Source organism: Oncorhynchus mykiss, chromosome 26 (genome assembly GCF_013265735.2).
Source record: "Oncorhynchus mykiss isolate Arlee chromosome 26, USDA_OmykA_1.1, whole genome shotgun sequence".
Classification (NCBI taxonomy): Eukaryota; Metazoa; Chordata; class Actinopteri; order Salmoniformes; family Salmonidae; genus Oncorhynchus; species Oncorhynchus mykiss.
Genome location: NC_048590.1, coordinates 12,696,069 through 12,984,426, shown reverse-complemented (window position 1 = coordinate 12,984,426; position 288,358 = coordinate 12,696,069). Strand labels below are relative to the sequence as shown.

The 288,358-nt window shown below is 42.2% G+C and overlaps 5 protein-coding genes and 2 non-coding genes across 10 annotated transcripts; 5 read left to right on the top strand and 2 right to left on the bottom strand.

Moving 5' to 3' along the window:
* Positions 1-85,163: 85,163 nt before the first annotated feature.
* wdr43 (WD repeat domain 43) lies at positions 85,164-121,438 on the bottom strand. The gene is made up of 17 exons (XM_021585701.2): positions 121,176-121,438; positions 118,326-118,460; positions 117,035-117,156; positions 115,039-115,159; positions 114,230-114,348; positions 113,819-113,921; positions 113,347-113,411; positions 110,929-111,088; positions 110,263-110,349; positions 109,893-110,012; positions 105,960-106,097; positions 103,989-104,107; positions 103,631-103,694; positions 103,098-103,211; positions 96,360-96,423; positions 86,934-86,992; positions 85,164-86,196 (listed from the first exon to the last, which is right to left on the bottom strand). Exons 1-17 carry the CDS (start codon positions 121,380-121,382, stop codon positions 86,083-86,085), a joined length of 1,911 nt encoding a protein of 636 aa, XP_021441376.1. The 5' UTR covers positions 121,383-121,438; the 3' UTR covers positions 85,164-86,082.
* Positions 121,439-127,762: 6,324 nt separating this feature from the next.
* trmt61b (tRNA methyltransferase 61B) lies at positions 127,763-138,948 on the top strand. The gene is made up of 7 exons (XM_021585702.2): positions 127,763-130,131; positions 130,408-130,510; positions 136,804-136,994; positions 137,382-137,473; positions 137,687-137,889; positions 138,122-138,205; positions 138,752-138,948. The coding sequence occupies exons 1-7, from the start codon at positions 129,217-129,219 to the stop codon at positions 138,784-138,786; spliced, it is 1,623 nt and encodes a 540-aa protein (XP_021441377.2). The 5' UTR covers positions 127,763-129,216; the 3' UTR covers positions 138,787-138,948.
* Position 138,949: 1 nt separating this feature from the next.
* On the bottom strand, positions 138,950-146,139 carry spdya (speedy/RINGO cell cycle regulator family member A). The gene is made up of 7 exons (XM_021585703.2): positions 145,695-146,139; positions 144,999-145,311; positions 144,778-144,836; positions 140,989-141,074; positions 140,540-140,711; positions 139,871-140,225; positions 138,950-139,607 (listed from the first exon to the last, which is right to left on the bottom strand). The coding sequence occupies exons 2-7, from the start codon at positions 145,249-145,251 to the stop codon at positions 139,546-139,548; spliced, it is 987 nt and encodes a 328-aa protein (XP_021441378.1). The 5' UTR covers positions 145,252-145,311; positions 145,695-146,139; the 3' UTR covers positions 138,950-139,545.
* Positions 146,140-149,137: 2,998 nt separating this feature from the next.
* Positions 149,138-207,934, top strand: LOC110506264 (bifunctional glutamate/proline--tRNA ligase). 4 transcript variants are annotated; one of them, XM_021585697.2, is made up of 35 exons: positions 149,144-149,946; positions 157,631-157,715; positions 157,964-158,063; positions 159,420-159,576; positions 162,664-162,809; positions 164,650-164,744; positions 164,865-164,991; positions 168,476-168,668; positions 168,782-168,953; positions 172,645-172,878; positions 173,119-173,203; positions 173,442-173,501; positions 176,925-176,945; positions 177,937-178,047; positions 178,435-178,571; positions 184,226-184,433; positions 185,003-185,115; positions 185,457-185,568; positions 185,860-186,198; positions 186,378-186,593; positions 186,787-187,005; positions 187,625-187,852; positions 188,126-188,394; positions 189,862-189,913; positions 190,294-190,503; positions 190,694-190,766; positions 191,009-191,088; positions 192,112-192,213; positions 198,769-198,924; positions 202,232-202,429; positions 202,601-202,774; positions 203,202-203,362; positions 205,056-205,134; positions 205,493-205,557; positions 205,800-207,934. In XM_021585697.2, the coding sequence occupies exons 1-35, from the start codon at positions 149,904-149,906 to the stop codon at positions 205,948-205,950; spliced, it is 4,971 nt and encodes a 1,656-aa protein (XP_021441372.2). In that variant the 5' UTR covers positions 149,144-149,903; the 3' UTR covers positions 205,951-207,934. The 4 variants fall into 4 exon arrangements, 3 of the variants coding, with proteins under 3 accessions (XP_021441372.2, XP_021441373.2, XP_021441374.2); XM_021585698.2 differs by having other exon boundaries at positions 149,145-149,946; positions 164,656-164,744; XM_021585699.2 differs by lacking the exon at positions 176,925-176,945 and having other exon boundaries at positions 149,145-149,946.
* Positions 192,382-192,516, top strand: LOC118944583. Its single transcript, XR_005039935.1, has one exon. It is a non-coding gene; the product is annotated as a small nucleolar RNA SNORA5 (small nucleolar RNA).
* LOC118944582 lies at positions 202,901-203,035 on the top strand. The gene has a single exon (XR_005039934.1). It is a non-coding gene; the product is annotated as a small nucleolar RNA SNORA5 (small nucleolar RNA).
* A 35,549-nt stretch (positions 207,935-243,483) lies between the features above and the next one.
* On the top strand, positions 243,484-269,124 carry LOC110506260 (glyoxalase 1). The gene is made up of 6 exons (XM_021585696.2): positions 243,484-243,927; positions 255,911-255,993; positions 256,494-256,634; positions 259,404-259,471; positions 259,875-259,964; positions 267,375-269,124. The coding sequence occupies exons 1-6, from the start codon at positions 243,859-243,861 to the stop codon at positions 267,464-267,466; spliced, it is 543 nt and encodes a 180-aa protein (XP_021441371.1). The 5' UTR covers positions 243,484-243,858; the 3' UTR covers positions 267,467-269,124.
* The last annotated feature ends 19,234 nt before the right edge of the window (positions 269,125-288,358 follow it).

Sequence of the window (288,358 nt, the reverse complement as noted above, 5' to 3'; positions counted from 1 at the left end):
AATTTCCACCACGACTTGATTTGATTTTCGGCTGGCTTTCGTCAAACCCAAATTCAGAACTTTGGACAGCAACGGATTGTAGCGGTAAGAGAACTGTCCACCAGCACTGGTTGAATTCTCTGCCGTCATGCTATCGATTGCAGCCAACTTTGGGTCGAGAAAAGTAGCAACCGTTTTTTGTAAGGGTATGCAGTTCATCCTTAAGTTAGCGCGCACCATATAGCACCCATTAAAAGTCCGACAATTTCCGTTAAGTGGGCGTTTGATCAATTCGGCCATGTAGTAGCGCAACAGAGAGGGCACTGCAAAATCAATGGCCAGGTTTTTCCTCTTGAGTCGGGAGTTGTAGGTCTGGTTGGAGTCTTTTTTGCTGCTGATATCCCCGCCGCTGCTGTTGCCGAGCCCCGCGGAGGGGAACGCAAGCCCTGTGGTGGTCCTTTGCAAGGCGCACTGCAGCTCAGCGAGAAACGCTGCAGACCAAACGAGCAAGAATAACATCCTGGTCGTCATGCTTGGAATTGGAAATTCTCCTTTTTGATGCTCTTTTATCACCTTTCCCTTCCCTCCTTTTTTTCACCGACACAGCACAAAATCAAAGCGCAAATCAATTATCATGCGGGCTCTGTAGTTCTGGCTTGTGACACCCGCAGCACATTTGTTTGGTGATAGCGGTGACTGTTGCTACTATCCCCTTTTCCTTAAAGCCGAAAAGTGTAATCCTTTTTCCTCCCTAAATGATGTCCTTTGTCACGGGTATATGGCCCCAATTACTGCAGGGCTCTGCTTGATATGCCACTCGGATCCGCTTCAGTGGCTGTCAAAGGCTCCTTGTGTGTGTCTCGTGGAACAGTTGTGGCAGTACAAGTAGTCGTTTTGTCAGCAGAGATATGCAGTATTGCTTGCTCCTCTCATAACGCCTCGCACACACCGGGTGGGTAAACCTGCATGCGTTCCAGCAAAAGCCCATTCATTTCAGTGAAAGGCAAAGGCACCGCTGCTACTCATCTGACGGACTACAGTATTTTGCGATACGTGGCCAACGTGCAGTGTTTCTCATGCATTGGATTTTTTTCCATTTGTGCGTTGCTTTGCAGTGCGGTACCAGTAGTAAACCACCGAAGAAGTTGCTAATGTTTCGCGTGATTCTTTTTATTGTGATGCGGCACATAGACTGTGAAGACTAAGTAAAATGTACCGTATGACAATAATTTGTGTGCAGGCGGTTTAAGTCTTTACTGACCATGCCAGCATTCAGCAAAAGCTGTTTGACAAATTGACTGACCGTGAACCAATTTAGGCCTACTCCAATATGCATCCTCGATTAAATTCACCACCCGAGTTTTGGAGCCGTCAAGCATATAGTTCAACTTGAAATCTTAATAATATAGAGATTTTCCTCGAATAGGACTATACCCTCTCTGTCAGGACGCAGTGTCTTCCAGTTGATATCACCTCTGTAGTTGGATGGATCCTCTTCACAATTGGATTAATTTATTCCCGGGACGTGTTTTTTTCTATGTTTTTTGCTAAGGTTTTTTTGTATGAGTCACCTGTTCTCCCCAGGTTCCCATTGTAAACTAATTTATACATCCCGATGACGTCTGTGTGAAGCCAGTTATCCTCGAATATGCAAAAGTGTAGCCTGTAGCCTCAGTAGGATCGTCTGCCAGTTGAATGTCTGTTGCGGGTAGGAATACAGTATGCACCTTCACCTTAGTCTGTGTCAGCCTCCATTAAAGAGCCTTGAATCGCATTGAAATTACGCATGCCAAATGGTGAGCTACAGCAGCAGTGCTCCAGAATTCGCCCCAAATGAATTTCAATGAATCATCAAGCCTTTTGCAAGCAAATTATTTACCCACCACTCTCTCCAAATGCATCCTGAATTGGTCATTGTTTTGTGTAACCAACCCATTAACAATTTGGTCTTACCAAAAGCTAAGACAAATAAGCCGAAAGTGTCATAGCCTACCCTAAAGAAAATTAGATGGATAGGTTATCCAAGGCTTTCAATTTTAATTTGACAGCTGAAACATCATTTGAGTGCCTGGTTATCTTTGACCCAGTCAGTTTGACACTTAGTTTGGTTATTGAGCTATGGCCCACTGGTTCAGATCAGAAGATTGGATGGAGACGTGGGTTTCAGAGAGTTCTTTTTGGCCACCCATGAGAGAAAAACGTAATTCCTTTTCATCTGTTCTGTTGTTGTCACTGATCCCTCTGGAAATGTCATTGTGCACACCTGGCCCCTATATATCCACTGATTGCATTTGTATATACAGTTGAAGTCGGAAGTTTGCATACACCTTCGCCAAATACATTTGAACTAAGCTTTTTGCAATTCCTGACATTTAATCCTAGTAAGAATTCCCTGTCTTAGGTCAGTTAGGATCAACACATTATTTAAAAAATGTGAAATGTCAGAATAATAGTAGAGAGAATGTTTTATTTCAGCTTTTATTTCTTTCATCACATTCCCAGTGAGTCAGAAGTTTACACACACTCAATTAGTATTTGGTAGCATTGCCTGTAAATTGTTTCACTTGGGTCAAAGGTTTCCGGTAGCCTTCCACAAGCTTCCCACAATAAGTTCGGTGAATTTTGGCCCATTCCTCTTGACAGAGGTGGTGTAACTGAGTCAGGTTTGTAGGCCTCCTTCCTCGCACACACTTTTTCAGTTCTGCCCACAAATATTTCTACAGGATTGAGGTCAGGGCTTTGTGATGGCCACTCCCAAAACCTTGACTTTGTTGTCCTTAAGCCATTTTGCCACAACTTTGGAAGTATGCTTGGGGTCATTGTCCATTTGGAAGACCCATTTGTGACCAAGCTTTAACTTGGTCTTAAGCTTTAACTGATGTCTTGAGATGTTGCTTCAATATATCTACGTAATTTTCCTACCTCATGATGCCATCTATTTTGTGAAGCGCACCAGTCACTGCTGCAGCAAAGCACCACCACAACATGATGCTGCCACCCCCGTGCTTCACGGTTGGGATGGTGTACTTCAGCTTGCAAGCCACCCCCTTTTTTCTCCTAACATATCGATGATCATTATGGTCAAACAGTTCTATTTTTGTTTCATCAGACCAGAGGACATTTCTCCAAAAAGTATGATCTTTATCCCCATGTGCAGCTGTAAAACTGGCTTTTTTTATGGAGGTTTTGGAGCAGTGGCTTCTTCCTTGCTGAGTGGCCTTTCAGATTATTTCGATATATAGGACTTGTTTTACTGTGGATATAGATGCTTTTGTACCTGTTTCCTCCAGCATCTTCACAAGCTCCTTTGCTGTTGTTTTTGGGATTGATTTGCACTTTTCGAACCAAAGTACGTTCATCTCTAGGAGACAGAACGCGTCTCCTTCCTGAGCGGTATGACAGCTGCGCTGTCCCATGGTGATTATTGTTTGTACCGATGAACGCGGTACATTCAGGCATTTGGGAATTGCTCCCACAGATGAACCAGATTGGTGGCTGTCTACAATTTATTTTCCTGAGGTATTGGCTGATTTCTTTTGATTTTCCCATGACGTCAAGCGAAGAGGCACTGAGTTTGAAGGTAGGCCTTGAAATACATTCACAGGTACACCTCCAATTGACTCAAATGATGTCAATTAGCCATTCAGAAACTTCTAAAGCCATGACATAATTTTCTAGAATTTTCCAAGCTGTTTAACGGCACAGTCAATTTAGAGCATGTAAACTTCTGATCCACTGGAATTGTGACACAGTGAATTATAAGTGAAATAATCTGTCTGTAAGCAATTGTTGGAAAAATGACTTGTGTCATGCACAAAGTAGATGTCCTAAACAAGTTGCCAAAACTATAGTTTGTTAACGAGAAATTTGTGGAGTGGTTGAAAAACAAGTTTTAATGACTCCAACCTAAGTGTATGTAAACTTCTGAATTCAACTGCATGTACCCTTTGTTCACCATGGCACTGTCGATTATTGTTGCAACGTCTGTTGGTGCGTGTGAGTACCTGTGCTATGTGTTTTGGGCTTTTGTGCCCTTGTGGATTGTGCAGATGATTACGGGTCTCGTCCCGTGTGATAATCATCGTGCGCTAGTGTTATTTATTCGAGGTACTCCTCGTGCTTTTGTTTGGGTTTCAACCCTTTTTTTTATTACATGTTTGTTACTTTACACGGCACGCCGTAATTTGGGTAAAATAAAAATAAAATGTTACGCATTCCTGTGCCTGTCAGTGCGAAAATTAACATACCAAAATGAACTGCAAAGCATACTGGGTATTATTATTGGCCTTGTTTTGGGGCGGAGCTCATTAGAATAATACTCAGCATGCTTTGCACTTGTACATTCTTACATATACATTTACATATACATTTACATATACATATACATGTATTTAATTAATTTAACAGACGCTTTTATCACACCATAGTGTCATGAGACTTCTGACACCAATGCAGGGTGAAAGGGGGCCACAAAATGGTGAACCGCTATTTAAAAAAAATGGTATACAAAAGTGTTTTGCATATTTACAATTCAAATTACAGCTCTCGAGACTATCTTGTTACAAATTATATTGGAGTGTAGTTCAGCCTAGTGTAATCCAAATCACAAAATACTCAGATGTAATTGAAACACATATTTCAAATACATGTAACAGAAGAATTTACCATCTCTGTCAGCACTGACACTTTGTAGCTTAATGAGGCTTACACAAATTGAGTTCCTCAACTGCTTATGCATATCCCAATGTTGGGATAGTTACCACTTTGTTATAAAGTTTAAATAATAATGTTATTAATTGCACATTAAAATATGTAATGTGCAAAAATATTGAAGGACAAGTTTAATTCACTTTGTACAAATATAACAGGAATTATATACTCTCACGGGTGGCCAAAAATACCTCTCTGGAGGCCAATATTCAAATTACCTTCAATATTTTTGCTAATGACATATTTCAATATGAAATTCATAACATTGTTATTAAAATATTCTAACAAGGTGGTAAAGATCCCAACATTGAGATACGCTTAGGCATTTAAATAACTCATATTTTTGTGTAGTTCTTATTAAAGCTACAAAAGTATCAGTGCCCCACCTTAACATGTGTTGATACAACAACATAACAGATTAACTAAAATTACATTTACTCTCACGGGTGGCCAAAAATAACTGATTCTGTCTTGGTGAGATGTGTATGCGGCATTAAATGGGGGGGGGGGGGGGGGTTGATGTGTTAATAATGCGTGACATGTATATCGGCATGAATGTTTTTGACGGCGTTTAATCGTGTCTGCATTTCTTCACTGCACAGATGTTTTTGCATGGACCCTTTTAAACACGGAACACAGCAAGGAACACAGCTACAGTCAATGCTTGCACCTTTAGCTACATCGCTGAAGACCCTGTGCTTCTACCCAAAATCATGTCAAAGTTATGCCCAATATTATCTGAGCTATGTTTTTTCTTTATGCCATGGATTCATGCGCATGTATTGGGCCATTTTGGACTATTCGCCGTGGGTTGGTAATATTTGATATATGCATATTATACTGTACATGCAACTCATAATAAGACTATGCAATTAGCCCATTAAATTAATTATCTGACTTCATAAGATAAATAGCAATATGCAAGAGACTATAGATAAACAATGTGCAATCAAGTATTATGCATTTAGCTGACTGAGATCAAGGAAAGATCATGATAATGGAATTCTAAATACAAGTGCATTGTAAAATGAATGACATTATACAAGGCATAAACTTAACTTACAACAAATTAACAAGTATTACAAGGCAATATTCTAGGCATGATCAGAGAGAGAGCTAAACAAAGAAACCATGGTTTGAGCCATGGCCTATAGCTAATGGGAGAAGGGAGAGAGACATAAAGAGTGTAGGTGTCTCACCAGAGGAAGTCAGAAACATAAGAAAAATAACAAATAATCTAAGACCCTTTTATAAGCATCTGAGTTGTTTGGATTCAGAGTTGTTGACCAATAGTATTACTGTAAAGTTAACCTCCAATCAGATATCAGACTACATTGATTGATTGAATTTATTTGTAAAAATCCATACATAAGGCGTCACTCCAGCTGGTGACGCCTCCACATACAATTTAAGAAAATCATAAATCAATCAAAAAGCACAATCAACTTAACAGCTTTATTTCTATTGTGGTCCTTTTGAAGAGGGAAAGGGGTAGGGGGAATACAACAAGGTTAGGCGGCGATTGTAATGACAACAGACAATGACAGACACAATTAGTTTATTTCACAGCATTAGATCATGAATACAATTTCTGTTCCTAATAAACAACTATGGACAGGTACATCTTCCTTGTCTCACATACAGTGGCTTGTGAAAGTAATCACCCCCCTTAGCATTTTTCCTATTTTGTTGCCTTACAACTTTGAAGATGTAAAAAACTGTTTTGTTGTAAAACAAAAATAAATACGATTTGTTTTAAAACAGAAAACTTGAGCGTGCAAAACTATTCCCCCCCCCAAACAATTGTTGGAAAAAGGATTGGTGTCATGCACAAAGTAGATGTCCTAACCGACTTGGCAAAACTATGGTTTGTAAACAAGAAATGTGTGGAGTGGTTGAAAAACGAGTTTTATTGACTCCGACCTAAGTGTATGTAAACTTCCAAACTTCACCTGTATATACAGTGGGGAGAACAAGTATTTGACACACTGCCGATTTAGCAGGTTTTCCTACTTACAAAGCATGTAGAGGTCTGTAATTTTTATCATAGGTACACTTCAACTGTGAGTTACGGAATCTAAAACAAAAATCCAGAAAATCACATTGTATGATTTTTAAGTAATTAATTTGCATTTTATTGCATGACGTAAGTATTTGATACATCAGAAAAGCAGAACTTAATATTTGGTACAGAAACCTTAGTTTGCAATTACAGAGATCATATGTTTCCTGTAGTTCTTGACCAGGTTTGCACACACTGCAGCAGGGATTTTGGCCCACTCCTCCATACAGACCTTCTCCAGATCCTTCAGGTTTCGGGGCTGTCGCTGGGCAATATGGGCTTTCAGCTCCCTCCAAAGATTTTCTATTGGGTTCAGGTCTGGAGACTGGCTAGGCCACTCCAGGACCTTGAGATGCTTCTTACGGAGCCACTCCTTAGTTGCCCTGGCTGTGTGTTTCGGGTCATTGTCATGCTGGAAGACCCAGCCACGACCCATCTTCAATGCTCTTACTGAGGGAAGGAGGTTGTTGGTCAAGATCTCGCGATACATGGCCCCATCCATCCTCCCTTCAATATGATTAAAATAATCCTGACAGTCGTCCTGTCCCCTTTGCAGAAAAGCATCCCCAAAGAATTATGTTTCCACCTAAATGCATAACGGTTGGAATGGTGTTCTTGGGGTTGTACTCAACCTTCTTCTTCCCCCAAACACGGCGAGTGGAGTTTAGACCAAAAAGCTCTATTTTTGTCTCATCAGACCACATGACCTTCTCCCATTCCTCCTCTGGATCATCCAGATGGTCATTGGTAAACTTCAGACGGGCCTGGACATGTGCTGGCTTGAGCAGGGGGACCTTGCATGCGCTGCAGGATTTTAATCCATGACGGCGTAGTGTGTTACTAATGGTTTTCTTTGAGACTGTGGTCCCAGCTCTCTTCTGGTCATTGACCAGGTCCTGCCGTGTAGTTCTGGGCTGATCCCCCACCTTCCTCATGATCATTGATGCCCCACGAGGTGAGACCTTGCATGGAGCCCCAGACCGAGGGTGATTGACCGTCATCTTGAACTTCTTCCATTTTCTAATAATTGCGCCAACAGTTGTTGCCTTATCACCAAGCTGCTTGCCTATTGTCCTTTTGCCCATCCCAGCCTTGTGCAGGTCTACGATTTTATGCCTCTTGTCCTTACACAGCTCTCTGGTCTTGACCATTGTGGAGAGGTTGGAGTCTGTTTGATTGAGTGTGTGGACAGGTGTCTTTTATACAGGTAACGAGTTCAAACAGGTGCAGTTAATACAGGTAATGAGTGGAGAACAGGAGGGATTCTTTCAGAAAAACAGGTCTGTGAGAGCCGGAATTCTTACTGGTTGGTAGGTGATCAAATATTTATGTCATGCAATAAAATGCTAATTAATAACTTAAAATCATACAATGTGATTTTCTGGATTTTTGTTTTAGATTCCGTCTCTCACAGTTGAAGTGCACCTATGATAAAAATTACAGACCTCTACATGCTTTGTAAGTAGGAAAACCTGCAAAATCGGCAGTGTATCAAATACTTGTTCTCCCCACTGTATATACACACAAGACAATCACATTATAATAAACAACAGGCACCAAAAAGGCAGAACATATGCTATCCCCGGCATATTCCTTCTAGTTGAATAGTTCTGGTTATCCCTTACTAAGTTAAAGTAGTTACTTACATAAGTATCTGGGGACCCTACTGTGGACAATCTGATGTACAAAACACACTTTAATCTGAGCGACTCTCTCCTCCACTTTACGCCATCTCAGGCTTTCAAAGTGGGAATAGTCCAGATGTGTAACTGCTGGAAGTTTAAGAATAATCCTGACATGATGTAATCACAACAGAACCTCTGCTTCTCAGAGGGTTTGCAAGATCAAACCAGAGAATGATGAATTCCTAAGACAAAACAGACTAAATTCTTGAACACAGATCAAATCAAATCAACATGTATTGGTCACCTACACATGGTTAGCAGATGTTACTGCGAGTGTAGCGAAATGCTTGTGCTTCTAGTACCGACAGTGCAGTAATAACTAACAAGTAATCTAACAATTTCCCAACAACTACCTTATACACACAAATGTAAAGGCATGGAATACGGATATGTACATATGAATATATGGATGAGCGATGGCTGAGTGGAATAGGCAATAGGCAAATGTAAAATACAGTATATACATATGAGATGAGTAATGTAAACATTATTTAAGTGGCATTTTTTAAGTGCCCAGTGATCCATTTATTAAAGTGGCTGACGATTTGAGTCTGTATGTAGGCAGCAGCCTCTGTGTAAGTGATGGCTGTTTCACAGTCTGATGGCCTTGAGATAGAAGCTGAGAAGTGAGTGCCACAGGGCGATAGTCATTTAGTTCAGTTATCTTTGCCTTCTTGGGTACAGGAGCAATGGTGGACGTCTTGAAGCACATGGGGACAGCAGACTGGGATAGGGAGCGATTGAATATGTCAGTTAACACACCAACCAGCTGGTCTGCGCATGCTCTGAGGAAGAGTTACTTCGGGGGCTGCCATACACTTGCGAGCCACAATTTTATGGTTTAATAACATACAACATTGTTTAGCTAGCTATTCATGTTATCTAGCTAGCTAGCAACCTGATAACTTATTTTTGAACACTGACTATAGGCTACAAATTTGAATAGCACAGGAAGAACTGAAAAGGAATAGGCTACTCAAAGATATGCTTCAAAGGTAGGCTGCATATGCAAGAGTGGGGTGTGTATAATTATGTGTGTGAGAGAGAGTGTGAAAGGAAGGGAGGGAGGGAGGGAGGGTGAGTGTGTGTGTAGGCCTCTGTGTGTAAAGTTATCTAAACAGTACAGATGGTTACAGTGTTTTCATTACATTGTTGTACAAGTTAAAAAGGTCTTTGTTATGGGAAGAAAATAACTGGCTGTATGGATAAAAAGAACAAAGAGGGAGGGACAGAGGGAGGGTGTGTAGGTCTATGTGTGTAAAGTTATCTGAACAGTACAGATGATTACAGTGTTGTCATAACATTGTTGTACCAGTTAAAAAGCTCTTTGTTCCTTTTTATCCATGGAACCAGCTCTTTTTTTCTATAGTCACACTCATTTAGAATGCCCGAAGCTTTAACAGTACTTAAAGCTGTATGTGTGTGTGAAAGAGAAAGAGAGAGAGAGAGAGTGTGTGTGTGTGTGTGTGTGTGTGTGTGTATATATGTGTCTGCTGTGAGCAAGTGCTAAACTCCAAGAACACTGATAAGAGGGAGTAGGCCTACGTAAACATTGGGAGCAGTAATAGCTGTATGTTACAGTGACTTTGGTGTTGTTTATGATTAAAATACTATTAAAACATTCTGATGTACACTTCGGGTCAAACGTTTTAGAACACCTACTCATTCAGGGAATTTTCTGTATTTCTACTATTTTCTACATTGCAGAATAATAGTGAAGGCATCAAAACTATGAAATAACCCATATGGAATCATGTCGTAACCATAAAAGTGTTAAACAAATCAAAATGTATTTTATATTTGAGATTCTTCAGCTAGCCACCCTTTGCCTTGATGACAGCTTTGCACACTCTTGGCATACTCTCAACCATTTTCATGAGGTAGTCACCTGGAATGCGTTTCAATTAAGAGGTGTGCCTTGTTAAAAGTTCATTTGTGAAATGTATTTCCTTAATGTGTTGTGACAATGTAGGGGGGTATACAGAAGATAGCCCTATTTGGTAAAATACCAAGGCTATATTATGGCAAGAACAGCTAAAAAAAGCTAAGAGAAATGACAGTCCATCATTACTTTAAGACATGAAGTACATATTCTTATTCATTCCTTTACACTTGTGTGTATAAGGTAGTTGTTGTGAAATTGTTAGGTTAGATTACTTGTTAGATATTACTGCATGGTCAGAACTAGAAGCACAAGAATTTTGCTACACTCGCATTAACATATGTGTATGTGACCAATAAAATTGGATATTATTTGATTTGAAGGTCAGTCAATATGGAAAATTTGCAGTCGCAAAAACCATCAAGTGCTATGATGAAACTAGCTCTCATGAGGACCACCACAGGAATGGAAGACCCAGAGTTACCTCTGCTGCAGAGGATAAGTTTATTGGTGTTACCAGCCTAAGAAATTGCAGCCCAAATAAATGCTTCACAGAGTTCAAGTAAAAGACACATCTCAACATCAACTCGTCAGAGGAGACTATGTGAATCAGGCCTTCATGGTCGAATTGTTGCAAAGAAACCACTACTAAAGGACACCAATAATAATAAGAGACTTGCTTGGGCCAAGAAACACGAGCAATGGACATTAGATCGGTGGAAATTTGTCCTTTCGTCTTTAGCCCAAACTGGAGATTTTTGGTTCCAACTGCCGTGTCTTTGTGAGATGTGGTGTAGGTGAACGGATGATCTCTGCATGTGTATTTCCCACCGTAGAGCATGGAGGAGGAGGTGTTATGGTGTGGGGGTGTTTTGCTGGTGATGCTCTCTGTAATTTATGTAGAATTCAAGGCACATTTAACCAGCATGGCTACCACAGCATTCTGCAGCAATACGCTACCCCATCTGGTGTGGGCTTAGTGGGACAAACATTTGTTTATCAACAGGACAATGACCAAACAAATCAAATCAAGTACATTTTTATTGGTCACATACACGTGTTTAGCAGATGTTATTGCAGGTGTAATGAAATGCTTGTGCTTCTAGCACCGACAGTGCAGTAATATCTAACAAGTAATATCTAGTAATCTAGTAATAACAGTTTCACAACATATACCCAAAATACACGTAAAGTAAGGAATGGATTAAGAATACACAGTTGAAGTCGGAAGCTTACACACACTGACCGTGGGTTGGAGTCATTAAAACTTGTTTTTCAACCACTCCACAAATTTCTTGTTAACAAACTACAGTTTTAGGCAAGTCGGTTAGGACATCTACTTTGTGCATGACACAAGTAATTTTTCCAATAATTGTTTACAGACAGATTATTTCACTTATAATTCACTGTATCACAATTCCAGTGGGTCAGAAGTATACATACACTAAGTTGACTGTGTCTTTAAACACCTTGGAAAATTCCAGAAAATTATGTAATGTCTTTATAAGCTTCTGATAGGCTAATTGACATCCTTTGAGTCAATTGGAGGTGTACCTGTGGATGTATTTCAAGGCCTACCTTCAAACTCTGCCTCTATGCTTGACATCATGGGAAAATAAAATAAAAATCAGTCAAGACCTCGTTTAAAAAAAAATAGTTTACCTGCACAAGTCTGGTTCATCCATGGGAGCAATTTCCAAATGCCTGAAGGTACCACATTAATCTGTACAAACAATAGTACCCAAGTAGAAACACCATGGGACCACGCAGCCGTCATACCGCTCAGGAAGGAGACGCGTTCTGTCTCCTAGAGATTAACGTACTTTGGTTCAAAAAGTGCAAATCAATCCCAGAACAACAGCAAAGGACCTTGTGAAGATGCTGGAGGAAACAGGTACAAAAGCATCTATATCCACAGTAAAACAAGTCCTATATCGACATAACCTGAAAGGCCGCTCAGCAAGGAAGAAGCCACTGCTCCAAAACCGCCATAAAAAAGAAAGACTACGGTTTGCAACTGCACATGGGGACAAAGATTGTACTTTTGAAACAAAAATAGAACTGTTTGGCCATAATGACCATCATTATGTTTGGAGGGAAAAGGGGGACGCTTGCAAGCTGAAGAACACATCCCAACCGTGAAGCATGAGGGTGGCAGCATCATTTTGTGGGGGTGCTTTGCTGCAGGAGGGACTGGGGCACTTCACAAAATACATGGTGTCATGAGAAGGACAATTATGTGGATATGTTGAAGCAACATCTCAAGACAAATGGGTCTTCCAAATGGACAATGACCCCAAGCATACTTCCGAAGTTGTGGCAAAATGTCTTAAGGACAACAAAGTCAAGGTATTGGAATGGCCATCACAAATCCCTGACCTCAATCCTTTAGGAAATGTGTGGGCAGAACTGAAAAGGCGTGTGCGAGCAAGGAGGCCTACAAACCTGACTCAGCTCTGTCTGGAGGAATGGGCAAAAATTCACCCAGTTGTGGGAAGCTTGTGGAAGGCTACCGGAAAAGTTTGACCCAAGTTAAACAATTTACAGGCAATGCTACCAAATACTAATTGAGTGTATGTAAACTTCTGACCTACTGGGAATGTGATGAAATAAATAAAAGCTGAAATAAATAATTCTCTCAACTATTACTCTGACATTTCACATTCTTAAAATAAAGTGGTGTTCCTAACTGACCTAAGACAGGGATTTTTTACTAGGATTAAATGTCAGGAATTGTGAAAAACTTAGTTTAAATATATTTGGCTAGTGTGTATGTAAACTTCCGACTTCAACTGTATATACATATACACTACCGTTCAAAAGTTTGGTGTCACTTAGAAATGTCCTTGTTTTTGAAAGAAAAGCAATTTTTTTGTTCATTAAAATAACATAAAATTGATCAGAAATACAGTGTTTTTTATTTTTTTATGTCACCTTTATTTAACCAGGTAGGTCAAGTAGGCTTAACCAGGTAGGCTCATTTACAATTGCGACCTGGCCAAGATAAAGCAAAGCAGTTCGACACATACAACAACACAGAGTTACACATGGAGTAAAACAAATAAGTCTATATACAATGTGAGCAAATGAGGTGAGACAAGGGAGGTAAAGGCAAAAAAAGGCCATGGTGGCGAAGTAAATACAATATAGCAAGTAAAACACTGGAATGGTAGATTTGCAGTGGAAGAATGTGCAAAGTAGAGATAGAAATAATGGGGTGCAAAGGAGCAAACTAAATAAGTGAATACAGTTGGGGAATAGGTAGTTGTGTGGGCTAAATTATAGATGGGCTATGTACAGGTGCAGTAATCTGTGAGCTGCTCTGACAGCTCGTGCTGAAAGCTAGTGAGGGAGATAAGTGTTTCCAGTTTCAGAGATTTTTGTAGTTCGTTCCAGTCATTGGCAGCAGAGAACTGGAAGGAGAGAACTGGAAGGAATAATTGGTTTTGGGGGTGACCAGAGAGATATACCTGCTGGAGCGCGTGCTGCAGGTGGGTGCTGCTATGGTGACCAGCGAGCTGAGATAAGGGGGGACTTTACCTAGCAAAGACTTGTAGATGACCTGGAGAAGGTGGGTTTGGCGACGAGTTTGAAGCGAGGGCCAGCCAACGAGAGCGTACAGGTCACAGTGGTGGATAGTATATGGGGCTTTGGTGACAAAACGGATGGCACTGTGATAGACTGCATCCAATTTATTGAGTAGGGTATTGGAGGCTATTTTGTAAATGACATCGCCGAAGTTGAGGATCCATAGGATGGTCAGTTTTACAAGGCTATGTTTGGCAGCATGAGTGAAGGATGCTTTGTTGCGAAATAGGAAGCTAATTCTAGATTTAACTTTGGATTGGAGATGTTTGATGTGAGTCTGGAAGGAGAGTTTACAGTCTAACCAGACACCTAGGTATTTGTAGTTGTCCACATATTCTAAGTCAGAACCGTCCAGAGTAGTGATGTTGGACGGGCAGGCAGGTGCAGGCAGCGATCGGATGAAGAGCATGCATTTAGTTTGACTTGTATTTAAGAGCAATTGGAGGCCACGGAAGTAGAGTTGTATGGCATTGAAGCTCGTCTGGAGGGTTGTTAACACAGTGTCCAAAGAAGGGCCAGAAGTATCATCTGAAATACAGTGTAGACATTGTTAATGTTGTAAATTACAATTGTAGCTGGAAACGGCAGATTTTTATGGATTATCTACCTATGCATTCAGAGGCCCATTGTCAGCAAACATCACTCCTTTGTTCCAGTTGTGTTAGCTAATCCAAGTTTATCATTTTAAAAGGCTAATTGATCATTAGAAAACCCTTTTGCAATTATGTTCGCACAGCTGAAAACTGTGTTTCTGATTAAAGAAGCAATAAAACTGGCCTTCTTTAGACTAGTATCTGGAGCATCAGCATTTGTGGGTTCGATTACAGTCTATTATTTTTCTAAGAAATTAAGGCTATTCCATTTGAGAAATTGCCAAGAAACTGAAGATCTCGTACAACGCTGTGTACTACTCCCTTCACAGAACAGAGCAAACTGGCTCTATCCATATTATAAAGAGGAGTGGGATGCCCCGGTGCACAACTGAGCAAGAGGACAAGTACATTAGAGTGTCTAGTTTGAGAAACAGACACCTCATAAGTCCTCAACTGGCAGCTTCATTAAATGGTGCAAAACACCAGTCTCAATGTCAACAGTGAAGAGGTGACTCCGAGATGCTGGCCTTCTAGGCAGATATCCTCTGTCCAGTGTCTGTGTTTTTTTTTGCCCATCTTAATCTTTTCTTTTTATTGGCAAGTCTGAGATATGGCTTTGTCTTTGCAACTGCCAAGAAGGCCAGAATCCTGGAGTCGCTTTGTAGATATTCCATTTTAAAAAATCTGCCGTTTCCAGCTACAATACTCATTTACAACATTACCAACGTCTACTCTGTATTTCTGATACATTTTATGTTATTTTAATGGACAAAAAAATGTGATTTTCTTTCAAAAAAAATGACATTTTTAAGTGACCCCAAACCTTGGAACGGTAGTGTATGTCCGAGCGACATTGGACTAAGATACAGTGGCATAGTATAGAGTACAGTATATACATATGAGATGAGTAACGCAAGATACAGAGACATTATTAAAGTGACTAAGATACCTTAGAAGAGTATAGAGTACAGTTTACACATATGAGATGGGTAATGCAAGATACGGAGACATTATTAAAGTGGCTAGTGTTTAATTTCCTGAAAGTGGCCAGTGATTCCTAATCTATGTCTATAGGCAGCAGCCTCTGATGTGCTGGAGATGGATGTTTAACAGTCAGTGGTGTAGTCTAGAATACAATACAGTATATACATATGAACTGGGTGATGCAATATGTAAACATAATTTAAAAGTGACTAAGATACCATAGAATAGTGTGGAGTACAGTTTATACATAATGCTTGATACATTATTAAGCCTACTCTGCTCAGCATTATCCTTCTGAATAAAATATATTGATACTTACCGGCAACCGCTAGGTGGTGCTAATAAACATGTGTAGCCTAAACCTAATTGCATTCTGTCATTTCATAATCTCTGTGTAGGCCATTTGACTATGACAAATCATTAATGCTTTCATAGCTTCAAATTTGTACAACATGCCATTAAAGCATTATCACCCCTGAAAATAGTAAGAATAATTGCTCAATGTATAATACCTTTGTTAGGCTGTGAGTGAGACAAACCGGCTAATTGTAAAATAAACAAACGTCTGTGTTTTACAATGAAGCAGGTGGGTATTTTCATGAACTATGGATTTTAACCAGTCAGGTTTACGGACTGTTTGGGTATGAACAAATCAAGTTCGGAGGTATTTGGACATGAACCAAGCAGGTTTAAGGGTAGGTCTCTGACGTCAGTTACAACCGATAACAACAACAACAACAATCACCCTGGTTTGTGTGGTAAGAGTGTAAAGCTAGCAATGCCATGGTTGTGAGTTCAATTCCTGCAGGGATCACAAACCCATACTATGTATGCACTCACTGTACTGCACTGTAAGTTGCTTTGGATGAGAGTTTTCTAAGTGGCATATTATCATTATCACCTAGCCAACACTGGTTGTGGTAACTATGGGATTTTATGACAAGGCTATTAATAACAACATGATATATGGACCTATACTAAGATCATTAACGGATGCATTTCTCTAAAATAGGGCTGCCCAACCCTCTTCCTGGAGATCTACAGCTCTGTAGGTTTTCCGTTCAACCCTAATTTAGCATACCTGATTGTATTTATTAGATTATTATAACCCAGAGCCTTGAGTATATACAAAAGAGGGCTTACAAAACTGGAATATTAGTTTGTAAGAGGCTTAAACCTAGAGAAAAACTATTCCTTATTTTTAACTACACTATTAAGTGTAGGGATATTTATACCTCACCTACTCATCTGTATGTGGTCACTCTTATCCTATATCTTCTCTGCTCAAACAAGTATCCTTATGCCGCATTGCTCTGTCCATTTCAGCACCATGGCACTGTCCTCAAGTGCTGCCCAATCTCTACGGCGCCCCAACCATTTCAGCACCATGGTCCTGTCCACCAAATGCATAGACACATGCCAAACAGAACTCACACACCTGATACAAATTTCCCCAGCAAAACACTGAGATAATAGTCAGAGTTGACAAAAGAAGCAGTACTCTAGACTTCATTGGCGCCAAATATTTAAGAAAAACACATTCTTAAAGTGATAGTTCACTCAAAAAATATATTTTTGTATTTAATGAATTAGTCAACTGTTAATTCAATCCCAAAAACATTTTTAAGATAGAACACTTTCAATACGAGAACAAACTATAATAACATTGCATTTTAGCTAAATAGTCCTATAATTTTGCGGCGCTAGTATTAAAAGTGGTCCTAATGAACAAAATACTAAAACTATCCCTTCAAACCCAAATATAGATCATCTCACCTAATTGTCTACAGAGTCTACAGACGCCATATCTACATTTGATCCAGTTTCTCATAGCAGGAAAATAATAATAATCCTGAAGCAAAAGGAAATGTGAATTATTATGTGGATTATAATTAATGGACATTTCTTGTAGGGGTTGATACATTTTTTGTTAGGTCAAATTAAGTCTGAGATTTGAAAGGGGAACATACAAACTTTAGAAGCCTTTTTAAACCTTGAATACACTACAAGTTTGCAACTCCGTCAACAACAGGATGATCAAATTAAGATACAGCTTAGTTTCAGGCAGTCAATGATATTTTTCCTAGTGATTCTGCGGCGTAAAACTTGCCTCTACCACTCCCCTTTCTCACCTGATCCTCTTATATTTTCCATATTGGGTCTGTGAGTGTGGGTGTGTGTTGGGTGCTTACTGAGCTCCTGTGCTGTAAACTGTGACCCAGTGACTCCTCCATGAAATACATTTTCCCAAGGGGCTTAGGAAGGGATTGTGGGGGTATGGCATTGGTTGATGCTTCCTTTGTAGAGTATGGGCTTCACAGATTCTCTCTTCCGCTTCATCTGGCTTTGCTGCTTTGCTCCTCCATCCTCTCCATTTGTGCTGCAGCTCTGAAAGGGCATTGGTGATTTAATGGTGTTTGTGTCTGATTTTGTGTGTTCATGTGTACGCTTCTGACAAAGGCTGTGTTAGTTTGTGTGAATGCTCGACCATGAATGTGTGTTTTTGCATTTAAGATTTTTTGCAATGTGTGTTTGAGCTTATGTGCATTTGTGTATTATGGTAGCATGGATGTAAATGCCACTCATTATACGTGTGTGTGTGTGTGTGTGTGTGTGTGTGTGTGTGTGTGTGTGTGTGTATTTCTGACCAAGGCTGTTTTTCAATCATAAGCATTACAGAGACATGTTACAAGAGAGCTTCTCTATAAAACTCATCATATATGGTTTACAAGCCAGGCCTGGTGTGCATCACACACACACACACACACAGAAAGCAGCTGCTCATTCTGCAAACCCAGGAAAGTCAAACCCACCAACCAATTCTTTCAATGCCTGGCAGTCTTCTTTTTATGCCCCGTATTCCTACTGCATCTGAGCATATTGAATATTACTGAAGACAAGCAGGTTTATTCATATTTGAAGGCTCGCAAAGGGGACAGAAGAAGAATCACAATGCAGGTGAATTACAAGGCCGGTAGAAGGAGGGAGGGAGGGAGGGAGGGTGGTGACATTGAGACACTGAATTCAATATCTCATCTGAGATTCTGTACTCATGGTCTCACACAAAATGAAGAGCACTACAGAATTTACCCAGGAACTCTATTTACATGCATTAACAATGGGCCCTAGTTAAAAGTAGTGAAATGTGTATGAAATAGGGTGCGATTTGGGACGCACACTAGGGCATCAATACCTAGACGCCTAAATATCGCACCCTATTTCGTACACATGGGTAATTGCCTAGGGGCGCAGCTGGACCTGTTTGAACAGAATTATAGAATTAGGGACAGCATGCTTAAAGTAGCATTAGCATATGCTTAACACAAACTTTACAATTTAAGGCAAAGAGTCGAGGGGGATTGTTTAAGGCTCTGTAATCACTCATTGGAATAAGGCATGTCTGCAGTTATTAATACGAGATTAGGAGTTAAAGCTAGAAGCTGGAAGTTGAATTGATTTTTAAGTACCCTTACCATAATGCCAACTCATGCATAGCCTGAAAGTTCCATTATTTATACTAAATATAGTTTAATTGCCGCTACTTGTCTATGCATGTTTGGGATTGTTATGCAAGACAGTGTGTGTGTGTTTTGATGGTTGCTTTTCATCTACGGTGGTACTGTTCCACTTAAATCAGTCAGGATTTGCTAACAGCTATCGCTAACATGAGCATGCTTTGGAAAACACTGCCGAGAAATGAATAAGGGGGGTGCTACTAAGCTAGCTATGGAATGGAATTGTTTTAGAATTGGTCGTACTGTACCATGGATCATTTAGATATTTGATTTGACCATTTTTTTATGTTTTATTATTATATTGGATTTGGCCTTTACTGCTATAGCCCATAAAAACGCATTGAATAACACGTTCATAAATGGCAAATCAGGAATAAGGTTTTGAGTTGTGTCTTATATCTAGGACATATAAGAAAGCTAAGGAATTATTTATCATTTTTTTTTGACACATATTTAGCCCTTTAATTTGGTGGGCACAAAACTACTTCCATTCATTTTTTTAAACCGATACTGGGTTGCCTTCAAATGAGTCCCGTGACACTGGGAGTCATAGAGCAAAACAGAGAACACCATCTTTCTATAGAGGTCATATTAGTTTGTAGGCCAAACCATTCAGACGCTACAGATGTTTTCATGAGAAGATTGGTTTTTGCGATGTCTCCTGGTCTGACAAACTGCGATATAGCTCTGCCGCTTCCCACCTTAAGATATGAAAGGCTGACATAGTCGGATGTGGTGGATTGAGACGCAACCCATGATTAAAAAAAAGTTAAACAGCTTAAACAGACAGATTTGAATTGCAATGTTTTTATTATGTTAATAAGATTGACACACCGATGCATCAATCGACACTATTAACAAATAATTATCTCTTACATGACCCATAATTCACACTGTTCTCCACAAAGCTATCTGCACACACTTCCTGATCTCCTTCTGGGTCTTTTTAATCATTGCCTCTTTTGGAACCCTGCTCACCCTTGGGGGAGACTCAATAAGTGTAAGATAGACGACAGGGGATTTTATAAATTGCAGGCATATACAGCGTATTGGGAAAGTATTCAGACCTCTTGACTTTTTCCACATTTTGTTCCTTTACAGCCTTATTCTAAAATTGATTAAATTGTCTTTTTCCCTCCTCAATCTACACACAATACTCCTTAACAACGAAGCAAAAACAGGTTTTTAGTATTTTTTGCAAATGTATTAGAAATTGAAAACTTAAATATCAAATTTAAATAAGTATTCAGACCCTTTACTTCGTCCTTTGTTGAAGCACCTTTGGCAGCGATTACAGCATCGAGTCTTTTTGGGTATGACGTTACAAGCTTGGCACACCTGTATTTGGGGAGTTCCTACATGTCAGGTTGGATGAGAAGCATCACTACAGAGCCATTTTCAGGTCTTTCCAGAGATGTTTCATCAGGTTTAAGTCCGGACTCTGGCTGGGCCACTCAAGGACATTCAGAGACTTGTCCCAATGCCATTCCTGCGTTGTCTTGAGAACTTTCACCCCAGTCTGAAGTCCTGAGCACTCTGGAGCATGTTTTCATCAATGATCTCTCTGTACTTTGCTTTGTTAATCTTTCCCTCAATCTAGTTTCCCAGTCCCTGCTGCTGAAAAACATCCCCACTGCATGATGCTGCCACCGCCATGCTTCACCGTAGGGATGGTAACAGTATTCCTCCAGACATGACACTTGGCATTCAGGCCAAAGTTCAATCTTAGTTTCATCAGACCAGATAATCTTGTTTCTCATGGTCTGAGAGACCTTTAGGTACCTTTTGGTAAACACCAAGTAAGCTATCATGTGCCTTTTTCTGGGGTGTGGCTTTCATCTGGCCACTCTACCATAAAGGCCTGATTGGTGGATTGCTGCAAAGATGATTGGTGGAATGCCGCAACAGCACCTCGTCAACCTCAGGAGGCTGAAGAAATTTGGCTTGTCACCCAAAACCCTGACTAACTTTTACAGATCCACAATCGAGAGCATCCTGTCAGGCTGTATCACCGCAAGGCTCTCCAGAGGGTGGTGCTGTCTGCACAATGCATCACTGGGGAAAACTACCTGCCCTCCATGACGCCTATAGCACCCGATGTCACAGGAAGGCAAAAAAGATAAAGAAAACAACTACCCGAGCCACTGCCTGTTCACACCACTACCATCCAGAAGGCGAGTTCAGTACAGCTGCATCAAAGCTGGGACCGAGAGACTGAAGAACAGCTTCTATCTCAAGGTCATCAGACTACTAAACAGCAATCACTAACTCCGAGAGGCTGCTGCTTACATAGAGATCCAATCACTGGCCACTTTAACAAATGGATCACTAGTCACTTTAACTTCAGGATAGGGGGCAGTATTTGGATGTTTGGATGAATGAGGTGCCCAAAGTAAACTGCCTGTTACTCAGGCCCAGAAGCTAGGATATGCATATAATTGGTAGTATTGGTAGTATTTAACTTTTCAAGAACTGTTAAAATAATGTCTGTGAGTATAACATAACTGATATGGCAGGTGAAAACCCGAGGACAATCCATCCAGAATAGTTTTTTTCCAGCTCACCCCTGATTACTATGGCTGTCAATGGGAATATAAAAGGAATACCTCCCAGATTGCAGTTCCTAGGGCTTCCACTAGATGTCAACAGTCTTTAGAAAGAGTTTCAGGCTTGTTTTTTGAAAAATGAGCTAGAATTTGTAGTTTTTCTATGTGGCTCCCATTTTGGCTGTAGTGTTTGTAGCGCGTTCCGGTGAGGGCTCGCACTTCGTTATTTATCTCCGGTAACAACAATACTATTCTTCGTCTTAAATTTTATAGTTTATTTTCATATTAGGGTTCCTGAGGATTGATTAGGAACGTTGTTTGACTTGTTTGGAAGAATTTTATTGGTAACTTACAGGATTTCTTTGTATGCATTTTGAACGAGGGAAACCGGTGGATTACTGAGTCAAGCGCGCCAACAAAACTGACTTTTTTGGGATATAAAGATGGACTTTATCGAACAAAACTACCATTTGTGATGTAGCTGGGACACTTTGGATTGCAAAGGGACCCTTTTTTATTGCTATTTTTGACTTTCGTGATGCATCTGATTGGTTGGAAAATGCTTTTAATGCTGTTGTACGCAGGGCGCTGTCCTCAGATAATCGCATGGTATGCTTTCGCCTACAAATATGGTGAAAATGCACGGCGCGAAATTCAAAATACAAAAATTTTAATATTAAACATTCATGAAAATACAAGTGTCTTGCATCGTTTGACCTTTCTAGCACAGATGTTTCTCTAGCGGAACCCCTCGACAACATTCCTCTGAAAAGGCAGCACGCGAAAATCTAAAATATCTTTTAGAAATATGTAACTTTCACACATGAACCTTTTCTGGGATAGGGGGCAGCATTTTCACTTTTGGATGAATAGTGTGCCCAGAGTGCCCATAACCATTCCATCTGTTTGATCTATTCCAGCACATCTGATTTAACCAATCAAGGGCTTGATGATTAGTTAACCAGTTGAATCAGATGTGCTAGTGCTAAAATATATAAAATAAGTGGAACAACTGGGAGCACTCACGGGAGGTTTGAGAAACACTTATTATGTATATTATTCTGATCAAAACCTTAATTAAATTGAACAAAGAGGAATTGCTACGGTCATTCAATAACCCCCCTCCACCACTACACCACTCTAGTCAAAATCCTCACCATCTTCATTCAAAGCCCCTTCCCCTACTGTTTTCACCAGAGAGAGACAGGGGGAGAAGAAATCTGAAAGCATTTGTGGTTGCCTTATCATGTTCACCAATAGGCACGAATACCTTATAAGGAATTTATTTCCTCGCTCAATCCCTCGTCTCGACTGGCTTTATCGAGAATGTAAAAAAAATTGGCAAGCTGACCACTTCCAAAGAAATTCATCTTGTCTTGAAAAATAATTTTCTACAACCCCCTTCATGGCTCCACCTATAGAATATGGACCATAGAGGGTTATAAAAAATAAATAATAATAAACTGGATTGTGAGGTGTACCGTAGTTCCGACAAAAGCACACATACGTTCACCTCTCCACATACTGTCAATGCTTCTCCAACATGCAGCCCATCAACTCCTATATGGGATTAGATCTTTCAGGTTTAATGTGTTTAAAGGCCCAGTGCAGTAAAAAATGTGATTTTACTGTGGGTTTTTTTATATTTCCACACTATGGGGTTGAAGTAAAATGTGATTTTACCGTGTTTTTTTATATTTCCACACTATGGGGTTGAAATGTATTTATATAGCCCTTCATACATCAGCTGCTATCTCAAAGTGCTGTACAAAAACCCAGCCTAAAACCCCAAACAGCAAGCAATGCAGGTGTTGAAGCACATTGGCTAGGAAAAACTCCCTAGAAAGGTCAAAACCTAGGAAGAAACCTAGAGAAGAACTAGGCTATGAGGGGTGGCCAGTCCTCTTCTGGCTGTGCCGGGTGGAGATTAGAACAGAACATGCTCAAGATGTTCAAATGTTCATAAATGACCAGCATGGTGAAATAATAGGTCTGGGACAGGTAGCACGTCTGGTGAACAGGTCAGGATTCCATAGCCGCAGGCAGAACAGTTGAAACTGGAGCAGCAGCACGGCCAGGTGGACTGGGGACAGCAAGGAGTCATCATGCCAGGTAGTCCTGAGGTATGGTCCTTGGGCTCAGGTCCTCCAAGAGAGAGAGAGAAAGAAAGAGAGAAAGAGAGAGCATACTTAAATTCACACAGGACACCAAATAAGACAGGAGAAGTACTCCAGATATAACAAACTGACCCTAGCCCCCCGACACATAAACTACTGCAGCATAAATACTGGAGGCTGAGACAGGAGGGGTCAGGAGACACTGTGGCCCCATCCGATGATACCCCCGGACAGGGCCAAACAGGAAGGATATAACCCCACTCACTTTGCCAAAGCACAGCCCCCACACCACTAGATGGAAATCTTCAACCACCAACTTACCATCCTGAGACAAGGCCGAGTATAGCCCACAAAGATCTCCGCACAACCCAAGGGGGGGCGCCAACCCAGACGGGAAGATCACATCAGTGACTCAACCCACTCAAGTGACGCACCCCTCCTAGGGAAGGCATGAAAGAGCACCAGTAAGCCAGTGACTCTGTAATAGGGTTAGAGGCAGAGAATCCCAGTGGAAAGAGGGGAACCGGCCAGGCAGAGACAGCAAGGGCGGTTCCTTGCTCCAGAGCCTTTCCGTTCACCTTCACACTCCTGGACCAGACTACACTCAATCATATGACCCACTGAAGAGATGAGTCTTCAGTAAAGACTTAAAGGATTGAGACCGAGTTTGCGTCTCTCACATGGGTAGGCAGACTATTCTATAAACATGGAGCTCTGTAGGAGAAAGCCCTGCCTCCAGCTGTTTGCTTAGAAATTCTAGGGACAATTAGGAGGCCTGCGTCTTGTGACCGTAGCGTACATGTAGGTATGTACGGCAGGACCAAATCAGAGAGATAGGTAGGAGCAAGCCCATGCAATGCTTTGTAGGTTAGCAGTAAAACCTTGCAATCAGCCCTTGCCTTGACAGGAAGCCAGTGTAGGGAGGCTAACACTGGAGTAATATGATCAAATTTTTTGGTTCTAGTCAGGATTCTAGCAGCCGTATTTAGCACTAACTGAAGTTTATTTAGTGCTTTATCCGGGTATCCGTAAAGTAGAGCATTGCAGTAGTCTAACCTAGAAATAACAAAAGCATGGATTAATTTTTCTGCAAAAAACATTAAGATCCACAACATTTATTCCATGGGACAAAACTAGGTCCAGAGTATGACTCTGACAGTGAGTAGGTCCAGAAACATGTTGAACAAAACCCACTGAGTCGATGATGGCTCCGAAAGCCTTTTGAAGTGGGTCTGTGGACTTTTCCATGTGAATATTAAAGTCACCAAAAATTTGAATATTTTCTGCTATGACTACAAGGTCCGATCGGAATTCAGGGAACTCAATGAGGAAAGCTGTATATGGCCCAGGAGGCCTGTAAACAGTAGCTATAAAAAGTGATTGAGTAGGCTGCATAGATTTCATGACTAGAAGCTCAAAAGACGAAAACGTCAATTTTTTTTGTAAATTGAAATTTGCTATCGTAAATGTTAGCAACACCTCCGCCTTTGCGGGATGCACGGGGGATATGGTCACTAGTGTAACCAGGAGGTGAGGCCTCATTTAACACAGGAAATTCATCAGGCTTAAGACATGTTTCAGTCAGGCCAATCACATCAAGATTATGATCAGTGATTAGTTTGACTATAATTGCCTTTGAAGTAAGGGATCTAACATTAAGTAGCCCTATTTTGAGATGTGAGGTATCACGATCTCTTTCAAAAATGACAGGAATGGAGGAGGTCTTTATCCTAGTGAGATTGCTAAGGCGAACATCGCCATGTTTAGTTTTGCACAACCCATGTCGGGGCACAGACACGGTCTCAATAGGGATAGCTGAGCTGACTACACTGACTGTGCTGGTGGCAGACTCCACTAAGCTGGCAGGCTGGCTAACAGCCTGCTGCCTGGCCTGCACCCTATTTCATTGTGGAGCTAGAGGAGTTAGAGCCCTGTCTATGTTGGTAGATAAGATGAGAGCACCCCTCCAGCTAGGATGGAGTCCGTCACTCCTCAGCAGGCCAAGCTTGGTCCTGTTTGTGGGTGAGTACCAGAAAGAGGGCCAATTATCTTCAAATTCTACCTTTTGGAGGGGCAGATAACAGTTTTCAACCAGCGATTGAGTTGTGAGACTCTGCTGTAGAGCTCATCACTCCCCCTAACTGGGAGGGGGCCAGAGACAATTACTCGATGCCGACACGTCTTTCTAGCTGATTTACACGCTGAAGCTATGTTGCGCTTGGTGACCTCTGACTGTTTCATCCTAACATCGTTGGTGCCGACGTGGATAACAATATCCCTATACTCTCTACACTCGCCAGTTTTAGCTTTAGCCAGCACCATCTTCAGATTAGCCTTAACGTCGGTAGCCCTGCCCCCTGGTAAACAGTGTATGATCGCTGGATGATTCGTTTTAAGTCTAATACTGCGGGTAAAGGAGTCGCCAATGACTAGGGTTTTCAATTTGTCAGAGCTAATGGTGGGAAGCTTCGGCGTCTCAGACCCCGTAACGGGAAGAGCAGAGACAACCGGTTGAAAGTTTCTGTCGGCTGAATGAGCGACACCGGTTGAGCATTCCTACAGCATTTCCCTCCAGAAACCATTAGAAAGTTGTCCGGCTGTGGGGACTGTGCGAGGGGATTTATACTAACGTTACTATCTGTACTTACTGGTGGCACAGATGCTGTTTCATCCTTTCCTACACTGAAATTACCCTTGCCTAACGATTGCGTCTGAAGCTGGGCTTGCAGCACAGCTATCCTCGCCGTAAGACGATCGTTCTCCTGTATATTATGAGTACAGCGACTGCAATTAGAAGGTATCAAGTGAATGTTACTACTTAGCTTCGGCTGTTGGAGGTCCTGACAAACCACGTCCAGATAAAGCGTCCGGAGTGAAAAAGTTGAATGGGGGAAAAAAAGAAAGAAAAAAAAGAGCTGTTTGAAAATGCATTTCAGCCTATTTTGGTGGGATGGAGTTTGGCCTGCCTGGTGACATTAGTCAATAGACCAATAAGAAAGAAAGTGCCAAACCTCTCTGCCAATAAAAGACAGTTTTCGGTTTTCCCCTCTCCACTCAGACCACTCCCAGACAGTCCAAGCAAAATTATTGCTTGAGAAATTGCTCTTTGCAAAGAAGCTATTTTTGTTTATTTTTTACCATTATAACTGAAAACAATCACAGTAAGGTATTATAATTATTTCATGATAATTACCCATATGATTTGATATTGATTTAAACAGCTGCATTGAGCCTTTAAAGCTACTGGTATAGGGAGAGTTACCTAAATGGGGATTAAATAACCATGGCCTTCAAAAGCCCTCTGAGGCAGTTTATAGGAGCGTTGATATGCACATGCATACAAAATATGTGCGTCAAGACACCTTACCGCCTGATACTGAGCTCGCTGAATCTCAAAAAACAGACTTGATACTAGTATTGAAGCAATGTTGAAGCAGTAAATCTGAACTGAAGAAACTAGACACTATAGTTTACCTGAAATATTCTGAATCCCAAATCAACCCCTGGTGTAGATCTGAGAGGATTGTATAGGTGTCCATGATAGGTGACAAATCCCCTTGGCCTATCAGAGCGAAAGGTGGAGTTATCACTCCGTTGCTTACATGTCTCCAATCCTCTCAAGTACCTACAGGGTAAGGGCTAAGGGTTTATGGAATTCAGGGACTACTTCACTACCGCTACCTGCCACGTTATGCCCATTTCATACACAACACAGGAAAATAACTTGCACATAAATTACAGAATAGGTGACCTTGATCAATCACGTCATTATCGGATTCCATCATTTGTCAGACTGGCAACTCGTCTATCAGTCAAGGCAACCAATCAAAGCATATCTTTTTGCGTTAGGGGATATTGATGTTGACCGAGGATGTTATTCCCTCGTGGCGCTCCCCTCCCATTGGTCCAGATAGACACCAACGGATGACCCCGCGATTAGTTAACCATCGACCTGCAAGTGTCTAATGGTCCATTTCCAGGAAACTTGAACGGGTGCACTGATGGATTCCCACACAGAGATGTAGCGTTTCACCGGCAGCGCTCGCCAATTCAATTAACTTCACAGACCAAGAAGGGGGGGGGGGGGGGGGGGGGGGGGGGGGGGGGGTATTAAAGGTGTAGGGGAGATTTTTCAATACAAGCCATCTAGTTGTAGGGTAGCACTAGCGGGTATAAATGACTAAGAAGCTAGAAGGAAATCATACAAGGCGAACGAGAGTGTTTGGCATTTGACATACATCAAGAGGTTGGGGTTAAATTATTTAGACAAGACATTGGTTTGATGGATGTTCTATGCAGGCAGTGGTATGATAGGAAATACAGTGGCTTGCGAAAGTATTCACCCCCTTGGCACTCTTATTTTGTTGCCTTACAACCTGGATTTAAAATATACTTTTTGGGGAGTTTGTGTCATTTGATTTACACTGCATATCTACCATTTTGAAGATGCTAAATAGTTTTTGGGGTGAAACTAACAAGAAATAAGGCAGAAGAACAGAAAACTTGAGAGTGCATACCTATTCACCCCCCCCCCCCCCCCCCCCCCCCCCCAAAAAAAAAAAATGTCAATACTTTGCAGAACCAACCTTTTGCAGCAATTACAGCTGCAAGTCTCTTGGGTTGTCTCTATCAACCTCGCAATTCTAGCCACTGGGATTTTTGTCCATTCTTCAAAGCAAAACTGCTCCAGCTCCTTCAAGTCGGATGAGTTCCTCTGGTGTACAACAATCTTTAAGTCATACCACAGATTCTCAATTGGATTGAGTTCGGGCTTTGACTAGGACATTCAAAGACATTTAAATGTTTCCCCTTAAACCACTCAAGTGTTGCTTTAGCAGTATGCTTAGGGTCATTGAACTGCTGGAAGGTGAACCTCCTAAGCAATGGCTTTTTTCTGGTGACTCTTCCGTAAAGCCCAGCTCTGTGGAATGTACAGCTTAAAGTTGTCTTATGGACAGATACTCCAATCTCCGTTGTGGACCTTTGCAGCTCTTTCAAGGTTATCTTTGGTATCTTTGTTGCCTCTCTGATTAATGCCCTCCTTGCCTGGTCTGTGAGTTTTGGTGGGCGGCCCTCTGTTGGCAGGTTTGTTGTGGTGCCATATGCTTTCCATTTTTTTATCATGGATTTAATGGTGCTCTGTGTGATGTTCAAAGTTCAGAGTTCAAAGTTAATTTTTTTATAACCTAACCCTGATCTGTACTTCTCCAGAACTTTGCCCCTGACCTGTTTGGCAAGCTCCTTGGTCTTCATGGTGCCACTTGCTTGGTGATGCCCCTTGCTTCGTGATGTTGCAGGCTCTGGGGCATTTCAGGACAGGTGTATATATACTGAGATCATGTGACACTTAATAAAGTCCACCTGTGTGCAATCTAAATAATTATGTGACTTCTGAAGGTAATTGGTTGCACCAGATCTTATTTAGGGGCTTCATAGCAAAGGGAGTGAATGGATATGCACGCACCACTTTTCTAACTTTTTCAAATTTTTTGAAACAAGTCATTTTTTTATTTCACTTCACCAATTTGGACTATTTTGTGTATGTCCATTACATGAAATCAAAATAAAAATCAATTTCAATTACAGGTTGTAATGCAACAAAATTGTCACACCCTGATCTGTTTCACCTGTCATTGTGCTTGTCTCGACCACCTCCAGGTGTCACCCATCTTCCCCATTATCCCCTGGGTATTTATACCTGTGTTTTCTGTCTGTCTGTCTGTGTCAGTTCGTCTTGTCTTGTCAAGTCAACAAGCGTGTTACTCCGTGTGCCTGCTTTTTCCTCTTCTCCCTTTTTTTGCTAGTCCTCCCGGTTTTGACCCTTGCCTGCCTTGACTCAAGGTTCAACAGTTTTTATTAAATGTATTATTTCTGTCTCTCACTTGCTAATTTCTGTCCATTTAGAACAAACATTGTGCTACCTTTTTGTAGCATTTCTGACAATACTAACATTTTTCCAGCCGAATCTCAGAGTTCTAAAACCTGGGCCAACAACCTGGTTGCTGGGCAACAGCAGCTGTAGCTAGCTACTTAGCTAGCTACCAGTCGGATGAGATGCAAGCTACAAGCAAAAGAAGTTAGCTAGATATACAGTGGGGCAAAAAAGTATTTAGTCAGCCACCAATTGTGCAAGTTCTCCCACTTAAAAAGATGAGAGAGGCCTGTAATTTTTATCATAGGTACACTTCAACTATGACAGACGTAATGAGGAAAAAAAATCCAGAAAATCACGTGGTAGGATTTTTTATGAATTTATTTGCAAATTATGGTGGAAAATAAGTATTTGGTCACCTACAAACAAGCAAGATTTCTGGCTCTCACAGACCTGTAACTTCTTCTTTAAGAGGCTCCTCTGTCCTCCAATTGTTACCTGTATTAATGGCACCTGTTTGAACTTGTTATCAGTACAAAAGACACCTGTCCACAACCTCAAACAGTCACACTCCAAACTCCACTATGGCCAAGACCAAAGAGCTGTCAAAGGACACCAGAAACAAAATTGTAGACCTGCACCAGACTGGGAAGACTGAATCTGCAATAGGTTAGCAGCTTGGTTTGAAGAAATCAACTGTGGGAGCAATTATTAGGAAATGGAAGACATGCAAGACCACTGATAATCTCCCTCGATCTGGGGCTCCACGCATGATCTCACCCCGTGGGGTCAAAATGATCACAAGAACGGTAAGCAAAAATCCCAGAACCACACGGAGGGACCCAGCTCTCTGAATGACTTGCAGAGAGCTGGGACCAAAGTAACAAAGCCTACCATCAGTAACACACTACGCCGCCAGGGACTCAAATCCTGCAGTGCCAGACGTGTCCCCCTGCTTAAGCCAGTACATGTCCAGGCCCGTCTGAAGTTTGCTAGAGAGCATTTGGATGATCCAGAAGAAGATTGGGAGAATGTCATATGGTCAGATGAAACCAAAATATAACTTTTTGGTAAAAACTCAACTCGTCGTGTTTGGAGGACAAAGAATGCTGATTTGCATCCAAAGAACACCATACCTACTGTGAAGCATGGGGGTGGAAACATCATGCTTTGGGGCTGTTTTTCTGCAAAGGGACCAGGACGACTGATCCGTGTAAAGGAAAGAATGAATGGGGCCATGTATGGTGAGATTTTGAGTGAAAACCTCCTTCCATCAGCAATGGCATTGAAGATGAAACGTGGCTAGGTCTTTCAGCATGACAATGATCCCAAACACACCGCCCGGGCAACGAAGGAGTGGCTTCACAAGAAGCATTTCAAGGTCCTGGAGTGGCCTAGCCAGTCTCCAGATCTCAACCCCATAGAAAATCTTTGGAGGGAGTTGAAAGTCCTTGTTGCCCAGCAACAGCCCCATAACATCACTGCTCTAGAGGAGATCTGCATGGAGGAATGGGCCAAAATACCAGCAACAGTGTGTGAAAACCTTGTGAAGACTTACAGAAAACGTTTGACCTCTGTCATTGCCAACAAAGTGTTGTGATAAACTTTATTTATTGACCAAATACTTATTTTCCACCATAATTTGCAAATAAATGTATGAAAAATCCTACAGTGTGATTTTCAGATTTTTTTTTTCTCATTTTGTCTGTCATAGTTGAAGTGTACCTATGATGAAAATTACAGGCCTCCCTCATCTTTTTAAGTGGGAGAACTTGCACAATTGGTGGCTGACTAAATACTTTTTTGCCCCACTGTAGGTATATTTAGCTATAGAGGGTTTTTCATTTGACCAAATTAGAGCACAAACAAATAAGCTACCGAACGTCCTTTGCTGCTATTACAGCCAGTTAGCAAGCCAACTAGACTGTAGCTACCAATGTTGACAATATATCCTAGCCAGCTATCTACCCAGGTAAGTAAAGTGCATAGTTAACACCAAACTTTGGGAAACTGTCATGCTGCTAACTTATAATACATGCGATTGGCATTAGTCATCTTACTCCGGCATGATACAGTCAAGCTGTAAAGCTGTAAACCAAGATCAGTCTCTCATAACACAAACTGTAGCTGATAAAATGAATAGTCTCGCTAAGAAACAGATAGCTATGTTGTATCTAAACCTGGCCAATACACATTCATGTAGCACATTGGCTGTGGATTGTACACATGCTACTGTAGCTAGCTAACTAGCCCCATAATTAGCTAGATCAAAACACGAGACAGACACGTTGCTGCTTTAGCATCCAGAACCAATTCCAGCCCTTACCTTATGATGCATTAATTCAGTATACTCTGTCAATGCAATTTTCTGCATTCCATTTTAATCCACATTTGCGCTGACTGATCAACAGTGCCAAGACTTGTTTCAGTGTGTTCCCAGAAATCTGAACCCAGTAACAAAATTACATTGAAAGAATATGTATTTTCCAGCTGAAAATACATATTTTTTAAGAAGTTTAAAATCCGGACTTTGAAAATATGTTTTTTTCCGGACGTTGAAATCGGTTTATTTTCTGTTCTGAATTCATGTTGAAAATACTCTATTTTTTTGACTGTACTGTAATGTACTGCGCTCTGCTGTGCTCTACTGAAGTGGTTCTCAAACTCTCCTCTGGGACCCCCAAATATTTCACAATTTTGCTGTAGCTCTGAACTAGCTATTCAAGAGCTTGAGGATTAGTTGACAAGTTGAATCAGGTGTGCTAGCTCTGGAATAGATCAATTACATGGAACGGCCTGGGGTCCCGATGGAGTGTTTTGAGAGCCATTACTCTCCTGTACTGTACTGTGCTGTCCAAACTTGTGAATCATATACAGTGCATTCAGAAAGTATTCAGACCCCTTGACTTTTTCAACATTTTGTTACGTTCCAGCCTTGTTCTAAAATGGATTACATCGTTTTTCCCCCTCATCAATCTAGACACATTACCCCATAATGACAAATCAAAACAGGTTTTTAGAAATGTTTTCAAATGTGTAAAAAAAAAAACTTAAATATCACATTAACATAAGTATTCAGACCCTTTACTCAGTAGTTTGTTGAAGCACCTTTGGTAGCGATTACAGCCTTGAGTCTTCTTGGGTATGATGCTACAAGTTTGGCACACCTGTATTTGGGGAGTTTCTCCCATTCTTCTCTGCAGATCTTCTCAAGCTCTGTCAGGTTGGATGGGGAGCATCGCTGCACAGCTATTTTGATGTCTCTCCTGAGATGTTCCATCGGGCTTGTCCGGGCTCTGGACATTCAGAGACTTGCCCCAAAGCCACTACTGCGTTGGCTTGGCTGTGTGCTTAGGGTTGTTGTCCTGTTGGAAGGTGAACTTTCGCCCCAGTCTGAGTGCTCTGGAGCAGGTTTTCATCAAAGATCTCTCTGTACTTTGCTCCGTTCATCTTTCCCTCAATCCTGACTATTCTCCCAGTCCCTGCCACTAAAAAACATCCCAACTGAAATGTATTTATTTAGTTAAGAACCAATTCTTATTTTCAATGACAGCCTAGGAACAGTAGGTTAACTGCCTGTTCAGGGGCAGAACGAGAGATTCGTACTTTGTCAGCTCAGGGATTTGAACTTGCAACCTTCCGGTTACTAGTCCAACGCTCTAACCACTAGGCTACCCTGCATGATGCTGCTACCACCATGCTTCATTTTAGGGATGGTGCCAGGTTTCCCCAAGATGTGATACTTGGTATTCAGGCCAAAGAGTTCATTCCTGGATTCATCAGACCAGAGAATCTTGTTTCTCATGGTCTGAGAGTCTTTAGGTGCCTTTTGGCAAATTCCAAGTTGGCTGTCATGTGCCTTTTACTGAGGAGTGGCTTCTGCCTATCCACTCTACCATAAAGGCCTGATTGGTGAAGTGCTGCGGAGATGGTTGTCCATCTGGAAGGTTCTCCCATCTCTACAGGTGAACTCTGGAGCTCTCTCAGAGTGACCAATGGTTTCTTGGTCACATCCCTGACCCAAGGCCCTTGGTATTCAGGCCAAAGAGTTTAATCTTGGTTTCATCAGAAAGATAATCTTGTTTCTCATGGTCTGAGAGTCCTTTAGGTGTCTTTTGGCAAACTTTGCACAAACTTCCCCTACCTTGTTTTTAAGGTATCTGTGACCAACAGATTGTCACGATCGTCGTCAGGAGCGGACCAAAATGCAGCGTGGCATGTGTTCATGATGATTTTTTAATAAAAGAAAGCACTGAACACTGAATACAAACTATACAAAACAATAAACTAATAACGACCGTGAAGCTATAATGAGAACTGTGCTGACACAAGCAACTAACAGACATAGACAATCACCCACAAACAAACAGTGAAACCCACTGTTAATAACTACAACCTAAAACTTCTTACCTGGGAATATTGAAGACTCATGTTAAAAGGAACCACCAGCTTTCATATGTTCTCATGTTCTGAGCAAGGTTAGCTTTATTACATGGCACATATTGCACTTTTACTTTCTTCTCCAACACTTTGTTTTTGCATTATTTAAACCAAATTGAACAGGTTTAATTTTTTATTCGAGGCTAAATAGATTTTATTTATGTATTATATTAAGTTTAAATAAGTATTCATTCAGTATTGTTGTAATTGTTATTATTACAAATACATTTAAAGAATTGACCGATTAATCGGTATCGGCTTTTTTGGTCCTCCAATAATCGGTATTGGCGTTGAAAAATCATAATCGGTCGACCTCTAACACACACACAAACACACACACACACACACGCACAGTACCTTCATATACTATTGTACAAGCACACATCTGTGACCGAAGCATCAACCAAATTGTATGTGACCTGATCATAGTCATGTATTTTTATGTTCCTGTCTCCCGTTGGTAGTATCCTCACACAACCTCAAAACTATGTACAGTACCCCCCCCCCCCCCCAAAAAAACAGCCTAATACATTTTTTGGGGGGCAGTTTGTGAAATTCCTCCAACCCTGGCATCTAATTGTACACCTCATTGGGAAATCGCTAAGCTACTAATTCCTTTGTGAGCATTCTGTTTCTCAGAGAGTTCTGCAAGAATGCTCCGTGACGTTTGTATTTGTTTCTCTCTCTTGCAGTTCTCACACTTTTTTTGCCCACTCACTCTCTGTGTATCGCTCCCTACCGTCCCCCTCTCTGCATCTCCCCCTTGGTGCATCTCTCTCTCTCTCTCTCTCTCTCTCTCTCATTTCTGCACTCTCTGTCTCTGTGCATCCCTGTACTCATCTCCCCACCCATGTACCCATCTCATGGTAGCAGAGGTAAACAAGACTTATAGAGTTGGTCTGTGCAGAGGAATACATATTGCAGGTTTAGTTTGCTATGCAAGGCTCTGGAGTTTTCATTACACCCGAAGCACAACAACAACTACATCAACAACCGCACAGGCACATGGCCTATTACAAATGTGTTTACTAACCGCCGCCCGAATGCAGAAATGGAAAAGGAATGGTGGGGGAAGGCAAACACAGGGCCAAAATGGTTGGTGTGAAGAAGAAATTGCCATGATTCCTACATTTCCTGTATCTTGTTATGCCTTAAATTGCAACTGGGGCAACCAGATGTGGCCCCAGTCTTGCTTTCTTTTTTCTCTCTCTCTCATTTCAAAGGGCATTATTGGCATGAGAAACATATGTTTACATTGCCAAAACAAATGGAATAGACAATAAACAAAAGTCAAATAAACAACGGAAACATATATATATATATTTTTTTAAGAATATAGACAATTCAAATGTTATCTTATTGGCAATGTACAATGCTGTAATAATGTGAAAGTAGTTGAAGTGTGAAAGGGAAAATAAATAAACAGATAATATAGGTTGCATTTACAATGTTGTTTGTGCTCCACTGGTTGCTCTTTTCTCATGACAACAGGCCACAAATCCTGCTGCTGTGACTGCACACTGCGGTATTTCGCCTAACAGATATGGACGTTTATCAAATTTTGATTTCTTTTCAAATTCTTTGTGATCTGTGGGAAATATTTGTCTCTCCTGTGGTCATACATTTGGCAGGAGGTTAGGAAGTGCAGCTCGGTTTCTACCTCATCTTGTGGGCGGTGTGCACATGTCTACAGTACTTCTCTCACTCTCTCTTTTCACACACAATTAAAATGGCCAAGTTGCATTTAGCTCTCTCGCTTCTTATAATCACAGTCGTTTTTGGAAAACTACAATGTCTAGGTTAATTTCTGTGTGACAGTATAGCATGGGCGACCTAACTGCAGCGTCTTGCTGTCTGTCTTTCTGAGTTAATTGCTGCGTGGGAAAGCATATGAATAGTCCATTAACACATAATGTGTGTAAATTGTCCTTGCATAACAAACTAGAGATTTGTTCATTAGGCGGCAAACGGGAGAAAACGGAATGAAAAAGGGAGGGACTACCTGGACTCATTTTTAATGTTTTCCATTGCAATCCCTAATGAACATGGCCCATCTGTTAAAGCTAGCCAACAGGGTCGTATTCATTAGGCACCAAAAGGAAGAAAATCGACCGATACAAGAAGGCACTACCTGGAATTATCCAGTTACAGACACACATCTTTGTTTTCTGTTGCAAAACGTTTTCAAACTTGTGAAAAGCCAAAAAGTTGTGATGCTGATAGGCTGCTGTAAGGGAATGTAGGATAACTACTGTGTCCATATTAGGACAGCCTCAGGACAGCCTGCTGGCTGGGTTGAATACTAATATGTGTACTGCGTGTTTATGTCTCCCCTGGATAGTGGAAAGATAGAGTACCGTTCTGACAGCAGCAACCTTTTTCCTCAACTTTGCCTGAAGCTGGCCACCTGGATGGTATTTCGCATTGCAAAACAGCCCCCTGAAAAATGTTGATGCCGTGGTTCTTCGGGTAACGCTGCCAAAGAACTGCCCTTACTGGTTCAATGTTAATTGGCCATCCTCATCCCCCTTCCCTCCATCGCTCCCTTTCTGCATCCTCCCATCCCTTTCTCATATCTCCCTGTCCTCCTTCCCACCAAGTTTTGAAGATGTCTCAGGAAGCGCTGAGGTTTAGTCCCTCCCTTTTTCTCTCTCCCTCAAGTTTCTCCTTCTCTCTCACCCTCCATTTTTTTCTCCCTCCCCCTCTCTATTTCTATATATATATATATATATCTCTCAAAGGGCCTTATACATACATATGTAGGATCTTAATTTGATCACCATGTTGCAGGAGAAACTTCCTGCGATGCAGAACATTTAAAAATTGTAGTGTATCTGAGGTTTAAAAAGGCTTCTGAAGTTCCACTTTTCCCTTAAGATTTTCCCTGAAGAAAAATGTATCAACCCCCACAAAAAATATCCATTAATTATAATCAACATAATAATTTGAATTTCCTGTTGCTGCAGGATTATTTTCATGCTGCTAGCGAACTCAAACTGCCTCAAATTAAAATCCTACATCTGTACAGACCTAACGTTGGGTTGGGGGAGCGGGCCGAGGATTTAAACTGCTCGGTTTAGCTTCTGTTCTGTAATGATGTCTCTATTTAGAAAAAAAAGAGAAGGAACGATTAAGTTCGCCCACTGAAACTGATTCATCCTTCAGCAAGCGATACTAAAGATATTCATTTGCCTGTGGGGTAGTTCCATAATCCTACTTCCTTCTGTCCTGGCACCTCATCATTCTCCCACTAATGTGAGTCATATGGTTTTATTGCTCCAAGCCCCCCCCCCCCCCCTCCACTTCCTTTCTCTCTCCCCCTCCGCCCCTCCCACTGCCCCAACTGCTCACTTATAATGGCCTCTGCAATTGATATTTTCCCTGAGGTACAATACTTCGTTTTTGGTTTCTTACTTCCAATTAAATAATTGATCTCTCAGTTGTTTCATTTTGTACATCAATGCTTTCTTTTTAGCCTGGTTGTCAGGTCAAGGCATCTAAAGATTGAATCTACATCTTGGACAGTTTTGCTGCTTTCATCTTTGTCCCGTTTTTACCCGCAATGCTTTCAGAAAAATTGGGAAATTGTTCTCGGAGGAGCGCTGGCAGAGTTTAGCTAGTCCATTAGGCGCTAATACATAACTTAATTTCCTTAGATAATCATTTAATTATATTTACATGGTACTTTACCAGCTGACAGCTGTTTACTTTTCCTGTCATCACTTGATAAATACCATCTAGAAATGTGAGGATACGTGTCAACACGAGTAGCACTCACACCCACACTTGTAATATTGCACAGCGTTGTTTCTCCACTGTAAACTACTTAATTTGGCCTAATGGGCCTAGCAGAAATCCCAGGTGAGCCAGATACACAGTATGTTCCATATAAATATATGTATTACATTGTAATAGCTAATTTATAACTGCATTGAACTTAATTACAGGCATAGGCCGAGCCAGAATGCATCATTAACCCCCGTAGCTAAGTTGGCTTGCTTTTGTGATGTTGTGCTGCTTGTTCTATACAGTATGTTTTATATTAAAAGTTCCCGAACAATGGGGGGAAAAAATCATCACATTTTATAATATTTGGATGAAATCCTTTCATAATAAATGACCCAAGTAGGAAAAATGACTGTAGCTTGTACAGTACATTGACAAAGTTGATCATAAAGTTACCGGTCCACTTTTTTTTTTAACTTTATTTGACTAGGCAAGTCATTTAAGAACAAATTCAGGAGCATTACTTCTGGCATTATGCAACGTAACGTAATGCCGGACATTTTATACACCAATGGTAGCTTCTTATAATCTTAACTAATTTAAATATGTAATGTCTTTATTAAACTGTCATCACATGTGCGCATCATACGGCTTTGTTTACAGAACGTGGCAGAACGATACTGGTAACTAACCCCTTTTCATCTGTGTTGTGACTTTTAACTAGCAAGCTACTTTCCAGCATGCCGTAAAAAGTGCACTGTGTTGTGACTGGATGCCATAGTGTAAATTTAACCATTTTCTGAAGAATGAAGACATCCGACAGCAGTGGCTGATTTTCACTTCGGGTGGACAGGCTGCACCGAAAATCCGATCATGACTTGGGTGAGTGCACATTTCGAACTAAGTTGAGTTTAATAGTCGCATGTGCAGGGTTGCAGTGTCACGTTCTGACCTTAGTTCCTTTATTATGTTCTTGTGTTAGTTTGGTCAGGGCGTGAGTTGGGGTGGGTAGTCTATGTTCTTTTTTCTATGTAGTATTTATGCGTTTGGCCTGGTATGGTTCTCAATCAGAGGCAGGTGTCGTTTGTTGTCTCTGATTGAGAATCATACTTAGGCAGCCTGTTTTCCCCATTTTATTTGTGGGTGATTGTTTTCTGTCTCTGTGTCTTCACCAGACAGAACTGTTTCGTTTTCATTCGTTCTCCTTGTTATTTTGTTTTTTTGTGTTCAGTGTTAATAAATCTCAACATGGACACGTACCACGCTGCATATTGGTCCGATCCTTCATACTCCTCGTCAGAGGAAGACGAATCGCGTTACATGCAGATGTACTTACAGTGAAATAATGCAGGACAAAGTCAGATAATACAACAAATAGATACAAATACCGATATTAATAATAACATACAATGTAAAAAATTAACAATTGTGGCAATGATAAATGTCCAATGAGGTGGGGGCAGGGTAAATGTCCATTGGGGGAGGGAGAGGGGGTCCATAGGGGTAGAAGCAGGGGGGGGGGAGACCGGCAGTGCAGAAGGGGGACAGGGGGAGCAAGTAGCTGACTAGTGGTGACTATTCAGCAGTGTGATGGTCTGGGGGTAGAAGTTATTGTGTCTTAGTGATGGAAATGGGGAGAACAGGCTATGGCTGGGGTGGCTGGGGTCTCTGATATTTTCCTGCGACACCTGGCTTCGTAGGTGTCCTGGAGGGCAGGCAGTGTGCACTGAATGGTGCGTTCGGCTAAGTGTACCACCCTCTGTAGTGCTTTAAGGTCCGCGGCGGTAGAGTTGTCTTATCAGGCTGTGATGCGGCCCAACAGTATGCTCTCAAATGGTGCTCCTGTAGAACAGTGTGAGGACCCTCGGGGAGTGGCCATGCCAAATATTGTAAGTATCCTGAGGGGGAGTAGGTTTTGTCATGCTCTCTTCATGACTATCTTGGTGTGCTTGGACCCTGTTAGTTTGTTGGTGATGTGGACGCGAAGGAACGTGAAGCTCTCAACCTGCTCCACTTCAGCCCCGTCGATGAGAATGGGGGAATGCTCGGTCCTCCTTTCCCTGTAGTGGGGAATCATCTCCTTTGTCTTGATCACATTGAGGGAGAGGTTGTTGTCCTGGCACCACACGGCCAGGTCTCTGACCTCCTCCCTATAGGCTGTCTCATCGTTGTCTGTGATCAGGTATGGTGCCAGGACAACAACCACTCCCTCAACGGGATCAAGACAAAGGAGATGATTGTGGACTACAGGAAAAGGAGGACCAAGCATGCCCACATTCTCATTGACGGGGCTGAAGGGTAGTGGGGTGCCGTGTTAAGAATGGCTATGCATGTAACTGTGGCTGTTTGACTTGTGAGCAGTATATTTTCTGTAGTAGTCACTATATGTTTTTCACTATATATTTTTGTTTTTCCATCCCTAAGCCCCCTACATTGAGTCAGAGAACTGCCAGCACACAGCTGACACAAAGGAATATTGTCCACAAAAGGAGCTGCGGTGTTTCTAGTATTTGTAATTTACCCCTGAAAATCATATTTTGCAATTCCATTGTGTGGGTTGTTGTCTTACAGTTGATGTAGCTTGGGTCATTGGGGCTAATCATGTTGATTAGAGGGTGAGGGGGTGGGTTATTAGTATTTCACTTTATTTTCCTTTTTCCACTATTATCAAGTTGTAATCATAGACATTTTACAAAATTCAACATCTACTCTGTCTGGTGTACAGCAATCTTTAAGTGATACCACAGATTCTCAATTGGATTGACGTCTCTGCTTTGACTGGGCCATTCCAAGACATTTAAAACTAGTTGGATATAGGGGGCGCTCTTTTAATTTTTGGATGAAAAACGTTCCCGTTTTAAACAAGATATTTTGTCACAAAAAGATGCTCGACTATGCATATAATTGACAGCTTTGGAAAGAAAACACTCTGACGTTTCCAAAACTGCAAAGATATTGTCTGTGAGTGCCACAGAACTGATGTTACAGGCGAAACCCAGATAAAAATCCAATCAGGAAGTGCCGCATTTTTTGAAACCGCCTCATGCCAATGACTCCTTATATGGCTGTGAAGGAGCTAGGAGTCAGCTTACATTTTCCACGTTTTCCCCAAGGTGTCTGCAGCATTGTGACGTCTTTTTAGGCATTTCCATTGGAGAATGGCTGTAAGAGACCATATAGGGCGAGTGGTCGCATGGTGTCTCCCGGAGAAAACCTTGCGTAAATTACTGAGGTAGCCATTTTTCCAATTGTTTCTTATGAGAAACCAACTGCCTCGACGGATATATTATCGAATACATATGTTAAAAACACCTTGAGGATGGATCCTAAACAACGTTTGCCGTGTTTCTGTCGATATTTTGGAGTTAATTTTGAAAAAAGTTTCTCAGCCAAGCATGATGAACAAACGGGAGCTATTTCGCCTACAAAAATAATATTTTTGGAAAAAAGGAACATTTGCTATCTAACTGGGAGTCTGCTGAGTGAAAGCATCCGAAGTTCTTCAAAGGTAAATTATTTAATTTGGTTGCTTTTCTTATTTTCGTGAAAATGTTGCCTGCTGCCTGCAGAGCTTATTATAGCATTATGCCATGATAAACTTACACAAATGCTTGTCTAGCGTTGGCTGTAACGCATATTTTGAAAATCTGAGATGACAGTGTTGTTAACAAAAGGCTAAGCTTGTGTTTGAATATCTTTATTTCATTTGATTTGCGATTTTCATGAATAGGAAAAGTTGCGTTATGGTAATGCGCTTGAGGCTATGATTACGCTCCCGGATACGGGATTGCTCGCCGCTAGAGGTTAAATGTTTCCCCTTAAACCACTCGAGTGTTGCTTTAGCAGTATGCTTAGGGTCATTGTCCTGCTGGAAGGTGAACCTCTGTCCCGGGTCTCAAATCTCTGGAAGACTGAAACAGGTTTCTCTCAACAATTTCCCTGTATTTAGCGCCATCCATCATTCCTTCAATTCTGACCAGTTTCCCAGTCCCTGACATGAAAAACATCCCCACAGCATGATGCTGCCACCACCATGCTGTTGGTATTCTCGGGATGTGTTCTCTGGGTGATGAGAGGTGTTGGGTTTGCGCCAGACATAGCATTTTCCTTGATGGCCAAAAAGCAACATTTTAGTCTCATCTGACCAGAGTACCTTCTTCCATATGTTTGGAGAGTCTCCCACCTGCCTTTTGGCGAACACCAAACATGCTTGCTTATTTTTTTCTTTAACCTGTCTACGATATTGGTTCCCAATTGGGAATCAACCCTCCCACGTTCAGCTGAAACGGCGGCGCATGGAACGCAAAAATATTCTTAAAAATATTTAACCTCCACACATTAACAAGTCCAATAGCTCAAATGAAAGATAAACACCTTGTTCATCTAGCCAGCAAGATTTCTAAAATGTTTTACGGCGAAAACATAGCACATATATATGTAAAACCACCACCAGACACAGCTCATTTGAATAGCCAAAACATGCAATCAACAAACGCAGGATTAAAAAAAAAATCGCTCACTAACCTTTTGAAAATCTTCATCAGATGACAGTAATATGACATGTTACACAGTACATTTTTTTTTTTCAATAATATGCCATTTATATCCATAAATGTCCATTTAAAGTGAGTTCACGTTCAGAAATTACTCAAAAATGCCCACAGGAAATCTAGGTAGCGCGGCAAGATAACGTAAATAGACATCATAAACTTTGACTAAATATACATGTTCTACATATAGTTAGAAAGATACACTGCTTCTTTATGCAACCGCTTTGTTAGATTTATTTTTAACGTTACAGAAATCGCACACTATTCAATATGCTGAGACGGCGCTCAGTTCCAAGCTACATTTCTACGTAATGTTGGAGTCAACAGAAACACAGATTTAAGCATAAATATTCCCTTACCTTCGATGGTCTTCGTTCAGAATGTTCTGGAAGGCTTCATACTTACCCAATACATCGTTTGGTTTCAAGTCTTGCGTCTTTGTATTAGCTACTGCTAATAACATCAGCTGAAATGCACCCAAAATGTCCTCTGGTCCGGAAAAGTTGCGCATCAAAACTTCAAAATTACATATTATATGTCGACTAAACAGGTCAAACTAAGTGCAGAAGCAAGCTTTATGATGTTTTAGACACGCAAAACAAACTTCAATTCAATCGGCCATCGTCTGCCCTTCTCTTGAGTGCTGGAACAAAGGAATGGCTGGGACCAATTCGCGCCCCTACGCACAGCCTATTTTCTCGTGGCACGCACTAATTTCACTCCCATAGGGTCAATTCTCGCGGGATTTGAACGATTCAAAGCTCTACTGAAAGAGGACATCTAGCGGAAGAGATAGAAAGTCTCCCCAGAATCATAACTGGTTGGGAAGGGTGGGGGCCATGACGTCAAAGTTGCTCCAACTTTCATGGCCACAAAAACTAGTTTGGAAGAATGCCTGCCCTGTGAGTTCTGCTATACTTACAGACATAATTCCAACGGTTTTAGAATCTTTAGAGTGTTTTCTATCCAATAATAATTTTTATTTGCATATATTAGCCATTTTTGACAGATTTTTTTTTCAGTTTACTAGGGGTACCCAATCTCTCCAAAGGGGGCTTATGTCTGCCATATCCTTAACAGGTTTTAATCAATGGCTTTTTTCTGGACATTCTTTTGTAAAGTCAAATCAAATCAAATGTATTTATATAGCCCTTTGTACATCAGCTGATATCTCAAAGTGCTGTACAGAAACAATGCAGGTGTAGAAGCACGGTGGCTTGGAAAAACTCCCTAGAAAGGCCAAAACCTAGGAAGAAACCTAGAGAGGAACCAGACTATGTGGGTTGGCCAGTCCTCTTCTGGCTGTGCCGGGTGGAGATTATAACAGAACATGGCCAAGATGTTCTAATATTCATAAATGACCAGCATGGTCGAATAATAATAAGGCAGAACAGTTGAAACTGGAGCAGCAGCACGGCCAGGTGGACTGGGGACAGCAAGGAGCCATCATGTCAGGTAGTCCTGGGGCATGGTCCTAGGGCTCAGGTCCTCCGAGAGAGAGAAAGAGAGAATTAGAGAGAGCACACTTAAATTCACACAGGACACCAAATAGGACAGGAGAAGTACTCCAGATATAAAAAACTGACCCTAGCCCCCCGACACATAAACTACTGCAGCATAAATACTGGAGGCTGAGACAGGAGGGGTCAGGAGACAGCCCAGCTCTGTAGAGTGTGCAGCTTAAAGTGGTCCTATGGACAGATACTCCAATCTCCGCTGTGAAGCTTTGCAGCTCCTTCAAGGTTATTTTTAGTCTCTTTGTTGCCTCTCTGATTAATGCCCTCCTTGCCTGGTCTGTGAGTTTTGGTGGGCGGCCCTCTCTTGGCAGGTTTGTTGTGGTGCCATATTCTTTCAGTTTTTTAACAATGGATTTAATGGCGCTCCGTGGGATGTTCAAAGTTTTGAATATTTTTTTATAACCCAACCCTGATCTGTACTTCTCCACAACTTTGTCCCTGACCTGTTTGGCGAGCTCCTTGGTCTTCATGGTGCCGCGTGCTTGGTTGTGCCTCTTGCTTAGTGGTGTTGCAGACTCATTGGCCTTTCAGATCAGGTGTGACAGATCATGTGACACTTAGATTGCACACAGGTGGACTTTATTTAACTAATTATGTGACTTCTGAAGGTAATTGGTTGCACCAGATCTTATTTAGGGGCTTCAAAGGGTGTGAATACATAACCACACACTTCTTTAAAAAATATATATAAATATATATATTTTTTTAAACAAGTCATTTTGTTAATTTCACTATTTTGTGTATGTCAATTACATTAAATCCAAATAAAAAAACATTTAAATTACAGGTTGTAATGCAACAAAATAAGAACAACGCCAATGGGGATGAATACTTTAACTGTACTGTAACTGTTCTATGATGTTAGCAATTCGTTTATGATCTACTCATTCTACAATGTTTCTGGCATTTTTGAAGTACTCAATTTGAAATATACAATATTCAGTTGTGCACTTTCTGGTGAAAGTTTTTAAAGTTTCTATTTGGAATATGTGTGCCTGAAATGCTCAATTGATTTGAACTGAATAACTATGACTTACAATATGTCTTCACAGGTTTCACAGCATGTCCCCCCTTCTTTGGTCTGTCTTCACAGTTTTCACAGCATGTCCCGCCTTCTTTATCTTGGGAAAGCTGATTTTGTATCACAGCATTACTGCTGCGGTGATTGCCTGGGTAGTTGTGGAACCCATCCAACTTGAAGGAGCTGGAGCAGTTTTGCCTTGAAGAATGGGCAAAAATCACAGTGGCTAGATGTGCCAAGTTTATAGAGACAACCCCCAAGAGACTTGCAGCGGTAATTGCTATGAAGTATTGACTTTGGGGGGGTGAATAGTTATGCACGCTCAAGTTTTCAGTTTTTTTTTTCTTTTTTCTTGTTTGTTTCACAATAAAAAATGTTTTGCATCTTCAAAGTGGTAGGCATGTTGTGTAAATGAAATGATACAAACCCTCAAAATCTACATTTTATTTTCAGGTTGTATGACAACAAAATAAGAAAAATGCCAAGGGGGGTGAATACCACTAACAAAAGGAAATTAAATCCAATACCAATTTAATAAACATTTCCCTTTTCAAAAACATTACAGTCTACGTAGACAGGCTCCTGGATCTCCTCTTCAACGAGGTCACCGTTGATCCAGTGACATATATGGGGAAGCTGTGCGAGCTCTCCATCCCAGGACCCCTGTCTGCCCAGTATGAGAGGCCTGACAAGGAGAAGGATTTTTCTCCTGCTTCAAACTTGGGGATGACTGAAGCCAAGTGGGTGACTGAAACCTGCTTGATTGAAGCTGGGAACATGTTCCCCCTCCTCTCCCACTCCCCTCCCCATCAATCCTAAAGCCTAAGTTATTCAATTTGTTTTTTCAACCATTCAGACAGGGGATGAGTGTTACAAATTATATGAATCAATGGATCAATGGGGTCCTGCACAATGTAGGGTGGCCAGGTGCCTATATTAGGCTTATGGCTCTGATAAAAAGTTCTGTAAAATGACGTCTCACCATTATTTCTCATGAGTGTTCATGTTGATCGATATTTTGGCTATGATGGCCTATTGTAACTTATCTAATGAATGTCTAATGCTAATGTAGAGGCACCTATATATTGTCCCGTACACTTATTGTCTGCTGTTTTCATGTACATTCCCTTATGTCTAAACTTCTAAGGTTTTACTCATTCTTGTGAAGACGTGCATCAGTGAACTCTATTCTGTAATTACACTGAACAAAAATATAAACGCAACATACTCACAAAAAGCTTTTTTCTCTCAAATGTTGTGCACAAATTTGCTTACATCCCTGTTACTGAACATTTCTCCTTTGCCAAGATAATCCACATGACACGTGTGGCATTACAGGTGCGGCATTACAAGAAGCTGATTAAAAGCATGATCATTACACAGGTGCACCTTGTGCTGGAGATAAAAGGTCACTTTAAAATGTGCACTTTTGTCACAACACAGTGCCAATGATGTCTCAAGTTTTGTGGGAGATTGCAATTGGCATGCTGACTGCAGGAATGTCCACCAGAGCTGTTGTCAGAGAATTTAATGTTAATTTCTCTCCCATAAGCTGCCTTCAATGTTGTTTTAGAGAATTTGACATTAAATCCAGCCACCCTCATGTTGCAAAGATTTGTACACAATTCCTGGAAGCTGAAAAAGTCGCTCTGGATCGATGTGTACGACAGGGTGTTCCAGTTCCTGCCCATATCCATCAACTTCGCACAGCCATTGAAGAGGAGTGGGAGAACATCCCACAGGCCACAATCAACAGCCTGATCAACTCAATACGAAGGAGATGTGTCACGCTGCATGAGGAATATGGTGATCACACCAGATACTGACTGGTTTTCTGAACCACGCCCCTACCTTTTTTTATAAGTATCTGTGACCAACAGATGCATATCTGTATTCCTAGTCATGTGAAATCCATAGATTAGGGCCTAATTAATTCATTTAATTTGACTAATTTCCTTATCTGAACTGTAACTAAGAAATATTTTTGAAATTGTTTATATGTTTGATCAGCGTATTTACAAAAAAATGGACATGCAATTGTGTATTGCTGCTGTCTGTCTGATATCCAACAGTCTATGATCATCTATGTTGTCCGTGAGAGAATTTTGCTGAGAACATGGGGTGAGGTATACTAGGCTCAGAATGACATATGGGCCATTGTTTACCTGGTCATCAATGACATGTGGCCCATTGTTTGCCTGGTTACCTGGCACCGGCGACAACAGTTTTTTACAAAAAGCGGTCAGTCAAGGCCAGCTCGTGAGTATAAGCTCCCCGCCGACTCAGCCTGTTCTTTAAGGGTCAAATGTTTAAATTCGGAGCATTATAATAGTGTAAAAATATTAAGGGTTATATTTTGTTCTATATCTAGGCCTGAGAGAGGATGGAATATCAAATCCAATCATGAATAATTAGTCACAAAACTCCTACTTCCATCAAATTTGTATGTCACGTAAGTATACATAGAAGAATGTGAAATAGGACATGTCATAGGTTCACACTATGTCTACATATGTGACATTCTATGAATGAACAACCCTATATCGTAAATGTACCATGACTAACAGGTGTTGTTTGGCACTAGTAATACATTACAGGAGTAATAAATGACATTTTATTACAGTGTAATAACTAATTTATAAACATTGAAACACTAATAACTCCTAATAAATAATGATTATCTAGTAGCTACTGATTAGCATCTTACTCTTCCCTTTACCTGAGACTGTGTATTGAATTCAAACCATTTTGGAGCAGAGGTTGCGTGTGCCTGTGCGATCATTCACAAAGTGAATTAATCCACTAGAGGAGAGAGAAAACGAAGAAAAACCCACAGCGACCAACAGTGTTTTCTTGAGCTGTTGAGTCATCCAGACGTCCTTCACAATTTGCAACATTTGAATGCAAATGCACAAGGGGCCCTCATCTCCCAGTGACTCCTACACAACATAGCACTGTGTACTCTTTCTTCACCACACATCACATTCACAGTTTCACCCCATCCCCCATCCCCGAAAGGTAGGCCTAATAAATATATCCGCCAACAAATAGTGTTGTTCTCTGTGTATTGGAGGAGGCGAAAAAATAATACAAGAATTATGAGTCACTCTTCATGCTGTTCCATCAGCAATAACCAGTCAGCCTCCCAATGTAGACGGCTTAAATATTTTTAATTAGAACCAGGCTATTTTGCTAACAACTATTACATAAAAGTAATTTGTCTTTTTGATTAACTGGACGACGTGCCCGCCATAGTAAAACTCGCCTTATTAGTTTTGTATTCCACATGGTGAGGGATTGCTGCCTGTTGGGGTTTGTGTTGTGGAAGGTGGAGGTGATTGTCTGAAAATGCTGTTGGAGTATAATGTATTTTATGTTGTTCAGTCAATCAATAAAATGTATTTCATAATCCATTTTAACATTAGCCTTTGTCACAAAGTGCTTTTCGGATATGCACAACAGCCTCAGCCTCAAAGAGCAAGCAACTCAGAAGCAGAAGCACAGTGGCCAGGAGGAATTCTCCTGAAGGACCTAGGAAGGAACCTAGAGAGGGACGGCTGTTGTTGAGAAAAAGAGGAAAAAATCAAATGTGTTATTCATTTAAATTTAGAGTGCAGTCAAAAGTCTGTACAACAAGCCATCGCTAAAATGTGATCTAGTCATTTATGATTTTACAAAAGGATCAAAGTACTCCTCCAAAGGATCAAAGTACATTTCCTTGAAGTAAAAACATCACTGCACAAGTCTTTAAATCACAAAACATTGAATATGGAAAACCCTTCAAACAACTTATGACAAGGGTTATCCTCTTCAGCAGTTCCTGTAAAGGCCTCATATATTTTACTGGAAGGGCAGTAGATAGCCTAGCCCTAGAGGTTAGAGGGGCGGGCCAGAAACTGGAGGGTTGACTGGAGGAAATACTAGGTGTCATCTCCCGCCGATGTGCCTTTGAGCGAGGCATTTAACCCCTAAAACTGCTCTAAGGGTGCGACACAAGAAAAATCTTCATGGACAATTAAGTCATCTTATAAAGCCCTTGACAGTTTCCCCTCGAATGCTAGAAAACAGTAGCCTGGCACCAGATCTGTGTGTGCTGTCTTGCCGAGCAGATCTGGGACTAGGCTAAATAAACCATCCTTCAGAAACAAACTGCTCTCTACATGACAAAAATATCAAAACTGTCAAGCCCTTTATGACTGTCATCTGAAAGCTCTATAAATGCTGCAAATGCTACACAAGGGCCAGTATCGAAACAGTTTCCTCGCCGACCCCCACTTCTCCTTTCCTCTAAGCACGCAGCGGCTGAGTGTGCATCTCTTCAGGGGTTATGAACCATGGCTGGCGAATCAACGTTTGTTACTTTGACACTGTCTGGATCTGGGTCTTCCCTAAAACGTGATACAAAAGATTATCATAAAAAATATATTATTTATTGGGATAGGCAGTTATGAAAGAGAGGGAGAGAAAGGTATATTTAATGAGACACAGACATATGAGCAGTGCTAACATAATGAATACGTGCTGCAGGTGGCGTTACTCACTAGACCAGGGATCAGCAACCATATACTGTAGATTCAGCCTCAGGGCGACTTTTTCTGGAGTGGATGGTCGGGGGCCGGAACATAATTACAAATCATTTGTAGAGTACAAAAAAGCCAAAAGAAATATCATGTTTGACTAAAACTTAATCATTTCAAACCTTGCTTACATTTGTATACGATCACATATCTATGTAACGGCATTCCTCCTCCTCTTCTGAGAGGAGAAGGATCGGAGGACCAATACGCAGGGTGGTAAGTGTCCATAACGTTTATTTTAAGACATAAACTGAACACTATGAAATACAAAACAATAAACGTGCACATGAAACGAACTGAAACAGTACCGTGTGGCAACAAACACTCACACGGAAACAAACACCCACAAACCAAAAGTGAAACCTAGACTACCTAAGTATGATTCTCAATCAGAGACAACTAACGACACCTGCCTCTGATTGAGAACCATACCAGGCTGAACTCAAAACCCCAACATAGAAAAACACACAGACTGCCCACCCCAACTCACGCCCTGACCATACTAAATAAAGACAAAACAAAGGAAAAAAAGGTCAGAACGTGACAATCTACTTAAATTAAAATCACTTAGAGCTGATTTCCTGGTGCTTTTACAGTCTTTTATGTCTAACACTGAAAATATTTTGGGGGGCCAAATAAAACTAACCCGCGTGTTAAATTTGCCCGCAGGCTGCCAGTTAGGGTACCCTGCACTACATCAGCATCGGGCATTGAAACGTCATGTTTTCAACTTAAAACATATAATATCATCAGCTTTGAAATGTGAACCAGAGTCTCAGCTTTTCTCCTATGGTTAAAAACGCTAACATGTTTTGGCTAGTGCTACAATCCCCCCAAAAAGGTCTTGGACCCAGAGACCAGGGAGTGCTTGCGGTGCGGTCGCACCGGGGTCGGCGTGGGAAGAAGGGTCACGTGGGCTCTGTAAAATATTGATTGGGCCCCAACTAATACTGTTTGAGCATTTCTTACCATTTCTTGTACCATGTATATTGTCCTTTTTGGAACTCAGCCTTGTTGCTGGCTTTACAAGGTGTTGAGGACTTCAGCCTAGTGTGCGCATCAGGCTTAGGGTCAATTCAGAAAGTAAACTGAAATTCCAAATAGATTTTTTCTCAATGGTTTTCAATGAGATAAAATTGGAATTGGAATTACTTCCTGAAACTGTGCACCTTGAAGGTTATGAATGGTGGTTACCAGGGACTCACAATGCAAGGCTGGAGGTACTGTAGACTCTCATCTTGCTCTTATGCAACATCTGGTACATCCTTCACTGTCAGCACCTATTAAATTCTTCTACATTTTCTGTTGAGGTAACATACCAGTGACATAAAAAATAAGGAGAGAAGGAGCGAGAGGAAGAGAGGGATAAAGAAAGAACACAGGAAACAGAGAATGAAAGAGAATAGGGAGAGAGAGAAAGAGAGAGAGAGAATGAAAGAGATGAAGAAAGAATTTATAAAGCTGGTTAACCAGGTGTCTGGTCAAGCAAGCTGTGCGGCTGTGTGTGACTGGTCACAGGGGTCAAGGACTTCCCTCTTATTATTTCTCTGAAAAGAAGAAGAGAAGAAGCACAAGAACAGACTAGCCCAGAGGGGCATCAGAACGGAATGAGGCCAGCGGTATTTCTGTTAGGAAAATTACTTATGCTCTTTGCCATTCAATCACCAGGCATTATGCAAAAAGAATTTACCAACTTCCCAGTTACCAAAATTGGTTCTCTGAAAGTTCCCAGAACATTTGAATGGTTGCGGAAAATGTTCTCATAGCACAAAAACTCTTCAGTTGTGCTGATGATTATACAATGTTTGGATAAAACATTTGCCTGATATTGCAAGAGCGTTCCCTCTCACATTTTGTTTTGGCAGTATGTTGTAAAAACTTTACTGGTGCATTATGTTAATACATTACCTGGAAACCGAATGAGAACACTTCTGTGGTGGTTGTTACAGATGTTGTGCACAACATTTTAGTGAATGTTAGAAGAACATATATCCAACGATATTTCATATAAAACACATTACATATTACCAATATTACCCATTAAGTTATTAACCATTACCAATATTACCATTACCCATTAAGTTCTAGTTAGGGTTTTGTCTAACATTAGAATGATAATAAAAAATATATACAGTACCAGTCAAAAGTTTGGACACACCTACTTCAAGGGTTTTTCTTTTTTTGTACTTTTTTCTACATTGAGGAATAATAGTGAAGACATCTAAACTATGAAATAACACATATCGAATCATGTAGTAAGCAAAAACGTGTTAAATAAATCAAAATATATTTTATATTTGAGATTCTTCAAAGTAGCCACCCTTTGACTTCATGACAGTTTTGCACACTCTTGGCATTCTCTCAACCAGCTTCATGAGGTAGTCACCTGGAATACATTTCAATTAACAAGCGTGCCTTGTTAAAATTTAATTTGTGGAATTTCTTTCCTTGTTACTGCGTTTGAGCCAATCAGTTCTGTTGTGACAAGGTAGGGTTGGTGTACAGAAGATAGCCTACTTGGTAAAAGACAGAGTCCATATTATGGAAAGAACAGCTCAAATAAGCAAAGAGAAACAACAGTCCATCATTACTTTAAGTAATGAAGATCAGTCAATACGAAAAATGTCAAGAACTTTGAAAGTCTCAAGTGCAGTCGCAAAAACCATGAAGAGCTATGATGAAGCTGGCTCTCATGAGGACAGCCACAGGAAAAGAAGACAAAGAGTTACCTCTGATGCAGAGGATAAGTTTATCATAGTTACCAGCCTAAGAAATTCAAGTTCAAGACACATCTCAACATCAACTGTTCAGAGGAGACTGCGTGAATCAGTCCTTCATTTCTTTATTTAACCAGGTAGGCCAGTTAAGAACAAGTTCTCATTTACAACTGCAACCTGGCCAAGATAATGCAAAGCAGTGTGACAAACTCATCAACACAGTTACACATAAACAAACATACAGTCAATAACACAACAGAATAATCTATGTACAGTTTGTGCAAATGTAGAAGAGTAGAGTGACAAAACGGATGGCACTGTGATAGACTGCATGCAGTTTGCTGAGTAGAGTATTGATGTCTATTTTGTAAATTACATCGCCTAAGTCAAGGAGCGGTTGGATCGTCAGTTTTACGAGGGTATGTTTGGCAGCATGAGTGAAGGAGGCTTTGTTGTGAAATAGGAAGCCAATTCTAGATTTAATTTTGGATTGGAGATGCTTAATGTGAGTCTGGAAGGAGAGTTTACAGTCTAACCAGACACCTACATTTGAAGTCTTAGGTCAGCTAGGATCACCACTTGATTTTAAGAATCTGAAATGTCAGAATAATAGAAGAGAGAATTATTTATTTCAGCTTTTATTTATGTAATCGCATTCCCAGTGGGTCAGAAGTTTACATACACTCAATTAGTATTTGGTTGCATTGCCTTTAAATTGTTTAACTTGTTCAAACGTGTCGGGTAGCCTTCCACAAGATTACCACAATAAGTTGGGTGAATTTTGGCCCATTCCTCCTGACAGAGCTGGTGTAACTGAATCAGGTGTGTAGGCCTCCTTGCTCACACACACTTTTTCAGTTCTGCCCACACATTTTCTATGGGATTGAGGTCAGGGCTTTGTGATGGCCACTCCAATACCTTGACTTTGTTGTCCTTAAGCCATTTTGCCACAACTTTGGAAGTATGCTTCGGGTCATTGTCCATTTGGAAGACCCATTTGTGACCAAGCTTTAACTTCCTGACTGATGTCTTGAGATTTTGCTTCAATATATCCACTGAATTTTCCTGCCTCATTGTGCCATCTATTTTGTGAAGTGCACTAGTCCCTCCTGCAGCAAAGCACCCCCACAACATGATGCTGCCAACCTCGTGTGTCATGGTTGGGATGGTGTTCTTCGGCTTGCAAGCTTCCCCCTTTTTCCTCCAAACATAACGATGGTCATTATGGCCAAACAGTTCTATATTTGTTTCATCAGACCAGAGGAAATTTCTCCAAAAAGTACAATCTTCATCACCATGTGCAGTTGCAAACCGTAGTCTGGCTTTTTTATGGTGGTTCTTGAGCAGTGGCTTCTTCCTTGCTGAGCGACCTTTCAGGTTATGTTGATATAGGACTCGTTTTACTGTGGATATAGATACTTTTGTACCTGTTTTCTCCAGCATCTTCACAAGGTCCTTTGCTGCTCTTCTGGGATTGATTTGCACTTTTCACACCAAAGTACAGTACGTTCATCTGTAAGAGACAGAACGCGTCTCCTTCCTGAGCGGTATCATGGCTGCGCTGTTCCATGGTGTTTAAACTTGCATACTATTGTTTGTACAGATGAACATGGTACCTTCAGGCGGTTTTGAAATTGCTCCCAAGGATAAACCAGACTTCTGGGGGTCTGCATTTTTTTTCTGAGGTCTTGGCTGATTTCTTTTGATTTTCCCATGATGTCAAGCAAAGAGGTACTGAGTTTGAAGGTAGGCCTTGAAACACATCCACAGGTACACCTCCAATTGACTCAAATGATGCCAAATGATGTCAATTAGCCTATCAGAAGCTTCTAAAGCCATGACATAATTTTCTGGAATTTTCTAAGCTCTGGCCCACTGGAATTGTGAAACAGTGAATTATAAGTGAAATAATCTGTCTGTAAACAACTGTTGGAAAAATTACTTGTGTGATTTTGCACAAAGTAGCTGTTCTAACCGACCTGCCAAAACTATAGTTTGTTAACAAGAAATTTGTGAAGTGGTTGAAAACGAGTTTTAATGACTCCAACCTAGTGTATGTAAATTTACGACTTCAACTGAAGGTATTTGCAGTTGTCCACATATTCTAAGTCAGAACCGCCCTTAGTAGTGATGCTAGTCAGGTGGGAGGGTGCGGGCAGCAATCGGTTGAAGAGCATGCACTTAGTTTTACTTGTATTTAAAAGCAGTTGGAGGCCTCGGAAGGAGTGTTGTGTGGCATTGAAACTTGTTTGGAGGTTTGTTAGCACAGTGTCCAAAAAAGGGCTAGATGTCTACAGAATGGTGTCGTCTGCTTATAGGTGGATCAGAGAATCACCAGCAGCAAGAGCGACATCATTGATATATACAGAGAAAAGAGTAGGCCCAAGAATTGAACCCTGTGGCACCCCCATAGAGACTGCAAGAGGTCCGGACAACAGGCCCTTCGTTTTGACACACTGAACTCTATCTGAGAAGTAGTTGGTGAGTAAGGCGAGGCAGTCATTTGAGAAGCCAAGGCTGTTGAGTCTGCCGATAAGAATGCTCTGATTGACAGTCGAAAGCCTTGGCCAGGTCGATGAAGAAGGCTGCACAGTACTGTCTTTTATCGATGGCGGTTATGATATCGTTTAGGACCTTGAGCGTGGCTGTGACCAGCTCGGAAACCAGATTGCATAGTGGAGAAGGTACGGTGGGATTCGAAATGGTCGGTGATCTATTTGTTCACTTGGCTTTCAAAGATTTTAGAAAGGCAGGGCAGGATGGATATAGGTCTATAACAGTTTGGGTCTAGAGCACATATGTCAGAGTCAAGGCCCGCGGGCCACATCCGGCCCGCAAGAAGGTTTTTTACGGCCCCTGGGATGATCTTGATTTATTATTAGAACCGGCCCGCAGCAAGCCGGCAGCCCGCAGATCTTTTACACGCACCAATACTACATTTCCCACAATGCAAAGGTGACGCACCGAGCAGTAGGCTGCTTCATTTCAATATTTATTGGCACAGCAGTCGTCAGCATCACAGTAAAATTAACTTTCAGATACCCATCAAAAATGGCAAAACGGAAGGTGGATACTGAGAACCGGGGGTTTCAAACAAGGTGGGAGTCGGAGTATATGTTCACGAAGGTAGCTGGAAAACCTGTGTGTCTTCTGTGTGGAGAAAGTGTGGCGGTACTGAAAGAGTATAATCTGAGACGACATTATGAAACGAAACACGCGGACAAAAACAAGGCCAGTTTTATTTTGGCAGAAGAGATCGCTAAATCAGCCCGGCCATTTACGGAGGGGGATTTCATCAAAAACTGCATGATTAAAGTTTGTGACGAAGTTTGCCCAGAAAAAAGGCAACTCTTTTTAAATGTGAGTCTGAGCAGAAACACCATTGCCGAGAGAGTAGACCAGTTGTCCATCAATCTAAAAGAGCAGCTTGTGAAAAAGGGAAAAGATTTTATTGCATATTCCTTGGCTGTGGATGAGAGCACCGACATTTCTGACATTGCCCAGTTGTCAATTTTCATCCGCGGAGTGGACTCCAACCTAAGCGTGACAGAGGAGTTTTTGGCTTTACGTCCTATGCATGGCACAACTACGGGGCATGATTTGTATGAAGAGGTGTCAAGATGTGTAAATGAGATGGAGCTGCCTTGGGAAAAACTCGTGGGTTTGACAACCGACGGAGCACCTGCGATGTGTGGACACAGGAGCGGACTGGTGGCGAAGATACGGGAAAAGATGCAAGAGGAAAACGCGACAGGTGAGCTGACAGCTTATCATTGTATCATACACCAGGAAGCGTTGTGCGGTAAAGCCTTGAAAATGGAGCATGTAATGAGCATCATCACGCGCACAGTTAACTTTATCAGAGCCAAAGGTTTGAATCACCGCCAGTTCAAGGCATTTCTGACGGAGTTAGAAACGGAGCATGGTGATTTGCCTTATCACACAGAGGTGCGATGGCTAAGCCAGGGAAAGGTGCTTCAAAGATGTTTCGAGCTTCGTGAGGAGATTTGTCTGTTCTTGGACAGCAAAGGGAAAGACACAACACAACTCCGAGACGAAATGTTTCTGTGTGAAATGGCTTTTCTGTGTGACATTACGAGTCATCTGAATGCAATAAACTTGCAGCTGCAGGGTCGGGATCGTGTCATCTCTGATATGTACAGTACAGTGAAGGCATTTAAAACCAAACTGACTCTGTGGGAGACGCAGATGCGGAAAGAAAATTTGAGCCACTTTCCCAGCTGCCAGACCATGAAAGAGAAGCTCTCTACCAGTGCGTTCCCGAGCACACAGTTGGCTGATAAAATAGGTATGCTTGCCGCTGACTTTCGACGCCGATTTGCTGACTTTGAAGCACAAAAAAGCAGGTTGGAACTGCTCGGTAACCCATTTGCTGTTGACGTGGAAAGCTCACCACCAAACCTCCAAATGGAGTTGATTGACCTCCAATGCAATGATGCACTGAGGGCAAAATATGCGGCAGTGGGTGCTGCGGAGTTCGCCCGTTTCCTCCCCGGCACAATGCCCCAGCTGCGCATCCAGGCTGCTCAAACGTTGTCTATGTTTGGCAGCACATACCTGTGTGAACAACTGTTTTCTTTGATGAACCTGAACAAAACATCACACAGAAGTCGACTTACTGCTGAACACCTCCACTCAATTCTGAGGATTTCTTCAGCTCAGAGCCTTACCCCGAACATTGATGAACTTGTGGAAAAGATGGGACACCACCAAGTATCACCCTCAACCTCAAACAAGTGAACATTACTGTGCAATCACATATTTAGAGTTTTTACTCAGTTCAAGTTTAAAAGTTAAAATTTAATATTTGTTTTCACTGCATGTTACTTCTCCTTAAACAAAGTGTTGTTTTTGATTAATAGATTTTTGCACTTTATTTTTTTGTATTTCAATCCAATTATATTTTAAAAATATTTCAGTTGAGTGGATGATAGAAAATTGCTATTATTGTTTTTTCTTTGAAGTAAATTTAGCCCACTTTTGCTAAAATAGAAAATATAGTCTACTGATGGTGCCTTGAATACCGGTTTCTTTCATTTAATGTTCATGTTATGGGGATATTTATATAAAGGAAATTTGTCTTTTGTGTCTGTTGAAAATTAAAGATTACTGACAGAGCCATAAGAAAATATTGCTTTATTTATCTGATCATATTGTAATATATTTGTTAGGTTTTCAGTAGGTTCAATTAGGTTCACTAGACTATATGCGTCATTTAAAAAATTTTCAATGAACATTCGAACAGTCCGGCCCTCGTCTTGTAGCTGATTTTTTTATTTGGCCCTCCGTCCATTTGACTTTGACACCCCTGGTCTAGAGTGTCTCCCCCTTTGAAGCGGCAGCTTTCCAATCTTTGGGGATCTCAGACGATTCGAAAGAGAGGTTGAATAAGCTAGCAATATGGGTTGCAACAATTTTGGCGGATAATTTTAGAAAGAGAGGGTCCAGAATGTCTAGCCCAGCTGATTTGTAAGGATCCAGATTTTGCAGCTCTTTCAGAACATCAGCTGTCTGGATTTGGGTGAAGGAGAAGCGGTGGGGGGGCTTGGTCAAGTTGCTACAGGGGTTGCTGAGATGTTGGATGGGGTAGTGGTAGCCAGGTGAAAAGCATGGCCAGCCTTAGAAAAATGCTTTTTGAAATTATTGATTATCGTAGATTTATCAGTGGTGACAATGTTTCCTATCCTCAGTGCAGTGGGCAGCTGGAAGGAGGTGCTCTAATTCTCCATGGACTTTAGTGTCCCAAAACTTTTTGGAATTAATGCTACAGGATGCAAATTTCTGTTGAAATGCTAGCCTTAGCTTTCCTAACTGACTGAGTATATTGGTTCCTGACTTCCCTGAAAATTCTTCCCTGAAAATTCAGAAAGGATGTTTGTGAGTAAAAAAATATTTGACACTTCTCTGTTCTCTCAATGACATTCAAATCAGCATTGAAAAAAGGTGCAAGTTTAAGTTTGTTCCACCTGAGCAAGTCTGACCACAAGTCAGAGAACACTATGATGACACACCAAATGTGTTTTGATGGATCGTGGGAAAAGAGCAGGAATAGGCTTTTGTGGGCTATTATTTGTAAACATTTCAACTGTATCAAATGGCTACTTCGTCAATTCCACCAAAAATTAACACCCATCAACATAAAGTTATCTTTCTTATCTTTCTTGTGATGTAAATGTCCAGGGTATGCATTAAATCCCAGATGCAGCTTTAGCGTTCTTATAGATGCAACGCAAAGACAATGTATTCAATTGAGCCCATTTCAGTCATTACCTGGTGTGTTTGATAGGGCATTACAACCATTTCCGCTGTCCTATTCGTTAACGGGAAAAACGGCAGGCACTAGCAAGAGTATGATAGAGTCACAGGAGTCAAATGAAACCATCAATCTAGTGAGATGTAAGTGACAAGTGGATTTTGCATCCCTCAAACACAGGAAATAGATTTCTGAAAATGACAGATCCTCAGGTGGGAGGGGAATGCAGGTTGCATGTACAATACATGCAATCTATTAACTGACAGACAAACCCTCTGATTACTGATCCAGGCAATTATGCAGGAAGCCGTATTGTAAAGACGGCCAGACATTCTCGCAGTTTGTCCTTTGCGAGGCGTAGTCTCTACCAAAGGCCAAACAAATGGATGATTGGATTGACTTCTTGTTTACATTACCCAAAGCCATCAATCAATGTTTTTTAATTAGCCGCACCAATCAGACAATTTTACTACTTCAAGCAGCGAAGGTGAATCAAGATGGCAATTATGTTTTTGGTAACACTTCATTTGGATAGTCCGGATAGTCCATCTGTAGATCCTCTGCAGATGGTCTGTTGATAAGCAACTGCTTGCTAAGGTTACGGTTAAGGTTAAGTTGAGAAGGGTAAGGGGTATAGTTAGAACCAAATAAGCATATTGAGAGCGATGCCATAGGGGAAACATTTTAGGGTCTCTGAAGACCAATTAATGGAATGGTTCTTTGAAGAACCACACAAAAATCCTAAACCAGAAAAATGTTGGCCTTCCGGGACCAGAATTCCAATCAAATCAAATTATATGGTCGAATACACATATTTAGCAGATGTTACTGCGGGTGTAGCGAAATGCTTCCTAGCGCCAACAGTGCAGTAGTATCTAACAATTCACAACAACACACAATCTAAAAGGAAAATAAATATATAAATATTTGGATGAGCATTGACTAGAATACAGTATAATACAGTATAGACATATGGAATGAAATGAGTAAAACAGTATGCAAACATTGTTAAAGTGACCAGTGATTCCATGTCTATGTACATAGGGCAGCAGCCTCTAAGGTGCAGGTTTAAGTGGCCGGGTGGTAGCCGGCTAGTGACAGTGAATAAGTTCAGGGCAGGGTACTGGGTGAAAGCCGGCAAGTGAATTGAATAGTCCTGCTGTAGGGTGTGGAGCCTTATTAGCATATTATTCCGGGTTCCTTTCGAGTGATTTTTAGAGTTACCAGTACTACCCATGACTGTTTGTTAGTGACAGAGACAAGGTTGTTGCATTCATTTTCAATCGTGTGGTCTTCCCCATTAGATTCTAAGGGAATGTGTTGTCATAAAATGTTTCATCTTTAACACAATACATATTTCACAAGGCCTTATTTTGAGGACCTAGTTTTATCCTAATACAGTGGACTAAAACTCGTAGTTTACAGGCCACATCAGGCCTGCAAATCACATTATGCTGGATTGCAAAGTGATGCGTATTTCCAACTGGAATCTGGCCAAAGTGAAGATATCCAAAATTTGGAATTTCTATTCACCAGCAACCTGCATTCAGAATGAATGGCAGGGTTGGGAAGACTAAGATATGAGACTGACTAAACCGTCTAAACCAGAACAACCATTTCAGTAATGGGTGCAATAAGTCCAAGTAACAGATTGTAATAGTTTAGAAAAATGTATGTTATTTATATTTGAGCAGCATAATATTAATCAATCAATGTACATGCAAAAAATAAATATTGAAACAAACAATTCTAAACATTAACCTGCAATAAAGCATGCTGGGAAATATGAAAATGATGGGCTTTGTTTTGGTTTTACACTGGGGTTCTTGTACACCACTGAATATTAATTTCACTATTTACAGTGTTAATTTAACTCCTGAATAAACAATAGATATGTTAAACTAAAAATCAACACTCGTTAACACTGGCCAATTTGCTGTGTGCTATGAAAGGGACACATCTGCAGGCTTCCATACTGTACATTTCAAGAACCTTTTCGAATTTGCAAGAACTGTAGACGCCACATTAAGAACCCCTCACTTAATTCAAAGGTTCTTTATCGGGGAAGAGCCGAGGAAGAACCAGTTAAGAACTGTATTTTTTCCCCGTGTAGGGTTGTAAAGGAGGTGGTGGGGGTGTCATAGCAACCACTGTCACTATTTCTAATTACTGTATGCCATGGCCTGTGAGTAATCCTCAAATGAGATGCAAAAGCAACACAAAAGCAACATAGAAGTGGAATGATAAACCACATACAGTATAATGTACTCTACTGTAATGGTTGCAAATGCAACAAAATGTCATGGTTATTATGCATGCACAAAACGTTCTGAATTCAAGTTAATTATTTCACACCTTTTCTACTGATTTTATCAAACCTATATCCTCACAACTGTATTTTTAGTCACCATGAAGTTGGCAAAATGAGGATTTATACAGAAGTTCAGCACCATATTATGCTTACAGTGGGTTATGCTTACACTGGGTAATGCTTACAGTAGGTAATGCTTACTCTGGGTAATCCAGAAAGTTTGTTTTCCTGTGTGGATTCTAATACAAAAATATATATATGAACCTATTAATCTGATGATGCCTCTTCTTTTAAACCACTGAGGGTCATTTCCCTCAATGCCATATCCAGTTTATCCAATATTATTTAATAATTATTGCCTCAATGGACAAATCAATGTTTATTATTATTTAGCCTAGCTAAAATAACCTTGGTATTAGAGTTGCAATACAGGCGGTAAGGTTCTCTTCTATCAACTACATGACCTTAATATCAAGAGAACTGTGTAGTGATGTTTTCAGCACACAAGCCAGACACAGAAGAGAGAAAATAAAATAGATGAGGAAAAGAGAGAAAGAGGCTATGTCCCAATTATCTCTCCTTCCTCCCAAAGTGTGCACATGTTTACTTCCCTCCACCAATGCAATGCTTTTAGATTTGTGGGAGGTAGTGAACGAGTATAGGAGAAAGGAGCTATTATTGGAACACACCCAGAGAACAAGGTGAGCGAGGCAGACAGGGACGCTAACCCACTTTTGACACTTTGGAAAACACCATATCAAAGGGCAACACACCTCACTGGAAAATGGCAGAGATAAGGGTGTCAGGTAATCGATAGTGTGTTTTGGGGGAGAGCAACATGGACGCTCTGAGGTCTTGAGTCCATTACTATCATGTCAAGAAGACAGTGTTTAATAAGATGTGGTCCCCTCTCATCCCTTTCACCATCATCAAGTGCACTCTTAGAAAAAAAGATGCTCTCTAGAACCAAAAAGTGTTCTTCGGCTGTCCCCATAGGAGAACCCTTTGAAAATTCCTTTTGGAACCCTTTTTTCTAAGAGTTTGAGGTATTCCAGAAAGCAGGATTATTAAGTTAGCCAGCTAACTTTGATAAACAGATACATGTACCGTAACTCTTGATTTTGTGGTTGATTAAGACAGATTCAATCAGATCAAGCGTTGACTGTCAAAAAGGTGAGCAGCTGCTTGATCATTGCGTTAGAAGTTCAGTGTTCGAACTTGTAAACAAGGCTGCACAGGTTTTCTCATAGTACGACTCTATGCAGCTAATGGCAATGTCCACTTTATGTATAATGCCAGGAACTGCTTGTGGATTTGACAACTCTAACACAGTTCCACCTCCGACACCGCCAAAACAACTGCTATGCGGATGTCGGCTAAAGTGGATCTTATTGAATAAATGTATAAAATGTTGGCATTTCCCTGGTATACTTGATCATTTAGCTCCCTCCTATGGGGAGGTGTGGGGTGGGGGGGTGTGTGAGTTGTACTAAGATTTTCCACTTGTAGGACAAAAAAAGTCCACAAGACACTATCCACTTTATATTGTAAATACAATCATGCTTGACCGCACATTCATCATTTATACTGTATATCCTATTTCTTACATATCCGTTTTATTAATATGTAAACGACTTCTCTTCTACTTACTTGTTATTGTTTTATTTGACTTTTAATGGTTATTGATATGGATATTTGTACTGCATTGTGCTATACTCCTGAAAGGGGGAAATGTAGAAATAAATCACACGGAGATGTAGCTACGGCTTCAAGTCACTTGATTTTCATATACAATCATCAACCATTTACAGTACCAGTTAAAAGTTTGGACACACCTTTTCTTTATTTGTACTATTTTCTACACTGTAGAATAATAGTGAAGACATCAAAACTATGAAATAACACATATGGAATCATGTAGTAACCAAAAAAGTGTTAAACAAATCAAAATATATTTTATGTTTGAGATTCTTTAAAGTAGCCACCCTTGATGACAGCTTTGCACACTCTTGGCATTCTCTCAACCAGCTTCATGAGGTAGTCACCTGGAATGCATTTCAATTAAAAGGTGTGCCTTCTTAAAAGTTAATTTGTGGAATTTCTTTCCTTCTTAAATTCTTATGGTATAGGGGACGCTTGCGTCCCACTTGGCCAAAAACCAGGGAAAATGCAGTGCGGCAAATTCAAATAAATTGATATAGAAATCAAACTTTCATTATATCACACATGTAAGATACTCAATTAAAGCTACACTCATTGTGAATCCAGCCAACATATCTGATGATAGCACAACAGTAAACAAAGAGGGTAGCATATTTCAACCCTGCAGGCGTTACACAAAACGCAGAAATAAAATATAAAACATGTCTTACCTTTGATGAGCTTCTTTTGTTGGCACTCCAATATGTCCCATAAACATCACAATTGGTCCTTTTGTTCGATTAATTCCGTCCATATATATCAAAAATGTCAATTTATTTGCAGCGTTTGATCCAGAAAAAAACAGCTTCCAAAATGCACAACGTCACTACAAAATATTTCAAAAGTTGCCTATAAACTTTGCCAAAATATTTCAAACTACTTTTGTAATACAACTTTAGGTATTTTTAAGCGTTAATAATCGATCAAATTGAAGACGGGTCTATCTGTTTTCAATAGAGGACAAGAGTAAACTAACGCTACTTTTCAAGTCTTGGCCAACTCTCAGTGTTACCCAGTTCCTAGTTGACCCTACTTCTTCATTGCACAAATGAGTAACCTCAACCAAATTCCAAAGACTAGTGACATTCTGTGGAAGCGGTAGGAACTGAAAACAAGTTCCTAAGAAATATCGTTTGCCAATGAGAACTCAGTGAACAGACAGAGACCTCAAAACCAAACAAATTACAGGCCTCTCTCATCTTTTTAAGTGGGAGAACTTGCACAATTGGTGGCTGACTAAATACTGTTTTGCCCCACTGTATAACAAATATATTTTAGTTTATCAAATTCATTTTCATCTTTTTTTAAATATATATTTTCTTCCATTTTTACATTAGAGTATTTTGAGTAGATTGTTGACAAAACAAAGACATATTCATTTTAATCTCACTTTGTAACACAATGAAATGTGAAGAAATCCAAGGGGTATGAGTTTCATGGCAACGCCCTGTATTTGTCTTCCATCTCCCTCTTATATATAGAATATCTGAGATCTGAAAGTGAAACTCAAAGTTAATAAAAGATGTAATGCTACATTATATTAATTACCCCTCCTTATTATTTCCCTATCATTAGGGTGCAATCATTTTTTTAAGGTGCTTGAGAATTGCGGACGGAGGATATGACTTTGGTTGCGTACTGCTTTTTACAGAGTCTTCTTTACTAACCTAGTTACTAACCTTCTTTACTAACCTAGTCAGAGAAAGAATCCCTGAAACCTGAGGTGATGTTTGCTGTTGTCATGTATTTCTACATACCTTTGATGTTTTTGCCCCTTCTCTTTTATTTCCTTTTCCCTTTGAGAAGTGCTGGAGAGCAATGAATCTAACAAGCAAACCACAGCAGTGGTCCAATTACCCTCAAGATACCTGTCTGAGTTATTTTTGTTCTAAATGTAGGAAGAGAAGAGGGAAAAGGAGAATGGGGAAAAAAACGAAGTGTCTAAAATGGCTGTCCATTTTGACAGTGCACCGCCAACTCATCACAGCGGGCCGAGCGTCCCAAGGGTTGCCGCCCTTGACTGAGAGCCCAGTCCCGTTCATTACGGAGAGATGAGGAAGAACCTGGAACTCGGCGCTACTCATCTTCAGTCCTGAGAGGGCCTTCATCAGCTGGTTTCTCTGACTGCCCCCGATCCTTCCCTCTCCTCCCTCCCAAGCCACCATTTAGACTGTCTCTTAAGAGCTGAGATAGGAAGCCAAATTGGTTCAATCATGACAGATAATTTGCCAGAATCAGCCAGTGTCCCTGCCTGCAGAGTCACTTAGATCAAGATTTCAGAAGCTCCCCTTCAGCTCTCTTCAGTCATCAGGAAACGTGGAAGTTCCCATGCGCTAGTCTTCTATGGAGAGTGCTATAATGGGAGAGTATATATAAGTTATACCCAGCACGCGAAATTGGACAAAACTGGGTAAATTGGCACAGGTAGAGTTCTTGCAATAGCATCAATACAACTGCCCCCTTTCATTGAAGCATTGGCGTTTAAGGCCAACTGGGGTACTGCAGGCTGTTGTATCCAGAACGCAGGATCCCCCATTATGATAAAATAGCAATCTTTGTGGTCAATATTCGTGTAAATACATAACAACTTTGAAGATAATTATGGTACCAATAACTGCTTCTATTACACCAAATGTACACTACCGTTCCAAAGGTTGGGGTCACTTAGAAATGTCCTTGTTTTTGAAAGAAAAGCTAATTGTTTGTCCATTAAAATAACATCAAATTGATCAGAAATACAGTGTAGACATTGTTAATGTTGTAAATGACTATTGTAGCTGGAAATTAGTTTTTTTAATGGAATATCTACACAGGCCTACAGTGGCCCATTATCAGCAACCATCACTCCTGTGTTCCAATGGCACATTGTGTTAACTAATCCAAGTTAATTGATCATTAGAAAAAAACATTTTCCAATTATGTTAGCACAACTGAAAACTGTTGTTCTGATTAAAGAAGCAATGAAACTGGTTTTCTTTAGACTAGTTGAGTATCTGGAGCATCAGCATTTGTGGGTACGATTACAGGCTCAAAATGGCCAGAAACAAAGCACTTTCTTCTGAAACTCGTCAGTCTATTCTTGTTCTGAGAAATGAAGGCTATTCCATGCGAGAAATTGCCAAGAAACTGAAGATCTCGTACAACACTGTGTACTAACAGAACAGCGCAAACTGGCTCTAACCAGAATATAAAGAGGAGTGGGAGGCCCCGGTGCACAACTGAGCAAGAGGACAAGTACATTAGTGTCTAGTTTGAGAAACAGATGCCTCACAAGTCCTGATGCCTCACAACTGGCAGCTTCGTTAAATAGTATCTGCAAAACACCAGTCTCAACGTCAACAGTGAAGAGGCGACTCCGGGATGCTGGCCAGACATAGCGTTTTCCTTGATGGCCAAAAAGCTACATTTTAGTCTCATCTGACCAGAGTACCTTCTTCCATGTGTTTGGGGAGTCTTCCACATGCCTTTTGGCGAACACCAAACATGCTTGCTTATTGTTTTCTTTAAGCAATGGCTTTTTTTCTGGCCTCTCTTCTGTAGCCCAGCTCTGTAGAGTGTACAGCTTAAAGTGATCATATGGACAGATACTCCAATCTCCGCTGTGGAGCTTTGCAGCACCTTCAGGGTTATTTTTGGTCTCTTCGTTGCCTCTCTGATTAATGCCCTCGTTGCATTTTGGTGGGTGTCCCTATCTTGGCAGGTTTGTTGTGGTGCCCTATTCTTTTTTTTTTTTATTATTAAAAGGAATTTAATGGTGTTCCATGGGATGTTCAGAGTTAATTATACATTTTTAGAACCCAAACCTGATATGTACTTCTCCACAACTTTGTCCCTGACCTGTTTGGAGAGCTTCTTGGTCTTCATGGTGCTGCTTGCTTAGTGGTGTTGCAGACTCTGGGGCCTTTCAGAACAGGTGTATATATACTGAGATCACGTGACAGATCATGTAACACTTAGATTGCACACAGGTGGACTTTATTTAACTAATTATGTGACTTCTGAAGGTAATTAGTTGCACCAGATCTTCTTTAGGGGCTTCATAGCAAAGGGGGTGAATACATTTGCACACACCGCTTTCACTTCACCAATTTGGACTGTTTTGTGTATGTCCATTACATGAATGTCAATATGTCTTGTCCATTGCTGTTCTGGTTAGTGTTTATTGGCTTATTTCACTGTAGAGCCTCTAGTCCTGCTCACTATACCTTATCCAACCTATTAGTTCCACCACCCACACATGCAATGACATCTCCTGGTTTCAATGATGTTTCTAGAGACAATATCTCTCTCTTCATCACTCAATACCTAGGTTTACCTCCACTGTATTCACATCCTACCTTACCTTTGTCTGTACATTATACCTTGATGCTATTTTATCGCCCCCAGAAACCTCCTTTTACTCTCTGTTCCAGACGTTCTAGACGACCAATTCTTATTGCTTTTAGCCGCACCCTTATTCTACTCCTCCTATGTTCCTCTGGCGATGTAGAGGTGAATCCAGGCCCTGCAGTGCCTAGCTCCACTCCTATTCCCCAGGCGCTCTCTTTTGACGACTTCTGTAACCGTAATAGCCTTGGTTTCATGAATGTTAACATTAGAAGCCTCCTCCCTAAGTTTGTTCTATTCACTGCTTTAGCACACTCTGCCAACCCGGATGTTCTAGCTGTGTCTGAATCCTGGCTTAGAAAGACCACCAAAAATTCAGACATTTTAATTCCAAACTACAACATTTTCAGACAAGATAGAACTGCCAAAGGGGGCGGTGTTGCAATCTACTGCAAAGATAGCCTGCAGAGTTCTGTCCTACTATCCAGGTCTGTACCCAAACAATTTAAACTTCTACTTTTAAAAATCCACCTCTCTAAAAACAAGTCTCTCACCGTTGCCGCCTGCTATAGACCACCCTCTGCCCCCAGCTGTGCTCTGGACACCATATGTGAACTGATTGCCCCCCATCTATCTTCAGAGCTCGTGCTGCTAGGCGACCTAAACTGGAACATGCTTAACACCCCAGCCATCCTACAATCTAAACTTGATGCCCTCAATCTCACACAAATTATCAATGAACCTACCAGGTACCTCCCCAAAGCCTTAAACACGGGCACCCTCATAGATATCATCCTAACCAACTTCCCCTCTAAATACACCTCTGCTGTCTTCAACCAAGATCTCAGCAATCACTGCCTCATTGCCTGCATCCGTAATGGGTCAGCGGTCAATCGACCTCCTCTCATCACTGTAAAACGCTCCCTGAAACACTTCAGCGAGCAGGCCTTTCTAATCGACCTGGCCGGGGTATCCTGGAAGGATATTGACCTCATCCCGTCAGTAGAGGATGCCTGGATATTTTTTTTAAATGCCTTCCTAACCATCTTAAATAAACATGCCCCATTCAAGAAATTTAGAACCAGGAACAGATATAGCCCTTGGTTCTCCCCAGACCTGACTGCCCTTAACCAACACAAAAACATCCTATGGCGTTCTGCATTAGCATCGAACAGCCCCCGTGATATGCAGCTGTTCAGGGAAGCTAGAAACCATTATACACAGGCAGTTAGAAAAGCCAAGGCTAGCTTTTTCAAGCAGAAATTTGCTTCTTGCAACACTAACTCAAAAAAGTTCTGGGACACTGTAAAGTCCATGGAGAATAAGAACACCTCCTCCCAGCTGCCCACTGCACTGAAGATAGGAAACACTGTCACCACTGATAAATCCACCATAATTTAAAATGTCAATAAGCATTTTTCTACTGCTGGCCATGCTTTCCACCTGGCTACTCCTACCTTGTCAACAGCACTGCACCCCCAACAGCAACTCGCCCAAGCCTTCCCCATTTCTCCTTCTCCCAAATCCATTCAGCTGATGTTCTGAAAGAGCTGCAAAATCTGGATCCCTACAAATCAGCCGGGCTAGACAATCTGGACCCTTTCTTTCTAAAATTATCTGCCGAAATTGTTGCCACCCCTATTACTAGCCTGTTCAACCTCTCTTTCGTGTCGTCTGAGATTCCCAAAGATTGGAAAGCAGCTGCGGTCATCCCCCTCTTCAAAGGGGGGGACACTCTTGACCCAAACTGCTACAGACCTATATCTATCCTACCATGTCTTTCTAAGGTCTTCGAAAGCCAAGTCAACAAACAGATTACCGACCATTTCGAATCTCACCATACCTTCTCTGCTATGCAATCTGGTTTCAGAGCTGGTCATGGGTGCACCTCAGCCACGCTCAAGGTCCTAAACGATATCTTAACCGCCATCGATAAGAAACATTACTGTGCAGCCGTATTCATTGATCTGGCCAAGGCTTTCGACTCTGTCAATCACCACATCCTCATCGGCAGACTCAACAGCCTTGGTTTCTCAAATGATTGCCTCGCCTGGTTCACCAACTACTTCTCTGATAGAGTTCAGTGTGTCAAATCGGAGGGTCTGTTGTCCGGACCTCTGGCAGTCTCTATGGGGGTGCCACAGGGTTCAATTCTTGGACCGACTCTCTTCTCTGTATACATCAATGAGGTCGATCTTGCTGCTGGTGAGTCTCTGATCCACCTCTATGCAGACGACACCATTCTGTATACTTCCGGCCCTTCTTTGGACACTGTGTTAACAACCCTGCAGGCAAGCTTCAATGCCATACAACTCTCCTTCCGTGGCCTCCAATTGCTCTTAAATACAAGTAAAACTAAATGCATGCTCTTCAACCGATCGCTACCTGCACCTACCCGCCTGTCCAACATCACTACTCTGGACGGCTCTGACTTAGAATACGTGGACAACTACAAATACTTAGGTGTCTGGTTAGACTGTAAACTCTCCTTCCAGACCCATATCAAACATCTCCAATCCAAAGTTAAATCTAGAATTGGCTTCCTATTTCGCAACAAAGCATCCTTCACTCATGCTGCCAAACATACCCTTGTAAAACTGACCATCCTACCAATCCTCGACTTTGGCGATGTCATTTACAAAATAACCTCCAATACCCTACTCAACAAATTGGATGCAGTCTATCACAGTGCAATCCGTTTTGTCACCAAAGCCCCATATACTACCCACCATTGCGACCTGTACGCTCTCGTTGGCTGGCCCTCGCTTCAAACTCGTCGCCAAACCCACCTTCTCCAGGTCATCTACAAGTCTTTGCTAGGTAAAGTCCCCCCTTATCTCAGCTCGCTGGTCACCATAGCATCTCCCACCTGTAGCACACGCTCCAGCAGGTATATCTCTCTAGTCACCCCCAAAACCAATTCTTTCTTTGGCCGCCTCTCTTTCCAGTTCTCTGCTGCCAATGACTGGAACGAGCTACAAAAATCTCTGAAACTGGAAACACTTATCTCCCTCACTAGCTTTAAGCACCAACTGTCAGAGCAGCTCACAGATTACTGCACCTGTACATAGCCCACCTATAATTTAGCCCAAACAACTACCTCTTTCCCAACTGTATTTAATTTATTTATTTTGCTCCTTTGCACCCCATTATTTGTATTTCTACTTTGCACATTCTTCCATTGCAAAACTACCATTCCAGTGTTTTACTTGCTATATTGTATTTACCTTGCCACCATGGCCTTTTTTGCCTTTACCTCCCTTCTCACCTCATTTGCTCACATTGTATATAGACTTGTTTATACTGTATTATTGACAGTATGTTTGTTTTACTCCATGTGTAACTCTGTGTCGTTGTCTCTGTCGAACTGCTTTGCTTTATCTTGGCCAGGTCGCAATTGTAAATGAGAACTTGTTCTCAACTTGCCTACCTGGTTAAATAAAGGTAAAATAAAAAAATAAAAAAAATAAAATAAAAATGAAATCCAAATAAAAATCCATTTAAATTACAGGTTGTAAATCAACAAAATAGAAAAACGCCAAGGGGGGGGGGGGGGGGGGTGAATACTTTTGCAAGGCACTCTATTAGGCATTTATTCAGTCATCTTTCTTTTTTATCTAATGCATGTGTTTATTCATTCACAATTAGGATGTTGCTGGGCCTAGCACAGGCAGCGTGGTCCCCTGGTCATCTGGTACCAGTGCTGTGGGAAAGGATGCTAGGCCTAGCAGAGACAGCTCAGAGGTGAGTGCAGTGGAGGTAGGAAGAAAACAGAGACACAGATGTACTGACAGTTCCTTAATATATTGGCTCTATACCGTATGTAATAGAAATTGACACTTAGGAGTGACAGACAGAGTGACAGACAAACAGAGGAGCACAAGGAGAAGCAAAGACAGATTGACAATGGAGGAGAACAAAGAGAATCACAGACAGAAAGACGGACAGAGTGACAGACGGAGAGACGAACAGACAGTCCGAGACAGAGTGACTGCAGAGAAGATACAGAGACAGACTGTTCAACAGGGAGGCAACAGAGACACAGTGATAGTGGTACGTTGGATCTCCAGTGGTGCTTTTACATGTTGGATGTGTCTTAGCTGGTTAAAAAAGGAGCACTATGTTTCACTGGTCACAGTCCGCCCCTGGACACGAGACATTGAATATCACACAAAACAATACTAGCTATCATAAGTCAAAGGTAAACGTGAACGACGACGTGAACACTAGAATTAAGTCGGTGCCGTCAGGCACCGACGAGGATGACGTTTTGCGACTGGGGGCCAGTCGAACGGGCATAAACACCCATCTTGGGAGCTCGGAGGGAAGAGTCAAGCGACTTGAATGAGGGGAAAGGAGGAGGAGAAGGAGGGGTGGGAGCTTGGCTGCGCGGCTTGATGATGAAACGCTTTGTTTATTAGAGGAAACAGACATGAATCACTCCAGCAACGGCCCAGGGGCCAATAATGCGAGGCGGCAACACAGGAGATTAGGAGGTGTGCGTATGTGGGGGGAGGTGGGGATAGGATTCCTGTAAATGATTAGCATGCCGAAATTCTTATCAGCTAATTTAGAGGAATGACATGCGAGTGTCGAGTGACTTATTCCTCAGAGACGGATTAGAGCATGTAGCTCATGGTAGAAGTAGACAACATCACACAAGGGGAAGATGAGTGGAGACGAGGGTGTTGATGTCACTTCCTGTGCCATGTCCCTCATGCGCGGGACACAGTTTCCCCTCTCTGAAGGTGTAGCCTATCTGGCTTGCTTAACTTACCACATTCTTCTGTTCTGTTATCATCTGCAAGGTTAAAGGAGGTAATTGAAATTTGGCCCCCTGGTAGGGAACGCTCTCAGAGATGCTGTGTTACGTTGGCCTAGAATAGAGGCCTGGATGTATCGACAAATTATCAAGAGACAAATCCCTAAACACCTGTATAGGAAGTAAAAAGTGACACTTTTATGATAAGAGCCCAGACATTTTTAATAACGCTCCAGGTGGGGGATTTATCAAAGTCCTGAGGCAATGGAGACATCTCTTCATGAATAGCGAGAGAAATGGAGTGGATTTTCCAACACAAGCATCTCTATCCACTTCAAATCAAAAGGTGTGATCTGTCCCGAAAACTTGATGTTAGCCGTTTTAGCGGTATCACGCCAACCCTCAGACGGCTTAGATCAAGACACAGCTTTTCTTACTGAAAGGTTGGCTTCGGACCAAAGGTGAGAGGGAAATCAGAGGGAGGAGATGTTTGCTATCTCAGCACGACAGACTCTTTGATGTGAACCACAAGGTGTCTGTCTCTTACCAGAGACAGTAATGACGTTCCTTCTTCTTCTGTTGTTGTTGGTTTGTTCTGTGTTGCACAGGCCCACTGTGGCAAGCCATCGATGTAATGAGTACTCTGATTCTTCTTTTCGACATGGGGGTTGACATTTGGCGGCAGCAGTGGGATCCAGTGAATAGAATGGTAGAAAAAAACACAAGGGGGGATGGGTATGATTTCGCGCCTCTTCAGCATCAAATAGACACTTTTGGACTCTGTGACCTGAAAACTCAATGGAAATGAGACATATGCAGAGGGCTAAATCATCTGTTTACATTTACCACTGTTGAGAGCAACACAGATCCCCAAGACAGATCCATCCAGCAACAAATTGTGTTTATTATGTCTGGAACATACCGGCAACACGAGTTGTGTTATTTCATGACAGAAAGACAGCAACCTGGTTACCCTGAAGCTAAAATATAGACTCGGCTAGAACACAAATAAGACCCCCGAATCGATGAGTCATCACTGTGTGTTCTCTCATTCTCACCCCCAACCTCTGCAATAATGTCAGTAACAGAGGGAGGAGGGGTAAGCCGGTTTCCTAACTGACTACACTATATACACAAAAGTATGTGGCCAACCCTTCAAATTAGTGGATTCTGCTATTTCAGCCACAACTGTTGCTGACAGGTGTAAAAAATAGAGCACACAGATGTGCAACCTACATAGAAAAACATTGGCAGTAGAATGGCCTTACTGAAGAGCTCTGTGACATTCAACGTGGCACCATCATAGGATGCCACCTTTCCAACAAGTCAGTTCTTCAAATTTCTGTCTTGCTAGAGCTGTTATTGTGAAGTGGAAACGTCTAGGAGTAACAACGGCTCAGCCGCGAAGCGGTAGGCCACACAAGCTCAGTGCTTAGCGCGTAAAAATAATCTGTCCTCGGTTGCAACACTCACTACCGAGCACAATAACAGTTTGCCGCCATTGGACTCTGGAGCAGTGGGAAAGCATTCTCTGGAGTGATGAATCATGCTTCGCGGATGCCAGGCGAACGCTACCTGCCAGAATGTACAGTTCCAACTGTAAAGTTTGGTGTAGGAGGAATAATGGTCTGGGGCTGTTTTTCATGGTTCAGGCTAGGACCCTTAGTTCCAGTGAAGGGAAGTCTTAACACAACAGCATACAATGACATTCTAGACGATTCTGTGCTTCCAACTTTGTGGAAACAGTTTGGGGAAGACCCTTCCTGTTTCAACATGACAATGCCCCCGTTTCAGCAGGACGATACCAATGTGCACAGAGATAATGCGGTACATAAAAAGTGTGTCAATAATCGGTGTGATAGAAGTTGACTGGTCTGCATAGAGCCCTGACCTCAACCCCATCGAACACCTTTGGGATGAATTGGAATGCCGACTGCAAGACAGGCCTAATCGCCCAACATCAGTGCCCGACGTCACTAATACACTTGTGGCTGAATGGAAGCAAGTCCCCGCAGCAATGTTGCAACATCTAGTGGAAAGCCTTCCCAGAAGAGTGGAGGCTGTTATAGCAACAAACTCCATATTAATGCCCATGATTTTGGAATCAGATGTTCGATGAGCAGGTGTCCACATACATTTGGTCATGTAGTGTAACTCCTCCGGGGGGGCGCCTTAAATCGCAGCAGTAAATCCTGTCAGAACCATCCAGGGTAAACACATTAGAATTAATTTCAGTCCATAAAAGAAATGTCACACTCTCTTTACTTCTTCATATCTTTCTGGATTTCCGTTAAATGTACCTAACACGAGCACCTTTGGGAATGTTTGGGGTGATGAAGGTGAAGATAGCTAGGGAACATTATGAACAATTAAATGGTTACAGTTGAAAAAGTAGGAGTAGTATTAAAAAGCCGTTGACAAGTAATCTAAGTTGGGTCATTCTGTAGATCTCAACGTTGGTTTGGTGTTGACAGCTTCAACGGTGTAAGAAGAAATGTTTCCCATGTAAGGTTTCCAAAAGGGTTCTTCGGCTGTCCCCATAGAAGAACCCTTTTTGGTTCAAGGTAAAACCCTATTGGGTTCCATGTAGAACCCAGAGGGTTCAATGTGGATCCTAAAAGAGTTCTACCTGGAACCAAAAATGGTTCATCAAAGGGTTGTCCTATGGGGACAGCCAAAGAACCCTTTTAGAGTGTAGGGCCATTTTATTACGATTGAAATGCATTGGGAGCTCATTTAAATATTGTTGTAGTACAAAAAAGTATAAATGCTATCAAAAATATTTTCATGTTAATAGCTTAAATCGTGTAAGCAGTAGAGAGGGCTAAATAAATGGAGTTGTGCTTTGATTTCAGCAAGGCAGCAGGCTAGTCAGCATCCATGCACACATAATTCAAATAATAATAATAATATTTCATTTGTAGAGCACATTTCCCACGCTCAATACACAAAGTAGAAAACAAAAACAAAACAGAAAACACAATCAATACATCAATAAGTAGAAACAACAATCACAATACATCTAAACATAACATGTTAATGCAAAAGATAGACTAATGCAAAAGATACAAAATCTAGCAAATTCATTCTTAAAAGTCTAAGCTGTAGGGGGGGGGGGGGGGGCTGGGGGTTCTAAGCTGACATGTGGAATTGTTTTAAGAAGGTCATACCATGCATGAATAATTTAGCCATTTGATTTTGAATTTTAGGAGCCCTTTAGGTATCCCAAAATTATATTCAAAAATTATTTGATAAAATATTGAATTTGGTAATGCATTGAATAACACTTTCACAAATGGCAAAAAAGACAGTGAAACATTGTATCATAAGGAAGAGTCTGTCCTATATCTAGGAGATATAAGAATGCACAGGACATATTTTTGTCTATTCTGACACATATTTAACCACTTATTTGTATTGGCACAAAACTATCGCCATACTTTCATTAATTTGTATAGGTTACCTTTAGATGAGTCCTGTGACACTTGTGGGGGTTATATTAGTTTGTAGCCTAAAAAGTTTGGACACTACAGACTAATGTTGGCATATCAGCTTTACCAACTTCAGACGAGTCCGTGGGGCTTGTGAGAGTCTCCCCTTTTTATAGAGTAGGTCATATTACTTTGTAGGCCAAAGCATTCAGATGCTACATATGTTTTTGTGAGAAGACTGATATTCGAGATGTCTGCTGGTTTGACAAACAGCGCTGTAGCTCTGACACTTTCGACTGCAGATGCGGAAGGGTGACATAGGTGGATGAGGTGGATTGAGACATAGCTCAGCCCAAAAAATAGCTCTAGCTTAAACTGCCGCATTTTTATGTTTTTTTATTTTATTATGTTACTTAGATTGACGCACCGTTGCATCAATGGACTCTGGAGGGTTACTAAGCGATCAAACATGAAAAGCTAGCTTGAATAGTATGTCTTAAGTAGTTTTTAAATGAAGAAATACGAGATACCTCTTTTACATGTACAGGTGAGTATTCCAGAGCTGAGGGGCCACATGTGAGAAGGCCCTGTCACCATAGCCACAGGAAGTAAGGTTCCTGATTAATCGAAAAATATATATACAGTACCAGTCAAAATTTTGGACACACCTACTCATTCCAGGGTTTTTCTTTAATTTGACTATTTTCTACATTGTAGAATAATAGTGAATAAATCAAAACTATGAAATAACACATATGGAATCATGTAGTAACCAAAAAAGTGTTAAACAAATCAAATATAAAGTAGCCACCCTTTGCCTTGATGACAGCTTTGCCATCGAATTCAACTCCAACTAGCTACCACGAGTCATCCCAGCGAGCCAGCCCCCCAGCCAACACAGCAGTCCACCCAGGGAGGCAATGCCCGACTGTCCCTCCCAGACACGTATGACAGGACTCCATCTAAATGCTGTGGCTTCCTATCCAGCAGTCCCTCTATTTCGCCCATCAGACGGGAGCCCTCACTTTCCTCACCCTCACCTTCTGGATCGTGGCAGCCTCCAGTGGATGGAATGAACTGGCACTCTGCACCCTATTCCGTAGAGGACTGTGCGAGGAGGTGCAGACGGAGTTGGCGTGCCAGGATGACAACCTTTCCTTGGACATGCTCATCGCTGTGGCCATCCCTATGGACAACCTTCTTCAAGAGGCATCTTCCTCTCCCCTTACCCTTCTCCTTTGGCCGTCCTGAGGCAGAGCTTGAATCCATAGCGGTAGGGGCCACACACCTCTCCGAGGCAAAGCGGCATCGCTGGAGACAGCTGGGACTGTGTTCCTATTGCGGCCTGGAGGGGCTCCAGCTTCAGCGGTGTCCGGTGCGTCCCAACCCGGGATCCACTGGGGCAGAGGGGCGGCCGTCTGATCATCCGTCTCCCAGGGTAGGCATGAGTATTCCATAATCATTGTTTTCCTCCAGACCCTTCCTGGTTTCCATTTCACTGGTTGGCAGTCCTTCAGGTGTTGTCTCTACAGCTCTAGTAGACTCCCATGTCATAAGGAATTTCATCAACCAGGCCTTTTCCCTGAACATCACCTCGTAGCCGCTGTCCTCTCCTTTTTTACCGTCCAAGCCCGGGATAATCAACCATTGTGATCCGGCACAATCACGCACATCACAGAACCACCAAGAAAACCTTCCATTCCAAATCATCACCGCTCCTGAACACAAAGTCATCCTCGGCCTCCCATGACTCCAACGTAATAACCCCACCATCTCCTGGTCAAGGATAAAAATCACCACCTGGGCACCAGAAGACCTGCTTTCTCTTACCCTGTGGTTCCACATCAGTTTAGAGTCCTGTAGGTGCCCTCCAGCCTATCATTCCATCGTCCTGTATCGTTGGCCCCGTGTTTTGGGACATAGATGTGACATCAATCCAGGCTCTGGAGAGGAAACCCGCCTGCTACCTGCCCTCCTGAGAGCATATGGGGCAAAAAAGTATTTAGTCAGCCACCAATTGTGCAAGTTCTCCCACTTAAAAAGATGAGAGAGGCCTGTAATTTTCATCATAGGTACACTTCAACTATGACAGACAAAATGAGAAAAAAAATCCCGAAAATCACATTGTAGGATTTTTAATGAATTTACAACCTATCCCTCAACGTAACCAAGACTAAGGAGATGATTGTGGACTACAGGAAAAGGAGGACCAAGCACGCCCCCATTCTCATCGAAGGAGCTGTAGTGGAGCAGGTTGAGAGCTTCAAGTTCCTCGGTGTCGACATCAACAACAAACTAGAATGGTCCAAACACACCAAAACAGACGTGAAGAGGGCACGACAAAGCCTATTCCCCCTCAGGAAACTAAAAATATTTGGCATGGGTCCTGAGATCTTCAAAAAGGTTCTACAGCTGCAACATCGAGACTGGTTCCATCATACCTGTTGTATTCAGTGCACTTGACAAATAAACTTTGATTTGATTTGAGCTGACGGTGCCCCCGATATGGTGGGGAAACATAAAGTTTTCACAAAGTTGATTGAAGATAAGATTGGCCACCCCATGGTTAAATGTCACTATCATTTGCCAAGAGAATCTGTGTTCCAAGACTAAGCCAGACAACTTCGAGGAGAGCGACTTGGATCTGTCTGTTTCAGTGGATGGGTATCGATGACTTTGAAATGCAGCTGATCGCCTCCATTATCCACGGTTGGGAGAGCCTGTCAGTGAAATTTGACAGTCTGAAGAATGTTGCATGTGCAATGCTTCAACATTTGGATCCACATATCTATGTGAATAGATCTTTTCACACATGAAGTCAATCCTGAGCCCCTCACACAGCCGGTTGACAACAGACCACTCGGAGGCCTGTGAGCAGCTCAGTGTCCAAATATAGCCCAGATATTAGGCGGCTCAGCAATGGAAAGCAGGGACAAGGACCTCACTAAATCGGTAAGATGTGATTTTCAATACAAAATTATATAACCTTGTGATGTTCATGCCAGTACATTTCAGCAAGTAGTAATGTGAACGTGTGTGTCTATTTGTGTGTTGCAGGGGATTTGGAATAAGACGGGGGAGACAGGAGACAGAGATTCTCAGCAGCAGATACGAAGATATGGAATGGATAATTAAATAAGACTTTTTTTCTTACATTTAGTTATGTCTAGGGCTGTTGGTAGGCCTAACAGTCGTCTCAGTCGTTTTTTTATTTATTGAACCTTGTATTTTTCAATAAATAATGTTATTTTTTTAATCACATGTTTAATCTATGTTCATGTTTGCATTAGATTGCTATAACAATAGCTCCAGGACATAGATTTCCATTAGTTGCATAACTTGACCTTCATCATATTAAGTTAATTCTTCCTTGTGGGAGAATCAATTAAGCTTACCTTAAATCCCTTACATTATCAGGGTAAATGTGTTTAAGTAATACTATAGATTTGTGCAAGTTGCAAAGGGATCAGTCTCTTCGTTTAAAAAATGAAACAACATTGACACCCAGTGGCTGTTGTCGAAAACAACCGTCCAAAATGCAACATCTCTGTACTGTAGGCTACTTATTTCCTATTGTATTTGCCCTTGGCCTCTTTGGAAAAGGATAGGACCCTTCATCTCAATTTCCGCCTAAAATTACATACCCAAATCTAACTGCCTGTAGCTAAGGACCTGAAGCGAGGACATGCATATTCTTGATACTATTCAAAAGGAAACACTTTGAAGTTTGTGGAGATGTGAAATTAATGTAGGAGAATATATAGATCTGGTAAAAGATAAACAAAAAACATGGGGTTTCTATTTGAAATTTTTCCATCATCTTTGAAATGCAAAAAGTCATACATTGGGATAGGAAGCTGGGATAGATGTTGTCCACAACAGGGCAGAATGAGAGAATGAGAGAGCTACATAATATTTAGTATGAAGTCTCCCAGGTGTCCTGCACGATTTGCCCAAATGTACCCAAGGGGCCTCCAAGTGGCCGAATTGGTCAATTGATACATTTTCAGGTACATAACTATAGAGAACATAAAAATGTTTACACACTCCCAGGAATGTCAAACATGATGGACCATTAGCTTCCCTTCATAAACGGTACTAATAGGATCCAATACTTCCCAACACAGAAGTGAACTATTTAAGATAAGGGCCAAGTCAGCAGCCAACATTTATCAAATTTCATAAGTGCACACACAATTCGAGTTGATGCCAAGTCCCATAGAATAAACTTTCTGCTGTGAAGCAGAGGGTAACAGCACAAGTAGTGCAGGTGATGGGAGATTTCTTGTGGCACAGAGTACATCAACACCTCCCTGCTGTGCTCTTTTGGCCATGAGGCACATTCAGGTCTGCAGTTAAGCATTTTAGCCGGAATGGGGTGGGTGTGGAGCCAGAGAAGGCAGCAGGGGTCAGACTCGAGGAACCAGTTCCTACGTTTGTATTTTAGGTTGTTGTCCCACTGAAAGGTGAATTCATCTCGCAGTGTCTGGTGGAAAGCAGACAACCTGTGCTTCTCGGATTTTGCCTGTGCGTAGCTCCACTCCGTTTATTTTTTATCCTGAAAAACTCCCAAGTCCTTAACGATTATAAGCATACACATAACATGATGCAGCCACCATTATGTTTGAAAATATGGAGAGTGGTACTCAGTAATGTGTTGTATTGGATTTGCTCCAAACATAACACATGTAATGCTTTGCCCAATTTTCTGCATAATTATTTTAGTGCCTTGTTGCAAACAGGATGTATGTTTTGTAATACTTATTTATGTACAGGTTTCCTTCTCACTCTGTCAATTAGGTTAGTATTGTGGAGACACTACAATGTTGTTGATCCATCCTCAGTTCTCCTATCACAGCCATTAAACTCTAACTGTTTTAAAGTCACATTTGTCATGGTAAAATCCCTTAGTGGTTTCCTTCCTCTCTGGCAACTGAGTTAGGAAGGACGCCTGTATCTTTGTAGTGACTGGGTGTATTGATACACCATCCAAAGTGTAATTAATAACTTCACCATGATCAAAGGGATATTCAATGTCTGCTTTTCTTTTATTTATCAATAGGGGCCCTTCTTTGCGAGGCATTTGAAAACCTCCATGGTCTTTGTGGTTGAATCTGTGTTTAAAATTCACTGGTTGACTGAGGGACCTTATAGAAAATAATATGTGTGGGGTACAGAGATGAAGTAGTCATTCAAAAATCACATTAAACACTATTATTGCACACAGTGGATCCATTCACTTTATTACGTGACTTAAGAACATTTTTGCTCCTGAACTTATTTAGGCTTGCCAGAACAAAGGTGTTGAATAGTTATTGACTCAAGACATTTAAGCTTTTCATTTTTATTAATTTGTAAACATTTCAAAAAACAATTCCACATTGACATTATGGGGTATTGTGTGTAGGCCAGTGACACAAAATCTCATGTAAATCCATTTTAAATTCAGGCTGTAACACAAGAAAATGTGAAAAAAGTCAAAGGCACTGTAAGTCAATAAAGTGAAAACACACAATTATTAAATACATTGCTATATGGGCCTGAGGGTTGCCTTGCATTTAAGGTCGCCACCCTCGGCAAATATACAAAGTAAGTACACATCATAAAAAGCAAGTCCACCAGCTGAGCAAATGGGGAATTTAATCCCTGAGCAATGCAACGTCATGGTGTCACGCCCTGCCCAGAACTACATGGACATTTTGGGTTGATTTATTTTTTTAAGCATATTTTTAAAAGTCTCGCCATCGCATATGGAGACATTTTTTTTTGTGAAAGTTTGCTAATGCGTTCCCAATGTAGGTTTCCTGTGCGCACTAAGAGTGCATTAGCCCGCTATGCCAAACTAAGCATTACCTTTCGGATTCAATGTAATTGTTCAGCTCTTAGGCATACAAAGTTACTCATCACACAACTGATTACCACCTTGTTACACTTCATTCCCCTTTGACCTCTTCACACTCATCCTCGCAGAAACCCATTAAGGTCAAGGCACCAATGTGACCAACCTCTGTTACACTAATAACTTTACCTGGAAAGCGGTTTCACAGTAATCTGAGCATGTAATGGGGTGTAGGTAGAATGCTAATTGTGTTCTGTTTACCCAAAGTCAAGACACTGTACAAAGATTACATTTAGCACACTCAGTCCATACAGTAGAAATATCAATGGTGAACAGCATCCACGGGATATTAAGACAATAGGTAAATGTAACGGATGTGAAATGGCTAGCTTAGTCAGCGGTGGTGCGAGCTAAATAGCGTTTCAATCGGTGACATCACTTGCTCTGAGACCTTGAAGTAGTAGTTCCCCTTGCTCTGCCAGGCCTGGCTTTTGTGGAGCGATGGGTAACAATGCTTCGTGGGTGACTGTTGTTGATGTGTGCAGAGGGTTCCTGGTTCGCGCCCGGGTATGGGCGAGAGGACGGTCTAAAGTTATACTGTTACATTGATGCTGTTGACCCGGAAAAGGAGGAGGTCAAAAGGGGGGTGAGTGTAACGGATGTGAAATAGCTAGCTAGTTAGCGGTGGTGCGCGCTAAATAGCGTTTCAATCGGTGACATCACTTGCTCTGAGACCTTGAAGTAGTGGTTCCCCTTGCTCTGCAAGGGCCACGTCTTTTGTGGAGCGATGGGTAACGATGCTTCGTGGGTGACTGTTGTTGATGTGTGCAGAGGGTCCCTGGTTCGAGCCCGGGTATGGGTGAGGGGACGGTTTAAAGTTATACTGTTACATAAACACCCCCAAGATCCAAGATAGTAACACAGTAGGCCTATATCAATGGTCAACACCCCCAAGATATTAAGATAACAGGCCTATATCAAGGGTAAACAAGCCCAACATATTAGGACAGTAGGCCTATAATGGTCAACATCCCCAAGATATTAAGATAACAGGCCTATATCAATGGTCAACACCCCAAGATATTAAGAAAGTAGGCCTATATCAATGGTAAACACCCCCAAGATATTAACACAGTAGGCCTATATCAATGGTCACTACACCAAACATATTAAGACAGTAGGCCTATATCAATGGTCAACAACCCCAACATATTAAGATGGCGAGACTATATAAATGGTAAACAACCCCAAGATATTAAGACAGTAGGCCTATATAAATGGTCAAACACCAACCATATTAAGACAGTAGACCTATATCAATGGTCAAAACACCAACCATATTAAGAAGGTAGGCCTATATCAATGGTCAACAACCCCAAGATATTAAGACAGTAGGCCTATACCAATGGTCGAAACACCAAACATATTAAGACAGTAGGCCTATATCAATGATCAAAACACCAGACATATTAAGACAGTAGGCCTATATCAATGGTCAACAACCCCAACATATTTGGACAGTAAGGCCTATATCAATGGTCATCACCCCCAAGATCTTAAGATAACAGGCCTATATCAATGGTCAACACCCCCAATATCTTAAGATAACAGGCCTATATCAATGGTCAACACCCCCAAGATATTAAGATAACATGCCTATATCAATGGTCAACACCACCAAGATCTTAAGATAACAGGCCTATATCAATGGTAAACACCCCCAAGATAGTAACACAGTAGGCCTATATCAATGGTCAATACCCCCAAGATATTAAGATAACAGGCCTATATTAATGGTCAACATCCCCAAGATATTAAGATAGCAGGCCTATATCAATGGTAAACACCCCCAAGATAGTAACACAGTAGGCCTATATTAATGGTCAACATCCCCAAGATATTAAGATAACAGGCCTATCTTAATGGTCAACACCACCAAGATATTAAGACAGCAGGCCTATATCAATGGTCAACACCCCCAATATATTAAAACAGTATGCCTTCATCAATGGTCAACACCCCCCAGATATTAACACAGTAGGCCTATATAAATGGTCAATGCACCAAACATATTAAGACAGTACGCCTATATCAATGGTCAACAACCCCAACATATTAAGATAGCAGGCCTTTATCAATGGTTAACATCCCCAAGATATTAAGATAGCAGGCCTATGTCAATGGTCAACACCCCCAAGATATTAAGATAGCAGGTCTATATCAATGGTCAACACCACCAAGATATTAAGACAGCAGGCCTATATCAATGGTCAACACCCCCAATATATTAAAACAGTAGGCCTATATCAATGGTCAACACCCCCAATATACACTGCTAAAAAAAAGGGAACACTAAAATAACACATCCTAGATCTGAATTAATAAAATATTCTTATTAAATACTTTTTTCTTTACATAGTTGAATGTGATGACAACAAAATCACAAAAAAATTATCAACGGAAATCAAATTTATCAACCCATGGAGGTCTGGATTTGGAGTCACACTCAAAATGAAAGTGGAAAACCACACTACAGACTGTTCCAACTTTGATGTAATGTCCTTAAAACAAGTCAAAATGAGGCTCAGTAGTGTGTGTGGCCTACACGTTCCTGTATGACCTCCCTACAACGCCTGGGCATGCTCCTGATGAGGTGGCGGGTGGTCTCCTGAGGGATCTCCTCCCAGACCTGGACTAAAGCATCCGCCAACTCCTGGACAGTCTGTGGTGCAACGTGGCGTTGGTGGATGGAGCGAGACATGATGCCCCAGATGTGCTCAATTGGATTCAGGTCTGGGGAACGGACAGGCCAGTCCATAGCATCAATGCCTTCCTCTTGCAGGAACTGCTGACACACTCCAGCCACATGAGGTCTAGCATTTTCTTGCATTAGGAGGAACCCAGGGCCAACCGCACCAGCATATGGTCTCACAAGGGGTCTGAGGATCTCATCTCGGTACCTAACGGCAGTCAGGCTACCTCTGGCGAGCACATGGAGGGCTGTGCGGCCCCCCAAAGAAATGCCACCCCACACCATGACTGACCCACCGCCAAACCGGTCATGCTGGAGGATGTTGCAGGCAGCAGAACGTTCTCCACGGCGTCTCCAGACTGTCACGTCTGTCACATGTGCTCAGTGTGAACCTGCTTTCATCTGTGAAGAGCACAGGGTGCCAGTGGCGAATTTGCCAATCTTGGTGTTCTCTGGCAAATGCCAAACGTCCTGCACGGTGTATGGCTGTAAGCACAAGCCCCACCTGTAGACGTCGGGCCCTCATAACACACTCATAGAGTCTGTTTCTGACCGTTTGAGCAGACACATGCACATTTGTGGCCTGCTGGAGGTCATTTTGCAGGGCTCTGGCAGTGCTCCTCCTTGCACAAAGGCGGAGGTAGCGGTCCTGCTGCTGGGTTGTTGCCCTCCTACAGCCTCCCCCACTTCTCCTGATGTACTGGCCTGTCTCCTGGTAGCGCCTCCATGCTCTGGACACTACGCTGACAGACACAGCAAACCTTCTTGCCACAGCTCGCAATGATGTGTCATCCTGGATGAGCTGCACTACCTGAGCCACTTGTGTGGGTTGTAGACTCCATCTCATGCTACCACTAGAGTGAAAGCACCACCAGCATTCAAAAGTGACCAAAACATCAGCCAGGAAGCATAGGAACTGAGAAGTGGTCTGTGGTCACCACCTTTAGAACCACTCCTTTATTGGGGGTGTCTTGCTAATTGCCTATAATTTCCAACTGTTGTCTATTCCATTTGCACAACAGCATGTGAAATGTATTGTCAATCAGTGTTGCTTCCTAAGTGGACAGTTTGATTTCACAGAAGTGTGATTGACTTGGAGTTACATTGTGTTGTTTAAGTGTTCCCTTTATTTTTTGGAGCAGTGTATATACTCGTTATAAAGGTTTAATATTGTTCCAGTCTTTTCTAATCTCCGCCTCTTATAAAGACAATGTGAGAAATGTGTGACAGACAGAACTCTGCAGGGAGTGTAAGAGAAGAGAATAGTCAGACATTCCACTATAATTCAACTTGGGGAGTGGACATTTACTGCTGAGCTTTTAGATAACACAAACTCTTGTTTATATAGCTGTGTAGGCATGGTTTTGGTTTCATGAGTAGAAGGTAATGTAGGCAGTGACATCACTAAGATATGACTGTAGGAATAATAAAACTCGGACCCTTTTCTAGTTCTTGTCAACTTGTGTCTGCAATTGCATTAAAGGTTGAATGATTTAATTAAAATATAGTCTGAATGGTAATTTCACCAGTGAGCCAATGATTGACCAGGAACAATATCCTGCCTGGTTGGCTCTGTCCGAAGGTATTTTCGAAAGGGGCCAGAGTCCCCATCCCGTTTTCGACCTGCTCTTGATTTGGATACTAGTTTACTTGAGGGAAATCAGACAGTGTGAATGTTAAACTAAATCAAGGAACAGTCAGTGTCAGTTTATTCAAGTAAACTAGCATCCAAAACAGCATTGTTAAAAAAAAAAGAAAAAAGTGCCCTTTGATCACATTCCCTGCATTTAGACAGCCACAGTTTAACCAGCCATTTATACACCTAAATCGAGCCAAGTTCACATCTTTTCTCCAGTCCCCAATCCAGCTATGATTAAAAGGCAGTGGACACTGACTGCCAAGCCCCACCCCCCCAAAAAAAATCATTGCACAAAAGGAGTTAAGGACACCAAAAACAGATTCAGAAAATAAAACAAGGGTTCAGTTGGATACTTTACAGAAGAATATTTAATACCAAGAAACCTGGGGGAGGGGTGGGTAGCTCAGGAAAAAGAGGGGGACTCAAACACTACTGTTCATACTGATATACATTGAGTGGGGACATAACCCATTAGTCATGGTTACATCCCAAATGGCACCCTATATAGTTAAATACTTAGAACAAGGGTGCATAGCGAGCTACTTTTGACCAGTCATATGCAGGAAATATGCAGCCCATGTCTGGCAACAAGCCCACCTTTTCTCTGGAACAAGCAGTGCGGACGATGGTCACATACACATGGTTTACACCCAGAACCACAGATCAAGTGGAAAAGGCGGCGATTGGGGGAGAAGCATGGCGCTTGAGCCTCGTACAGCTTCAAAATATGGGGCTTTCAGGTTGGTAGTGGGGTGGGTATTTAACACCACCTCCATAGTGGAGGTCCCTGGTTGTGGCAGGATGGTAGCCCCACTCACCGCCATGTACCAACCACTGCCTGCCCATTTCTTTCTATAAAACCATTTTGTTCTGATAAAATCAAAAGGATAAAAATAAATGAAAGTACATATAAAATCTTTCAGGTCCATTTGTAGTTTATTTTGTTAAATTGGTTTCCTTCGCTTGTCACTCCTCCTCGCTCTCGTTCCCCGGTTCTATGTCGGAATCGGCAGTCACTTTTGATTCCATCCTCATGCCTTCCTCTGCCTTGTCTTCCATAGTCTCATCCTCCTCCCAGTTCTGCACAGAACAGAAACGCACAATACAGTGAGACGCTTCACTCATCATACGTCAACCTTCCAATAAACGCAATGTCAGTGGGAATGTGTTGGTTCAAGAGCAAAAGTGCACTTTACGACACCTCATTGTATAATCCGTATTGTATTCCTTTCCACTCAAACACAGCACTAGTCCTATGGACCCATAGGGGTGCACGTTATATTGTTTTTTACCAACTGTTTCCAACTTAATCAAAGGCTTGGTAAAGAGTTGAATCGAGTGTAAGGGTTATATTGATGATTCCCCTTGCCACTTTATTGTTGAGACAATTGGTTTTTGGTTTTTAGTTTAGTCTTGCCTTCACCTACTCAACATGGCATCTTATTGGCTGGTTTGCGTAGCTTGCTTACGAGGGAGGATGTTTCAGTTAGACTCATCCCAGTGAACAAGCACCAAACCAGCGGTAAGTTGTTGGTTGCAAAGCACTGTACGTACAAAGTGATTTTTATGTACAATTTATATCAATTTGTTTGTAAATGTTCACACAAGATGCAGCGTTTGTGAATATTTGCTGTGCATTTTGTTGTAGAAAAGTCCCACTAATACTAGCTAGCAAGTAGCTAGCTAGTGCTAGGGTAAAAAAAACATGCACCCATTTGGGATTGGGAAACCCCTTCTTATTTACTTGATAAAGCATTTAACAAACCATCTGTATTCCATCCCACCCACAGCCCCTTTGTGTCATCTTAACCACCTACATCAGAATCCTCATCTGGAAGACCTTCGTCACCTGAAGCATTGTCTTCATCAGAGGACTCTAAAGTGGAGAAGACAAAACTGGTCAGTCAAAGCCACAGTCCAGACACTTTACAGAACCATTACAGATTTTTATAATGAAAAAAAAAAAAAAGTGATCAATTTCAAAGACATTACTGAGTTACAGTTCAAAAGAAAAGCAGTAATAATAAAAAATAAAAAACAGGCTCTAATCTATGGATCTCCTGACTGAGCAGGGGTTGCAGCCATGCATGGGTGGGCATAAGCCCACCCACTTGACAGCCAGGCCTAACCAATCAGAATGAGATTATCCCCAACAAAAATGGCTTTATTACAGACAGAAATACCCCCGATCTCAGATGATCATGCAGGTAAAGAAGCTGTGGTGAGTCCAGTTGGAGGTACTGACAAATCTAAAATGTTGGTAGCGAAATGAACAATCACTTCTGGCAACAGCTCTTTTGGACATTCTTGCAGTCAGCATGACAATTGCACATGCCCTCAACTTGAGACATCTGTGGTATTGTGTGGTGAAAAATACCACAAGGTGCACCTGTATTAACGTTCATGCTGTTTAATCAGCTTCTTGATTTGTAACACCTGTCAGGTGGACCGATTATCTTGGCAAAGGAGAAATGCTCACTAACAGGATGTAAACAAATTTGTGCACAAAATGAAATAAACTATGGAAAACTGATTGCTCATAAAACATGGGACCAACACTTTACATGTTGCATTTCAATTTGTCAGTGTATATTGATTAGTCAGAAAAGAGAAAGAGGAGACCACCAGAGAGACCGAGAACACATACTGAAAGAGGGGAAAATAAGAGTTACGTGAGGAGAATAAACTGTTGAACAAAGCCCTGTGTTAAAGTGCACACATCCCTTCTCGAATGCTGTTGGGGAAACATCCTTATTTGCGTTTGAATTCTTAAAAAAAAAAAATGTAAAAACGCAGCTATGACACGGTGGTCTTGACTGATTACTTGATGTAATTTGTAGCGAAAGCAAATGCATACAGTAAGTCAGCTATATTGTGTAGAGTAGCAGTATTTACAGTTATTCATGGTATTATTCATTCATGGTACAGAGAAATACAGAGGGGGGACGGTGTGTGTGGCGGCGAAGTTCAGGGTTTGTTTGACAGCTAAGCAGAGCATTGTGTTTGAATACAGAACGGATTTATTATTTTGACTCCTACATAACTACAAATGGAGAGGAGCAGCTGCAAACACCGAACCCTCTGGAGACTTAAACAGAAGGGCCACCGTGAGGGTGTAATCCTTTAGGGCGTCTTCAAAGTAATTCTGCATGATCAGATTTAGAATTTGATAAATCGGAGGAACATGTGACCTCAAAGAAATAAAGTGACAAGTTAAAGGACAGGAACATCCATACAGCATCTGCGTTACGGCTGTCCCGACTAAAAATCTTGGTCGATCGAACGTAGTCTGTTCTTTTGACCAATACATTTTTAAAATGGTATATTATTCCATACATACACACACATACACCTATGTGTTTTAATAAAATCAACTACATGCGTCGAGCTTGTCTGATGCTTTAAGCTTACGGTTTGGTGAATAAAATGCCTCAAGAGGGCACCAGAGGTCTAGATGAACAGAAAATGTAAAAAAAATAATAATAAAAAATGCATAAAGTAAACTTGACCCGAGTAAATCACCTCCTGGTCCTGCTGGTTTTAGCAGATTCTGCCATGCCTCTCCTGAAGATGCAGCTACACGAGGAGTCTGCTACCTTTCATGTGGAATGTCACTTTACCTTACAATTTTTACCAATCTGCATGGCAGTTATGGTTCGCATATGCACATTTGTGAAAGTTATATTTAATTTATAGTAACCTCTTCTCAAAATCATTGTCATGTGGTTACATCACAACTCTATCCAAAAGAAAATAAATAAAAGTTCCTTCTATTGACACGGCCAGCCATGTAAAAAAATAGCCTGCATAAAGCCAACAAATAAAAACACCACAGCGGGCAGGTAGAAAATATCCTGATAAAAACACATTTGCTAAACATGACATGCCTGCAACGAACTTGCAACATTGTATAAAATAGCCGGGGACCTCAGGAGTTTTCCGAGCCAGTGAGCTTGGGACAAACAGCTGTAGGATATTTGCTATGGGATAAGCAGCAACGCTTGACATGTACCAGCACCTCAAATGTTCTACTACTTGAGCTCCTGTTCCTCTTGTAGAATGTTACCTCAAAAGTATTGGAGCGCTTGCACCTACAGTGCATTCTAAACGTATTCAGACCACTTCACTCTGCAGTTACGTTACAGCCTTATTCTAAGATAGTTTGTCTATTTAATCTACATACAATACCACATAATGACAAAGCAAAACAGATTTAGACATTTCTTCAAATGTATAATTTATAAAACTAACATATCACATTTAAATTAGTATACAGACCCTTCACTCAGTACTTTGTTAACCTTGTGACTAGGGGGCAGTATTTTCATTTTTGGAGAAAAAAAAAGTTCCCGTAGTAATATTTTGTCAAGACAAGATGCTAGAATATGCATATAATTGACAGCTTAGGATAGAAAACACTAAAGTTTCCAACTGTTCCCAAACACCTTGAGGATTGATTATAAACAACGTTTGCCATGTTTCTGTCGATATTATGGAGCTAATATGGAATATTTTTAGCAGTTTGTGACTGCAATTTCCGGACGATTTCTCAGCCAAACGTGAACAACAAACGCCGCCATTTCGCCTACAAAAATATTTGGGGAAAGGAACATTGGCTATCTAACTGGGAGTCTCGTGAGTGAAAACATCCGAAGCTCAAAGGTAAACGATTTAATTTGATTGCTTTTCTGATTTCCGTGACCAAGTTACCTGCAGCAAGCTGGACAAAATGCTATGCTAGGCTATCGATAAACTTACACAAATGCTTGTCTAGCTTTGGCTGTAAAGCATATTTAGAAAATCTGAGATGACAGGGTGATTAACAAAAGGCTAAGCTGTGTCTCAAAATATTTCACTTGTGATTTTCATGAATAGGAATATTTTCTAGTAATATTTATGTCCGTTGCGTTAAGCTAATTAGTGTCAGATGACAACGGTCCCGTTCACGGGATGGGGTGTCACTAGAGGTTAAAGCACCTTTGGCAGCGATTACAGCCGTGCGTCATCTTGAGTATGACACAAGCTTGGCACACCTGTATTTGGGGAGTTTCCCATTCTCTGCAGATCCTCTCAAGCTCTGTCAGGTTGGATGGGGAGCATGGCTGCGCAGCTATTTTCAAGTCTTTCCAGAGATGTTCAATCGGGTTCAAGTCCTGGCTATGGCTGGGCCATTGAAGGACATTCAGGGGCTTGTCCCAAAGCCACTTCTGCGTTGTCTTGGCTGTGTGCTTAGGGTCATGGTCCTGTTGGAAGGTAAACCTTCGCCCCAATCTGAGGTCCTGAGCGCTCTGGAGCAGGTTTTCATTAAGGATCTGTACTTTGCTCCGTTCATCTTTCCCTCGATCCTGACTAGTCTCCCAGTCCCTGCCGCTGAAAAACAACCCCACAGCATGCTGCTGCCACAATCATGCCAGGTATCCTCCAGATGTGACGCTTGGCATTCATATTGTCTGTCCTTTAGGTGCCTTTTGGCTAACTCAACCTATGACTTAAACATAACCAAAATACCAAACTTTTTTTGTATGGATTCCGTGACGTGATTAGCTGTTAAACACTAGGACCTCCATTTCTCGTCCCAGAATCCCGCTTAACTGACAGGTTGACAGAGCCGCTAACCTAGCCGAACTGCTAGCCATCAAGTTACCTAAGTTAGCCAGATGTTTTACAACGGAGCACTCCGTCTGGAGAAGTAACTGAACAGTTCCACCGCTGTTACTACACTTTATTTTGGGACTTAAGAGCCCCAATGCAGCAATTGTTTGCCTGCCAATGATTATAAGCTTGTGGCTTCCTTGATCACGCAGGTTGCCAGCCTATGTAAGAAATTTGGAAAACGCAGAGTGAAAGAGTTGCTTTTCTACGCTGGTGGCTGGACGGCGTTCGTGCATTATAAGGCTGTGTTTGAGACAATGACTTTGTCAATGACCCAAGTCCAGCTCAGCTAATCGCTACCATTGTGACGCCATAACGCTTTAGCACATGTATATGAGACAACGTAAGTAACCTAATTTATGCCCCTTTAACAACCCCCTGAATGCCTCTGCTGAGCCTACAGCTATTGCACGCAGCAATCACACTCCTATGAACCATATTTATGCTGTTAGCACTGAGGCGGTGTGCCCTAGTAGGAAGTCCACTATGCTGCTCACCCAACACTGACATAAATAACATGAGAATATCAACTTCTGCTAAGCTTCCCAGTAAAGCAATGAACACAAGCAAGCATCCCAGAAGTGCTCAAAATAGACCACGTTAACACAAGGTTCATGAAATTATTCATGTGCTAGTAGCAGATCATTCATTTTCTGACTACCTCCGAAACACAATTATACAAAACCTTTGATGATAGTGGTAGCAATTCAAGGTTATAACATTTACAGAAGACAAACACGAGTGGAGGTGTTGCGGTTAATATTCAGAACCACATTCCTAGAAGGCTTAGAGGATTTTATGTTAAGTACTGTTGAAGTAACACAGCTACAGGTTAATCTGCCGCACATAAAGCCCCTTCTGTGAAACGCTACTATAGACCACCAAGTGCCAACAGTCAGTATCCGAATAACGTGAAATTCTTGATAAATGAATGTGATAGACATGTTCTGGTTGACTTAAATACTGACTGGCTTTCATCAAGCTTCCCACTCATAAAGCTTCAAACTAACTAGTGGCTGCAACCTACGAGGGTAGTTACAAACAGCACAGGAATGAAAACGTGTGTTAAATCACATCTTCACTAATGCTGCAGAAATGTTCTGGAAAGCAGTACCCACATCCATTGGATGTAGTGATCACAATATAGTAGTCATATCTAGGAAAACCAAAGATCCAAAGGCTGGACCTAACAGTGTATAAGATGTCACACAATAAGTTATGTAGTCATTGCTACATTGTTGAAAATAATATTTCTTGGTCCATGGGAAGGGGAGCAAACAGACGCTGCACATTTCTGAAATGGCTTAACCCAGTCAATAAGCATGGGCCCATTAAGAAAATGACTGTCAATACCCTGTGGACTGATGAAGAATTAAACAAATAAAATGGTATGGTTGAGAGGGATGAGGCAAAAGGAATGGCAAATTAGTCTGGATGCATAACCAATTGGCAAATGTATTGCAAATTGAAAAATCATGAGACTAAACTGAATAAAACGACACTGAAACAAACATAGTAAAGAGCTTTGGAGCACCTACAATGACATTTAGGGAATAAAGGCAAACTCCGCTCCATCATTCATTGAATGATGGCTCATTCATCACAAAACCGACTGATCAAAGAAACACGCATTAAAGTATTTGGCAATATTAGCAATGACGCATGACATGCCAGCAACAAACACTGACACTACACATCTAAGTATAAGTATATCTGACCAAATTAAAGACAAGGACTAATTTAATTCCCATAAAGTGATTGTTGATAGACAATGACAAGCCATCGGGATCTGACAACTAGGATGGAAAATTGCTGAGGATAATAGCGAACGATATTGCCACTCCTATTTTTTCAGACAAAAAGCATAAATTGTCCCTACCCCTAATCTGATAGCAGGGTGGTAGATAAATATGTCCTATGGCACACTAAGAGGGACACTCAGTTAAGAGAAGTCATCTCAGTGAGCCATCTCAGAGGCGCCCAGCTCCTGAGCACCAATCGGCAGCAACAAACCGTACCAATTATTTCCCTACACAAACTATGCCATTAGGGATGTGCATCCGCTTTCCCTTTACAAGACGTTTCAATACACATCTGTAGAAACACATGCATTGGAAATTACAATCTGCTGCTGAAGGAGTGCATGAGCTCGATCTGTCAGGTGTGTGTATTGCATGTCTATGGTGTAAAGGCACTGGAGCTAAGCTATAAGGAGACTAGGGATCTACCACCACATTAGAGGGGGCAATGTAGCAGTTTGTCTACCCCACTTTGGTGCTGAATTTGTAAACCATCACCCACTAATTAACATTTGCGCAGATTAAGTTTGAGCTAGTAATGTATTAATACAAGGCCTTCAGGAAGTATTGACACTATCACTTGTTCGACAATTTAAAATGGATTACATTTAGATTGTCACTGGCTCTCACAATACACCATAATGTGAAAGGGGAATTATGTTAACACATTACAAATGAAATACAAAGTCAATCAACCCCTTCGTTATGGCAAGCCTAAATAAATTCATGAGTAAGTGTTATCGTAACAAATCACAAGTTGCATGGACTCACTGTGTGCAATAGTATTTAACATGATTTGAATGACTACCTCATCTCTGTACCTCACAAAATGATCTCTAAGATCCCTTAGTGAAGCAGGGAATTTCACACAATTTCACTACAACCACAAAATCCAGGGAGGTTTTCCAATGCCTTGCGAAGGGCACCTATTGGTAGATGGGCAAAAAAATAAAAATCAGACACTGAATAACCCTTTGAGCATGGTTAAGTTACTAATTCCACTTGGATGGTGGGTCAATAAACCAAGTCACTACAAAGATACAGGCATCTTTCCTAACTCAGTTGCCGGAGAGGAAGGAAAGCACTAAGGAATTTTACCATGAGGCCAAATTGGACTTTAAAACAGTAATGGCTGTGATAGAACTGAAGATGGATCAACATGTCTACTACCTTCTTGCCCTTTGTGCTGTTGTCTGTGCCCAATAATGTTTGTACCATGTTTTGTGCTGCTACCATGCTGTGTTGTCATGTGTTGCTGCCTTGCTATGGTGTCGTCTTGGATCTCTTTATGTAGTGTTGTCTCATCGTGGTGCGTTACATCCAATATTTACATTTTAATCCCAGCCACCGTAGGAGGCCCTTTGGCCGTCATTGTAATTAACATTTTGTTCTTAACTTCTTGATGCACAGGATGCATGTTTTGGAATATGTGTATTCTGTTTAGGCTTCCTTCTCACTCTGTCAATTTAAGCAATATAATTTACTTTTAATTTAACTTGGCAAGTCGGTTAAGTCGGTAGTGCACGTTGAGTTGTGGCTCTAGAAGGTTCAGGCCAACAGCCAGCCTCATCCATTTGCAATGACTTGAATTCATTTTGAAAATCGCAAAAATGACAACACTTTCAAAAGTCCCAGAGTCACAAGACTAGGTGCATTGAAAATCACCTCGGCCCATAGAGAGACCCTAAAGTTTGTCTGATAGCTCATTAAGGGACCCCTTAGCAATGCCCGGAAAAGGTGAATTTTCAGCACTAATTAAGGTCACTGCTCCGAATGAGCGATCGAGCCGAAACTCAGGATACAGGTCCACCTAAGCTAGGCCTGCACATGTCAGAACTGGACCCGCAGCTAGAATGTAACGCGTTTTTACATTATTATGGTTTAAACAGAAGGCGCTGTGAATTTTAGGCCCGCTCTGAAATGTGATACTTGGCTTCTAAAAGACTTGGACCAAGTAGGTTTGATGTCAGTATGTATCAGTTTGGTGTCAGAATGATATCTTATTGACTGATGGACGCTGGCTGTATAATATATTGACATTGCCCATTTTCAATATACAGTGTCCATTTCCAATGTATTTAAAATGGGGGATTTACCATGGCCAAATGGACAGGCTGAAATCAACACCAACGAGCGATGGAGAGGACCCACTATAACTGCTCGGCCTTCCCGAGTTCAACGAGCTAGTCAATTGGTCATTTCTGCAGTATATCAGAGCATGTCCAATTTGTGTTGGTAAATACCCATTGGATGACATTGCACATTTCCAATGTATTTAATGAGGGATTTTCCATCACCAAATGGACAGGCTGGAATCACAGTGATTGGTCAGTGTCCAGTACACATATGCTATATTGTCAGTGTGAACATGCTCTTCTGCAAGTTGACTGTGTCCATTGCATATCCATAAGGACAACCAAATATAAATTGGACATGGTGAATCAACATCGAGAAATTCTTACTTCTTATGATCAAACATGAAATAGACCTAGGTTGATTGAGGGCTTAAGATAGTGATATATGATTTGGTCAGTATATGCGCCAGTTGGAAATGTTCACTGACTTTTTGGTTTGGAAGCCGACTTCCTATGATCATATGGCAAATGGAAAAAACATGAGCCTTATGGACAAAATCAATAAAAGACAAATGTCCAATGTCCATGTTACAACATATGTATAGACAATTTCACCCTTGGGACTTGACTTTGAGACCATTTCCCATACTATAATCTACAGAAGCACGCTCACCCCCTATGGGATTTTGGGTTTATTACACTTGGCGTTTACAATGTTCTGGTTGCAGTATGGTTTTGATGAACTGCCGTCCATTTGAGTGGTATTTGCGATTGGTTCGCCCAATGGAAATAAGTTGCCATTAATTTCTCTCCATTTCATGGGGGTCTTCCCTTACCAAGAAGACAGATTATTGCAGAGTTAGTCGACTTAAATCAAGTTAAGTCATGAATATACTTCCCATGCAGTTCAATAAACCATTTTATACAGCGCTATAATTAGAGACCGGGTCAAGTGTTGTTGCAATTAAGTACAGCCATACTGGAAAAGGGTAACGCTGTTGAGAGTTGGCCAAGACTTGAAAAGTAGCATTTGTTTTCAATAGAGGACGAGAGGAAACTGACAGACCAGTCTTCAATTTGATCGATTATTAACGTTTAAAAATATCTAAAGTTGTATTACAAAAGTATTTAGAAATGTTTTAGCAAAGTTTACAGTGAACTTTTGAGATGTTTTGTAGTGACTTTGCTCAAATTGGAAGAGTTTTTTTTCTGGATCAAACACCAAATAAATGGACATTTTGGATATATATGGACGGAATTAATCGAGCAAAAGGACCAATTGTGATGTTTATGGGACATATTGAAGTGCCAACAAAAGAAGCTCGTCAAATATAAGGTATGTTTTATATTTTATTTCTGCGTTGTGTAGCGCCTGCAGGGTTGAAATATGCTACCTTTTGTTTACTACTGTGCTGTGATCAAATAATAGCTTCTTATGCTTTCACCGAAAAGCATTTAACCTCGAGGCTAGGGGAAGGTTGCGTCCCACTTGGGCAAAAACAAAAACAGGGAAAATGAAGCGCGGCAAATTAAAAAAAAAAAATTAAATTCAAACTTTCATTAAATCCCACATTTAAGATACTCAATTAAAGCTACACTCATTGTGAATCCAGCCAACATGTCCGATTTTAAGAGAGCTGAAATGCAGTGTGATAATGAATGTGTGAAGAGAAAATGAATTTAAAAAAAGAAACAAAGTGGGCAGTGTGGCCATTACCCTCTTCATAGACAAGCTTGGCCGTGTGGTCCACGTCTTTGACTTCGTTGCCGCTTGTCACCACCTGGTGGAGGGAAGAAATTATTTAAAGGCAGCGGTTGACACAAGTGGGGAAACACCTAGCAGCAACAGCGGCTCAGCCACAAACTGGTAGGCCATACAAGCTCACCAGAACGGGACCAACGAGTACCGATGCGCGTAAAAATCTGTCCTTGGTTGCAACAATCACTACTTAGTAACAAACTACCTCAAAGCAACATATGTACAAGAACGGTTCTTCGGGAGCTTCATGAAATGGGTTTCATGGCTGAGCAGCCACACACAAGCCAGGAAAACTACAGAATACAATGATATTCTAGACAATTGTGCTTCCAACTTTGTAGCAACAGTTTGGGGAAGGCCCTTTTAGGTTTCAGCATGACAACGCCCTCATGCACAAAGCAAGATACATATATACATACGTACGTCGACGAGATCGGTGTGCCATTTGCCATGACCTCAACCCCATTCGAACAGCTTTTGTAGAAATTGGAACGCCAACTGCAAACCAAGCCTAGTCTCCCCACATCAGTGCACCACCTCACTAATGCTTATGGCTTAATGGAAGCAAGTCCCCACAACAATGTCCAAACAGTGCATTCAGACCCCTTGACTTTCTACACATTGTTACATTACTGCCATGTTATAAAATTGGTTAAAAAAAAATTCCCCCACCTCAATTCACACACAATACCCCATAACAAAGCTAAAAACAGGTTCAGAAATGTTAGCTGTAGTAACTGAAATATTTACATAAGTACTCAGACCCTTTACTCAGTACTTTGTTGAAGCGCCATTGGCAGTGACTACAGCCTTGCATCTTCTTGGGTATGACACCACAAACTCGGCACACCTGTATTTGGGAGAGTTTCTCTCATTCTTCTCTGCAGACCCTCAAAGCTCTGTCAGGCTGGATGGGGAGCGTTGCTGCACAGCTATTTTCAGGTCTACCTAGATGTTCGATCGGGCCCAAGTCCAGGACACAGACTTCTCAGAAGTGTGTGCTTAGGGTCGTTGTCCTGTTGGAAGATGAACCACCACGCTTCACCATCGGGATGGTGCCAGGTTTCCTTCAGACGTGACGCTTGGCATTCCAGCGAGTTCAATCTGGGTTTCATCAGACCAAAGAATCTTGTTTCTCGCGGTCAGAGTACTTTAGGTGCCTTCCGGCAAACTCAGAGCAGGCTGTCATGTGCTTTTTTTTTACCGAGGAGTGGCTTCAGTCTGGCCACTACCATAAAGGACTGAATGTAGGAGTGCTACAAAGATGGTCGTCCTTCTGGAACATTCTCCAATCTCCAGAGGAACTCTTGAGCTTTGTAAGAGTGACCATCGGGTTCTTGGTCACCTAACTGACCTTGTCCATTCACCCGTTCTAGCTAGAGTCTTGGTGGCTTCAAACTTCCATTTAAAAATTATGAGACCACTGTTCTTGGGGACCTTGAAAGCTGCATACATTTTTTGGTACCCTTCCACAATCCTGTCTGAGCTTTACATGCATTTCCTTACACCTCAGCGTGTTTTTTTTCCTCTCTGACAAGCACTGTCAACTGTAGCAGGTGTTAAACAACCACTTGGAACTACCCATTCTGGATCTGGGAGAATTGTCATCAACTACACTAATTAGCATAGCGCAACGGTCAAAAATATTACTAGAAAATAATTAGATCCATGAAATCACAAGTGAAATATAGTGAAAGACAGCTTAGCCTTTTGTTAATCACCCTGTCATCTCAGATTTTGAAATTATGCGTTAGGGCCAAAGCAAGACAAGCATGTGTAAGTTTATCGATAGCCTAGCATTATGTCCAGCTAGCAGCAGGAAGCTTGGTCACGAAAATCAGAAAAACAATCAAATTAATAATTTACCTTTGATGAGCTTCGGATGTTTTCACTCACGAGACTCCAAGTTAGACAGCAAATGTTTCTTTTGTTCAATAAAGATTTTTTATACCCAAAATACCTCAGTTTGTTGATCACGTGATGTTGAGAAATCCACCGGAAATAGCGGTCACAACGGCAAAAAAAAATCAAAATTATATCCATAATAATCGACAAACATGGCAAAGTTTCCTATAATCAATCCTCAAGGTGTTTTTCAAATATCTATTCGATAATATATCAACCGGAACAATTGGCTTTTCAGTAGGAGCGAGAGGAAAAATGACTACCTGTCTTTTACGCAAGAATGACTCGAGAGCCCTCAGCTGGCCACTTACGCAATGTAGTCGTTTACGCAGGCGTGAAACTATGTCAAAATGCTGTAGACACCTTAGGGAATACGTAGAAATAGGAATCTGGTTGATATCCCTTTCAATGGCCAAGAGGGGTGCATAGGAACACAATGGTTTCATAATAAGAGTCACTTCCTGATTGGATTTTTAATAGGCTTTCGCCTGCAATATCAGTTCTGTTATACACAGACAATATGAAAATAGTGCCACCTAGCTTCAACCTCTTGAAGCTAGGGGGCTCTATTTATTTTTGGAAAAATAACATTCCAAAAGTAAACGGCCCATTTCTAAGGACCAGATGCTAGAATATCCATATAATTGACAGCTTAGGATAGAAAACAAAAGTTTCCAAAACTGTAAAAAATATTGTCTGAGTATAACAGAACTGATATTGCAGGCGAAAGCCTGAGAAAAATCCAATCAGGAAGTGACTTATTTTGAAAGCTCTGTGTTCCAATTCATCCCTATTGACCATTGAAAGGGATATCAACCGGATTCTTTTTTCTATGGCTTCCCTAAGGTGTCTACAGACTTTAGACAGTTTCAGGCCTTTATTTTGAAGAATGAGCGTGAACAACCACATTACATAAGTGGTCAGGTGGGGGCTCTTGAGTGATTTTTGCGCAAAAGAGAGAAGCAGCCATTGTTCCTCCCGGTCCTAGTGAAAAGCCAACTGTCCCGGTTGATATATTATCGAATAGATATTTGAGAAACACCTTGAGGATTGATTATAAAAAACGTTTGCCATGTTTGTCGACATTATGGATTTAATTTGGAATTTGTCTGCGTTGTCGTGACCGCTATTTCCGGTGGATTCCTGGGCATAATGCACCAAACTAACGGAGGTATTTGGACATAAAAAATACCTTTATGGAACAAACGGAACATTTGCTGTCTAACTGGGAGTCTCGTGAGTGAAAACATCAAAGGTAAACTGTTAATTTGATTGCTTTTCTGATTTGTGACCAAGCTTCCTGATGCTAAGTGTACATAATCTTATGCTATCGATAAACGTAGACGCTTGTATTGCTTTCGCTGTAAAACATAGTTTCAAAATCTGAGACAGGCTGATTAATGCGAGTGTAGCGAAATGCTTGCACTTCTAGTTCAGACCATGAAGTAATATCTAACAAGTAATCTAACAAATTCACAACCACTACCTAATACACAGAAATGTAAGGGATGAATAAGAATGTGCATATAAATATGGATGAGCGATGGCCGTGCGGCATAGGCAAGTAGATGGTACAGAGCAGTATATACATATGAGATGAGAACTGTAGGATATGTAAACATTATTAAAGTGGCGTTATTTAAAGTAATCCCTTTATTTAAGTGGCCAGAGATTCAAGTCTGTTAGTGATGGCTGTTTAACAGTCTCATGGCCTAAAAGCTGTTTTTCAGTCTCTCGATCACAGCTTTGATGCACCTGTACTGACCACGCCTTCTGGATGAACAGGCAGTGGCCCGGGTGGTTGTTGTCCTTGATTCTTTTGGTCTTCCTTTGACATTGGGTGCTGAAGGTGTCCTGGAGGGCAGGTAGTTTGCCCCCGGTGATACATTTTGCAGACCGCACCAACCTCTGGAGAGCCTTGCGGTTGAGGGCGGTGCAGTTGCCGTACCAGGCGGTGATACAGCCCGACAGGATGCTCTTGATTGTGCATCTGTATAAGTTGGTAAGTGTTTCTGGTGACAAGCCAAATTTCTTCAACCTCCCGAGGTTGAAGAGGTGCTGGTGCGCCTTCACCACGCTGTCTGTGTGGGTGGGCCATTTCAGGTTGTCCATGATGTGAAGGCCGAGGAACTTAACTTCTCCCACTTCTCCACTGCTGTCACGTCGAGGTGGATAGGGGGGGGGGGGGGGGGGGTGCTCCCTCTGCTGGTTCCTGAAATCCACAATAATCTCATTTGTTGACGTCGAGTGAGGTTATTTTCCTGACACCACACTCCGAGGGCCCTCACCTCCTCCCTGTAGACCGTCTTGTCATTGTTGGTAATCAAGCCTACCACTGTGGTGTCTACAAACTTGATTTGAGTTGGAAGTGTGCATGGCCACGCAGTCATGGGTGAAGAGTGAGTACAGGAGAGGGCTGAGAACGCACCCTTGTGGGGCCCCAGTGTTGAGGATCAGCAGGGTGGAGATGTTGTTTCCTACCTCCACCACCTGGGGGCTGCCCGTCAGAAGGTCCAGGACCCAGTTGCACAGGGCGGGTTCGAGACCCAGGGTCTCAAGCTTAATGAAGATTTGACGGTACTATGGTGTTAAATGCTGAGCTGTAGTCAAAGAACAGCATTTTTACATAGGTATTCCTCTTGTTCAGATGGGATAGGGCAGAGTTCAGTGTGATGGCGATTTTATAATCTGTTAACTTATTGGGGCGATAAGCAAATTGGAGTCTAGGGTATCAGGTAGGGTGGAGATGATTGCTCCTTGACAAGTCTCTCAAAGCACTTCATGATGACAGGTGTGCAATGGGGTTATAGTCAGTTCAGTTACCTTAGCTTTCTTGGTAACAGGAACAATGGTGGCCACCTTAAAGCATGGAGGGACAACAGAATGGGATAGGGATTGATTGAGTATGTCCATAAACACATCAGCCAGCTGGTCTGCACGTGCGCTGAGGAACGCGTCTGGGATGGCAGCCTTGCGAGGGTTAACAAGTTTAAATGTTTTATTCACGTCGGCCACGTAGGAGAGCCCACAGGCTTTGGTAGTGGGCTGTGTCAGTGGCACTATTGTCCTCAAAGCGAGCAAAGAAGTTGTTTAATATGTCTGGGAGCAAGACGATGTCGGCGACGGGGCTGGTTTTCTTTTTGTAATCCATGATTGATTGTAGACCCTGCCTAATACATCTCGTGTTTGAGCAGTTGAATTGCGACTCCACTTTGTCTCTACACTGACGCTTTGCTTGTCCAATTGCCTTGGAGAGGATAGCTACACTGTATTCAGTCATGTTTCCAGTCATCTTGCCATGATTAAAAGCAGTGGTTCGCACTTTCACATGTGGCCATCATTCCACAGTTTCTGGTTAGGGAAGATTTTAATGGTCACAGAAGGAACGACATCTCCGATGCACTTGCTAATAAACCCACTCACCGAGTCAGCGTATGCGTCAATGTTGTCTCAGGCTATCCGGAACACATTCCAGTCCACGTGATCGAAGCAATCCCGAAGCATGTAATACGATTGGTCAGACCAGTGTTGGACAGACCTGAGCACAGGTGTTTCCTATTTTAAGTCTGGTTAAAGCCTGAGAGCAACAAAATAGAGTCATGGTCAGATTAGCTGAAGGAAGGGCGGGGGGAGGGCTTTGTATGTATCGCAGAAGTTCTAGTAGCAATGATCCAGAATGCTAGCAGCCCGTGTCGTGCATTCGATATCCTAAATTCTATCAGCATGTCTCGTTCTCAGGTTAGCTTTGTTAAAATCCCCAGCTACAATAAATGCAGTCTCAGGATACGGTTTCCAGTTTACATACAGTCCAGTGAAGTTCTTTCAGGGCCAACGAGGTATCTGCTTTTTTTTGGGGGGGGGGGGGGGGTAGATAATAAAATCTCTTGGTAGATAATACGGTCAGCATTTGATTGTGATGAATTCTAGGTCAGGGGAACAAAAGGACTTGAGTTCCCGTATGTTGTTGTGGATACACCATGAGTCGTTAATCAAAGTATGCACCCCGCCCATCTTACCAGAGATGATTGTTTCTGTCGGCGCGATGCATGAAGAAACCCGGTGGCTGTACCAGCTCTAACATATCCCGAGTGAGCCATGTTTCCGTGAAACAATGTTACTATCTCTGATGTCTCTCTAGAAGGCAACTCTTGCCCTAATTTCATCCACCTTGTTATCTAGAGTTTGGCCCTTGGCGAGTAATATGCTCGGGAGTAGGGGGTCTGAGTCTGACCAGTAGGCCGCTAGTCTGCCTCTCCTGCAGTAGGCCACAGGGATAAGATCCCATGTCCAAGGTGGAGGTCCGAATAAAGGATTTCCTTCGGGAAAGACATATTCCTGGTCGTAATGTTGGTAAGTTGTAATCGCTTTTATATCCAATAGCTCTTCCCGGCTGTATGTAATAACACTTGAGATTTCCTGAGAACCAGGGTTTGGTAGGGACAAAGGGCACATCAAACAGGGAAAAGCTCTCTTCACTGTTGCTGCACTATCAATGACCTGGCCATCAAAGGGTCAGTCGCTTTTGATACAAGGTAGTAGTGGCTTCACTGTCTAATCATCCATCTCAAACAGTTTTACCAAACCTCTACTCGAGTACCCCCAAACAGTTATACTTATTTGGGTTATTCCAGCATTAACACACCTGAATGAACTGGTCAATCAATCACAGCCCTTGAATAAGTGGGCCTAGTTTCGGGACCCATCTGTGTGTAGAGTAATGGGAATGGCACTGGCAATCAAATAATACATTTGTGAAAGATTAACTATTTTGCTACAACTGCTGAGACGTACCTGTGTCATGAGCAGATAGAGCTTGCCGTGCAGCTTGGTCAGCTTGTGGAACATCTTGACTCTACTCTCAATCATGTGGTACAATACTCCCAGCTGAAACACCAGGTCTGGCAACTGGTACAGAGGATTGAACACATAAATTAGTATGCATGATGGCATTATTCCTTGGATTTGTTTAAATTAAGATTAAATGTTGGCCCGGTCAGTCTGTCAATAACACTGAGTTTAACTAATTTCTCAAGAGCATGGAATTCAAAGCTTAAAACGCAAGACTGAACTACCATATGATTTGAGGGCTACTGGGATCTACCGGGGAACAGTGGGTTAACTGCCTTGCTCAAGGGCAGAAAGACAGATTGTACATTGTCGGCTCAGGTATTTGATCCAGCAACCTTTGTTACTGGCCCAACGCTGTAACCACTAGGCTACCTGCAGAGTGTAACTGTATTGCTGCTATTCATTCTGCTGGTCAAGCCATGTTTTAGACCTGAAGCTTTAAGGCGCTACACGAAGACACCCATAGATAAACTCACAGAGGCTAAGTAGGAGGTGTGCTGCATGAGAACAGCCTTGAGCCATCGCACCATCAGCACTGCCCTGTAGTACAAAGGGGAAGAGGCGTTAAGGGTGCAGATAGGTTCACTTTAGGCAACAAGATCTGGGGATTTAGAAATGACACCAATTGATTTGACTAAAACGGCTCAAAACGTAATATTGATTGATGTAAAGCTAAAGATAGTGAACAAAATGGATATTACAGATTCCTGACAAAAAACAAAATTGATACTCTTAATTTTAGCATCAATGTAGAGAAATATTAAAATTCATCATGCGAATGCCGATATTGAGATCTGACCATATCTGATAACAGATTCGACGGTGTTCACTTACGTGTATGGATGCCCTTGCATTCTCTTGGTGATCTCCTCCACCAATGGCAAGACGGCAGGGAGGGGTACCCGCGCAACTGTTTTCTTTATCAACATGTCCTTCCGGGTCTGAAACACTTTCTGTGGGGCGGAGGAGAGACCAATGACAGAAGAGACAAAGACTAAATTCTAAATTGATGTCAACTACAATAAGGAGGCAGAGATGTCTTGGATCTTACTGTCCAGTAAACTATTAAGATTTAAGGAATTGTTTTACAGTCAAACAAAGGATCATGTTACTTGATAATGAATTTTAAAACATACATATATTTTTTCAAATGTGTATGTATTTGGCCTTACTGCCAAAAGCATTTAACAGACAGCGCCCCACCCCCTCAATTTAGCCAATATCTGAGAGATAAGTCAGGACACCTTGGAATTGGACATGTATTTAACCACTTATTTTGGTCAGTAAACAGTGTCCATCTACTCCCATTAATGTTTGACTGGTACAGGGGGGCCTTCATACCAGTCTTGTGGGAGTCCTAGAGGGTGTCTAATACCCAACCCCTCCGACCTCAGCTTCGTCTTCATGCTGCGTTAATTTGGGCGTCGGGGTGCTAGGGTCAGTCTGTATCTGGAGTATTTCTCCTGTCTTATCCGGTGTGAATTTAAGTATGCCCTCTAAATAATTTCTCGAGGAGTTTTTCCTAGCCACCGTGCTTCTACGCCTGCATTGCTTGCCGTTTGTGGTTTTAGGCTGGGTTTCTGTACAGCACTTTGTGACATCAACTGATGTAAGAAAAGCTTTATAAATACATTTGATTGATTGAGCAGAACCACCAACATGTAGAGTAAAGGCCAAAAGCTTAAAACACTCATTCAAGGGTTCTTTCATTTTACTATGTTACATTGTAGAATAATCGTGAAGACATCAAAACTATGAACTCATACGGAATCATGTAGTAACCAAAAAAATAGGTTAAATAAAAATAAATGTTATATTTGAGATTCTTCATAGTAGACACCCTTTGCCTTGACAGCTTTGCACAGTTGGCATTCTCTCAACCAGCATCATGAGGGAGTCACCTGGATTGCATTTTAATTTACAGGTGTGCCTTAAAGTTAATTTGTGGAATTTTACTTCTTAATGCATTTGAGCCAATCAGTTGTGTTGTGACAAGGTAGGGGTGGTATACAGAAGATTGGACTTGGTCGTTTACCGAATAGCCCTTATTATGTCAAGAAAAGCTTGGCCATGGCCTCCACAATCACCCAACGTCAACACAACTGAGATGGTTTGGGATGTGATGGACCCCAGAGTGAAGGAAAAGCAGCTAACAAGTACTCAGCATGTGAGAACTGCTTCAAAACTGTTGGAAAACATTCCAGGTGAAGCTGGTTGAGAGAATACCAAGTGTGTGTTTCTGTTCGGAAGCTACAAACTCAGATCACTAGCTGACAGATTTGTATGGGATTTTAGTATTATGCCAATTAGACTTCCAATGACCCCAATCATACTTCCAAAGATGTGTCAAAATGGCTTAAGGACAACAAAGTCAAGGTATTGAAGTGGGCATCAACAAGCCCTGACCTCAACCTACAGAAAATTTGTGGGATGAACTGAAAAAGCATGTGAGCAAGAAGGCTCCTGACTCAGTTACACCAGCTGTCAGGAGGAATGGGCCAAAATTCACCCAACGTATTGTGGGAAGCTTGTGGAAGGCTACCCAAAACCCCATTTGACCCAATGCTACCAAATACTAATTGAGTGTATGTAAACTTCTGACCCACTGGGAATGTGATGAAAGACATAAGCCGAAATAAATCACTATTATTCTGACATTTCACATCAGTAAAATAAAGTGGTGATCCTAACTGACCTAAGACTAAGATTAAATGTCAGGAACTGTGAAAAACTGAGTTTAAATGTAATTGGCTAAGGTATGTAAACTTCGACTTGAACTGTATACAAAAAAAAGGGTACACTCACATTGAGGATGTTGGCGTCCTTGCTCTCCAGGCCCTGCACCAGCAGCACCGCAAAGTTGTCGGTCTGCAGAGAAGGGGCCCCCTTGACACCCTTTTCAGATGACATCTCAATCTTGCCCAGTCGCTCCTCTATAGACATCTGAAGAAGAAAAGGATGAGTAGCAGTGGAGTTAACGTAGTTAAATGAGGGTTGCAACTTGGCAGCTGACAGATGAGGGAAGAGAAATACAGTATTGTTTTTGCTGTGCTACAATGTATTCACTCCATTGACTGGGTAAGGCACAGGACGGCGCTCAACCTTAAGCGAGTGGACAGAAACTTTAGCATGGTGTCCAATTGCATTTACTACTGAGAGAGTAACTTCTACCATGCATGATGAAAGAAACTGGTCCTCAGTAGTGCAGTTGGTAGAGCATGGTGCTTGCAATGCTCTACCAGCTGCACTACTGAGGACCAGTTTTATTAACTGGTCCTCAGAATTAACTAAAGTCTCCTTCATTGACATTTTTACCAAAGAGATCATAGTCGCGCAATTAAAACATTTAACTAAAATGTTTACAGTATTTTTCAATGTAGAAATTAGCATTGAAACGAGTCTTGTTGAATGATGACTTTATTAACCTGTTAGATCTCTAGGGGCGCTATTTCATTTTTGGATAAAAAACGTTCCCGTTTTAAGCGCGATATTTTGTCACGAAAAGATGCTCGACTATGCATATTCTTGACAGTTTTGGAAAGAAAACACTGAAGTTTCAGAATCTGCAAAGATTTTGTCTGTAAGTGCCCCAGAACTCATTCTACAGGCGAAACCAAGATGATGCATCAACCAGGAATTAGCAGAATTTCTGAAGCTCTTTTTTCCATTGTCTCCTTATATGGCTGTGATTGCGCAAGGAATGAGCCTACACTTTCTGTCGTTCGCCCAAGGTCTTAGCAGCATTGTGACGTATTTGTAGGCATATCATTGGAAGATTGACCATAAGAGACTACATTTTCCAAGTGTCCGCCTGGTGTCCTGCGTGGAATTCGGTGCGCAATTGCCAGCTGCTCGTACCTATCCATTTGATATAGGGGAGAAACCATGTGTCCAAGAACGATGTATCAATGAAGAGATGTGTGAAAAACACCTTGATGATTGATTCTAAACAACGTTTGCCATGTTTTCAGTCGATATTATGGAGTTAATTTGGAAAAAAGTTTGCGTTTTGAGGACTGAATTTTCGGATTTTTTTTGGTAGCCAAATGTGATGTATAAAACGGAGCTATTTCTAATACACAAGGAATCTTTTTGGAAAAACTGAGCATCTGCTATCTAACTGAGAGTATCCTCATTGAAAACATCAGAAGTTCTTCAAAGGTAAATGATTTTATTTGAAGGCTTTTATGTTTTTGTTAATGTTGCATGCTGGATGCTAACGCTAATGCTAACGCTAAATGCTAACGCTAAATGCTAACGCTAGCTAGCTACTTTTACACAAATGATTGAGAAGCATATTTTGAAAATCTGAGATGACAGTGTTGTTTACAAAAGGCTAAGCTTGAGAGATGGCATATTTATTTCATTTCATTTGCGATTTTCATAAATAGTTAACGTTGTGTTATGCTAATGAGCTTGCTGATAGATTTACACAATCCTGGATACAGGGGTTTTTTCATAGCTAAACGTGACGCAGAAAACGGAGCGATTTGTCCTAAACAAATAATCTTTCAGGAAAAACTGAACATTTGCTATCTGAGAGTCTCCTCATTGAAAACATCTGAAGTTCTTCAAAGGTAAATGATTTTATTTGAATGCTTTTCTGTTTTTTTGTGTAAATGTTGCCAGCTGAATGCTAATGCTAAATGCTACGTTAGCCATCAATACTGTTACACAAATGCTTGTTTTGCAATGGTTGAGAAGCATATTTTGAAAATCTGAGATGACAGTGTTGTTAACAAAAGGCTAAGCTTGAGAGCTAGCATATTTATTTAATTTCATTTGCGATTTTCATGAATAGTTAACGTTGCGTTATGGTAATGAGCTTGAGGCTGTAGTCACGATACCGGATCCGGGTTTGGGAGATCAGAGAGGTTAAGGAACCGCTCCTTAGTAAAAAACACATGACAGCCTGCTTAGAGTTTGCCAGAAGACACTTAAAGGTGTAGATTCCCTGGTCTGATAAAACCAAGATTGAACTTGTTGGGCTGATGTGATGCTTGGCATTCTAGAGGAAACCTGGCACCATCCCTATGGTGAAGCATGGTGGCAGCATCATGCTGTGGGGGATGTTTTTCAGCAGAAGGGACTGGGAGATTAGTCAGGATCGAGGGGAAAAGATGAACAGAGCAAAGTACCAAGATCCTTGATGAAAACCTGCTCAGGACCTCAGACTGGGGCAAAGGTTCACCTTCCAACATGACAACGACCCGAAGCACACAGCCAAGACAATGCAGAAGTGGCTTTGGGACAAGTCTCGAAGTGTCCAGGAAGTGAGCCCGAGCAAACATCTCTGGAGAGACCAGCAAACAGTGCAGCAGCGCTCCCCATCCAACCTGACAGAGCTTGAGAGGGTCTGCAGAGAAGAATGGGAGAAACTCTCCAAATACAGGTGTGCCAAGCTTGTAGCGTCATACTCTTTGGCTGTAATCACTGCCAAAGGTGCTTCAACAAATTACTGAGTAAAGTGTCCGAATACTTTCCGAATGCACTGTATGTACGGCAGGACTAAATCTGAGAGATGGGTAGGAGCAAGTCCATGTAATGGTTTGTAGTATAACCTTAAATCAGCCCTATCCTGAACAGGAAGCAATCCCGATCTCTTTCCAGGTGTTCTAACACATTTTTGTGTCTGAATCCCTACACGAGCTGTCATGAAGATGTTTTATTTTATGGGGCCTTGTTTTGATAACCTTTGGTCAAAGTTCTTCATGTTGTCAGTGAGTATTGTTTACAGGATGAACCGCCCCCACCTACCGTCAACCAATCATGTCAATACGGACCTATGCGGAGCCCTCCGCATGTGTACCCTCCTGCCTGCGCCACTTCTATTTCTTAGGGCCCAAATACTGTTCATAACTTTTCAGACACCTCTTGTTGGAGAGAATTTGCTGTTTTAACTTAGGGATGGAATCTGTGGAATGTGCCCCGCAGATGTGTGAGCTCTGGAACAGGCATCCTATGTTAGGCAGTGTGCGATGCTGGGCTACTGATATTCCCTGGGGTTGTTTGGCAGGTAAAATTGACTTGTAAGCGCAATGGCTGTCAACAGATGCGTTCTTATTTGACAGTGAAGCAGAGGACGCATCAGTTGTCGCAAGATATTTTCGGAAGGTAGAAATGAATATGGAGAAAAAAAATGATCATTTGAGTATTTTTCTGACCTCTGAATTTCGATTGGTTTGAGTATCTTAAATCGGCAACCGATGCGTATCGGTGAATAGTTGCATCCCTAACATATTCCCTTTAAGACTTTTTTTATCCAAAGGGTCTTAGTAATGCGTGCATACATTTTACGCATGAATGATTCCATCAATTTAACCAACAGATGTTTTAACGAGGAACTGCTGTCAGGTGCAGATTTATCCTCAGTGATTTGTACAAATCACAATTCCGCAGGTGTTTGCATCTTTAGAATTTCTGAAAGTGAGGGTACATTTGGCACATAGACTTGCAAAGAGACGCGATGGAGCTACTGTCCTGCTTCTGCTTCTCATTCTAGTACCTTCAACAGACGCCTACCCCCAAAACTTTATAGAGCATCTGACAATTACACAAGATTTAAGTTCTGAGTTTTTAGCGATGACTTCAAATATTCATCTTAAGTCAAGGTTTTTATTGCTATCGCCAACAGAGTTGAGGGGCAAGTTGGAGTCAAGTATTTGAGCAAGAAACACTCAGTGTTCAACCTTGAAAGGCCAAGTTGGTCTTGGTTGAGGTGTATGCAAGACAATATACCTCTTTGGCATCTGTGCTCTTTCTCTTCTCGGATCCCAGGGCTCCTTTGACCGGCGCTTGGTGACCGGGAAGCCCAGGGACGACAACTTTGCTCTTGGCATTAACTACTGGGGTTTTCACCTGTAACAAGAGAGTATGTCACTGTTTTTCCATTTTTACCAAACAAACCACTCAACTTCAATGACCCATTTCCCAATCAACAATTACATTTTTGGAAAACAACAATGCAAGCTTTCAGGGATCAGGGGTGTGTTTAAACTCATGCTCTGATATTGTCACTTAATTGAGCAACGCAACAGTAACGTGCCATACCACTGGTTCAGTTTCTCAGAACAGTAAATAAAACTAAATTGCTGCCGCTGGGAATTACCTTGGAGACTGTGGTTTCCATGGTGAGGGAGAGGGTGGTGTGGACATCACGGGTCAGGCAAACATGTCTCTCTGCCGTGTTCACCTCCTTAAGGAGGGGACAGTCAGTTACAGTAAAAATAATTTAAATATAAAGCACTATACATTTCTATAATTATATCTGCTGTGTTACAACGTATTCACTCCTCCGTTGACTGGGTGAGGAACAGGACAGCACTTTCCGTGAGGAAGGAGTGAAACGATACTTCATACTACTGACCGCGTAAGACAGAATGTCTGTGCGTAATGGCAGGAAGGGACAGGGGGATACCTAATCAGTTGAACTGAACACATTCAATTGAAATCTGTCATCTGCATTTAACCCCACCACTCCGAACAGGAAGCATTTTGCAGAATATTCCTTAAGGTCTACCTACTCACATTTCGCCTCTAACCTAAATATTTGTGGCGAAGTGTACAAACCAAATCAAAAACATTCCTTAAGTGTTAACTGTATATTGAAAAGCCAATATGACGCTCAAGTCAGGGACATTGCTAGAGTTTTGTCATCAGCCTAGATTTAAAACAAACATTTATTAGCTAGAACATTAAAACTGTGACAGTCATTTTTGAAAGGTTAGAATAATTGCACACTGGAGTATACAACACATGTATGAATTAAACTCACCACTCTCTCCATGACAGGCTGCAAGTGGTTGCCGTAGGCCAGCAGCAAGCTGTGTGTGTCTGTAGTGAGGGCCGCAGCCAACAGGGGAACGGGAATGGGGCTGTCCTCCACCCCAGTCATCTGCACTGTACACAACGGGGACAGGGGCTTCTTACAGGGCCTACAGAGGAAACAATAATATTCATTAATGAACATGACATAGGTATCAAAGAAGTGTGCCATGTAATTATAGTATTGGTACACATTACAGAAGAGAAATGTATCAGTTGTCAGTACTATATAATTTATAAATACTGCACTGACAATGTTAAATTAAGCTCGATCAATGAAAAACACCCGGTGTGAATGCGGGCTCCCAAGTGGCGCAGCGGTCTAAGGCACTGCATCTCAGTGATAGAGGCTTCGCTACAGACACCCTGGTTCAAATCCAGGCTGCATCACAACCGGCCTTGATTGTGAATAGGGCGGCACACAAATGGCCCAGCGTTGTCGGGGTTTGGCTATCATTGTAAATAAGAATTTGTTCTTAACTTCTTATGGCTGGGGGCGCTGTTTTCACATTCGGATGAAAAGCGTGCCCAGAAGCTAAGATATTATTATTATTAGTATATTTGGATAGAAAACAGATTCTTAAACTGTTTGAATGTCTGTGAGTATAACAGAAATCATATGGCATGTGAAAACCTGAGAAAAATCCAACCAGGAAGTGGGATTCTGAGGTTTGTATTTTTTCAAGTGATTGCCTTTCCAATATGAAGTGTAAATGGGTTCATATTGCACTTCCTAAGGCTTCCACTAGATGTCAACAGTCTTTAGAACCTTCTTTCAGGCTTCTACTATGAAGGGGGAGCAAATAAGAGCTGTTTGAATCAGGGGTCTGGCAGAAAGCCATTAGTTTAGTCACTGAGCACGAGCTCTGTTCCTTTTCATTTCTAAAATGAAAGGAATTGTCCAGTTGAAACTATTGAAGATTTATGATAAAAACATTCTAAAGATTGATTCTATACATCGTTTGACATGTTTCTACGAACTGTAATAGAAATCGTTTGACTTTGTCTCGACTTAGTGCTCGCGCTTTGTGCATTTGGATTACTGGACTAAACACGACCAAAAGGAGGTATTTGGACATAAATGGACTTAATCGAACAAAACAAACATTTATTGTGGAACTGGGATTCCTGGGAGTGCATTCCGATGACCATCAAAGCTAAGTGAATATTTAAAATGCTATTTCTGACTTTGGTTGACTCCACAACATGGCAGATCTGTTTGGTGGCTGAGCACTGTACTCAGATTAGTGCATGGTGTGCTTTTGCCATGAAGCTTCTTTGAAATCTGGCACAGCGGTTGTAGTAACCTCTTGAAACTAGGGGGCACTATTTTTATTTTGGGAAAAATAACACTCCAAAAGTAAACCGCCTATTTCTCAGGACCAGATGCTAGAATATGCATATAATTGACAGCTTAGGATAGAAAACACTAAGGTTTCCAAAACTGTAAAAAATATTGTCTGTGAGTATAACAGAACTGATATTGCAGGCGAAAGCCTAAGAAAAATCCAATCAGGAAGTGACTCATGTTTTGAAACCGTTGTGTTCCTATGCACCCCTATTGGCCACTGAAAGGGATATCAACCAGATTTATTTTTCTATGTATTCCCTAAGGTGTCTAATTTGTGAAGTAGTTTCACGCCTTTATGTTGAAGAATGAGCGTAAACGACTACATTGCGTAAGTGGCCAGCTGAGGGCTCTCAAGAGTGATTCTTGCGTAAAAGACAGAGGTAGTCATTTTTCCTCTCGCTCCTACTGAAAAGCCAATTGTCCCGGTTTATATATTATCGAATAGATATTTGAAAAACACCTTGAGGATTGATTATAAAAAACGTTTGCCATGTTTCTGTCGATATTAAGGATCTAATTTGGAGTTTTTTTCCCGGCGTTGTCGTGACCGCAATTTCCAGTGGATTTCTCAACAAAATGTGAAGAACAAACGGAGCTACTTCTGCTACAAAAATCATATATTTCACTTGTGATTTCATGAATATGAATATTTTCTAGTAATATTTTTGTCCGTTGCGTTATGCTAATTAGTGTCAGTTGATGACAATTCTCCCGGATCCGGGAGCGGTAGTTCCAAGACGTTATTAACTGACTTGCCTAGTTAAATATAGGTTCAATTTAAAAAAAAGTATTTAAATAATGGTTTGGTCGCCAATTGTCATAAGTCTGTGCCCATAGCATGAACCAGCCTTTTTCCTCACTGAATAGAGATGATTGGGATGAACATGGACTCGTTCACTCTTCCTCTGACAGATATAAGACTCTGTGCCATAAGAAAGACAGCGCCTTGCAGTGACAGGGTAATATTATGTGTTAGTAAATCAACTTGAACACGAGGATGAGGGTTTTTAAACTCACCCGTTCAAAAAATGCTCAAAGAGATGAAGCTGGCCGTCTTTACACACCACTGCTAGCCTCAACGCCTAAGAGAAGGAGAAATTGGATTAGGCATGCGTCTTAGCGGTCTAGTCCCAAATCAGCCCCCACAACATTATCTTGGACAACCTGCACATCCAGTTATTAAGTAATGTCTTGAACCAAGGGAGGCACAAGAGACCAAACTTGGTCAACCACTACCCCCCCCCCGCTAACAAATGATCGGGTCAATGGTCCCCTTAGATCTCATCTTAGTCATTTGGCCAGGTCACACCGTGCTGACAATGGGAGAGATTCAGACAGCGAGACAAAACGAGAGCCTTCCACAACCAGTGCTCCTAAGCGCGACACTGTTTTTCCACTGGGGAATGTTTGGCTAACTTCAGCTGGCACTTGTTTATGCAAAACTGGCACCCTACTCCAAATAACCTCCAGTGAAGCACAGCCATCTCACCTCTTCCTTGCTGTTGGAGGTGAAGAGGTCTATGTGGTGAGGCTCGTCAGTCAGGTTGAAGGACACCACTGAGTTCTTGTCCTTGCCGTCCTCCCGGACTTGCCTAAGGGGTGGACAGACACATGAATATGTAGCGTATACACAGCACACGAGTCCGCCCAAAGACAAGCCAGTTGGCTTTGCTTTGTTCATTTAACCTTGAGTTCTTGATAGCAAGTGAACACTAGAAATCAAAACACTTGTTCTTTATTCAATCAGGCTGTCAAGACAAATGACAGGTCTGTTTATTTTTTTTGTAAGGGAGTATTTTGTAAGAAACTTTGACATGACACTTCATATCACATGCAACACAAAACAACCCCTGTGTATTGTGGGTCTATTGGGAGAAGCGCTGTGGCGTTCATTACTAACCACACGCTGAGGAGTCTGTCGTGGGCTGCGCCGGAGAGGAAGTAGAGGCCGTTACTATCCGGGGGGCGTGTGGTGGCGAAGCGCAGGGTCGTCACCGCTGTGGAGTGACCTGTGAACTTCTGATGGAGGGAAAAAACAGGCGGGAGGTGTAAGTTTGGAGAAAACATCTTGATCCAAAGACAGGGGAATCTGAGGTAATCACTGAAGTGGCTCATGTTCATTAGGGCACACAATGAAAAAGGCTGATGAAGAGGTGGTCCTCTTGTTGGCAATGTCCAGGTACTACACCTGAGTGGCTTATTTTTTTCACCCATTTGGTGACAACTGAACGACCCAATTACTTATGCTTATGGATCTGTTTGAATTTGACTGTTAAGGGGGTGTAAATGCATCTGCTACATGGAAATATAAGTGTAAGGACCGTAGGCCTGTCAGCTACCCTGCATAATAGCGTGACGAATTCATGCGAGTGTCTGCCACATAACTGCTGCGTATGCGGTCTGGGCAAGACCCACTTACTAAAAGCAAAATGTATGCTTGATCATAAAATGTGTTCCGAGGCTTTGTATGGAGGGTGAGAGATCAAATCAAGCTCATAACCCCATGGCTGAGTGCCTCAAATTGTGTAACAATGCAGAGGGCTCCATATTGACATGATTGGTTGACAGTAGGTGTGGACGGGAGGTCCTGTACAAACACGCTTCCTTGACAAGTAGTGGTAGGAACGCCCTGACATTTGCAGAGGCCGTATGACCGTAAATGATGCATGGCCAATGCAGACATCAGATTGACCAAGCAGTGCCTTTTACCCGGTACACGTCCTTGGTCTCGAGGTCCCACATCTTGATGGTATGTCCCGCTGAGAGCAGCAGCTTGCCATCCGGACTCACACACAGACTGGTCACTGGGGCACGATCAGCCTTCCACTTACTGTGGAAAAGAAAAAATTAGAGGAAGAAATCCAAAATTCCAACCCTTTCACTCATGTCCAAACATTTTCTTAAATATTCTTACAGTGCGGGGGGAAAATATCCGATGACTGAAACTTGGGTCAATCTCAGATCGATTGTCTGGGGCCAAGTTGACCTCCCCTTTCATGCAAGAACGTCAACACCATATTGCTTTGCGGGAAAGAGGATCATATGTACATTTAACAGAGTTAATCCAATTCCAATCCCCTTGCTTAAGGGGTCTGGGGTCCTCCCCAGGATCTGAGATGCTCAGTTCTGGTGACTTTTTAGAGGGACATTCATTCTTCTCCCAACTGAATGAAAATATAACACCGACACCATGTAAAATATAATTTCCACCTAAAAAATGACTAATAACAATGGCTTTTAACATATTGGACCATGCATATAGCCTATAAAGTCTATATCAGGGGTATTTAACACTTACCCTACCTACGAGGCCCGGAACCTTCTGGTTTTGGGTTCTACCTGATAATTAATTGACCTGGTATCCCAGATCTAAAATCAGTCCCTGATTAAAGAGTCGGGATGAAAAAAAAGCTGTGGAACTGGCTTCAGGGCCCAGAGTTGAATATGAGGGTCGAAAGCAGGGCTCTCCCACAGTTACTGGAGAGCTATCCTTGTGTGGCTTCACTCCAACCATAGTTGTAACTAACCTGATTCATCTTATCAACCAGCTAATTAATAGAACCACGTGCACTAGATTAGGGTTGGAATGAAAACCCACAGGATGGTAGTGCTCCAGGAACAGTGTTGGAGAGCACTGGTCTATATTAATAAATGTTCTATAAGCAATAAGAATCATCAGCTGTAACCCAACTGATGCAGAATAGTGGTTATAAAACATACTGCATTTTCCCATTGACACATCCCGATTGTTATTACTATACATTCATAATTATATACTTATTTTGATCTAATACATGTTTTCCTCCCTATGGCTCTTGAAACTCGAATGCGCCTCGAGAAGAATATTTCTCACAGAACACACAATAAGGCAAATAGTTAAATAGGTAAATTATTTTGCTATGGGTTTGTCGGATTTTGTTAACATTACATGGCAAAAAAAGGCAACACTAGGCATTGAATTACTTTGCCAGTTGCTAGAGTAGGCTACACACTGAGTTGAGCAAAGCGGTGGAGGGCATTTTAATTCCCTTCATCTGAACATTGGCCTGTCAGCAACAATTGTGCATGTCAGTTCAGCGCACACAACAATACACAAAAACAAGAATGCATTTATTTGGGAATATATTTAGAACAGACATACTTCTGTTTTAGGATGCATGTAATTACAACCCCCCCTCCCCCCCAGAGATTTGTATTGCAGATATACACTGACCTCTATACTTTCCACCAAATCCCATCTGACAAGTGTGTGAGCATGAGTAGGACCTCATCTGCCAAAAGACACTATATAGCAATGAGTGGCCTAATTGGTCAACAATAATTATTCCTGACAATACTGCTGAGACCGTGTAAGCTTATGCACTCCAAGACTTCAATCAGCAACCAGTGAATTTAAGTTTTAACCGGGTCAAGAAGCTTGTGAACACCATTTTCTATCGAAATTATCCTGCGCCTATGAGCAGTTATGCCAAGGCTCATGCAAGTCTGGCTACCTACTTAAATGTAAATCAGGTTGAAGCACCAGACTTGAAATGCACATTGGATTGTGAATGTAACACATTCCTACAGCGAGACAAATCCGGTGTAAAACCGACCTTTCAACACCACAAAAGGTGTTACTGCTGAGCCATGGAGGACTGTCGCAGAGAAAACCCTTTTTTGGTTTAAACCAGTTTTATTCGATTTCCCCACCACCGGTACCCACCAGCGCGCCTTGCCCGTCTGTAGGTCCCACTCTACGATGTGTGTGTCGTCTGAGCCACTGTACAGCAGGCAGTCCTCAGGGTGCCACTGCACACAGTTCACCACACCACTGTGACTTGCGTCCTGGGAAAGAGCAGATGTCAACAATATTCTTTGATAGTGTGATAGAACATTAAGAAAAATTATTCATAGGGTTCACAATTGGAATAAAAACAGTACCAGATGTTTCACTAACTTGCACAATTGAGGGTAAAAATGTTGTGAAATTCTGTCACTGCAGCATATTATAGAACATAGAATAAAGTACTAGGCTTGGGTAGCATACCATATATCGGGCATTTAGAAAAACCCACAGGATGGTTTAACCTCTAGTGACTCCCCATCCCGCATGAGGGAGCGTAATCGACTGACTAATTAGCATAACGCAACGGACATAAATATTCCTATGGTTTAAGTTTAATAAATGTGAATATTTGTCGTTACTTTTTAAGTAAATACCTGCAGTGCAATACATTAGGAGATAAACATAATGTTCTTCATTTCACCTGTCACATTATGAAGATTAGTCAAGGGGTGTTTGTTTACAATCACAACTAGAGTCGGGAGCCTTGTGAGTCACTCACTGTTGAACAGCAACAGGTGATCTAATTACAGCATGGAATTCCCAACTAAATGTTTGCAAGCTACATAGCTCACAACTACTAAGTTAAGTGTCTAAAATGTGCTAAATGCTCTGCAGTTGTGCATTTGGTTAGCTAATTTTGTAGATTGTTACCTAGCTTTGGGGTTAGTTTCTTTCAAAATTAAGCATTCACTCAATAACAGCAGAGAATACCTTGCTGGATTAAGATCCCTACCAGCTATTATTTGTTTTGTGCATTCAGGAAACTAGAATTTTTGTTACTTTTAGTTTAGGTCAGAAAACGTACAAAATGTTAGCAATGCGTTCATTGGCATTTAACATTCTCTATGGGATTTTAGCATTGCTAACATGTCAGATTACAGAGTATAGGTATGGATTGAAAACAGCCCCCCTTGTGTTCAGTGGCGGTGTTACCAAATATCCCAGTGTGGAACAAGGTCAATAAGGTCAGTATGAAGTTATGACAATCTGGTCACCGCCCAAACGTAGAAAGTAACACTTCCAACCATACGGCAAACATTGTCTTCTATTATGCAGGCAACATGTTTTATTTTACTAGTCAATATGGTCTAATAGAAGTTCTCAATTGTATGATTTTTGGTACATCCCCAAATGGTCAGAGACGGTGGCGCCACATCCCACTCCTTACCAGTGTACAGTGCAGTGCTCCTTTCACTGTGCTGTAGATGATAACGCTGCCCGCAGCCGTGCCCAGAGCCAACAGGTCCACCTGATTTTCCACCTGTCCTGCCTCTGATTTCCTCTTCTTCCGTTGAGGTCCCTCCTGTAGTACAAATACTCATTAGTCAATATTAACTATTAAATTCACTTTTTTAACTGACTGATAAAACTAGGGACACCACCGTTCATTTTCCTTGGTGCAACACTTGAGCTGTTTTGCTGGTCATGTAACCAGAGGCATTTAGATTGTTGAGTGACTTTGGGTAGAAACTACCCCCGTATCTGTGCATTAGAAATGTTGATGAGTATACGAGAAGCTCTGGTTCTAACTCCCATTTAAAAAAATAAATTTGTTAATTACAAAATAGGGAATTTCGCAGAGCAACTACCTAAACGTACTCCTTTTTTTGAAGTACATACAGGTAATAACAGGTACAAATATAAATGTGCACGCAACTAAGAAAATAAAAAGCTTTCGGTGCTTCCAATGTATTGAGCCATTGTAGATTCTGACCAACCTCTCACTCAACGTCAACAAAACAAAGGAGATGATCGTGGACGTCAGGAAACAGCAGAGGGAGCACCCCCCTATCCACATCAAAGGTGGAAAGTTAAGTTCCTCGGCGTACACATCACGGACAAACTGAAAAGGTCCACCAACACAGACATTCTCATAAAGAAGGCGCAACATCGCCTCATCAACCTCAGGACGCTGAAGGAATTTGGCAGCAGGTAGCCTAATGGTTAGAGTGTTGGGCCAGTAACCGAAAGGTTGCTAGATCAAATCCCCGAGCGGACAACGTAAACATATCTAGTTCTGCCCTTGAACAAGGCAGTTAACCACTTCATTGTAAATAAGAATTTGTTCTTAACTGACTTGCCTAGTTAAAAAGGTTGAATAAAAAGATGCAACATTTAAAACCCCTGACAAACTTCCTGTCTTGCTGTATCACAGCCTGGTATGGCAACTGCACCGCCCTCAATCGCAAAGCTCTCCAGTGGGTGGTGTGGTCTGCACAACACATCACCGGGGTCAAACTACTTGCCCTCCATGACACCCACAGCACCCGATGTCACAGGAAGGCCAAAAAGATCAAGGACAACAACCACCCGAGCCACTGCCTGTTCACCCCACTCCCATCCAGATGGCCAGGCCAGGTCAGTACAGGTGCATCAAAGCTGGGAACAGCGAGACTGAAAATAAGTTTCTATAGCAAGGAAATCAGCAATCACTAACTGCTGCCTACATTGAAACCTAATCACTAGTCACTAATAAATGTATCACTAATCACTTTAAACAATGCCGCATTAATAATGTTTACATATCGTGTATTACATGTATATACTGTATTTTATACCATCTACTGCACTATGCCTATGCAGCTCAGCCATCGCTCATCCATATATTTTCTCATTCACCCCTTTATATTTGTCTGTATTAGATAGTTAGGGAATTGTTAGATATTACTGCAATGTCAGAACTAGAAGCACTTCGCTACAATGCTAACCACGTGCATGAGACCAATAACATTTGATTTGACCTGTGCATGGTGAGTGATTCACATTGGGGTGCCGAAATGTCCTTTTTCGGTTGCCTGTAAATTTGTATCTATACCTTTTTGTAAGTACATGTCAGTTGTAACAGGAGTAAATGATAGTTGCTCAGGGAAATTCCATATATGGTGAGTATCAAACTTATTTTGACATTGAAGGCTTGCGGAGCTGGAGCTTCCTGGGTGTGGGAGCCATGAAATACTCATCGTCGACATTGCTTACAGGTAACCCTTGCATTGACAGGAAGCCGAACTCATAGTAACTAGACCACAAAAGGCAACTGCAAAATCACTAAGTTGTCAAAACGGTTTCTTATTGTGACACTAAACCATGTCACTTGAATAGCCATCCCCCTACTTAACACCTGTTTTACTTTAAACGTGTAGCTGTCTAGATTCATACTAAAGGGAGTACGGTTGAATAGATTGTCGTGAAGATTGTCCCTTGTCAGAACGCCTCGATTTAAAGTGATTTCCGTAGCAGGTAAGGCGAGAGTTTTCGATAACCCTACCCCTTCTCCTAACTTCAACCGGTTTCTTAACCTGACACGTTATTTATCCTAACCTGGTGCTTAAATTATCCGAACCTACTACGAAAAAGCACTTCGGCATCGAAGTGGCGTGAAGTGTTTCCCATCTGACACGTATATGAAACGATAGCTAACAAGTTAAAGGTGGTAAAACGTGGTCGAGATAAACGCATTACTGTGGTCAAATTCAATGACAAAAAATAAGACAAAGCAAATAACTCCGCAGTCGTGTATTGTTGTTATACGTTAGAGGGGTACGGAACTTAACGTTACAAAATTGGATTTGGAAATCAAAATCTGCGTCACATGGTGAATAGGTAGCTAACGTTAGCTAGCTGTTCTAATCTAGCTAGCTAACCCTTTACGGTTGGCTATTTACATTTGTGTTAGTATTTGAAAAGCAACTGTCCTTATTACATGTATTTGTTTGACTTATTAGTCGTTCTTAGTCTGAATCAAGACACATTCAAGGAACTCGTGGCAATTTGGGGCTACCACCATGTGCAACTAACATGTGCGTCCTGCAGGACAGGAGGTAACGTTAGCTAACGTTAGTTTCAACAAGCTAAACGTGGCAAATACAACACACCACACAACATAATTGTAAACGACTTAAGATATAATTCCATCACAAGTAGATATAACGTAAGTCTAAAAGCATTTATTTGATTAAAGTAATCAGAAAGTTGTTTTACTAGCAGGAACGCCTGGGCCTACGCCTCCCCCGACACATACCTTGGCCTTTCGGCATGGTCCCCAAGATATGCAGGTACAAGTGGCACTCAAGTGTGCTGAAGGCACGTATTCTTGATTAAGTGTTTTAATATCTGTGTTCCAAATACGAAGTCTGCCATCCTGAGCACATAAAGCAAGGTATTGACGTGACTTTGGAGAGAAAACACAGGGTAGCCCCAAAGAAAAACTACCTCCATCAGCCGCCATTATTGAACCAATGTCTGCCTGGATTGCCAAGAACCACGTGTTTATTGCCCACAGAGCAGGCGCGTTGGTGCATCAGTTGGAGACCTTTCATTGGTTAGTGTGAGATTTTTGGGGCGTGGTTAGAATTACAAGTGTGAAAATGGGAAGAGATATGTATTCAATGACGAAGAAAGAGTACAAGCTGTGCTCGAATACCCACAATAACATACTGTATACGACATAGTTAAAATAAAAAAATAACGGTATCCTTTCAGTTGGGCATACTAGCGCTACGCATTTCTACCGGAAATGGATGATGTTGCTATGCAACCTCTTACCAGCATAACAAATTACTAGACATTTTACTTATGTTCGTAAATTCAATCTGGGGTGCCAGAGTGCGCTCTGGGCGTTCATAAATTCAGAGCGTTTCCCCCCTGGAGCGTTCAGAGCGCACACTGGACGCTCTGGCGGAGGAGTAGGAGTGATCCGAGCATTCTGACCATCACAACAAGCTAATGGTTAGCTACGTCGACACAAATGCTAGAACATCTCAATGACAATTTTACTGGTCCTAGAGCTGGATAGGCTGTTTTCATGTTATCCAGAGCGTTGGTGACTAACTGTGCTGCGGGCAAAAATGTAATTCGTTTTTCCCCCCTAAATTTACTGACACCGGACATATTCAACTGGTGTTGAGCATTCGTAAATTCGTCAGTTATGCTGCGTTCTGGCACACAGCGATTTATGTCCATTGAGAACGCACTATACCTTTTAGCTATAATTTTTTACATAGGTAAGAATTACTTGAATAATCAAGCTAAACGTTGGGTAGTTAGTTAGAAATCATACAGTTAATATACTGGCAAGTTCGATGTATTAGTAACCAGCTAACGTTAGGTAACTAACTATGTTACTACGTAGCTAGCTAACATACCGGTACCTAGTACTGCTGTAATGATGATCTATGTGGTGTGTAAGGTTAGCGAAATCAAAAAATTGTCAGCCAGTGTAGTTTAAGTTTTTGAAAAATCATTACTTTATTACATTGCTCAACATGTCACAATTAGTTAAAGCAATGAATTTGTATTCGCTCTCGTCGGTCACACTTCGGCTACATATTTTCCGCCATTTTCTACAAATCTGAAAACGTTGAAGCCACGCCCATTTTCTGAAGAACTGCATATTGGGCCCAAAAATAACGGAAATAGTGTCCACTACTTAGTATACTTCGGTAGCATTCCAAACACTTAAGACACCCACTCCCCTCAGCTCTCAAATTAAGTGGACACTTCTGATGACGTACCATGACGTCAGACGAGCATACACTTGCAGGACAAGTGTGGAACCCCGTTTGGATTTTTGCATGTCAAAAGAGATACGTCAAATAACACGATTTGACGTACCAAATAAGCTTGTTGACCAATCAGGACCTGAATATGACTGCACGTCACATGCATTTAACGCATTCATAAATGTTTTAGGTAGTTATTACTCATTGATTACACTTTCACTCATATTTCATATGTCACAACGATTCATATGCTGGTAAACGCGCACCTACAGCGCTGGTCATAAAAAAAAGATAGCTAGTTCATGATGCAAACAATGTTCTACCGCAAAAACATAGCAAAACGACAATCTGTTTCAGTAGCTATAGTTACCTAGGTGTCATCTAAAATAACTCTAATTTTCTTCTTTGATCACTGGTGGTCGGACCCATCTATGTGAAGCTAGCCACAATAAGGATTAGCCACAACAATGGACTTTGCGGTTAGCCTTCAAAATAAGTGTCATTGACAGTGATGCAAATTAATACAAATAGTAGAATTATGACATACAGTGCCTTGCGAAAGTATTCGACCCCCTTGAACTTTGCGACCTTTTGCCACATTTCAGGCTTCAAACATAAAGATATAAAACTGTATTTTTTTGTGAAGAATCAACAACAAGTGGGACACAATCATGAAGTGGAACGACATTTATTGGATATTTCAAACTTTTTTAACAAATCAAAAACTGAAAAATTGGGCGTGCAAAATTATTCAGCCCCCTTAAGTTAATACTTTGTAGCGCCACCTTTTGCTGCGATTACAGCTGTAAGTCGCTTGGGGTATGTCTCTATCAGTTTTGCACATCGAGAGACTGACATTTTTTCCCATTCTTCCTTGCAAAACAGCTCGAGCTCGGTGAGGTTGGATGGAGAGCATTTGTGAACAGCAGTTTTCAGTTCTTTCCACAGATTCTCGATTGGATTCAGGTCTGGACTTTGACTTGGCCATTCTAACACCTGGATATGTTTATTTTTGAACCATTCCATTGTAGATTTTGCTTTATGTTTTGGATCATTGTCTTGTTGGAAGACAAATCTCCGTCCCAGTCTCAGGTCTTTTGCAGACTCCATCAGGTTTTCTTCCAGAATGGTCCTGTATTTGGCTCCATCCATCTTCCCATCAATTTTAACCATCTTCCCTGTCCCTGCTGAAGAAAAGCAGGCCCAAACCATGATGCAAACCATGACGGCTCAGACACAAGAGGTATGTGGCAGGGTCTACAGTCAATCACGGATTACAAAAAGAAAACCAGCCCCTTCGCGGACCAGGATATCTTGCTCCCAGACAGACTCAATAACTTCTTTGCTCACTTTGAGGACAATACAGTGCCACTGACACGGCCCGCTTCCAAAACCTGCGTACTCTCCTTCGCTGCAGCCGACGTGAGTAAAACATTTAAACGTGTTAACCCTCGCAAGACTGCAGGCCCAGACGGCATTCCCAGCCGCGTCCTCAGAGCATGCGCAGACTAGCTGGCTGGTGTGTTTACGGACATATTCAATCAATCCTTATCCCAGTCTGCTGTTCCCACATGCTTCAAGAGGGCCACCATTGTTCCTGTTCCCAAGAAAGCTAAGGTAACTGAGCTGAACGAATACCGCCCCGTAGCACTCACTTCCGTCATCATGAAGTGCTTTGAGAGACTAGTCAAGGACCATATCACCTCCACACTATCTGACACCCTAGACCCACTCCAATTTGCTTACCGCCCCAATAGGTCTACAGACGACGCAATCGCAACCACACTGTACACTGCCCTAACCCATCTGGACAAGAGGAATACCTATGTGAGAATGCTGTTCATCGACTACAGAGCAGCATTTAACACCATAGTACCCTCCAAACTCGTCATCAAGCTCAAGACCCTGGGTCTCGACCCCGCCCTGTGCAACTGGGTACTGGACTTCCCGACGGGCCGCCCCCAGGTGGTGAGGATAGGTAACAACATCTCCACCCCGCTGATCCTCAACACTGGGGCCCCATAAGGGTGCTTTCTGAGCCCTCTCCTGTACTCCCTGTTCACCCACGACTGCGTGGCCATGCACGCCTCCAACTCAATCATCAAGTTTGCGGACGACACCACAGTGATAGGCTTGATTACCAACAACGACGAGACGGCCTACAGGGAGGAGGTGAGTGCCGTCGGAGTGTGGTGTCAGGAAAATTACCTCACACTCAATGTCAACAAAACAAAGGAGATGATTGAGGACTTCAGGAAATAGCAGAGAGAGCACCCCCCTATCCACATCGACGGAACAGTAGTGGAGAGGGTAGTAAGTTTTAAGTTCCTCGGCGTACACATCACGGACAAACTGAATTGGTCCACCCAACACAGACAGCGTTGTGAAGAAGGCGCCGCCTCGGATAGCGTCTCTCCAGTGAGCCACGTTTCCGTGAAGCAAAGAACGTTACAGTCTCTGATGTCCCTCTGGAATGCTACCCTTGCTCGGATTTCATCAACCTTGTTGTCAAGACACTGGACATTGGCAAGAAGAATGCTAGGGAGTGGTGCACGGTGTGCCCGTCTCCGGAGTCTGACCAGAAGACCGCCTCGTTTCCCTCTTTTTCTGAGTCGTTTTTTTGGGTTGCTGCATGGGATCCGCTCCGTTGTCCTGTTTGTAAGGCAGAACACAGGATCCGCGTCGCGAAAAACATATTCTTGGTCGTACTGATGGTGAGTTGACGCTGATCTTATATTCAGTAGTTCTTCTCGACTGTATGTAATGAAACCTAAGATGACCTGGGGTACTAATGTAAGAAATAACACGTAAAAAAACAATAAACTGCATAGTTTCCTAGGAACGCGAAGCGAGGCGGCCATCTCTGTCGGCGCCGGAGTACAGTATATACTGTACTCTATAACATCTACTGTATCTTGCCATCTTTATGTAACACATGTATCACTAGCCACTTTAAAGCCACTTATATGTTTACATACCATACATTACTCATCTCATATGTATATACTGTACTCGATACCATCTACTGCATCTTGCCTGTGCCGTTCTGTACCATCACTCATTCATATATCTTTATGTACATATTCTTTATCCATTTACACTTGTGGAAATGTTAGGTTAGATTACTTGTTGGTTATTACTGCATTGTCGGAACTGGAAGAACAAGCATTTCGCTACACTCACACTAACATCTGCTAACCATGTGTATGTGACAAAACAAATTTGATTTGATAACTTAGCCTACTGTTCTGACTTGGTGGTGCACGTGTTGCCTTTATCGTGTTTTAGGGAAATGTCATCATTGAATATTGTAAGACTTTTCATTGTCTGCTTATATGCCCCCTTTATTTATCCTATTCTGACTTGGTGTACAGGGAGAATACTGTAAGAACGGCCCATGTTCTCAATTCTGTCGCTGTCCATTTCTAAAGTGCTGAACAAATAGTTATATTTACTACGTCCATTTTAGCTCACTCATGAATGCCTTTATCGAAATTACAGATAGCCTCTTATCCGCTCATCGTTCCATTATGCCATGGTTTGTACATCTAAATTGTCAGTAGAAACCACATTTGTTTAATAAAGCAAGTCAGCCATATCAGCTATGTTTTTAAAAAAAGGAAGGCTGAAAAAGAGACTGAATTAACTGTTTCGCTGATAGCCAGGTGTAGTGGTGGTAAGGATTCACTCCATGGTGCTGAAAATAAATCTCTGCTGTTGGGACAGCTTTAGGTAGGCCCTAACAGTTTGTGGACACCGTTTATCACCATTATAGTGCAATGAGTGTATTATTTAGTGTTGTGTAGTGACTTTGCTGGCATGCATAAAAAAAAGATGTACATGCTAAAATTGCCACTGTATGGTATATTGGCCACATACCATAACCCCTGTGCCTTCTTGCTTAATCATATTGCTTAATCATAGCAGTCAAACAAGTTAAATTGATATCCATTGATGGAAAATGATCTGGTGAGTTTAATAAGGGTTAATTATCTTTTCTCTTGTGACATATTCATATTCCTTTATTACGTCATGTCACACATAGCTTGCAATAATTATTACTTTGAGTAAAAACAAATTTAGCTTCTAACTTTGTTATTACGATACTCCTTAATTGACTCAAAAAAACGTTATGGAAAAATGGTTTATTGTATAAATGTGGCAACTCCTCTCTTGCTGTGACATTTTTGGAGGACAAGTTTTCAGGCCTTTTGGGTGGGTTTTGAGTAGTAATTGGGCAAGAAATATGAGATTGACCTGGCAACCCTGCTCCCAGAGGTCTACGAGAGAGCGGGAGGAAGACGGTGAGCTTGAGGCAGTTAAAAATGGCGAGGAAAAGGGAGATGTTTGTTAAAGAAGAATGGTAGAAAGTGTAAGCAGAGCGAGCTGAAGACAGGAGGATAAATGGATGTGAATGAGGGTGTGAATGAGGGCGACTTATTGGAGGTGGTAGGTGTGGTGAAGTTCTCAGAGCCCGAGGCTTGCACCGAGGGTCAGGATAAAGATGAGTCTGGGACAGAAGGAATTGTGAAATGTGAATTGTTTTGCTCTCAAGACAAGGGCACCATTGAAAGGAGTGATTACTGGGGTAGCAGTACATGTAAAAGTTGAACAACTGAAGGGGAAGATTCCGGGTTTGTGATGCTCGTCGTTTGGTGCGACACAGGCAGGGTGGTGAGACTGGTGAAACAGAAGAGTCATTGTCTGTTCTTTTGAGTTTTGATGTTGAGTCTGCCTGACAGTGATGTAAGGATATGTAAGTTATCCTGTACAAGCTTTTGTGCCAAATACATTACGTTGTTACAGATGTCAAGCTTATGGGCATGTGGCAGCAGCGTGTAGGAGAGAGGTTCCTAGGTGTGAGAAGTGTGCAGATGGGCATGAGATAAAGGAATGTGTATCATTAGGGAAAGTAGTGGTATGTGTTAATTGTAGGGGTGCTGATGGGGCCAGGGGATCTGAAATGTCCCGTGCGAGAGAGGCAGGTTGAGGTTTCCAGGGATAGAGTAATGCAGAAGTTGTCATATGCTGAGGCAGTGAAGAAAGTAGAGGAAGATGGATCAAGGGGGAGTGATCCTGAGAGGAGTGGTATGAGTAGTAGATCTGTACCAGTACAGAGGGATAGGCCAACAAGTGATATGTTTCAGTAAGATTGGATTTTTAGCATTTATAGCAATGGTTATCAACTGTACTGCAGGGATGGAACGTAGGTTGTAGAAAATTGAGGTTCTGGCGGCAACTGCAGAGAGGTATTTGGTGTGCGAGACTTTACATCAGAAGTGTTACAGGGTGCGTGAGGTGGTGGTGTCCCATCCTTTCAGGTTGTTTGTCTGAGGTAGGACTAAATAGATTTAAATAGTGTAGTAGGGTGGTGTTATTTTTATAAAAACAAAAAAATGTTGTGAGTGTAGTGTTAGAATAGGTGGTAGGGTATTTATTTATTTTTTCAAGCAAAGAATAATGGAGTTGTTCTCCATTCTAGTTGTTAGGGGTAATGCAACATATTGGGTGCCAACTGCTTTTAAACCTAATCGAAGAAGAAGAACCCAGCTGCCAGTTTTTCAACCAGTCGTTCAACGAAGCCCAGGTGTCTAATTCCGTATGAAAAGTAAACAGTCTATGTCTTTGATACCTTGAAGTGGCTCTGGCTATTAGTTCAATTATTAAACGAGTTCAACTAGAGACAAATGAATGTCTCAAAGAAATGTATAGGTCTATCTGTGGCAGTATTATAGCTGCCAACTACTGTGCAAAGAGCAACAAATTATGCGTGGATGCCATAGCAATTGTTTCTCTTTTGGATGTCGGCATGACATTACCTTTTTATTTCTCCTTTGCATGGTGGCATGACATTACCTTTTTATTTATCTTTTGCATGGTGGTATGACATTACCTTTTTATTTCTCCTTTGCATGGTGGCATGACATTACCTTTTTATTTCTCTTTTGCATGGTGGCATGGCCTGTTTATTGTAAGTAAACATTAGCAACTGAGTACATCACTTTTTGGAGAGGACATGTGCATTTATCGCCAGGAAATAATTATTTATTCAGCACCATCTAGTGGTAAATAGAAAGTACGGCATCCGTGGTCTGTCGCTTTGCATTGACGTAGAACACATGCGTTTTCCAGCATGGCGACATCCATAGTGTAAAGCAACTGGCAAGGACCGAAACGGCAAGTTAATGACATTTCAAAAAAATAGGTGATCTATGTACAACGTCTTCTGTACGCTATCTGCCATTACCTCCTGAAATGTAAACGCGCGGTCAATTTTGTTCATGATTCTTGATGTAAATGTATAGTATACTGTATATTTATAATTACGCTCGTCTCTGCCTTCTCTCATTTGTGAAGGACCGGACTTTTCAAATGTGGGTTATTATTCTCCATCAAAGTTCGTTGTGAAATCGAGTCACTGTCAGCATCATATGTCACTTGTCAAGTGTCACTTAGTGATTTGAAAAAGCATTAAACACTGAATGCAACATGCTGGTGTCATGAAAACACTGTCTACATGGTACCAATTCAGCACACACAGTTTTACTCCACTTCGCACTGATGTCTGTTGGATTTCAGTTAGGTGGGTCTCTTTTCACACAAAGACTGGTGCGGATATGTGTCACCTGCATTGGCCAGCAGGGATACAGGCAGCTCATTCCCAAAAGTCGACTCCCTACATGTACACTGTACACAAGGAGCTTTGGGACTGATCCTAAGGGGGAGAAAGGGGAAAATGAGAACGGGAGCAAAACAACAGACAACCTTGACCCCTCACCCCAGACTCTAACCCCTATGCACACACAGGGAAGAGGTTTGTTTGGTAAAAGGCGACCACTCTCACCCTTGGAGAGGATTAGCCGCCTTTTGCCTCAGGACTCACTAGCCCCAGAATTGTTGGTGCTGAGAGAGGAGGAGAACCCGGAAGTGAAACAGGGGGAACCTGATGGGGTTGGGGTTCAAAAAGACCACAACACTTCAGCAGCCTCGGTGATTGAGACTAAGATCCACAGCTCACAAGGAGAAGTAGAAAGTGCAGAACCACAGGTGCACATAGGACATGACACAGTTAGACCGAGAGAAGAAAAAGAGGAGGGTACTGTCATTGATAACACAGTACTAGAGCCAAATGGTTGCCCGATTCTCAGAGAGGTAACAAATTATTCACAAGAGGAGGGATACGTGACTCCTATGACTCCCACTCTTCTTCCCGGGGAGCATTTACTCACTTTTGGGGAACTGCTGTTGGCGGAGTACCGGAAGAAGGGCCGCGTGGAGTTTAGGAAGATGTTTCAGCTGCAGGATGGGCAACGTCTCCAGAGCAGTTGGGGCACCATCGGACACAGTGACATCGTCGGCCGCCACGCAGGAGACTTCATTCGGACCATCCACGGGACACCCATCCTTATACGGCGGCCCAACCTGGAGGAATACGTGCTTTATATGAAGAGGGGGCCGGCAATCGCCTATCCAAAGGTATTGTATGTAGCAGATGCTCCTTTCTGGCACTGGAAGATGCATAACCTTTTTTCCCCAGAATACATGTGCATGCAAGTGCTATCACCAGCGCAATGGTATAGTCTTGACTGTGTTGGCTTGGCTTGTGGAATCAAACATTACATGATTTGATATCAGAGATTATACTTTAACTGCACAATACATACTAAGCTACAACAGCTCATTGTAGGAAAGACTTATATCCTATGAGTTTTTCTGTCTCTTTCACACTCTCTTCTTTCTTCCTCTCTCCAGGATGCCAGTATGATGCTGATGATGATGGACGTCACAGAGGGAGACTGTGTGTTGGAGTCAGGCTCCGGGTCAGGAGCCATGTCGCTTTTCCTGTCCCGAGCTGGTTTGTATATTTATTTTATCACCTGTTTGCTATGAGTCATGATGAGTGTAAATGGACAAATGCTTGTGTGGCTGGTTGTCATACAATAGAGGGGAAAGATAAACTGCATCCATATCTTAAGCCTTCACTAGGATGAATCAGAAAGCTTTCTTCTCAACGTGAATAGTCCAAGATTGGCAATTTGGGGTGTCCCCGATACCCCTCATTCTTGTCTTGGTCCTGTGTGACTCAGTCGGTAAGAGCATAGCGTTTGCAACGCCAGGGGTTATGGGTTTGATTCCCGCTGGGGCCAAACAAACAAACACAACTTTATTTTAAGAATGTGAAATGTCAGAATAATAGTTGAGAGTGATTTATTTCAGCTTTTATTTCTTTCATCACATTCCCAGTGGGTCATAAGTTTACATACACTAAATTTGTATTTGGTAGCATTGCCTGTAAATTGTTTAACTTGGGTCAAACGTTTCGGGTAGCCTTCCACAAGCTTCCCAAAATAAATTGGGTGAATTTTGGCCCATTCCTCCTGACAGAGCTGGTGTAACTGAGTCAGGTTTGTAGGCCTTCTTGCTCACACACACTTTTTCAGTTCTGCCCACAAATTTTCTATAGGATTGAGGTCAGGGCTTTGTGATGGCCCCTCCAATATCTTGACTTTGTTGTCCTTAAGCCATTCTGCCACAACTTTGGAAGTATGCTTGGGGTCATTGTCCATTTGGAAGACCCATTTGCGACCAAGCTTTACCTTCCTGACTGATATCTTGAGATTCAATATATCCACATACTTTTCCTGCCTCATGATGCCTTCTATTTTGTGACGTGCACCAGTCACTCCTGCAGCAAAGCACCCCCACAACATGATGCTGCCACTCCCGTGCTTCACGGTTGGGATAGTGTTCTCAGCTTGAAAGTCTCCCCTTTTTTCCTCCAAACATAACGATGGCCATTATGGCCAAACAGTTATATTTTTGTTTCATCAGACCAGAAGACAGTTCTCCAAAAAGTACGATCTTTGTTCCCATGTGCAGTTGCAAATCGTAGTCTGGATTTTTTTATGGTGGTTTTGGAGCAGTGGCTTCTTCCTTGCTGAGCGGCTTTTCAGGTTATGTTGATATAGGACTCGTTTTACTGTGGATATAGATACTTTTGTACCTGTTTCCTCCAGCGTCTTCACAAGGTCCTTTGCTGCTGTTCTGAGATTGATTTGCACTTTTCGAACCAAAGTGCGTTCATCTCTAGGAGACAGAATGCGGCTCCTTCCTGAGCGGTATGACGGCTGCGTGGTCCCATGGTGTTTATACTTGCATACTATTGTTTGTACAGATGAACGTGGTCCCTTCAGGTGTTTGGAAATTGCTCCCAAGGATGAACCAGAGTTGTGGAGGTCTACAATTTTTTTCCCTGAGGTCTTGGCTGATTTCTTTTGATTTTCCCATGATGTCAAGCAAAGAGGCACTGAGTTTGAAGGTAGGCCTTGAAATACATCCACAGGTACACCTTCAATTGACTCAAATTATGTAAATTAGCCTATCAGAAGCTTCTAAAGCCATGACATAATTTCCTGGAATTTTCCAAGCTGAAAAAAGTCACAGTCAACTTAGTGCATGTTAACTTCTGACCCGCTGGAATTGTGATCCAGTGAAATAATTTGTCTGTAAACAATTGTTGGAAAAATTACTTGCCATGCACAAAGTAGATGTCCTACCCGACTTGCCAAAACTATAGTTTAACAAGAAATTTGTGGAGTGGTTGAAAAACAAGTTTTAATGACTCCAACCTAAGTGTATTTAAACTTCCTACTTCAATTGTGTGTGTGTGTGTGTGTGTGTGTGTGTGTGTATATACAGTGCCTTGCGAAAGTATTCGGCCCCCTTGAACTTTGCAACATTTTGCCACATTTCAGGCTTCAAACATAAAGATATAAAACTATTTTTTTGTGAAGAATCAACAACAAGTGGGACACAATCATGAAGTGTAACGACATTTATCGGATATTTCAAACTTTTTTAACAAATCAAAAACTGAAAAATTGGGCGTGCAAAATTATTCAGCCCCTTTACTTTCAGTGCAGCAAACTCTCTCCAGAAGTTCAGTGAGGATCTCTGAATGATCCAATGTTGACCTAAATGACTAATGATGATAAATACAATCCACCTGTGTGTAATCAAGTCTCCGTATAAATGCACCTGCACTGTGATAGTCTCAGAGGTCCGTCAAAAGCGCAGAGAGCATCATGAAGAACAAGGAACACACCAGGCAGGACCGAGATACTGTTGTGAAGAAGTTTAAAGCCGGATTTGGATACAAAAAGATTTCCCAAGCTTTAAACATCCCAAGGAGCACTGTGCAAGCGATAATATTGAAATGGAAGGAGTATCAGACCACTGCAAATCTACCAAGACCTGGCCGTCCCTCTAAACTTTCAGCTCATACAAGGAGAAGACTGATCAGAGATGCAGCCAAGAGGCCCATGATCACTCTGGATGAACTGCAGAGATCTACAGCTGAGGTGGGAGACTCTGTCCATAGGACAACAATCAGTCAAATATTGCACAAATCTGGCCTTTATGGAAGAGTGGCACGAAGAAAGCCATTTCTTAAAGATATCCATAAAAAGTGTTGTTTAAAGTTTGCCACAAGCCACCTGGGAGACACACCAAACATGTGGAAGAAGGTGCTCTGGTCAGATTAAACTTTTTGGCAACAATGCAAAACGTTATGTTTGGCGTAAAAGCAACACAGCTCATCACCGTGAACACACCATCCCCACTGTCAAACATGGTGATGGCAGCATCATGGTTTGGGCCTGCTTTTCTTCAGCAGGGACAGGGAAGATGGTTAAAATTGATGGGAAGATGGATGGAGCCAAATACAGGACCATTCTGGAAGAAAACCTGATGGAGTCTGCAAAAGACCTGAGACTGGGACGGAGATTTGTCTTCCAACAAGACAATGATCCAAAACATAAAGCAAAATCTACAATGGAATGGTTCAAAAATAAACATATCCAGGTGTTAGAATGGCCAAGTCAAAGTCCAGACCTGAATCCAATCGAGAATCTGTGGAAAGAACTGAAAACTGCTGTTCACAAATGCTCTCCATCCAACCTCACTGAGCTCGAGCTGTTTTGCAAGGAGGAATGGGAAAAAATGTCAGTCTCTCGATGTGCAAAACTGATAGAGACATACCCCAAGCGACTTACAGCTGTAATCGCAGCAAAAGGTGACGCTACAAAGTATTAACTTAAGGGGGCTGAATAATTTTGCACGCCCAATTTTTCAGTTTTTGATTTGTTAAAAAAGTTTGAAATATCCAATAAATGTCGTTCCACTTCATGATTGTGTCCCACTTATTGTTGATTCTTCACAAAAAAATACAGTTTTATATCTTTATGTTTGAAGCCTGAAATGTGGCAAAAGGTTGCAAAGTTCAAGTGGGCCGAATACTTTCGCAAGGCACTGTATATCTATCTATATGGACACACCTACTCATTCTAGGGTTTTTCTTTCTTTTACTATTTTCTACACTGTAGAAAAAGCTATGAAATAACACATGGAATAATGTAGTAACCAAAAAAGCTTCACCTGCAATGCTTTTCCAACCGTCTTGAAGATATTCCCACATATGCTGAGCACTTGTTGGATGCTTTTCCTTCACTCTCCAGTCCAACTCATTGCCAACCATCTCAATTGGGTTGAGGTTGTGTGATTGTGGAGGCCAGATCATCTGATGCAGCACCATCACTCTCCTTCTTGGTCATATAGCCCTTACACAGCCTGGAGGTGTGTTTTGGGTCATTGTCCTATAGAAAACAAATGATAGTCTCACTAATCGCAAACCAGGCGGGAGTGTGTATCACTGCGGAATGCTGTGGTAGCCATGCTGGTTAAGTGTGGCTTGAATTCTAAATGATTGGATGACATCGTCACCAGCAAAGCACCTCCACACCATCACACCTCCTCCATCTTTCATGGTAGGAACCACACATGCAGAGATCATCCGTTCACCTACTCTGCATCTCAACAAAAATCTCACGTTTGGACTCACCAGACCAAAAGGACAGATTTCCACCGGTCTAATGTCCATTGGTCATGTTTCTTGGTCCAAACAAGTATCTTCTTCTTATTGGTGTCCTTTAGTAGTGGTTTCTTTGCAGGTATTCGACCATGAAGGCCTGATTCACACACTCCTCTGAACAGTTGATATTGAGATGTGTCTGTAACTTGGTATTTTATTTGGATCCCCATTGGCTGATGGAATGGAGTTCCATGCAATAATGGCTCTAAATAATACTATACTCTTTCTTGAATTTGTTCTGGATTTGGGGACTGTGAAAAGACCCCTGGTGTCATGTCTGGTGGGATAAGTGTGTGTCAGAGCTGTGTGTAAGTTGACTATGCAAACAATTAGGAATTTTCAACACATTAATGTTTCTTAGAAGAAGTGATGCAATCAGTCTCTCATCAACTCTTAGCCAAGAGAGACTGGCATGCATAGTATTTACATCAGTCCTCTGTCCTCTGACAGCTTAACTAGGTCTTTCCTTGCAGCACTGGACCACACTCTGTGAAGCTTTTGTTTGGGCTGCAATCTGAGGTGCAGTTCACTCTAATAAACGTATCCTCTGCAGCAGAGGTAACTCTGGGTCTTCCTTTCCTGGGCCGGTCCTCATGAGCCAGTTTCATCATAGCGCCTGATGGTTTTCGCATCTGCTTTTGAAGAAATTTTCCGGATTGACTGACCTTAATGTCTTAAAGTTTATGAGTTCTGACTCTAAACTTGAAATATTGTTAATTATCAGGTATCCTGTTGAAATATTGAGTGCCATAGTCTGGTTTCTACATCAGAAGTTAATGATTATCTGTAGGAGGAATGTATATGGTGTCAATTAAGCTTGGAATGTGCTGAATAAAGGAAAATAAAGGTTACATACTGTTCATATGAAATGGGTAAAACCATATGTAAACATGATTAAAGTGACCAGTGTTCCATGTCTACGTACATAGGGCAGCCTCTAAGGTGCATTGTTAGGTATTGTTAGGTACAGTCGTCCAACGATTGTGCTTTTTTCGCAAATGCGCTTTTGTTAAATCATCCCCCAGTGTTGCAACAATTATATGCAACACAGGACACGCTAGATAAACTAGTAATATCATCAACCTTGTGTGATAACTAATGATTATGATTGGTTTTTATAAGATAAGTTTAATGCTAGCTAGCAACTTACCTTGGCTTCTACTGCATTCGCCTCCTGGAGGCAACGAGAGGCATGTGGTTAGAGGGTTGGACAAGTTAACTGTAAGGTTGCAAGATTGAATCCCCAGAGCTGACAAGGTGAAAATCTGTCATTCTGCCCCTGAACAAGGCAGTTAACCCACCGTTCCTAGGCCATCATTGAAAATAAGAATGTGTTCTTGACTGACTTGCCTAGTTAAATAAAGGTATCATTTAAAAAAAAATTATCTGCAAAATCGGCTCCCAAAAATACCTTGAATAACTTCAATAACTTATAATAATTTTGCACGCCCAATTTTTCAGTTTTTGATTTGTTAAAAAAGTTTGAAATATCCAATAAATGTCGTTCCACTTCATGATTGTGTCCCACTTGTTGTTGATTCTTCACAAAAAAATACAGTTTTATATCTTTATGTTTGAAGCCTGAAATGTGGCAAAAGGTCGCAAAGTTCAAGGGGGCCGAATACTTTCGCAAGGCACTGTAGATTGTGTACTCTGTGATTCTCACCAAATAGGTTGTCTTCTCACACTATTCAAACTCTACAATCAATAAACAGCTTAGGAAGCTACCTTAGCCTTCAGATCACATATTGCAAACCAATCTTAACTAAAAACTCCACAAATGTTGGAATTTTTGTGAGCCCTTGACAATTGGTAATCAACATCCAAAAACAGCACACATTTTCCAGCGAACCTGCACATCATCATCTTCTCTCTTTTGTGGCACCAATATGAGGATGTTGCAGTAGTCTAGTGTGTGGTGCGGGAATAATGACAAGCAAACCTGGGGAGCTTTGAGTTCACATTGCCCTAAAAAAGGGAACCAGACGCAGAATTCAAGCGAACCGAACTCAGACCACCTCTCGAGACGGTCTCAGTTTGGTTCACTTCAGGGGCTCTTTTGAGTGGTCTGAGTTACTTTGGAGTGTTCACACTGTACAAAAAATTCAGCGAACCGCACTGAGTTTACAAACATTGGTTGAAAGGGACCAAGTGTGAAAACACCCTAAAAATGGCTGCTTAATGGCATGTATTATTATTATTATTATTGTTCTCCCCAGTGGGCTCCAAGGGCAGTGTTATGAGTGTGGAAATCAGGGAGGACCACCACAGACGAGCCGTGCTCAACTACAACCGCTGGTGTTCCTCCTGGATCCTGCGGCGAGGAGAGGAATGGCCTGACAACGTCCAGTTTCATAACTCTGACCTGCAGGGGGCCTCCTTGCTCCTCGCCGGGCGAGGGTTTCACTCTGTAAGGATATGTATTTTTTGCTTGTAATTGAGTGCATGTCACTTATAGTTTTTATTGAGCAACTCTGTAAACTGGTGTATTTTTGTATAATTGTTTTTTTTACACTGCAAGGCAAATCACCTTGGAAATCGTATCATTTATGATAGGGCATACAGAGAAATAGAGGGGCAGAAGTAGGGCCCCTACTCCTGGGGGCAAAGACTGAGTGGCCGAGACAGGGCTTGACCCCCCGTCACCATGGGGGTAGGCGGGTCACGATATGGGAGCATTACTGCTGCGCCAGATTCCAGCACTAATCATGGTTTTCAGCCCAGGAGTTGAATCTGTGTCTGGGAAACCCTCCCTTGACCAGCCACTAACCTTTAGAAACTTGTGTGTGTGTTTCAGATTGCTCTGGATATGATAAACCCTCAATTGGTTTTGCCCACTGTGATTCCACATCTCCACCCCGGAGCAGTTTGTGCTGTCTACCTAGCCAAGTGAGTAACCTCGACCCGTCCATAAACAACCCCTAGCCCATACCCCATAAACACTGCCTACACCTGTCCAGTCCTTTCAGATCTCAAGTGTGAAGGGGTTCAGAGGTTATTTCTGGACAGGGCCCTCATTTCCTCATATACTTTGCTTTCAAGTGTGTTTTCCATTTTTGAGGTACTTTACGTGTCTCCTTCACTCTCTTCTGTGTGATTTAGTATAACACAGGTCATTGATCTACTGGAGGGCCTCCGATGCTCTGCCCTCCCCCTGCTGTGTGAACGCATCATCGAAGTGCAGCTCAGGGATTGGCTGTTGGCTCCGGCACTCCAGAAAGATGGGCGGTTCTGCCGGAGGAAAGCTCCTCCCTCAGCGAGAAACCAGGAGGAAGGGGAGAATAACAAGTCTGATGAAGAAAAAGGTGATTTCTTGTTCAAATTATCCGGTCACATGGGGATCCTTGGATGTCATAATGTCTGTCTAAACTAAAGGCAATTACAATATCCCGCTGCAGTTGCATTATATGATTCCCTTATACAGAAATGTTATTCTGACCCTGTCTTTCACATGGCACATGGTCACTGACTTTTTCAAAATAAAAGCCCTCTATTTAGTAATATTGTGTGTTAACACACATTTTGTTATTCTTTCAGAATACACAAGCAGTCCGGAACCCGCACCATATGGGAGTGTCCCTTACATTGCTCGACCTCACCCGGAGCAAGCTAGCCACACAGGTTAGTGTCAATAACCATGTTTCCGTAAAGTTAAGTCATATCGACTGACAAATCAGATGTAGACAGTCATTTAGCTGAGTATACTGGACTTCCTTTAATGGTGGTTAAGTGATGATATGTATTGGAAATTTGCATCAAGCTCATTATTTGAATGCTAATTATTAAATATTGCTCTCATCATAACCTACCCTGTCCACTTTACCAGCAAACCATTGTCTAGATTAGAGAGCATGCGCCAAATCCAGATTGGGCAAGTTTGATATATATAGTTTGTGTGACAACCATCAGTAGAGTGGATAATGCAATGGGAACACAAGTTTAAGTACATAAGCGCCCCACGTTATCATGCACAGCCTTAAGTCAGTTTCATGGAAAATGTGCATATTTGATCAAATTAGCATGAAACCGCTACGTAACCTATTCGATGTGGGGTCTGTTGGGATAGATATGATTTTCTGCTATGGAGAATTGGGCAGCTCTTCATCTGCTACATTCAGAATACATCAATGGTATTGTGTTGTTCACTGTGACATTTTGTCCTTTCAGCATTCCTGGTGAAACTGAGGAAGAGTCAGGGGTAGCTCGCCTCCGAAGACCCATCAGAGGAGCGATTGGGTGTATTATATTCATAAATGTTATTTGGTACTGCAGAGGAAAATGTAGTTGCCCTATAATCAGTCTGGAAATTGAAATTCATACTTCTTGACAACACGCCAAATATAAAGACTCAATAAAACACCAAACTAAGGGGGACATAAGCCTTTATTGTCAGTATCACAGAACATACCCAAGCCTTCACTCATGGATCAAATGATGTACAGATCCTTCCAGCTGATTTATATTTAAGGAATTAGTCAACAGTTCCCACCCAATGTGCAAGACCTTGAAGTGCTATAGCAAATAAATAAGTGTTTTGAGGGATTAATCAGTTCTGTTAAGTGTCCACCTTTAAGGAATAATAGCACAGAGGCCCCGAGAGTTTGACTTAAGTCCTTGTACATAAAAAGTATACACAGAACAATGTGAAGTGAATGTTTTACATTTCATGACATGTGTCAGGACAGTTGAGGGAAATGTTATATGCCTTTATCTAAAGTTAAACCCTGATCAAAGAAGCCCTGAACCAATTCCTAACTTGATAAATGAGACAAAACTACACTCGAGTTACACAAATCCTCAAGATAGGATTTATTCCCCTGTGAATGCTAGTTTCCATTTAAACCACCTAATCGAGGTAGAGCAGTAAATTGGCATTCTATAGATGTTATGAAAACTAAATATATGCTTCACAGGACCAGGGTTGGGAAATGTAGTCCTGAGTTGGTTTTTGTAGTACTATTCTACTCCTCGTTGATCCAGTCCATAGACGGGTCGTGTCCTGCTCCACAATAAGACTCGTTCCCTGACGAAACACATTCAAATTGTTAGCTTAGACATGAGTGTTGTTAAAGGAGCAAGATAACTTGAGTGTCTAACAAATCGTTGCTGGGTGTTTTACTTCAGAACATAAGTTAAAACTTGGCTGCTGTCACTCTACATTGATTATATTTTAATGTAACTTCAAGCAAGCCTTGCCAATCAATATGTTTTCATCCTTTTGCTTCCAAATTATGATTAAGAAATTAACCATAGCACAGCCGTCCTGTAACCAACACCTGCACTCACTTGGGGCCTCCTCTGTGCAGCAGCAGGGGCGCTGGGCCTTGGTCTTTCTTTGGCCAGGTCTGCGGGAGGATGAAACCTGGGACCTGGGTGGAGTAGTCTCCAGGGAGAGGGCCAGGGCAAAGGGTAGCGGGGAGGACGAGGAGGGGGTAAGGGAGGTTGAGGATCCAGAGGCCGAGGAGGAAGAGAGGCCCAGGCCGGAGCTCTTGGCGCAGAGGGCACAGGGTGCGGGGGAGGCGGAGGGCCCACGGGGCATGTGGACCTTCTCCCGGTCGCCAATGTAGAACCGCTGAGCGCCGCTGTGGTGCTCGGCGCGCTCCCGCTGCCAGATAAAGTGGGTAGGCACGATGGCCATCACCTGGAAAGAGGGCGTGTACACAGACAAGGATAAATACACATGGTTAAAGACACAGCCAATTCAAGAGGAGAGATGGTACATTTTGTATTGTCAGAGTTCATAGATACATTTACAATTGCGGCTGACAATAGCAGTAAGACACAGGAACGAATCCTAGTAACTTGACCCACATGAATGTATCTCAAATGTTGGCCCAAATCTGACTGACAGCATGCTTGAGTTATGCACTGATGCATCAAGTTAGAATTCCATCCAGGTCAAGAGAAAGCAGAAGATCTACACCATCATTTCATGTAATGGTTTTGTATACCTACCTCCTCGCAGCAGCGGCGGCTGACGGCAGCCCGGTACTCGATGCGAGCCCACAGCTTGTCCCGCTGCTTGAGAAAGCGAGGGAAGTGCTTCCTCCAGGTCTTGCCAAGTGCCCATGGGAAGATCTCGTACTTGCTCTCCTCCTCGTCCTCCTCCATGGTGTTGGCTAGGTATCTGTGAAAAGAAAAACGTGGCATGAAATATCAGAAATAGGATTCCTAGCTTTTTGTTGCCAGTTATACAATTAATTCTCTCCCTCTTTGGGGGGGATAAGTTGCTCTACAATTACAACGGTTGTTTGTCACAGTCCGCACCGGCCCATTCGATTCTCAACAAATGATACATTTAGGACTTGTAGACTGATACAAATGCATCCATTGAAAGTTACTGAGATGTTCAGAATACAGCGAGTCAACTATTTATTTCAGAGTAGTAGATTCACAGAACTTACAGTGCAATGAAAAAGTTTGTTCTGTTGTGCTCGCCAATACTGAAGCGAGCCCTCTTGAAGTAGACAAACGCCATGGCTAGAAGGTACTGAAATAGGGAAGAGAGGTTGAATTGAAATTGAAATGAGTTTATATATGATGCATCATCATGGCTTGTATACAGGGATGGGCTTTTGAAAAAAAAAAACTGTTCAAATACTCAGTTGTACTTGAATAAAAACATTTTTAGAACAAGTCCCGGACTGGGAAAAAAATGTGCACATTCATCGACAGTACTCGTCAAAAGTTGGGACATGCCTACTCATCTCAGGGTTTTTCTTTATTTTTACTATTTTCTACATTGTAGAATGATAGTTAAGAGAAACTATAAAATAACACATATGGAATCATGTAGTAACCAAAAAAGTGTAAAATTAATAAAAATATACTATATTTGAGATTCTTCAAAGTAGCCACCCTTTGCCTTGACAGCTTTGCGCGTTCTCTCAACCAGCTTCACTTGGAATGTTTTTCCAACAGTCTTGAAGTTTCCGGATTGACTGACCATGTCAAAGTAATGGACTGTCGTTGCTCATTTGAGATGTTCTTGCCATAATATGGACTTGGTCTTTTACCAAATAGGGCTATCTTCTGTATACCACCCCTACCTTGTCACAACACAACTGACTCAAGCGCATTAAGAAGCTGGTTGAGAGAATGCCAAGTGTGTGCAAAGCTGTCATCAAGGCAAAGGGTGGTTACTTTGTAAAATCTCAAATATAAAATATATTTGTTTAACACTTATTTGGTTACTACGTGATTCAATACGTGATATTTCATAGTTTTAATGTCTTCACTATTATTCTACAGTCGTGGCAAATAGTTTTGAGAATGACACAAATATGAATTTTCACCAAGTCTGCTGCCTCAGTTTGTAATGATGGTATTTTGCATACACTCCAGAATGTTATGAAGAGTGATCAGATGATTTGCAATTAATTGCAACGTCTCTTTGCCATGCAAATGTACTGAATCGCCAAAACATTTCCACTGCATTTCAGCCCTGTCACAAAAGGACCAGCTGACATGTCAGTGATTCTCTCTTTAACACAGGTGTGTGAGTTGATGAGGACAAGGCTGGAGATCACCCTGTCATGCTGATTGAGTTTGAATAGCAGACTGAGGGTGGTGCTTGGAATCATTGTTCTTCCTGTCAACCATGGTTACCTGCAAGGAAACACACACCGTCATCATTGCTTTGCACAAAAAGGGCTTCACAGGCAAGGATATTGCTGCCAGTAAGATTGCACCTAAATCAACCATTTATCGGATCATCAAGAACTTCAAGGAGAGCGGTTCAATCGTTGTTAAGGAGGCTTCAGGGCACCCAAGAAAGTCCAGCAAGCGCTAGGACCGTCTCCTAAAGTTGATTCAGCTGCAGGATCGGGGCACCACCAGTACAGAGCTTGCTCAGGAATGGCAGCAGGCAGGTGTGAGTGCATCTGAACGCACAATGAGTGAGGCGAAGACTTTTGGAGGATGGCCCGGTGTCAAGAAGGGCAGCAAAGAAGCCACTTCTCTCCAGGAAAAACATCAGGGACAGACTGATATTCTGCAAAAGGTAGAGGGATTGGAATGCTGAGGCCCGGGGTAAAGTCATTTTCTCTGATGAATCCTCTTTCTGATTGTTTGAGGCATCCGGACAAAAGCTTGTCCGGAGAAGACAAGGTGAGCGCTACCATCAGTCCTGTGTCATGCCAACAGTACAGCATCCTGAGACCGTTCATGTGTGGGGTTGCTTCTCAGCAAAGGGAGTGGGCTCACTCACAATTTTGCCTAAGAACACAGCCATGAATAAAGAATGGTACCAACACATCCTCCGAGAGCAACTTCTCCCAACCATCTAGGGACATTTAGGTGACGAACAATGCCATTTTCTGCATGATGGAACACCTTGCCATGAGGAAAAAGTGATAACTAAGTGGCTCGGGGAACAAAACATTGATGGCCAGGAAACTCCCCAGACCTTAATCCCATTGAGAACTTGTGGTCAATCCTCAATATGCGGGTGGACAAACAAAAACCAACAAATTCTGACAAACTCCAAGTATTGATGATGCAAGAATGGCCTGCCATCAGTCGGGATGTGGCCCAGAAGTTAATTGACAGCATGCCAGGGCGGATTGCGGAGGTCTTGAAAAAGGGTCAACACTGCAAATATTGACTCTTTGCATTAAATTCATGTAATTGTCAATAAAAGCCTTGGACACTTAGGAAATGCTTGTAATTATACTTCAGTATTCCATAGTAACATCTGACAAAAATTTCTAAAGACACTGAGGCAGCAGACTTTGTGAAAATTAATATGTGTGTTATTCTCAACTTTTGGCCACGATTGTACAATATAGAAAATAGTAAAAATAAAGAAAAAAACACTTGGAGTTGGTGTGTCCAAACTTTTGACTGGTACTGTATATGCAAACCATGCGCAACAATGCATAATTTATCACCATAATGAATCCTATTTGCGGAAATTATAATTCTGCCAAAAAAAACAAGTGCCATTTTAAGATTAATTTATTGAAACCGCAATATCAACTGGTTACATTATATCGTGGAACACAATCTTCAGCCTATGGCTGTGCAATGGCCTTGTTTTGTTAATTTAGCAGACATGATGCTCTTATTTCCCGAGCCCTTACTACAGTCAAGACACCTATTTTATAGTAAAAAAAACATGTTATATAACAGAATAAAATAGTGCGAAGTGATGAGCATCTCGAATAGTTCTCAATTAGTGATCATTTGAAACTGGGCTCAATATGGCAAGTCTAAATAAAAAATGTTCAGGGTTACAAACCAAAATCTGTCTTGTTTTTGACTTAGTTCATTCTGCCTGTTCTTTGGGATTTTCTAAATGGATTAACAATTCCACATTGAACACACTTCATGGGGATGAATTAGTCATGGCATCTGTTTGGTGAGTAGGCCTAGGCTTAATGATTCTGATGAAAATACACTCCGTCTCTATCAAACAGATGATTTTGCATATTGTCAGTGTGGAACCTGTCTATGTTTAGGGAGTTTATAGCCTAGGCTAACCAATTCTAAATGGCACTAGCAGTTTGCAAAAGTAGGGTCGGCACTAGTTACCATAGCCAAAAAGTCAAACCTGACCTATTTCTACAATTTATCTTCTTTAAAACCTAACCACACTGCTAACCGTATGCCTAACATTAAGACCAAAAAGCTATTTTTTGTTTTCAGGAATGTCTTCAATATAGCCAAGTTTGACTTTGTGGCTGTGGTAACTAATGACAACCGCAAAGTAGCCCAGGCATTAAATAGACTGGACGTAATTAGTCCAAAACTCCAGCTAGTTGTTGTAAAATATTTCCCTACTTCAGTCAACCAGTCCATTTTGAATTTGTGATAAAACTGTAATCATTTGGCAAGGAATGTAGCTTGTGTATCCCGTCAGTTAGATACGTTTTTATAGGCATTTATTTCTGTAGGCCTAAAGGGAGGGAGAAGGGAATTTAGGAAGAACTGTGATGCTTGGCTTGGATCCTTTTTTGTTGTCATGTAAATGCACATGTACAAATGGAACACTAGATTCCGAGAAAATTAACGTGATCTTCAAGACAAAATGTTGACCAAATAGATTTACAGTATTTTTTATTTTTTATTTTTGATCCCTGGTTAAAGATAAAGTTTTGATGTCCGTTCGAGTACTCATGTCCATCCGAAGTTGTATACTTTAATCACTACACACAAATAAAATTGGTAACCTCCAAAGCAATGCTTTTTACCTTGTCTGTGACTTTGCAACAGCAGTCCATCCACAGAAAGTCTTGTATCAAATCATCATCTGTAATCAAATAAAATTGCATGAGAAACCGACTGTTCATTGTCTCTAATCTGAGATGTGCCAAGCCTCAATAAAACAAATTGTTGAGTGGGCTCTATCAACTTTTAACAAACAACCTCAGATATTATGACTGGTGTAAGTGGACTGTACTCTTTGGCTCACCAAAAAGTCTGAAGAAGGCTGCCATCTCTTCTCGTTGAATGACAAGTGTCGGGCCCCATATGATTTTTCCCTTTGCGGCCTCGACATGACTTTGGCTGGGTTGACTCTTGCCAGGAGGCCCCTGGGCCACTTGCAGGTTGGGTCTCTTCAGCCTCAGGCCTCTCTTGATCTGGAGGGTGTGTGCTGTGTTGGGTTTGATTCTCACCGTGACTGAGGGGGGTGTCTGGCACCAGCTGTGTGTGTGTTTCATCATGCTGCTGATTAGTTCATGAATGGTCACTAGTGAAATGTTTTCTGAGGGAGTGTTCCTGACCTGGTAGTGACATAAGTAGTGTGGGATAAATTAATGACTGGCAACAATGTGATACAATTCTATTTTGACATGTTTTAGTAGCTAGTTGACGTAGATAAATTAGTTAAGAACCAATTGCTTTGAAACTAGCTACGCTGGAGAAATGATAGCGAGTTAAAAGGTCAGCAAGCATAGACATTCATTTTGTAGCTAACTGGCTAGCAACATAAACAACTACGTTACTGCACAGCTAGTTATCCGGCTCCGTTGGCTAACGACAGAAGCGGTCACTTCGGCTGGCTATGACAGGAGCCGGCTGCCAAAAGTCTATGGGGGACAACCACACAATTCATTTTGTTGACTTACGAATATGTTGGTCTACAGATGAAGTAGCCATATCTTACCTTTGCTTAGAACAAATAGTAGTGTGGTGTCAGAGTCAGACGTGGAAATCAAGACTTGAAGAAATCTGAAAGGTTTCCTCAGATCGTCCTATGCTACAGTAACTAGCTAGCTGCTATGTTGTTGTGACAGGGCAAGGAAAACAGTTGTTATTCGAGTAAAAGTGTATCAACTGGGTAATTGGTATGTGTATGGTTATTTCAGTAAACAATTATTTAATGAGGGGGAAACTGTCAATGGTGAAATGAAAGGTGCCTCCTCGTCCTCTCACACAGGTGCAGGCGACTAACTGCTTGACGGGAGCGCGCTTGAAGACACGTCGAAGAATGGAACTGATTTTTATCAGAACCGCGCAATGTCGTTTACAGACGGGCAATTGAACAGGGAGAAAACCCGCCTACGATGTGTAGAGACCTAGGTCCAAATCGCCTCCTTCAATTTCACCTCGGACCTCCATTAGTGCGCCTCCGCCATATGCACAAATGTCCCAGAACTTGGGGCTTGAACATTGTGTAGGAATAATTAGACACTTTAAAGTGGTATCCATTCATCATTTTTTGAGTTTGCGCAATTTCACACAAAGTAATGGAGAGACGTGCCTAATTATGATCAACCGGTATTTGTTTGTGTTTAATATCGAGGCTTGACACATCACGTGAAGTACCTCGAGTACAAAATTAAATGTTTACAATATCAGGGTGAATTTTCTCATTCGCATTGCATTCTCGTTTTATAATTTAAATGTGCAACATTCATTGCATCATCCAAGTCACAAGTGTGTCCCACTGAAGTATAATAAGAACGGTGTGCCCTCCGAAATGTATGTTTTTTTGTTGTTGTTGTAGGCTACAGGTAGGAATTAGGGATGCAAGCAGAGGATGCTGATGAAGTAGGCCTATAGCAAGAAGTAAAAAATAGTTAGCCCAACTAAGTAATCATTAAAGATTTGCATTATCTCAATTATAATTATGTCACTGCATGACATTGAACATTTGTTATAACCGACAATTATTATAGTCTTTGAAGCCAAAAACAGGACATGTATTTTGGGGAAATGCTCTAAATAGCAAGTTGATGTGTTTATTTTCATACCAATATATGAAACCAAAATTGCACTAGTTTACTGAAAAAATATAAATTAGGCTTACAACTATCACAGCCAGGGGCACATTGGCCATTTGGCAATTCTGGTAAATTACAGATGGGCTGGACCATTTTTGTGTTGGGTGGGCTGGTGGAAATTGACACACACAAAAAAAATGTAAATAAACTCAAAGAAAACAAGGAAAAAGGTTACATTGTCAGTGGTCCAAGGGCCTGTTAAGATCATTTAAAAAGATTGTTGCATAATTTCACTGTTATAGTAATTTGTAATGCGGTGGCATCAGTTCAGCTAAACCTAGGGAATGGCAAAATCTCTAAAATTATTTTTGGAGAACAGCAAAAACAACAACAAAAAATTACTCCAAGCATGAATTATATTAGGTTTAAAGTCTGTGGAACTCTGTGTACAATTTCAAGCACTACTCAACCTCCTCATAAATTAACTCTACTTGTGGAACTGCAACATGAAATAAATGCATAATACACGCTACCAAGTCACAACAAGGCTGACTTCAAATGCCGCCATCACTGTGAAAATAACCAGTGAATAACACAGCTGACCGCAAATGCAAACTATGCCAGATAAATCCTACACATGCATTGAAATAAAAGGCATACACTGCCGTTCAAAAATGTTTGTCAATTAAAATAACATCAAATTGATCAGAAAAACAGTGTAGACATTGTTAATGTTATAAATTACTATTTTAGCTGGGAACGGCTGATTATTAATTAAATATCTACATAGGCATACAGAGGCCCATTATCAGCAACCATCACTCCTGTGTTCCAATGGCACGTTGTGTTAACTAATCCAAGTTTATCATTTTAAAAGGTTAATTGGTCATTAGAAAACATTCTGCAATTATGTTAGTACAGCTGAAAGCTGTTGTTCTGATAAAAGAAGCAATAAAACAGGCCTTCTTTAGACTAGTTGAGTATCTGGAGCATCAGTATTTGTGGGTTCGATTAAAGGCTCAAAATGGCCAGAAACAAATAACTTTCTTCTGATACTCGTCAGTCTATTCTTGTTCTAAGAAATTAAGGCTATTCCATGTGAGAAATTGAAACTGAAGATCTCGTACAATGCTGTGTACTACTCCCTTCACAGAACAGCGAAAACTGCCTTCTAGGCAGAGTTGCAAAGAAAAAGCCATATCTCAGACTGGCCAATAAAAATAAAAGATTAAGATGGGCAAAAGAACACAGACACTTGACAGAGGCAAGTTTATTTGCTGCTTTAATCAGAACAACAGTTTTCAGCTGTGCTAACATAATTGCAAAATGGTTTTCTAGTGATCAATTTGCATTTTAAAATGATAAACTTGGATTAGCTAACACAACGTGCCATTGGAACACAAGAGTGATAGTTGCTGATAATGGGCCTCTGTACGCATATGTAGATATTCCTTAAAAAGTCTGCCGTTTCCAGCTACAATAGTCATTTACAACATTAACAATGGTGGCCCCAGGACCAACTTTGGGAAACACATAGTGGAGCTCTGTGGCATCGTGGTGAATGAACTGCACCCAACGCAGCTGAACTAGTCGCCAGCTATATAATTTTTTTTTAGATTTTTTTTTTCAGTTAGGTAATCTACAATGCATACAGTTGAACTCAGAAGTTTACATACACTTAGGTTGGAGTCATTAAAACTCGTTTTTCAACCACTCCACAAATTTCTTGTTAAACTATAGTTTTAGCAAGTCGGATATGACATCTACTTTGTGCATGACACAAGTAATTTTTCCAACAATTGTTTACAGGCAGATTATTTCACTTATAATTCACAGTATCACAATTCCAGTGGGTCAGAAATTTACTTACACTAAGTTGACTGCCTTTAAACAGCTTAGAAAATTCCAGAAAATTATGTCATGGCTTTAGAAGCTTCTGGTAGGCTAATTGACATCATTTGAGTCAATTGGAGGTGTACCTGTGAATGTATTTCAATGCCTACCTTCAAACTCAGTGCCTCTTTGCTTGACATCATGGGAAAATCTAAAGAAATCAGCCAAGACCTGATTGTAGACCTCCACAAGTCTGGTTCATCATTGGGAGCAATTTCCAAATGCCTGAAGGTACTGCGTTCATCTGTACAAACAATACTACGCAAGTATAAACACCATAAGACCACCATAAGACCGCAGCTCCTAGAGATTAATGTACTTTGGTGCGAAAAGTAGAAATCAATCCCAGAACAACGGCAAAGGATCTTGTGAAGATGATTGAGGAAACGGGTACAAAAGTATCTATATCCACAGTAAAATGAGTCTTGTATTAACATAACCTGAAAGGCCGCTCAGCAAGGAAGAAGCCACGGCTCCAAAACTGCCATAAAAAAGCCAGACTACGGTTTGCAACTGGACATGGAGACTAAGATCATACCAAAAAAATGTATGGTTTATTTGCTACGTGAGGTTTATTTGATCGAATAGACGTTTCGTAATGCATAATACGAGTGTACTGACATAAGTAGGACACGTGACATCCTGGCAACTGAGAAAAAAACACTTAATTTCGGAGTTGTTTCGAGAATGCATATTCATGATTGAGGCAAGTAGCATAGCGTCTCTCTCCAATGAACACAGGAGGTTGACCTCAACAACCCTCATCGAATATTTAAGTTAAAGGCCCAACGGGGTGTGGTATATGGCCCATATACCACGGCTAAGGGCTGTTCTTAGGCATGACTCAAAGCCGTGGTATATTAGCCATACACCACAAACCCTGAGGTTCTTTATTGCTATCATAAACGTAATTAGGGCAGTAAAAATACATGTTTTGTCACACCCATTATATATGGTTTGATATACCACGGCGGTCAGCCAATCAGCATTCAGGGATCGAACCACACAGTTTATAATTCAAAATAGGTTACAAAAATTAGATGTGGTGGATACCAATCCAAAGAAAGGATAGGCGGGAGCTAAACGGTGCGCCGTGCCGCTTTGTGGACAACGACTGCCATTGTTCGGGCGGATAGACAAGTCTCTTGTCAGTATATCCATAATCTTTGCTTGAAAAGAACGTTGTCAGAGGGCAGACTTTCGAAAAGCTTCTGGACAGTGCGAGAGCCTTCACGAACAGAAAGGGAAGAGAAAGCATGGCTTTAAACCTTACCATCAACAGTAGCAACCCTCCTTTAGGTAAGCGTGATAGTATTGTTTGCTAGGTAAAGCTCAAATATGGATAAGAATCTTTGGCTAGTAAAAGTAAGCTATCATGTGTCGCCTGACAGTGAGGGTCCGTGATGACAGTTCATTATAGCTACTGAGAGCTAGCTAGACTTCTGTTGTCGTGACACAATGTCGAAACTATCGCCAGGAAATAAGTAATTATAGATGTTATGTTGATATTTAATGTAGTAAATTGATCCTAGCTATAGTTAGATATTTTATGTTCTCAATGCATGCTGTAACAATAGTCGTTGGAAATGTCAGCTAAATAAGTCACAACACAGCTAACGTAGCTAGCTAGCTTAATAATGAAGCTACGCTAGATGGGAAGTGAACCAGTATTTGGACCGACGATGAATATGACGAGATGATCTTTCTGCCCAGAATGCTTCTAGTCATCTAACCATTAGACAGCTCTGCAAGCGTTGACTTACTGTATGTCAACGCGTTCGTTACTCACCAAATACCTGCCCTGCCTGCAACTATCTTCATTTACTTTTGTTTCGCCCGGTACAGTACAGTACCTTAACATATTCACACCCCTTGACCTTAACCACATTTTGTTGTTACAGCCGACATTTTTAAATTATCTACACACGATACCCCATCATGTCAACGGGGAATTATATTTTAGAAATGTTTACAAAATGCTGAAATATATTGAATCTATAAGTATTCAGCCCCTTTTATGGCAAGCCTAAATAACTTAAGGAGTAAAAATTTGCTAACAAGTCAGATAAATTGCATGGACTAACTGTGTGCAATGGTGTGTAACATGATTTTATTTTAATGACTACCCCATCTCTGTGCCCCACACAAACACAGCAAAAAAAGAAAGGCCCTCACTGTCAACTGCGTTTATTTTCAGCAAACTTAACATGTGTAAATATTTGTAAGAACATAACAAGATTCAACAACTGAGACATAAACTGAACAAGTTCCACAGACATGTGACGAACAGAAATTGAATAATGTGTCCCTGAACAAAGGGGGGTCAAAGTAACAGTCAGTATCTGGTGTGGCCACCAGTTGCATTAAGTACTGCAGTGCATCTCCTCCTCGTGGACTGCACCAGATTTGCCAGTTCTTGCTGTGAGATGTTACCCCACTCTTCCACCAAGGCACCTGCAAGTTCCCAGACATTTCTGGGGGGAATGGCCCTAGCCCTCACCTGCCGAGCCAACAGGTCCCAGAAGTGCTCAATGGGATTGAGATCCGGGCTTGTCGCTGACCATGGCAGAACACTGACACTCCTGTCTTGCAGGAAATCACACACACAATGAGCAGTATGGCTGGTGGCATTGTCATGCTGTAGGGTTAGGTCAGGATGAGCCTGCAGGAAGGGTACCACATGAGGGAGGAGGATGTCTTCCCTGTAACGCACAGCGTTGAGATGGCCTGCAATGACAACAAAGCTCAGTCCAATGATGCTGTGACACTCTGCCCCAGACCACGACGGACCCTCCACCTCCAAATCGATCCCACTCCAGAGTACAAGCCTCAGTGTAACTCATTCCTTCAATGATAAACATGAATCTGACCAACCGTGACTCGTCAGTGAAGAGCACATTTTGCCAGTCCTGTCCGGTCCATTGACGGTGGATTTGTGCCCATAGGCGACGTTGTTGCCGGTGATGTCTGGTGAGGACCTGCCTTACAACAGGCCTACAAGCCCTCAGTCCAGCCTCTCTCAGCCTATTGTGGACAGTCTGAGCACTGATGGAGGGATTGTGCGTTCCTGGTGTAACTTGGGCAGTTGTTGCCATCCTGTACCTGTCCCATAGGTGCGATGTTCGTATGTACCGAACCTGTGCACGTGTTGTTACACGTGGTCTGTCACTGCGAGGACGATCAGCTGTCCATCCTGTCTCCCTGAAGCGCTGTCTTAGGCGTCTCACAGTACGGACATTGTAATTTACTGCCCTGGCCACATCTGCAGTCCTCATGCCTCCTTGCAGGGCACATTCACGCAGACGAGCAGGGACCCTGGGCATCTTTCTTTTGGTGTTTTTCAGAGCCAGTTGAAAGGCCTCTTTAGTGTCCTAAGTTTTCATAATTGACCTTAATTGCCTACCGTCTGTAAGCTGTTAGTGTCTTAATGACCGTTCCACAGGTGCATGTTCATTAATTGTTTATGGTTTATTGAACAAGCATGGGAACAGTGTTTAAAGCCTTTACAATGAAGATCTGTGAAGTTATTTTGATTTTTTACAAATTGTCTTTGAAAGACAGGGTCCTGAAAAAGGGACATTTCTTTTTTTTTTTAAGGCCCTTCAAAGTCGTGCTGGGAGTTTCAAGCACAGAGTCAACCACACACACCAGGGAGGTTTTGTGACAGCTGGTGCAATTGAGTCAGGTTTGTGGGCCTACTTGCTCGCACATGCTTTTTCAGTTCTTCCCACAAACTTTCTATGGGATTGAGGTCAGGGCTTTGTGATGGCCACTTCAATACCTTGACTTTGTTGTCCTGAAGCCATTTTGCCACAACTTTGGAAGCATGCTTTGGGTCTTGGTCCTTTTGGAAGACCCATTTGTGACCAAGCTTTAACTTCCTGACTGATTTCTTGAGATTTTGCTATACTCTATCCACATCATTTTCCTGCCTCCTGATGATGCCGTCTATTTTGTGACGTGCACCCCCACCCCCACAACATGATGCTGCCACCCCCTTGCTTCACGGTTGGAATGGTGTTCTTCAGCTTGCAAGCCGCCCCGTTTTTCTCCAAACGGTCATTATGGCCAAACAATAATATTTTTGTTTCATCAGACCAGAGGACATTTCTCCAAAAAGTATGATCTTTGTCCCCATGTGCAGCTGTAAAACTGGCTTTTTTATGGCGGTTTTGGAGCAGTGGCTTCTTCCTTGTTGAGCGGCCTTTCAGGTTATGTCAATATAGGACTCATTTTACTGTGGATATCAATACTTTTGTACTGGTTTCCTCCAGCATCTCCACAAGGTCCTTTGCTGTTGTTCTGGGATTGATTTCTACTTTTCGCACCAAAGTACATTCATCTCTAGGAGGCAGAATGCGTCTCCTTCCTGAGCGGTATGACGTCTGCGTGGTCCCATGGTGTTTATACTTGCGTACTATTGTTTGTACAGATGAACGTGGTACCTTCAGGCATTTGGAAATTGCTCCCAATGATGAACCAGACTTGTGGAGGTCTACAATTTATTTCTGAGGTCTTGGCTGATTTCTTTAGATTTTCCTATGATGTCAAGCAAAGAGGCACTGAGTTTCAAGGTAGGCCTTGAAATACATCCACAGGTACACCTCCAATTGACTCAAATTATGTCAATTAGAATACAAGAAGCCTCTAAAGCAATGGCATCATTTTCTGGAATTTTCTAAGCTGTTTAAAGACACAGTCAACTTAGTGTATGTTAACTTCTGACCTACTGGAATTGTGATACAGTGAAATAATCTGTCTGTAAACAATTGATGGAAAAATTAGTTATGCACAAAGTAGATGTCTTAACTGACTTGCCAAAACTATAGTTTTAACAATACATTTGTGAAGTGGTTGAAACACATAGGTTGGAGTCATTTAAAACTTGTTTATCTAAACTTCCGACTTCAACTGTAGGTACCTCAGGTGCATATTTGGTGAGTAAATGGCTATCTGGTTAATTAAAACATTTTGCGAAATGTTTCTTGCAAGGTCATAAGATGGCTGCATCTTAAGTCATTTTCGCACATGGTTCAAGATGATCCAGCCACCCTAATCATAGACTGTTCTCTCTGCTACCGCACCGCAAGCGATACCTGAGTGCCAGGACTTGGTCCAGAATGCTTCTTAACAGCTTCTACCCCCAACCCATGAGACTGCTAATCAAATGGCTATTTGGACTATTTGCACTGACTCCCCCCTCCATTTTTACACTGCTGCTCCTCGCTGTTTTATTATCTATTATCTATCTATCTATTATCTATGTACAGTACCAGTCAAAAGTGTGGACACATCTACTCATAAGAGTTAAAAATACATTCTACATTGTAGAATAATAGTGAAGACATCAAGTATGTAAACACATGTGGAATCATGTACTAACCAAAAAAGCTTCACCTGGAATGCTATATTTTATGAGATTCTTCAAAGTATCCACCCTTGATGACAGCTTTGCACACTCTTGGCATTCTCTCAACCAGCTTCATGAGATAGTCACCTGGAATGCATTTCAATTGACAGGTGTTTCTTGTTAAATGTTCATTTGTGGAGTTTCTTTCCTTCTTAATGCATTTGAGGCAATCAGTTGTGTTGTGACAAGGTAGGGGTGGTATACAGAAGATGGCCCTATTTGGTGAAAGACCATATTATGGCAATAACAGCTCAAATTAGCAAAGAGAAACGACAGTCCATTACTTTAAGACATGAATGTCAGTCAATCTGGAAAATGTCAAGAACTTAGTTTTTTCAAGTGCAGTCGCAAAAACCACCAAGCGCTGTGATAAAACCGGCTCTCATGAGGACCGCCACAGGAAAGGAAGATCCAGAGTTACCTCTGCTGCAGAGGATAAGTTCATTAGAGTTACCAGTCTAAGAAATTGCAGCCCAAATAAATGCTTCAGAGTTCAAGTAACAGACACATCTCATCAACTGTTCAGAGGAGACTGCATGAATCAGGCTTTCATGGTATAATTTCTGCAAAGAAACCACTACTAAAGGACACCAATAAGAAGAGACTTTCTTTTGACAAAAAACGCAAGCAATGGACATTAGACCGGTGGAAATCTGTCCTTTGGTCTGATGAGTCCAAATGTGAGATTTTTGGTGTGGGCCTGCCATGCTGGTGACACTGTCAGTGATTTAACTTTTTTTTTTTATAAATTGAAATCAAGACACACTTAACCAGCATGGCTACCACAGCATTCTTCAGTGATTCGCCAGTCCCATTAAGCGCAAACCAGATGGGATATCATTTGTTTTTCAACAGAACATGACCCAAAACATACCTCCAGGCTGTGTAAGGGCTATTTGACCAAGGAGAGCGATGGTGCTGCATCAGATGACATGGCCTCCACATCACCCGACCTCAACCCAATTGAGATGGTTTGGGATGAGTTGGACCGCAGAGTGAAGGAAAAGCAGCCAACAAGTGCTCAGCATATGTGGGAACTCCTTCAAGGCTGTTGGAAAAGCATTCCAGGTGAAGCATTTTTGTTTACTACATGATTCCATATGTGTTATCATAGTTTGTCTTCACTATTATTCTACAATGTATAAAATATAAATACCCTTTAATTTTAACTTTATTTAACTAGGCAAGTCAGTTATTAAGAACAAATTCTTATTTTCAATGACTGCCTAGGAACTGCCTGTTCAGGGGCAGAACGACAGATTTGTACCTTGTCAGCTCAGGGATTCGAACTTGCAACCTTTCGGTTACTAGTCCAACGCTCTAACCACTAGGCTACCCTGAGTAGGTGTGTCCAGACTTTTGACTGTGGCCCCACACATTGACTAGTTCCCCCTGTGTATAGCCTCGTTACTCTTTTTTAAAACTTTTTTTATTTTTATTTTTTTACTTTAGTTGATAAATATTTTCTTAATGTTGGTTAAGCTTGTAAGTAACCATTTCACGGTAAGGTCTACTACACTTGTTGTATTCGCATGTGACAAATAACATTTAATTTGAGTCTATTTTTCTTTGGATAGTTGCTGTCATGGCGTTTGCAATAATAACTTGCTGATGCAAACGACGTAAGAGACCAGCTGGAATTACTTGAACTGGTTTATGCATTCCAATCAGAATTTATCATTGGCTTGTTGATGGGAAGTTATTCACAGTTTAAAGCTGTTGAGTACACAAAAACAACTGAAACCACTCTTGTGACTTTTGTTACAGAACAATTTTGGCAAGTTTCTTAAGTATGCATACTAGCTAGTCTAAAATACCAAACACAAGCATTCTGGATGATATCATAATCATGTTTGTTTCCAACATTTAGGGTTGTTTTTCATCAAGAAGTCAGTTCTGCTTCGTGTTTTGTTTCCTTGCCTTGATACTAACGAGGATCGTGATACTGGTATCGTCCTGGCCCTAGTTGACAGATATTTGTCAATTAGACCGACCGCCTCAATTCGGTCTTATGTTGCAACATTTGAAATCATGTTTATTTTTTATTTTTTACATTGTGTAAAAGTAGATTCAGATAAAAAATTTAAAAAAAATGGTATATCAAACACTGCAGTTGAGGAACATTGGGAAAGTAATTCTGATTTGAAAGGTAATTAACTAGTAACCCTCCTTTTGGTAAAATGGCCCTTGAATGTTTTAGTACGCCTACTGGAGAGCTCTTCTTTGTCTACACCTATTAAGTAGGTAGGTGTAATTAGCTAAACAGTAAACCACAATCCTAACCCACACCTACAGTACGAACGCATTGTCATACCTAGCCACCATGCATGTAACGCTGGAGTATGAATCTGCAGGTAGGTAACTAGCTAACGTTCGCTAACTTGCTAACAGTACGCTTTAACTTGCAAGGAAAACAACTTTCTGACAAAATTAGCAATGCATAATATCTGAAAATGTAGTTAGACTCTTACCCATACACATGGATGAATACATCACAGCAGCGTGTCTTTTCTGGGCAGCAATGTTGAGCGCAGTAGCAACACTTCTGCAGTTTTCCATGGCTAATGTTATATTTTTCAAAAAAGCTGCAGTAGCAAGGATTGTCTACACATACTGAGCAGCTAATGTTATAGACAGGGTTGCAAACTAATTTTCAGGGTAAGTTGCTCGAGGCAGGTTGATTTGTTGCTAAATTACGTTGTGATGTCATTGCGTGACAATGTAAAACTGAGTCATTATGTAGAATACACAATAACGTTACTCAAATTGACTGGTCATCTCTGCAAAAAATATGATTTGACATTTGTTCAGGTACAGACTGCGACTCTATTCTGTACTTCTGGCTGTACAATTTTGATTGAGACATGTTGATTCATGTTCTGTTCAAGATCGAACATCCATGACCAACTATATTCATTGGGTTTGGCTCGTCGAACCAGTACTACTGCTGCTGCTGTCAGCCAACAATGATTTGCAATTTGCTGAAATTGCTGCTGGCCTGCTGCTTCATGTGCACTAGCTGAGCGCCTGCTGCTGACGTCACTCACAATGCACTTTCGCAGCCAGGCATGTGTGTTGTGACTGAGTGTGTGACAGAGAAAATTGTTTTTGTGTCATTTAGAGGGAAAATGCGTGCATTTTAGCATTTGAGTCACTTTTCAAAAGTTGCTAAAAGTTCAAAATACAATTTTAAAAGTTGATAAAATTGTTGCCATGGTAGTCTGAAAAATTGCTTAATCTAGGAACAAAATTGCTAAATTTGCATCACTGGTTATAGACCGAAGCGCGCTACATGGCAGACCAATCCGAACTCATCTCTAGGAATGTCCAGCCTATCCATTGTCTGGCGCACAACAATGTGTGAACATAACATTTTGTGTGTTTTGGAACTTGTTTAGTCTCTGGGGTGCCCCCTGGCTAGTTGGTAACTAAGGGTTATGAAATCAACACACACACACACACACACACTTTCCACTTTTATATTTAGGGCACTCTGTCAAGTAATGGATGCATGATAGGACTGGTGAGGTCTTTAGTTTCCAATTACATTGTGATTACTTTCTTTGCCTGCAGGGGCGCTGTTGGCAGCCGAGCATGTGAAGGGCAGCGTGAACTTGTCTGTGGATGAGGGCAAAGACAACAAGCTCCGTGTCTCAGAGTGAGTACACAACTACCACAACACCTAGCAATGGCTTTTTCTTCACAAATGTTTTCGTGACGATGTGTCATTGATGTGTGAAGAGAGAGTAAAGGATTTGTTACATTTTACGTTTAGCTACTTGACACTTTAGTGTTTTTTGCCGAAGTACCAATAGTGACTAGGCTTATATAAGGACGTTTTATAAGGCACAATAATCAAGTGTTTTGTCTGGCTGACAGTGGTTATTCTCCCCCTCTCTCCCTCAGGTCAGTGCAGTTCAGCGACGTGAACTCCATCACGCGCTACCTTGCCCGTGTGACTCCCACTCTGAGCTTGTACGGCTCCAACATGCTGGAACAAACTGAGGTGATAGACTAGCACTGCCACACTGATTCCCAAGTGCTTGGGCTTGCCCAACATTTACCCAGCATTATTAGCTCTCGCTGTGTTATGGCTACTCAACTCAGAGCTTGGAGGCCCCACTAAATACATTTTTATATATATTTTTTTAACCCGCTTTTTACACTTAACCCAGAAGCCAGCCACACCAATGTGTCGGAGGAAACGCCGTACACCTGGCGAACATGTCAGCGTGCATGCGCCCGGCCCGCCACAGGAATTACTAGAGCCCGATGGGACAAGGACATCCCTGCCGGCCTAACCCAGACGACTCTGGGCCAATTGTACGTCGCCTTATGAATCTCCCAGTCGCGGCCGGCTGAGACACAGCTTGATATCAAACAAGGATCTGTAGTTATTCTCCCCTTGAGTTGCGTTCCCATGCAAAACTAGACAGATAGCTAACAACTAAGTCTTCAATAAAACTCCCAAGGCGTGACTTTTCTTGAATGAATATATTGAAAACGTTTGTTGTGAAACTGCAAAATACAGAAAAGAATATACTTTAGTATTCAATTCACACCGACATACTGTAGCTGTACATTCAACATTTGAAGTTGCATAAATGCAAAGCACGCGCTAAGGTACCATGCATCTGGCATGATGCCAAACCATATAGCTAATTGTTACTCATATGGTAATTTGCTCCTTTCATTACTCTAATAATGTACAACCATCTATGTAGAATAACAAAGCATATTACACTAGAAACAGTAACAAAACTACAGTATTGTATATTTTACAATTTGTTTGCATGATACATAATACAGCTAACGACATACATTAAAGGCATTGCAATTTGTGAGTAAATGCAACCAACCAACATTGATATGTAAGCAACTCTATCACTAACAAGATTATCATCATTAGCTAAATGCTTGAATCGAACTTACAAACAAATATTTTCCAAGGCTGAAGCGTGACAAGAAATAACTACATGCTTCTATGCGTGCAGAACAAATTCTCTACTTCCTGTTTGCGTAGTCTAAGTACCAGAAATCTCCACTAGGGGGCAAATAACGCCATTGAACACAATGAAAATCCAATTTAACCCTTGTAATAAAATAATCTGTTACCTTCTAACAGGATGGCAGCACAGTAGTAATGCAGTGCCTTAGACCGCTGCACCACTCGGGAGGCCCTCACTAAATTAATTCAGCCATTCACTGCTAATTAATGGATCAACTTATTATTACTTGAACCTTATCAGTTGTGATGCAGCTATATCCAAGGCATTTCAGATTGTGTGGCATTCGGTCCCCTCCCCTCCTTACTATTGCTCAACCAGTCAACTTTTCAATCCCCTCCTCTGTCTCTCTCCAGGTGGACCACTGGATGGAGTTCAGTACGCGGCGCGTGTGTGGCCAGTCGGGCCTAGCTACGGCCCTGGGGGAGCTGGACATGGCCTTGGCTCTGCGCACATTCCTGGTGGGCCACAGCCTGACTCTGGCCGACCTGTGTGTGTGGGCCGCGCTCAAAGGTCAGTCAGTCCCAGTGACTCAGCTGACCCTAGTGGGCGTCTAACTATAAAGATGGATGGGGTCTTGTCTCTGACTATGATTCAATAATATGACATGCAATTTTATCAAATTGATTACCTAACGTTTAATTGATTACGTGATTGAATTAAACAATGCAACAATTAAACATTAATAACCTGGGGCACCACAGAAGCATTAAGTAATATAATAATTTATATAGAGTTGTTATCTCCTGAATCCACTCTCTTAAAGATATGAATATCTTTTATATCAATAGCAGTTAATTATTAATCGTCACCTCGATTGGTCTCATTCTGATTGTCGTAAGTACTTGGTTATCTGCACGAACCCTGGCTAAGAAGTTGAATCAGCAATACACAAATTGGCTCTATTATTTATTTATTTATTTATTTATTTATTTATTTATTTACTAAATACCTAAATAATCACACAGAATTACACATAGATCTTCATTGTAAAGGGTTTAAACACGGTTTTCCATGATTGTTCAATGAACCATAAACAATTAATGAACATGCACCTGTGGAACGGTCGTTAAGACACTAACAGCTTACAGACGGTTGGCAATTAAGGTGACAGTTATGAAAACCTATGACACTAAAGAGGCCTTTCTAGTTACTCTGAAAAACACCAAAAGAAAGATGCCCAGGGTCCCTGCTCATCTGCGTGAACGTGCCTTAGGCATGCTGCAAGGAGGCATGAGGACTGCAGATGTGGCCAGGGCAGTAAATTGCAATGTCCGTACTGTGAGACGCCTAAGACAGCGCTACAGGGAGACAGGACGGACAGCTGATCGTCCTCGCAGTGACAGACCACGTGTAACAACACCTGCACAAGATCGGTACATCCGAACATCACACCTGCGGGACAGATACAGGATGGCAACAACAGCTGCCCGAGTTACACCAGGAACGCACAATCCCTCCATCAGTGCTCAGACTGTCCGCAATAGGCTGAGAGTGGCTGGACGGAGGGCTTGTAGGCCTGTTGTAAGGCAGATCCTCACCAGACATCACCGGCAACAACGTCTCCTATGGGCACAAACCCACCATCGCTGGACCAGACAGGACTGGCAAAAAGTGCTCTTCACTGACGAGTGGCGGGTTTGTCTCACCAGGGGTGATGGTTGGATTTGCGTTTATCATTGAAGGAATGAGCGTTACACCGAGGCCTGTACTCTGGAGCGGGATCAATTTGGAGGTGGAGGTTCCGTCGTGGTCTGGGTCGGTGTGTCACAGCATCATCGGACTGAGCTTGTTGTCATTGCAGGCAATGACGCTGTGCGTTACAGGGAAGACGATCTCCTCCCAATCTCCTCCCTCACGTGGTACCCTTTCTGCAGGCTCATCCTGACATGACCCTCCAGTATGACAATGCCACCAGCCATACTGCTCATTCTGTGTGTGATTTCCTGCAAGACAGGAATGTCAGTGTTCTGCCATGGTCAGCGACAAGCCCGGATCTCAATCGCATTGAGCATGTCTGGGACCTGTTGGCTCGGCGGGTGAGGGCTAGGGCCATTCCCCCCAGAAATGTCCGGGAACTTGCAGGTGCCTTGGTGGAAGAGTGGGGTAACATCTCACAGCAAGAACTGGCAAATCTGGTGCATTCCATGAGGAGGAGATGCACTGCAGTACTTAATGCAGCTGGTGGCCACACCAGATACTGACTGTTGCTTTTGATTTTGACCCCCCTTTGTTCAGGGACACATTATTCAATTTCTGTTCGTCACACGTCTGTGGAACTTGTTCAGTTTGTCTGTTGTTGAATCATACAAATATTTAAACGCAGTTGACAGTGAGGACGTTTCTATTTTTTTGCTGCGTTTGATCTGTCCTGTCATGAAAAGCCCCTAGTGGGCTAACCCAATATGATGGCTGGTTACGCATAGGAAGGGGGTTGGGTTTCAATGAAAGAGCGTAATTATGCATTCTAATAACCGCCCATTCGGGAAAAGGAAAATGCAATATATATATTTACTCTGAGTTGCGCTTCGATAGATTGGTCGAAGACCTGAAGACTGGTTTTCCCAGCAGAGATCGCCATTGTCCTTTTTGAAGAATCTTTCTAGTCGTAAAGTTGTAGAGCGGATCCGTTAATATTCCCTGTTATTATGAGATTGTCTGTCCTTTCTTAGGCCATGTACGCTTAAAGCTGGAGCTGATAACTCAACGTCTAGGAGGTATCACTTCTTCTTTAGGGAATAATCATTAAAAGTTCATACCAAGTTGCCACAATCAGCTCTCGCTGTATTCTGGCTGGTCTAGTTGAAATTAACCATTTCTGCGTGGTGATTGTCAGCTCCACGTTGAAATTTGCCCTTTTAAACGTATGGACACCAGTCCTCATGTCATTGGGAACTGAGGTTGACTTCTGTCAACGGGCTTTTGTACTGGGGGAGAGAAGGGTGTGTTTCATTGGTTGAGAACAATGTCTGTTCACTTGGGAGTGGCCACTGAGTGAGAATCAGTTTACTTATGAAAACAATTCTCTCATTTAGAAGCTAAAATCACATTTCATCTCCTCACAAATAGTTTCATATTTAAATTGCACAATTCCATGTGAATCTGCTAACTAGAATGTGTTGATTTACCAAGATACAATTTGTCCTCCTATCATCATATATAATGTTCCAGACAACAACTGATCTGACATCGTATTCTTTAAGTACCAACGGACACTTTCAACTGGTTGAGAAAGGGCAATATTGTTCCATTCCCCAACCTTGTGATGATACTGTACTTTCTCTGTGGTAACACAGGGTTTTCCAATAGTCCATTCTGTAGAGTGGAGAGAAAAGGGGGAAAGGTTATTTATGGGGGGTCATAAACCTCACCCAACAGGGCAACGTCATGACAGTGTAGACAGTCATACATAATAGCGCAGGCAAATGTATATCTAAAAACTAAACTATTTAGATGCACCTTGTACTAGATGCACAGAGCTATATTGATAACATCTATCTGATGTTGAGGGGTCGAGGCTAGGCATTGATCTTGGACTTGACAGTTGTATGTTCTTGCCCTCTCTCTTTCTCTCACACATTCACACGTGTGTCCGTACAGGTAGCAACGAGTGGCAGTCAATCCAGAAGCAGGCGGGGTTGTTCTCTCACGTGGCTCGCTGGTTTTCATTCCTGGGCTCCCAGGTACCCTTTACTGCAGTGGGCAACAAGTATGCCAACAGCAAGGCCCCTCCTCGCAAGTCCGATGTAAGTAACCTTTGGCAGTTGTGTTAACTAGCTGTATGTCTCCCCTTTGCATTGGAAATAATGGATTTCTGTCTGTAAGTCCAATGTACAGTGCCTTGCGAAAGTATTCGGCCCCCTTGAACTTTGCGACCTTTTGCCACATTTCAGGCTTCAAACATAAAGATATAAAGCTGTATTTTTTTGTGAAGAATCAACAACAAGTGGGACACAATCATCAAGTGGAACGACATTTATTGGATATTTCAAACTTTTTTAACAAATCAAAAACTGAAAAATTGGGCGTGCAAAATTATTCAGCCCCCTTAAGTTAATACTTTGTAGCGCCACCTTTTGCTGCGATTACAGCTGTAAGTCGCTTGGGGTATGTCTCTATCAGTTTTGCACATCGAGAGACTGACATTTTTTCCCATTCCTCCTTGCAAAACAGCTCGAGCTCAGTGAGGTTGGATGGAGAGCATTTGTGAACAGCAGTTTTCAGTTCTTTCCACAGATTCTCGATTGGATTCAGGTCTGGACTTTGACTTGGCCATTCTAACACCTGGATATGTTTATTTTTGAACCATTCCATTGTAGATTTTGCTTTATGTTTTGGATCATTGTCTTGTTGGAAGACAAATCTCCGTCCCAGTCTCAGGTCTTTTGCAGACTCCATCAGGTTTTCTTCCAGAATGGTCCTGTATTTGGCTCCATCCATCTTCCCATCAATTTTAACCATCTTCCCTGTCCCTGCTGAAGAAAAGCAGGCCCAAACCATGATGCTGCCACCACCATGTTTGACAGTGGGGATGGTGTGTTCAGGGTGATGAGCTTGTGTTGCTTTTACGCCAAACATAACGTTTTGCATTGTTGCCAAAAAGTTCAATTTTGGTTTCATCTGACCAGAGCACCTTCTTCCACATGTTTGGTGTGTCTCCCAGGTGGCTTGTGGCAAACTTTAAACGACACTTTTTATGGATATCTTTAAGAAATGTCTTTCTTCTTGCCACTCTTCCATAAAGGCCAGATTTGTGCAATATACAACTGATTGTTGTCCTATGGACAGAGTCTCCCACCTCAGCTGTAGATCTCTGCAGTTCATCCAGAGTGATCATGGGCCTCTTGGCTGCATCTCTGATCAGTCTTTTCCTTGTATGAGCTGAAAGTTTAGAGGGACGGCCAGGTCTTGGTAGATTTGCAGTGGTCTGATACTCCTTCCATTTCAATATTATCGCTTGCACAGTGCTCCTTGGGATATTTAAAGCTTGGGAAATATTTTTGTATCCAAATCCGGCTTTAAACTTCTTCACAACAGTATCTCGGACCTGCCTGGTGTGTTCTTTGTTCTTCATGATGCTCTCTGCGCTTTTAACGGACCTCTGAGACTATCACAGTGCAGGTGCATTTATACGGAGACTTGATTACACACAGGTGGATTGTATTTATCATCATTAGTCATTTAGGTCAACATTGGATCATTCAGAGATCCTCACTGAACTTCTGGAGAGAGTTTGCTGCACTGAAAGTAAAGGGGCTGAATAATTTTGCACGCCCAATTTTTCAGTTTTTGATTTGTTAAAAAAGTTTGAAATATCCAATAAATGTCGTTCCACTTCATGATTGTGTCCCACTTGTTGTTGATTCTTCACAAAAAAAATACAGTTTTATATCTTTATGTTTGAAGCCTGAAATGTGGCAAAATGTGGCAAAGTTAAAGGGGGCCGAATACTTTCGCAAGGCACTGTAAAGAGGAGTCCTAGCTTGAAATCTGCATACTTCTCACAAACTTACACTTAAATCAACCATGCATGCATTCCCAAATCCCGCTGCCTTTATCCTCCTCTCTCTGTCCCTACTCTCTGAGGAACAGGAGAAGAAGCAGGACTTGGGCAAGTTTGTGGAATTGCCCGGAGCCGAGATGGGAAAAGTGGTGGTTCGCTTCCCCCCTGAGGCCAGCGGGTGAGTGTCATCACTTGGCACAAAAACAACAGGAACAAACAGCAGAATGTTTTTTTAACATTTTAAAAGGGGAAATGTATAGCTGTTACTTGTATTAATATTTATATTCCTCTCTCTCAGGTACCTGCACATTGGCCACGCCAAGGCTGCCCTGCTCAACCAGCACTACCAGGTGACATTCAAGGGCAAGCTCATCATGCGCTTTGACGACACCAACCCCGAGAAGGAGAAGGAGGACTTTGAGAAGGTATTCCCCCAAATGTCCCTTTTATTTTCTTTTGGTTAGCTAAATTGTTTCATATCAGTTATTTTCTCTTGATTTATAAACCATCAAGTGTGAAAGTACTGTCTACATGCACGTTGAAGAATTGCTTACACATTGAGGCAATACAACGAGAGAAATAAAGTACCACATTAGTTACAACGCATTTGGGAAAATCTCCATGCTGATACAGGGTGGTATTTAGGGTTGGGCGATGTTACGATAGCATCGGTGATGATTGACTGTGTCGTTGATGGTGACAACATCGATGTGACAGGTGATAATTTAGTGTTTAGCCTATTTGAACTTGAATTGGTCTGCGCAGTAAAGAACGGAGTCTCATAGTGCAGGGCAGCAGACAAAGGCTAATAGAAATAGGAAAATTACTATTTCAATAAATATGTTATAGGCTAGAGAACGCAAGAGTAATCTAGGCCAGACGGAGCGGCGAAATCCACCAAAGAAAATGTATTTTTCCCCCGCTGTCTGATGCTTTATCAGTCGTAGGCTATATCCTAAACCTAACCTATTTTTTTTTTTATTATAATGGACACTCCTTAACTCTCTCTTCTCTAGCTGTTTTATAAAACGTGGCCTATATTCTCTTCTCTCTTAATTGGACTTCGGGCTACAGGCTACGCTTTTATTATTTTCCATCTGTTGTTTGACAAGCCTAAAAATGTAAAGTAGCAATGGGACTAATAATAAGAGAGAACAAACAATATCAATAGCCTATAGAAAAATGAAATTTCAAGTTTATTCAAGTTTATGCTTATTAAGAAAAATTATTAATGCGGCCTATAAAATCCCTCCATGTGCGAGGGTGAAAACCAAATGGCCAATAACCTATCCTCCTAGGCTCTTCATAAAAGATAAGTTAACTCTTAAGGATCTGCAGATATGCATATTCTTGGTACCATTTGAAAGGAAACACTTTCAAGTTTGTGGAAACGTGAAAGGAATGTAGCAGAATATATCACAATAGATCTGGAAGGAGATGATACGATGAAATAAACAACTGATCTTTTGTAAAACAATTTTTTTTACGATCTTTGACATGCAAGAGAAAGGCCATAATGTATTATTCCAGCCCAGGTGCAATGTGTGAATGTGCAACGTTTTAGACTGATCAATGAACCATTGCATTTCTGTTCAAAATGTATCAAGACTGCCCAAATGTGCCTAATTTGTTTATTATTAACTTTTCATGTTCAAAATTGTGCACTCTCCTCAAACAATAGCATGGTATTATTTCACTGTAATAGCTTCTGTAAATTGGACAGTGCTTTTATATAAACACGAATTTAAGCTTTCTGCCAATATCAGATATGTCTATGTCCTGGGAAAGTTTCTTGTTACTTACAACCCTCATACTATTTGCTTTAGCCAAAGTTAGCTCAACGGTCCCGTGGAAGGGACACCAATCCCAAAGAATTTTATAGTCTAATCCTATAGGCTATTTTCAAATCATGGCTTTGAGAGATGGAACAAACAATATTGTTGATTTACTATTATTTTATGAGGCAAATAAAGCAACTCTCTAGTTGAGTACAGTCGACTGCTTCTGCTTCCAGCCCATGATGTATAACCTAAGACCTTACTTATCAGACTGTCACTGCTCCATCATGTGCGCCCCACTAAGACAAACACCCTTCGTTTCATGCAGAAGCTCCTCCACCAGAAAGGAATATTAAAAAAGATGTGCCGCCACTTAGCCTCTGCCCAGGCTATCGACAACGTTATGATTCATCCAGTTCATTTGTTTTGGGGTAATAGGCCGACTGGCGTTTTTAGATGAGTTTTGGGGGAGGGGTTGGCCAATAAGAGGCAATACATTCATACAGTGCCTTGCGAAAGTATTCGGCCCCCTTGAACTTTGCGACCTTTTGCCACATTTCAGGCTTCAAACATAAAGATATAAAACTGTATTTTTTTGTGAAGAAGTTTAAAGCCGGATTTGGATACAAAAAGATTTCCCAAGCTTTAAACATCCCAAGGAGCACTGTGCAAGATAATATTGAAATGGAAGGAGTATCAGACCACTGCAAATCTACCAAGACCTGGCCGTCCCTCTAAACTTTCAGCTCATACAAGGAGAAGACTGATCAGAGATGCAGCCAAGAGGCCCATGATCACTCTGGATGAACTGCAGAGATCTACAGCTGAGGTGGGAGACTCTGTCCATAGGACAACAATCAGTCGTATATTGCACAAATCTGGCCTTTATGGAAGAGTGGCAAGAAGAAAGCCATTTCTTAAAGATATCCAGAAAAAGTGTTGTTTAATGTTTGCCACAAGCCACCTGGGAGACACACCAAACATGTGGAAGAAGGTGATCTGGTCAGATGAAACCAAAATGGAACTTTTTGGCAACAATGCAAAACTTTATGTTTGGCGTGAAAGCAACACAGCACATCCCTCTGAACACACCATCCCCACTGTCAAACATGGTGGTGGCAGCATCATGGTTTGGGCCTGCTTTTCTTCAGCAGGGACAGGGAAGATGGTTAAAATTGATGGGAAGATGGATGGAGCCAAATACAGGACCATTCTGGAAGAACCTGATGGAGTCTGCAAAAGACCTGAGACTGGGACGGAGATTTGTCTTCCAACAAGACAATGATCCAAAACATAAAGCAAAATCTACAATGGAATGGTTCAAAAATAAACATATCCAGGTGTTAGAATGGCCAAGTCAAAGTCCAGACCTGAATCCAATCGAGAATCTGTGGAAAGAACTGAAAACTGCTGTTCACAAATGCTCTCCATCCAACCTCACTGAGCTCGAGCTGTTTTGCAAGGAGGAATGGGAAAAACGTTCAGTCTCTCGATGTGCAAAACTGATAGAGACATACCCCAAGCGGCTTACAGCTGTAATCGCAGCAAAAGGTGGCGCTACGAAGTATTAACTTAAGGGGGCTGAAATAATTTTGCACGCCCAATTTTTCAGTTTTTGATTTGTTAAAAAAGTTTGAAATATCCTATAAATGTCGTTCCACTTCATGATTGTGTCCCACTTGTTGTTGATTCTTCACAAAAAAATACAGTTTTATATCTTTGTTTGAAGCCTGAAATGTGTCAAAAGGTCGCAAAGTTCAAGGGGGCCGAATACTTTCGCAAGGCACTGTATATCAATGCTTTCTGGGTCCATAATCACAATAGGACAAAGGTTGACATCGCCCAACCCTAGTGCTATTCTGACCTGAGACCCTTGTGCCTTACTCAAATGTTCGTACAAGTCTCCATTGACATTAATCTGAAAGTGTGCGTTTCACATGTTTATTTAAACTCGGAATTGGACTCTAATGGCATGTTTCCACCGTAAGAATTGCTTGGCCTAAAGACAGACTTTTGTGTTTCCATCTCTGAGTATAACTGGCCGGAAAAAATACTTGGTGTGCCTTGAGGACTTTGGTTGTAATGAAACCCCTGAAAACTCTATCCACCTGTTCCCTCTGTTTTATCATAGGTGATCCTGGAGGACGTGGCCATGCTGCAGATCAAGCCTGACCAGTTCACCTACACCAGCGACCATTTCCCTCGCATCCAGGGCATGGCGGAGCAGCTGCTGAGGGAGGGCAAGGCCTACATCGACGACACACCCCCAGAACAGATGAAGGCGGCGAGGGAACAGCGCACCGAGTCCCGCCACCGCAGCAACTGTAAGGAGAATGGGAGTGGAGCAATGGCTGAATTTCACCCTCAATCCGTAGGCACTGTTAGATCTGAAACTATTTGATATGATCATCTTCACCCCTTTCTCGCTCTCCCCCAGCGGTGGAGGAGAACCTGAAGATGTGGGAGGAGATGAAGGCGGGCACGGAGTACGGCCAGACGTGCTGCATGCGGGCCAAGATTGACATGGCCTCCAACAACGGCTGCATGCGCGACCCCACCCTCTACCGCTGTAAGAATGCCCCCCACCCCCGCACTGGCAGCACCTACAGGTAGGGGGACACGGCATGCTACCAACATTTTTTTTTTAAATGGAATTAATGAACTTTTTAAAATGATTTCACCTAATGCACTAGCAAATAAACAGTTTCTGTATTTTTTATAAAGTCTTAAGGACAGGTTTTACAATACCAAAAAACTCTAATCAAATCAAACTTTATTTGTCACATGAGCTGAAAACCAGGTGTAGACCTTCCTGTGAAATGCTTACTTACATGCCTTAACCAGCAATGCAGTTCAAGAAAGAGCTAAGAAAATATTTACCAAATAAACTAAAGTAAAAAGTATCACAATAAAATAACGAGCTTATATACAGGGGGTACTTGTACCGAGTCAATGTGCAGGGGTACAGGTTAGTCGAGGTAATTTGTACATGTAGGTAGGGGTAAAGTGACTGCATAGATAATGAACAGCAGCAGTGTAAAAACAAATGGTGGGGGGGGTCAATGTAAATAGTCCGGTGGCCATTTGATGAATTGTTCAGCAGTCTCATGGGGATATAAGCTGATAGAGCCTTTTGGTCCTATACTTGGCGCTCCGGTACCGCTTGTCATGAGGTAGCAGATAGAACAGTTTGACTTAGGTGGCTGGAGTCTTTGACAGTTTTTAGGGCCTTCTTCTGACACCGCCTAGTATAGAGGTCCTGGATGGCAGGAAGCTTGGCCTCAGGAATGTACTGGGCCGTACGCACTACCCTCTGTAGTGCCTTGCGGTCGGAGGCTGAGCAGTTGCCATACCAGGCGGCGATGCAGCCTGTTAGGATGCTCTCGATGGTGCAGCTGTAGAACTTTCTGGGGACCCATGCCAAATATTTTCCGTCTCCTGAGGGGGAATAGGTGTTTTCGTGCCCTCTCCTCGACTGTCCTGGTGTGTTTGGACCATGCTTCAAGTAACTTGAAGCTCCCGACACGCTCCACTACAGCCCTGACAATGTTAATGGGGGCATGTTCGACCCACCTTTTCCTGCAGTCCACAATCGGCTCCTTTGTCTTGCTCACATTGAGGGAGAGGTTGTTGTCTCTGACCTCCCTATAGGCTGTCTCATCGTTGTCGATATTCAGGCCTACCACTGTTGTCATCAGCAAACTTAATGATGGTGTTGGAGTTGTGCTTGGCCATGCAGTCGTAGGTGAACAGGGAGTACAGGAGTGGACTAAGCACGCACCCCTGAGGGGCCCCAGTCTTGAGGATCAGCATGGTAGATGTGTTGTTTCCTCAATTACTTCCTGGGGGTGGCCCGTCAGGAAGTCCAGGTTCCAGTTGCAGAGGAATGTGTTCAGTCCCAGGGTCCTTAGCTTATTGATGAGCTTGGAGGGCACTATGGTGTTGAACGCTGAGCTGTAGTCAATGCATAGCATTCTCACATAGCTGTTTTTTTTGTTGTGGGAAAGGGCAGTGTGGAGTGCGATTGAGATTGTAGTCTGTGGATCTGTTGGGATGGTATGAGAATTGTGTGAGTGGGTCTAAGGCAGGTGTGCCCAACCTTCTTTGACGTGAGATCTACTTCTTCATTTGCCATCCTGATGAGATCTACCAGTCTCTAAACCAACCAACAAAATGTATGAAATGCAACACACCACTGAGTATGGACCTGCTGCTATGATACCTATTTGATACCCAAATATAATGTGGACCAAAAACATGTTTTCCACAATTAGTGCAACTCATTTAATTTCCTACCTTAGTGTGTTTTTTGGCATTGGGTGGAGGCAAGTAGTTTTTAGTTTTTTTTCATAGTCTGTAGCAGCTTGCTGCAAGTCTCATGCAGGCCACAAGTTTGTCCTCAGTCATAGTAAATCTGTACTTGGATTTTATTTTCTTCATGTGAGAATGCAGACTCAGAGGTAGGTTGATCCAAAAAGGGCTGGTAAAGTTGAGAGCACATCTTGTTATGTTGGGATACTTCTCTTCTTGCAGTAGCTCCCAGAACTCTTCCTTCATCTCAGTGGCTGGCCTGAATATCAGCTGAATGTCATTTTTAATGGTGAGAAATTCTGTTTCTGCTTTAGTTGCTTTAGTTGTGTCCAACTGAAAAAGTGATCCCATTTTGGAGGCAATGACTTCCACATTTATGTCTGTGACAAATGGAAAGCACATATAAGTGGCAATAGGCTCAAGTGATGCAAAGTCAGAGAAACTACTGTCAAACTCAGATAAGATACTCTGGACTTGCTCCACGTAACGTGCATTGTAAATCTGTGCTGTGTCCTTGCCCTGTCGTTCAAGTTCTGAATGCATGTGTTGACAGAAGTGCAGGTCCTTACGTTTCGGCTTTCTTGTGAGCAGTCGTAGTTTGCATTTAAATGTTCAGAGCTGATCATGTCAGTTACATGTTTTCCTTTTCCTTGCAGTTCTACATTCAATTCATTAAGCATGTCAGTTATGTCAATGAGAAATGCTCAATCCAGGAGTCACTGTGTGTCCTCTAGCTGTGCATATTCTGCATGTTTGGAAACCTTGAAACTCCTTGATTTCAGGCAACAACTCACTGAAACTCCCACAACCGTGTGCAGCAGCAGGTCTGTGTTCTCCGCTTTAGTCTCTTCTAAGTGAATAGTAAATAGACTGCTACAAATAATATAGATGAGAACTCTTGAAAGATAGTGTGGTCTACAGCTTATCTTAAGTTACTCTACCTCAGGTGAGCAATACCTCGACTTCTTTAATAGTAGACATCGTGCACCAGCTGTTATTGACAAATAGACACACCCTCGCCCCTTGTCTTATGAGACGTAGCTTGTCAGGCCTGCCGATGAGTGGAAAATCCCGTCATCTCTATTATCCGTGTCGTCGTTCAGCCACGACTTGGTGGGACATAAGATATTACTGTTTTTAATGTCTCGTTGGTAGGATAGTCTTGATCGTATATCATCCATTTTGTTTTCCAATGATTGCACGTTGACCAATAGAACGGATGGTATTGGAGGTTTACTCACTTGCCTATGAATTCACAGAAGGCAGCCCGACCTCTGCCCCCTTTTTCTCCATCTTTTCTTCACGCAAATGGGCCTGTTCCCAAGAAAGCAGTATATCCTTCGCACCGGACTCGTTAATTTGTTTTTTTCCATTTTGAGGTGATTAATCGCTGTTCTGATGTCCCAAATGTATTTTCGGTCATAAGAGACGGTAGCAGCAACATTATGTAAAAAAATAAGTTACAAACAATGAGAAAAATAGCACAGGTTAGGAGCATGTAAGATGGCAGCCATCTCCTCCGGGGGCCATTCATTGGGCGTGGGTGAAATTTTGCTGTTTTAAAGCTAACTTCCTGCAAATCTACACATTTTGCAATGTTATACTGTCAGTCACTCAAGCGCAACAAAATCAGTGGGGCACCCCATGCAACAAATTGTTGATTCTCCCCAACTGTCTAGTTTTTAATTCCTTTATAGATGATCTTATAAAAAATATAGCTCCATAATTTTTTATACATACTTTGTATGGTTTTAGTCATTTCAAGGTTACACTGAAATATTTTTGCCTGCCCATCGCTGCTGAATGAATAGAGGGGAAACACTGGTATCACTCTTGGCTCACGCCTGGCAAATATGGTATATCCTGTGCAGCCGCTCACAAAGGTGCATTACAGGCTTCACACATTTCATGAAGACATACAGGGGGACAGTATAGAAGCATCATCCTTTCCAAAATAGTGACTCAACCCTCTCTCTACCCCTCCCCCAGGGTGTACCCCACGTACGACTTTGCCTGCCCCATCGTTGACAGTGTGGAGGGCGTGACTCATGCGCTGCGCACAACAGAGTACCACGATCGCGACGACCAGTTCTACTGGGTGATCGAGGCGTTGCGTCTGCGCAAGCCCTACATCTGGGAGTACGCCCGGCTCAACCTCAACAACACTGTGCTCTCCAAGCGCAAGCTCACCTGGTTCGTTGACCAGGGCTACGTCGATGGCTGGTGAGTCCACTAATATCCTTTCCACACGACAGGGTGTTGGGTTCACTAGGACACACCATAGCAAAATTGTATGTAACTGTAAATGAAGACCGGTGTTCTAATTTGACAAGTACAGGAAGTACCACTCTGTTTTTTAAACAATCTCTCTGGAATAAATAGTTGCTTTTCACTGGCGAAGTAGATTTTTGAGATCCGTTGGTATAAGATAATCTTCACTATTTTCTTTCCCCTCTCCCTCAGGGACGACCCTCGCTTCCCAACTGTCAGAGGTGTCCTGCGCAGAGGAATGACCGTCGAGGGCCTCAAGCAGTTCATCGCTGCCCAGGTGTGTGTGTGTTTTGCTATGTACATCCCCGTTTTGAGAAATTACTGTCTAAACTGCTTTCTAGTACTCATTGGTTCCTCAGATCTTAATGAACTGTGTGTGTGTGTGTCTAAGAACCTTGGGGATGTTGATGTTCATCCCATCTTACTTTCAGGTTTTTAGCCTGTATCCCCCCTTTTATTCCCTTGTTGATTCCTTCTTTGAAACCTTATTTTGTTTTTTCCCCCAACTCACCCAGGGTGGATCCAGGTCCGTGGTCAACATGGAATGGGACAAGATCTGGGCCTTCAACAAGAAGGTATGCATGCATGGACACTGATATTCCCATCCACATACTCCCTACATACCCATTTGGACTGATCCTGATTGAATCCTGCCCCTTGATCCTAATTAAAGCTTGCTACTTTGAAACCCACTGTAGGGGTGAAGCTGGTCACCTCACGCCATCCCATATATGAAAATCGGTGGCATGAGGGGAAAATACATTGTTGGTAGATTTGACAAGACTGTATTGTAGGTTTTTAGAAATGTTCAGTTATTGAAGGTTTTGGTTGCCCAAATTGGTTGGAGCAAAATGAAATGCTCCGAATCCCTAAGGAAGCTTGTTTCACGTGCACACACACATGGTTCTTTTGATAGGGTGCCTACTCACAGCTTGCATTGCTGCCTTCCTTGTGCTGCTCTTTTTCTCCTCTGCTTGACTCCTTTTCCTCCCTTCATCCCCCACTTTCCATCCTTCTGTCCAGGACATTCTACACAGGGACACCTGAAGTCAATCTTAAATGAATTATTCTTTATTGTCAGCAAGCTGAAGATGTAACAGTCAAACTTCGATGCATGAAGTACTGGTCTGAAATGAGCTCCACCGGGGCAGTCCCGTTAGATCTCTTATATACTGATTACACAGACTAGCTACATTTGCATGATTTAGCTTCTTCATCATTAACGTTTGGTTCATGCATGTGACCGACTAATACCTCACGAGGCTTCTTCTCTCCAAGCTGAGACCTTGAAACAGAGAGAACCCTTTCGATTCTCAAAACAATGTTCTGGTTGTACTACCAAATTGCTTATTCTAATAGTGAGGATTCCTCTCAGGCACGATGAATCAGTCACTTGCATGAACCCAGTCGAATTGGTTATTAGAAAAGCACAAACATAAAATCTTCCTGCACATTCCCTCCTCTTCATGACGTAGCTCTGTCAGTGGCTTAAACTTAGTGGCCGTTTTAATGAAGAATGTACGACTTCTTCTTACCTTAACTATAAGGGTCGGTTTCATAGACCTAGATTAAGTGTAGTTCCGGACTAAAAATAATGTTCAATGGAGAATCTCCACTAAACTTTATTTTTATTCCACGAATAGACTTAAGGCCCATGGAAACCGACTCTACTATTTGAGGTGACTCTAGGTTCCTGTCCATCATTAGCCTTTACGTTTGATTGATGTGATCATGAAACAAGTTTCTCTCAAAATAAACGTGAATGTCACCGTCCAGCATACTTTATACATAGTGGGTGTCACAAACTGATTAAAGTTCTATAAGTATTTGGCCAATTTTTATTTGTATTTAAAAATATACAGTGCCTTGCGAAAGTATTCGGCCCCCTTGAACTTTGCGACCTTTTGCCACATTTCAGGCTTCAAACATAAAGATATAAAACTGTATTTTTTTGTGAAGAATCAACAACAAGTGGGACACAATCATGAAGTGGAACGACATTTATTGGATATTAGAAACTTTTTTTAACAAATCAAAAACTGAAAAATTGGGCGTGCAAAATTATTCAGCCCCTTTACTTTCAGTGCAGCAAACTCTCTCCAGAAGTTCAGTGAGGATCTCTGAATGATCCAATGTTGACCTAAATGACTAATGATGATAAATACAATCCACCTGTGTGTAATCAAGTCTCCGTATAAATGCACCTGCACTGTGATAGTCTCAGAGGTCCGTTAAAAGCGCAGAGAGCATCATGAAGAACAAGGAACACACCAGGCAGGTCCGAGATACTGTTGTGAAGAAGTTTAAAGCCGGATTTGGATACAAAAAGATTTCCCAAGCTTTAAACATCCCAAGGAGCACTGTGCAAGCGATAATATTGAAATGGAAGGAGTATCAGACCACTGCAAATCTACCAAGACCTGGCCGTCCCTCTAAACTTTCAGCTCATACAAGGAGAAGACTGATCAGAGATGCAGCCAAGAGGCCCATGATCACTCTGGATGAACTGCAGAGATCTACAGCTGAGGTGGGAAACTCTGTCCATAGGACAACAATCAGTCGTATATTGCACAAATCTGGCCTTTATGGAAGAGTGGCAAGAAGAAAGCCATTTCTTAAAGATATCCTTAAAAAGTGTTGTTTAAAGTTTGCCACAAGCCACCTGGGAGACACACCAAACATGTGGAAGAAGGTGCTCTGGTCAGATGAAACCAAAATTGAACTTTTTGGCAACAATGCAAAACGTTATGTTTGGCGTAAAAGCAACACAGCTCATCACCCTGAACACACCATCCCCACTGTCAAACATGGTGGTGGCAGCATCATGGTTTGGGCCTGCTTTTCTTCAGCAGGGACAGGGAAGATGGTTAAAATTGATGGGAAGATGGATGGAGCCAAATACAGGACCATTCTGGAAGAACCTGATGGAGTCTGCAAAAGACCTGAGACTGGGACGGAGATTTGTCTTCCAACAAGACAATGATCCAAAACATAAAGCAAAATCTACAATGGAATGGTTCAAAAATAAACATATCCAGGTGTTAGAATGGCCAAGTCAAAGTCCAGACCTGAATCCAATCGAGAATCTGTGGAAAGAACTGAAAACTGCTGTTCACAAATGCTCTCCATCCAACCTCACTGAGCTCGAGCTGTTTTGCAAGGAGGAATGGGAAAAACGTTCAGTCTCTCGATGTGCAAAACTGATAGAGACATACCCCAAGCGACTTACAGCTGTAATCGCAGCAAAAGGTGGCGCTACAAAGTATTAACTTAAGGGGGCTGAATAATTTTGCAAGCCCAATTTTTCAGTTTTTGATTTGTTAAAAAAGTTTGAAATATCCAATAAATGTCGTTCCACTTGATGATTGTGTCCCACTTGTTGTTGATTCTTCACAAAAAAATACAGTTTTATATCTTTATGTTTGAAGCCTGAAATGTGGCAAAAGGTCGCAAAGTTCAAGGGGGCCGAATACTTTCGCAAGGCACTGTATATATATTATATATTTTTTTGCCACAGATAATACAATTCAGCCCCATCTGGGAGACTAACATTCATTGCTATCATATCCCCCTAATTTATACACTCCTTGCTACCTTTCAGAATTTCATGTAAATCTTGGCATTCCATTGTCTGTCTGCATGCAGTAACTGCCTCCTCTTAAATTTGCGCACCTCTGCGTCTGGGCTGGATGACGTCATGCAAAAGTGCTCCTCCATGGTCAGGTGGGCTAGGTGTTGTCAAGGTGCCATTTTTTTTTGTGTCCAATATACAAACACCCCATTCTTCTAAACCATTAATGATTTAAACATTGCTATGTATGTCATATATTATATCCAGGGAAGACATTTATTTCCCCTCTAAGCCCATGATATTGGCAATGAGGAGGGGAGGGATGTAGTAGATGTACCCGATCCTGTCTGAACTTGTTTTACCCACTCCGAACCTCCAGTCTCTCTCTCGTTTGACATTGAACTGCATCTCACTTTCTGTTTCCAAGCTGCCAATTAGCTGTATCAAGGTACTCCTCCTCCTTCCCTCCATCTTTGTGCTTTCCATCCTGTTCCTCCCCCGTCTTCTCCAATCTGCATTTTCATTAATTCTACAACAATTTTGCTTAAATCCCACTCGGAGCAAATGTTAAGCTCATTCTGGAGTCTGACTCCTAGTCACTTCTGAGAAGAACATCCCTGTAAAGTTAACTTTCTTCCCCTACCCCCATACTGATCTCTTAGACACTCCTGTCCCATTGCTTATGTGTCCCTGATTTTACGGCCACCTCCCATTCCCACAACTGGCAGCTTTGAGGTGTAGAGGTGACTAGCACAAGGAAAACAGTGGATTCCAGTAGTCTTCGAAAAGTGACTATTCACTTTCACAGACATATTTTGGAAGACTACTAGTATCTATAAACTCTGATTAGGAAAACCTTTGGTGGCACCGGCATACCCGTATATAACATGACAGCAGTGCATTGTTAGGCTCGGTTTTTACTTGGCTACAGGATGTGAAACATTCAAAGGTCCTCCTCTCCCCATGGTTATAGATGCTCCCATTTTGCCTTTAGTCTGTGTAGCTGGCAATACATACTGCAAAACTGGATCCCCCTCTACGTTCTATCCTCCATGTCGTCCCTGTACTCTGCCACCACCATCCACCCCTTCTTTTCTTCCTTCAATGGTGTGTATGGTGAAAGTATTTCTGTTCACTTGCCCAGAAAAATACTATTTTGACACTTGAGCCAAGCTGTACTGTGCTGGGTTGGGTATTTTCCTTTCACTTTGTTGTTTCCAGCATGGTTCCAACAACCATGGTAGATGCATAACCAGGCCAGCACAGTACCCCTCTGCTCTGTAGGCTCAGCTGGTTAGTGTGAAATAAGTTGAAGATGTTCCGGTCCAATTGAACTGTCCTCTGTGGACTAGTCTTCAGTCAGGATATTGAATGAGTTTTTATGTCTACACAGGAAATCATTGCAATAATGAACGTCTTCCATTTCTGTGTGTCTGTAGATTATCGACCCAGTGGCCCCCAGATACACGGCCCTGTCAGGATCCTACTCAGTCCCTGTTGTCATCCCTGAGGCAACAGAGGAGATGAAGGAGGCCGTCAAACACCCCAAGGTACCCTGATGCCAATTATTTGCACTGAAGTAGCACACTATTCCCGACAAAGTACAATACAAAAGCCAAAAGTAGTGCACTATATAGGGATTATGGTGTCATTTTGGACAAAGCCTGACAAGATAGAAGTATTGCACTCCAATCTAGTGTTCAGCAGCCAAAGTATGGCATGTATATTACTCTGACAATGCTAAGAGTTCCCCTCACAATCAAAATACCTCAGTCGAGTTGAGTGTATATGTTGTGAATTATCAACCAACTTAATCTTTCCTAAATTAATAACCAAATTAATATAGTAAAATAAACTGCCAAATCAACCAAATATAGTCAATCAATCATACCATCTGCTACTAAACCTAGCAAATGTATTTTTTTTTACCCTCCCAGAACACAGAGGTGGGGATGAAAGAGGTGTGGTACGGACCCAGGGTGCTGGTGGAGGGGGCAGATGCAGAGACCTTCACAAAGGGAGAGATAGTCACCTTCATCAACTGGGGAAACATCATCATCACCCAGATCCACAAGTAAGATTGTGATCCCACCTTAAAGTTCAACTTATAAAGCATACATACAGGCTTCATAAGCACCATACAAATGCTTCTCAAATCATCTATATGAGCATGTCATACTTTAAAAATGGTCTATAAACATTATGGATGTGTATATTTCCCTTTCAAGACCATTTGATAAGTATCTAGATACATAACCTAATAAATGACATTGGTTGTCACTCAACTGATAAAGCCTAATTTTGCGCAAGTCATTTTACAAATGTTTGAATGCTGAAAGTGACTCGCGGCCAACCTGTCATTGGTCAGCATGCGAAACAGTGCGCAGTTTGACTAGGCTACTGATATTGCCTGGGTTGTTCGGGATGCAAAATGACTTGTAGATCAATGACTGTCAACACAGTTACATGCTTAGTTTGACACTAAAGTAGAGGACACATCAGTTGTCACAGAAGATTAGGGATATTTTCAGAAGGTTGAAAGAAAGTAATACAAGCAACAACAACAAAGTAATGTTTCAGTTGATGTTATGACCGATGCATGCTACATTTGGATCAGTTTGGGGTCCCGTGGACCAATGCACTCATCTTAAACATTTGAACTGGGGACCGATGCCTATTGGTCAATCATTACATCCCTAATAAACAGTGCGTTATGTCAGTGGTTCTCAATCCTGTTCCTGTGGACCCATTTTTGTTTTTGCCTTGGCCCTACAGACCAACTCACCATTAAGCTTTGAATCAGATCATTTGAATCATCTGTATAGTGCTAAGGCAAAAATAAAATTGTGAACCCCTTTGAGTCCCCAGGAACAGGCTTAAGAACCACTGCGTTATGTCACATTTGGCAATTACGTCAAATGAAATCTAATTGTCACATGCGCCCAATACAGACCTTACAGTGAATTGCTTTCTTACAAGCCCTTAACCAACAATGCTGTTAAGAAAAATACCTAAAAAAATAAATAAAAGTAACAAAGAGCAGCAGTAAAACGTTTAGCGAGGCTATATACAGGGGTGAATAAGCATAGATAATAACAGAGTAGCAGCAGTGTAAAAGAGGGTGGGGAGACAATGCAAAGAGTCTGGGTAGCCATTTGATTAGATGTTCAGGAGTCTTATGGCTTGGGGGTTGAAGCTGTTTCGAAGCCTCTTGGACCTAGACTTGGTGCTCCGGTACCACTTGCCATGCGGTAGCAGAGAGAACAGTCTATGGCTAGGGTGGCTGGAGTCTTTTACAATTTTTAAGGCCTTCCTCTGACTCCGCCTAGTATAGAGGTCCTGGATGGCAGGAAGCTTGGCCCCAGTGATGTACTGGGCCGTACGCACTACCCTCTGTAGTGCCTTGTGCTCGGCAGTTGCCATACCAGGCATTGATGCAACCAGTCAGGATTAGAGGTCGACCGATTAATCTGAATGGCCGATTTAATTAGGGCCGATTTCAAGTTTTCATAAGAATCGGAAATCAGTATTTTTGGACAGCAATTTGCTGATTTTATAAAAAAATTAAATGTAATACCTTTTTTTATTTAACTAGGCAAGTCAGTTAAAAGTCTAATACATGTAATATTTGTATTAATTTGACATTTTTTTTATTTCACCTTATCTAACCAGGTAGGCCAGTTGAGAACAAGTTCTTATTTACAACTGCTTATTTTCAATGACGGCCTAGGAACGGTGGGTTAACTGCCTCGTTCAGGGGCAGTTAACCCATCGTTCGTTTTCACCTTGTCAGCTGGTGGGATCCAATCTTGCAACCTTACAGTTAACTTGTCCAAAGCAATAACGACCTGCTTCTCTCTCGTTGCACTCCACAAGGAGACTGCCTGTTACGCGAATGCAGTAAGCCAAGGTAATTTGCTAGCTAGCATTAAACTTATCTTGTAAAAAACAATCAATCATAATCACTAGTTAACTACACATGGTTGATGATATTACTAGATATTATCTAGCGTGTTAGTTGCATATAATCTGACTGAGCATACAAGTATCTGACTGAGCGGTGGTAGGCAGAAGCAGGCGTGTAAACATTCATTCAAACAGCACTTTCGTGCATTTGCCAGCAGCTCTTCGTTGTGCGTCAAGCAATGCGCTATTTATGACTTCAAGCCTATCAACTCCCGAGATGAGGCTGGTGTAACCGAAGTGAAATGGCTAGCTAGTTAGCGCGTGCCAATTGCGTTTCAAACGTCACTCGCTCTGAGCCTTCTAGTAGTTGTTCCCCTTGCTCTGCATGGGTGATGCTGCTTCGATGGTGGCTGTTGTCATTGTGTTGCTGGTTCGAGCCCAGGGAGGAGCGAGGAGAGGGACGGAAACTATACTGTTACACTGGCAATACTAAAGTGCCTATAATAACATCCAATAGTCAAAGGTTAATTAAATACAAATGGTATAGAGGGAAATAGTCCTCTAATTCCTATAATAACTACAACCTAAAACTTCTTACCTGGGAATATTGAAGACTCATGTTAAAAGGAACCACCAGCTTTCATATGTTCTCATGTTCTGAGCAAGCACATATTGCACTTTTACTTTCTTCTCCAACACTTTGTTTTTGCATTATTTAAACCAAATTGAATTATTTATTTGAGGCTAAATAGATTTTTATTGATGTATTATATTAAGTTAAAATAAGTGTTCAGTATTGTTGTAATTGTCATTATTACAACAACAACAAAAATCGACCGATTTTTAAATCGGTATCGCCTTTTTGGTCCTCCAATTATCGGTATCGGCATTGAAAAATCATGATCGGTCGACCTCTAGTAAGGATGCTCTCTGGTGCAGCTGTAAAACCTTTTAAGGATCTGAGGACCCGTGCCAAATCTTTTCGGTCTACTGAGGGGGAATAGGTTTCGTCGTGCCCTCTTCACGACTGTCTTGGTGTGCTAGGACCATGTTAGTTGGTTGGTGATGTGGACGCCAAGGAACTTGCAGCTCTCAACTTTTCCACTACAGCCCCGTTGATGAGAATGGGGGCATGCTCGGTCCTCCATCTCCTTTGTCTTGATCACGTTGAGGGAGAGGTTGTTGTCCTGGCACCACACGTTCAGGTCTCTGACATCCCTATAGGCTGTCTCATCATTGTCGTTGATCAGGCCTACCACTGTCGTCATCAGCAAACTTAATGTTGATGTTGGAGTCGTGCCTGGCCATGCAGTCATGAGTGAACAGGAAGTACAGGAGGGGACTGAGCGCCCACCCTAGAGGGGCCCCTGTGTTGAGGATCAGTGTGGCCGATGTGTTGTTACCTACCCTCACCACCTGGGGGAGGACCGTCAGGAAGTTGCAGAGGGAGGTGTTTAGTCCCAGGGTCCTTAGCTTAGTAATGAGCTTGGAGGGCACAATGGTGTTGAATGCTGAGCTGTAGTCAATAAATGGCATTCTCACATAGCTGTTCCTTTTGTCCAGGTGGGAAAGGGCAGTGTGGAGTGCAATAGAGATTGCGTCATCTGTGGATCTGTTGGGGCAGTATGCAAATTGTAGTGTGTCTAGGGTTTCTGGGATAATGGTGTTGATGTGAGCCATGACCAGCCTTTCAAAGCACTTCATGGCTACAGACTCATTATAAACCATGACATAATCCTATAGATTTGTGAAGCATTTATTTTGTGCTTGACGCTTTTTATGTATGCTATATAAAGCCTTCATAAATGGTTCTTAATTTAAAGTGGGATCGGAATATATTTTTTAGATGTGCAGCTTTTTACAGAAGGCTATTCCAGAGGGCTTTGACTAGGCAAGTGTTCACCTAGTCCCAGGAAACAGCAGTACCAGCTAAGCAGTGAAACACTGAATTCAACTAATCAAGATCACTTGATACGTTGTGTGTATATTTATAAAAAAAATATATATTTTATTTAATCTCAGCCCCCGTTACTGCAGGAGGCCTTTTGCCTTCTAAGTAGGCCGTCATTGTCAATAAGAATTTGTTAATAACTGACTTGCCTAGTTAAATAAATTTAAAATAAAATATGCTGTGGCTCTCCACATGCCCTAGCCTAGATGTTATAGCTACACCATGTAACTAATATACAGTGCCTTCAGAAAATATTTAGACCCCTTGACTTATTCCACGTTTTGTTACGTTAAGGCCTTATTCAATTTTTTATTTTTTTTAAAATCCTGAGCATTCTGCACACAATACCCCGTAATGACAAAGCAAAAACAGGTTTTTTGCTAATTTATGAAAATAATGAAATATTGCATTTAAGTATTCAGACCCTTTGCTATGAGACTTGAAATTGAGCTCAGGTGCATCTTGTTTCTATTGATCATTCTTCAATGTTTCTTCAACCTGATTGGAGTCCACCTGTAGTAGATTGAATTGATTGGACATGAGATTTGGAAAGGTGCACCTGTCTATATAAAGATCCCACGGTTGACTGCATGTCAGAGCTAAAACCAAGCCATAAGGTCAAAGGAATTGTCCGTAGAGCTCCGAGACAGGATTGTGTCGATGCACAGATTTGGGGAAGGGTACCAAAGCATTTCTGCAGCGTTGAAGTTCTCCAAGAAGGAGGAGAAGGGCCTTGGTCAGGGAGGTGACCAAGATCCCCATGGTCACTCTGACAGTGCTCTAGAGTTCCTCTGTGGAGATGGTTGTCCTTCTGGAAGGTTCCCCCATCTTTGCAGCACTCCACCAATCAGGCCTTTATGGTAGAGTGGCCAGATGGAAGCCACTCCTCAGTAAAAGGCACATGACGGCCTGCTTGGAGTTTATCAAAAGGCACCTAAAGACTCTGACCATGAGGAACAAGGTTCTCTGATCTGATGAAACCAAGATTGAACTCTTTGGCCTGAATGCCAAGCGTTACGTCTGGAGGAAACCTGGCACCATCTCTACAGTGAAGCATGGTGGTGACAGCATCATGCTGTGGGGGTGTTTTTCAGCGGCAGGGACTGGGAGACTAGTCAGGTTTGAGGGAAAGATGAACAAAGCAATGTACAGAGAGATCCTTGATTAAAACCTGCTCCAGAGCGCTCAGGACCTCAGACTGGGGCGAAGGTTCACCTTCCAACAGGACAACGACCCTAAGAACACAGCCAAGACAATGCAAGAGTGGCTTCCGGACAAGTTTCTGAATGTCCTTGAGTGGCCCAGCCAGAGCCCGGACTTGAACCCGATCCAGCATTTGTGGATAGACCTGAAATTGGCTGTGCAGCAACACTCCCCATCCAACCTGACAGAGCTTGAGAAGAATGGGAGAAACTTCCCAAATACAGGTGTGCCAAGCTTGCAGCGTCATACCCAAGAAGACTTGAGGCTGTAATTGCTGCCAACGGTACCTCAACAAAGTACTGTGTAAATGGTCTGAATACTTATACTTACTTATTTTCTAAATTAGTAAACCTGTTTTTGCTTTATCATTAAGGGGTATTGTGTGTAGATTGAGGGTGGGGAAAAAAATATTTAATACATTTTAAAATAAGGCTGAAACCTAACTGTGGAAAAAGTCAAGGGGTCTGAATACTTTCTGAAGGCACTGCATACCCTTCTGTCTTTCTCTCGCTCAACGTCACTGATGTGTCACATTAAAATGCATTGACTCGAAGTAAAATGTTGCCAAATGTACAATGATGGTAAAAAGACATGTCAACTTCCTAACTACTACCCCCCCCCCCCCCCCCCCACCCCCCACTCTACCTCACTTGATCTCTGTGATCCAGAGATGCCAGTGGTAAGGTCACCTCCCTGGACGGAAAACTGAACCTGGAGAACAAGGACTACAAGAAGACCACCAAGATCACGTGGCTGGCCGAGACCCCCCGCGCGCCCCTGCTGCCCACCGTCTGCGTTAACTACCAGCACCTCATCACCAAGCCTGTCATAGGCAAGGAGGATGACTTCAAGGAGTACATCAACAAACAGAGCAAGGTGGGTGAGCAAGGGTGGGATGGGTCAAGTGTAGGTGTGTGTGTGAGTCAAGGGTGTTTGTCTATGCGATGTGTGTGTGTGTGTCGTGTGAGGGAGTGTTTTTTTTATTTGTAAAAATGTTATGATAATAAAGTATATTCCTCCTTGGGGAATCAGGTTTTCAGCTTGACCGCCCCCAGCCTCTGGAATGCCCTCCCGGACCACTTCCTTTAAAAAGTGGCCTAATGACCGTTGGAAGGCTTTAGGAAGGCTTTCTGTTGATAGCGGTGCTCCTTGGTGGTGTTATCCCTTGTAGTGTCAGCTGGCCTGTAGTTAAAAAAAATATATGGATTTGGTGTTTATTTTATGAACTTTTGGAATATTCTCTATAATGAAACGTGCTTTACCAATGTAATGTATTATTATTAAAGCACATCATTCTGAATAGAGCAGATATCATTGACCAGTATAGAGGAACACTCTTCTAATCCTTCGGAAGACTGAAAGGGTTTTCCTTTTTCTCCTCACATCCCTCTATCACATTCTCTTTCTCTTCTTCACATCTGTCTCCCATCCTTTCTTTCTGTCAGCTGGAGGAGAAGATGCTGGGTGACCCCTGTCTGAAGGACCTGAAGAAGGGTGACATCATCCAGCTGCAGAGGCGGGGCTTCTACATCTGTGACCAGCCCTACGAGCCAATCAGGTTCTATCTCCTCTACAAGATATTTGACTAGTTGATTTGACTGTGACTGTGTTTGGGCAAGTGGGAGGGATGCGTGGGTGGATGGATTGATGGTTTGATAGTTGGATGAGATAATAAATAAATAAATAAATAGATGGATATTCTCTAAAGGAAAAGCACAATGCCTCTTCAAAATGAACTACTACTGCATTGTTCCAGAGTGCGTCTGTATTAATACACTGTCCCTGGTAACTAGACTAGACTTGGGCCAGAGGATTGGATGGGTGCTACATTTCCTAAATGCAGAAGCACGTCGTTCCAGTGTCTGTATTTCTAACGTGTCCCTGGGTGTTGTCACCCAGTCCCCACAGCTGTAAGGAGAGTCCCTGTGTGCTGCTGTTCATCCCCGATGGCCACACCAAGGAGATGCCCACCGCTGGCTCCAAGGAGAAGTGCAAGGCCACCACCACCACAGTGAGTCTTAATACTTACTCCTCTATTTCCCCTCTTCTAGAGTTCTCCTTTACTGCAACAGAAAGGAAATAACTACGGGCTCATCTCAATAGTCTGAAGTGGCTTCCTCTACTTGTCTCCTCATTTATAGGATAAGTCAAATCAATATAGCTGAGGCTCACCTGGCGATGTGCTTCCACCTGATTTTTCAGAAACACCCTGTATTCTTATAGATTCATGTAAATAATTAGATTATTGCAGATTTTGTAACATTTCTGTAATATAAGGAATAAACTCCTTGTCTCCTCTTAGGTTCCCTTCCCAGCCACGTGCAAAGGCGCTCCCATCTCTGCCCCAGCTAGCGATGCCTGCGCCATTTTCTCCGGCATCGTGGCTCAAGGTGAGAAGGTACGCGATCTGAAAACCACCAAGGCCCCCAAGGAGAAGGTGGACAAAGTGGTAAAGGAGCTGCTGTCACTCAAGGCCCAGTTCAAGCAGCTGACTGGCCAGGACTACAAACCAGGCATGGCTCCATCCGCCAGCTCCACCACTCAGAAGGCCGCAACCCCCGCACCTTCTGCTGACTCCATCTCCTGCCCCTTTGCTTGCATCACCCAGCAGGAGGAGCTGAAGTCTGAGAAGGCTTCCAAGGTTTGAGTATATTTTTCTCGTTTATCATTTGGAAGATCACGAGTGGAAGATTAAACATTATTCATTTAATTTTTGTTTTTGATGCCTCCTAGTCACAAGTTAAAATATTTTCTACCTGTAGAAATAAAAAATAGGTTTCTTTTTTTAAACGCTCTTGTTTTTTCTCTCTCCCGGACCAGGTTGATGCTGTAGTCAAGCAGCTGCCGGATTTTAAAGCTGAGTTCCATCAGATCACAGGCAAGGAGTACAAGCCAGGGATGACCCCTCCTCCTGCTGCCCAAGCCAAGACTGCTCTCTCTGCCTCATCCGCCTCATCCTCTCCCTCAGGCCTATACGAACGTGTGACCGAACAGGGAGACACTGTGAGGAAGCTTAAATCTGAGAAATCAGCGAAGGTAAGGAAGACAAGTTCAGTATAATGCTTTACTTTTAGCCTGCAGGTATTGGGAATTATGTGGTTATAGTACATTGTAAGACTTGTCTCTCATCTCTATTTGCTCCAACTGTTCATAACTGTTCTCTACATTTTACCATTGATAGAACATTACATCCCTCTAACCACTGTATTTGATCAATCTCTCCACAAAGGACCAGGTTGATGCTGCGGTGAAGCAGCTCTTGGACTTGAAGGCAGAGTACAAACAGGCGACAGGTCAGGACTACAAGCCAGGAACTGCCCCAGTCCCTGCTGCAGCCCCAGTACAGAGCACCCAAGCCCCCACAGTCACATCTGGCTCAGGCGTCTATGAACATGTGACTCAGCAGGGTGACTTGGTGAGGAAGCTGAAAACTGAGAAGGCCCCCAAGGTGAGGCCAACAGGAAGGAATGATAGGCTGGCATTCATTAGGCACAAGTTTGATAAAATTATTCATAAATGAGCATAGATGATGGAAATGTGTCTTCTGTATTAACCCAACCCTCCGATATAGAAATACACACACTAGTCTGGGGAGAGAATTGACATGCCTGCTCTATTTCAACATTCTTTACAATATGAACTCATCAGAGTCTAAGCCTTGTCTAAGCCAGGGGAGGAGGTGGGGGTTCTACTATATGGCTTTTTAAGGTCATACCAAGGATCATTTAGCTATTTGATTTTGAATTTTACGGCCCCTTGAAGTATCCCCAGAAATATATACACTAATTATTTGATAAAATGATTTTTGGTCTTACTGCTATTAGCCCATACAAAGGCATTGTATAACATATTCACTACATGGAACAACAAATAGTCCCGACAACATATCAAAAGGAAGCTTGTTCTGAAGTGTCTCTTATATCTAAGATATATATTTTTTTTAAGTATCCTGATCTTTCTTATGTTTTTAACCCCATATTTTGGGCATTAACAGCTTTATTAATTCATTTACGGTAGTTTAAAAGAAAGTGACATGAACCCTTCTGTTTTTGTCCACTCCCTCTCAGGACCAGATGGACGCAGCCATCAAGCATCTGCTGTCCCTCAAAGCAGAGTACAAGCAGGTGACTGGCCAGGACTACAAACCAGGCATAGCCCCAGCCACCAGCCCTGCCCCTGTCCAGGCTAGCCCCGCCCCTGATGCCCAGTCTATCTCCTCCGTTAAGGCGCTCTTCTCCCAGGTGTCCCATCAGGGGGAGTTAGTGAGGAAGCTGAAGTCGGAGAAGGCTCCTAAGGTTAGTGAGATTTAATTTCACCTCATGTAAATCTATGCCCAAAAGACATGTTGTCCAGAACAAGCTATTCAGATGAGGAATGCTGACATTTTGGCGCATGTACAAGTTAGAATAGCTAGCTAACGTTGGCAACTGTAGCTACTTGTGCCAATGTTAAATGATAATCAGATTTAAATCTTAATATTGTTATTCAGGGATAGTCCTGATGGTTGAGTAATTAAATGCAACAGACCGCATAACACAACCAATGTATGATGGCATCCTTGTCACCAGGACCAGCTGGACGGTGCCGTGAAGCAGCTTCTGGCCCTGAAGACCCAGTACAAGGCCCTCACAGGAGAGGAGTATAAACCTGTGGCTTCCGCCGGAGCCTCGGGCGGAGAGGACAAGAACCGCAAAGACCGAGAGAACAAGTCTGAGAAACAGGGAGGTGGTAGTGGCGGAGGAGGAGGGAAGAAGCAGCCTAAAGGAGACAAAATCAAGGAGGTCTCGTCGGGAGGCGCAGGGGGAGGAGGAGAGGGGGGTCCCAAGAAACAGACACGGTGAGAGGGTTGGATGGGTGGATGAAGGGGAGAGTGGGAAGCAGAGATGGATGAATAGAGATCATTGGTACTTTAATGGAGTGGAGATTTGAAAATGGAATGATAGATGGCAGAAAGGGAGATGGTGATGAATGTCGGCTGAATGTGGATGTGGTCCTGTGTGACTCAGTTGGTAGAGCTTGTCGCTTGTTCGATTCGATTTCGATTTCCTGCTGAGGTCAGCAATACGAGAATGTGTGCACGCGTTATGATATTCTTACCTGTGTGGTTTGATCTGCTGTGCCATAGGCCCAAAACATTGCCCTTGGACAGTGCTGTACCGTCAGAGCCTTCAGAGGAAGCCTAAGAATATTTCAACTGAAAATTAAAGGTTTAAGTGATTGAAAATTACATGAGTCTTGTCGATCATGATTCGTCTCTTGTGTTCAGTGTGGTGTCTGGGGTGGGGAAGGGAAAAATGAAAACAGGAATAGCTATCCAATCAGGGTTTTCGGTATCTGAGGAGAAATCTTCCCCTGACCCTACCAGCAGGGCCTTGGATTGACGGCATGATTAGCCAATCCGATTTTGATATGTAGTGCCCTGTGGCTCAGTTGGCAGAGCATGGCGCTTGCAACGGCAGGGTTGTGGGTTCGGTTCCCACGGGGGACCAGTATGAAATGATTTGCACTCACTATTGTAAGTCACTCTGGATAAGAGCGACTGCTAAATGACAACTAAAATTGAAATCATGTAAATGTAGTGCAGTGGAACAGTTTTATTTTCAATGGACATGCATATTTTGTCATGGCATTTCTCGACTGTCATGTTCGTGACAACATTTGCCGTCTCCACTTAATCTCATTTCCGTACGTCGGTTGGTGTCCCCCATGGGTGCATTCCCATGGATTCAGAGCCGAGCTAGCAGACGGGTTGGTGCTAAAGTTGAGCAGTTTTCCCAGGCCCAGAGCTAGGTAGCTAGCTGGCTACAGTAGACGCTACAACATGATAGACTTTCTGTTTTCAACTTATTCATGGCTGGCTGTTGATAACTTTTCTACAATAGCATGATTTTTATCTTGGATTTAAAAGCAAAGGACGAACATCTTATGATTCACCATTTTAACTGTACCGGATGATGGATTTCTGCTGAGTGTTTCCACTGTTCTGTAGGGATGAGTTTGATTAATCGATTAGTCTGTCTAATTCATCCGTATCTATTTGAAATAGGGAATTGAAAAACACCAATTGAGGTGGTATTTTCCATTGCTGGGCGAAGTGGGCATAGATTTGACTTCTCTAGATACAAAACATGGCTTTCCCTCTGCAATAGACAAGTCACCATGTCTAGTATGCATGCACAGCTCTTCCTATATTTTGGCCCCAGCAACCATCAACTAATCGATAAAATAGAAAAGGTTGTTGAACTCATCCGTAGTATACTGTGTGGTTTTCACACCTGATTTCTGTGTATTTTCCTCATTTTAGACTGGGACTGGAGGCTAAGAAGGAGGAGAACCTGTCTGATTGGTACTCTCAGGTGAGTCTTTACACCTGTGCGAGTGATTATTGCCCCAGTTTTTGGACTAGCAGTCTAAACTCTACTAAAACCAGTAGTTTTGGGATTGTCACAAACCTCTCTTGGACTGAAGCCCAATTCCATTTCTACTCCTTGTACACTCCCCCTGGTGGATTTAAAAGGATGTGAAAAAGTAATTGGGAATAGGGCCTGGAGCTCAGGTGTGCACTTGCACACTTCCTGTCATTGATTTAACAATGGTGGAAAGTCCCTCCAGCCAATGATAACACCAATCTAGTGGTTTTAGATCCATTAGAGGATTGGGAAAAGGGTGGAGAATCGGAATGCAGCCATGGTATAGGGCTCAAGACAAGTGTCTACCTTCACATCTGCCCCTCCAGGTGATCACTAAGGCGGAAATGATTGAGTACTACGATGTGAGCGGCTGCTATGTGCTGCGGCCCTGGTCATACTCCATCTGGGAGTCCATCAAGGAGTTTGTTGACCGCGAGATCAAGAAGTTGGGCGTGGAGAACTGCTACTTCCCCATGTTTGTCTCACAGGCTGCCCTAGAGAAGGAGAAGTCCCACATCGCAGATTTTGCCCCTGAGGTGGGTGTTGCGATGTGTGTGTGTGGGGTTGGATGGGGGGGTGTCAGTGTTTATCTATCCCTATTGGAAATCCTGGTCCTTGCTTCTCAAGTGATGTGTGATCACCATATTTCTTGTCATACTGAAGGTCTCCCTTTAAGTGATTTGACACATTTGTAGTGAACTGTGTTTGTGTGTGTGCTGCCTTCAGGTCGCCTGGGTGACGCGGTCAGGGAACACTGAGCTTGCCGAGCCCGTCGCTATTCGACCCACTAGTGAAACTGGTAAGACAAACACACCTGACCACTTCTGTCAGACTTTAAAGTTAAACTTGACACATTGAATTTCCAGATGCTTTTCACTAGGTCTCAAAGAACTATGTTGTACAGGTGTAACTTACGACACAACGTATCTATGGATATTTTCATGCAAGGCGCTTACTACTTCTACCCTCTCTATGCCATATGTGTATTCATTTACTAATTCACACCTTGACCAATGCATCCTTCGTCTTTTCTTTTAACAGTGATGTACCCTTCCTATGCCAAATGGGTCCAGTCCCACAGAGACCTCCCCATCAAACTCAACCAGTGGTGCAACGTTGTGGTCAGTGTCCAATCCACAAATGATAATTGTCATATTCACCATCACTGTTAGGGTCAGTACAATTTCAAAATGGAAAAACCTACTGAAAATAGAAGACTTCAACCCTGTCTAGTATGTCCACTGTCTTTTTTGTCAGAACTGTTTAGGACAGTGGTCACCAACCAGTTGATCGCAAGGCATTCCCAGTCGATCACCAAACATTTCTGTTGAAAAGCCAACAATAAAGGCATGCGCTCCTTTTTTAAATGTTTTATTTGTGTTGCATTGTGAATAGTTGCACTTGACTCAGAAGCCCTGCGTACTGTGTAAGCACGGTCTTCCCATTTTGAACCATTTTATTTTCCCAAAAAGTCAAACTCTGCCTACCCGATGGACCGGGAGATCTGTGGCGAACTCGAGTACGCCTACAGCGCTGGCCAATCGGATCACTCAAATTATCGTGCCTGGAGAGCTTCCATGACCCTGGCCACAGCAAAGTTTGATAGGCTACTAGTCTACGTAAGATTGAAGCACTTAAAACCATGACCACAGAGAATACAGGGGGAAACGTGATCTGACTGGGATCATTTTGAATTCCAAGTCAGAAACTGGGGTGTCTTTCTAGAGCTCGGACTTTCCGAGCTGAAGGTCACTGATGTCGAGTTCCCAGTTGTCTTGAAAGCACCATGACCATCAGATACAGTTACAATCAGTCCAGTAAAATAAAAAGCTAATTATTTCAATTCATGCCCCGCAGTGCCTTGCAAATGCTACACCAACTGATCTATTTTATTAAAGCTTGAGTTTTGAAGTGTAATATGGTCTGAGAATAATAATATTTGCAGGCCAGGCATATATCCAATATGCTTTGATAATGTACAAGGCCTACTGCCCAAACCTCATTCCTACCGAATTGTTTGTATTAGGTTAATGTTGAATATAAGTAATGCTTGCTGTTTGACTGCGAATGTGATCTTTTCAGAATGTATCGTGATTTTTACTATTTCTCTAATTTCTCTCTTGCTTTCTCTCACTCACCCCCAGAGGTGGGAGTTCAAGCACCCCCAACCCTTCCTGAGGACCAGAGAGTTCCTGTGGCAGGAGGGACACACGGCTTTCGCCACCAAAGAGGAGGCCACCGAAGAGGTAACGAGGCCAATGTATTATTAACCGTTTGAGACTAGTTCTTAATTTTCTCTTGTGAATGTTGAGTAAAAAACATAGAACTTGTCATGTCTGGGGAGTGCATTCAAACGATGCTTAACGTTTTTTTTTTGTGTGTAAGTTGGATTTAGACGCATGCATTTGAAAGTTTGCAGTCTTGTCAAATTCAGTGTTTCCTTGACAATGGACCGCCTTGACCAAAATGGCAGCCACTGTGAACCTGTTGTCCATGGGCCCTGGATCCCTTTTCCATGGATTCTGGGGATAAATGTGTACTACACATTGGTTACTGTTGCTAACTCTGTCAAGCTTTGCCTTTTATTTTCCTGTGAAAATGGAGAAGTGCATAGTAATAACGCTAAGGGAACTCCCCAATGAGGTACTAAGTTACTTTTGGAGACAACCATCACTTATATCAGATTGGAGCAAACTAAAGGATCCTCAGTATGCCTTTTGAAGGCTGTATTCACAAAATAAATTATGCAGGAGCTTAACACAGCAAGCAGGAGGACTAGGATAGAGGCAAAGTCTACAGGTCCCAGTGTAAGAGGGAGAAACACCACTAGCTGACCATTGAGGCAGAGGCAGATGACAAAGGAGCAACATTGTTCCTAAACTGCAGGGTAGGTCTCACAATCATTTAAAAACCAAACTCATACAATATCAGCTTCAGCTAGCTGTTATGCAAACGTAAACAACCAACGTCCTCGCTTCAACAAATATACTGTTCTATGCTAGCTCCACAGGTTACTGCTCGCATGTTGGGCTGATCCACACCTTGGACCTCTGGAGACCCCAAGATAAAATTTCCACTACAAGCTTGCCACAACAGTTGCATAAGTCAAGAGGCAAGAAGATTGATTCCTATTGAAGCCTATTACAGCGGTCAGGGTGGCAAAGGCAAAAGTGAGTCGGAAAAGACCAGTCTACTGCAGTTAAAACTGATAGGTGAGCTACACGTGAATGTATTGTTTACAATCTCTAATGCATGTTGTAATCAATCTAACCAAGAGGGTATTATAACCTAGGCAAGTCCATTATCTTTCACTGTTAGCTACATATCAAAGAAACCCATGTTAGACGTGGGCAGGTACTGTATTGGCACAAATCTATGGTGAGCAGCAGAAACAGTAGGGTATGCATAAACAGATGTCATCATGATTTCACCTTCATGTTTGCATGCTTATGTTTCTAGGACAGTGTCAAAGTGAACAGATTTACATTTACTGATGAATGTGTAGCTGGAAGTTGGACAGCATACTAACCACAAAGCATATCTTGTTTTATGTTTCCTCATCTGGAATTGGGGATTTTACATGATACTACTTTAAACTTCTTAATTTTGGCTATTTCCCTTTCCACGTGCACCCTATGCTTCAAAATGTTTGTCATCTCAGTATTTGTAGGGAGGAATGTTCAATCTAAGGCCAATTTCCTCCGTCTTTCTCGATGAGTACGGTTACATGCACATAATATGATTATTGTGGATCGTCAGATTTATATAATAGTTTGATTAAAGTGTTTACATTCTTTGCAAGAAGAACGATTTCCCTAATAACTCTGTTTCCATGGACAAATCTGAAATCAGGCTATCTGATGGCACTGATAAATGCAGACAATTGGCAACCAACAAACATTCCACCATGTTATTTTTGGGAAGCATATTGGATTCTGAGTTTGGACATATAAAGTTTGTGAAAACTACTTCTAAGACGCATTCGTTCCGAACTCACTTCAGTCACACTAAAGAGGGAGGCTGGCTCGGCTGGTGCTAGCAAATGCGCAGATCAAACCCACCACTGGAACACCCATTTAAGCTATTTACATGTCCGAATCATTCTAAAGATTTCTCAGAAAACAGGTGTTTTAATCAGCGTATGCTTACTTAGATTTGGACCTTAAGACAATTCAAGATAAGCAGAGTAAGATGTTTACATGACTATTGCATAATCTGCCTGCTTCCATAGTCCAGTTTAATATCGAATTATTACTGTGCATGTAAACATACTCATTGAGAAACCCCTCGTCTGCCATAGGCCCATCACCTCTAAGGTAGCCACATTGAAGCAAATTTTGCAGTAGCTCTGTGATGTTACTGTTTACACAGGATACATTTCTGAGAGAGAAATATTTTAAAGGGTGAATGCAAACATAAATGAGCCACATCGGTCACATACTATCAAGAGACTTTGGTCACATACTATCAAGAGACTTCGGTGTGTTGATAGACTTGTAAATGGAATAAGTTTGGCTTTGAAGTTTTCAACCTCCACTGAGTCTCAGTAATCCGAAGGTTAGCTATGTTAACAAATACATGTAAAGTCCCATAAACAATGCCAACGAGCTCATTGTAAACTTTTTGCACAGTCTCTGACCTGAAGTATTTGCAGGACAGGACACGCAGCTCAAAGTTATACAAGTAACAAAGAAATTCTACTAACAGTTTGCTGCACGCACAAAATAAATATTCGACAGCAAGGCTCTTGATCCAGGAGGGGATTCTCTGCTGTTACCAAGGAAAGCTTTCTCTTTTTCTGAAGAAGCTAACCACTTAGCTAGATAGCTAACTAGGTAATACATTGACAAACCAAATGCACAACTGCTAAGAATTTAGCACATGTTCTACAGTTAACTTAGTTAAAAGATATCTAACTAGCTGGCAAACATTTAGTTGTGAATTCCATGCTGTAATTAGATCACCTGGTGCTGCACAACAGTGAGTGACTCCAGTCTTGTAGTTGTATGCTTGTAAACAAACACCATGTGACTGGGGACTAATGGTAAGCTTCATAATGGAAAATTAGGTGACGGGTGAAAGAATGCAATGTTGTTTATCTCCTAACGTATTGCACAAGTTCACTGCAGATATTTACTGAAATGATCTACAAATATTAAAATGTATAATAACTTCAAATAAATAGTTTGAAATGTATTGAAAAACCTTTATTTTTATTTTATTTTTTTTAATCAAATTTATTTATATAGCCCTTCGTATATCAGCTGATATCTCAAAGTGCTGGACAGACACCCAGCCTAAAACCCCAAACAGCAAGCAATGCAGGTGTTGAAGCACGTTGGCTAGGAAAAACTCCCTAGAAAGGCCAAAACCTAGGAAGAAACCTAGAGAGGAACCAGAGGGGTGGCCAGTCCTCTTCTGGCTGGGCCGGGTGGAGATTATAACAGAACATGCTCAAGATGTTCAAATGTTCATAAATGACCAGCATGGTCAAATAATAGGTCTGGGACAGGTAGCACGTCCGGTGAACAGGTCAGGATTCCATAGCCGCAGGCAGAACAGTTGAAACTGGAGCAGCAGCACGGCCAGGTGGACTGGGGACAGCAAGGAGTCATCATGCCAGGTAGTCCTGAGGCATGGTCCTAGGGCTCAGGTCCTCTGAGAGAGAGAAAGAGAAAGCATACTTAAATTCACACAGGACACCGGATAAGACCGGAGAAGTACTCCAGATATAACAAACTGACCCTAGCCCCCCGACACATAAACTACTGTAGCATAAATGCTGGAGGCTGAGACAGGAGGGGTCAGGAGACACTGTGGCCCCATCCGATGATACCCCTGGACAGGGCCAAACAGGAAGGATATAACCCCACCCACTTTGCCAAAGCACAGCCCCCACAACACTAGAGGGATATCTTCAACCACCAACTTACCATCGTGAGACAACGCCGAGTATAGCCCACAAAGATCTCCGCCACGGCAAAACCCAAGGGGGGGCGCCAACCCAGACAGGAAGATCACATCAGTGATTCAACCCACTCAAGTGACGCACCCCTCCTAGGGACGGCATTTCCAAATACGGTTATTTCCAAATACCCTGGTATATCTACACCCAAGCCTACTTTGCATTAGCAATGAGCTTGGTTTCTCCATCTTTAACTCGGTGCAATCTAGTATTGCAAAGGTCATTGGAAAATATCTCCTGTAGTTGTCTGGCATGTTTTCTGTGATGTTGTCCTTGTGAGGCCATACAGACAACTGACCTAGCCTGTCCAAAATAAAGTCCATTGAATAAAGTGCTAACACTTTGTAAATCCATATGAAATGTACAAGCCAAAAATTGTCTTAAGTTTCATCAGCACAGGCAGAAACTACATCTGCCAATCTACTCTTGTATGTCAAGGGGATAGTTGTCTGTGGGGATATGTTTCTTATTTGGTCATGTGAAAAATGTGCACAAGTTATTAAATTGACCATAAGTTAACCCAGTGCAGTATTGGGAGAAGTTGGGGGTACACTGTTATTTATTGACTCTGACCTTAACCGGTTAGGGGTTAGTCCATTTCCTAATACTTTTAAGTGAGTAGAATCTTTAAGCTCATCCCTTCCTTTTCTTCTTCCAACTGGGGATGCTCCTCTATGTACTCTGGAAACACAAAATACACAATGATGAACATTTGAATTTCTACCATACATGATTTAAAGAAGTTGGTGCTTTGTAAAAGCTGTTTTTCCCCTGTTCTTTTGCAGCTCCCGCTATTGGAGAACAGCACCACCACCATCCTCCTCCAACCCTACGGATGAGTTCCCAACATTTCCTCAGCCGCCAACAACCAAGATGTTTCTCTACAGTTCTGAATGAAAATAAGATATTACAACAGTGATATAATGATATCCCAGTCTGAAGCAGAGGCACTGGAAAAAGAGACAAGATGGCAGAGCAACAACACCCGCCATGGTGTCTGCCCCCAGCCACTTACTTCGTCTTTTTAAGAGGTTGTGCTCCAAGGTAGCAGACTGACAGTCTTGCCACCAGCATGCAGAGGAAGAAGACCGTGCAGACCAAGGCGATGACGATAGACCTGGAGCTTGAGCTGCTTACAGCAGCACCGTATACTGAAGTCACTGGGCACAAAGTGTTCCCGGGTGGCTTTGTTGTCAATCCCCACTCCCTCCATTTAGGCATCTCCTGACAGGAAAGTCTAGAGTAATGAGAACCCAAGCCACGACTTCTGGAAATAAAGTGCCCAAACAAAGTCAACTTTACTGGTAGTAAATCTCTCTGTCAAAGAGCTGATGGTACCTATGCTTACAAACCTAATCATGAGTTCCTCTACCATAGTATGGGACAAATGGGAATCACAGGGATGCTGTGGTGTGATTTTATTTGTCATGTGTAAAAATGACTTTCACCTGGAGTGTGTCCACTTTAATGCAGAAAAGTGGGAGAGCATGAAAAGCCAGCTGGACTGCTGATTTTTTTTAAAAAGCATTTCTTGCCGGCCCTGTGCAGATAGTTCAACAAAGGAGGAACTATCATCTCCGGTGTCCTCTGGTGATTTGGTTGCTGTGTCTCCTGTGGTGTAAGTGGAAGCTGCATCTTGCACAGGGCTCTACGCTGATGTTTTTTTACAAGGAGCACGTGTGCCTTAATTTATTTTTTTTTTTAAATAGGCGCGCACAAATTTAGGAGCACAATGAAAAATGTGAGATGTTGAAGCTAGAATCTTTCATTTTTCTAAGCGCACTGGAATTCCTAAATAAAAATTCCAGGTTGCACAGCAAAATATTTAAGTGCAATATGCAAGTAAAATGGCCGCACTGTAGTGCCCTGTTGCACATCAGATCTTAATCTGTAGATATACGGGATGATACATGTAATGTTATTCATCCAGATATTTAGTGTTAGGGTTATATTGTTTCAGTGGTCTTCTGAATCAAATGTGTAAATCAGACATTTGCTGCCTACATTGTACTTGTGATTACATTAACTTATGTATGTATGAGTTATGTAAGTTGTGTATAATTTATGTATATGTGAGATAAACTTGCCCCCTGGTGTCTGTCGATATTTGGTAATGTATGATAGGTTTGGCAAAACCTCATATTACAGTACAGCAGCTGGATTTGGGTACTGAAGACTTGGATTCCCATCAACACATTGCGGAACGAAATTAGCCAGCTAAAGATTTGTGATACATGTAGTCTAACAAAGCTAACTAGCTAGCTAATGTTGTTAACAAGGTAGCTAGCTAAGTTAGTAATGTTTAGCTTAGTTGTGTAATGTTAAAGTTGTTGCTGACTTTGTCTAGACAGTTTTTATTTTATTTTAAATATATTGTGATATCACACATTATGCAAAAGATTAACATAGTTGCTTACCTTGGAGCAAACATATATGCATCCTTCGTTATTTTGCTTGTGTTCGACTGTGCATGAAGTTGTCCACAAAGCTTTTTCCACAATTTACACGTCTCTCCAATAGAGCTCATGGAAGCCGTGAGGATTTTTTCTGACGTGTCCGAGTGGTTGGTTGGTTGCGGTTGTTAAGCTCTGATTGGACAATTGCTGTTCGAGAGCGGAGTTTAGTGAAGGGTTATTTAGGCCTAATACAATTACCATTATTGTCCATTTGCACAGAGATTGACATTGTTGGTGGATGATTTCAGTGATAACTTAATGTTAGGGTAGCTAATACCTCCCAGTTTCAGAATTATTTTCCAGTTACCTGCTTTCTGAATATTGTAGTATTTGTAATAACAACTGACTACTCTTGTCCCTCCTCCTGTGCGTGTGTCCAGGTGTTACAGATCCTGGACATGTATGCGCGAGTGTACGAGGAGCTCATGGCCATCCCCGTGGTAAAGGGCAGGAAGACTGAGAAGGAGAAGTTTGCCGGAGGTGACTACACTACCACCGTGGAGGCCTTCATCTCTGCCAGTGGCAGAGCCATCCAGGTACTCTTGAGGTTTGCACACATCGCACTGAATGTGGATCTAGCGTTCGTATGCCGATCGTTCAGCGTAGTGGTTTTTAGGGACAACCCACTGTAGATGTCTGACTCACAATTTTTTACTCGATTCTACATGTAAAATCGGTGTGCTCTTGGTTTGCAAATTACGTTCAGAGGTGTACGAATAACAATACGCTAGAGCCCTTTGACGCCCGATGTCCACCAGATGCATATGCGTTTTGTTTTGCCGAATGTCTTTCCTGCATTTTCCGTACTTGACGCACATAATGGCATCAGAGGAGATGACTGCCGTTTTACCATCTCCAAACCAATTGTGATATTGTGTTTTTTTTTGTATAATTTGTAACTTATTTTGTACATAATGTTTCTGCCACCCTCTCTTATGACCGAAAAGAGCTTCTGGATATCAAAAGTGATCACTTCTGGACAAAGATTTTTTCTTTAACACATCGTACGCAAAGGATTTACTATAGACACCGGACATGTCCCAAATCCCTGTCATTCACAGGAAGAAGAGACTGAGATGTAGGTTCGGGTGCCTTGTAAGAATCCGACGGCGAGTGGGTAACCCACCTCTACCATCAGTCCAATTGGCCAACGTGCAATCATTGGATAATAAACTGACTATCCTACCAACGGGACATTAAAAACTGTAAAATCTTAGTCGTGGCTGAACGACGACATGGACAACATACAGCTGCCTCCGGTAACACAAGGGGTGACGGCCTGTGTCTAGTTGTCAATAACAGCTGGTGCATGAAATTTAATATTAATTAAGTCTCAAGGTTTTGCTCGCCTGAGGTAGTCTCGTGATAAGCTGTAGACCACACTATTTACCAATAGTTTATCTACTATTTACCATAACAAACTGTCACGAGAATTCAATCCCAATGATAACTGACAATCAATAGCTCTGACCAATCCCCCAGATCTGTAAGACCATGGGTTTAATAATAATTAGTCAAAGACTCAGCTTATGCAAAAAGAGTACAGTTTATTTAGAGAACATTCTAACGTCCATTATGCAAAGACATCCATTCTATAGCTGTGCACATACTTCCACACAAACAGTATGTATCCTACGCACATACTTCCACACAAACAGTAGGTGAGTTTTATCTCTATAGTTCTCACCACTGTGTATCACTGCCCAGCCGACAGTTCCATTCCCCCGAGATTAGGGAAACCTTGAGAAGTACTCCCTATGCTCTCATAGGTTCCTCAGAGGCCTAGCCGGGTCGGTAGAAACACAGTTTTAATTGTTCTTCTGTATTTTCCTAGGCACCCACATACAAGTTCAAATCCTAAGCAACACCTTGCTCAGACAGTCTGTGTTTTTCCACTATACAGATACATTGTTTAACCTAATTCCGACTAAAACTACACACATCAGATTAGAATTTTATGATTCTAATCAATTTCATACAGTTATAAGGTTTCAGAGTGGAATTATTTTATCATTATCTTTCAACATATACGTTATTTTATCACAAACCTATGCTGGCACTAAGACTACACTCAACGAGCTGTATAAGGCAATAAACAAGAGAATTCTCATCCAGAAGTGGCGCTCCTAGTGGCCGGGTACTTTAATGCAGGCAAATTTCAATCTGTTTCACCTCATTTCTACCAGCATGTTACATGTGCAGCCAGGGGAAAAAAACCCTAGACCACCTTTACTCCACACAGAGACGCGTACAAAGCTCTCCCTCACCCTTTATTTGGCAAATCTGACCATAACTCTATCCTCCTTACTTGTGCTTACAAGCAAAAACTAAAGCAGGAAGTAACAGTGACTCACTCAATACGGAAGTGGTCAGATGCTAAACTACAGGACTGTTTTGCTAGCACAGACTGGAATATGTTCCTGGGATTCTTCCGATGGCATTGAGGAGTACACCACATCTGTCATTGGCTTCACCAATAAGTGCATCGACAACGTCGTCCCCACAGTGACTGTACGTAAATACCCCAACCAGAAGCCATGGATTACAGGCAACATTCGAACTGAGCTAAATGGTAGAGCTGCCACTTTCAAGGTGCGGGACTCTAACCCAGACACTTTATTTATTCACCTTTATTTAACCAGGAGTCTAGTTGAGAACAAGTTCTCATTTACAACTGCGACTTGGCCAAGATTAAGCAAAGCAGTGCGACACATGGAATAAACAAAGTCTATATACAGTGTGTGCATATGATGTTAGATAAAGGAGGTAAGGCAATGAATAGGCCGTAGTGGTGCAATAATTACAATATAGCAATTATGCAGAGGATGAATGTGCAAGTAGAGATGGTGGGGTGCAAAGGAGCAAAATAAATAACAGTATGGGGATAAGGTAGTTGGATGGGCTATTTACAGATGGGCTATGTACAGGTGCAGGCATCTGTGAGCTTCTCTGACATCTGGTGCTTATAGTTAGTGAGGGAGAAATGAGTCTCCAGCTTCAGTGATTTTTGCAGTTCATTCCAGTCATTGGCAGCAGGAGACCTGGAAGGAAAGGCGGCCAAAGGAGGAGTTGGCTTTGGGGTTGACCAGTGAAATATACCTGCTGGAGTGTGTGCTACGGGTGGATGCTGCTATGGTGATCAGTGAGCTAAGGCAGGGCTTTACCTAGCAAAAACGTATAGATGACCTGGAGCCAGTGGGTCTGGTGACGAATATGAAGCGAGGGCCAGCCAACGAGAGCATACAGGTCGCAGTGGTGGGTAGTATATGTGGCTTTGGTGACAAAACGGATGGCACTGTGATAGACTGCATCCAATTTGCTGAGTAGTGTTGGAGGCTATTTTGTAAATGACATCGCCGAAGTCAAGGATCGACAGGATAGTCCGTTTTACGAGGGTATGTTTGGCAGCATGAAGAATGCTTTGTTGCGAAATAGGAAACCGATTCTAGATTTAATTTTGGATTGGAGATGCTTAATGTGAGTCTGGAAGGAGAGTTAACAGTCTAACCAAACACCTAGGTATTTGTAGTTGTCTACATATAAGTCAGAACCGTCCAGAGTAGTGATGCTGGACGGGCGGGCAGGTGCGGGCAGCGATCGGTTGAAGAGCATGCATTTAGTTTTACTTGCATTAAGAGCAGTTGGAGAGTTGTATGGCATCGATACTCGTCTGGAGATTAGTTAACAGTATCCAACGAAGGGCCAGAAGTATACAGAATAGTATTGTCTGCATAGAGGTGGATCAGAGAAAATATATTTGGAAGATTTTATACCGTAATTTAACCCAGGCCTGCTTTTTAACAATAAGAAAACAACCAAACTAAATGTTTATTTTCCTCTCAGGGCGCCACGTCCCATCACTTGGGACAGAACTTCTCCCGGATGTTTGAGATTGTGTTCGAGGACCCCAAGAAGCCAGGTGAAAAGCAGCTGGCATATCAGAACTCGTGGGGCATCACCACCCGCACCATCGGCGTACTCACCATGGTCCACGGTGACAACATGGGCCTGGTGCTGCCCCCCAAAGTCGCATGTCTCCAGGTACGTTTTTTTATTTTACCAGGAAATTCTTATTTACAATGATGGAAAAAGGTCAATCATTTAGATTTGTAAATCAACCCTTATAAGCATGAGTCAAGTTGACGTAGTAAATTCAGTGCCAATTCAAATTGATTTAACTCTGCATCTTTTCCTGCTCCTCTTCTCACCCAGGTGATCATCATCCCATGTGGTATCACGGCCTCCCTGCCCGAGGCTGAGAAAGAGGTTCTCTTGGCCCAGTGCTCCAAGTACCTGGCTCGGCTGCAGAGGGGAGAGATCCGAGTCAAGGCAGACCTCAGAGAAAACTACTCCCCTGGCTGGAAGTTCAACCACTGGGAGCTCAAGGTAAAGCCACAACTCCTGGCCATGTTTGGGTTACTTTGTAAGAGCGTGGCTCTAGCAACGCCAGGGTTGTGGGTTCGATTCCCACTGGGGTTGTACACAACAACAAAAAATCTCCTTTTAGGGGTTTGTAGCCTTGTCATTCAGTGCTTCCTCTACAATGGACCGCACTGGCCGAAATGACTGCCACCGTGAACCTGTAGTCCATGGGCCTCCTGTTCCATCTCCATGGATCCTGTGGATACATTTGTACTACTGACAATTAGATGATTTCAGGGATGAACTTCTCATCAGTCCAATATTAAGTGTCTAATTAAAGGGAAAGGTCTCACTCTTTTTCCGTCTCTTTTTCTCTTGCTCATTCCCTCTTGTTCTCTTTCTCTCTATCTCTCTCTCTATTCCCCTCCCTCTCTCCATCCATCCCTCTAAGGGTGTGCCCATTCGTCTGGAAGTGGGTCCTAAGGACCTGAAGCAGGGTCAGTGTGTGGCCGTGAGGAGAGACACAGGGGAGAAGATCACCCTGCCCGAGGCCGACACAGAGAAGAGGCTCGCACAGCTACTGGAGGACATCCAGACCAACCTCTTCAAGAGGTAGAATGCATGTACATTCACGCTCTCATACAAGTGTGGAGACACACACTTGAGGAAAACAAGGCCAACCTCTTGGTAGCACACACACACACACACACACACACACACACACACACACACACACACACACACACACACGGTATAAGAATTATCAGCATATACACATGCTTCACACACATACAGTTGAAGTCAGAAGTATACATACACTTAGGTTGGAGTCATTAAAACTCTTTTTTTCAACCACTCCACACATTTCTTGTTAACAAACTATAGTTTTGGCAAGTCGGTTAGGACATCTACTTTGTGCATGACACAAGTAATTATTCCAACAATTGTTTACAGACAGATTATTTCACTTAGAATTCACTGTATCACAATTCCAGTGGGTCAGAAGTTGACTGTGCCTTTAAACAGCTTGGAAAATTCCAGAAAATTATGTCATGGCTTTAGAAGCTTCTGATAGGCTAATTGACATCATTTGAGTCAATTGGAGGTGTACCTGTGGATGTATTTCAAGGCCTACCTTCAAACTCAGTGCCTCATCATGGGAAAATCAAAAGAAATCAGCCAAGACCTCAGGGGAAAAAATTGTAGACCTCCAAGTCTGGTTTATCCTTGGGAGCAATTTCCAAACGCCTGAAGGTACCACGTTCATCTCTACAAACAATAGCACACAAGTATGAACACCATGGGACCACGCAGCTGTCATACCGCTCAGGAAAGAGACGTGTTCTGTTTCCTAGAGATGAACGTACTTTGGTGTGAAAAGTGGAAATCCATCCCAGAACAACAGCAAAGGACCTTGTGAAGATGCCTTTTCAGCAATGCCTTTTCCAGAATGATGGAGCACCTTGCCATAAGGCAAAAGTGATAACTAATTGGCTCGGGGAACAAAACATCGATATTTTGGGTCCATGGCCAGGAAACTCCCCAGACCTTAATCCCATTGAGAACTTGTGGTCTATCCTCAAGAGGTGGGTGGACAAACAAAACCCCACAAATTAATCCAAGCATTGATTATGCAAGAATGGGCTGCCATCAGTCAGAATGTGGCCCAGAAGTTAATTGACAGCATGCCAGGGCGGATTGCAGAGGTCTTGAAAAAGAAGGGTCAACACTGCAAATATCAACTCTCTGCATCAAATTCATGTAATTGTCAGTAAAAGCCTTTGACACTTATGAAATGCCTGTAATTATACTTCAGTATTTCATAGTAACATCTGACAAAAATATCTAAAGACACGGAAGCAGCAGACTTTGTGAAAAATTAATATTTGTGTCATTCTCAACTTTTGGCCACGACTGTACATGGGGCGGCAGGGTAGCCTAGTGGTTAGAGCGTTGGACTAGTAACCGGAAGGTTGCGAGTTCAAACCCCCGAGCTGACAAGGTACAAATCTGTCGTTCTGCCCCTGAACAGGCAGTTAACCCACTGTTCCCAGGCCGTCATTGAAAATAAGAATTTGTTCTTAACTGACTTGCCTGGTTAAATAAAGGTAAAATAAAAAAAAAACATGCTCTCTGTTTTGCGATCTTTCTGTGCGTCTCTCTCGGTCTCTGTGTGTATCTCTCTCAGCTACTGCACTGGGGCTAATGTACACCACACACACACACACACACACACACACACACACACACACACGTGTGTGACCTGTCGAATCCTGGACTAATATCAAATGTTTCTGTGTCGCAGGGCATCAGACGACTTGAACAAGCACATGGTGGTAGCAAACTCTATGGAACAGTTCCAGAGAGACCTGGACCAGGGCAGGGTGAGTTACACTGTTTATCTGTTATATATGTTGAAACTACATCAGAGATTAAGTCTTCATGGCCTGTGTGGTACAGCGGTTACAGCCGCTCACCCCGGAACACATGTAAGCCAGAATCTTCATAGTGTCGTATCCGGCCCACTGCCCTTTCACTCACCCTTCCCTGCATATCACACTGTACTATCTCTTCAATAAAGCTAAAGAAAACTGACAGGAGTGGGGGAAAAAATATATAAAGTATTTTTTGGGAAGTGGGGCAGTCCCACTCCTGTCAGGTTTCTTCACTTCTGGCTGGCTTAACTAATACAAACACACTGACCGTTTTTATTTATTTTTATTTTTTTGGGGATGTCCACAGATTGTCCAGATCCCCTTCTGTGGAGAAATTGAGTGTGAAGACTGGATCAAGAAGACCACTGCCAAGTACGTATCTCTCAATGACTGTGATGCATATATACGTACATTGGGGAGAACAAATATTGAATACACTGCCGATTTTGCAGGTTTTCCTACTTACAAAGCATGTAGAAGTCTGTAATTTTTGTCATAGGTACACTTCAACTGTGAGAGACGAATGTAAAACAAAAACCCAGAAAATCACATTTGTATGATTTTTAAGTAATGAAATCAACTCCCTATCCTGTCTCTTTGTCCCCCCTCTCCAGGGACCAGGATCTGGAGCCCGGTGCCCCCTCCATGGGTGCAAAGAGCCTGTGTATCCCCTTCAAGCCCCTCAAGCCCCTGCAGCCGGGCCAGATGTGTGTCAGCGGCAAGGAGGCCGCCCAGTACTACACTCTGTTTGGCCGTAGCTACTAAATACACACCTGAAGGGTGTATCTCTGTCTGAAATTGCTTCCTCTCCTCGTCACTTCTCCTTTGTCTGGGAAATGTGAAGAACAAGATTGTTGAAAACCAAGAAATTCTCTGGGTTTTTCCCCCTATCATGCTCTTTCGAATGAGCAGAGATGAAGTCACTTCAGACTATTGAGATATACCGAGTCAACACCCCATAGTGTGTTCCCTTTCTTTCAGCCCTTAACCATGTTGCAATGGTGGCCCAACCCCTTGAAAGTGACTAAAGAAAGGCACTCTCCGTAATCAACTATTATCTCCCCACTTGCCCTAAATGTAACACAAATGGCACGTTATTTAACCCGGTTACAGTCTTGTCCCTTTCTCCCTCCCACCCTAACTTATCTCAGGACCTTTTACAGGTATAAAAGATGTCCTTGTACTCAGGCAAGATGTTTTAGTACCTTCCCACTAACTGAACTGACATTGACCCCTCTCTGTCATAGCAATTGGGGGTGGTGAGGGTTGTTTCCTGGAGGTTTTCGACACGTTATTCCGGTGTATTCCGGTGTATTCCGGTCATAGGAATACTCATAGCCCCTCTAGTAATTTAATAGGAACTATGTCATAAACAGCCCTCAAAGCTCCAGAATGTGGTTAAAATAGCAGCCATAGAAGCAGTAACAAGGTCAATGGATCTCAACCAAAACAATGGAAATGCGTAGAGAAAAGATCTCAACTCTTCTCATTGCCCCCCAGCAAAATGTTCCTACTTTTAGGCTGTTATTGTGTATTTCACACTGTTGAGGTAAAACAAATATTAATAATCAACTGGATTTCAGTTAAAAACAATTGACTACCACCACCGATTTCTCTATGCTAGCTGTGCTACCAGCTTATACGAACGGGAGGTAGCATTTAGCAGTTACTTCTTCTAAACCTGAAAAGGAACTACTTCTAAATGTTATGCAGCGTAAACATCCAAATATATCCACATCTGCCTTTTAGTAACCACATTCTGGGCCGTACCTCGTCTACAATACATCAATAATGAGGGATTTGATGAATATCCACTTTGTTCGATCAGATTTGAATGTGCGTCAAGCCAACGTCCTTTTTATCCCCCACGGTCTGCGTTCCATTGACCTCTTTACCCCATCTATATTGGTCAGGGAGAAATCCAAACCAGTCTAATTGAAATTGATGGCAGTAGAGGCATAATCCTGATTTTTCTTATGCAGGAAAAGAAAAGTAAGGCATTTGATTTCAGAAATTGTGTATTAGAATTGTGAACTTAAAATATTGTAAAATAATTATAAGTATAGTTTTTATACGGGTTTACTGTGAATGCTGTGTATAAATAGCCTCTAAAACAGGGCTGTCCAACTATTCCTGGAGAGGTTAGAGGTAGGTTTTTGCTCCAACCCCAGTTGTAACTAAAAGGATTCCGCTTATCAACCAGCTAATTATTTTAATCAGTTGCGCTAGATTAGGGTTGGAGTGAAAACCTACTGGACAGTAGTGCTCCGGAAACATGGTTGGCGAGCCCTGCTCTATAATCTATATGGAAAAAGACCATAAATGTCTGCATTTTTGTTTTCTTGGAAAGCTGTGAGTGTTATTATATGATACCATGTCAATACTTGTTGCATTTACAATTTTTTTGAGACAGGCTGTGGATTGACTGCATTGTTTGAATGGAATGTTGTCATATTGGCAGTTAATTTGAAAAATGTATTGAATCATTCCTCTGAAGCTGGCTAGCTAACAAACATACAGTGCAGATACATTCTTCAAATTCATTATTTTACACTATCACAGCACTGGCAAACCATGGTTGGCCACCTCCCTGACCAAAATGGCCGACCTTCGTTCCACCATAAGAAGGTTCATGTCCATTCTAGCATCCTAATTCTATTGGAATACGTACTATGACATACCTGTACCGTAATCCCAACTCATGCAATTGTAGAACTTGTCTATAATAATAAAGGGAATTTCCACTGTATAGTTTCAGGTGATTTCTGTTTTGAGGAGATGCGTTATCGTTTGAGTGCTTCTTTATCTGTAAATTATGGTCACTTTATATGAAAATGTGTGGATTCTTGTCCAAACAGGTGCACATCATTGTTCTATGGTCAGTGTGGAAAAGTGAAACTCCACTTTCCCAGAGATCATGTAAAATGGCTCCGGAAGAAATGGCAGCAGTTTTACGGGCGCCCAACCAATTGTGCTATTATGTTTTTTTTTTGCGTTATTTGTAACTTATTTTGTACATAATGTTTCTGCAACCATATCTTACTGTGAAAAAGAGCTGGATATTAGGACAGCGATTACTCACCTTGGATTAGCCAAAGACTTTTCTACAACAAGGATGACGCACAAGACATTCTCCAAACACCCCACAGGGCCAACATCCCCGCTATTTGCAAGAGGAAGCGACGCAGGTACAGAGGACAAAGAGCCAGATGCCTGGACCCGGAGAAGGCGTCTGGGAAAGCTGCCGTTACCGTCAATACTACCCGCCAACGTGCAATCATTGGACAATAAATTAGACGAGGTACGATCACGAATATCCTACCAACGGGACATCAAAAACTGTAATATCTTATGTTTCACGGAATCGTGGCTGAATGACGACATGTATATTCAGCTAGCAGGATATACGCTGCACTGGCAAGATAGAACAGCACAGGAAATGAGCAAATAGAAAACCACTTACCCAGAGGCGGCTCTCCTAAGACAAGGGGGGGCGGTCTGTGTGTATTTGTAAACAGCTGGTGCATGAAATCTAAGAAAGATTCTAGATTTTGCTCGCCTGAAGTAGAGTATATTGTGATAAATTGCAGGCCACACTACTTGCCTAGAGTTTTTTTTATAGTCAGACTTCTCGTGGCTGTTTATTTACCACCAAAGACTGATGCTGGCACTAAGACCGCACTGTCAGCTGTATAAGGAAATGAGCAAATAGAAAACCACTTACCCAGAGGCGGCTCTCCTAATGGCCGGAGACTTTAATGCAGGGAAACAAATCAGTAATACCAAATTTCTATCAACATGTTAAATGTTCAACCAGAGGGAAAATAATTCTAGATCACCTGTACTCCACACACAGAGGCGCGTACAAAGCTCTCCCTCGCCCTCCATTTGGTAAATCCGACCAGTGACTCGGTCTATGAAAAAGTGGTCAGATGAAGCAGATGCTAAACTACAGGACTGTTTTGCTATCACAGACTGGAACATGTTCCGGGATTCTTCCGATGGTATTGAGGAGTACACCACATCAGTCACTGGCTTTATCAATAAGTGCATCGAGGACGTCGTCCCCACAGCGACTTTACGTACATACCCCAACCAGAAGCCATGGATTTACAGGCAACATTCGCACTGAGCTAAAGGGTAGAGCTGCCGCTTTCAAGGTGCGGGACTCTAACCCGGAAGCTTACAAGAAATCCTGCTATGCCCTGCGATGAATCATCAAACAGGCAAAGCGTCAATACAGGGCTAAGATTGAATCATACTACACCTGCTCCGACGCTTGTCTTATGTGGCAGGGCTTGCAAACTATTACAGACGACAAAGGGAAGCACAGCTGCGAGCTGCCCAAAGACACGAGCCTACCAGACGAGCTAAATCACTTCTATGCTCGCTTCGAGGCAAGCAACACTGAGGCACGCATGAGAGCATCAGCTGTTCCGGACGACTGTGATCACGCTCTCCGTAGCCGACGTGAGTAAGACCTTTAAACAGGTCAACATACGGAAGGCTGCGGGGCCAGACGGATTGCCAGGACGTGTGCTCCGTGCATGTGCTGACCAACTGGCAGGTGTCTTCACTGACATTTTTAACATGTCCCTGATTGAGTCTGTAATACCAACATGTTTCAAGCAGACCACCATAGTCCCTGTGCCCAAGAACACAAAGGCAACCTGCCTAAATGACTATAGACCCGTAGCACTCACGTCCATAGCCATGAAGATACATTGCTTAACTTCAGATTAATTAGTTCTAGACTAGGGAGTCCTAGAATAAGGTAAGTAAGGACTAACCAGTTAATCTTTGAATCCTGATTAGACTAACGATGTGCACTTGGTGCTGACCTGACGATGCTTCAAAAACCAATACATAAGAATTTCAGCGACTTTGAAAAAAACCCTCCTTCAGCAAGCTGGAGAAGTTTCAACAAACTCATTAACATTTGTTTCATGCATGTGACTGACCAATACCTCACAAGGCTTCTCTCCAAGCTGAGACCGTGAAACTGAGACACCCCTTTCACTTCTCAAAACAATGTTCTGGGTGTACTGCCAAATTGCTTATTCTAATATTGAGGATTCCTCTCAGGCACGATGAATCGGTCACTTGCACGAACCCAGTCGAATTGGTTATTAGAAAAGCACAAACATATTTTCCTTCACATTCCCTCTTATCACTGATAATTATCGTTACATTTTAAGGTAAGCATTAGATTATGGCTTCTATTAAAGTAAGCGAAATCAATACATAAAACCAGACACTTCATTCTTTCAAGCCCTTCACTCTGGGTTCTACAATCTAAAATACAGACAAGGGATCTGTAGACTGATTGTTTCCATAGCTCTTACCTATAAAACCATTGCAGTAGAATGTTTTAACTTAACTACATAAGCTAGGTTTAACCTAAAAACTCTAACATATTTTAGATCTATAATATTGCTGCCACAATTGTAACGGCAATAAGCTATCCAATATCCACAAGTATGTTGAAGATAGAAACATGGTTAACTAAAGTTACTAGTCAAGCAAGTTAGCTAGCTGGTTCGTTTGTAACTGTATCAAGTTCAAGCAAGATAGCTACATTCGATTTGATTTTTTTTTTTCTCAGATGAGTTTATTTAAATATTTCCAGCCACAGCAGCAAAAGAGAAAGGAAAAGCAGGGACAAGAGTGTCAGGTAACGTTAACTTAGCTATCTAACTTCAAATCAGCCTGAATTAAATGTAACTTTTTTAGTTAGCTAACTCTTTAAATGCTTAAGCTGTCATTTTAACAAGACCGAGAAGAGGCAGAATCCCGGGAGTGAGGTATGGATGCACGAGGGAGGGAGCCAAGAGGGGAGATGGAAGGAGAAAATGAGAGGGGAGAGCAGAGTGGAACAAAGGAAAGGATAGAGCCAGGAAGAGAGATGGAGGAGAGCAGAGAGAAGGATTAGATAGAGGAGTAAGGCCAAGTGCTCACCAGTGGCAATCCGGATGGGACCCTAAGTGGCTTTAAATTGACAGACTGAAGCCGTGGCTATATAATAAGCCACATGGTTAGTCAAATTTCCTTTAATTAGGCTAAGGGCTACAAATGTTTAGTTTGTACTAGTCCACAGCATTGTGTTTATTTCTGAGCCAACTCCATCAGGACCTCGATGACCCAATGGGTCTGGGTACATTCGACATCAAGGAGAAGGAGGAAAGGGAGAGGCCAGGTGGAGAAGACCAAGACCAGGGAGCAGTTCTGGGTTTGGTTCAGAGAGGAGGTAAGAACATTTGCTTTCTAATGCTGTGATGAAACCAATGTTACATCATGTGTGTTGGATAAACGAAAACAAACAGCTATTGCTAACTTTCTTTTGATGTAATTAGGTAATGGATCAATATCTTGTTGGCCTCCAGGACAGCCTAGACTGGAGGTTCCAACACTTGGAGATTCTGGGGGCCTTCAGTGTGTTGGGACCTGTGTTCTCTAGTGAGAGGATAAACATCTTTAACCTGACCCTCCTCTCCAGCCACTTCTTGCAAGCCCTAGAGTCTGCAAGAGTGGCCCTCTTACAAGCAACATGTGCTAGTTGGAACATTCAAGGTAGGGTTAGGGTCTTTTGAAGAGAACATTTCAGGCCAGTGTTGCCCAACCCTTTTCCCTGTTGAACTATCACTCTGTTGACTCTTCTTTAATGTTGTACATCTTTATGTTTTTCATGTATTTCAGGGGTTGGACCAGGGGACGACAATGACAAAGCTTCCCTCACAGTTTGATGAGTGGGGGCAGTCTACCCCTGCCTTAGCAGGCTGGCATCAATCGCACTGACTATACCAGTCTTCTGTTAATTGTGAGGGACTTATCTGCAATGAAATAAGGAAGAACATTTACATGTGAAAGTTGATCCTCTTGTCCCTCTCCCTTGTCTTATTATTCTTTCTGTTATTGTAGGTCAAAACAGACTTGAGGAGCAGACTGCAGGGAGAGCATCAAGCCGCCTGCATGCAACGCTCCATCAACGGCCCTCCCATCAAGAAGCTCAATTACAGGAGGGCGTTGGAAATCTTTTTCCAAAAGCCCAGAAGATTAAAGTGCTCTGACAAAGGCTTTAAACTACAGTTGAAGTTGGAAGTTTACATACACTTATGTTGGAGTCATTAAAACTCGTTTTTCAACCATTCCACACATTTCTTGTTAACAAACTATAGTTTCGGCAAGTCGGTTAGGACATCTACTTCGTGCATGACACAAGTACTTTTTCCAACAATTGTTTACAGCAGATTATTTCACTTATAATTCACTGTATCACAATTCCAGTGGGTCAGAAGTTTAAATACACTAAGTTGACAGTGTCACGTCTGCTCCCGCTCGTCCCTTTCCCCGGCGCTTGAGGGCGCCAGATTACCCTGCATCACACGCTCCTGCCATCCATCGCTCACACCTGCCCTCCCTCGTCACTCGCATCAACGTTTTTGGACTCACCTGGACTCACTTTATTTCCTCCCCTATATTTGTCAGTTCCCTGCTCTGTTCCAATGCTGCTGCATTGTTGTTTTTGTCTTTGTATTTGTTTCTGACGCTGTTCCTGTCTCGTCTCTGTCCATAATAATTAAATGTTTTACTCCCCGTACCTGCTTCGTCTCTCCAGCGTCAACTCATGTGACAGACTGTGCCTTTAAACAGCTTGGAAAATTCCAGAAAATGATGTCTTGGCTTTAGAAGCTTCTGATAGGCTAATTGACAAACTTTTAGACAATTGGAGGTGTACCTGTGAATGTATTTTAAGGCCTACCTTCACACTCACTGCCTCTTTGCTTGACATCATGGGAAAATCAAAAGAAATCAGCCAAGACCTCCACAAATGTAGACCTCCACAAATCTGGTTCATCCTTGGGAGCATTTTCCAATCGCCTGAAGGTATCACGTTCATCTGTAAAAACAATAGTACGCAAGTATAAACACCATGGGACCACGCAGCCGTCACACCACTCAGGAAGGAGATGCATTCTGTCTCCTAGAGATGAACGTACTTTGGTCCGAAAAGTGCAAATCAATCCCAGAACAACATCAAAGGACCTTGTGAAGATGCTGGAGGAAGTGGGTACAAAGTATCTATATCCACAGGGAAACGAGTCCTATATCGACATAAACTGAAAGGCCGCTCAGCAAGGAAGAAGCCACTGCTCCAAAACTGCCATAAAAAAGCCAGACTACGGTTTCCAACTGCACATGGAGACAAAGATCGTTCTTTTTGGAGAAATGGCATTTGGTCTGATGAAACAAAAATAGAACTGTTTGGCCATAATGACCATCGTTATGTTTGGAGGAAAAAGGGGGAGGCTTGCCAGCCGAAGAACACCATCCCAACCGTCAAGCACGGGTTGGCAGCATCATGTTGTGGGGGTGCTTTGCTGCAGGAGGGACTTGTGCACGTCACAAAATAGAGGGCATCATGAGAAGGGAAAATTATGTGGATATATTTACGCAACATCTCAAAACATCAGTTTAACCGGAAGTTAAAACTTGGTCGCAAATGGGTCTTCCAAATGGACAATGACCCCAAGCATACTTCCAGAATTGTGGCAAAATGGCTTAAGGACAACAAAGTCGAGATATTGGAGTGGTCATTACAAAGCCCTGACCTCAATCCTATAGAACATTTGTAGGCAGAACTGAAAAAGCATGTGTGAGAAAGGAGGCTTACAAACCTGACTCAGTTACACCAGCTCTTGTCAGGAGGAATTTGCCAAAATTCACCCAACTTACTGTGGGAAGCTTGTGAAAGGCTACCCGAAACGTTTGACCCAAGTTAAACAATTTAAAGGAAATGCTACCAAATACTAATTGAGTGCATGTAAACTTCTGACCCACTGGGAATGTGATGAAAGAAATAAAATATTAAATAAATCATTCTCTCTCCTATTATTCTGACATTATACATTCTTAAAATAAAGTGGTGATCCTAACTGACCTAAAACAGGGAATTTCTACTTGGATTAAATGTCAGGAATTATGAAAAACTGAGTATAAATGTAATTGGCTCAGGTGTATGTCAACTTACGACTTCAACTGTTTGTCTGAAGTAGGTTTTTTTCACAACTTGGAAAGAGATTTCCAACACCCTCCTTTTGTGATTAACATGAATTAGTTGGCTCTAATTCATGTTCAGTCAAATGTTCCTCTGTTAATTTTGTTAAGATAAACTTTTTTTATTTCAGAAACAAGGTCTCTGTTGTCTTTCTTTAGATAGCTGCAGCACTTAACCTTAAATTGCATCCTGTATACTATAATCCTTTTACCAATACATTGTTGAGCTCATTTCTGGGGGTGGAAATTATATTTTAGAGATTTTTCCTTTTAAAAAGTCCCCAAAACCAAGCTTTTCAGTACATATTTTGTTTTGGGGTGGGGACCCCATAACACCCCATAAAGTCTCCCCCCCTGCTAACTTTTCCCCCACAGCTAACACATTTTTCAGAGGGACCACTGGTTTACATATTGCATTCCAATCTCACCCAATGTCTCTAGCCTTTCTAGTTAGGGTGATCAGGCCTCACCAGAAGGTCAGGTTTGAGGTCATTCCACCTCATTGAGTGTTTCTTTCCCCGTACCTTATTTCCACCGAGGAAGCTCAAACTAGGGAGACTGCCTACTTAATGGAAGCAGGAGTTTTGATGCGTAAATGGTCAGGTCACAACACAGTTAGTGACTGGAGTGAAGTGTGTCAAATGGTTGTCCTTACACAGTTCTGACAGCAGGTGCTATGTCTCGCCCATGACCAGACGTGGTCCGAACATTTGGGGATCATGAAGACTTATAACCTAGTCCTTCAACATTTTTTCTGGCCAGTTTTGAAGTCTGACGTTGCCCAATTTTGTAAAACATGTCACGCATGTCAACTCACTGGGAAAACAAATCAAACAGTTCCTGGTGCGCCGCTCTGCCCGATTTCTGTGGTGGGGGAACCGTTTGAACGTGTGATAATCGATTGTGTAGTTCCGTTGCCAAAAACCAGGTCAGGTAACCAGTTTTTACAAACAATAATGTGCAGTGCTACTCGATACCCAGAGGCTATCCCTCTCCTTACTATAACGGCTAAGACTGTGGTGAAGGCACTAGTGATGTTCTTCTCTGCGTTTGAACTCCCTAAAGTGATCCAAACTCATCAGGGAACCAGCTTTGTCATAACTGTTCTCAAATGTGTAAAGACACTGTGTCTTTCGCATCAGGTCTCCAGTCCGTATCATCCGGAGAGTCAAGGGGCTCTCGAAACGCTGGCATTAGACGCTAAAGGCGATGCTACGCAAGTATTGCATGGACACCAGTACCGATTGGAATGAGGGGGTGCCCTTTGTCCTATTTGCAATCAGGGAAACACTACAAGAGTCCTTAGGTTTCAGTCCTGCTGACCTTGAGTTTGGACACACCCCACAGGGTCCGCTAAAAGTTTTGAAGGAGCATATCCTATCTCCTACACTCAGTAGCGCCCCTAAAAATGTGTTGGATTATGTCAGTAAGATGCGGGAGAGACTGCACGCCACATGTGCGTTAGCCCAAAAGTCTCTCTCCTTGTCTCAAAAATGCATGAAGTTACATTATGACAAAGAGGCTGTTGGTCGATCTTTTGCACCAGGGGGATCAAGTTTTAGTTTTGTTGCCGATCCCTGGCTCATCTCTGTCGGCACGTTTCTGGGCCATATCTTGTGGAAAAGGAACTCCGTGACACCAATTATGTGATAAAGACCCCAGATTGTGGGCATTCTTCCCATGTGTGTCATGCTGAAAGCATATTATGTGCGTGATTCTCCAGACAGTTCCTCAGGTAAGCTGGTCCATCCCACCGTCTCCAGTGTGGCTGCGGTGGTGCTGAAGCCTGGCTGGGACCTAGAAGAGGATAAGGAGGACGGGTTGTAGTTACGCCATACGTTACAGCAGTGTGAACGCTTATGTAATTCAAAGACACTGAAAAAGTTACCCTCTCAAATGAAACATTTGGATAACAATCAAACTAAGGATCTTATCCTATTGATAAATAGTTTTCTCAATGTGTTTCAGGGCGTTCCAAGTCGCACGTCCATCTTGGAACATGACGTGGATGTGGGGAACGCTGCTCCTATACGTCAGCATCCATTCCCGGGTTAACACTGAGAAAAGGGAGGTAATGAAAAGTGAGGTTGCTTATTTATTAAAGAATGACATGGCAAAACCCAGTAACAGCTCCTGGAGTTCCCCGTGCATTCTCATTCCTAAGCCTGACGGTACGTCCCACTTATGTACGGACTATCGTCGCGTAAATGCCGTTACAAAGTCTGATTCTTTTCCTTTACCTCGCTTAGATGACTGCATTGATAGAATTGGCTCTGCTGCTTACGTTAGTAAGTTAGATTTGCGAAAAGGTTATTGGCAGGTGCCTCTGACTTCTTGAGCTTCTGACATCTCGGTCTTTGTTACGCCTGGTTACTTCGTACAATGCCCTTTGGAATGTGTAATGCACCTGCTACTTTTCAGCGCCTAGTTAACATGGTGTTTGCAGATGTGCCAAATTGTACTGCTTACCTTGACGATGTGGTGATTCATTCGTCTACTTGGTGTGATCATCTCACCACCTTGAAAAGTGTGTTTCAGCGGTTGGAGAATCCTTCTTTAACCCTCAATTTGGCCAAGTGTGAGTTTGGGAAGGCTACTGTGACTTACTTAGGGAGGCAGGTGGGACGAGGTCAAGTGCGCCCAGTAACTGGCAAAGTGGAAGCAATTGTTGCTTTTCCTGCTCCCACGACTCGCCACCAGTTGCGCAGATTCCTGGGGATGGTAGGGTACTATTGTACGTCCTGTAAGAATATTTTGACGGTAGAAGCTCCCCTTTCATCTCTTCTTAGTCCCAAAGTACCATTTAAGTGGTCCCAAGACTGTAACTATGCTGTTGAGTCCGCCAAAGCAATACTTTGTAGTGTCCCAGTGCTTTTAGCCCACAACTTTGACAAATCTTTTATGTTGGAGGTTGACGCTAGTGTAGTGGGGGTGGATGCGGTTCTCTTGAAGGAAGATGAAGAGGGAGTGGATCGGCCCGTCAGTTTCAAATCTCCCATAAGTTCAACTCGTGTCAGTCAAGGTACTCCACCATTGAACAAGAGACGCTGGCTTTATTTCTAGCTTTACAGGTTTTTTAGGTGTTTGTGGGCTCCAGTGCCTTGCCTGTACTGGTCTTCACAGACCATAATCCTTAGTTTTTCTTAGGCAAATGTACAATCAGAACCGCCGCCTTATGTGTTGGGTTCTGATTGTACAAGGATACAATATACAGATTAACTATGTGAAGGGATCGGCGAATGTGGTTGCCGAAGCTCTATCACGGGTTTAGTAACTGGGGATGCGTGATGGTTTTTATTGTTGCAAACTGGGAGTTTGCAGGTTTTGGGGTGGGTGTGTTACGTTCCCCAGTTTCTGTGTTGTGGGATTGTATGTATGTGTATATGTACAGGATGGCTTCCTGGACTCCAAGCAGCTGATTGGTCGGCCCCATTGCAGATTGGAGCTCTGACCCCGCCCTCTTGTCAGGGGATAGAGCTGTCTGCAATTACTGACTCCTTCTGCAGCTTTAAAAGCCAGTGTTCCTTTGTTAGGCGAGAGAGCTTCTTTGTATGTACTGTGTTTCATTGTTGGTCTGTATAAATTGTGGTAAAGTATTTAGTAGCCGGTCCTACAGAGGTATGTGCATGCCATAGGACTTAGTGTTTTTGGTTTATTCAAATTGTTCACTGAGTTTGGTGATTTATTCTGTTTTTGTTCCCAGGGGGGAAGGGGAAGGCACCTTGGGAGTGTTTAGGCAAGAGGCCTGCGGTCATACCTGTAGTATGTATTCTGTCTATGCACACTAGGTAAGACCTGGGCGGACCACCCCCTCTATTTTGGTTAGCGCGCCAGGTGGCGTTAAGAATCGGTAAGTAGTGGGTAGGCAGGTAAGGTAGGAGAGGGGGCTCTTTAACTTTAACTTTCTTTGGTTTCGTCCAGCCCCTTTTCCCCACATTTAACGTGTTCAGGAAATAAATGCCCCTTTAATGATAATATTCTCTGCCTCTCTCATCCTTACCAGCACCTACAATCCCATACCTCTTTCACTCCACGGGGAGTTGAGTGTAGCAGGGCGTTGCGTTCCCTCCTCCAAGAGGCGTACGTAACACTCATTATTTAAAGACATTTCAAATATTCTGTGTACCAGGTTTACATTTAGGTTTTTCAGTACATTTCTTATCAAGAGAATTTCCATGTGTGCAACCAAAACTCGGACAATAGAAACTTTCGAAACTGTCATTTGTGTACCCTTTAATGTGCATCCATCTATCCTGTGGAAAAAATAAAAATACACCACACAATAAATCGAACACAGTATTAACACCACTAACAAATATTCATAACAGGTGGGTTCTGTGTGGCTGCTGGTATGTGTGGTAAAACATAGGGTAAAGACCAGACCTTAAATAATTTGGGAGTTCCCTTAACAACCGGATCCGGGTACCTTTATACTACCTGTTCTCCCAAGACACCTGCCTCAGAAAGCATTTCAAAGGGAGAGATACAGAATCATTGGTCAACTCAAACTGTCATGGAAGAAAGAAAATAAACGTGTTTAAACACTATGCTACATATTAATCAGTCCTAAAAAATCTTCATTGAGTTTACTGCGTCTTGGTCAGGAATTATTGATAACCATGCGTTAACAGAATCATACTTCAGACACATCAGATGATAGTGTTGCGTTAAGCAGAAAAGGCACCTTCTAAAGTAAACAATGTCCCTGTGACATCAACTTGTCAAAATATGGAACCTGTTGCTGATTTCAATTTTGGACACAGTTCCACGTAATGGAAACATTGTTTTAGATGACATTACCTTCTTACTGAAATCACCGGTGCTACCCAAACTATAGATTTGAGTAATAATAATTGGAAATTGTCAAAAACGTCTCATTCAATTATTCATACCCAAATGTCCCACTGCGTCCCTCACAGCCTGTATGAGTTCAGTGAGTAGCACTTCAATGGCGTATTATCTGTTTGTCCACAGGAAGCTTATCTCGAACCCAAACACCAGATGGCAGCCTCTAATATAATGCCCCAAGACTCAATCCCTCTGTTCGTCATGGGATTGAAACATTTACTTCTTCAAATTACTAAAATATTGAATTATTGGAGTGATATCTGAAAGCCACTAATATTACCATTCACTTTGTTACTTTCACTAGTCTCCATATTTTTCCTTCAACTAAAACGCTCAAGACCCTCCCAATCACTACTGCTAATACACACGGACCACTCTCAAATAATGTACTGCTTTTACTCCTATTGTAAGGTTTAACCTTTTCACTCGTACCAACAAAGAATATTTTGACGGTAGAAGCTCCCCTTTCATCTCTGCTTAGTCTGGGTCTGGGTCTGGCTGGGTCTTCCAGCATGACAACGACCCGAAACACACAACCAGGGCAACTAAGGAGTGGCTCCTTAACAAGCATCTCAAGGTCCTGGAGTGGCCTAGCCAGTCTCCAGACCTGAACCCAATAGGACATCTTTGGAGGGAGCTGAAAGCCCGTATTGCCCAGCGACAGCCCCGAAATCTGAAGGATCTGGAAAAGGTCTGTATGGAGGAGTGGGCCAAAATCCCTGCTGCAGTGCGTGCAAACCATGTCAAGAACTACAGGAAACCTATGATCTCTGTAATTGCAAACACCAAATATTAAGTTCTGCTTTTCTGATGTATCAAATACTTATGTCATGCAATAAAATGCTAATTAATTGCTTAAAAATCATACAATGTGATTTTCTGGATTTTAGATTCCGTCTCTCACAGTTGAAGTGTACCTATGATAAAAATTACAGACCTCTACATGCTTTGTAAGTAGGAAAACCTGCAAAATCGGCAGTGTATCAAATACTTGTTCTCCCCACTGTACGTACAGTCACTGTGGGGACGACGTCATTGATGCACTTATTGATGAAGCCGATGACTGAGGTGGTGTATTCCTCAATGTCATTGGATGAGTCCCGGAACATATTCCAGTCTGTGCTAGCAAAACAGTCCTGTAGTGTAGCAACCGCGTCATCTGACCACTTCTGTATTGAGCGAGTCACTGGTACTTCCTGCTTTAGGTCTTTCTTGTAAGCAGGAATCAGAAAGATTGAATTGTGGTCATATTTGCCAAATGGAGGACGGGGGGAGCTTTGTATGCATCTCTGTATATGGAGTAAAGGTGGTCTAGGATTTATTTATTTTTGGTTGCATATGTGACATGCTGGTAAATATTTGGTCAAACTGATTTAAGTTTGCATGCATTAAAGTCCCGGCCACTAGGAGCACCGCTTCTGGATGAGCATTTTCTGCTTTGCTTATGGCCTTATAGAGTTGATTGAGAGCGATCTTAGTGCCAGCTTCGTTCTGTGTTGGTAAATAGACGGCTACGAATAATATAGATGAGAACTTTCTTGGTAGATAGTGTGGTCGACAGCTTATCACAAGGTACTCTACCTCAGGTGAGCAATACCTTGAGACTTCTTTAATATTAGACATTGCGCACCAGCTGTTATTGACAAATAGACACACACCCCCACCCCTCATCTTACCAAAGGTAGCGTCTCTGTTCTGCCGGTGCATGGAAAATCCCGGCAGCTCTATATTGTCAGTTTCTTTGTTCAGCCACGTCTCGGTGAAACATAAGATGTTCCAGTTTTTAATGTCCCGTTGGTAGGATAATCCTAATAGTAGGTCATCAATTTTATGAAGCAAGGAGAATGGAAGGCATTGGGAGTTTACTCGCTCGCCTCCGGCTTCTCAGAAGAATCCCCTTTTCCTGCATCTTTTCTTCACGCAAAAGGAGTGGATCTGGAACTGTTCCAGTGAAAGCAGGAAATCCTTCTTGTCGGACTCGTTAAAGGAAAAAGTTTATTCCAGTCCGCGGTGAGTAATCACTTTTCTGATGTCCAGAAGTTTTTTTTCAGTCATAAGAGATGGTAGCAGCAACATTATGTACACAGTAAGTACAAAAATAAGTTACTAGGGGCCAAGTCGACTTTCTTCATCCTCCTGAGTTTGAAGAGGGCCTTCTCCACCACACTGTCTGTGTGGGTGAACCATTTCAGATTGTCAGTGATGTGTAAACTGAGGAACTGAAAGCTTCTTCGGCTTCTCGTCGATGTGGATGAGGGCGTGCTCCCTCTGCTGTTTCCTGAAGTGCTCCCTCTGCTGTTTTCCTGAAGCTCCTTTGTTTTGTTGATGTTGAGGAAGAGGTTATTTTCCTGGCACCACTCCGTCAGGGCCCTCACCTCCTACCTGTATGCGGCCTCGTCATTGTTGGTAATCAGGCCTGCTACCGTTGTGTCGTCTGCAAACTTAATGATTAAGTTGGAGGCGTGCGTGGCCATGCAGTCATAGGTCAGCAGGGAGTACAGGAGGGGGCTGAGCACGCACCCTTGTGGGGCCCTTGTGTTGAGCGTCAGCGAAGTGGTACCTTCACCACCTGGGGGCGGCCAGTCAGGAATGGCAGGACCCAGTTGCACAGGGCAGGGCTCAGACCCAGGGCAACAACTAAATAATGAGCTTTTAGGTTATTATGGTGTTGAAGGCTGAGGTATAGTCCATGAACAGCATTCTTACGTATTCCTCTTGTCCAGATGGGATAGGGCAGAATGCAGTGGGATTGCATCATCCATGGGTCTATTGGGGTGGTATGCAAAATACAGTGGGTCTATGGTGTTGGGTAAGGTGGAGGTGACTAGCCTCTCAAAGCACTTCATGATGACAGAAGTGAGTGCTGTGGGGCGATAGTCATTTTATTCAGTTACCTTTGCTTTCTTGTGTACAGGAACAATGGTGGACATCTTGAAGCAAATGGGGACAATAGAATAGTATAGGGAGAGATTGAATATGTCCGTAAACACTCCAGCCAGCTGGTCTGCGCATGCTCTGAGGACACGGCTAGCGATGCCATCTGGGTCGGCAGCTTTGCGAGGGTTAACACGCTTAAATGTCTTACTCATGTTTAGCTTGTCTATACACTATACACATCCTGATGAACTCAGTCACCGTGTCCGTGTATACGTCAACGTTATTCTCAGAGACTACTCGGATAATATCCCAGTTAGCGTGATCAAAACAATCTTGAAGTATGGATTCCAATAGGTCAGACCAGCATTGAATTTTTTTTTATACTGTATATATTTTTTTACCTTTATTTAACTAGGCAAGTCACTTAAGAACAAATTCTTATTTTCAATGACGGCCTAGGAACACGGGTACTTCCTGTTTGAGTTTCTGCAAGGGAGGAGCAAAATGGTAATTATCAGCCTTGTAGGCGCCCGGGAAGTTGGAGTAGCAGAGGTCGGGTGTTTTAGCAGCGCGAGTAACCACAGTCAATGTGTTGATAGAACTTCGGTAGCGTTCTCCTCAAATATGCTTTGATAAAATCCCCAGATACAATAAATGCGGCCTCACAATGTGTGGTCTCCAGTTTTGCGCAATGTCCAGTGTAGCTCTTTGAGGGACGTTGTGGTATTGGCTTGAGGGGGAATATGACTATAACCGAAGAGAATTCTCTGAAGTAATACGGTCGGCATTTGATTGGGAGGTATTCTAGATCAGGTGAACAAAAGGACTTGCGTTTCTGTACGTTATCCCAATCACATCTTGAGTAGTTAATCATGAAACATACACCACCTTTTTCCTTCTTCCCATCGAGTTCTTTATTCCTGTCTGTACAATGTACTGAGAACCCAGCTGGCTATACGAACGCGGAAAGTATATACTGAGAGAGCCATGATTCCGTGAAACAGAGTATGTTACAGTCCCTGATGTCTCTCTGGATGGAGATCCTCGCCATGAGCTCATCTACTTTATTTTCCAGAGACGGAACATTAGCGAGTAATATACTCGGAAGCAGTAGATGGTGTGCACGCCTCCTGAGTCAGCCTAGAAGTCCTCTCTGAATACCTGAAGAGGTATTCGGAGAGGACTTCTAGTCCAACTGGTGTCTTGGAGCAGCCTCTGGGAGAAGGTCAACTGCCCTGTAGGGTACGAACAAAGGTTCCAATTCTGAAAAGTCGTATTCCTGGTCGTAATGCTGGTGAGTTACCACCGCTCTGATATCCAAAAGTTATTTCCAGCTGGATGTAATAACACAAAAACGTTCTGGGCTAATAATGTAAGAAACAACACACAATTAAAACAAAATACTGAAATGTTGCTTTGGTGCTAGAAACAGAGCTGCCATGTCTGTCATTGTCTGCCTCAACCATGGGAACATCTGGGTCATCCTCATATTCAACACTAGGATCTGGGCAGCCATGCTGTTTGAGGTAATTGTGAAGCACTGCTGTTGCAATTATGACAATGCAGCATCTTCTTGGTTGAAAGCACAATGTGTTTCCGAGACACTGGAAACGACTCTTCCATAACACCAAACATTTTATTAATGTCCCTTGAAGCTGTTGTGAAAGCAGCAGCTACTCTTCCTGGGGTCCATAAATGGATCTGTCTTCGTCCACCAGTGGCAGGATTTTTATGAAACTTTGGTGAATGATGTGTCTTGCTATAGAGATCCAACATTTACAAAATTTCACTGATTGGCCTAACCCGGGCGCTATAATAATCAACTGAAAACTTTGAACAAGCATATTTTCTGTCCTGTTTGAGCTACAGTCATGAAATGTTGAACATACTGTATGTGCAGCCCCTCATGAACACGTTTATATAAGTTCCACCCCTTAATGTTCTAATTGCCCCTCCCCCTTTGAGGCAATTAGTGACAATTCAAACTTATAAAAAAAAAACTAATACAGCGCTTCATAATTCGTGGGTATAAGGGCACAAGGCGAGACCCAGATGCAGACACGGGAGGCAGATGGTTGGAGTCTTTGATATTTATTATATCCAAAAGGGGAAGGAAAGAGAATTGTCATGGACAGGCAAAAGTCTAAACCAGTTCAGAGTCCAGGAGGTACAGTGTGGCAGGCAGGCTCGAGGTCAGGCAGGCGGGTACAGATTCCAGAAAACATGCAAGGATCAAAACCGGGGGGACTAGTGAAAGAGAGGGGGGGCGGGGGGGGGGGGGGGGGGGGGGGGGTGTAGACAATAACAAGGACAGGTGAAACTGATCAGGGTGTGACAGTGGGGGAGGGCATGTTTACTGTTGCCTTGTTGATTTATTAGACATTTTGCAGGATGTAATCTTTTATTGCAGATTTTAAACAGTTATTTCTGTAAAATCCTTAGAGGGAAGAATTTTTAAAATGATACTTGATACAAAAATGATACCACGGATGACAAAAAGAAAGAGGAGAGTAGGACTGTGATTTCCCTCAGTTTTTTTCAGGTTTTCACTCTCAAAATCGCACTTTTAAAAAAAATAGAAAAACAACTTAATTGTTTGTTCTAAGTCCTTAAACCACATCAGGGGAACTTTTTTGAGGTCTGGGAAAAATCTGAGAAATGTAGATTATTTTGTATAGTTACCCTTTTAATTCAGGTATGCACCAGCCAGACAGTTTTTGACTAGTGTTGTTTCTGTTGAAACAAATTCCCTGGCTGCCACTGCTCTTGCTCAACAAAATGTCCTCTGTGTCATCACAACTTTTGGAGATATATCAACAAAACAATTTTGTGGTAAGTTGATATAATTTTTTGAAATGTTTAAAACGTTGTAGATATATTCCAATAATTTTTGAGTAAAGTAGTAATATTTTGAATGAGTGTGTTTGGGGGCAACTCACCACAAAAGTAGCCTATATAGGGTTCATAGAGACATTGGCAAGTCAAATTCAAGGACTTTCAAGGATTTTATCAAGCAGTTAATTGTAATTTGTAAGGACCTACATTTTATATTTAATTTTTGTAATAGCCAATAGGAAAAAAACTCCCCCCAACATGTATGCAAAAAAAGTATGCATTACCACTAAGAATAATGCATTTTTTAATAGGCCTATCCAATGGTATTATGCATTGATATTCACATAATTTTTACATTCTAACATATGTAAAATATGTGGGCATGACTAATAGACAGCATGCTCCGGACACAAACACACTAATGAAGTGTCATTAGTGTGTCAGCTAGACAGTCTCGCCATTTGAGATTGAAAGGTTATTGAGGGGTTTAGTATGATGTTTTAAAACAAGAGAGCGACCAATAACCACATTCCAGTTGGGATCGCTTTTTATGGAAACCCAGGTTGAAGTCAACATTCGATGTTGTCTTGCTCAAAATAACCGTGTCGGGTTCACCTTGGGGTCATGATAGGGGCTGTACCAAATGTTTGATGTATTAGAATAATTTATTATGCTTATATTGTATTAATAGAAGGGGAGGGGTTATAAGACCCCTCCCTCCTTACATTTATAGGGTCTTAGACTACAGATCAACAATATATATATTCATTATAGAAGTTTAGAATTGTTCCACAGTTGTTTTCTAGTTCTCTCTCGCTTATAAAAAGACCCCTCTGAGAAATGTGTGACTGAGACAGAACTCCACAGGGGAGTGTAGGAGATAAGACTAGTCAGACATTCCACAATAAATCAACATTGGGGAGTGTACATTTACTGCTAAGCTTTTAGATAACACAAAAAGCCATTGTTTTGTAGGCATGGTTTTAGTCTCAGGAGTAAAAAGGTAATGACGTAAGTAGTGACATCACCAGGGCTAGACTTAGGCTTTAACAAAACAACTTGAGACCTTTTGTTTGATGCAGAACTTACTCTGAAACATGCGTGCTATGTTCCTGATTGTCAACTTCTGTATGAAATTGCATTAATAAAGGTTTTTGAATGATTTAATTAAAGATATTGTCATAGAGGGCCTCCCGGGTGGCGCGGTGGTCTGAGGCACTGCATCGCAGTGCTAGCTGTGCCACCAGAGACTCTTAGTTTGCGCCCAGGCTCTGTTGCAGCCAGCCGCGACCGGGAGGTCCGTGAGGTGACGCACAATTGGCCTAGCGTCGTCTGGGTTAGGGAGGGCTTGGCCGGTAGGGATATCCTTGTCTCATCGCGCACTAGCGACTCCTGTGACGGGCCAGGCGCAGTGCTCGCTAACCAGGTAGCCAGGTGCACAGTGTTTCCTCCGACACATTGGTGCGGCTGGCTTCCAGGTTGGATGCACGCTGTGTTCCGGGTTGGATGTGCAGCACGCAAATGCAAAAAAAAAAAAAAAGATATTGTCATAATGCTAATTTCACCAATGAGACAATGATTGACAAGGACGAAAAGGAACGAACCCTAACAACCGCATGGGGCTTTACCACAACAAGTGCAACGAACTAGCGCAACATCTTTCAGTTGAAACTGGCGGGAAACAAACGAATGCAGCTACAGCTCTCATAAAAACTGATCATAAATTAAATCACAGATATTATAGCAGTAGGAGTTCTTAATAGGCTAGCATAACCAATTATTTTTCAAGGACGATATAGCCTCAGAAATGTCTTATTTTCTAGGTAGGCTGTTGTAAACTCAGCAAAAAAAGAAACGTCCCTTATTCAGGACCCTGGCTTTCAAAGATAATTCTTAAAAATCCAAATAACTTCACAGATCTTCATTGTAAAAGGGTTTAAACACTGTTCCCATGCTTGTTCAATGAACCATAAACAATTAATGAACATGCACCTGTGGAACGGTCGTCAAGGCACTAACAGATTACAGACGGTAGCCCAGGGTCCCTGCTCATCTGCATGAACGTGCCTTAGGCATGCTGCAAGGAGGCATGAGGACCTCAGATGTGGCCAGGGCAATAAATTGCAATATCCGTACTGTGAGACGCCTAAGACAGCACTACAGGGAGACAGGGTGGACAGCTGATTGTCCTTGCAGTGGCAGACCACGTGTAACAACATCTGCACAGGATCGGTACATCCGAACATCACACCTGCGGGACAGGTACAGGATGGCAGCAGCAACTGCCCGAGTTACACCAGGAACGCACAATCCCTCCATCAGTGCTCAGACTGTCTGCAATAGGCTGAGAGAGGCTGGACGGAGGGCTTGTAGGCCTGTTGTAAGGCAGGTCCTCACCAGACATCACCGGCAACAACGTCGCCTATGGGCACAAATCCACCGTCACTGGACCGGACAGGACTGGCAAAAAGTGCTCTTCACTGACGAGTCGCGGTTTTGTCTCACCAGGGGTGATGGTCGGATTCGCGTTTATCATTGAAGGAATGAGCGTTACACCGAGGCCTGTACTCCGGAGCGGGATCATTTTGTGGACTGGGGCGGTGTGTCACAGCATCATCGGACTGAGCTTGTTGTCATTGAAGGCAATCTCAACGCTGTGCGTTACAGGGAATACATCCTCCTCATGTGGTACTCTTTCTGCAGGCTCATCCTGACATGATCCTCCAGCTTGACAATGCCACCTGCCATACTGCTCATTCTGTGCGTGATTTCCTGCAAGAAAGGAATGTCAGTGTTCTGCCATGGCCAGCGAAGAGCCCGGATCTCAATGGCATTGAGAACATCTGGGACCTGTTGGATCGGAGGGTGAGGGCTAGGGCCATTCTCCCCAGAAATGTCCAGGAATTTGCAGGTGCCTTGGTGGAAGAGTGGGGTAACATCTCACAGCAAGAATTGTCAAATCTGGTGCATTCCATGAGGAGGAGATGCACTGCAGTACTTAATGCAGCTGGTGGCCACACCAGATACTGACTGTTACTTTTGATTTTTCCCCCCCTTTGTTCAGGGACACATTATTCCATTTTTTTTAGTCACATATCTGTGGAACGTGTTCAGTTTATGTCTCATTTGTTGAATCTTATGTTCATACAAATACCTACACATGTTAAGTTTGCTGAAAATAAACATAGTTGACAGTGAGAGGACGTTTCTTTTTTTGTTGAGTTTATGATGACTGAATTGCACATCACAATGCAAAAACAATGCAAAATATCCAACAATGCAAAAAAAATAATACGAATAAGAAATAAAAAGTAACAAGTAATTAAAGAGCAGCAGTGAAATAGCAAGACTATATACAGTGGGGTACCGGTATAGAGTCAATGTGCTGGGGCATTGGTTAGTCGAGATAATTGAGGACTATGTACATGTAGGTAGAGTTATTAAAATTACTATGCATAGATAACAGAGAGTAGCAAATTACTATGCATAGATGATAACAGAGAGTAGCAGTGGTGTAAAGGGGGGGGGGGGGGGGCAATGCAAATAGTCTGGGTAGCTGGAATCTTTGACTATTTTTAGGGACTAGCCGTTCCTCAGCTATTGTATGTGTGTTGAAGTCGCCTACCACTATTAGCTGCCAGTGTACAGTATAGCGCATGTGCCATTTTCTGCTATTGCTTGTATACGTTTGCTGCTATTTATGTCATATCATAAACATCATATATCACAATGCTAGTCCAACAGATCGAGGCCATGGAGAGGCCCCCCATGAGGATGCTGTCACCCTAGCCAACCAGCCCAATGACAGAGGTGCAGCGACAACGAGTGCCCGAGCCTGCCCTACGACTGCTACCGAGGCCCAAGTCATTCCAGAAGCCGGCCAAGCTCCACACTAGACCCCATAATATAACTTTAATAACAAAAAAAGGGCCGTGTTTACCAGAGGAATAAATATAAACAAGACATTTTCTAGAGCCAACTCAAGGTCAGGAATACAGGAGAGGCTGACAGTGGCTAAATCAGAGTAGAACATGGCCTGTAAAAACCCTTGAGCAGAAAACATTTTAAAATGTGTCTATTTAATTTAACAGTGATTAGTATTTTGCTATTTCGTATCTCAAATACATACTATGAGACAATGAACACTGAGATCATATGCAAATACTAGACATATGTTGTTGTTGTTGTAAGAATTAAATCAATCAATAAAGAGTTAACAGGATTTTTCACATTTGGCCGTGTGGGTTTTGAGATCAATTGAGTCAGATTAAAATCAATGCATATACTCTTAAATTGATTTGAGGCCGGGGATAGCCAATGCAGATTAATATCCCCTAAAATGACCAACTCCGAGGACAGAAAAGGTGTTAAACACTCAGATATAGCACCAATAGCATCCACCATACAGCAGGGGGGTGGTAAATCCAAGCAACAAATAAACGTGTATTCTGGTTTATGGACACATCTACAAACAGGAGCTCAAATTTCTTGGGAACAGAAATATTGAAAGGTTGAGAAGCCATGACATTTGATTTTACATGTATGGCATGGGAGGGAGGTTTTAGGGGGAATTGGGTAGGGGGAAGAGGTTAGTGTGGAGGTCAGTGTGGCCTGCGAAGCTCAACTCTGCGTGAGGCCTCTTTTACTGTGTACAGCTTGGGCATAGCGCAGTGTATCTGCATGTAGTTCTTGGGAGAGAAGTGGTGTAGCTGGGGAAGGTCCAGTGTTGCTGGCTGTTCTTCAGTCTCTGTGAAGTGTCTGGGTATAATAATAATGTAAGAATTAGCACTACTAGCTACCATAGCTTGCTAGCTAGCGTTTGTTGAAAGATTCAACATTGTGTGTGCAGCAGTAAGTAGGTAGATAGTTGGTTAGCAGCATGATTTCAGTGACTGGCTCAGCTAACATTAGCATTAATGTTGGACAAATTTGTGCTAGCTTTCGTGCCATAGTCACACTTCAGAATTAGTGTTCATTGAAGCACAAGAATCCTTAGCTAGATGTAAAATGAGGTGACTAAGACTTCCTCGCCAAAAAAGCATAAACATTATTGACATATTTATTGTTTTAGCATAGATAAATTCCGACAGTTGAGGCAGAAATGGGTTTCATCAGACGATAACACCTAGGTAATATTTATGAATGTTAGACTGCACATTGTAGCAGAACTACTTTCGAGCTATCCCGTTACCCTTTGCGAGATACGAGACAGATCAAGGCAAGTGGAATCGACGTGCTATCTCACGTAACGGCTGAGATCCTTTTAACACCGGAAACCCACCTAGCACGTTGGGCGCGATGAAACAACGGAAGCCCATTCATTTTCAATGAAGGAAACGAAGTGGGCGGGGGAACGTTGGGCAATGCGAGCTTGGGTGAGGGACATGAACAGGGAGGGTCCAAAGTTGGAATAAGCTGAACTTTATTCAAATACTCTGCAACATCGCATCGTGATTGACCAATCGAAGCTCACTATAGTTTCCAGACCCTACCGGATTGGCTGTTGATATTGTACCTAGCACTACCTTGCCTGCTTGCTAGCATGAGGGCGATGCAAGCGTTGCCAAGGATCTTGGCTGTTAGACAATGGCCCACTCTAGCTATCGAACACTATCATTTTACAGAGTCACATGTCATGACTCTCCACTGTAACCTCCAAGGATCAGGTTACAGTGGATCAGCATTCAATGGATCCCTCTCACCCGCAGAGGGGGTTGGGGGGATTGATGTGGGGGTTTTATGACACCTCACATTGATCGTAAATTGTAAGCAGCAGACAATTCCTTTTCGTTTCCAGTTTGGGCGAATAAAATGTCTCTTTGTTACAGAAGAGTTTGCTGCCCAAAACTTCAACATCAAACAATGAACACTGGGACAATATATTTCAACATCCGTATACTGTCCTCCTCTTGCGTTAATGGTGCATATTTTGACAGTAACATAAACAACTTTACATCAATAACCCTCAAAACATGATCTCCATATTTACAAGATTTATTGAGTTGAAATAGAGCGAAACTGAAAACAAAGACAACAATGTCTGCATAAGACAATGTGATCTGTCCTTAAATACAAACTAGATATGAACGTAACCTGATATTTTGCTGACACTGACAGCTAGCAAAAGCTAGGCTAACATACTGTAGCAATTAAGTCAAGCTTCGGGATGTATGGTGAGTCATGGGGCCCATAAACTTGCTTGCATCCTTAGGGACTCTGAGAATGTCTTTTACAAGAAGGAGCATGATGGGAGCCTTGGGTTCATGTTCTGGGATGAGGTCAGCAAGGAGTTTCAGGTGAGCATGGTGGAGCGTTGCGTCTGGAGTTGGGATCTTAGATCGGTTGTTCGAGATTTCATTTCACTCGATGAGTGGAAGACTGACTTGCCCATCCATAGATTCTATCTGGTAACCGTTGGCTCTTCTTCCTACTGTCTCCATCACTCCGGCGCATGTCTTAAGGCAGTAGGGAGAGCTGGGGCCTTGTACCCTGAAGATATCGAAGAACTCAGAATGAAACAATGATCTGTTGCTTTGCTCGTCGAGGATGGCATAGAATTTCACTGCTTTATCTCAGTAGCCTGTTGGGTAGATTTTGAAGAGGCAGATTCTAGAGCAAGACCTGTCGGTGAGGTTCTCGCCGTAGACTTATGTATGCTGAGACGTTACATCGGAAGGAGGTGGTCTGTAGGAAGGTCTGCTTTTTTGACCCTGGTGGGTGGTCCTGGATGAAGGGCGGTGTTATGACTCTCACACAGCTTGACTTGCAGTTCTTGGCAAAGTGACAGGAGGATGAACAACATCTAAAGCCTATGCCATTCTCTTTCAGGAAAGCCTTGTGTTGGTCCAATGGTTTCTCACAGAAGACGCGTTACTTCCGAAAGGGGTGAGGCTTCTTGTGAATAGGGCACTGCCGTTCGGAGTTCTCTGCTTTCTTGATAGGCTTGTCTGAGTCGGAGGAGGTAGTGGGGGATACCTTTTGTTTTGTGAACTGAGACTTCTCTCTGTGTAACGGCCGTTGTTGGTGGAAGAAGGTGAGGACCAAGGTGCAGCGTGGTATGTGTCCATATTTATTAAATGAACATGAAAATAACAAAGAGAAACGACCGAAAACAGTTCTGGCGGGTGCAGACACACAACAGAAAACAGAAAACAAGCACCCACAACTCAAAAGTGAAACCGGGCTACCTAAGTATGGTTCTCAATCAGGGACAACGATTGACAGCTGCCTCTAATTGAGAACCATACCAGGCCAAACACAGAAATCCCAAATCATAGAAAAAAGAACATAGACAACTGTCGTAGCAGAATCAGAATTAGTTGGGTAACATAGATAAGATGTTTTATTTTCATAATACGCTTGTGAGATACTTGTCATTTAGAATGTATTTTGTTGTACTATAGTGTTGGCCGTTTGCAGTTATCATTTCTCTGTCAGGGCTCAGTTACTTGGGCCCCAGAAAGGGGAGAGGTCAAGCTTATCTTCATATGTAAACATATATTTTAAACCATGTGAAGGGATGATTGAGGGGGAACCAATTATCTCTTGGCTCCACAATGTCTGTGTGCCAGTCACTCAGTCACTACTTTTCCCATCGGGGAGAGGAGGATGGCAGTGTCTGGAACCATTCTATGTTCCCTCTGAGGTTGCCCTTATCTTGACCTAGAGAGTCACTCTCCTCTACGTGAGCTTGTCCAGGATGAGTTGTATTTGAGATGGGAGTGTCTAAAATGACAATTGATATATACCATTGGGTGAGGTAATGTCTTGGTACTATTTTGTACCAAGAACGAGATAAGAGCTTCGTTTAGGAGACCAAACTGAACGATAATTTATAGCTAAATACTGTCTGTCGATGGGATACTCCTCTCTCTCAAGTAAAATCTTTCTTTGTATAATGTTCTTAAGATCTGTTATTTGTCATGTCGACTAGTGGTGTGTGTCTTTGCTATAAAGGATCTCAGTTGCAATGTGTAAGCACTCTCAGATAATTCATTTATAGACACTGAATTGATCTGAGAGTCACAGGGTTGTGATGGAGCTCATATAATTAAATATGGATTTTATGATACCTCTCTGACTTGTGTGTGGTTTGCTCTCATGATTTGGTAATACAGGAAATTTCCACTACACAACCCACCCAACTTATGCCCTGACCACACTAAAACAAAGACATAACAAAAGAACTAAGGTCAGAACGTGACACTCTGTCTGCTTTGCTTCCAGGGAACATTGTCTGCTTTAGCAGGAACATTGGCAACAAGGTTGAAACTGAGGTCGTTCCTGATTCTGGCTTGCTGGATGACAAAGTCAACAAAGGAGGGAATGGAACACGATATTGTTGCTTGTAGTTGGAACCAATGGAGATTCATTTCTCTTGTAACCCAAAGGGCAGTTTCTGGAGTATAGGGTTAACACCTTGAGCTGTATGGAGAAAAGCTAGGCCAGGGAGGTCTCCTTCGGCCTTGGCGGACTGAAGCTCAAACCCCCTCAGCTTTGGGTAATCCTTGTTGGAGATCTTGGGGGAACTGTTGATTCGTTTGGTGAGTGCACTCTCTATCACCTCTAGCGAACAGTAGCATTCCTCAAGTTTGTCCCAAACCATCCTCAGACCATGTTCTGGATGGTTTACATGAATGTTTAAGATTAGTTTTATATCTTCAGCAGACTCAAACAAGCCACTTAACTAGAAGATCCATTTCTTCATCAGTCACTGAAACAATTCCAACTACTCAGTGCACATAATTTTCAAAAGCTGCACTCTCCTTGAAGTGTCACCAGAGACAGTATTTATGACTTTTTTTCAAATGAAAGAAGCCGTGCCAAATATTATGAGTTTTAAGTCTAAGCCTCTGATGGTGTTGTGAAAGGAGCACCGCCAAGCCCTGTAGCTCTCCGGTTGGTCATCAACTTGGAGTAGACCCGTGGTGATGAGCTCATGATGAGCGAAGTACCTCACGAAGTCGGTAACGTTTTGGTTCTCACTTTGGGGTCTTCCCATGTGCGCTTGTAATGTGGAGCAGGTGGATGACTCCTGTCATTGTGCATACCTCTTTGGGTCCAACTGTTGTTCTGGCCTTCTCGAAGGGAACCGTGTACGCTAGAGGTGAGGTGAAACTGCTGGGCTGGCCTTGACTCCGGATTAGGGAAGCAGCGGTCTACAACAGTAGTGGTGTCAACAGGAAGGGAACTGATATCATGCTTGAGATGCTGTAATATGGTGTTACGTCCATCTCTGGCCTGTAATGTCCCTGTCTTGTCTCGTCATCAGAGGATGGCTCTATTCCTGTCATTGGCTTGCGAGTGTCGTAGGATTTAGCTTGCTCCGTGAGATACTCCTTAGTTCGCTGTGTGGGGTGGAGTCAAGCTTGAGGCTGCAGATACTTTTCTGACTGCTTAAATCAGCAGCGGCCTCTAGAGCCTCAGCTTCAGCCACTGCTGCAGCCGCTTCCTTTTCCTCTTTCAGCACATCTATAGATGCACAAGCTTTTGCAGCTTCTTCTTTTGCCCTAGCTATAGCGGCTGCGGCTCCTGTAGATGAACTGCTTGAATGGTGGGATGAGGCTGAGGCACGAGACCTGGTCTTGAAGGTGGATGCCTGCTCCCCCGCCATAGTGTGTTGGAGGTTGTCTGTCCACTGCCGTAATTGTCGTAGGCCTCTCTTGGCGTTGTGACCGATTAGCAGTGTCTGTTGCTTGATCCAACTTGTGGTCCTGCCCGCTAGAGTGCTGTCATTTCTCAATACTGTCCTCCGTATGCATTCCTGTGCATATTTTGACAGCAAGATAAACGCCTTCACATCAATAACCCTCAAAGCATGATCTCCATGTTCATAAGATTTATTGAGTTGAAACAGCATGAAACTGAAACACAAAAACAACAATGTCTGCAACAAGACAATGTAATCTGTCCTTAAATACAAACTAGATATGAAAGTAACCTGATATTTTGCTCACACTGACAACTAGCAAAAGCTAGGCTAACATACTGTTGCAATTAAGCTAGTGCTGTACATCTATTCCACAAAGTAAACACATCCAAATACCACAAATAATGCTCGGAAACTAAAGATATATGCAAAAGCAATGAAAATACTCACTGACAAAGCCTCCTAAGGCATATACAGTGTGGCAAAAAAGTATTTAGTCAGCCACCAATTGTGCAAGTTCTCCCACTTAAAAAGATGAAAGAGGCCTGTAAGTTTCATCATAGGTACACTTCAACTATGACAGACAAAATTAGAAAAAAAAATCCTGAAAATCACATTGTAGGATGTTTCATGAATTTATTTGCAAATTATGGCTGTTGGCCTGTGGGCCTGTAGCTGCGCTAAAGCGGTGCTAACAGAGTGGGCATTCGTGTCCCTAACTAGAGAAAGTATGGAATTAGTTTACGGGGCATTGCGGTGACGTTTTTTTCCCCGGGCTATATCCTGTATGCAACACCCTGTATATTTGGTTTAGAGAACAAAGGCCGTGAATTCAAACAACAGGAGGGGATGTCGAGACATTTTGTATGCATGTATTGCCTTTTTGATTTCCTGCACCCTCAGGGTTAGCACCTTGGTGGGGAGTCGGATGTAAATTGATAGACCGGGGTGGGGGCACCGGGCGCTGAATAGAAATATCAATGTTTAACCCCGGGGGTCGGTCTAGACATACTGTATTCTTTCTGGGGTGTTTGACTTTTTATACCCCCCCTAACAACATCCTCTGGGGTGTTTGAATTTAAATTTGGATTTGAAAGACCTGTGTGTTAATGATTCGAAAGTGCCCATTTTAAGAGACGCCGTCACACTTTTTGATGGGGGGTAGGCAGATATCTGGACATACTGTATGCAAGATAGTGCAAACCTTGGTTTCAAACAATCCCCTACAGAGAGAGAGAAAGGGGCCTTGAGTGCAGATGCCTGGGCATTGTTGTTTTTGAAACACACACACCTCGTGTTTTTGAAACACTCACACCCGCGCACGCACCCTGATTTTCCTTAAGTCTTTTTCTCCTGGGGCATGCTTGGTGATAGATGGAAAGGACATATTCCTATCGTTAAAGGGTGAGATACTGTTTTAAATTCCTTTTATTTAATTCCAAAATTTTTAGTACAAACTCTTTTAAGACGTACTAAACTTTAATAGCCTTTAATGTTGTAGGAAAGACTATAAAGTAATACATTTTTTATTATTTTTTAAAAGACATTGCATCTCTCTGCGACAGACTGGGGCGAGAGAGAAAACGAGAGATCCCCTTTCGTTAAAGGGTGAGATACAATTTTAAAACCATTTATTTAATTCAAAATATTAAGTACAAACTTTTTTAAGACATGTCATAATTAATTCAACCTTTTTACTATTCCTTTCTTACAGATATAGGTCCTGGTTAGCCCTGACCATTATCCGTTTCCAATTCACGATCGCTAAGATGCTTGCACAATCCATCAAGGCTCTGTAAATTTTCCCTCCATGGGTAGATAATCCGTCCGGCATGTAAGTCCTGGGTATGCCCACAGCATTAATTAATAAGATGGGTAGAAAATGAATCTGTTTAAGTCATAAGTAAAGGCCTTTCATAAAGAGGCTGTCATGATTGACTGTGACACATATTTAACCCGTATTGCTTGTTACAGAAGACTACTGTTGTACGTTGAATATCCACTAGCAGATTTTTGTAGCATCTCCACCATATCTGTCATGTTACTGTGGTCTTTTTAAAAGTCAATAAACATGCGTAAAATGTACACTTTTGTTTCACTGTAGATTTGTTTAAGCCCACCAAGAAACACCTGATTTATCCCACAGCATTAATGAATAAGATGGGTAGAAAATGAATCTGTTTAAGTCATAAGTAAAGGCCTTTCGGAAAAGGGGCTGTCATGATTGACAGTGGCACATATTTAACACGTATTGCTTGTTACAGAAGACTACTGTTGTACATTGAATATCCACTAGCAGATTTTTTGTAGCATCTCCACTATGGATGGGTAGAAAATGAATCTGTTTAAGTCATAAGTAAAGTCCTTTCATAAAGAGGCTGTCATGATTGACTGTGACACATATTTAACAGGTATTGCTTGTTACCGAAGACTACTACTGTACATTGAATATCCACTAGCAGATTTTTGTAGCATCTCAACTATATCTGTCATGTTACTGTGGTCTTTTTAAAAGTCAATAAACATGTGTGTAAAGTGTACACGTTTGTTTCACTGTAGATTTGTTTAAGCCCTCCTAGAAACACCTGATTTATCCCACAGTATTAATGAATAAGCTGGGTATAAAATTATTCTGTTTAAGTCATAAGTAAAGGCCTTTTTAAAAAGAGGCTGTCATGATTGACTGTGGCACATATTTAACACGTATTGCTTGTTACAGAAGACTACTGTTGTACATTGAATATCCATTCATCCCTGTTACACCTTTATGTGTTGGCTCTCTATGTCTGTACATAGTGTGAAATGTGGTTTCCCTAAAGTTATTACACTCTAAACTTGAATCTGAAATTACCTTTAGGATCTTTCTTTGGGGTTCTAATCTCCCCGGACATCCATAGGCTGGAGCCAAATAGGGAAACTCAACAGTGTGTTAGGCCGAGAAACATTATTTATATGGCTGTTTTATTGTTGTTGAAAGCTTGAAATGTACACAATGAGAAGGGACCTTGTTTCTAACACACACACACACACACACACACACACACACACACACACACACACACACACACACAATCACCCTCCCAGACATTCCTGCTTCATAGACAACAGCCCTAAGGTCAATAAAACAGGGGGTGTGGGGCCATTCTCTTTCAAAAGTTCAAACACAGAACCCCTCAGTTCAACCAGGTACCTAGACATCAATCATCATGACAACTTCAAAGGAATAGATACAATATATGCATAAATTAGCACACCCTCTAACGCGTGAGAACAGGAACAGGATGCCCATATATGGGCATAAGCACGCGATCAGTTCCCGCCAGGATGTCCTGACCGGATGCCCAAATATGGGCATGCACACGTCCTCATGATATAGGGTCATAAATCAAACGTTTGACGTGCGCCGTCTACTTTATTCTCTCTAATGTAGGCCTGCCTACATTCCATGAGCCTTTTGAAAAAAACATGCAGTGTTTGACATTAACCTGTTTATCCACTTGTCCTTCAGACAAGGTGGTGACTGGAAATGGTGTTGTGTTGTTTGATGCAAGAAACCACTTCACAAAAGAAAATGATTTATTATTCCCATACCATTGTTACAGAGAATACGGCAAATTATGCTTCCCTCTGCCTATTGGCTAATTAGCTTATTCAAGCCTGTCTCAAAATACTGCCAGTTTAACCCCGGTGTTTGGGTCTGTGGGACCCATTTTCAATGTTTGCTAAAATTAATATAATACAATTAATAATTTTTTCAACCTGAGACACACTGACCTTGGCTCATTTTCTGTGACAAACTTGTAAAATAACAAATTTTCATTGAGCTTTCATTCATTGAGCACTGTGCACCCCTACACATTTATACAACAATAAATTATGTTTACCCGAACACCACAATATGTGGTGTTCGGGTTCACTGGAGGGTAATAAAAGTGTGTGTGTGTGTGTGTGTGTGTGTGTGTGTGTGTAGGTGAAAACAACTAAAAATGAAACAAAAAGATTTGCTGTGTGCCTTCACTCTGTCTTCCTCCTCCCTGGTCCTGCTGTTTCAACATCGTACCAAGAACCTATCTGTCTGCCTGCCTGTCTCCCACTTTTCTCACACTCTTTACCCTTTGTAGTGTGTGAAACTACACAATGTCTTGTACGAAACTGCACAATGTTATTACAATATATTATTTTGATACATTATTTTGATACATTGTAAAAAATGCAGTATTTTCCCACGCTCTACCCCAGCCAGGTGCAAATTGGGGGAGGGACACAACAAATAAATAGCTTTGCATATATAAGTCCTTACTACAATCAATCGGTATGGCAAAAATAATCTCTGCTCAGAGGGCCTTAGAAATAATTTTTGCAGAGAGAGAAGCTGGTGTGGAAGGAGCGTCTTCCACTTTGGAAGGTGAAGAACTTTCTGAATATGAGGATCATGTCTCTGTCAATTCAGAGTCTGACAGTGAGTTGGGAGAAGAGGATGAGATTGACCCTCAGCCAGCCCCAGGGCCAGCCCGTCAGCCTGCAGTAGGAGAAATATGGATGTCAAAAAATTGTGAAATTGAATGGTCTTCTTTCCCAAGGAATGAGCCACCCTGCATGGCTGCCAATGGGATAAGGATAAAACCAGGGCTGTTGCGGATGGCAGTTACTCATGTGCAGCACATTTAAAAAATATATATATATTTCACCTTTATTTAACCAGGTAGGCTAGTTGAGAACAAGTTCTCACATAAAGTCTTCTTTTGAACTGTTCATCCCAGACACCATCCAGAAAATCACTCTGGACTGTACTAATTTGGAGGGAAGGTGTGTTTTTGGAGAGAGATGGAAGGAGATGGACCAAACTCATTTACATACATACTTCGGGGTTCTTATCCTTGCTGGTGTTTTCAGATCCAATGGGGAATCCACAGAATCCCTGTGGGATGCAGAAACCGGCAGAGAACTTTTCCACATTATTTCCAGTATTATCCGCTTCGATAACCGAGACAACAGACCAGCTAGGCGGCAGAAAGACAAGCTAGCGTGTTGACCGCATTCCCATGTTTTACAACCCTGGGTCCAACGTTACTGTTGATGAGCAGCTTATGCCATTTAGGGGCCGCTGCCCCATCAGGCAGTACATACCGTCTAAACCCGCAAAATATGGAATCAAGATCTGGGCTGCCTGTAATGCTGCTTCATCATATGCGTGGAACTTGCGAGTGTATACGGGGAAGCCAGATGGAGGAGCCCCTGAGAAGAACCAAGGGATGCGGGTTGTCCTGGACGTGACACAGGGACTCCGTGGCCACAACATCACATGTATTAACTTGTTAACTTCGCACAAGCTGGAACAGGTGCTCCTCAAGAGGAAGCTGACAATGGTAGGAACAGTATGAAAAAACAAGCCAGAGCTCCCACCTCAGCTGTTGAATACACAGAACAGGCCTATCAATTCCTCTACGTTTGTGTTCACAATTGACACGTCCCTAGTGTCCTACGTGCCAAAGAAAGCCCCAAAAAATGTGGTACTCATGAGTACTCTGCATAGGGATGGGAGAATCTGTGGCCAGGAACATCAAAAAATTATGATCAGCGGTGCTTAGCGGAGCCTCCTGAATAGATTTGTAGGCATTGGTTAATTTTGTTGAACCAAAGATCAATTGTTTTACTATGCCTTATAGCACATGTAACATATTGCTGATAAGAAGGCTGAGTCTTTTTGAGCTTACCGGTGATTTTGACTCTGTTCGAGTGACATTGGCTGTGGGTGGAATATTCACTAGAATGATAAAGAACTGACCGAATTCTTAAGGAGCTCCACATCTGATGAGCAGTGTGATCTGCTCCACACTTTCTCGAAATAAATGCAAAACCCGCCTCTGTGCTTTTCCCCATTGCTCGCATAGTCTCTGTCAAGCCTGTATGGTGTACCGAATGTCCAAACTAAGCTCGGAGTCAATGACCATCTCATCTAACCATGTTTCAGAAAGTAAGAAAGATAAGGCTGGCCTCTCGGTATGCCATTGGAACATAACGTTGGCATGTAGTGCATCCATTTTATCACAGAGAGATCTTTGTTTGTAAAGAAGTATTCATACAAAGAGCTATGTTTTAAGTGAAATATTAGCTTTTGTCTGAAGCGAAAAAAGACAGGAAATTGTAAAGCTAATTTTACCTATGCACTAACAAGGGTTTTCAGCATAAGCAGCTTGACTACTGCTCGAGTATAGTAGCTCTATTGATCCACTGTACTTTAACAACAGATGTACTCACATTGGATGGGTTCATTAGGATTCAAACCTTCTCTCAAATAGCCTAAGACGTACTCTTAGAGTAGGTTTACCCCATTAATGTACCTGGTAATGTAAACATGATTTTTCATGTAAGACATCATCCCATTTCACTCATTTAAATCTAGAGGTTTTCCCGGACACAGATTAAGCCTAGTCTAGGACTAAATAGCAAGATAGGTGGAAAATCACCAGCCAAAATGATTTCTAGTCCAGGACTAGGTGTAATATGTGTCCTCAAAACCGCTCGTAACCCTTCATTTGACCTAGCCTAATAAATAAGCCGACAAAGTAGTTGACAGCTTTTAACACATTTTGAAACTATACATGGTTTATATTCCTGTTATAAAGAATGGAGTAATGCAAACTTATATTTTGGTTTATGATAGGGTAAGACATAACTTATAGTATTTAAAGCACAGATACACTACAGGTTCAAAAGTGGTGTGGCAAACTTTCTACGTGTCTTTTCTGGGGCCGGCAGTTTTTCCTGATCTCATGACCTTGTCAGGTAAACCTTTGGTTCCTATTTATAAGCTATGACTGGGTCCAAAGCTAACTTTTTCTCTCACTGGCACGACTAGGCCAGCTGGCCAAAAATCTACTGGCCGAACAGCAATTCTACTGGCCAGGACATGGTGTAGTTTTTAATGCAATGGGGTCATGCAGGGCCTATAGGTTGGCATGCTTTCTCTCTATTTGCAGCTATTAATAGGCTATATTAATAATAAATAAATACAAATAATTTGGTGGGTTCTTATGTTTGTCCACCCCCAAATATTTACTTCTTCAACTCAATTGTTTGTAAACAATGTAATTTTTTGTAATTGGCATGCTGACTGCAGGAATCTCCACCAGCTGTTGCTGGAGAATTTAAGGTTAATTTCACTACCATAAGCCGCCTCCAATGTTGTTTTAGAGAATTTGGCAATACATCCAACCGGCCTTATAACTGCAGACCACGTGTAACCACGCCAGCCCAGGACCTCCACATCCGGTTTCTTCACCTGCAGGATCGTCTGAGATCAGCCACCAGGACAGCTGATGAAACTGTGGGTTTGCACAACCAAAGCATTAATGCGTGCTTGTCGTCTTCACCAGGATCTTGACCTGACTGCAGTTTGGCGTTGTAACCAACTTCAGTGGGCAAATGCTCCCCTTCGATGGCCACTGGCACGCTGGATAAGTGTGCTCTTCCCGGATGAATCCCGGTTTCAACTGTACTGTGCATCATGTGGGCAAGCGGTTTGCTTATGTCAACATTGTGAACCATGGTGTTGGTGGGGTTATGGTATGGGCCGGCATAAGCTACGGACAACGAACACAATTGCATTTTATCGATAGCAATTGAAACGCACAAAGATACCGTGACAAGATCCCAAGGCCCATTATCGTGCCATTCTTCCAACGCCATCACCTCATGTTTCAGCATGATAATGCACAGCCCCATGTCACAAGGATCTCTACACAATTTATGGAAGCTGAAAAAGTCCCAGTTCTTCCATGGCCTGCATACTCACCAGACATGTCACCCATTGAGCACGTGTTGGATGCTCTGGACTGATGTGAACAACAGAGTGTTCCAGTTCCCACCAATATACAGCAACTTCGCACAGCTATTGAAGGAGTGGGACAACATTCCACAGGCCACAATTAACAGCCTGATCAACTCTTTGTGAAGGAGGTGTTGCACTGCATGAGGCAAATGGTGGTCACACCAGATACTGACTGGTTTTCTGATCCTTGCCCCTACCCTTGTTTTTAACGGTATCTGTGACCAACAGATATATCTGTATTCCAAGTTGTGAAATCCATAGATTAGGGCCTAATTTATTTATTTTGGCATATTTCCTTATATGAACTGTAACTCAGTAAAATCTTTGAAATTGTTGCATGTTGTGTTTATATTTTTGTTCAGTGTATGTAAATGCATTGTTTATACATTCTGTCTGTATATTCTGTATATTGTCTGTATTTTACGTTTATTGTGTACATTCTGTTAATTGTGTATATTCTATTTATTGTTGCAGCAACATTTGACCATGTAAAATTCCTGGTACATGCAAATGTACTTGGTGAATAAAGGTGTTCATGATTCTAAATATTATTTCCATTATACCCATTTTCACCAGATTTTACCTTTGACCATCGAAAATGCCCTTAAAAATCTAAATTTAACTGACAGCAGATCAATTATGGATGACAGCCTGTAACAAAAATAAATTCAAGCACTCCTTTCAGGCTGGTCTACTATTATACTGGGTTATATTTGTAAATAATTTCACTTGTGCATGCACTAGACTAGTAGGCTAAATGGTATTTAGTTGTACTATGCCTTCATCTTGTGGCAACATTAATAAACTAACTTCCAGCTGTCTTCATTACTCCATATATCACGGAAAAGTTACTGCAAATTAATAAAAGGTTTGAATTATTTTATGAGCCGTGATAATATAGCAAAGTACAAATTAAACACACATTTGCATTTCTATTGAACTGCGGTGCTTTGAATTTATGTACAGTCGTACATAATACGACGTAGCCAAAGATATATATAACTAACCCAAGATAGTTCATCTGTGTAGTTTACAGTGGGAGCAAATGAAGCAGAGTGGGCAGAACAAGCAAGGACGTGGCCAAAGCCATGCACGAGGTAGAGATCCTATTGGCGAGTTTTAGCATATATTTGCATATTTCTGTTAGTGAACGCCTCTTCTGAAGTGCGCGTGTGCACAAACTCAATTCGACCTTGCACTCTTTCTAAACAACACCATTTTTAAATACTTTGGCATAGCGTTTGTCTATAAAACGTAGTCCACTGTGTTCGTAACATATTATAGTTATGGGAACATAAACATGTATTGAGATCATATGTTTCTTCGATGAGAGAATTTGCAGAATGTCGGCCCAGTTTCACTTAGTTCCATCCTCTTCTCTCACTCCCATATATGGTGGTGAGAACACGTTCCGAACGGTTGCTTAGCCCTGACTGACGTAGCTAGACGCTCCAAGTCGAGCCGTTTTTGGAGGGGCTCTTTTACTTCCTCACTTCAGTGGCCGTGCCTTGCTGCTCACCGCACACACCAACAATCTAGCACTCCTCGGTTTTCTTCTAGAGGTAGATATCCAAGCAAAATGACCGAACAAGGCTTATCAGACGAGGCCGCGGCAGCAGCGTGCAAAGATGGAAACCCACTTACGAAGGTGAGTAGCTATATCTAGCAGTCCACTCTTGAATTCTGCCCAAGTGGAACTCGCAATACTAAAGTTAGGCACATAAGCCGGTTATGCAGTTTCATAGCTTTACAGCTGGGCTCACGCGCAGATGAACGTCGTCTGCCAGATGCAACGTTTGCAAAAGTGAAATCGCTTTTGCTGTTTGCGTCTTATTTATAGACTTAGTGCATTCTACTGATACACCGTCCGCAGTGCTACTAACTATGAAACTCTGTACTTCGAAGTGACATTTGGACTGTTTGTTGTGCCTCTGCTAGCACTGATAGTGTATGCAACTGCAAAACAGGAACTCTGTACATTTTTTGCCCACTCTTCTATAGAAATTGACACACACACTTATAGGCTTTACATTGACTTACTTTACTCCATTTCTGTTATGTAATGATGCCGTATTGGTATTGTTTATTTGCCAGCCAGACCTAAGTCTGTGATAAGCAAGTCCGTGTTGAGCGCTTGTGTAGGCCAGAGCGTCCCTGTATTACTGATACTTGACTGTATATCATGCTATTACAAACTCGCATCTACGGTGTTGGTAGTCGCAACAGTTATTTAATAAGAACTTAAATGTTTCGTTCTCGTACACCTTTCCGGCCATTAAAAAACGACGTGCTACCTTTTTGTAGCATTTCTATGTTCTATAACACCAGATCGGTTGCTCAGCAACAACACAGCTGCTTGCACCACGATGCCAGTCGTAAGAATTGTATGCGAACAAGCCTAGGCTATTGTGTGTGTGTGTGTATATATAGCTAACTGTGGTCAATCAATACATGCAAACATGTATTTTGATTAGCTAGCTAATGTTACCTAGCTAACGTTAGCGTGCTTGGACAAAGTCCAGCAGCTAGCCTCTGACTGTAACTAGCTAAAACCAGTCAGCTGAAAGCTAACCTAGCTAGCTAACGAACGGGCAAGTACGTTAAAGGTAGCTAGCTACCCAATGAATGTTATTTTTTTAATTATCTAGCTAAGGTAAAGTTATACCAGTCGGATGAGAGCTGAAATATGCTAGATCTCGGCCCAGGCGGCATCCCTAGACGTGTCCTCAGAGCATGCGCAGACCAGCTGTCTGGAGTGTTTCCTGACATATTCAGTCTCTCCCCATTTGCTTCAATATGTCCACCGTTGTTCCTGTACCCAAGAAAGCAAAGGTAACTGAATTAAATGGCTATCGCCCCATAGGACTAATTTCTGTCATCATCATGATGTGCTTTTGAGGCTCCACCTTACCTGACACCCTAGACCCACTGCAATTTGCATACCGCCCCAATAGACCCACAGATGATGCCATCACACTGCCCTATCCCATCTGGACAAGAGGAATACCAATGTAAGAATGCTTTCCACTGACTACAGCTCATCAACCCCGTCCTGTGCAACTGGGTCCTGGACTTCCTGACGGGCCGCTCCCAGGTGTTGACGGTAGGAAACAACACCTCCACTTCGCTGATCCTCAATGTAGGGGCCCCTCAAGGGTGCGTGCTCAGCCCCCTCCTGTACTCCCTGTTCACCCATGACTGCGTGGCCACACATGCCTCCAACTCAATCAAGTTTGCAGACAACACAACAGTAGGCCTGATTACCAACAATTACGAGACAGTATACAGGGAGGAGGTGAGGGCCCTGGGTGAGTGGTACCAGGAAAATAATCTAACTCAACAAAACGAAGGAGCTGATTGTGGACTTCAGGAAACCGCAGAGGGAGCACGCCCCTATCCACATCGACGGGGCCGCAGTGAAGAAGGTGAAAGCTTCAAGTTCCTTGGCGTACACATTATTGACATTCTGAAATGGCCCGCACAGGCAGTGTGGCAAAGAAGGCGCACCGGTGCCACTTCAACCTCAGGAGACTGAAGATATTGGGCTTGGCCCCTTAGACCCTCATTTTACAGATGCACAATTGAGAGCATCCTGTTGGGCTGTATCACCGTCTGGTACGGCAACTGCACTGCCTGAAACCTGCAGAGCTCTCCAGAGGGTGGTGTGGTCTGCACAACACCTCACTGGGGGCAACCTACCTGCCCTCCAGGACACATACAGCACCCGATGTCACGGGAAGGTCAAAAAGATCAAGGACATCAACCACCCGAGCCACGGCCTGTTCACCCCGCTATCGTTCAGAAGCCAAGGTCAGTACAGGTGCATGAAAGCTGGGACAGAAGCTGTTTTCTAACTCAAGGCCATCACGGCTGGCATCAAGGCCGGCTTCCACGCGGTTACTCAACCCTGCATCTTAGAGGCTGCTGCCCCATAAACAAAGACTTGGAATCACTGGCCACTTTAATAATGTTTACATACTGCTTTAGTCATCTCATATGCATTCTATTTGAGCAATGTCGGAGTGGCATTTACTGAAACTAATATTTATATTTTTCTTCCAGTCTTTTACTTAAATTTTTGTGTTGTAAATTGTTAGATACTACTGCACTGTTGAAGCTAGGAACACAAGCATTTTGCTACACCCGCTATATATACGCACACAGTTGAAGTCGGAAGTTTACATACGCCTTAGCTAAATACATTTAAACTCAGTTTTTCACAATTCCCGACATTTAATCCAAGTAAAAATTCCTTGTCTTAGGTCAGGTAGGATCACCACTTTATTTTAAGAATCTGAAATATCAGAATAATAGTGATTTATTTAATCTTTTATTTCTTTCGTCACATTCCCAGTGGGTCAGAAGTTTACATACACTCAATTAGTATTTGGTTAGCATTGCCTTTAAATTGTTTAACTTGGGTCAAATGTTTTGGGTAGCCTTTCACAACTTGTTGATTGTATGATCAATATATTTATGGTGCTGCTAAATATTTCCAATAGATGGCAGTATAAGACCACAAATGAAACGTATGAAGGTTACTCATCCCTGGAAGCACCCCCTAATTTTAACAGGTTACTATAATGATTGTTTATTATTACTATGTCAATCTTGAACATTAATTCAGTAACCTATGGTCGAGGATAAACACATTTTCCTATTGTGTTCAATGCCAAATCAACCAGCATCGAGCCACTGCCTTGTCGTACAAGTAACGTAAACTCACCCCATTCCGTACAAATGTGCGCAACCGCAACATTCAAACGAGGCTACTAAGAAAACTAATGGGACTGTAGTGACTGCGTTGACGTCAAAATCGGGGGTGTGAACTAGGTTTCTATTCAAGCGTTGATCGACCTGGTAATGGTTCTATAGTACTGGAGAAAAGTTCAAAACTGACCCTCCGTTACATCTTGACGTGTCATGTCGTAACGGACAGCTCGCATAAAGCAACTATTTCTGTCTTACAATCTCTCTCCACTAGGTGTAGCACTTCTATCATCCTTTAAAAACAAGAAATGGACAGTGACTGGGGTAAGGGGGGGTATACCTAGTAATTTTTTTGCGTTATCATTGCATGGATCATCATTCTCAAAACCGCTGTTCACAACCTTCAAATAGGTATGTAATGACACATTATATAAACTCTTTATAGTGTGTTATTTACATTTTAGAGGCGATAAGTTGGACAGATCGAGTGAAAAAAAGCAATTTTCCCACACGACATCTCTCCTTCTCACTATCACGCATTAGTTTAGCTTCCCCACCCGCCATTTTTAAAAAGAGCCGACGGGGCTCATTGCCTGCTTGAATTATGCAGAAACAGGCAGCGTTTAGGTCATGTAATTGATTATGTTGGAAAGGGTAGAAATTGTGCTTTACAATGGTATTGACATTACAGTTGATCTGGAATTATTACGTATTTGGGGCGCTAGAATAAGGGCAATTTAACGGACCAAGGCGATGTACGAGTTTACGTTAGCTAACTCAAATAGCTCCGCCAAAAGTTTGGTGTCATGTTGAGGTAAATTTACTAACTGCGAGGGTTCCATGATATAATTTTTTTGCGGGCTGTGTAAGATGCACTCTTGTCTTTTCCGAGGCTGTTTACTTGCACTGGCATAAGATATATTAAGATTTTATAATGCATGTATACTAGGGTTGAGGTTAGATCATCTGAGTGGTGATTATTTGGATGGGATTCAATACCTGCTATAGTTATTTTTTGCTCTCCCAAAATCAACACGGGTCTAAAACAAATAAATCTATAAACAAAACTGAAGTCATGTGTGACCATTTTATAAAATCATGGGGCAGTCTTTGGTTGCATGCTATTTTATGTCAATCATATTGCTCCTCGTAGCCTAAAATTATGTTTTGAGGTCTTATGCTGACATCTGTTGGAAATATTTAGCAATTAAAGGTTAATTCACATCAAGACATTGGTGAGGAAGCTGAGAAATAAAGTGTATTTTTCTGATTAATTCCTGAGCTCAGTCTCACCTATCCCACGCCAATTGCTGGACTTTCAGAGCTTACTCGGTCACACCCAGTTCAAACCACAGTTGAAAAATAAAACGCGTGTCTTGTTTATGAAGTATTCTGCCTTGCAACAATAAATATCTTTAAAATAACTAGTAAAAAAAACTGTAAAATGCTTAGGTTTTGATAAAAAATCTATGCAATTTAGTACTATAATAGTATTTACTAATGTAATAGTATTACTAAAATAGTTTCTAAAAGTGTTTTAGGCTACCCTACCCTAGAATTAGGGTTCATGCTAAATAGGATATACTTAGGGTTTCTGTCTCGTACTTTGTGACACCTGCTGATGTAAAAAGGGCTTTATAAATAAATGTGACTGATTGTCTCTAATGCAAACAGTATGGGTTTATAGCTCTTTCGCCTCCCAGTGGCTTTCTTTTGATACTACATACCTAATTAGCGACACTTGCTTGGCTCATCTGAGGTAGCACCTGCGTCAGAACTACAAATCAATGAGCTAGCCCTATCCATTTGGTTTCCAGCTCAGTGAACCTGCTCAACATTCACTCAATTTGATGCCTACGAACAAACAGATTTTATAAACATATCAAATTACCCAGCAGGCATTTAGACACAACAAATAATAATTTAAAACATTTATTCTGGCTGTTTTTAAATCGGCCACAATTTGAAAAGGAGGACAGGGACATGCTTTTTGTTTAGGTTTTACAATTGTTTAGGTTTTACAAAGCATGACCCATTTTTTTTAAACCGTTGGATGGCTATGCGCCAGCCATTGCTAGCACTGTGGGTCACCACAACGTGTACCCAAGAGAACACCAAGTAGCTGTAACTTTGTTAAAAGTAAGTTACCTGAGGTAAGACTACAATGTTAACTCGGGCAGGTCTAATTGCCAGCAATAGCGAAGCTGGTATTGTGGCACAGAACAATGGTCTGGGAATAGAATGTTCGGCAGGTGAGTTGGTGCCATGATGCTCAATAGAACTGTTAGGAGCTAGCAGGGTACGAAAAATGCCCTAAAGTAAAGCCTGTTTTTTCACGACTACATCAAAATTACAGAAAGCATCTGGGACATATGGTAAAATGTAATCGGAGCACAAACAAATATGCACAAATAAGCTGTGCTAGCTAGGTAATGTTAGCTAACGTGTATGTACCACAATATATCATAACCAAAGTTTGGTTGTTTTAAACTTAGACTAGCTAACTGCCCTGTTGCTCACGTTCATTTGCATTGCACAGACCAAGCTACGGTAAGATGAGGTAGCCAGATTTCAGACAGGACAAACACTGCAGGTAGCTACGCTACATTTCCTCAACTAAGAACCAAGACCACACAAACCATAGCCGAGAGAACAAATTGTAAGGTGTTGTGAACCCCATACAGTAAATGGTTGAACCCCAAACACACATGTAAACAGAACCTCAGTTGTGCATGCTAGCATCAACTCACCACACTGACAGCATCGCTGTTTCAGACATGTGTAGAATAAATTCCAGCTCCAACATAAACTCTCTCCTGCAGTCTTGTCATTACAATCCAAATGTTGTACTGACTGATCAACCGTGTCAAGTTACTTTTAAAGTGTGTTCACAGAAAATTTGAAGTCGCCATGCTCAAGTAAAATGTAGTCAGCTGCACGTGGTGCACCAGGGTAAAACAACATAATCATTGCTTGCAGGACATGCTGTTTGTCAGCCTGGTCTCACACTCAAGACGTGTAAAAGTGTCTAGCAACCATGATGAGATTTGAGTGTTCAAATCGCATCATGGACAACTTTAACATTTGAGCTAAATACCAACTCTGAAACTACTTACTACTTTTATTGCAACTACATACTACTTTGCAAATACTTAGCATGTTAGCTAACCCTTTAACATAACTTCTAACCTAAACCCTAGCCTAGCTAACATTAGCGTTGGCCACAAATTGAAATTCGTATCGTATGCATTGGAAATGTATAACATATTGTGCAAATTGTAACATAGGAGAAATGGATGATGGACATCCATATTTAATATATATCATACCAAATGACGTATTTTGGTTTACATTGGATTTACGTACAGAAGGATATGAGATCAGGTTGCAGCAGCGTGAGGTCAAAAGAAAACGAAATGAGATGTTTTGACCATTCTTTATTTAATAGTTTAGACAGTCCCCTCCCGACACACCTAATATATTTTAATAAATGTGACTCTTAGTCTTTGGGTTTGTGAAGTGAGTGTGATGGTGCATCTCACTAGAGACCAGCTTTCAAGGCCTTGATACATTGGATATTTTTTAGGCAATGTTGCTGGCAACCGAGTGGGATATGAGACACTTGAGCAATTAGCAAATGGACATGAATAATAGATTTCATATGAATCATATGTTAACTACATTTTCCCATTTTATTTACTCATCTCCTATAGCTTCTTGTTGACTGCCACATCTGTACTGGAATTTCTTAGCTAATAGACAAGCAACAGAGGTGTTGCCGCTGCCCTGGGCATCCACTCAATCTACTGCCAGTCAAGTCAATGCAGACAAAAGGATAACTAGAGTTAGAACATGTTTTACTTCAAAATTCTAAGCTAGGAAGTGTATATGGTATTCATCAAGATGGCAAGCTTGTTAAACATACAAAAGAGAATCTAATACAGAACTAAATGTACAATCTACATGGCTAGCAGAATACCAGATCTTATAGCCTTTAGCCGTACTCTCATCCTACTCCTCTGTTCCTCTGGTGATGTAGAGGTTAACCCAGGCCCTGTGTGCCCCCAGGCGCTGTCATTTGATGACTTCTGCAACCGTAAAAGCCTTGGGTTCATGCATGTTAACGTCAGAAGCCTCCTCCCTAAGTTTGCTTTATTCACTGCTTTAACACACTCTGCCAACCCTGATGTCCTAGCCATGTCTGAATCCTGGCTTAGGAAGGCCACCAAAAATTCGGAATTTTCCATCCCCAATTACATTTTCCGTCAAGACCGAACTGCTGAAGGGGGCGGAATTGCAATCTACTGTGGAGAGAGCCTGCAGAGTTCTGTCATACTATCCTGGTCTGTGCCCAAACAATTTGAGCTTCTACTTTTAAAAATCCATCTCTCCAGAAATAAGTCCCTCACTGTTGCTGCTTGTTATAGACGCTCCCAGCTGTGCCCTGGACAACGTGAATTGATTGCCCCCCAATCTATTGTTAGAGTTCGTACTGCTAGGTGACCTAAATTGGGATATGTTTAACACCCCGGCCGTCCTACAATCTAAGCTAGATGCTCACAATCTCACACAAATTATCAAAGAACCTACCAGGTACAACCCCAAATCCGTAAACATGGGCACCCTCATAGATATCATCCTGATCAACTTTCCCTCTAAATACACCTCTGCTGTCTTCAACCAGGAGCTTAGCGATCACTGACTCATTGCCTGCGTCCGTTATGGGTCTGCGGTCAAACACTCCCTAAAACACTTCTGCGAGCAGGCCTTCCTAATCGACCTGGCCCGGGTATCCTAGAAGGATATTGACTTCATCCTGTCAAAGACTGGCTTTTTCATACACATTTGCATCCTGCAGCACTAATTCCAAAACTTTTTGGGACACTAAAGTCCATGGAGACTTTACAGTGCACACTGCAGTGAGACTAAGAAACACTGTCACCGCTGATAAATCCACGATAAGCGAGAATTTCAATAAGCGATTCTCTACGGCTAGACATGCTTTCCACCTGCCTCCCCGCTTCTCCTTCACCCAAATCCAGACATCTGATGTTCTGAAAGAGCTGCAAGATCTGGATCCCTAGAAATCAGCTGGGCTCAACAATCTGGACCCTCTCTTCCTAAAATTATCTGCCACTGTTATTGTAACCCCTATTTACTTGTCTGTTCAACCTCTCCTACGTATCATCTGAGATTCCTAAAGATTGGAAAGTGGCCGCGGGACACTCTCTCTAGACCTAAACTGTTACAGACCTATAAAGCCAAGTGAACAAACGGATCACTGACCATTTCGAATCCCACCGTACCTTCTCTGCTATGCAATCTGGTTTCCGAGCTGGTCACGGGTGCACCTCAGCCACACTCAAGGTCCTAAACGTCATCATAACCGCCACCGATAAGAGAGAGTACTGTGCAGCCGTCTTCATCGACCTGGCCAAGGCTTTCGACACTGTCAATCACAGCATTCTTATCGGTCGACTCAACTGCCTTGGTTTCTCAAATGACTGCCTCGCCTGGTTCACCAACTACTTCTCAGAGTTCAGTGTGTCAAATCGGAGGGCCTGTTGTCCGGACCTCTGGCAGTCTCTATGGGGGTGCCACAGGGTTCAATTCTAGGGCTGACTCTTTTCTCTGTATATATCAATGATGTCGGTCTTGCTCCGGGTGATTCTTTGATCCACCTACGCAGACGACCGCATTCTGTATACATCTGGCCCTTCTTTGGACACTTAACAAACCTCCAAACGACCTTCAACGCCATACAACACTCCTTCCGTGGTCTCCAACTGCTCTTAAATGCTAGTGAAAAGAAATGCATGATCTTCAACCGATCGCTACCCACCCTCCCGACTAGCATCACTACTCTGGATGGTTCTCACTTAGAATATGTGGCTAGACTGTAAACTCTCCTTCCAGACTCACATTTAAGCATCTCCAATCAAAAATTAAATCTAGAATCGGCTTCCTGTTTCGCAACAAAGCCTCCTTCACTCATGCTGCCAAATTTACCCTGGTAAAACTGACTATCCTACCGACCCTTGACTTTGATGTCATTTACAAATTAGCCTCCGACACACTACTCAGCAATTTGGATGTAGTCTATTACAGTGCCATCCGTTTTGTCACCAAAGCGCCATATACTACCCACCACTGTGACCTGTATGCTCTCGTTGGCTGGTCCTCGCTACATATTCATCGCCAAACCCACTGGCTCCAGGTCATCTACAAGTCTTTGCTAGGTTTAGCTCCGCCTTATCTCAGCTCACTGGTCATCATAGCAACACCCACCCATAGTACATGCTCCAGCAGGTACGTCGGAAGTTTACATACACCTTAGCCAAATACATTTAAACTCAGTTTTTCACAATTCCTGACATTTAATCCTAGTAAGAATTTCCTGTTTTAGGTCAGTTAGGATCACCACCATACGTTAATCTCTAGGAGACAGAACGCGTCTCCTTCCTAAGTGGGATGCCGTCTGCGTGGTCCCATTGTGTGTACACTTGCGCACTATTGTTTGTACAGATGAGTGTGGTACCTCAGGGCATTTGGAAATTGCTCCCAAGGATGAACCATACTTTTTTTTCTGACATCTTGTCTGATTTCTTTTGATTTTCCCATCATGTCAAGCAAAGAGGTACTGAGTTTGAAGGTAGGCCTTGAAACACATCCACAGGTACAACTTCAATTAACTCAAATTATGTCAATTAGCCTATCGGAAGCTTCTAAAGCCATGACATAGGTTTCTGGAATTTTCCAAGCTGTTTAAAAGCACAGTCAACTTAGTGTATGTACACTTCTGACCCACTGGAATTGTGATACAGTGAAATTGTCTGTAAGCAATTTGTTGGAAAAATTACTTGTCATGCACAAAGTAAATGTCCTAACCGACTTGCCAAAACAATGGTTTGTTAACAAGACATTTGTGGAGTGGTTTAAAAACTAGTTTTAATGACTCCAACCTAAGTGTATTTAAACTTCCGACTTCAACTTTATATTTCACTGGTCATCCCCAAAGCCACCTCCTCCTTTGGCTGTCTTTCCTTCCAGTTCTCTGCTGCCAATTATGGGAACAAATGGCTAAAATCACAGATGTTGGAGACATATCTCCCTCACCATTTTTAAGCTGCTCTGACAGCTGATGCTTCTCGATCGCTACAGCTGTACACAGCCCATCTGTAAATAGCCCATCCAACCAACTACCTACCTCATTCCTGTACTTTTTTATACTGTTTTGCACACCAGTATTTCTACTTGCACATCCTCATCTCAGTGTTAGTGAAGGATATAAAAAAAACTGAATTAAATTGTTGCTAGCAGCACAGTTGGTCACTAGCGTTCTGGATAACATGAAAACAGCCTAACTTTAGGCCGTTTGGACTCTTGATTGCCTTCGTGAGGTCAGAACGCTCGCATCAACCCGACTCCTCGGCCAGAGCGTCCAGTGTGCGCTCTGAATTTCTGAACAGCACTGGAGGCAATTTTAGGAACGCACCCTTTAAAGGCGCTACATGGTCATTTCGATGTCTACATTGGCCATGCAACATTTGCGTTGTTTTGACCTCTGCAGAAGTCAGGGCTATCTGGCTATGCCTCCGGAGGCTTCGCGATTGCGTCACACCAGCCATACAGCGTCTCCGACCACATTTTCGGATCAAGCATGAATGGTCTCTTTATGCCAATTCAAATGCTCGAGGTACACATGGTACTTTTGTACACTATCAATACTTAAAATGTATTGCTCTGTTCCAAATCTGAGTTCTCCCACCTGTTTTCATAATAATGCTGCCATTTATAAATGAGGCCATGTGCTCTTTTACTTGAGTTGGACAGCTGTGTACTACATTATTTAGGACAGTACTACATTATTTAGGACATTTTTGTAGCTCAAGTTCTTTATTCAAGGATTTAGAGCACCTATCCAATTTCAGATTTGTAAATAAGTCTAATTGTACAAGTGTTTTACATTTTGAATTACTATTTTACACGTGTTTCTCAGCAGTTTAATTTTGTTGAAGTGTTTGTACCAGGAGTTAACAACATTGCTCTTGATGATCTACAGCGGTATGCAGGCTTTTCTGCCCAGTGCTATCACCACGCTCTTCAACGAGACCATCAGTTAGGTGTGGTTAGAACTGGGCTTGAACAAAAAAGCCAGTATAAACCTGTAGCTTGTCAAAAGCAATTGTGGCCATCCCTGAGTTGTATTTACAAAGTTGACTATCTGATGAATGTACATGTACATTTAAAAAAAAAAAGTTTTGTTTACAGGTAACATACTACTAGTCATTTTCCCAGTGGAAAATCAGCTGTTAATTTTAAATCAATAGTAACTACATTATTTCTGACCCCAGTTGTCATTATTGTTTAAGTGTACTTTTATTGCTGTATTATGTTGCGTCATCACCAAGGTTTTCCAGCATTCAGCTTTGACCTACTACAGTAGCTGTGATGGTATTGTACTTCAAACTATGTGTGGGCAGTTAGCTTAGGATTCAAACCTTCTCAAACAGCCCAATTCATAATCTTCAGAGTGATAAAGGCATTTACAGTGTCCTGTTGTTAAAAGGATGGGGGGTGTCGGGTTGCCTGAGCTGCAGACAGCTGTATTGGTCCTCTAATACAGGACGATTTAATGGCGCACGCAGTGTACAAAACAAACTTTTAAATTTATTTATTTAGGACTGTATGACATCATGCAAAGCACGACTGTCTCGTGATTAATCTTAGATCATTATAGTTAGGAGTATGTTTGCTCCGAAACATGTAAGCTAGCATGAACGATTATTGAAGGAAATCAAGTTGCCACCCTGAATTTACAGGTGTACTTATTTTTCAATGCTCACTTCTTTTTTTGAGGTAGAACATAAGTCCTAGAATTAAGAATAATTCCTAGAATTGAGAATTCTGTGGTGTTCCAGGATTTCATGATGCAGCAGACCATGCTAAGGGTGAAGGATCCAGTGAAATCCCTGGACTTCTATACCAGGATCATGGGAATGACGTGAGTGCCAACCGTTGCCCCACCAATGTTGTCTGGTCATTGGATCACGAGAAATACAGTACCTCTACTCTTTCAAATAAAACTTTGACTAGATTAATTTCATGACAGTTTTAACCAAAGTAAATTGATTTAGGATGAGCTGGAGGCACTTATTTACTAACTTGACAGTTACTTAGTAAAATGCTACAATAAGCTAGCTTTGGTACCTGACTGGTCCTGCACTTCTTGGAATGAAGATGACAAGTTGGCTAAAGTATTAAACAAATGGCATAACCCTGAAACCAGCCTGAACTCTGTGCTCAACACGTGGCACACGTATTGAGCGCAGCTGTCAGGCTGGTTCATGAGACTTTCGACTGGCAATAAGTAAATGGTAAAACACTACAACCCTCCTGAAGCGTCAATAGAGCAGATACTTTGTCATTTTCCAATATGTAGTGTGTTTCTCCCCTCATGCAGTCATACAACACGGGTAACTTTTCTTTGTCCCTTCCCTCCAGGTTACTCCAAAAGTTTGACTTCCCCTCCATGCACTTCTCCCTTTACTTCCTGGGTTACGAGGACAAGAAGGAGATCCCTGCTGACGTGAAAGAAAGAACGGCCTGGACCTTCTCCAGACGAGCCACCATTGAGCTCACCCAGTAAGGCCACTTTGGACTTTGGGCGATAGGCAAAAGCGCTCCTCACTATTCACAAGAGGCCTGGGCATGATCAGAAGGTCTACTCTTACTCCAGTCCTAGAGATATCCTTGAAATGTTTTTTAGTGCGGGCGTGGTGTGAATTATCAGAGGAGCCAAGGGCGCTCAACTCCCCTGAAGGAGACGTTGGCTGCCCTAGATGCAACAAAAGTAAAACTTGGGGATCTTCTAAATAATTCCAATTTAACCATTCTCTAATTTGTTTAAAATGCAGTGGTAAATATGAAAATTAACGAACACCCCCACCTCTCTGTCATGGTTTAAACCATTTTATTTGTGGCGGCGAAGTCCATGCAGATTATTTTTTTGCCTTGGCTGAGATTTTCCTTTGTGCTTCATCTTTTTCGCCATTTGTTTTGACATGCGTACTCGATTTTTAAAAAAGAAGCCTTTATTCCAATGCATTAGATGTACAGTGCATTCGGAAAGTATTCATACCCCTTGACTTTTTCCACATTTTGTTACATTACAGGCTTATATTAAAATTAAGTACATTTTTCCCTCGATCTACACATAATACCCCATAATGACAAAGCAAAACTGGTCAAAATCTGAAATAATCACATTTACAGATGTATTCAGACTCTTTACTCAGTACTTTGTTGAAGCACCTTTTGACAGCAATTACAGCTAGAGTCTTCTTGGGTATGACGCTACAAGCTTGGCACACCTGAATTTGGGGAGTTTGTCCCATTTCTTCTCTGCAGATCCCCTCAAGCTCTGTCAGGTTGGATGGGGAGCGTCGCTGCACAGCTATTTTCAGGTCTCCAGAGATGTTTGATTGGGTTCAAGTCTGGGCTCTGGCTGGGTCACTCAAGAACATTTGGAGACTCATCCCGAAGCCGCTCCTGCGTTGTCTTGACTGTGTGCTTAGGGTCATTGTGTTGGAAGGTGAACCTTCTCCCCAGTCTGAGGTTATGCGCACTCTCTGAGCAGATTTTCATCAAGGATCTCTCTGTACTTTGCTTCGTTTATTTTTCCCTCGATCCTGACACGTCAACCAGTCCCTGCCGCTGATAAACAACCCCACAACATGTTGCCACCACCATGCTTTACCGTAGGGTTGTTGCCAGGTTTCCTCCAGACGTGACGCTTGGAATTCAGGCCAAAGAGTTCAATCTTGGTTTCGTCAGACCAGAGAATCCCTTTAGGCCCTTTAGGTGCCTTTTGGCAAACTCCAAGCAGGCTGTCATGTGCCTTTCTTAATTGAGAAGTGGCTTCTGTCTGGCCACTCTACCATAAAGGCCTGAGATGCAGAGATGGTTGTCCTTCTGGGAAGTTCTCCCATCTCCACAGAGGAACTCTAGAGCTCTGTCAGTGACCATCTGGTTCTTGGTCACCTCCCTGACCGAGCTCAACAGACAATTCCTTCAACCTCATGGCTTGGTTTTTGCTCTGACATGCGCTGTCAACTGTGGCACCTTTTGTATAGACAGGTGTGTGCCTTTCCAAATCATGTCCAATCAATTTAATTTACCACAGTTGGACTCCGATTAAGTTGTAATAACATCAAGGGTGATCAATAGAAACAAGATGCACCTGAGCTCAATTTTGAGTCTTCGTAAACGGTCTAAATACTTATGTAAATAGGGTGTCTTTTTTTTGTTCATAATACATTTGCAAACATTTCTAAAAAGCTGTTTTGTCAATATGGGCTATTGTGTGTAGATTGAGGTGCGTGCAGTTTTTTAAAAACTTGAATACCTGATGATCGACAATATTACTAGACAACTAGCTACAGCTAGAAAACTGCATCCAAGTATATGTTAATGACATTAGGCCGATAGTTGACTCTTTCGGTCAGAAGCATTACATTTTGTAATGGCATTGGCATACATTATTTTGGATTTGTGTGCCCATGAGAATTGTTTTTACGGCGAAATGTAATTAAATGTTACATAGTTACGCTTACAGTGCATTTTTGAAACCTCCAAGATATGATTCGTACAGGGTTTAAGTTCTCTTTAAATTGCTAAATGCTTAATAATGACATTGTCGATAAGGAAAGGTAGTGTTATGTCACACAATCTGTGAAGACTCCACGCATTAACTCATGAATTATGGACAACTCATGAACTATGGTGTAAAACATGTTTTGAATCAATTCTTGTATTATATTGAATGTGGGCTACCTATTCTGCGTGCGTTCCTGTTTGCCTTGGCTGAGAGGGTAGGCTACCGGCACTGGTATAGGCCTAGTGGGGATTTGTATAATTTAACTTAAAAAGCCATTGAAAGCACGGTGAGCGTTACTTTTTGGACCGCGACCGGCGAATCAGTCAACACTACATCACTGGCTTCTGGTAGGCCAATTTGAAGTTCACAGTAATACACATTGTAGCCTAGCCTAATAATTTGACCTTGTGTTTAGGGTGACCTTCCTGTTTTTACTAGAATGGTTTCAGCCTCATTTCAGGTGTCCCAACTTCTCAGGCTACATTTATTTTCCATTTGTCAGCAAGACACATGTCTATTACCATTCATCAAATGGCATGAGTAGACATGCAGTTTGGATGCTGGAATTGTTTTGAAATGGATATACATGCCTACTTTTTAAAGTAATTTGTTTGACAATCAGATAAATGTCATGATGGGTTGTGTTCATGCCACATTAAAAGGTCATTTAATTTTTTTAAATATCGGATGTGTGATCTTACATTCCTATAATTTGATAGTTTTGTATTGCATTGTTTTTTTTCTGTGCCTCCTAGTAACTGGGGCTCTGAGAGTGACGCAAGCCAGTCTTACCACAATGGCAACTCGGACCCTCGTGGCTTTGGTGAGTCTCTACTCTGCACTGAAGCTCAGTAATCATCCCATAGTACCTTGCCGTACCACTGTACATAAAGTCTGCTGGAATAATCAATCATTTTTTTCATTGTAAGACTTCTCATTGACGTGTTTGACCCACTTTTGTCTTATTGCATATCTGTAAGAAGGACACTTTTTAAAAGGCCCATGCATGCTTATAACAAGTTATAAAGCATTATATCTGCAGGCTTCATTGTTACCCACCCTGCCATTTATATCTTTTGGATTGTTATTCATCTTAATGGATAGTTTTTGTTCAAGACTTAGATATACACCCCCAGCTGTTCTCCAAGTCGTTGAGTTGATTAACTGCATAAGTGGCGTAAACTAGTTAGTCAGCAATGTGCTATGTTCATTCTCTCGCATCATAGGGCACATTGGAATTGCGGTGCCTGACGTCTATGCTGCCTGCAAGCTGTTTGAAGAGCAAGCAGTCACCTTTGTCAAGAAGCCTGATGATGGTAAGAGTAGCCCCGCAGTACTACTCACACTTGGCTTTTTTTTGTAAGCAAGATTTGGGTGTGTGAAACATTTGCTTGGTGTCATAAAATATTTGAGACAAGATTGAAGAAGTGGGTTAAAAAGTGTGCGTGTGTTTGGACACCTACTCATTCAAGGGTTTTTATTTTTGTAGATAATATTGAAGATATAAAAACTATGAAATATCACATGGAATCATGTAGTAACCAAAAAAGTGTTCAACAAATCTTAATCTATTTTAGATTCTTCAAAGTAGCCGCCCTTTGCCTTTGACAGCTTTGCACACTCTTGGAATAAGTAGGCGTCTTCAAACTTTTGACTTGTACTGTATATGCAGTACAAGTCAAAGAAGTTTGATAACATGACAATTCCCATTATTTGCTTGACTATGCCTTCTGGATACTTTCCTGCTGGGTTCCACAAAAATGAAGGCCCTAAGAAACCACCTCATGCTTTCACCCAGTCTTCCCCGTCAGACCCCAGGCTCCCAGAGGTGTTCCCAAGCCATATTGTTATTTTCACTTTGCTCCCGATCTCCTTCCTCCATAGCCACCCGATCGATATACACGTGCGTTGGCCTTAATCATCTTTACTTTAAGATGAGGTAAAGTTGATTAATTCAGCACAGTAGCACTGAGTCATCTCACACTGCAGGAGATGTGATGCTATTATTACAGCAAACTTCCCCTTCAGTGATGTGGCCTCCTGTATACAGGGATCTGTGGCTATTCTTTTAAGCATTGTACCTTCTTTGACAAACCCATCACTAAAAGTTGACAATAGTGTCTGAAATGACAACACTATCTCTGCTACTCACCATGATCTGGGTATGTGTGACATTCAATTAAATTCATAGTAGTCTCTTGTGCACAGTTAGCTGTCCTTCCTCTCCTACAAGCCATCCCCTGTAACAATATACATAAAGTGGTATAGTTCCCCAGAGACTCTATTACCCACTTCCTTAATTTATGACCCCCACTTCCCTGTAATGTTAATGCCTTGGTTTTTGGGACTCCACAGAATACACTGTCGGTCCTGCCAGACTCTGCAATTATAACAGCCTTATGCAAACATTCTGTCTCAAACACAGGCACCGCATGTACCTCGCCACCTGCTACAAATACATTTGTACATAAATCATTCCATCTCACCCATAACACATTGGTCACTACTACTAATCCACTTCTATAGTTAGAAACATACTAAAACATTCAGGTCAAATAGTTCATTTCCACTAATCCTTCCTTTGGAACAATGATCACTCTTATGTTCCACGACACCTAGAAACATATTGACTTGAACATGGAAGAAAGACAATACATGTTTAATAATTTCACACTACCCTTGATGCTACTAAGACTGGGGAAAGAACCATTTGTTCTGTTCTATGCCCATGGAATGCTAGTCTCCAAGCCAGTCTCCTTCCTCATCCTCGGGTGTTAACGCAAGACCGACTATGAGCCTTGTATGTAATTAATTGTACTGTATCATCCATTAATCCATATGTATTGATGCGCTTTAACATTAGGTTTCAGATGACAAAAACATCTGGTAAAACAAAACCCCTTCATCCAGTACCCCCTCATGGTTGGCCCAAGCTATCATATAGTGGCTTCTCTAATAACCTCCCTCTGAGGACACTAAACGATAAGGTTTCACAAGGAGAAAAACCCTCCCTCGACCCAATAATTTCGAGCAGCGCATCCTCCCCTCACATTGTGCTCTCCTCACAGCTTAGGAGCAGCAGCTCTCTTTTTCCTTTCCGAATCAAATGTTTTAATTATGATCAATTCTACAACCCAAATTTAGAAAGACTCAATGTTAACCACCAAGGGACTGACAATCACAGGAATTCAAGCCCCTCAACTTAGCACACCATCAAGGTTAGAAAGTACATTTACAAACGGGACCATATATTACCGATAACTTCTCATTACAACCCCCATTTGTCCCGGTTTTACTGTCGTAAGTGCCATGCTAATGACAGATCGGTATCTCAATGCATTTTTACTTTAAATTACTATGCTTTGTGCTGACCTCCACAAACAACCTGATACCCCAAATAAAGTATTACGGGCACGGTTGACCCACCCCCTTCTCCAGCACTCATCCTTTTAGCGTCTTCATTGGTTCTTCAGATAAACTATCTTCCAAACGGCACATGGGTAACTCATGCCTGTCACAGTTAATGCCATGATAATGTCCCGATTTTCAATATCTGAGGAAATGTTCTGATTTTTCCAAGTACACGAGTCTCTCACCTGAGCCGCCACCACCATTCTGTAGTCTATTCTGTCTGGTTATTTTTCCCACCAGTACATCAGCAGTATGAGAGGAGTTTGACTTGATCTCACTCCACATGCACAGCCTCATGCCATACTCCTGCTGCTCGTACTCAAGTTGCTGGCTCAGACTCGGGTCACAGGTAGGAGTGGTGAGAAACAAGGTCGTAGTGAACGCCTTTGTCACTATTCTTCAGCCGGTTAGGGAGGGTTGAGGTTCACAATGTTCTTGGTGAAATTATCCATCCTATGCATCAAGATACCATCTGTGGTCACCTTTGCCATCTCGCAATTACCGGGTCAGGGAGTTAGAGCTCTAACCTGGGCGGCAGGGTAGCCGGAAGACTAGTAACCGGAAGGTTGCAAGTTCAAATCCCAGAGCTGACAAGGTACAAATCTGTCGTTCTGCCCCTGAACAGGCAGTTAACCCACTGTTCCTAGGCCGTCATTGAAAATAAGAATTAGTTCTTAACTGACTTGCCTAGTTAAATAAAGGTAAAATAAATAAAATAAATAACCCTTCGGGAGAAATCCCAACAATACAGCAGACCCAATCTGGTGAGATTTGTATTGAAACAGAGACAAGAACAACAGCAATACACATCACGATCCATTTGGAGTAACTGTCAACCATTACTAGCATATATTTTCCTTTTTATATGCAGACTGAACAAAATACATTTGCATATTTACCAATGGGCAGGGTCCCAGGGAACTGGTTATTTCCCCTTGAACACTTGACTGTCATCGTGATTAAAAAACAAACACTGCCTGTTAAATCAAAAATAAACTAATTAGAATTACAGCTCTCTAACTCCATAAGGAAATAATTGTATCCCAAAAGGTAATGGTAAAATAGACTATAGACAGATGTCCCTCATTCATATTAAACTTAAATCTCACAATTTCTATTGAGGTTGATCAGGCCTCACCAGAAAGTCAGGACAAACGTCATTCAACACCATTAAGTGTTTTCTTTCCCTGTACTTCTTCAATAACCTTTTGACAAAATTTCAAACATTTTCCATCATTCTGCAAACCCAGTTCACAACCAATTTTTAAGACCCCATACAATAATTCAAACACGATATTAACACCATTAACACATACTCATAACCGATGAGGAGGTTGTGTGTATGGTAAACCCTAGGGCTAAAACACACACATAGCCAGGCCTTACTTATCTGGGAGCTCCCTTTAATGGCCTAATCCGGATACTTTTATACTTAAAACTGCAGAATTCCACTAACTGCTCTCCCAAGACCACAGTCTCTGGAAACATTCCAAAGAGATAATGACACCCCCTCTCATGGAAGAGAAAGTGTACATTTTGTTAGCATTCACTATGCTGCATCTTAATCAGAAACCCAAAAGTTTTAATGAAACCTAACATGTTAAGTCCACTGTCCACCCTCCAATCATCGCTGTCAGAGCAGCATACCGATCACTGTACCTGTACACAGCCAATCCGTAAATAGCACGCCCAACTACCTCATCCCCGTGGTATTATTTATCTTTTTGCTCTTTTGCATGCCAGTATCTCTACTTGCACATCTATCACTCCAGTGTTAATGCTAAATTGTAATTATTTCACCTCTATGGCCTATTTATTGCCTTGTTTTCTGAATTTGCTAGGAGTGTTTGACCTGGTCATTTTATTTTGTATTTTTAGAATCTATTCGCCTGGTATTTCGCATAGATTCTCCAACCCCAAAATCAACTCCTTCTTCCCATGTAAAATGATCTGTGTATTGTTACTGGTCCTATGATCAGAGACATGGGTAGTAGCTGGATCGCTTTCGATTCTTCCCCGGTTACCTTGCTGAATGCAAAACTTCCCTGTTGTAAATTTAGCACATTCCTCATTGTAAGGAATCGGCTATATTTGATTCCAGGCATCTATTAGAAAGTTGTGCGAGATGTGGCCTCCTACGTCTCCCTTCACATAGAAACTCATCTCTATGAACCACTATTGATTGAGCAAAGGCCATACACCGCTATGTTTGAGTTTCCTGCCCCGCTGCTTTCAAGAGTGCTTGCTGCTGGTTCTTCTGTCACAAATGCAAAGGCTCACATCGCAGCATTCCTTCCGAATGTAGCCATTGCAGTCGTCTCAATACCATCCTGCACTCGTTTTTCCAATGGCCCCACATCTAAAACGGGGATCTGTCGCCCTATGCTACTTTTCCCTCCCAGTTTCTTTGTCTTCTCTTGGCCATTGAAACACTGTTAGTGACCTTTCAGAAGCTGTGTTAACCCCTCGCACGACTACGAAGTGAGCAGAGTTAGATTCCACTCTGAAAGCATCCTGCTCCATTTCATCCACTACCCCCGCAACTGCAGTTTTGTCAAACCTGCCATCAAAGTAGACGTACAAATTGTACTCACGTACCCAGTCTTTTTGCAGCTGAGTACATCTACTAATTTTGGGTTTATCAGTTTCTTTTTTGTTGATAGAATGCTGACTTCAAAACGCTGGTGTATTGAGCTTGCGATTTTTCATTCATGTCATTGTACCATATTACAACAGCATCTGAGTTCTTTATTTGATTGGAATTTTCACTCCGTAGGGAAATGATGACCAATTTGCAAAAATGTTATCCATATTTGAGCCCAATTAGTAGATTCCTTGTGCGCTTGGTTTAGTGCATCAATGGCTTTATTAAACTTTTCTTCTAGCCCTGCTTTAAAATGAGAATCCCAGCTGTCGGTCTCGATTTCAAAAGTTATTCCGACACCTCTCCGGACGGTGTCCAGGGTGTTTAGATCTTCTCACTCACGGCTCCAATACGCGCCAATTTGAACTATTTCATGTTGTGATATCCACTTCCCAGAGTAGTTATGGTATAGGTGCCTAATCATTTGGTCACGGGGCCTGATACCTTATTAGAACCAAAACTAAAGCGTCTGCAAATGTATTACTGGAGGACACAGGTGACCTAATGTCTTCTTCCAGTGTTACGCCTCAAATATCACTGTTGTTGACAACACACATTGCCAAAATTATTCAGTTGTCTCCACAATCTGTCACGGTTCCTTGCCCCAATGGAGCATAAATCAACCTCTCTCCTTATTGCTACTGCTAATACACACAATGTTCGAATATCTTGAATTTTTTTTTTTTTTTTTTACCATTAGTGTGGCTCATGAACATGCTGTGCTCCAGTCTAAAATATTAGGGGGCTAAACCCTCCTAGGTATGCAGTGCCTGCAGTACCTAGTCCTACATCTCAACTGGGTTGAGGTCGGGTGATTTGTGGAGGCCAAGTCATCTGATGCAGCATTCCATCACTCATTCTTGGTGAAGTATCCCTTGCACAACCTGGAGGTGTGTTTTGGGTTATTGTCCTGTTGAAAAACAAATGATAGTCCCACTAAGCGCAAACCAGATGGGATGGCGTATCGCTGCAGAATGCTGTGGTAGCCATGCTGGTTAAGTGTGCCTTGAATTCTAAATAAATGACTGACCGTGTCACCAGAAAAGCACCATCACACCACCTCCATGCTTCATGGTGGGAACCACACATGTGGAGATCATCCGTTCACCTACTCTGCGTCTCACAAAGACAAGACCAAAAATCTAATTTGGGGAAGAAAAAATAATAATAATTTGGACTCATATCAGATCAAAGGACAGATTTCCCCCAGTCTAATTGGTCGTGTGCCTTGGCCCAAGCAAGTCTCTTCTTATTGGTGTCCTTTTTAGTAGTGGTTTCTTTGCAGCAATTTGACCATGAAGGCCTGATTCACGCAGTCTCCTCTGAACACTTGATGTTGAGGTGTGTTTGCTACTTGAGCTGCAATTTCTGAGGCTGGTAACTCGAATGCACTTATCCTCTGCAGCAGATGTAACTCTGGGTCTTCCTTTCCTGTGGCGGTCCTCATGAGAGCCAGTTTCAGCATAGCGCTTGATGGTTTTTGCGACTGCAAATAGAAAGACGAAACATTCAAAGTTCTTAACATTTTCCAGATTGACTGGCCTTCATGTCTTAAAGTAATGAACTGTCGTTTCTCTGATTTATTTGAGCTGTTCTTGTCACAACACAACTGATTGGCTCAAACACATTAAGAAGAATAGAAATTCCACAAATGTACTTTTAACAAGGCACACCTGTTAATTGAAATGCATTCCAGGTGACTACTTCATGAAGCTGGTTGAGAGAATGCCAAGAGTGTGCAAAGCTGTCATCAATGCAAAGGGTGGCAACTTTTAAGAATTTTAAATATAAAATACAGTTTGAATAAATTTTTGGTTACTACATGATTCCATGTGTTATTTGATAGTTTTGATGCCTTCACTATTCTGCAATGTAGAAAATAGTACAAATAAAAACCCTTGAATGAGTAGGTGTCAACTTGACTGGTACTGTATTATATTTATGCCAGATGTATAAACAGATTTGAGGATTGCTGTGCTAGCTAAGCTGTTGGCATTCCTCAATGGTGTTAGTGTTCATAGCTTAGCATGTTGCCAAACGGGTGAGGGAATCGTCATATTTGTCTAGAGTTCTCTGTAGTCAGGTAGTTTAAAACAGGATTGGGTTACATGTAAACATTACGAGAACTTCCTTGGCAACATGACAGATCATTGATTTCACATAAGAGTGAGGCAGTTTTGGTCAATAACATTACCACTTCATGGCCACATTCAGAGGCATGTTCTATATGACATATCAAAGTTCACAACGTTGGGCCCTGCTGAACGTGGCCCAGGTGTTACTGTTGGTGGGTATGATTAACACCTTTTCAATGTGTGTTGCTTCAGTCACAGGGAAATCATCATCCTGGTGTTTTTATGGTTATTTATGTATGAAACCACGAAGAGTCCATTTACTGTTTGGAATTTACAGAAACGTTTTTGTAAATTCAATGAAGTAAATGGATAATGCAATTCTATAAATATCTTTTCTTAGACGCCACAGTTCATTTAGGATATTTCTTACTCTGGAAATACTTTAATTCAGCTCATGTGCTCTTTGGATGTTTATATTCTATTCTTGCTCCAATGTGTATCCTGACAATTTTAATCAGGAGCATTTCTATCTATCATGGTGTTTTGTCTTCTACTCCATTCTCGTCTCTCTCTATCGCCCTCTGCTCTTCTCTCAGGTAAAATGAAGGGGCTGGCGTTTGTACAGGACCCTGATGGCTACTGGATCGAGATCCTCAGCCCCAACAACATGGTCTCCATCACCTCTTAAAGAGGCAACAAGGACCCCCCCCCCCCCAATGGGATACAGTGCCGTGGCGTTATTTGGGGTGTAGATTTTGCCAACAATTTAGGAAACCCCCCCCCCCCCCAGTTCCATGAAGGATACTTATGGGAGTAGCAGTGACACGACATAAGGACAAGGCACACTTTTCTATTGTCTTGAGAGCTCGTGGCAATGAAATGCAGCCCGGGAAAAGGGCCAATCGTAAAGATTGTATTTCTCATTTGAGTTTAATGGCTGAGCGCAGGTTTGGCGGACATTTTGTTTTGAGTATACAGCGATGCCTGACTTAACCTTCTAATGTGCAGTAAAGCTAAACACCACTGTTCAAAGCTGCAGTTACTGTTGTCGTTTTTTTCTTTACTTAAACTCTGTTTTACATGAAGGTAGAGTGAGCAAGATAACATTAGTGGTAGTCTTGGCAGATTGGAATTCTGCTGTGGACCCCGCCACAATGCTGTCTGAAATGTCAAATTGTGGAGTCTACCTTTTTACGGTAGACTTATGCAATCATCAAACCTGTCTTTCGGTTTTACTTGTCCTGGGCCCGGTTTCCCATAAGCATCTTAAACAAGGCTAAGTTTATTGTTAGGATCCCATAGTTCTATTGTTCTAACGATGAGTTTTGACCTGAAGATGCTTTTGGGAATCCGGGCCCAGGGACTGTATCCACAGAGCGTCTCAGAGATGGAAAATTTGGTCGTAAGTGCTGAGAAGAGACATTTTACACCTAATCTTATGCTAAAAGCTATGCATGAAGCTTCTAGTCATAGGGGTCCTACCTAGTCGACATATGTAGGACACCTCATGAGGAGTTGGAGTTAAGTTGAAAGAATGTTTTGATATTTCTGTATGAATAATCTGGATCTACATGCTTTTGAAAATGATTTCATATGATAATCCTTAATTGTTTTGTCACCTACACCAGAGAAGTGCAGTGAAATGTGCTAATTTACAGGGTCAGCCATAATAGTACGGAGACCCTGGCGCAAATTAGGGTTATGTGCCATGTTCAAGGACACTGACATTTTTCACCTTGACAGTTTAGGTATTCGAACCAGTGACCTTTCAGTTGCTGGCACAACACTATAACCGCTAGGCTAACTGCTGCCCTATAACTGCAGGTTAATAAATTAACACTTATTTTGATTATTTAATTAACCGTATCCTACATCTTATGTCAAATATCCATTTGTAGCGCAATAACATGTTTTAAAAAAGTGCCTAAATTGGGCCTTTAACTTTGATTCTGTAAGATGAAAAATGAAATGCAACATTATTGGAAAGGGAAATGCCTTTCCTTTTATATTGCAGATTGTGGTTTACAGCAATGTAATTGTCTGCATTTCCAATTCCCCCCCTCAATTTATTTGGAATATATATTTTCCTTTTATTAACCCTACCATTCCTCCACTAATTGAAGTAAACTAATGGACACTTAGGTTTTGACTTCCAGCTTATACATACTATATACATTTCACGGACACAGTATATTTGACGATAGTTTTGTTTTTAGTTCCATCATTCAGCTCCACTCAAGCCCTCCCATATCTGAACACCATTGCCATACATTTTTTTCAACTGTGCTGTGATGTTTCACAAGTTCGGCGTCTCTTTATTCTCAGATTAAACATATTGTAAATTACGTCCCTGCCTGCTTCTGGATTTACTGCCACCTGTACGGACACACGTGTGAGTGTGTAAGAGAGAAAGGGTGAGAACATGACTGACAAGTCCAAAATCGATGTCTACCTCTCAACATAGATGTTATTTAACTAGGCAAGTCAGTTAAGAACAAATCCTTATTTACAATGACGGCCTGGGATTTAAATAAATACAATAGAAATATAGGACCAAACACTACATAAAGAGAGACCTAAGATGACAACATAGCAAGGCAGCAACACAGCATGGTACAAACATTATTGGGCACAGTCAACAGCACAAAGGTCAAGAAGGTAGAGACAACAATACATCACACAAAGCAGCCACAACTGTCAGTGTCCATGATTGTCTGAATGAAGAGATTGAGATAAAACTGTCCAGTTTGAGTGTTTGCAGCTCGTTCCAGTTGCTAGCTGCAGCGAACTGAAAAGAGGAGCGACCCAGGGATGTGTGTGCCTTGGGGACCTTTAACAGAATGTGACTGGCAGAATGGGTGTTGTATGTGAAGGATGAGGGCTGCAGTAGATATCTCAGAGGGTTTTATAAATGAGCATCAACCAGTGGGTCTTGCAACAGGTATACAGAGATGACCAGTTGACAGAGGAGTATAGAGTGCAGTGATGTGTCCTATAAGGAGCATTGGTGGCCAATCTGATGGCCGAATAGTAAAGAAAATCTAGCTGCTCGAGAGCACCCTTACCTGCCGATCTATAAATTGTGTCTGTAATATAGCATGGGTTAGATGGCCATCTGAATCAGGGTTAGTTTGGCTGCTGTGGTGAAAGAGGAGTGATTACGATAGAGGAAAACAAGTCTAGATTTAACTTTAGCCTGCAGCTTTGATATGTGCTGAGAAAAGGACAGTGCACCTTCTAGCCATACTCCCAAATACTTGTATGCGGTGACTACCTCAAGCTCTAAACCCTCAGAGGTAGTAATAACACCTGTGGGAGGAGGGACATTCTTCTTACCAAACCACATGACCTTCTGTGCATCTAGTACCTGGGTGCGTCTAGTTTAGTTTTTAGATGCACACACTAATATATTTGCCTGTGCTGTTATGTATGACTGTCTACACCCCAGCCGTCTTCGGTTAAAGCGTTAGACGCCCATCTAGGGTCAGCTGAGTCACTGGGACTGACTGACCTTTGAGCGCGGCCCACACACACAGGTCGGCCAGAGTCCGGCTGTTGCCCACCAGGAATGTGCGCAGAGCCAAGGCCATGTCCAGCTCCCCCAGGGCCGTAGCTAGGCCCGACTGGCCACACACGCGCCGCGTACTGAACTCCATCCAGTGGTCCACCTGGAGAGAGACAGAGGAGGGGATGAAGGGGAGGGTATTGAAAAGTAGACCGGTTGAGCAATAGTAAGGAGGAGGGGACCGAATGGCACACTATCTGAAATGCCTTGGGTATAGCTGCATCGCAATTGATAAGGCTCAAGTAATAATAAGTTGATCCATTAAATAGCAGTGAATGGCTGAATTAATTTAGTGAGGGCCTCCCGAGTGGTGCAGCGGTCTAAGGCACTGCATTAGTTCAGATTCTGGTTCGATATCGAGCTGTGACTCAGCCGGCTGCGACTGGGAGACTCATGAGGCGACGCACAATTGGCCCAGCGTCGTCTGGGTTAGGGGAGGGTTTGGCCGGCAGGAATGTCCTTGTCCCATCGCGCTATAGCAATTCCTGTGGCGGGCCAGGCGCATGTACGCTGACATGGTCGCCAGGTGTGCGGCGTTTCCTCCGACACATTGGCGTGGCTGGCTTCTGGGTTATGTGTGCATTGTGTCACGAAGCAGTGCGGCTTGGCTGGGTTGTTTTTCGGAGGACCTTCGACAATCCTGAGTCCGTACGGGACTACCAATTGGATATGATAAATTAAGGATTTTTTTTTTTTTAAATAAAAATGTATTTAGTGGCGAGAGCTAAATCTAATAATGCTGGGTAAATGATATTGATCAGATGACTATGACTTTGTAAATCACCCAGCTGTGCTATTTGTAAAGGGGGACAACTTGGCAGGGGCTCTGGGTGTCCTCCTGTTTTTTGAGGCAACTTAAGCACATTTCCTGCATTTCTACACAATCTAATATGGCCCTTCAAGCCATCTATTTAGAACAACAAAGAGTCATCAAGCTAGGTAAGAGGTTATTAAATGTTTAATTGATTGTTAAAGACTGAACTAGATCCATGATAATTCAATAATCAATATGGTGTTGCACCTTTTCCCAACCAATGAACTCATACAAATAAAAGTACAAAGACAACTTTTGATTCTCAAGACATCCAAATTTCAGCCAGACCGCCCAGCCAACCCAAGCCTCCTGCATGCCCGACCGCCACCAGTTTAATCAATAACTCAACTTTCTCCCCAACACAACTTCCTTCCCATCTTTTACTCAAGGGAAAGTTTTGGAAAACCAAAGTTGAGTTAAAACGCATACACTATAACAGTGCACCATCCATACAATTAATATCATAGGCCTAATAGTACTATAGAGCTATTTTTACTTGCACCGAATATACAGCTGGGTCACCCAGTCCTGCTCCTAGGGGTCCACGGCCCTGCAGTGCACCCAACACGCCACACTCAGCTTTAGGATCTTAGTGAAACATTCCTTATTGGTTTCATGTGTGTTAGGCGATGGCCAGAGTGACAACAGTACAGCAGATCCAAAGGGCCAGGACTGAGCTGCCCAGCAGCAAGGGATTGCCTAAATCTCTTGACGTGGGTATGTTTTCAATACAGACACCTTTTTTTTGTACAGTTTTCCAAAGGCATCCAGACCTTATGAAAGTTGCACAGTATACCCTTAATCTTAAAACAAATCTAGTGATACTGAACATAACATTTCTTCTATACATTGTGGGATGAAAACCAATTTTCCAATTAATGGCAATGCATTTATTAGCCACCACAAATGCTAGGTTACACAGTTTCTTCTGATTAGATGTCCTGTATCAACATTTCCAAGCAAACAAAAACAGGGAGAATCTGTAGACAGAGTATCTCAGCCTTTGTCAGAATTCAGCCAGCCTTCAAAAGACCACAACATATGCAAATGTGTCCCCTTTTGTGCTTTACACCTCCAGCAGGATAATACAATTTCTGAGTGCATGATATTCAGTCTTAAACTGCAGTAATTTATGTCTGAGATGATATGAACATGACTGGGCATTCTAACATATCTGTATCCATTCATCATCAATAGTGTCTTACATTTTTGTGTCATCGGGTAAAGCCTCTATCAACCCTTGATACGGTTTGAAAATAGCATCCGTCTTGTCCAGTGTTTGCTGACAGAGAGAATTAAGTGTCTGCAAAAATTCACCTCACCTCTGTCAGAGTCTGGTCTTCCCTGGCTGCCTGACTCTAATTAGACCCCGTCACCATCTGATCCTCTTAAAATGAGACATGACAAAGAATTACCTTGGTGTACATTTATACATTGATTCTATTGTTGGATTATACAATGGTTCAATAACTGAAATGCCCATTATTCCCAGACTGTACAGTGGCTTGTGAAAGTACTCACCCACTTGGCATTTTTCCTATTTTGTTGCCCTACAACCTGGAATTAAAATATATATTTTTGTAGGTTTGTATCATTTGATTTACACAACATGCCTACCACTTTGAAGATGCAAAATATTTATTGTGAAACAAACAAGAAATAAGACACAGAACTTGAGCATGCATAACTATTTACCCTGCATAACTATTTACCGTGCTTCTACACCTGCATTGCTTGCTGTTTGGGGTTTTAGGCTGGGTTTCTGTACAGCACTTTGAGATATCAGCTGATGTACGAAGGGCTATATAAATAAATTTGATTTGATTTGATACCCCCCCCCCCCCCCCTTTTGCAGCAATTACAGCTGCAAGTCTCTTGGGGTATGTCTCTATAGCTTGGCACTTCTAGCCACTGGGATTTTTGCTCATTCTTCAATGTAAAACTGCTCCAGCTCCTTCAAGTTGGATGGGTTCCGCTGGTGTACAGCAATCTTTGTCAAACTACAGATTCTAAATTGGATTGAGGTCTGGGCTTTGACTAGGCCATTCCAAGACATTTAAATGTTTCCCCTTAAACCACTCAACTTTTGCTTTCGCAGTATGGTTAGGGTCATTTTCTCGCAGAAAGGTGAACCTCTGTCCCAGTCTCAAATCTCTGGAAGACTGAAAAAGGTTTCCCTCAAGAATTTCCCTGTATTTAGCACCATTCATCATTCCATCAATTCTGACCAGTTTCCCAGTCCCTGCCGATATATAAAAATTAAAAAAACATCCCCATAGCATGATGCTGCCACCACCATGCTTCACTGCGTGGATGTTGTTCTCGGGGTGATGTGTTGGGTTTGCGCCATGTGTTGGGTTAATTGGCCAAAAAGCTACATTTTAGTCTCATCTGACCAGAGTACCTTCTTCCGTATGTTTGGGGAGTCTTCCACTTTTCCAAACACCAAACGTGATTGCTTTTTTTTTTTTTCTTTAAGTAATTGGAATTTTTCTGGCCACTCTTCCGTAAAGCCCAGCTCTGTGGAGTGTACGGCTTAAAGTGGTCCTGTGGAGCTTTGCAGCGCCTTCAGGGTTACATTTGGTCTCTTTGTTGCCTCTAATTAATGCCCTCCTTGCCTGGTCCATGAATTTTGGTGGCCGGCCCTCTCTTGGCAGGTTTGTTGTGGTGCCATATTCTTTCAATTTTTTTAATAATGATTTAATGGTGCTCCGTGGGATGTTCAAAGTTTCTGATATTTTTTTTATAACCCAACCCTGATCTGTACTTCTCCATGACTTTGTCCCTGACCTGTTTGGATCGCACCTTGGTCTTCATGGTGCCGCTTGCTTGGTGGTGCCCATTGCTTAGTGGTGTTGCAGACTCTGGGGCCTTTCAGAACAGGTCTATATCTACTGAGATCATGTGACAGATCACGTGACACTTAAATAAAATCAACCTGTGCCCACCTAACTAATTATGTGACTTCTGAAAGTAATTGGCTGCACCAGATCTTATTTAGGGGCTTCATAGCAAAGGCGGTGAATATATATGCATGCACAACTTTTCAATTTTTATAGAATTGTTTTAAAACAAGTGTTTGTTTTTATTTCGCTTCACGAATTTGGTCAATCTTGTGTGTGTCTATTACATGAAATCCAAATAAAAATCTATTTAAACTACAAGGGGGATGAATACACTATGTGCTGCATCTTCTCAGGCACACCCTTCTCATTAACCCGTGGTGAGTTATTCACAATTTTCGTTGAACAAATGTTTTATATGTAAGATGGTTAAATAAAGAGCAAAATTATTGATTATCCGGTCGCGACAGGGAGGTCCATGGGGCGAGGCACAATTGGCCTAGCGTCGTCCGGGTTAGGTAGGGTTTGGCCGGTAGGGATATCTTTGTCTCATCGCGCACTAGCGACTCCTGTGGCGGGCCGGGCACAGTGCATGCTAACCAGGTCGCCAGGTGCACAGTGTTTCCTCTGGCACATTGGTGCGGCTGGCTTCCGGGTTGGATGCGCGCTGTGTTAAGCAGTGCTGCTTGGTTGGGTTGTGTTTCGGAGGACGTATGGCTTTCGACCTTCGTCTCTCCCGAGCCCATACGGGAGATGTAGCGATGAGACAAGATCGTGAGTTGGCTTCAAACCAAGACAGGCCATTCCTTTATCATTTCTTTAAAATGTTCAGATAACCACCTGTGTGTGTGTCCTTTCCCTCTCCATTCTGCAGGACTACCTTCTGTATGGATCCAGGTGTGACTGTCACAGCTGCAACATAACTATTCAACATGATAGAGTGAGTAGTTATTGGACATTGAGTGTTTCCTTGAACTATGAATACTGCTCCAGTGTTAATGTTATGGTGTGGCATTGGGTGTGCCGTGTTTTGGTAGCTTTCGTTATACTCAGGGGACCTGACTCAGACACAGTGTGGCAGCTTTACCCACCTGGTGCCTGTAATTGGCTATAATAAGAATGGAGGCAACAGAGACAATGGGAGGAAGTCCTGCAAAGAGCTAATCTTTTTTCCATACTTCCTTATTGGTGTGTGAGTGTCATTTACAGTTTAGGTTCACATGCCACTGACTGGAGGTCCTCCTGTGTGTTCCAGTCTCCTGACCCCTGAAGCAACACTGCCACCACTGCTGCACCTTCAGCCCAGACAAAACGTTATACTCCGCTAGCGTCTCATGTAAACAAGGATGGACATTTCAAATTCCTTCATCATTAGAGTGTGACCACTTACGTTGTTAATCACATGCCATTTATCCTACTTCCACTTTGTGTTCCAGGCTGCCTGTTGCCGGAGCTCCGGAGACTTTGATTAACTGACTACAGTGAAGCTGCAGGCCGCTGTTGTCACCAGGCTAAGTTCCCACACTTTCTTAGCAGAGAGTATCCGAGATGGACAAACCTAAGCAGAAAATCAATGGTACATTAGTACAGCATATTGGTTAAATGCAAAGATTCAGTTTTTTATATTTTACTCTCTACATTTGGTTATGTGTTGTCTGACTAGTACACCCTACTGTCTTTCAGTTGGCTTTAGTTCTGCATTGACTGAATACATCTTTATCATCGAGTTTAGTTTTAGCACTACATACATGTTCTGTATTCTAGTGTCCCTGTGTGTCTGCTCCCACTGTCACTGAGGTCGCTGAGCTGTTGGTGAGAAACAGGGCATCGGTCAACGTAGCTGACCTGTGGAATTTCACCCCTCTGAGGCTGCAGCCAAGGGAAAATAGCTAAGAGATCTGCTGATGCTCAAGGTTAGTCTTCCTTCCTGTGCCTTTCCTATTGGATCTTCAAAAATAATTGTTTGATTGACTGAAGGCTACCTGGATGCTTTTTAAAAAAAAATGGTCATTTCCATGCTATATATATATATATATATATATATATATATATATACAGTGCCTTGCGAAAGTATTCAGCCCCCTTGAACTTTGCGACCTTTTGCCACATTTCAGGCTTCAAACATAAAGATATAAAACTGTATTTTTTTGTGAAGAATCAACAACAACTGGGACACAATCATGAAGTGGAACGACATTTATTGGATATTTCAAACTTTTTTAACAAATCAAAAACTGAAAAATTGGGCGTGCAAAATTATTCAGCCCCTTTACTTTCAGTGCAGCAAACTCTCTCCAGAAGTTCAGTGAGGATCTCTGAATGATCCAATGTTGACCTAAATGACTAATGATGATAAATACAATCCACCTGTGTGTAATCAAGTCTCCGTATAAATGCACCTGCACTGTGATAGTCTCAGAGGTCCGTTAAAAGCGCAGAGAGCATCATGAAGAACAAGGAACACACCAGGCAGGTCCGAGATACTGTTGTGAAGAAGTTTAAAGCCGGATTTGGATACAAAAATATTTCCCAAGCTTTAAACATCCCAAGGAGCACTGTGCAAGCGATAATATTGAAATGGAAGGAGTATCAGACCACTGCAAATCTACCAAGACCTGGCCGTCCCTCTAAACTTTCAGCTCATACAAGGAGAAGACTGATCAGAGATGCAGCCAAGAGGCCCATGATCACTCTGGATGAACTGCAGAGATCTACAGCTGAGGTGGGAGACTCTGTCCATAGGACAACAATCAGTCGTATATTGCACAAATCTGGCCTTTATGGAAGAGTGGCAAGAAGAAAGACATTTCTTAAAGATATCCATAAAAAGTGTTGTTTAAAGTTTGCCACAAGCCACCTGGGAGACACACCAAACATGTGGAGGAAGGTGCTCTGGTCAGATGAAACCAAAATTGAACTTTTTGGCAACAATGCACAACGTTATGTTTGGTGTAAAAGCAACACAGCTGAACACACCATCCCCACTGTCAAACATGGTGGTGGCAGCATCATGGTTTGGGCCTGCTTTTCTTCAGCAGGGACAGGGAAGATGGTTAAAATTGATGGGAAGATGGATGGAGCCAAATACAGGACCATTCTGGAAGAAAACCTGATGGAGTCCTGATGCAAAAGACCTGAGACTGGGACGGAGATTTGTCTTCCAACAAGACAATGATCCAAAACATAAAGCAAAATCTACAATGGAATGGTTCAAAAATAAACATATCCAGGTGTTAGAATGGCCAAGTCAAAGTCCAGACCTGAATCCAATCGAGAATCTGTGGAAAGAACTGAAAACTGCTGTTCACAAATGCTCTCCATCCAACCTCACTGAGCTCGAGCTGTTTTGCAAGGAGGAATGGGAAAAAATTTCAGTCTCTCGATGTGCAAAACTGATAGAGACATACCCCAAGCGACTTACAGCTGTAATCGCAGCAAAAGGTGGCGCTACAAAGTATTAACTTAAGGGGGCTGAATAATTTTGCACGCCCAATTTTTCAGTTTTTGATTTGTTAAAAAAGTTTGAAATATCCAATAAATGTCGTTCCACTTCATGATTGTGTCCCACTTGTTGTTGATTCTTCACAAAAAAAGACAGTTTTATATCTTTATGTTTGAAGCCTGAAATGTGGCAAAAGGTCGCAAAGCCGAATACTTTCGCAAGGCACTGTATATATAATGATATCCTTTTACGTGAGATGCTTTTCATACATTTGAATGACTAGTGTGTGTGTGTGTGTGTCCCACCAAGAAGAACTGTGATGGTAACATGTCTTTGGACATGGTGAAGGAGGGAGACACGGGCATCCAGGACAAGCTGGAAGGAGATGCTGCTCTCCTTGAGCACGGGGCTGAGGACAACGCTCAGGTGAAGGAGGGAGACACAGGCATCCAGGACAAGCTGCAAGGAGATGCTGCTCTCCTTGAGCACAGGGCTGAGGACAACGCTCAGGTGAAGGAGGGAGACACAGACATCCAGGACAAGCTGGAAGGAGTTGCTGCTCTCCTTGAGCACGGGGCTGAGGACAACGCTCAGGTGAAGGAAGGAAACACGGGCATCCAGGACAAGCTGGAAGGAGATGCTGCTCTCCTTGAGCACCGGGCTGACGACAACGCTCAGTTGAAGGAGGGAGACACGGGCATCCAGGACAAGCTGGAAGGAGATGCTGCTCTCCTTGAGCACGGGGCTGAGGACAACGCTCAGGTGAAGGAGGGAGACACGGGCATCCAGGACAAGCTGGAAGGAGATGCTGCTCTCCTTGAGCACGGGGCTGAGGACAATGCTCAGGTGAAGGAGGGAGACACGGGCATCCAGGACAAGCCGGAAGGAGATGCTGCTCTCCTTGAGCACGGGGCGGACGACAACGCTCAGGTCAAAGGAGGCTCATCTCCCTGCGCAACACAGCCTGATATGGGGTGAGTCACTACAAAGAATACATCAGGCCCTTGAAGACGTTTTACATGCTGTACGGTTTGCTATAAGGTTTTTACAAAGACATAGATGATGCATACAAAACACATACTCTGACATTGGCAGCTTGGATGTAACAGCTTGGATGTCATCAGGCTTTAGAAGACATTGTATGCATTGTTTAGTTCAGAAAACCATCCCTTCCATCACTTAAAATATCACCCATTCTGTGATGAGACAGTGGAAAGCCTACATATGTATTAGTGTGAATGTCAGTCTTTAGGCATGTCATGAGGATGTTAAATCATGTCCGCTGTCTCTCTTGCTTTTTTTCTTCTGTCCTCTTCTCTCCTCTACAGCACATGCACATTGCGGCCCTCCTGATCAAGTACAATGTCTGTGGCGTTCATACGGACAAGTAGTTAGCCTTCAACCTGCTCCACATGGCAGCTCAGAATGTAAACATAGTGAATGTATGCATGTTATCTCTCTATTTGAACAAGTCTTCGACTTGCAATGACGTAGTCTGGTCACAATAATTCCAATCCAATATATTTTGACACACATGGCTAGAGAAACCCCTTATCACCCAGTACCTCTCCATCTGATCATGTTCTCCTCCTTCCTCATACTGAAGATAATGTATATGTGCCCTGTTGATAGACACTATGCCCCGAGAAGCGGGATCACCAGCTCAAACTGTCCAATCTCTGGAGTGGACAACAGACATTTCTCAAATCTGTGCTTGACTCGGCCCATGTGCCACCCAGCCAAATGGACTAACGCATTAATAATTTAGCTGAACATTTTGTGTGTATTTTATACAAGCTTGCAGGTTATGTTATTTCTTTGCAACTCACAGCAAATGTGTAATCATATTCTGTAATCGTGTCCCTCCGGGCTACAATGTTAAAAGTCAGACTCCATTCCCTTATACACTGAAGTGAACTGATGTACAGTGGACCAGCAGCAGTCAGTTTGTAACCTGACACCACTGGAGGTCTTGATGGTATTTGTGAACAAGAAAGAAAACAAGTAGGCACTCAGTAAAAGCACAAAGCTTTTGGGAACTATTTACAGGTAACATATATAAAAGAATACATATAAGTAGGACCAGATCAGCCTATAGTTTACAGCAACATGAACGTGACCATATCCCTGGCCAACGCCAGGGAGCTCCCTCACCTCGATACCACTCCTCCTCCTGTATGTCCTACTCGCCCATTAGGAGTGCCCACTGAAGCTCCCTTGTCTTCATTTGTTCAGGGTTTGGGAGGGCACTGGGTAAGGTCTGCATGCTTCCCAGCCAAAACCCGCCACCTCTTCGGCGATTGGTCAACAGTAGGGACTCTTTAATGAAGTGCCTGATGTTGTTCAACGAGAGACGACTCGAGAAATATTGCACAAAACATCCTAGTCAGATGCAAAATTGTGCGACTAAGATCTCCTCGGCAAAAATGTTGTGCCCGGACAGCCGGGAAAAAACTTAACGAAGTCCAAAACGATCAATAATCGTCACAAAATGTTGTCATAATATATGCACTGTTATTTGAACTGTTTCGGCTTGGAAGCAAGCGGACACTTTTAAGCCATCCTCACATAAAACATAATGGCCCTGGCCTATTTCTGCGTTTTTCACCCCTTGAGGCAATTCTATATATTTTTAGATGCCATCCACCATAGCCTTAAAGAGTTTATACAGTGAGGGGGAAAAGTATTTGATCCCCTGCTGATTTTTTTTGTACTTTTGCCCACTGACAAAGAAATGATTAGTCTATAATTTTAATGGTAGGTTTATTTGAACAGTGAGAAAGAATAACAACAAAAAAATCCAGAAAAACGCATGTCAAAAATGTTAGAAATTGATTTGCATTTTAATGAGGGAAATAAGTATTTGACCCCCTCTCAATCAGAAAGATTTCTGGCTCCCAGGTGTATTTTATACAGTTAACGAGCTGAGATTAGGAGCACACTCTTAAAGGGAGTGGTCCTAATCTCAGTTTGTTACCTGTATAAAAGACACCTGTCCACAGAAGCAATCAATCAGATTCCAAACTCTCCACCATGGCCAAGACCAAAGAGCTCTCCAAGGATGTCAGGGACAAGATTGTAGACCTACACAAGGCTGGAATGGGCTACTAGACCATCGCCAAGCAGCTTGGCGAGGAGGTGACAACAGTTGGTGCGATTATTCGCAAATGGAAGAAACACAAAATAACTGTCAATCTCCCTCAGCCTGGGGCTCCATGCAAGATCTCAACTCGTGTAGTTGCAATGATCATGAGAACGGTGAGGAATCATCCCAGAACAGGATCTTGTCAATGATCTCATGACAGCTGGGACCATAGTCACCAAGAAAACAATTGGTAACATACAGTGCCTTGCGAAAGTATTCGGCCCCCTTGAACTTTGCGACCTTTTGCCACATTTCAGGCTTCAAACATAAAGATATAAAACTGTATTTTTTTGTGAAGAATCAACAACAAGTGGGACACAATCATGAAGTGGAACGACATTTATTGGATATTTCAAACTTTTTTAACAAATCAAAAACTGAAAAATTGGGCGTGCAAAATTATTCAGCCCCTTTACTTTCAGTGCAGCAAACTCTCTCCAGAAGTTCAGTGAGGATCTCTGAATGATCCAATGTTGACCTAAATGACTAATGAGGATAAATACAATCCACCTGTGTGTAATCAAGTCTCTGTATAAATGCACCTGCACTGTGATAGTCTCATAGGTCTGTTAAATGCGCAGAGAGCAGGCTTCCGTGCGTCATGAAGAACAAGGAACACACCAGGCAGGTCCGAGATACTGTTGTGAAGAAGTTTAAAGCCGGATTTGGATACAACAAGATTTCCCAAGCTTTAAACATCCCAAGGAGCACTGTGCAAGCGATAATATTGAAATGGAAGGAGTATCAGACCACTGCAAATCTACCAAGACCTGGCCGTCCCTCTAAACTTTCAGCTCATACAAGGAGAAGACTGATCAGAGATGCAGCCAAGAGGCCCATGATCACTCTGGATGAACTGCAGAGATCTACAGCTGAGGTGGGAGACTCTGTCCATAGGACAACAATCAGTCGTATATTGCACAAATCTGGCCTTTATGGAAGAGTGGCAAGAAGAAAGACATTTCTTAAAGATATCCATAAAAAGTGTAGTTTAAAGTTTGCCACAAGCCACCTGGGAGACACACCAAACATGTGGAAGAAGGTGCTCTGGTCAGATGAAACCAAAATTGAACTTTTTGGCAACAATGCAAAACGTTATGTTTGGTGTAAAAGCAACACAGCTGAACACACCATCCCCACTGTCAAACATGGTGGTGGCAGCATCATGGTTTGGGCCTGCTTTTCTTCAGCAGGGACAGGGAAGATGGTTAAAATTGATGGGAAGATGGATGGAGCCAAATACAGGACCATTCTGGAAGAAAACCTGATGGAGTCCTGATGCAAAAGACCTGAGACTGGGACGGAGATTTGTCTTCCAACAAGACAATGATCCAAAACATAAAGCAAAATCTACAATGGAATGGTTCAAAAATAAACATATCCAGGTGTTAGAATGGCCAAGTCAAAGTCCAGACCTGAATCCAATCGAGAATCTGTGGAAAGAACTGAAAACTGCTGTTCACAAATGCTCTCCATCCAACCTCACTGAGCTCGAGCTGTTTTGCAAGGAGGAATGGGAAAAAAATTCAGTCTCTCGATGTGCAAAACTGATAGAGACATACCCCAAGCGACTTACAGCTGTAATCGCAGCAAAAGGCGGCGCTACAAAGTATTAACTTAAGGGGGCTGAATAATTTTGCACGCCCAATTTTTCAGTTTTTGATTTGTTAAAAAAGTTTGAAATATCCAATAAATGTCGTTCCACCTCATGATTGTGTCCCACTTGTTGTTGATTCTTCACAAAAAAATACAGTTTTATATATTTATGTTTGAAGCCTGAAATGTGGCAAAAGGTCGCAAAGTTCAAGGGGGCCGAATACTTTCGCAAGGCACTGTTCTACGCCGTGAAGGACTGAAATCCTGCAGCGCCTGCAAGGTCCCCCTGCTCAAGAAAGCACATATACATGCCCGTCTGAAGTTTGCCAATGAACATCTGAATGATTCAGAGGACAACTGGGTGAAAGTGTTGTGGTCAGATGAGACCAAAATGGAGCTCTTTGGCATCAACTCAACTCACCGTGTTTGGAGGAGGAGGAATGCTGCCTATGACCCCAAGAACACCATCATCACCGTCAAACATGGAGGTGGAAACATTATGCTTTGGGGTGTTTTTCTGCTAAGGGGACAGGACAACTTCACCACATCAAAGGGACGATGGACGGGGCCATGTACCATCAAATCTTGGGTGAGAACCTCCTTCCCTCAGCCAGGACATTGAAAATGGGTCGTGGATGGGTATTCCAGCATGACAATGACCCAAAACACACGGCCAAGGCAACAAAGGAGTGGCTCAAGAAGAAGCACATTAAGGTTCTGGAGTGGCCTAGCCAGTCTCCAGACCTTAATCCCATAGAAAATCTGTGAAGGGAGCTGAAGGTTTGAGTTGCCAAACGTCAGCCTCAACCTTACTGACTTGGAGAAGATCTGCAAAGAGGAGTGGGACAAAATCCCTCCTGAGATGTGTTCAAACCTGGTGACCAACTACAAGAAACGTCTGACCTCTGGGATTGCCAACAAGGGTTTTGCCACCAAGTACTAAGTCATGTTTTGCAGAGGGGTCAAATACGTATTTCCCTCGTTAAAATGCAAGTCAATTTATAACATTTTTTACATGCGTTTTTCTGTATTTTTGTTGTTATCCTGTCTCTCACTGTTCAAATAAACCTACCATTAAAACTATAGACGGATCATTTCTTTGTCAGTGGGCAAACGTACAAAATCAGCAGGGGATCAAATACTTTTCCCCCCTCACTGTGTGTGTGTGTGTGTATATATGTATATATATATATATATGAGAGAAGCACATCATAGACAAGGGCTTTTAGTTTTATGTGAGGATGCGGGATGTTGAGATTGATTAAATTACATAGTTTTTAGTTAAAATATTCCTTTGTAAATAGATATTATCTGAACCAGTGTTACTCTGATTAAGCAATTGTTGATTGTTTTGAAAACAGGATATAAAGAACCTCATGCTGAACTCATTGAATTGACAGGCTGAAGAGTTCTGGCAGGGGTAAGAGAGGATGGTCCACCTATATTCACAGAAAGCCGTATCAGACATCACTCCTAATATTGGTTTGACATCACTCACAATATCAGTGGCTATACAGTGGGGCAAAAAAGTATTTAGTCAGCCACCAATTGCGCAAGTTCTCCCACTTAAAAAGATGAGAGAGGCCTGTAATTGTCATCATAGGTACACTTCAACTATGACAGACAAAATGAGAAGAAAAAAAATCCAGAAAATCACATTGTAGGATTTTTAATGAATTTATTTGCAAATTATGGTGGAAAATAAGTATTTGGTCACCTACAAACAAGCAAGATTTCTGGCTCTCAAATTCCAGAAAATGATGTAATGGTCTTCAGAAGATTCTGATAGGCTAATTGACATAATTTGAGTCAATTGGAGGTGTACCTGTGGATGTATTTCAAGGCCTACCTTCAAACTCAGTGCCTCTTTGCTTGACATCATGGGAAAATCAAAAGAAATCAGCCAAGACCTCAGCTCAGAAAAAAAATGTAGACCTTCACAAGTCTGGTTCCTGAAGGTACCATGTTCATCTGTACAAACAATGGTATGCAAGTATAAACACCATGGGACCACGCAGTTGTCATACCGCTCAGGAAGGAGACACTTTCTGTCTCCTAGAGATGAACGTTGTCACGTTCGTCATAAGAATTATCAGACCAAGGTGCAGCGTGGATATGGTTTCCACATGTTTATTAACTGAAACGCACAGAAACAATAAAGAATGAACGAAACGTGAAGACAATGAAGTGCTCACAGGCAACGACACATAACCAAGATCCCACCAACACAGGTGGGAAAAATAACTATTTAAACATTATCCCTAATTAGAGAACACGACTACCAGCTGCCTCTAATTGGGAATCATACAAAACACCAACATAGAAACTAGAACACAACATAGACATAGATATACTAGATCACCCCCTAGTCACTCCCTGACCTAATACACCATAGAGAAACAATGGCTCTCTATGGTCAGGGTGTGACAAACTTACTTAGGTGCGAAAAGTGCAAATCAATCCCAGAACAACAGCAAAATACCTTGTGAAGATGCTGGAGGAAACGGGTACAAAAGTATCTATATCCACAGTAAAACGAGTCCTATATCGACATAACCTGAAAGGCCGCTCAGCAAGGAAGAAGCCACTACTCCAAAACCGCCATAAAAAAAGCCAGACTACGGTTTGCGACTGCACATGGGGACAAAGAAATGGCCTCTGGTCTGAGGAAACAAAAATAGAACTGTTTGGCCATAATGACCATCGTTATGTTTGGAGGAAAAAGGGGGAGGCTTGCAAGCTGAAGAACACCATCCCAACCGTGAAGCACGCCTGTAGCAGCATCATGTTGTGGGGGTGCTTTGCTGCAGAGGGACTGGTGCGCTTCACAAAATAGACAGTATGAGGAAGGAAAATGATGGTCACAAATGGGTCTTCCAAATGGACAATGACCCCAAGCATACTTCCAGAATTGTGGCAAAATGGCTTAAGGACAACAAAGTTGAGATATTGGAGTGGTCATTACAAAGCCCTGAACTCAATCCATAGAAAATTTGTGGGCAGAACTGAAAAAGCGTGTGCGAGCAAGGAGGCCTACGAACCTGACTCAGTTACACCAGCTCTGTCAGGAGGAATGGGCCAAAATTCACCCAACTTATTGTGGGAAGCTTGTGGAAGACTACCCAAAACGTTTGACCCTGTTTCCAGTGGTTGTGACAGGGTTGTGTGGTGGTGCTTAATGCCTGCAGATTTCCCCTCCCCCACTGATCCACGACCTCGCTCTTAGCTCTGCTGGAATGCATGTGCAAGCTGCTGCACACACTGTGCTCGGCTGGGCTCCAGTGCCGGTGCACATGTACTAATGGGATCCTGAAACTTGAACTAGTAAGATGTCAGCCCCCACGAATCAGCGTACGCAAGTAGATTTTGGTTGGGTATCTTGGAGGCTGTCTCTAGTTCTTATTATAGCTCAATGGGACAAAAATGCTGTCTTCTATAGCAGGTGGCGTTGTTTCGTTTCTTTTGCTCACAAAGCGAGTTTTTGTATGGAGGTCAATGAGAAGGTGTCGAATTTGGTTCACAAAAAATGTAATGGCTTATTTGCTATGTGAGATTTATTTGATCTAATAGACATTTTGTACACTTTATATCGGAGTTGTCTCAAGATGGCTATGCATATTCATGACATGTGGCTAGTAGCATCGTTTCTCTCCATTGAATACAAGCGGTTGACATCAACACCGCTTCATTGGAGTTGTTTCGAGATGGCTATGCATATTCATGACATGTGGCTAGTAACATAGCGTCTCTCTCCATTGAATACTTGCTGTTCAACACCATATTCAATAAGGTACTAAAATAACGAGATGTATCCACCAATCCTAAGTGAGTAATAGGTGTTAGCTTGACAGCCTGCTGTTCTGCTCTTTGGACAACAAATCTCATTGTTAGGGTGGAGACATACACTACCGTTCAAAAGGTTGGGGTCACTTAGAAATGTCCTTGTTTTTGAAAGAAAAGCAAATTTTTTTGTCCGTTAAAATAACATCAGAGGGGAGCGGGTGCTGCGCGAATGGGGACAAGAGCTGTCGTTTATTTTTTCTCAAGAAAAGCTACTAGGGTAGCTGTAAATGTGAAAGTAGACCAACTGAAGGGGAAGATTCCCGGTGTTTGTGATGCTTTTCATTTGGTGCTGATGGGTTCGGATTTTCTTACTTTAAATATTATTAATCATTAGTTATAGTAGAGACATGAAGGGTGCCATAGTCTGGTTTCTACACCAGAAGTTAATGATTATCTGTAGGAGGAATGTATATGGCGGATGCAGTTAAGCTTGGAATGTACTGAGTGAGGGAAAGAATCACATGTGGCAGGAACTGATAAGGATGGAGATACGTGGATTAGTAAGGAAGGGGGTCGAGGTCAGGTCACATTAAAGGAGAAGGAACGGTTTATTGCCAGCATCACTTAATTTCCTGCCTAGCAATAGAGATGTCCTCCTTCTCTCTAAACATTATGTCACCCAAATTAGGGTGTATATATACTACCACTGGTGAAAATATGTGACTCAGCACCTGGATTCGGTCTTATGTTGCAACATTTGAATTTCTGTTTTTTTCATTGGGTAAAAGTAGAGACAGAGCTACAAAATGGCATATCATACACTGCATTTGAGGAAACAATGGGAAAGTAACTCGCTTTTGAGAACCATCTTTCAATGTATTCGTACTACTATTGGAGAGCCCTTCTTTGTCTACACTCATTCAGCATTTTCACACCCTCTTAAGCCTTAGCCCCACCCGTCTCTTTAAGGGTTGATCCAACCGTTCTGCACTAACTTGCCAGCTACTTCCAGACAAGAGAGAGAGAGAAAAAAAACACAGCTCACTGAACATTACTGGCCCTGTGGTTTCACGTTCAGAGCGCACACTGGAAGCTCTGGCCAATAAGTGGGGTTGTTCCGAATGCTCTGACCTCACAACTAGTCCAGCACCCAAGCTAACATTGGCTAGCTACTTCCAGACACATAATGAGAGAACACCCCACTCTGACCATTTTACTCGCCCTAGCAGAGCTGGTTAGGCTTTTTTCATGTTATCCAGAGTGTTGGTGACTAACTGTGCTGCTGGCAACAATTGAAATACGCTTTGTTGCCAACATTTACTGACACCGGACATATTCAACAGGTGTTGAGCATTTAAAATGCATCAGTTATTCTGCGCTCTGGCACACTAAGACGAGAGTCTGTTAAGAAATCTACAGTGGGGCAAAAAAGTATTTAGTCAGCCACCAATTGTGTAAGTTCTCCCACTTAAAAAGACAAGAGAGGCCTGTAATTTTCATAATAGGTACACTTCAACTATGACAGACAAAATTAGGAAAAAATCCAGAAAATCACATTGTAGGATTTTTAATGAATTTATTTGCAAATCATGGTGGAAAATAAGTATTTGGTCACCTACAAACAAGCAAGATTTCTGGCTCTCACAGACCTGTAACTTCTTCTTTAAGAGGCTCCTCTGTCCTCCACTCGTTACCTGTATAAATGGCACCTGTTTGAACTTGTTATCAGTATAAAAGACACCTGTCCACAACCTCAAACAGTCACACTCCAAACTCCACTATGGCCAAGACCAAAGAGCTGTCAAAGGACACAGGAAACAAAATTGTAGACCTGCACCAGGCTGGGAAGACTGAATCTGCAATAGGTAAGCAGCTTGGTTTGAAGAAATCAACCTTGGGAGCAATTATTAGGAAATGGAAGACATACAAGACCACTAATAATCTCCCTCGATCTGGGGCTCCACGCAAGATCTCACCCCGTGGGGTCAAAATGATCACAAGAACGGTGAGCAAAAATCCCAGAACCACACGGGGGGACCTAGTGAATGACCTGCAGAGAGCTGGGACCAAAGTAACAAAGCCTACCATCAGTAACACACTACGCCGCCAGGCACTCAAATCCTGCAGTGCCAGACGTGTCCCCGTGCTTAAGCCAGTACATGTCCAGGCCCGCCTGAAGTTTGCTAGAGAGCATTTGGATGATCCAGAAGAAGATTGGGAGAATGTCATATGGTCAGATGAAACCAAAATATAACTTTTTGGTAAAAACTCAACTCGTCGTGTTTGGAGGACAAAGAATGCTGAGTTGCATCCAAAGAACACCATACCTACTGTGAAGCATGGGGGTGGAAACATCATGCTTTGGGGCTTTTTTTCTGCAAAGGGACCAGGA

Coding starts and splice junctions, on each gene's coding strand:
- wdr43 (XM_021585701.2), bottom strand. CDS start 121,382: ATGGCGGCTGATGGAGGTAGTTTTTCTTTGGGGCTACCCTGTGTTTTC. Junction 113,412..113,818: donor CCTCCAACAGCAAGGAAGAG/GTGAGATGGCTG, acceptor TCCTTCTCTTAG/GCGTTGAGGCTAGCAGTGGT. Junction 86,993..96,359: donor CAAGCTTGTCTATGAAGAGG/GTAATGGCCACA, acceptor TCTCCACTTTAG/AGTCCTCTGATGAAGACAAT.
- trmt61b (XM_021585702.2), top strand. CDS start 129,217: ATGTCTGTTGGATTTCAGTTAGGTGGGTCTCTTTTCACACAAAGACTG. Junction 130,132..130,407: donor CGGCAATCGCCTATCCAAAG/GTATTGTATGTA, acceptor TCCTCTCTCCAG/GATGCCAGTATGATGCTGAT. Junction 138,206..138,751: donor GGAGCAAGCTAGCCACACAG/GTTAGTGTCAAT, acceptor TTGTCCTTTCAG/CATTCCTGGTGAAACTGAGG.
- spdya (XM_021585703.2), bottom strand. CDS start 145,251: ATGATGAAACACACACACAGCTGGTGCCAGACACCCCCCTCAGTCACG. Junction 140,712..140,988: donor ACAAACTTTTTCATTGCACT/GTAAGTTCTGTG, acceptor TTCTTTTCACAG/ATACCTAGCCAACACCATGG. Junction 140,226..140,539: donor GCCGCCGCTGCTGCGAGGAG/GTAGGTATACAA, acceptor CCCTCTTTCCAG/GTGATGGCCATCGTGCCTAC.
- LOC110506264 (XM_021585697.2), top strand. CDS start 149,904: ATGGCTTTAAACCTTACCATCAACAGTAGCAACCCTCCTTTAG. Junction 187,006..187,624: donor AAACTGAGAAGGCCCCCAAG/GTGAGGCCAACA, acceptor ACTCCCTCTCAG/GACCAGATGGACGCAGCCAT. Junction 198,925..202,231: donor CCAGTGGCAGAGCCATCCAG/GTACTCTTGAGG, acceptor TTTTCCTCTCAG/GGCGCCACGTCCCATCACTT.
- LOC110506260 (XM_021585696.2), top strand. CDS start 243,859: ATGACCGAACAAGGCTTATCAGACGAGGCCGCGGCAGCAGCGTGCAAA. Junction 255,994..256,493: donor ACCAGGATCATGGGAATGAC/GTGAGTGCCAAC, acceptor CCTTCCCTCCAG/GTTACTCCAAAAGTTTGACT. Junction 259,965..267,374: donor TGTCAAGAAGCCTGATGATG/GTAAGAGTAGCC, acceptor CTCTTCTCTCAG/GTAAAATGAAGGGGCTGGCG.